A 288358-nucleotide genomic window follows, 5' to 3' on the forward strand; every position below is an offset into this window, starting at 1 on the left:
AAGTTCATGTTTATATTTAGTATACAAAATACAGCATTTCTAGCCTTATTCTATTTTAGACTTTAGTTGCCTTCGTCAGATGAAATCTCATATCATTACGCTTTGTGTCTCTCTGATCCTGAGCAATCTGATTCAGAAGGAGGAATATTGGGTCTGTCACTTGGTCCATAACCCTTTCATGGCTGAATATTCTTTGTGTCGTGAAATACAAGAAAGAATTGACAAGAAAAGCCAAGACAGCAGAATTCACAAACAACACATCATGTTACGGTTACATTTACAGTTCCAGTGAGTAGAGATAAAAAGAGAGAGGTGCCTGGCACAATATACCTAGATAGGCTGGCACAGCCCTGGGCATTAGAGGGTGCAGGGCCTGAGAGCAGTTTATTGGGAGAACACAGAGCAGTATCAGCGGTGAATAAATATCTAAGGCAGGGAAATCTGCACTATAACTACAGCCAAGCTGTGTTTAATTATATTCTACTCCCAAAAAGATCAGAGGGCCCCATCCAACCTGCATTGCCAGGGTCTCCCCTTGTTTTTCTTTTTAAACTCCGGCCCTGCCGGTCTAAGGTATAGATCGCACATCTGTAAATCTCTACCTACAAAAATACTCTTCTATTCTGTTCAAAAATAAAGAGTAAAGTTCTCTCTCTCTCTATAAGTTTAACTCAAAGATAAAACTCTGCGGAGGGTAAGAGATTCACTTTAGCACAAGACACAGATAAATGACAAATAGCTCACTACGGATATCAGACAGCACAAATATAGGGTCACTTCAGCTCCAATTCCTGCTATGAAACCATCCCTGCAAATCCAAAGAAAGATGGCGTCCGCCATCCAGTAGTGTCGCCATATTACCATGAGATGCAGTCCCAGTGCATTGTGGCTCATTTCGGGGACCTACATAGTCTGAATGAAACCATATATACTGTATATATTAGTATTATCTCATATATATTTAGTTTTATACAAAAATAATGACAGGTATGGGATCCATTATCCAGAAAGCAATGACTTAAAGAAAGGCGTCTCCCATAGACTCCATTTTATCCAAATAATTCAAATTTTAAAAACGGATTTCTTTATCTATAATAATAAAACAGTCGCTTGTACTTGATCCCAACTAAGATATAATTAATCCTTATTGGAGGCAAAACCAGCCTATTGGGTTTATTTAATGTTAACATGATTTTCTAGTAAAGATCCAAAAACCCCAGGTCCCAAGCATTCTGGATAACAGGTCCCATACCTGTAGTTTACTTTATATGAGATGTTTCACTTACATATGTGACACGTTCATACAGAGGGTATATAATTGGGTATTTGTTTTATCTTCACTGGGCCAATTATACAATGGGGAATATACAAAGACAACGATGGATAAGAGGGTGGAACACGGAACAAGAGCTTTTTCTTTTTGCCTTCACTAATTAAATTATACCATGTGACAGATTCAGAGAGAATGATGGGTAAATAGTCAGGCCCTGTAGAAAAAGTGCACACCTTCATCGCAATGTTTTCTGATGAAGATAAAGGGGTTCCCCAGCATGTGCCAACATGGGCTGCTAGGTATTGGCACTGCATGTGTTTGACTGAAAGGGAAAACCAGGAGCTAGCATTCTGTCATCTGATCAATTAATATTGTTTATATAGGGTAAACGTTTAAAGTTTTGTATTAATGCCCCAGCAATGAAAGATGAGATGTTGACCTCTCCTCCGTAAATATTTAGATGCAGAATAGTAAAAGGTCACCAAGTGGTGACACATTCACCCAAATTCTCACACTCACTTGTAGCAACTGAATTCACCCAAGAAAATGAATTGGCTCAACTCAACCTGGAATCCATTGAGACTTGCCCTAGAAAAGTGTCAGTCAAACTTTTTCAGTCCAAGCCCAACTTGAAGGTACAACCTTTGGCCAGGACCCTCATTGTAGGTCTAGCCTTTGATCAGGGCTGTCTCAGCTTATAACATGGATTCAAGTATAGGAAAATATTGGTGCATGAGTCATTGAGCCATTATTTCAAAATTCCTTTAGTGACTAAATACAAATGTACCCCAAATTTGACCCTTACTCTTCCTCAAGCTGGACTTTCAGGTTTATCTAGGAAACCAAATGGCCATTCTCCCCAATTCTCCTCCTAAGTAACCTTCAGGTTGAAGCTACCCCTGCCATTACCCTAGGGGTGCCAGAACTGTGCTTGTGCACATAGTCTAGTGAGTCACTGATGTGAGATTTTCCCTTAATTTTACCAAAACCCCATGAGATTAGAAGCAGAACATCACAAATGGTTACTGGAAAGGACTATTCATTTTGCTAATAGCTTTTTGTTGCCCATAATTAGTGGCAATTTATGAATATATTGTTGTTTTTGGCACTAGATGAGTACAAAATCGGGTATTAAATCTTTTTTTCTGGGCAATCCATCTACAATCATCACGAGTTTACTATTATCTTGGACTGTACCTTCCCCTGAGAAGACTCTTTCCCTAAGAGTAACATGTCTACTACCTTTTTGGTGGTTTTGAATAGAGATGCACCAATTCCAGAATTCTTAGATAAGCCAAATCTGAATCCTAAAGGCCATCACTGGAAGGTGACTTTTTTTTTGTTTTTCTCAAATGTTAGTGTGCACCCTTTGAAGGCTATAAAAAAAAAGGATGAATAGCAGCTCTGGTTGCCCTCCATTACATTAGCATTGACACTATCAGACTAAGCATTTATTTGAGGTGTTTCTACCCCAGCATTGAAGATTGCAGTCACATTTTATGTATGTGGAGAATAAAAAGCTATAGAGAACTATATAGAAAGAGAGAATGATATAGGTCCACAAACTGTGGCCTAGCTACCCTATGAGAGGCAAAATTAATTACAGCGGAGAAGACACATGTGGTACATGAAAATAATGGCCACCTAGTCACCAAGCTTACTGATATGTGTCTGAAGTGACCACCCAAGTTGCTGGTCAAAGTAGGCAGTCGAGATCATTCAACCCCTCCTCAAAGAATAATTGGATCATATTGAGAACCACCCACACCCACATCCATGGCCTAATGTGCTACTTATATTACTTGTACCTGTTTCAGCCAAATCAAGAAATTCATATTTATATGCTTTTCTGGATATACCTCAAGTTAAATTTGGGGTAAGCACCTAGATACCCTTGGGGGATTGATATAACAATTGTTTATGCTATCTGTAACCTTGTTACAAGTTAAGATGCTGAATGGCAAATAAGAGCTTGAAACCAGAAGGACCAAAAACATCTCCTGAGTGGTTCAAACCTTTGGCATAAGACATCAAATTCTGAAAGGGCAGAAGTTGAATGATGTTTTTTAAGGTTCAGCTTATAATATTGTATTTATAGTAACTTATGTGGAAGATAAATGATGAGGGAAATAAGATGATAATGGAATTCTCCTGAGTTTAATGAGTCTTTGGTATAACACATTATTTAATGGTGTTGCCTCCCTCGACCCAAGAACTGCTTGTAGAACACATTGTCATAATTACCCAGAAACATAGACGTCATTAGAGCTGGTAAAGACTGGACTCACATCTCATGATGATATGGTGACAAGTTTTAATAATAGTGAGATTAAAGCGTTCTCCAGAATGGCCCATTTGGTGAACAGCAGGCATGTTAATCATATTGTGCCAGCCACCATTGTTAGTACCTAAGTATCTACAGCACAGAACATAATACTGATGAGGATGAGCCAGCAAGTTTAGATCAAAATTAGAAGTCATTTTTGGTCTTGAATGAGAACATCAAGGAGGAGGAGATCTACCACTACCAAACAACCATAGCCATACAGCTATACTTCCAGGAAATGACATCAACAATCGGTCTTTTTGCCCCCCGGTGGTATTTGGCACAAGAGGGTCAATGTTGAGCCCTACACAAAAGAACGATAAATAGGAATTCTACCTCCTGAATGATTTTGTAGCAGCTTATGGTCTTTATGGTACAAGCTAGAGAACAATATTAGAAACAATATAATTCTTTAAAACAATAGTCTGGCATTTAGTCATTGCCCTATGTGTTAATTAACTAATCAATTCAATTTTAATTATTACAAATGTTAGGGTTCATTAAATATATTTTTTTTTTCTTGAAACAGACAGGGCAGTTTTGTCCTTTGCACAGATCACAGCTTTTCTGTTGTTACCTGGGCTTATTTAATTTGCATTAGTGCAGTGTCTCATGGCAACCGATCACATTTTAACTTTCTTCCTGCAGTTGGTTGGACAAAGAGAATCACTTATGTGTTACTGCCCAAGTTCACTGGCGTAACTATAGAGGAATCCGACCCCGCAGTCGCTGGGGAACAGGGGGGCTGGGCTGTGGGGTCTACTTCCTCTATAGCTAATAAAAAAAACTCTTCCCCAGCCGCTCTCTTACCTGCGGCGTGGAAGGAGGTGAAAGTTAGGCGGGAGTGGGTGGAGTCGGGCCAGGGAGTGGGTGGGCAGAGGCGGGGCATGGGTAGGACAGAGGCGGGACAGGAAGTGGGCAGGAGGATGGGAATCTGATTGCGCTGGACCCCTCTGAAGATTTTTTTGTAGGGGGACCCAGTGCACTATAGTTACGCTAATGAGCCCAAGTATCTTTAAACATATGGGTAAGATCTTTCATATTGTTACTTAAACTGAAATTATGCCATCGATTTTAATAGGACATCCCTCTGCTATGATCACAAGGTTGTTGTTGTGTTATGGACATTTATACACAATGGGGCAGATTTACATATTGTCGAATATTGAGGGTTAATTAACCCTCGACAATCGACTGCCGAATGTAAATCCTTCAACTTCGAATATCGAAGTCAAAGGATTTACCGCAAATAGTTCGATCGAACGATAAATCGTTCGATCGAACGATTAAATACTTGGAATCGTCCGATTAGAAGGATTTTAATCCATCGATTGAACGATTTTTCTTCGACCAAAAAATTGTTAGAAAGCCTATGGGGACCTTCCCCATAGGCTAACATTGCACCTCGGTAGGTTTTAGGTGGCGAAGTAGGGGGTCGAAGTTTTTTTTTAAAGAGACAGTACTTCGACTATCGAATGGTCGAATATTCGAACGATTTTTAGTTTGAATCATTCGATTCGAAGTTGTAGTCGAAGTAGCCAATTCGATGGTCGAAGTAGCTAAAAAAACATTCGAAATCCAAAGTTTTTTTTATTCTATTCCTTCACTCGAACTAAGTGAATGTGCCCCTACGTGTCTGCCAAATCAAACTATACTGTATGACTGCTGATACTCATATGCAAATATGTAGAAGTTACGAGTTACACTTATGCACCTCTTTTTCAAGCCAGCAAATAATCATGTACGTAGATTCTGTTTTTAATAGCAATGGCAGCACCAGCACAATAGCTTGTTTTTAAAATGATGGCACTTAAATGGTCTGAGAACCTCCGAGGGAAATTCTCTAGTCATGACTTTCCTTTACATTGTGCTACTTTTGCCATTTTTGAAAAAGCTGCACAGAGACAAGAGAAATAGATTGGCACAAAGGGTTACACTAAAGCAGGTTTCACACAAAGCTACTGCATATGAGACTCAGATAACTGTCTCAAATAAGGTGGATTTCTCTTTGTTGGAGGTGACCATGGTTTCTGGTGGGAGCAATTTGGTCTCAGCCTCGGGGGTTAGATATTCCAGGTGGTGGTGGCCCCAAACGGGTGTCGTCAGTAGGTGCCATCTCTAGAAAAATCAGAGAAAAATCAGCAAGGGTAGAGAAATGTAAGTAAATTCAGCAGGATTAATTAAAAAATAATATTTGTCTTGGTGGGGGTTTTTTTCGATGTATACTAACACATTTTTTTTTAAAAAAAATGTTGATGTTACTGGTCCTTTAACCCAGCACTTTTAGCCGGCCACTCGGTAGCACAGAAAGAATCATTGAAGGGGTTGTTCACCTTCCGAACAGTTTTTTTCATTAGAATTGTTTTCAGATTGTTCGCCAGAAATAAAGACCTTTTTCAATTACTTCCCATCTTTTTATCTTTTACCGATTGAAGTTTAAAGTTGAATGTTTGTGTCTTTCAGGCAGCTCAGTGATCCAGGTGCAGATTCTGACAAAATTTACAATTTGCTCCATTAGTTGATCCATTTCTCAGCAGCGTCTGGGGAATATTAGCAACTATTGTATCAATTCTAACAGCTGCCTGTAATGAAACTCAGGGATTCTGCTCAGCGATAAGAAATGTATCAACTGTAAGGCTACAAATTTATTGTTATTTCTTCTTTTTATGACTCATCTTTCTATTCAGACCTCTCCTATTCATATTCCAGTCTTTTATTCAAATCAATGCATGGTTGCTAGGGTCATTTGGACCCAAGCAACCAGATTGCTGAAACTGGAGAGCTGTTGAATAAAAAGACAAATAACTCAAAAACCACATATAGTAAATGAAAACCGATTGCAAATTGCCTCAGAATATCACTCTCTACATTATACTAAAAGTTAACTCAAAGTTAACTCAAAGGTGAACAACCCCTTTAAGCTTGGCAAACTTAGCCATCCAGTATACTTAGTAAGCTATTGAGTATAAAACAAGCTGGAAGCAATGCTTTGTTAGCAGCTGTGTTGCTTAAAGGAGAATTAAACCCTAAAAATAAATATGGTTAAACAAATAGCATATTTAATATACTGAACGTATTGCACCAGCCTAAAGTTTCAGCTTGTCAATAGCAGCAATGATCCAGGAATTCAAATTTGTCACAGGGGGTCACCATCTTGGAAAGTGTCTGTGACACTCACATGCTCAGTGGGCTCTGATTGGCTGTTGAGAAGCTAAGCTTAGGGCTCGTCACTAATTATCCAGCAGAAAATGAGGTTGGTCTGTGATATAAGCTGATGCTACAGGGCTGATTCTGATGCTAATTGCACTGGTTTCTGTGCTGCCATGTAGTAATTATCTGTATTAATTACTAATCAGCCTTATATTGTGACATTTCTATTCTATGTGTACTGTACATTGTGAGTGGGTCCCTAAGCTCAGTAAGTGACAGCAGCACAGAGCATGTGCAGTGAATCAGCAGAAAAGAAGATGGGAAGCTACTGGGGCATCTTTGGAGAAACAAATCTTTAATGCTAAAGGGCTGAAATTTTCTAGGGCTGGTACAGAAACCCAAACCATTATGTACAACATTTCTAGCCTACTTCTTTAGCTAGGCTTTAGTTCTCCTTTAACATCCTTAGCCAATTAATAGGTTGCTCAGCATTCTTCATCAGTCAGTAGGTTGCTCATTTTCCATAGGAACCCAGTGGTTAGCCTAGTACCTTCAGTCAGTCAATGAGTTGCTCATTATACTAAGCCAATCGATCGCTAGCACACTAACCTAAATCAGCCAACGTTTAAGCTAACAATTTATCCAACTTTACATTTAATGTATTCTAGGCTGTCTACCCAAAAATTAACTCTCAGCAAGTGCTGAATTATGTTTTTTGCTTGCAAACTTCTCTGTGTAATGTTTGTCGTAGGTGCTGCTAACATAAGTTGTGTGTATGAGCTCAATGGCACAGCCTAGACGGGTACAATGAGTATACCCAACATTTGTTGCCAGCCAATGAGGGGCCTGCAATTTTCAGTCAGTTAAAAAAATGCCCCCATCATAAGCTGAGGATGCCTGAACTTGAAGTTTGTGTGCAAGGTTAAAGGATATTCAAAACAAACAAACACAGCATGTTCTACAGAAACATAATTCTGATGCTGATGGAATTAGGAGGACTGTGGGTTCTATTAGCAGAAACTTGATGGACTCACCTCACGCAGAGACCCCTTAGAACAGAGCATCTTACAAACCACAGTTAGGGGTATGCAGAGCATTGAAGCCAAAGCCAGACTCCAGCCAATCGCCTCTCCCCACCAGGGATAGACATAAGTTTTGTTGTATGTCAGCGGCTTGTAGTTGACCACATGAAACACAAAGATGCCCTGGGAACATACCAAGACATAGCAAAATGAGAACAACAGGCGACATACATGGATCCATTATTACATTCATATGTGTCAACATGTTTTTGAGCAAAATTAGCACCTTTTGCAAGTTGACAGCGCTATATAAATAAATGATGATGATGAAGTAGGACATTTGGGACTTGCCAAATGTGTACTTAAGAATGATTGCTCAAGGTACAGTGATATTCTCAGTAACCCCAAATGTCCTCTACACCTGAGATAGCTATGCAGGTACAGTAAGCTGTTGAATCAACTGGTGCACCTCTATATGTGTTCCCTGCATAGACATGAGGTCCTATCCCAGCCAAAAACCATAGTTCAACCATGAGGTACACAAAAAACTCTCAGAACCGCCCAACTGTTAAAGCTGAGGACCTAGTCCAATATAAGATTGCACGGTATACTTGAAAAAGCTATCAAGAAATCCAAAAAGGACTACTCTAAAAAGTTGGGCAAGAATTTTGTTGTCAACTATGGCAAGCATTTCAGAGCATTACAAACTACAAAGGTCACAAAAGTAATGAATAGTGGAGAAGATCACCACTTTTATGCACCTTTTGAAGCTAAAGAGAAGGGCCCGGCTGAAACTCCTCAGATAGATCTGAATACATAACACCACTACGCTATCAGACTCGACTCTTTAGGTCTCCTTAAATATTTCCAAAAAGTCAACCCATGAAAAACCAAAGGACATGCAAACACTGTCATGCAAACACCGGCTAGGGTTCCCCTTGATATCCCATATGTACCTGCTAGGGTCTGCTGGCATCCTACATGCACCTTCTAAGAACCCCTTGATACCCCACATGCACCTGCTAGGGTCCCCCAAGGTAACCTACATGCACCTGCTAGGGTCCCCCAAGGTATCCTACATGTACCTGCTAGGGTCCCCCAAGGTATCCTACATGTACCTGCTGGGTCCCCCCTGGTGTCCCTCGTACACCTTCCAAGGCCACATGTACCTGCTAAGGTCCCCTAACTCCAGCCATGACATTAAAGTTTCCATGAGAAGTGGAATAATTGTGAATAATTCAAGTAACTTACCACACAGACCAAGGGAGTGATCACAGACCAGCACCATTTCATGTATGGGAGAGGTCGGTACCCAATCATTCGGGCTATGTCATCCATAAATCTGTCAGCACCTGCAGGGACAGAGGTGACCAGTGAGTTGCAGTTTGTATATGAGTACCCGGGATCTTTTGCAGCCAGGCTTTATAGTTTTTAAAACAAACTGTGGTTGGTGTAACCCTTGGTAATGCCAGTGACTGTTCTCCAGCAACAACCTGTGCCAGGCGCTCAAACGTGTTAATGAAATGAATGGGGGGTGTCCGCTACTACATAAAGCAGAGATGTAGAAAATGGCGTGTCCTCCCTATTCATTACAGTACATGCAAATATATAAGAACATTTTCCAGTGCACTAGGGTTCAGTTATGAAGTGTAAGTGCAGTTGAGCTCATTTTGCTGCAGCCATTGTGTAAATATACTCCATTGATATACTTCTTATGCTGCTCCCTGCACTTCCGCATGCATGAGCACCTTGCAGCCACCGTTACACTGGAATAATGGGAGGAAAAACTGCAATGGGGGGTAACAAACTTGGCGAATTGCGCTCATTGCACTTACTGTCATAAATTGAAACCCCTAGTGTTTTTTCCTTTTTGCTAATTTTTTGGTCTTTCCTGTGACCCTAAAGATAATATTGACATTCATATTAGTATTTATACAAGGTGGACCAATCAGGGCCCAGTATGTTCTCACCCTATGTGTATATGAATCTGTATGTGCATATAGAGAGAGTAATGTAACCTTGTAAATGTCTAGAATCAATGAGAGGAAAAGGAACAGTTCTTCTGCTCCCTGATATAAGAATTCCTTTAACTAGTGAGGTGCCGAGCAAAGACGTATCATGGTGAGATGAGCCTTGGGGGATGTGAGCAGTTGAACGAGTGACTAAATATGAGCAATGCTAATTGGCTTACGGACTGCATCTATTCAGGATTCGGTTCGGGATTCGGCCTTTTTCAGCAGGATTCGGATTCGGCCGAATCCTTCTGCCTGGCCAAACCGAATCCGTATCCTAATTTGCATATGCAAACTAGGGGTGGGAGGGAAATTGCTTGACTTTTTGTCACAAAACAAGGAAGTTAAAAATGTTTTCCCCCTTCCCACCCCTAATTTGCATATGCATATGCAAATTAGGGTTTGGATTCGGTTCGGTATTCGGCCAAATCTTTCACGAAGGATTCGGGGTTTCGGCCGAATCCAAAAAAGTGGATTCGGTGCATCCCTAGTATAAAGGGATGGAAATTATATTTAGTAATAGTGTATGTTTATTCATAGTAATGTTTATTGTAACCCACATCTTAAAATGAAAAAAAAGTCCACCTATATTTCCTATATAAAGGGGAATTTCACACACAACTATAAGAAAAATCTGTTGGTCGATTGAAATTGTGCCTGAAAAATGTTGTATGAACTACTATGGACAAGTTATGGGCACAAATATTGCTTCCTCTATGAACCACTCAACATCAACAGTAGAACAGATGGTTATTCATATTTAATAACAGCAGCTGTCTACGACATTGTCTGTGGTGAGGTTCTTACTTGCTTTAGATCAAGCACATCTCCAAGGGCTTTACCAAACCAGATAGTAAATCGGCATAATTAGCGTTTCACAAACTTTATTGACTAAAGCCAGAGATGGGCAGGCGCAATGTTCCCACAGCTGCATAATTTATATGGCATGCTCATTGCCTTCTAAATATTCCACTGAAACCGCACTTTGGAAAAGCAATCAATCAATTAATATTATTAAACTTAATTATAATGACTGCACTGTAAACCAGTTTGAAACGTGAGACAAAGCTATATCGTCTCTTGGAGGACCCAAAACAGTTGAAAAGAAGGTCAAGTCTAAAGGCCACTAAATACTAGGGATGCACCGAATCCACTTTTTTGGATTCGGCTGAACCCCCGAATCCTTCGTGAAAGATTTGGCCGAATACCGAACCGAATCCGAACCCTAATTTGCATATGCAAATTAGGGGTGGTAAGGGGAAAACATTTTTTACTTCCTTGTTTTCTGACAAAAAGTTATGCAATTTCCCTCCCGCCCCTAATTTGCATATGCAAATTCGGATTCGGATTCGGTTCGGCTGGGCAGAAGGATTCGGCCGAATCCGAATCCTGCTGAAAAAGGCCGAATCCTGGCCAAATCCCGAACCGAATCCTGGATTCGGTGCATCCCTACTAAATACCTAACTGCCACTAAATGCCTATATACTTTTCTAGCAATGTCAGTGAATATCCAGCTGGAAGGCCAGTCAGGACAAGATCTTGTATTAAAATGTAAATCCTGTACTGGACATTCAAGGACTGGATAAGCAAGCAGAAAACTACTTTGGGTATCAGCTAGGTCTATTTACATTGTGTAGCCGTTGTCTGTATAAGAATCTGTCAACACACATGTTCCATTTATTAATACTTGTGCTATGGGTGGAACTCTTACCATAGACCCATGCGACAACCACACACTCCCAGAACGCCTGCCACAACAAAGTGATGCCACTTGCAGAGTAATAGTCAAAGAGCTGGAAGACGTACATGCCACCCTGCAAGTGAGATATAGGTGATGAGTTGGTGTGGGACCCAGAAGGACAGAATACATGCTCACATTAACTAAACATATTAAAGGATATTATGTCATTTCTATGGAAGGTTTCCAACTATGCAACAAACTAGGGGCAAACCTGTATTAGCTTTCCATGAATATTTAAGTTTGTGCCTCTCATAACTATCATTTTCTCCTCTTATCCTCTCTCTTCTCCACTACATCTTCTCCTTTCTTCTTTTACCTTTTCCTTTTCATATTTTTCCATTCGTCTCCTGATTTTTATTATCTGTCCCTATTTTGGTTCTGATGTTGCTTATCCATTTTTCTCTTTTTTCTCCTTTTCTAATCTTCTTTATCTAACTTCACTCCTCTCTCTTCTTCTAAATCCTCTTTTAACATAACATCTCAACACTCAACATCATTTTCTTATTCCTGTGATTACATGGCTCCAACAGGTATGGAAGATCTATCTTTCAGACTCCAGTTTTTTGGATGACTTGCGGATAGTGTTGGTGAGTCCTGTACCTGAAGGGAGGGTTATTGGTGTCTTGTGGAGTCCAACCTTACCCTTATTGCTTTACCATTTCTGAATCTGGTCTAGTAAGAGTCTTTAGGAGGCAGTGATGTCCTGCATATGGTAATTGTAAGGGTTTGTGAGTCTTTTTACAAAGGGTTGCATGGTTCGCTAATTGATAAGACTTTTTCCTGTCTTTGGAAAAAATACAAGTGTCTGTCGGAAATTCTGTGATGCACACCTGTGTCTTATAAATTCTGGAACTAGTCTTTTACAATTCAGTGCAATTTTCTCACCTCTGTAACCATTGAAAGGTCAATGATGAAGCACACAAGGCAGCAGAGTGCAGCTGTGACCTCCCTGCGCACAAAGCCATTAATAGGTTGAGGAAATAAATCCATTATGCCGGTTAAGAATCCCTCGACCCCCACAAACTGTTCAGAGACAGAAGAAAGGTGAATCAGTTATTGAGCAGAAGAGGTCCTGGGAATCTCCTTATAGGTACTTGGTTCACCTGATTTTTCTGGCCCACACCCTGCTCTCCATTACACAGGAGCTTCCACTTGGTTCTCTTGTTACCTCCACCTCTGGCCCATGATGGTTTAAGCACCCAACCTCTTCTGTATCTGAGGCCCACACAAGAGAAGAGGAAGGCAGAGTGGAGGCAACAATTCCTGATGGAAGTGAAGGTCACGTCCCACTCAGCATTTAGAACCATCACACAAAGGGCAGGAGCTTAAAGGATTAAGTGAAAGAGAGTGGCACTGAAAAATATTCAATATTAATGTTGACAAAAATTCTAGCCACTTCTGTGCTTTGGATTTTCCTGGTACACACTATCCTACCTGCTTTCTTCCAGTGCTGTCACTCTAGAGTCAGTGGTCCGAAATCACTTTGTTCTCTTATCACAACAGAGCATCCTAATGATTTTTTACACAAGAAAAGTGGGGGAGATAAGAGAATAAACAAAAGCATGATATTATAATATCCCTTTACTTTATCTCATCTTCCCAGGATTTAAATATTTGGTAATTTAGGTAAGGACCACTGATCATGCCTAATATTCTGCTGTACAAATGGCTACAATTCTATTGAGAATATGTAGAATGAAATATATTATATTAAATAGGGCCAGACTGGCCTACCAGAGTACCAGAGGATCTCCCAGTGGGCCAAGGCCCCAGGGAGCATCAGCCTTAGATAATTCACATCAGTATATCCTTATTTCTGCCATGATCCCATACATAGACCTATAACATTTGGCAGTTGGCATATCTACGTTGTATAGCTGATAGCTAAGTGAGCAATTAGCTAAGCGATAGTGGGCCCAGTGTTTTATGTTCTCTGGTGGACCCTAGAAGACCAAATCTTATACTGATTGTATATGAAGTTCCCTCACAGGGTTGAGCTGGCCTGCAGAAATCTTCTGGTGGGCCATGGCCATAGCAGGCACCAGCCAAGGATGTTCCCCACCAGCCCTTTCTTATTTGAAAGTGGGACTTGGATGTCAGGTACTCTGGTTGGCCCTAGGAGGGCCAGTCCGATGATGGACAAGTAGACAAAGTGACTTTATTTAAAAACATAAGATTTTAATCTTAATTTAATTAAATAAAAATTAGGCATTGTTTTAGGGTGTATCAAAAACAAAAGCATTCAAATCACAGGAAACATTCAAATCACAAATCAGCATTTTGGGGAGTAGTTACACCTTTTGGCCATAATATTTATATATATGTATAATATAGGCCACATACTATAGCAATAACTAACAAGCCCAGTCGTGACATTATTGCTAATCACATTTAGGTAGGAATTACCTGGCTGTCAAGACCTAAAATCAAGAGCATAAAGAAAAACAGAGCAGCCCAGATTGGTGCAAATGGCATTAAAGTCACAGCTTTCGGGTACGCAATGAAGGCCAGACCAGGACCTAGAAAGAAAAAGGAAACGTGTAAAAACCAAATAATATCTATGGACACATGTAGTCAACTTTATTTACTAGTTCCCTATAATAAAATAAACACAACCTTTTTTTGCTCAAAATACCTATTTTCAAATCTCCCTACGCTGTTAGTCCCTACAGTAACATTTGAGCTACTATGAACTTTTATTCTCCTTTTATTCTCCTTCATCCAATTAAAAAAAAAAAGAAATTGCAGCATATGTGTCTCATGGGGTGGATCAAGAGGACAAGGCTTTAGCACAATGATATTGGCTGCTATAATTTCTGCCTCTGCAAAGGTTTTGCTATCTCTTTGTCAGCTACATAATGATTCCCTCCAGGCATTTATATAATAACCTTACATGTATAGCCAAATGACGGTATCTATCAAACTAAAGGGGAATTGAAGGGCATGAAATATATCATAGGCTGGGGCTTCTACATTTGTATATGTCCTGACTTAATGAAGAAGGAAAGATCCAATTAGGCTTGGGTTCTGCTGCCTTATATTTGTACTACATTGACTCCAGTAAGGGAGCTCTGAGACCAGTGGTGGTTGATTTATATTTGACAGGAGGAACATTGGCTAAAGAAATATTGGCATGGAAATCTGAGGGAAAGATATCACAGATGAAAAGTCTATACTCCTTAAGAATAATGCCTATGCACTAGTCCAGAAGTATCTTTGTAGGACATGAGATTTTTCCAGGAACAGTCACAGATATAATGATAGAAATGGGGCTATGGGTCATTTACAGTTTTGGTGTTTTTTTTTTTTTTTTTAAAGATTTACTTTATTGGAGTTTGGATAATAAAAAGGAAAGGACTAGGAGATTAAGAAATTAAAGTGGAGTGAATAGTGAAAAAAAGAGGAATTTGTGACGGGCTTTCGTTTTACCCCTGTGTGGCAACTTAAAGTAACATCATTGGTAGTGTCAAGCATTTAAAATAAGTTGCTGCCCTGCCCATCTGTGGGTCAGGTAGCCATAGATCCCATATTTTCCTAAACTTGGCAGGGCATCCCCAGGCTAAATAGGCTAACTTCTGCTGTGAGAGTGTATCATCAATCAAATTAATCCAGAAATTCAGGGTAAGAAAAGCTTTTTTGGCATAAGGCAATAGTTGCTGCAGGAATAAGCCTATCACAGGAGGATAGGGTAAGATCTTTAAAGTGTCCCAAAAGGCAGAATTCTGGCATCTGGATATTTGGCAGTCCCAAAGAAGTGTCCATGTAGGCTACTACTGCAGCCCAAAACTGCTGGATTTTAGGACAGTCCTAATACAACTGAAAATACTTGACCTGGTCTAGATTACATTTAACACATGATATATTTGTGCCAGCCTGTGAGGGGTCAAATAAACTTTGTTTAGATATTTGACATGAATGGGGTTTCGAGAGCTCAGGCCTATGGAGATAATGTTCAAGCATAACTTCAGAAATATTGGGTTTGGAACACATAGCTTAGTTGAAGGAAGCGGAAAAAAAGGGCACCAGGTTTAACAATACTACTCGAGTGTTAACCTGCATAGAAAACCACTTGATGTTCAAGCAAAAGAAAAAATTATCTCATGGGTTCAGAGATGCCCTGATTCATAGTCCCGTGATGGACAACCTTGTAGACTTACCAGACTCTGCAACCTTTGATATGTGAACACCCTGCTCTGATGCCATGAATCCCAAAACCGAGAAGACCACAAATCCAGCAAAGAAGCTCGTAGTGCTGTTAATAGCAGCCAGTATATAGGCATCTCTGTGAGAAATAAAGAGGGTTGATGTTAAAGTTATAAAAACTGAGGCACATTAATAAAACAAGATAATCACACCTCACTGAGGAGTTAAAGGGGATTTTTTTGTTGACATTTTACATGTTATAGAATGGCCTATTCTTAAAATCTCTTTAATATCTCTTCACTGCTGCCATGTTTTACTCACATACAGCAATATTATACAGAGCGTTTGCATGAACTTAGACTGTGGGGGGGGGCAAAGTTTCATATTATAAGACCTGTGAGCAGGGCATCTGCTGGGTTGTCCAACCTTACCTAATATTCCCTGTGCTGTATTAGGATCCTTTCTTTTATAAGTCTGGTGTAGGTGACATCTGATTTTAGTGAACAGATGGGTGCTCTACAAGGTTTTTTTCCTACTTTATGACTGGGCTCCAAAATTGGGAGAGGGGTATACGTAGAGTGGTCTAAGGTGTTAATTGCTAAGGTCATTTCAACCCTAGCAATTAGGTAAATGCAAGCTGGAGAGTTGCTGAATTGAAATCATTTTAAAATAAAAACACAAATAATAAAAAATGAAGACCAATTGCAAAGTGTCTCAGAGTATTACTCTCTACATCAGTAATCACCAACCAGTGGCTCTCCAACCCATTGGATGTTGCTCCCAGTGGCGTCAAGGCAAGTGCTTATCTTTGAATTCCAGGTTTGGAGTCAAGTTTTGGTTGTATAAAAACCAGATGTACTGCCAAAAAGAGCCTCCTGTAGGCTGTCAGTCAACATAGGGGCAACCAAATAGCGAATCACAGCCCTTATAGGCACGCAAATGAACTTTTATCATGCTTGTGTTGCTCCCCAATAGTGATGGGCGAATTTATTCGCCAGGCGCAAATTCGCAGCGAATTTGCGCAATTCGTAGCCAGCAAATAAATTCGCAAAACGCCCGCGAAAATTTGCGGCAAAAATTTTTTTTCCGAAAAAATGGATGCTGGCGTCAAAAACGGGCCCATCACTACTCCCCAACTCTTTTTACATTTGAATGTGGCTCGCAGATATAAAAGGTTGGGGACCCCTGCTCTATATCATACTAAAAGTTAACAACTCCTTTAAAGGGGACCCGTCACCCAAAAACATTATTCAAAATCCTATTTTATCACATTAGTCAAGCAAAATGAACTTTAATTACACTGTATAAATCGTTTGAATCTTGTTTCCTTCAGTCTGGGAATTCATAATTACAGCAGGCAGGCAGGAGCCATTTTGTGGACAGTGTTATTAAGACAAGTCTTGTATCATCTCAGAATCTTGTTTGTGCACCAGAATGGGGGACCTGATGTCCATCCCCATGTCCTGGCTACACAATTAAATGGTGAAGAGAACTGGGGGAATGTGGGAAGATCAGTGATATCTAGGAAGTGCTGAATGGAAAGTGAAAGTAATTGTCTGCCCCACCTCTATACCTAGGCATAGAGGTGGGGCGGACAATATTTGATTGACAGCTGAGATTTCTAAATGAGCTATGAATGCTTTAATAAAAAATAAAAATTGGATTTCATGTTTAATTTGAAAAGGACTTTTATTATACCTGTACAGATTTTTTTTTCCACTTTAAGGCAATTTCATTTTTCCCTTATGGAGAATAAATAGAAGAGCTAGTAGGACACAATGTTGCTTTTCAATATTTTCAATATCATTATGTAAGGATATGTCTGCCCCTTTTCAAGATGGTGCCTCCAGTTTCGTGACCAGCACCACGTCATACGCAGGCGCCCGGTTTCGTCGCGGTTACGTCCGTCGCGGGCGCCTCGCGGGCGCTCAGTTTCGACGCGGTCGCGTGCGTCGCGGTCGCTCTGCGGGCATCACGCCGGCGTCCTGACGCTGGCGCTTTTTCGCGCCCTTTTCGACGCCGGCGCTATAGGTTAAAAGGTCACCTTGAACTTTGTTGCATTGCGAAGTGATCATCGCTCCTGTGTTGATTCCTAAGCTATTTTCTTCAAACTTGATTCCTGTGATTCGACTCGGCCTGTTTTGACTTCTGCTGTTTGCTGCCTGCATTGACCTTGGACTCGTCTTGACCATTCTTCTGATCATCCCTGCCTGCTTTGACGTTTTGGATTTTCGGCACTCCTGCCCACTCCGCTACTGAGGTACAGTCCTGTTCCCATTTCCAGTGACTGTTATTTTCGGAGGGAGGTGTAGGTGAGGTCAGCTTTCATCAAAACCTCTTCCATTCGGTGAGTTCTGACAGTATCACTTCGCCAAATAGATGGAAGAGTCCGAAACTGATTCCGCCATGGATCGCCTTACTCAGCAATTGGCAGCCCTCACCCAGGTGGTTCAAGATCTCCAAGGGGGTTATCAGCAAATCCAAACCCAACTCCAGAATTTGCCTGGTCCCTCTGTTTCACCTGCTGTTGCTGCTGCCCCTCCGGAGTTTTTTGGAGCCGCGGTGGCTGTTCCTGTCATAGCTGCACCCCCTCCTGCTTCTTCGCCTGTCAAGATTAAATTGGCTACACCTGAACGATTCTCTGGAAATCGTAAGAAATTTCGGTCCTTTGTAAACAGCTGCAAATTGGAGTTCCTGTTGAACCCACATATCTATTCCACTGAACAATCCAAGGTGGGATTCCTCATCTCCTTCCTCTCTGATGAACCTCAGACCTGGGCACACCGCCTGCTTGAGCAACATAGTCCGTTGTTGGGGAACTTCAACAACTTCGCATCAGCCATGGCCCAGCTCTATGATGATCCTAAGAGAGAGGTAACTGCAGAGGCCTGTTTGAGAGGTCTAACCCAAGGGAAAAGACCAGTGGAAGACTATATTACAGACTTTCGTAATTATGCTGCTGATACCCGTTGGGGTCCCATTGCCCTCAAACACCAGTCCCGCATTGGTCTCTCAGAGGCCATAAAAGATGAACTATCTCGTGTGGAGCCACCTGATGAATTGGAGCCCTTCATTAAACTTGTTATCCAGATTGATCGACGTATCAAGGAGAGACGTCTGGAGGGTGCTGGAGCCTTTTCCCCCAGTTGGCTAGTTCCTAAGGCCTTACCTCCCGTCAAGTCCGTACCCACATCTTTTGCAACTTCCACGGACCCAGAGCCAATGCAGATCAGTCTCATTCGTCCTCCCCTATCCACTGAGGAGAGACTCCGAAGACGGCACCTAAACCTGTGCATGTATTGTGGAGCTGCGGGTCATCTCCTGCTTACCTGCCCACTCAAGCCTGCCAGTAAGATGGTTAAACCTGTTCTTATAAAGACTGGTGCTAATAATGGTCAATCTCTTATCTCCATTAATGTTGTTTTACAGTGGCCAAAGGGAAGTCTCCAGATTCCAGCTCTAATTGATTCCGGAGCGTGCGGATGTTTCATTGACCAAGACCTGGTTGTTCGGCATCGCATTCCTTTGTTACCTAAGACTAACCCATTGGTGGTGAGATTGGCTGATGGCTCGAACATTTCTTCTGGTCCTGTGTTGCATGAAACTGTTCTCCTGTCAATAAAAACTCAGCAGCATACTGAGTCCCTGTCCTTTGATGTTGTTTCTTCCCCATTATATCCTGTGATTCTAGGATACCCATGGCTTCGAGTTCACAACCCAATTATTGATTGGCACACTAAGCAAGTCAAGTTTTCTTCCAATTTCTGTTCTCAGCATCTTCCGTGTAAAACTTCCTTACATATGGTGTCTCAGGATGCTAGATCGTCACTGGTTCCTGAACCTTATCATGAATTCCTTGACGTGTTTGATGCAAAGGCAGCGGATATTCTTCCGCCCCATCGGATCTACGACTGCCCAATTGACTTATTACCTGGAGCAGCTATTCCTTTCGGAAGAATCTACCCCCTATCTGAGCCTGAGCTCAAAGTTCTTAAAGATTACATTGATGAGAACTTAAAGAAGGGATTCATTCGTTCTTCCACGTCACCTGCTGGGGCTGGCATATTCTTTGTGGAAAAGAAGGATCGTTCTTTGCGACCTTGTATTGATTACATGGACTTGAATAAAGTTACAATCAAAAATCGATATCCTCTGCCCCTAATTCCAGAACTTTTTCAAAGGCTTCGTTCAGCATGTATTTTTACCAAATTAGACCTTCGGGGAGCCTACAATTTGGTACATATTCGACAAGGTGATGAATGGAAGACAGCCTTCCGGACACGCTATGGGCATTTTGAATATCTCGTTATGCCTTTCGGTCTGTGCAACGCCCCTGCAACTTTTCAGCACTTTGTCAATGACATTTTCAGAGACTTTCTTGATTTATTTGTTATTGTTTATCTAGATGACATTCTCATTTTTTCTTCATCTTTGGAAGAACATAGAACTCATGTTAAAAAGGTTTTTTCACGGTTACGAACTCACAGACTTTATGCCAAACTAGAAAAGTGCGAGTTCGAGAAGACCACTATTGAATTCCTCGGTTTTATAATCTCCGCTAATGGGACAGCAATGGATACCCGTAAGATTTCTGCTGTGTTGAACTGGCCTACTCCTTCCAGCCGAAAAGAGGTGCAAAGATTTGTTGGGTTTGCCAATTTTTATCGCAAATTTATTAAAGATTTTTCTAAAATTATTGCTCCCATCACCTCTCTTACCAGTTCCCTTAAGAAATTTCATTGGTCAAAGGAAGCACAGTCATCTTTTGAAGAGTTGAAGAGTCATTTTACTTCTGCACCCATCTTAGTACATCCGGACCCAGCTTTGCCCTTTATTCTCGAAGTTGATGCCTCCGAGTCAGCTATAGGTGCTGTTCTTTCTCAAAGAGCCAACATTCAGGAGCAACTCCACCCCATTGCTTTCTTTTCTAAGAAACTGTCTAGATCTGAACAAAACTATGATGTCGGGGATCGAGAATTACTCGCCATCAAAGCTGCTTTTCAGGAATGGAGACATCTATTAGAGGGAGCTAATCATCCTACACTGGTTTTTTCTGATCATAAGAATCTGGAGTACCTGCGTTCTGCCAAAAGACTCCGTCCACGACAAGCGAGATGGGCCCTTTTTTTTCTAGGTTCAACTTCCATGTTACTTTCAGACCTGGGTCCAAGAACGGGAAAGCTGATGCCCTATCTCGTTTATATTCGATGGATGAACAAGATACTTCAGTCGAAAATATATTGTCTCCAGCTAATTTTTTTCTTCTCCAAGCGGAGTTAATAACCAAGATTCGGGAAACCGCCAACTCGAAAGACTGCTGCCCTAAAGATGCTGTTGTCCAGGATGGTCTTGTCTTAGTCAACAATAAGGTGTTCGTTCCCAAAGATCTCCGTCTGGAGACTCTTCAGTTTGTTCACGATCATCCTTTATCCGGTCATCTTGGTGTTAGGAAGACACAGCAGTTGGCTCAAAGGAAATTTTATTGGCCTGGGATGTCTAAGGACTGTAAACTTTATGTCCTGTCCTGTGAAGTATGTGCTCGATTTAAAGAACCACGTTCCCGACCCATGGGACTACTACATCCACTCCCTGTTCCTAAGAGACCTTGGGATAGTATTTCTATGGACTTCATTGTGGAATTGCCTGTATCTGAAGGGTTCAATACCATCTTTGTTGTAGTAGACAGGTTGACAAAAATGGCACATTTTATACCTTTAAGAGGTCTTCCGTCTGCAGCTACTACAGCTAGTGTTTTTGTGAAGGAAATTTTTCGTCTACATGGGTTACCAAATGAAATAATTTCTGACCGAGGGTCACAATTTACTTCCAAATTCTGGAAATCTCTTTGCCAAGGTCTTCATATCCAGCTTTCTTTATCTTCTGCTTTTCATCCCCAAACCAATGGGCAGACTGAAAGAACCAATCAAACCTTAGAACAGTATATTCGGTGTTTTACTTCTTTCTCACAGGATGATTGGGCTTCATTATTACCGTTAGCAGAATTCTCATATAACAATGCAGTTCATGATTCAACTAAACAGTCTCCATACTTTGCAAACTTTGGGTTTCATCCTACGTCTCTTCCAGGTATTACTGAAGTTCCGGTTCCAGCTTCTCAAGAGAGACTTTTGTTTCTGAAACACAATTTTGAAATCCTTCAACAAACTATTCAAGATGCGCAACGGTCTTTTAAAAATTTTTCGGACAGAAGGCGCTTGAAGAATTCTAATTTTCAGGTCGGTGATTTGGTGTGGCTCTCTACACGTAACTTGAAATTATCTTGTCCGTCTAAAAAATTAGGACAGAAGTTCCTGGGTCCTTTTTCTGTTATTAAACAAATTAACCCAGTTGCTTTTAAATTACAATTACCTGCCAAATACAAGATCCATCCTGTATTCCATGTTTCTTTACTGAAGAAATTTATTAAGAATGTGTTTCCTAATCGTGTGAGACAACCACCGAAACCTTCAATTGTCCAAGGGGTTCAAGAATTTGTGGTTCAAAAGATTTTGGACTCTAGGATCTGTAGAGGCCAACTTCAGTATCTGATCCAATGGAAAGGATATCCACCTGAAGATAACTCCTGGGAACCAATTAACAATGTCCATGCTCCTCGGTTGATCAAGACTTTACACCTTAGATTTCCAAGTAAACCTAATCTTCAGGTCGTCCAGAGGCCGCCCGTCGAGGGGGGGCAATGTAAGGATATGTCTGCCCCTTTTCAAGATGGTGCCTCCCGTTTCGTGACCAGCACCACGTCATACGCAGGCGCCCGGTTTCGTCGCGGTTACGTCCGTCGCGGGCGCCTCGCGGGCGCTCAGTTTCGACGCGGTCGCGTGCGTCGCGGTCGCTCTGCGGGCATCACGCCGGCGTCCTGACGCTGGCGCTTTTTCGCGCCCTTTTCGACGCCGGCGCTATAGGTTAAAAGGTCACCTTGAACTTTGTTGCATTGCGAAGTGATCATCGCTCCTGTGTTGATTCCTAAGCTATTTTCTTCAAACTTGATTCCTGTGATTCGACTCGGCCTGTTTTGACTTCTGCTGTTTGCTGCCTGCATTGACCTTGGACTCGTCTTGACCATTCTTCTGATCATCCCTGCCTGCTTTGACGTTTTGGATTTTCGGCACTCCTGCCCACTCCGCTACTGAGGTACAGTCCTGTTCCCATTTCCAGTGACTGTTATTTTCGGAGGGAGGTGTAGGTGAGGTCAGCTTTCATCAAAACCTCTTCCATTCGGTGAGTTCTGACACATTACTTTTTGATATTATAAATAAAATCAAAAAAGTGCACCCAAGACAGGTGCATGGTAAAGCTCTCGACTTACCTATAACAGTTATTGTGAAATCGGTTGTAGCTGCCCAGAGCTGTCAAAGCACCTAGCCCTATAGCGTAAGAGAAGAATATCTGTGTACCGGCATCAATCCAGACCTAGAAGGCAAGGCAGAGGCCTGTTTAATACTGTGTATGCTGTAATAATAATAATAATAGGTACTTTCCTCAGTACTGTCAGCTTAAATTAAGTCTCTGTGATGTCCATGAAGTTTTAGGACTTGAGTAGAAAGCACCATCCAGATTTGGCAGAGAGCTGAGTTATGTTTTGGATATTATATTAAGGGGGAGTTACTATTATTTGAGCTGTGCCTGTAGAAAGAACAAGAGTTCAAGGCAATACTCAATTGGAGGCAAATAGTTATGCAGAAGCCAAGCTACAACTAGACAAACCTTTATGAGAAGCAAAGTGGTGACCTAGGCTAAGAAATTTCATAAGTGGCTAGTTCTCTTTCTTATAAAGTGGCTGTAGAATAGGGATGCACCGTATCCAGGATTGGGTTCGGGATTCAGCCTTTTTCAGCAGGATTCGGATTCGAATCCTTCTGCCCGGCCGAACCAAATCTGAATCCTAATTTGCAAATTAGGGGCGGGGAGGGAAATCACATGACTTTTTGTCAGAAAACAAGGAAGTAAAAAAGTTTTCCCCTTCTCACCCCTAATTTACATATGCAAATTAGGATTCAGATTCGGTTCGGTATTCAGCCGAATCTTTCACAAAGGATTCAGGGGTTTGGCCGAATCCAAAATAGTGGATTCGGTGCATCCCTACTGTAGAATAATTCCTGAACAGATACATCATTACATTTGCTTTTTTTTTTTTTACAGGTTATTAGAAGTAAAGATGCCTGCTTATCATTTAATCATGGCAATGATGATTTGACCACTCAGAAGACTAAACACAAGTGAATCCCATTTATAATAAATGGGACAGGCACGAATTTGCGGTGAATTTCCGCACGTGGACTTAAATGCCGGCGTCAAAATTTACACAAGCATCAAAATTGACACGAATAGACGCTGTTTTACAAATATTTTGTGACTTTTGCTAATCTTTCAGCGAACCGAAACGGGAGAAATTCACCCATCACCAGTCCCATCTATTTATTCCATAGTCATCAACCAGATGTTTGCTTTTTTTATTCAATTGGTCAAAGCTTATAGGCTTATTATGGGCTATAGAACTGGGACAAATTGAACCATGTTATTATATTACTTAGAACCTAAAGAAACAGGCGTGTCAGAGGAAACTGACAAAACATCACCCAAGTGGCTACCAGATAATAACTTCAAGAATTCAAGAATAATAAATTCAAGAATCAAAAATACCTGCCATTAATTCTAGGTATAAACTGCCAAATATCTCTCTGTTAGTCCCAATATTAGACTCGTTTTGATGGAGTACCAGTATCTTACCTGAGCTTCAGCAAGTTTGGACCAATTAGGTTTAAGATAGTACACAATGCCATCCAGTGCTCCAGGGAGTGTCACCCCATGGGCCAGGAGGACTATCAGGACCACGTATGGGAATAGCGCTGTGAAATAGACAACCTGAAAAAAAAAGCAAGCACAGGTATGGGATCTGTTATCCGGAACCCCTTATTCAGAAAGCTCCGAATCAGGGAAAGGTCAACTCCCATAGACTCCATTACAATGAAATCATTCAAATGTTTAAAAAAAGATTTCCTTTCCCTCTATAATAATAACCCAGTACATTGTACTTGATCCCAGCTAAGATATAATTAATCCTTATTGAAGGCAAAACAATCCTGTTGGGTTTATTTAATGCTTAAATGATTGTTCAGTTGACTGAAGGTACGGTGATCCAAATTACAGAAAGACCCCTTATCCAGAAAACCCCAGGTCCCAAGCATTCTGGATAACAGGTCCCATACATATAGATAGATATATATCCCAACTTGAGAAAGGTCTTCTTGCTGTAACCAAAAAGTGGATAACCCTCCCATTAATAGATAGATAGATAGATAGATAGATAGATAGATAGATGATAGATAGATAGATAGATAGATAGATAGATAGATAGATAGATAGATAGATAGATAGATAGATAGATAGATAGATGAGAGAGAGAGAGAGAGAGAGAGAGAGAGAGATTAGAATATCCATAAGAAATATAATGGGTATTTCAGGAATGCTAAGAGGAAAAAATTATGCAATTCCAACCACTGTAACTATAGTAATTATAGTTATTTAGAGAGGAATAAAAAGAATACTGTCAGTGAAGTGTGGAGTCTTTGCAGCATTGCCATTTTTCAAAGATTATAGAAGAGTTTTCTTTAACTCCATGTTCCACCTAGTGGCTTAATATGGAATTTATAAATAAATATAGATATCTGTATATATAGAATATGGAAAATTAAGCAAGTGGTGCTTCACTTTAGAAGTCAGCCAAGATCTGTTATTTTGGCATTCGCATAATCAAGTGCAACTATCTGCTCACTCACAACGCATTCTCATAATGGAGACTTGTCATTTACAATAGTCATTTCCTTATTTTTAGGGGCTTTACAAAAGCTGCTGAATTCAGATATCTGTGACTTCCATCCTTCCTTTGTTGTCTTCAAACCCATCCTAGGATAAAGTCATTAGCAATGGAAATAGGAACTGTTCCAGTGAGCGGCTGTGAAGGTGAATCAATTTCCTATAGGTGATACATTTTATTTATCATTAGTAATGGAGGCAGAGCTGTTGAGAATCAACTCTCTGAAGCTATATGATTAATCCGACCTGTCCTGTGCAGTCAGGCATGTGGGAAGGAGATAGAGAGAATAAAGGGGAAGCGTGACCTGCATCATAGTTACGTGAGTGAGCCGTGATTGGTCCCCTGAGGGAGGAGAAAGATGGAGTGAAAGTGGGGGCTCTTATCAGCCCTGAATAGCCACTGTCTTGCTGATAAGAATTCCAGCCTAGGGCAATAGGTTCCTTCTGAGAATATAGTCATTGGAAATGTTATATGAGAATAAAGTCAAAAGGAATGTTTTTATATATTTGCCTTGGACATTCATGTAATGTTGTGGTGGGGGGGGAGGATATTTAATTTTTTTAGAACTGTAGCTTCCTATATTCCTATGCCCAGGGGCACTGCCCAAATGAGCTGAGTTGAGAAACTTGCCTCAGGCAGCAGCTCCCCACTGGCTACCATGGGCAGCAAAAACGTGGCTCCTGATAACTTTAAGAGCTGAATTTCTGTTTTTTAATTGCGAGAGCACGATTGCGTTCTCTGCACTAGCATAGTGGACCCACCTGGACCCCCTCTGCCGTCATCATGGACCCCCTCCGGCTCCAAAAAGGTGAGCAAGGGGCCAGGCTCACCCCTGTCTATGTCAAATAATGTGCATTGTTGAAAGGGTCAGACCTGCCAGAGCACTGGAGATTCTCCCATTAGCCACAGCCTGGTCGTACCTTACCTATTTCCACCATAGGCCTACATAACACCTACATACTTGGGGGTAATTTTACTAACCTGCGAAAATATGCCAGGGACAACTTCGCACCCATCGCTACACTTCGCCAGGTGAAAATTCGCTCAGACAACGCAATTTTACTAAAATGGGAAGTTGCGTCCAGGGCGCCGAATGCTGGCGAATTTTCAGCATGTCTTAACCACTGAGTCAGGTGAGCATCCTGCCGGGTTGCTCACTATATATTACCAGGCCTTTGCTGCCCCATCCCAGCAGCAACCGGATTGGTTTGCAGTCAGCCAATCAGGGCTGACTCTGCCATATTTAAGGCCAGCCCTCCGAACACTCCTTTCCTAAGCATTTGTTTCCCAGACTAGCTGTGTTGCATTGTCCCTTGCTAAGGGTTTCAGCTCTAGCCTCCTTGCCTTGTTCTAACCTACCTTGAACCTTTCCTTGTTCTTTCCCCCCAGCTCTGCTCCAGTCCTACTTTTACCTTGCCTTAACCTGTTTTGACCTTGAGCTGACCTTGCCTTTCTGGTTCCTGCTTCCTATTCAGTTCTGACTTGTACCCTGTCTATATCTTCCCTCGTCTTGCTCTGCATCTTGCCCTGCCTGCTCCAGTCCTCTCCTGCTCTCTGCTCCAGTCCTCTCCTGCTCTCCGCTCCAGTCCTCTCCTGCTCTCCGCTCCAGTCCTCTCCTGCTCTCCGCTCCAGTCCTCTCCTGCTCTCCGCTCCAGTCCTCTCCTGCTCTCCGCTCCAGTCCTCTCCTGCTCTCTGCTCCAGTCCTCTCCTGCTCTCCGCTCCAGTCCTCTCCTGCTCTCTGCTCCAGTCCTCTCCTGCTCTCCGCTCCAGTCCTCTCCTGCTCTCCGCTCCAGTCCTCTCCTGCTCTCTGCTCCAGTCCTCTCCTGCTCTCCGCTACTTTTACCTTGCCTTAACCTGTTTTGACCTTGAGCTGACCTTGCCTTTCTGGTTCCTGCTTCCTATTCAGTTCTGACTTGTACCCTGTCTATATCTTCCCTCGTCTTGCTCTGCATCTTGCCCTGCCTGCTCCAGTCCTCTCCTGCTCTCTGCTCCAGTCCTCTCCTGCTCTCCGCTCCAGTCCTCTCCTGCTCTCTGCTCCAGTCCTCTCCTGCTCTCCGCTCCAGTCCTCTCCTGCTCTCCGCTCCAGTCCTCTCCTGCTCTCTGCTCCAGTCCTCTCCTGCTCTCCGCTCCAGTCCTCTCCTGCTCTCCGCTCCAGTCCTCTCCTGCTCTCCGCTCCAGTCCTCTCCTGCTCTCCGCTCCAGTCCTCTCCTGCTCTCTGCTCCAGTCCTCTCCTGCTCTCTGCTATCCAGTCATTTTGCTATTCTGCTCCAGTCTCTCTTCTGCTCCTGTCTCCTGATCTATGCCCGCACCATCCTGTTCTATACTTCTAGTCAGCTCCTGCCTCCTGATCTGATCTATGCCTGCACAGTCCAGTCCTGATCTTCGCCCTCCTGATTCAAAACATTTTTAAGGACTTTTGCAGGCTATCACTCTGAAAAAAAGGAAAAGACGGACGCCAGCTTTTTTTGGGACTTTTTCCACTAAAAATATGATGTAAGTAACAGAAGATTGAGGAAGATCTATGCACTCCAATGCACTTTGCCTGGTCTGAGCTGGCGAAGGCAAGTCTGGCAAAAGAGGTAACGTTCAGTTAAATTCACATTTTCGTGAATTTGCGGAGTAATGTCCATTCGCCAGAGGAAAAATTTGCCTGGCTACAGAGTGCAAATAAGCCATAACGTCAATCTCTCTTTCACTAGCGAAGTTACGCCTGCCCCAATTAGTAAATTGGCAAAGTGCCTGCAATCGATTACGCTGGCAAATCGTCGCCAGCGTTAATCACTTTGCCCTTTAGTAAATCTGCCTCATGATGTTTGTTGTTCCTCGGACGCTCTGGACTCACCTGTAACAGTTATTGTGGAATTGGTTGTAGCTGCCCAGAGCTGTCATAGCCTGCTAACCCCTCATTCCCCCCCCAAAAAATAAAAAACCTCTACAGCTGCTGCCAAATCCGCTGCGTAAATCCAGCAGTTGAGCTGGGGGTGAGGGGTCAGCAGGTGATTTTTTGTGATCTTGACGTCACAATGGTGTGTGACGCCACTTCTGCAAATTGAGCCGGTATTACAAATTTACACTGACCACCTCCACTGCCGATTACCCTTCTTAAAGAAGAGCCTACACCAAACATTTCACCAACCCACCTATTAAGTAAAGTAAATGACCTCCTAAATGAGTGGGCCTTTGCTATTGGGTTTTCTGAAAAGCTCTAAAGAGCAAATGACAGGCTTCTGCCAAATTCCCCAATAGGAAACAGTTGTATGAGGAGCAGGAAATAAGTGCCCCCACACAAGCTTAAAAAGTCACTTTAACTGCCGATATATTGTTTTCTCCCGCAGAACAACCCTACATTACATAATAGGATTTATTGTGTTCAAATAGTGCTTTTTATTACGGTGACTGCATCCCTTATCATTATCATATTTTCAAGGCAATGAATGTAAATAAAGATAAAAAATAAATGACATTTAGTGAGCAGATCCAATTGTATGTTTCCGTTTTTAATGAGAGGAGAATGTTTAGGTACTGGATGTACCAAGAATAGATCATTATGTATTAATTTTCCGGTACTACATAAATAAGCCAGTGAAAGTACACATCCTGCTAATATGGAAATTACAGGAACATTCTGTCTTGTTTAAGAAACTATAATTTCCCTTTTTTAATATGAAAAGTGATTTTTTGGAAGGAAATCTTTATGTGAATTCTGGGCTGTAAACTTGTTGGGAGTCATTTTTATGGCGCCATTTACTAATATAGGTGCCATGTTTATGAGTACATAAGCCAGCAGTTAGCTTTGATAGGTCCACTAGTGTAAGATAGATGAAAACATATGTTTGATTGATTGATTGTTGCATGTTACTGCACTGGTGTATTAGTAAATGCAGGTCCAGTTTGGTGTTATTTCAGTAAACAGCACACTTCTTGGTATAAGGAAATGAACATATTTGCAACTTATTCCAACACATTGTAAAGGACTTGCTAGTGTCACTGGCTGAAGCTGGCCTTACAACCAGGGCCGGGTCAAGCCCCAGAAGGACCCCAGACAAAGGGGACAGAAGGTGGAAGAGTGACAGAGGGAAGGGGTAGAGTGACAGAGGGGAGTGCAAGGGGGTGAGTGACAGAGGGGAGGGGAAGAGCAACAGAGGGGAGGGGAAGGGGGAGAGTGACAGAGGGGAGGGGAAGGGGAGAGTGACAGAGGGGTGGGGAAGGGGGAGAGAGACAGAGGGTGGGGAAGGAGGAGAGTGACAGAGGGGTGGGGAAGGGGGAGAGCGACAGAGGGGTGGGGAAGGGGGAGAGTGATAGAGGGGAGGTGAAGAGGGAGAGCAACAGAGGGGAGGAGAAGGGGAGAGAGAGAGGCAGAGGGAAGGGGAAGGGAGATAGTGACAGAGAGGAAGGGGGAGAGTGACAGAGGGGAGGTAAAGAGGGAGAGTGACAGAGGGGAGAGCAGATGATTAAAAAGCATATGAAAGCCTGCAGCCATAATCAGATTTCCACTGCAGAAATGAAAGATGGTGGCTTCTGTTCATACAGGGGCTCATTTACCAACACTGGGCAAATTTGAACTTGGACAGTAGACCAAAGGAACCAATAACTAATTAGTTATTTTTTAGCCAGCTTCAGGGAGTACAACAATACCAATTTGGTTGGTTGACATGGATAATTGCCCAAAAGCGTACATTTCCCCAGTGTTGATAAATAAGCTGTAATGTGTATCATTCCCTGTATTACCTTTCCTGTTGATTTAACTCCTTTCCAGATGCAGAAATACACAATAACCCATGTTGCTAGTAGACAGAGGATCATCTGCCAGTTGAGCTGCCCAGGCTCATCCAAACCTCCAGAGATCTGTAATACCTTTCTCCTGCAGGAAGAAAGAAGATTGTTGAGAAAGGTAAGCAGGAATATCAAAGTTTTTATTAACACATCAGAACATGAGATGAATTCAATGAAGCCTTCATTCTGATGTAGCCATAGGAAAAAGTGAGATATCTGTGTTTGCCAGAATTTATAAAAGTTAAAGGTATTTTGTAGCCTTGAATTTATCTAATTCTATATTTCAGAAGAAAGGCCCTTAGAAAAAGGCATTAGCTGTCTAGAATGCTACAATGAGGTATATCATTAACTTTAACTAACTGCTACATTTAGACTGGTCATGTATGAAAAGATAATCTCATTAGGTGATCCAAAGGAGCAGATTTTTCCCTGATGTGGCCTCTTCTATGAGACAACTTGAGCTGATCTAAAGTTTGGCATTTGTACCAAAAAGGGGATCATGTAGGTACCCATGCATAATTTTCAGCCATGGTTTGCACGTGCAGTTTAAGGCAGGCCCAGACTGGCAATCTGTGGGTTCTGGCAAATATCAGAGGGGCTTCTGTAAGATGCCATAGAAAATCACTATTTAGTGGGCTGGTGGGGGGCTGCTTTGGGGTGCTCTTTGAATGCCAGGACCTATTTTGACTCCCAGTTCAAACCTGGTTTAAGGTGGACCTTAGCCAATAGGATTTTCTGATGAGTCTAATCAAGCTCCAATCAGCGACTGATCATAAAGTGTATATTTGGGACCCATATCAATCTACAACTGGTAAGCATTAATTGTGACAAGCTAGTTCTAAAAGTCTATATGAGACAGCAAGATCAGCCAATGTAAAACACTTAGCAAACCCCTCGAGCGATGTCAGCTCATATTTTGAATTTAGTTAATCCAGACCAGTGTTTGCTTCACCTACACTTCTGCCCAAATTGGTTTAAGGGAGCTCTAATTTGGAACCTTGTGGTCCTTATCTTCCCCTAAACCATTCTAATAAAAGGAAAATGAAAAAAAAACAATATTCTTAACTAGAAGCCTGTATAATATTGGATAAAGTTATATAAGGAATAATGTACCCAATATTGTAAATATAAAGATATTAGAAGTCCCAGTGGTGTTCAATAACAATATACAGCCACACCATTGAACTCCTTCCCGTTATTTCCTTACATTTTAGAATATTTGGCAAATTATTTGCTTAAGGTATGTATTAAGGTATGTGACATCACTAAGCACTAATTGTAAATAATTATATGTTTAATTTGGAAGGATATTTTAAAAGGTTATTATTTGATATTTGTTTATAGAATGTCAATGATGTAATTATTACTTACTCCCAAAACTCAATGACGGGCGAGCGCTTATTTACTAGAGCATCACAGCTGATGTTGACCAGTGTGCCGGAAACTGTAGCGTTGACTGAACTCCCATTGGTGCACTGGTCTACAAGGAAGACTTCGGTGCACTCCTTGCTGTTCCAAGGATTTCCACAAGTGGCCCAGGGCAGGGTGTTGGTGAAGGAGTGCACCAGGTAATAGAGGCCCCAGACCAGGATCATGATGTAGTAGGTGTTACAGAAAAACACGATAACCATCGAGGCAAAGCCAAGGCCTATAGAATACCAACCATAGAACAAATAAGTTAAAGGATAAATATCTTACGCTGGGCACATTCAGTGGGGCTTTCAGACAAGTTATTTGAAGTATTTTTAAACAGTTTTATGCAGTATTACTGAAAATATAATTGTTCTTCAGAAAAGTAGCACTGCTGTAGGGACTTTCCTATATTTTCCTAGTAATAGAACATATTTTCTTTACCATTCAATTCATGAATCTAGGAGTCTGATTTATTTATACAGTGTTATGTTCACTGGCTGTAAAACATTAGAGCCTACAGCTCTCACTGTGGAAAGTATTATCTTTATTCCTTTCAGAATTATTCCCAGTATCTTTACTGCGGGGTATTTTCGCTGATACAAGAGAGTGATTGACCCCCCCATTCACAGCCCGTTAATATATATGAAAATAACCACCGTAGGGAGGACTAGAGAGTTCTCTGCCAACATATACAGTCAAGTGTTACGGATACTCCCTAAAGAATTTCTCAAGCCATTAGCCATCTCCAGACTCTCCATTCTTGTTATCCATTATTGCCTATTATTAAGGGATTTATAATCCTAGATTTGGAGATGAATGCCTATTTGCTAATCTGGACAGCACAAAACCATAGTAAGGTAACTGTTAACAACCATGGTTTAAAATATGTATGAACCCCATAAATTTTAAAAAACTTGATGTCAATATACATGGACTACTTCAACAAACTGTCCCTTAGGACATAGGTTTCAACGCAGTAGGTCTAGGTCATGTGAGGTCTAGGTCATGAGAAGAGATGAGGACTAGTGATCAAGATGGCCTCTTTCTATTCAACAGTATTTCCTGGATCTACCACAATCTTGCATTTTCTTCATTAGCTGCCCTAGTGATCGGCAGAAAAGTGAACTTAAAATTCCTACTATCTAACTCATAATACCTTTTAACCTTTCTAATTTCAGAACTGCCAATCTGTATGCCTCATCTGTTTATCCTTTTCCTCTTTCAAGAAGCATAAATGTAGGACTCCTATGTTCTCTAATAAAAAAAGAAATATATACTTATTGACTAGAGGAATCTATATCCTATTTATAAGTGCGTGTAGGGAGGTCTGTCTTCTGTTTAGTTGCCCTTAGACCTGAAATTGCCAAGGTCTAAGTGCTAGACTTCATGTCTGAGAACTTATGAATGTTTTATTTTTATTAAAAGAAGGGGAAAGGTTAAAGACATAATGGGAAAAGCTTGGCACGTCCTTGCCTTCATCTAATCTGATAAAGGAAATTGTGCTCAGGGAGTCGGCCCTGGAAGATTCATCGCCATCACAAAGCGTTTTAATGAAAACGGCTGTTTCTCTGAACTCCGGAACCCGTTGTTTTGGTGAAAAAGATTGTTTTTTGAAAAAATATTTTTAACATTCCTCCTAAAAAATTATAGCTGAGTAATGAATATTAATATTATTTCAATATGGAAACTCAGCAGGCAGCTTTGCTGTCAACCAGGCATTGTTCAAAGACAAACACTGGAGGACCATAGGAGGTATTGCTGGGCCATGAGCAGGTACAACATGGGGTCTCATTTTACACATATTATTGCAGTAGTTGTCAGATCCCTCATAAATGCAATTTCTACTTTATCTTTGTACCACCAATATTTAACACAAACGCAGTTTGCATTGGTGCATTATGTGCCATTTTTCTGGAAATCTGGGAAAGAATGTTGCATTGTGGTTAAAATACTGCAGACTGGGTTGAATATAGGCATTTTCATTTACTAAATGAGCCCTTTTGCCTTCCGTCTTGGCATTATATTATCCTTTGATGAACAAGGCAGCCTGTTTTATGCAGCCAGGGGGCAGTGTTGGAGGGAGAATATCCTAGTATGATAGGACTGTCCCCTGCTGACAAGTATTTATGAAAACTTTAAATCTATTTATATTTACCATAAGCTGTAGCACAGGCCTGGTTTTGTGTCATGGCTAAGAATGTAATAGGATTTCAATGCATTATGATAATTTACCCTTAGCATGTGCACAATTAAAGCTCTTAAATAGAACTGGTAATTCACTGGGATTGCAAGCTGGGTTCTCTGTGAAAAGCTTAGCTCTTTCTATTACCATGTAAACTATATGACGGATTTGTTTCTGTAATAAGTAGGGTTTACCTGTAATTTCTTGTAAAGGCAAAAAAATAAAATCCCATTTTTACTTTCTTTATTGTAAAAGAAACCAATCTCCAATATACTTGAATTAAAAAATGTGTATCGTTTTTATAAGAAACCTGACTGTATGCAGTGAAATTCTCCCTTCATTTACTGCTGTGGATAGGAATTGTCAGACGGTCCCTAACTGCTGAGCAGGGAAACAATCATACTTATGAACAGCAGGGGGAGCAACTTTGTTTACGACGATCCCTAAGCAGCCCAGACCATACTGAGCATGTGCAGAGTCTTAGTCTTGCAAAGATGTTTTACAAAGTTACAAGATGGTAACCCCCTGTGGCCAACTTTGAAAGCATAAATTATTTGTTTGATTAGACTTGTGATGCAGTAAGTTCATGTTTATATTTAGCATACAAAATACAGCATTTCTAGCCTTATTCTATTTTAGACTTTACATGCCCTTTAAGGGGTGCAAATAAGATGAACTGCCCTGGATTCCACACAGGGAGACCCAGCAGTTGCAGGTAAGAAGAGTCAGGCTACAGAAAGTAAAGTAGGACAAGAAGGTGACAGTAGAGTAATGCTACGGCAACGGTAATGCAGGGAGATAAGTGGACTTTTCAAATGCCAATAACTATGTTTGTCACACAATGAGGACAACTGTAGAGTAAGGATGATGTATTTTTTGACGTGCTAATGCTCACGCCGTTAATAACGCCATTAGTGTCAGATACAACCTGCCAGGGGAACCCTGGAGTTTTGGGCATGTTCAGGGTGGCCAAAAGTTCTTCTGCACTTTGGCACAATTACTCAAAAGGACCGATTGGTTGCACTAGCACTTTTGCAAGTACACGGAAGTGGAAGAATCATGGTTGGGTGCAAGTACCTTTCATGAAATGCATCAATTTGTGCACAACTTTGCTTCAATTTTAGCACACCACACTTGCAGTTGTGATCATAAAGGAACTTTAGTTGCACCAAAGCAGTTTTACTCAACCTCAAGCTCTTCAGATGTTCTAGAGGTAAAATTTTCAACTTACAGTCCAAGTTGTTGCTATATAACTCCCAGCACCTCCTGACAACTGATAATCTTGTGAGCTTTACTTGAACAATTAAAAGTGTATATATGTTGGTTTGTTATTTAAAGAATTTTCCACACGGTCCTGCTGTAGCTTAAGGATTCACTATAACGGCATCAAGTACATCTCACACCAGAATAAAGGAAGTGCAAGAAAAAGCCAGACTGGGCAGGTAGAGATCCATGGTTTGATCCACCAAAACCCTAAACCCTGACATTGATGATTAACTACAGGTTACCTTTAAAAAGCGGAGCGATATTCCATGCCGCAATTCCACCTTGTTTCATAAACTGCCCCAAAGCAATCTCCAGAAAGAACACCGGTATTCCACCCACAAAAACGATCAGCAGATAAGGGATCAGAAACACTCCTATATGGAGAAGAGAACACAACATGAAAATTATTAGAGGTGTTACCCCTCCAGATGCCTCTTGTTTTCCCTACAATCCTTTGGGTGCAACATATCCTTGGTCATGTTGCACTTACCTCTTTGCTGTCCTTTTTTTATTTTATTTGGATTAACACTCTGTATCAGAACACTAACTACTTATTCTGACATAATACAACCGTCATGGAGGAGCGTTACAATATTCTCCTCCAAGCACACAGTCCTCTGACTCCAAAAGATCTGGGTAGATCCACTGCTGGAGTTCTGGCAAAGCCACTAGCCAGAGTTTTATCTGTCAATGGGAATGAAGGATTAGTGAGGAAAAGAATAAAAAAATAAACAAATAAGTATAGGGAACAGATTTCAACTACACTGAAAAGTATGTCTGTATTTAATTAGAGTAAAATATGTTTAAAAGAAGTTAAAGGGGAAGTAATCCTAAAGTTCTCATTAATTCCATAAGGAAAAATTTATGAAAACAGCTACAATACTTACCATTATTTTGCTTTACTCTCTAGACTGTTTCCTGTGCTTATGCGCTTAACCCAGCCCACTTTTTAATTTTATTTAAAGGGTTAGGGGTAAAGAGACAATCTCCTCCATATCACTGATATTGTAGTAGGTATAGTAGGGAGAGATGGTGCCTATAGTAGCAATGGGGATAATAGTCTCTGGGAAGGGAGTGTGACTGTGGGATAGCAGGTATAGTAGGAAGAGATGGTGCCTATAGTAACAGTGGGATAATAGTCTCTGGGAAGGGAGTGTGACTGTGGGATAGCAGGTATAGTAGGGAGAGATGGTGTCTATAGTAACAGTGGATAATAGTCTCTGGGAAGGGAGTGTGACTGCGGGATAGCAGGTATAGTAGGGAGAGATGGTGTCTATAGTAACAGTGGATAATAGTCTCTGGGAAGGGACTGTGACTGTGGGAAAGCAGGTATAGTAGGGAGAGATGGTGCCTATAGTAACAGTGGATAATAGTCTCTGGGAAGGGAGTGTGACTGTGGGATAGCAGGTATAGTAGGGAGAGATGGTGCCTATAGTAACAGTGGATAATAGTCTCTGGGAAGGGAGTGTGACTGTGGGATAGCAGGTATAGTAGGGAGAGATGGTGTCTATAGTAACAGTGGATAATAGTCTCTGGGAAGGGAGTGTGACTGTGGGATAGCAGGTACAGTAGGGAGAGATGGTGCCTATAGTAACAGTGGATAATAGTCTTTGGGAAGGGAGTGTGACTGTGGGATAGCAGGTATAGTAGGGAGAGATGGTGTCTATAGTAACAGTGGATAATAGTCTCTGGGAAGGGAGTGTGACTGTGGGATAGCAGGTATAGTAGGGAGAGATGGTGTCTATAGTAACAGTGGATAATAGTCTCTGGGAAGGGACTGTGACTGTGGGAAAGCAGGTATAGTAGGGAGAGATGGTGCCTATAGTAACAGTGGATAATAGTCTCTGGGAAGGGAGTGTGACTGTGGGATAGCAGGTATAGTAGGGAGAGATGGTGCCTATAGTAACAGTGGATAATAGTCTCTGGGAAGGGAGTGTGACTGTGGGATAGCAGGTATAGTAGGGAGAGATGGTGTCTATAGTAACAGTGGATAATAGTCTCTGGGAAGGGAGTGTGACTGTGGGATAGCAGGTACAGTAGGGAGAGATGGTGCCTATAGTAACAGTGGATAATAGTCTTTGGGAAGGGAGTGTGACTGTGGGATAGCAGGTATAGTAGGGAGAGATGGTGTCTATAGTAACAGTGGATAATAGTCTCTGGGAAGGGAGTGTGACTGTGGGATAGCAGGTACAGTAGGGAGAGATGGTGCCTATAGTAACAGTGGATAATAGTCTCTGGGAAGGGAGTGTGACTGTGGGAAAGCAGGTATAGTAGGGAGAGATGGTGTCTATAGTAACAGTGGATAATAGTCTCTGGGAAGGGAGTGTGACTGTGGGATAGCAGGTATAGTAGGGAGAGATGGTGTCTATAGTAACAGTGGATAATAGTCTCTGGGAAGGGAGTGTGACTGTGGGATAGCAGGTACAGTAGGGAGAGATGGTGCCTATAGTAACAGTGGATAATAGTCTTTGGGAAGGGAGTGTGACTGTGGGATAGCAGGTATAGTAGGGAGAGATGGTGTCTATAGTAACAGTGGATAATAGTCTCTGGGAAGGGAGTGTGACTGTGGGATAGCAGGTATAGTAGGGAGAGATGGTGTCTATAGTAACAGTGGATAATAGTCTCTGGGAAGGGACTGTGACTGTGGGAAAGCAGGTATAGTAGGGAGAGATGGTGCCTATAGTAACAGTGGATAATAGTCTCTGGGAAGGGAGTGTGACTGTGGGATAGCAGGTATAGTAGGGAGAGATGGTGCCTATAGTAACAGTGGATAATAGTCTCTGGGAAGGGAGTGTGACTGTGGGATAGCAGGTATAGTAGGGAGAGATGGTGTCTATAGTAACAGTGGATAATAGTCTCTGGGAAGGGAGTGTGACTGTGGGATAGCAGGTACAGTAGGGAGAGATGGTGCCTATAGTAACAGTGGATAATAGTCTTTGGGAAGGGAGTGTGACTGTGGGATAGCAGGTATAGTAGGGAGAGATGGTGTCTATAGTAACAGTGGATAATAGTCTCTGGGAAGGGAGTGTGACTGTGGGATAGCAGGTACAGTAGGGAGAGATGGTGCCTATAGTAACAGTGGATAATAGTCTCTGGGAAGGGAGTGTGACTGTGGGATAGCAGGTATAGTAGGGAGAGATGGTGCCTATAGTAACAGTGGGATAATAGTCTCTGGGAAGGGACTGTGACTGTGGGATAGCAGGTATAGTAGGGAGAGATGGTGCCTATAGTAACAGTGGATAATAGTCTCTGGGAAGGGAGTGTGACTGTGGGATAGCAGGTATAGTAGGGAGAGATGGTGCCTATAGTAACAGTGGGATAATAGTCTCTGGGAAGGGAGTGTGGCTGTGGGATAGCAGGTATAGTAGGGAGAGATGGTGCCTATAGTAACAGTGGATAATAGTCTCTGGAAAGGGAGTGTGGCTGTGGGATAGCAGGTATAGTAGGGAGAGATGGTGCCTATAGTAACAGTGGGATAATAGTCTCTGGGAAGGGACTGTGACTGTGGGATAGCAGGTATAGTAGGGAGAGATGGTGCCTATAGTAACAGTGGGATAATAGTCTCTGGGAAGGGAGTGTGGCTGTGGGATAGCAGGTATAGTAGGGAGAGATGGTGCCTATAGTAACAGTGGATAATAGTCTCTGGAAAGGGAGTGTGGCTGTGGGATAGCAGGTATAGTAGGGAGAGATGGTGCCTATAGTAACAGTGGGATAATAGTCTCTGGGAAGGGACTGTTGCTGTGGGATAGCAGGTATAGTAGGGAGAGATGGTGCCTATAGTAACAGAGGGATAATAGTCTCTGGGAAGGGAGTGTGACTGTGGGATAGCAGGTATAGTAGAGAGAGATGGTGCCTATAGTAACAGTGGGATAATAGTCTCTGGGAAGGGAGTGTGACTGTGGGATAGCAGGTATAGTATGGAGAGATGGTGCCTATAGTAACAGTGGGATAATAGTCTCTGTAAAGGGAGCGTGACTGTGGGATAGCAGGTATAGTAGGGAGAGATGGTGTCTATAGTAACAGTGGGATAATAGTCTCTGGGAAGGGAGTGTGACTGTGGGATAGCAGGTATAGTAGGGAGAGATGGTGCCTATAGTAACAGTGGATAATAGTCTCTGGGAAGGGAGTGTGACTGTGGGATAGCAGGTATAGTAGGGAGAGATGGTGCCTATAGTAACAGTGGGATAATAGTCTCTGGGAAGGGAGTGTGGCTGTGGGATAGCAGGTATAGTAGGGAGAGATGGTGCCTATAGTAACAGTGGATAATAGTCTCTGGAAAGGGAGTGTGGCTGTGGGATAGCAGGTATAGTAGGGAGAGATGGTGCCTATAGTAACAGTGGGATAATAGTCTCTGGGAAGGGACTGTGACTGTGGGATAGCAGGTATAGTAGGGAGAGATGGTGCCTATAGTAACAGTGGGATAATAGTCTCTGGGAAGGGAGTGTGGCTGTGGGATAGCAGGTATAGTAGGGAGAGATGGTGCCTATAGTAACAGTGGATAATAGTCTCTGGAAAGGGAGTGTGGCTGTGGGATAGCAGGTATAGTAGGGAGAGATGGTGCCTATAGTAACAGTGGGATAATAGTCTCTGGGAAGGGACTGTTGCTGTGGGATAGCAGGTATAGTAGGGAGAGATGGTGCCTATAGTAACAGTGGGATAATAGTCTCTGGGAAGGGACTGTGACTGTGGGATAGCAGGTATAGTAGGGAGAGATGGTGCCTATAGTAACAGTGGGATAATAGTCTCTGGGAAGGGACTGTTGCTGTGGGATAGCAGGTACAGTATAGTAGGGAGAGATGGTGTCTATAGTAACAGTGGATAATAGTCTCTGGGAAGGGAGTGTGACTGTGGGATAGCAGGTATAATAGGGAGAGATGGTGTCTATAGTAACAGTGAGATAATAGTCTCTGGGAAGGGAGTGTGACTGTGGAAAAGACCCCTCAAATTCATCTTAGCACCTTGCCACAACTAAAGATGGCTGTTCACGAATGAAGCCCACCCTCTTTCAATCCTGTTCTGCTTCTCTTTAAGAGGTCAAAATCTATTTTTACTTCATAGTAATTTATTCAGCTAGCAGTTGTGATGGAACCACATGCAGCATGTTCCCTATTGACAAATGTACAACACATTTTTCTGTATGTGTGCTGTATTTCATTTGGCACCTCAGCTGGTTATCCCTGGCGGCAGCCATCTTGTCTGCTGGGATTGAAATGGATGTAATGGAATGGTCTGAAAGTCAGATGCACAGTAGAGCCTACAGCTATAACATGATGTCTATAGAAATCTGTTAATAGCACTTCTGATTTGGGCCTTGTGAAGCTGAATGGTAAGTGACACCTGCTGCATGTGAGAGATTGTGAGGCTGTTTAGTTTTATGGTCGGGCGGCAGTGTCTGTTGATGCACAATGACAATGAGTGGGGGCAGGGCTTTGAATGGTGTATAGAAGCTGGTTAGAGTGATTTGCCTGCCAGTGTGAAGAAATGTGAAATAGCCTTACTGACTAAGAGACAAGGTTTAATTCCATTCTATTCACCTTATAGTAATATCCATCTACACATTATAGAGTGCAGGCGGCTGCTGAGAGATGGACATAACAACAGCGTCGAGGGTCATAGGTTATTTTGCTTGATATTATTCTGTCATCTTGATTATCCTTGACAGCAAATATCCCTCCCCTTTCAGCAGATGCTTTTCCCAAGCGCTGTCTTACCACATGATTTATGATATCGTGGCACAGTGTAAGAGCAATGGCACGCCAGGAGTTTAATCGCCACAATAAATCTCTGCTTCTGCAGGCAACTAATCTCTTGTAAAAGCTTTCCCATAGGCAATAAGTTGAATCACCGGTGTCGCTTCAGTCTCCCAAAATCACTTGAAGTTTAGCGCTCAGATTCGGGGAGATTAGTCGCCCGCCGACAAATCTCCTCTTCTTTAGGGCGACTAATCTCCCCAAACTGCCTCCCGCTGGCTAGAATGTAAATCACCGGCGGGATGGCACTCGGAGCGTTTCATTTTTCCGAAGTCACCTCACGAGGAAACTTCGGGCGACTTCGGAAAATGAAGCGATCCAAGTGCCATCCCGCTGGCGATTTACATTCTTGCCGGCGGGAGGCAGTTTGGGGAGATTAGTCGCCGAAGAAGAGGAGATTTGTCTCCGGACGACTAATCTCCCCGAATCTGAGCGTGTGCCCTGACCCTAAAACCTCACTGTTCCTCAGAGTTGGGGCCTTTGGGTCTCTTCTGACCAAGCCACTGTCTGGTAAGAGTTTCTATATAATGTGAATAAGACTTTCTCTCAGGTATGGGATAAAAACCCCATACCGTCCAACAATCGAGAAATGGGAAGAGGAATAAAAAGATCTGCCGCCACTGAAAACACCAATTTTAGGGCCTACATCTCCTAAATACCACGTCCATTTAAAAAAAAAACTTGTTTTATGTGTTATTTACAGTTTTGCTAATGAAGGGGAATCACCCTTTAAGCTGAAAGCCTCAGTTCTCCCAAGAAAGTTGCTTATCTTAAATTGTTGCAAATGTATCTAAGTGCAGCTGCTGAGTGTTCTGGACTCTCTGCCAAAAGAGATCAAAGAAAAACTCAGGACATTTCACTAACAATTCAGGACTGCAGGCTGAGCTGCCAAAATTGTGACAGAAAAAAAACTGACAGATTGGTGCTATGAATAATCCTACTCTAAGGTGGTATAAAATGAAAAAATTGGATTGTGAGCACCGCTAAAACAGTGACCAAGGAAAGTGATTAAAGGACATGTAAAGGCAAAAAAATAAAATCCCATTTTTACTTTCTTTAATGAATCTCTAATATACCATTTTCATAAGACCTGACACCTGACTGTATGAAGTTCATTTACTGCTGTGGATAGATGGTCCCTAACTGCTCTGCAGGGAAACAATCATACTAATGAACAGCAGGAGGAGCCCCTGCCTTCCTTCCCAGCCATGCAGAACTCAAGCAGCTTTGTTTGTTTCCCTGTAGAGCAGTCGGCGACTGTATAGAGATTTGTATTGGATTTTATTTTTGCCTTTACATCCCCTTTACTGTTTCCAACTCCAGCTGCAGGGACAAAGATCATGGAGCCAGATTTAAACAGATAAACTTGGAATCTATTTGGAGGATTATTTTGCTGCAGCCACTGGTTCTGCAGAGTTGCAGAAAGTTTGTATTAAACAATACAAAAAGTATAAAATCCACATTAGATTACATGACAACACAGGACCCAGTGCAGTCTGTATATTCTGATTATTAATCAGTCTTGCTGTATTGGCTTCTGGCAGATATTATTTGACTTTTGCTGATTTGATGATTTATGATGATCCTTAAGCAGCCCAGACCACACTGAGCATGTGCACAGTCTTGGTCTTGCAAAGATATATAACAAAGTTACAAGATGGTGACCCCCTGTGGCCAACTTTGAAAGCATAAATCATTTGTTTGATTGGGCTTGTGGTGCAGTAAGTTCATGTTTAGTATACAAATACAGCATTTCTAGCCTTATTCTATTTTAGACTTTACTTCCCCTTTAAGAACAATGACTAGCTCTGCAGGCGGGTAACAAAACGTAGTTTTGCTCCCCATTAATTTGCAAAGCGAAATTTTAGCATGTCAGTCAGTGACAGTAAGCTGGAATGGATACCTGTGCCATCGCCCTAATTATTCTCTGACTAGGGTTGCCACCAGTGCCGTTTCTGGGTCAGGAGCCGACAGAGGCTCGAAACTATTATAAAAACTGGAAATTTGGCTCTTACAGTTACCAGGAAATGCTTTTTGCCACCACTTTAACTTGTTTGGTGCTGCCTCCTGAAGTGAGTTTTTCAACTCTCCTCATGGCAGTGGTGCTACTGGTGCCAACTTTGACCTTGGCAAAAACCGGACAAGAGGGCAGGGTGTTGAAATCTGGGGCAGAGCAGCGACATATGGAGGTCTGGTCTGATATGTAGGGGCATGGTTGTCCTTGTGGGGCAGGGCCATGATATAAGAGGTGGTAATGATTAGATTATTGTTCTGGTTTCATCAGGCTGAAACCCATTGACAGACAGTTGAGACCCAAACAGTCCTATGAAAAACAACTGGCCACCCAATCTCTGACTTACATAAACAGCTAAATATAATAATGATGACAAATGATGTAAAAGTCTGCTGCTTTGGCAAAAGTAGGCCTCAAAAAGTGCATGAGGTAGGATTAAAACTGCCAGTTCTGCGTACCAATGGGCTTTGGGGCAGGCAGTCGACAGAGTAGGCCGGCGAATCAGCATCACTAGGGTACATTTTCTCTGCATTTATCTGAAGTCACAGTGCGTCCCTTTCTCCGTAGAGCCGAGGGATTAAGAAAATATTACTGAGAGAGTGAGGCTGCTCTAAACCCAGATAAGAGATGTGTTGATGAATGGCCCTATATTGTGCTGGATGTATATTCCATCATCTGCTCTATCTGACTGCCCAATCACCCCCTTGCACTCGGCTCACATCTCCTACGTAGTCCCTACAACAAATGGCACAGCTCTCTCCTCCTCTCTCTCTCTCTGCATTTCATTTCCATTTTTAGAGCGTGTGATTCTTTCTATGACTGAGCCGATGGATAGAAGGGGGGGAGTGAGGGGAGCTGCGCTGATTGCTCGTTGCCTTTATATGTAGGTCACAATCGTCTTATTAATGGAATACAAACAGAGGCAAGCGAGTCCAGGCCTGGTAACCAGGCTGTAATACTTCCATATGGTGCCCTGCTAAGGCTCACACTTTAATTCTGCTCTATATTCACATGATGCTTGTGTGTGACCGCATATATATTCGCCAAAAATTGGCACTCACCACTCAGGCCTGGTGCTCAATAACACAGGCCGGGTGCTCATAGAAAATAGCACTCACGGCAAACGTTTTTTCATAAAAAGGTAAACAACGTTTATTCAGTGTTCACGTCTGCGCGTTTAGGTTCATGTCCTAAAATATTTACATATAATTTTTATTTTAAAAAAAATTGTATTTAAAAAGAAAAACATACTTTTTTCTGGTCAGGCTTTTTAGGCCATTTATGAATATTTATTAGCTTAGGCTCAACTGAACACAGTAGGTGTGGTTTTGTTTAGACAGCAGATCAAAGATGGCCGAGCACAGCAGGGTTTATATCTAACATGCTGCAATAAAATCCAGGATTATGTGAACGGAATAGGCATAAACAGCATGCTGGGGCGAAGCAATCATTTTCAATTTTTCATGTTATTAGTCCTTTAATTGCTTTGTAGTTCGGGAATAATGTCATTATTTTTAGGATCGTTTTATACAAGTCTTTTTTTTATTGATCGCATTCTGTCTGCCTCTTTTCTCCAAACACAGCAAAAAGGGGAATGATAATTAGAGTTGTAATAACACACTGTATTGCTGATCCAATAATATCAAGCAACAGCCTGTTTTTATTCAACCCTGGGGTCTTGCATGATGGTTTTTTGCCAAAATAACGGGCACATTTTAATATATGAGGAGAACAAAGTATAATGAAAGCAAGCGCTTCCATGCAGAAAATTCATCAAGGGTCGAATATCGAGGGTTAATTAACCCTCGATATTCGACTGGGAATGAAAATCCTTCAACTTCGAATATCGAAGTCGAAGGATTTTGCACAAATACTTTGATCGAAGGAATAATCGTTCGATCGAACGATTAAATCCTTTGAATCGACCGATTCGAAGGATTTTAATCCAACGATCGAAGGATTATCCTTCGACCAAAAAAACGTAGCCAAGCCTATGGGGACCTTCCCCATAGGCTAACATTGGTTTCGGTAGCTTTTAGGTGGCGAACTGGGGGGTCGAAGTTTTTTCTTAAAGAGACAGTACTTCGACTATCGAATGGTCGAATAGTCGAACGATTTTTATTTCGAATCCTTCGATTCGAAGTCGTAGTCGAAGGTCGAAGTAGCCCATTCGATGGTCGAAGTAGCCAAAAAAACACTTCGAAATTCGAAGTATTTTTTCTTCTATTCCTTCACTCGAAGTTAATGAATTGGCCCTAAATCTTTCTTTGGGACACTTATAGTGATGGTCGAATCTGTGCCGACACATTGGGCCTCAAAATAATTCTGACGCGCGACAATTTTGATGAAAGCGACAATTTTTATTTTATCCAAATGCAATAAAGTCAATGGGCATCAGAATAATTTTGACATGTGACAAGTTTATGCGCATGATTATTCTGACGCATGACAATTTATTTTGTCGTGGTGGATTTTTCGCCGCAAATTTTCACCGCAGCATTGGTGCTGAAATTCGCAGGCAAATTCGTGCCTAACGTATTTATTCGCCCATCACTAGTTACTTATAAGGGTGATAGCAAGGGGGAATTTTCAGGTGCTGTGTTTAGGGCATTTTTAAGGAGCCTGAAAACTTGCCCAAAATCATGCCCCCCATTATTATTATCAGGAATGACTGATAGGGGGCAATTTGGCAGGAGTTTTATTGATGACTAACCACCATGCTGATGTATCCATAGCCAAAACTTCAGAACACTCAGGATTTATAAAAAAAAAATACAAAAATAATTGATTTGGAACAACTTGTTCTTCAGAGCAAACATAAGCAGATAAATGGATTCCAAAAATGACAGTGTAAGCATTGTTTTTGCTTATTATTTTTAAAATATTCTGAGAGCCCTGGAGTTGTTTCTATGGATACGGCTGCTCTATTATGGTGCACACCAGGTATATTTTGTTTGCCTGAGTGCCATGTCAGCTTTGATGTCTAATGAGGAGGGCTAAGCCTAAGCTAGTATGAAGAACAGATATTACTGACTAGCGAAGACTGGAGATGAAAGTGGATACTCCCCCATCTGTCCTTTGGTTCCTAAAAACAGACAAGCAACTTTGAAGCAGCTGACTGCAAAGATTAAGCTGTGGTGTGAACAGGCACTGGTATTAAGTGCAGTCCATCAAGCAGGTGTTGGTAGTGTTGGTTGCAGAAGAATACAGTGAAAGGTGATCATTTTGACCCTGGCCTAGTAACTTATAGCAGCCAATCAGTTAGATTTCAACAACAGACCAACAAATGCTGCACGTATGGGACCTGTTATCCAGAATGTTCGGGACCTGGGGGTTTTCCCACATAAGGGGTCTTTCCATAATTTGGATCTCCATACCTTGTCTATTAAAAAATTATTTAAACATTAAATAAACCCAATAGACTTGTTTTGCCTCCAATAGGGATTCATAGCTTAGTTGGGATCAAGTACAAGGTACTGTTTTCGTATGACAGTGAACATTTTTCTAATTATTTGATAATAGATAATGGAGTCTATAGGAGACGGACATCATGTAATTTCAGAGATTTCTGGATAATGGATCCCATACCTGTACATGCTAATCGGTTACTTGAAGTGGCACATACTTTGCTATAAATTAGGACAAACCTGGGTGAGAAATATACTTATATAGCACTCTAAATGCCCTGTGTATATTTACTATTAGTATTCATGCTAAAGCTCTCTGCAGTTTATCTGGCACTCGATGGCACTTGGCAATCTATTAGTAGCTGGCATTCCCCCTGCTCATTCCTTCTGACAGCTGGCACTGCATTTCCCATAGTAATCCAGATTTCTGCAATCTACAAAATTATCTGGGATTTCACGTTTTGTTGATACAAAGGCTACATGCTTAGAGGCCAGTATGAACAGAATAAATCCATGGGATTAAATTAGGCTTCATTGAAATCTCCACTCGCAGTCACACGTTAGGATACTTTGTAAGTGCATCACACCTGCTCTACATCATATATTTAATGAGTAGGTTAATTACATCAGCATTGAGTTTAAATGCTGCTTTTACTGTGCTTTGTACATGAGGAACAGCTAGGGTAGCATAATTTTATGGCAATGGTGAATTGGGAGGGTTGGTGCCGCTCCTTTTATGCCACTCCAATACAGACCACTTTTGGTAGGCTTTGTAAAAGGTCAACAAAACAGAAAATATATCAGAAAAGGAATGAAATGAATGACAATTGTGATTCCCTCTAGCAGTCATCAGCTATAACATATGATTTACCTCCTCCATTTTTGTAGCAGAGATATGGGAACCTCCAAACGTTCCCCAGTCCAACGGCAAAGCCCACACAAGACATGATAAAGTCCATCTGACGGGTCCAAGTTTCCCGCTCCGGGATGGGTATCTTGACCTGACCCACGGAGGGCACCACCAGAGGAGCAATCACAGCTTTTTCTTCTGGGACTGCTTCCCCCCCTCCTGCTGTCTCGGCTCCTTCCATGTCCGGAGCCCCAGAACACCCAGGTTTTTCTGCAGAAACACATAAATACATTCTCCAAAATTAGACTGCTCACAGGAAAGACAGGCATGAATCTTATTGTCTTGTTGGGTGCAGATACATTGTACATACATTGTATGGCCACCATAAATCAGTAGGGCCACAGTCTACAGTAACACCGTTGACCTTCTTATCATAATTATTGCAACCAAACCAATAAAAACGGATATCCAGTAGTGTCAATGGAATAATCATTCTGATAGACACCTGTGTCTAATGTCACTACCAGTAGCAGAAGGAGCAGCTCACTAGCGAGACAATGTAATTTTAATAGTTATTTTACCTACTGGCTCACTATGGTCCTCAAAACACCCTTGATGTCTAACAACCATTGGTCATGCGTTTAATAGACAACAATCTGTCCATGGTAGGCCTTTCGTCCTGGATTGGTCATTGTTCCTAAGTAGTGATGGGCGAATTTATTCTACATTCATTGTAGTATTCTAACATGGTTTCCAAAAGGTTTTTATTTTTGGCAGTTTTTGAATTATACAGTTCTTAGGATCCACCGGAGGTGGGGTGTGATAGGTGCCTTTAAATGACCATAGAACCCAAGCAACAGAATGGAATATGACTAGGAGAGAACCTGTTTAAGTAATTAACAGTTACTTTTGATGTCAGTCAATTTGATATCAGGTTGCTGGGGCCACTGATCCTGACAACCTGAATGCATTTCTAGTTACAAGATGTGTGTGTGAGGCACAAAAAGAAGTTAGAAAAACAAATTAAAAAGGCCAGGGAAAAAGTTACTTAAAACAGGGCAACCTATGACGTATTAAAAAATGATTAAAAGAGGAAATTCCCCTTTAATGGCCATAATCGGCTGCGAAACACAAACCTTAAAGAAAGACTACCGGGCCAAAAATTCATCTGTATGAGGGACCTCAAAGTGAGCTAATTGTTAGACATCTGCTCTAATCACAGCTCTTCCCTTTCATCTGAATTAATTGTATAATTGTACATTGGAACCTGTGCTGTAAATGACTCTCCCTGGCAGAGCCAAGGAAATACTTCATTTAATTACATAGCTGATCGGTTAATAATTATCCCACAATTACCTCTTGCATTAGGGGAATCCCACCAAGTTCATCTGGGTACGGCAAGAATGGTCAGTGCATATTACTGGCAGTGATTAATCTTTCTGTTGTCTTTGTCTAGAATTGTTATATTTGGTCAATTCAGAGTGTTCCTATAGCTTTATATTTATATTACAGCAAGGGGAACATTTTGAGCTTCAGCCTCACTAGCACAGTGCCAAGGGTTGGACCTCTATATATTTCTCATCTCCACCTGGTCCTTGCTCCTTACACTTTTTCCTTCAGTATTTAAGTGGTGGTAGTAATACATTCCTTGGTTGCCCTGGGTCAAAGAAGTAAAATACACAAGAAGTTGTAGAGATATGGAGGTATCAGTGGTGCCCTCTCCAGTCTACCACCAGACTGCCAATCAGTACATCAAATTATTGCAATGGAATTCCAAGGAGAAATTCTGTCTTGATTGAGAAGGCCAGTACACTTGTATGAAGAGAGGATTGACCATGTCTCACCATCACCAGGGCTGTTTACAGAATGAACAGTGACCTGAACTGACCCTGAGTTGCAGGATTCTTGATACTGACCATTGTGTTACTCAGAGTGCCACAAGCAGTAGTAGCTATGAGATGAGCAAGACAGATTCCTTCATAGGATGTTCAATATTTGCCATAAGTAGGCAGACTCTGGCAAATTAGTCTATACTGATACATACATGCTATAGATCAATGACCCTCAACCAGTAGCTAGTGAGCAACATGTTTCTCACCAACCCTTAGATGTTGCTCCCAGTGGACTCAAAGCAGGTGCTTATCTTTGAATTCCTGGTTTGGAGGCAATTTTTGGTTGCATAAAACCAGGTGTACTGCCAAACAGGCTGCCAGTCCACATAGGGGCTACCAAATGGCCCAATGACAGCACTTGTGCCACCCAGGAACATTTTTCATGCTTGTGTTGCTCCCCAACTCTTTTTACATCTGAATATGGCTCATGGGTAAAAAAGTTGGGGACCCCTGCTATGGAGGCAGGACACCTAAGACCAGGTACATTCCTAGGTTATCAGGTTGTGGGGATAAAACTGTTGATTTATTTTTTTAAAAATATGATTATTTTACACTTTAGCAACATAGAAACAAGGTTTAGAATTAAACAAACACATTTTGATTGGTTGGCCCTTTTTGTCTCTGTTCCAAATGGTTTTGGATTTCTGAGGTCTAGAAATTACCATATAAGACTGATGTTTACACGGACTTACCGACTGCTAAGGATTAACCAATAGAAGGAGTTATTGATTTCAATGTAAAACTACTGTATGTGCCGTTAGTTAATTAGACAGAAGCTCAACGAGGGCGGGCGGGAAGGAAATACATCATTAAGAAATGAATGAACAGCTTGCAACCAAGCCCAGCTGATGCTTCCCATTTCATTTATTTATGTCTATTTGTTTCTTAGGGTATTAATCAGAATAAGCCCTGACTGTTCCGTTAGTGGAATAGTTACAAATCTCATTTCACAAGTCTTTCTAATATGCTTACGGAAACATTGGCTTACTGAGCCACAGCATTATGTGTAACTTTAGTAAATGGATCATCAGTTCCCAGGATTCTATCCTCTATATGACAGAATTGTTTGTTTGTTATATTGGGTCTGGTTTGCTGTATAATTCAGCCTGCAGCCTTGTGCCTCTATATGGTCACAGAACAACCCGTCAGTGACTTCTAATATCCTTATCATATACAGTAGGGGGTACATTATCCCTTATAATACATGAGTGATCCTCAGAGTTCCCTGTATAACTCAGCCTGCAGCCTTGTCCCTTTATATGGTCACAGAACCCCTCAGTGACTTCTAATATCCTTATCATTTACAGTAGGGGGTACATTATCCCTTATAATACATGAGTGATTCTCAGAGTTCCCTGTATAACTCAGCCTGCAGCCTTGTGCCTTTATATGGTCACAGAACAACCCCTCAGTGACTTCTAATATCCTTATCATTTACAGTAGGGGAATACTATCCTTTATAATACATGAATGATACTCAGAGTTCCCTGTATAACAGCCTGCAGCCTTGTGCCCTTATATGGTCACATAACCCCTCAGTGACTTCTAATATCCTTATCATTTCCAGAAGGGGGCACATTATACCTTATAATACATGAGTGATACTCAGAGTTCCCTGTATAACTCAGCCGTGATCCTTGTGTCTTTATATGGACACAGAACCCCTCAGTGACTTCTAATATCCTTATCATTTACAGTAGGGGGTACATTATGCCTTATAATACATGAGTGATACTCAGAGGTCCCTGACCTGTATATATATATCTGCTTGTGATCTTGTAACTTCTAATATCTTTACAGTATACACCAGGGATGATATTTTGCCATATGAAATATAGACTATAAACACAACATCCTGATCATAAAACACTGTTACTTTACTGGATGAAAAGCCTCACCTCGCAATTTACTAATTTATTCTGGTAGCACATTTTACACATTCCAGAGAAGATTCACCAGCTTTATTTATACCAATGAAGATAAAACAAAGATCAGCTTCAGCTCTCTTCATCTCTATGACTTCAGATATTTGCATACCTCCCAATATTTTGGAAGTAAAAAGAGGGACAAAAAATTTTTGCACGTAGCGCACCAATTTTTTTGGCCACACCCCTTTCTGTGGCCACACCCCCTAATTACCATGTTTGTTTTACAAAATTTGGCAGGTTATGAAAGTTTGAAAATATTTCTCCTTATCTAAACTGTGTTTTTGTGTCTCAAAATTTTTTTTTGAGACACAAAGTATCTTATTTGCACCTGTTAGGTGTTCTAGGCTCTCTGCCAAAAACCAATTAAGTGAGAAACTTTGTTTCTTTTTCTGGCTGTTCAGTGCAGAGAAAAGAGGGACTTTCCAGTACAAATGAGGGACTGCGAGTTGAGCTGTCAAAAGAGGGACTGTCCCTCCGAAAAAGGGACAGTTGGGAGGTATGTATTTGTATTGGCCGATCTTCAATAACAGAACTAGTAGTTTGAGAGCCTGGGTCTGCATAGGCTATTTTGTTTATTATTGCTTATAGATTTGCTTATTGTGAGCGCCCAGCTGTCCCCGGGGGGTGCAATCACACCCACTGCACCCCCCCCTGGAAATTCCTCCACTGCTAATATTATAAATATTTTAACAGAAGCTTTAGACCTTGACATAAGATTCTAGTCATAAAAATGCCATGGAGGGACATTCTGGGTATTATCATGGGCTGCATAAATCTCTCCAGATCGTTTACTAAACACACACACATTATGGTATGAAACCTCATGTCTGACAACAATATATTTCTATGTATGATCATATTTAACACACCATATGAGCACAAGTCAGTGGACACCTGCCTGCAGCTCCGGATTTCTCTTCCAGGCGCCCGAGGCCTCTGGGTACTAGCACCCGATATTGGCACACACCATTGCCCCTCCCACCGCAAGTGGGTGTCAAAGCGCTGGGTTCCCCATACACTTTAGGATGCGGCTGGACGGCATGCCGCCCCTAAAATTTTGCCGCCCTAGGCCCGTGCCTTTGTGGCCTTGTCACAAATCCGGGCCTGCCTGTTCCCAAATCAATGGGATTAATATGAAGTTGCTCCCTTTGCTGCTGTAACAGCCTCTGCTCTTCTGGGAAGGTTCCATTGCATATTGGAAGATTGTTGGTGGGATTTGCTTCCATACAAACATAAGAGGTTGGGATCTGATGATGGGGCATCAGACACTAATACTACTAGGCCCAGCACTATAGACTGTTCATAGCAGAGGTGAGTGTTGACTGGAGGTCCAGAGGCCCACTGGAGCTTCCACCACAGGCCCCCTGCCCCCCTACCTCTGTCACTACCCCCTAGTGGCCCCCAGCCACAATACCTCTCCGGGACCCCACTCTTACCTATATGGTAGTTAGGGTTGCCACCTTTTCTCAAAAAGAATAAAGGCCTTCCAATATTCTTGTCGTTTTTTTCTATTAATAACATTGGCATCATGCATCATTTCTACCGGCCAGGTGGCAACTCTAGCAGTAGTTGCTGCTGGGGGGACACAATCAGGGTGTAGTGTGGGCCGTAGGCTGGTGAGGGTTCTTGGTCTACGAGGGCCTAGGCCCACCGTTTTACTCGGGGTCCTACTGGCCCAGTCCGACCCTGAGTCTTGCACTTTTCTTTCCCGTGCAAACTGCCATCCGAGGCAGATATGAACTGCTGCTACTTACTAATTGTAATGCGATGAAGTGGCGGGGTGCCACGAAATGCGTCAATCGGGCAGCCAAGTTTTGCATTATGCTGCTGTAATGTTGGAGATTTTAATGTTCTGATTAAATTGTGATTTTACTACATTTTCACATCGGCTTCCACGGTGCTCCGTCTTTTATATCAACTCGAGATTGGAATTCACTGCATAGGATGGTGGTGGACGTGCAGCACTTTGAAGCCGTTTAAGGTCCAGTAAGTGCTCCCACTTAAATTCTTGTGCGGGAATTTGTAATAAGCACTTTGCATTCCCAAATCCTGGTCTGATCAGTTGGAATATATTTTTTTTAGTATTATAGATTTCTAAAATAGACTGTTCTAGTGAGAGGATTTATTTCACAGGCAAAGGAACAATCAGTTTAAATAAAGGTACGAAAGGTTTAAGCTGAAAGGAAAGACAATTAATGGATTTGTTTACAGTTGGAGACTTAGATGTGACCTGAAGAACATGTACAATACAAATATACAGCAGGTCAATACAAACATTAGACTAATTAACTTTCCATCCCCAGGCCAGTGCCGGTGTCAAAAGGGAAATCAGCGGTGGGATCCTAGGGAAGGCTTCTTTATTGATCTGCCAACAAAGCTTATTGAATTGCCTTCCCATGTGGGTGTTGATGGGGGATTGATTGAGGATAAAAACTAATGGGTTCCCATCCTATAAATGGCATTTGTTTTTCTAATGGTTAAATAATATCAGTGCTGATTGATCCACTGGGCCAGATGGCAGTAACCCTGAAAGAAAGTTGGCAATGAGTCTTCCATTGGTTTTAGTGCTGAGTGCCGGTGTCACATGGGCAGATTAGGCAGTACGTAAAGAATCGGAGCAGAAGATACTGTAGGTAAATGGAGAGAGTGTCACCAGGGCTGGATTTAAAGAATTTTGCCCCTAGGGCTGGCACTCATACACACCCCTCCCACTCTCTCCCTGCCACTATTAACCCCCATCACCCAGCAACGGAATTCCCTCTGCTCCTCGCAATCGATTGCTTCAACCGGCGGGTGGGAGACTCAAATGGCTGTCGAAGTCTGTCCCTAGAGTCAATGTGGACAACAGGCTGTATTCCGCCCCCAAATTTTTGCAACCAAGGCCTTTGTGGCCTGCCCGCAAATCCATGCCTAACTGTCACATACAGAGCTGTCAACCTTCCCCCCCCCCACCCAATTTTTTCAGATTTTGGCACCCTCCCGTCATCCTACTCCATTCTCCTGTTTGCTCTTTTGAGAAATGGATTTCAGTGCAGAATTCTGCTGGAGCAGCACTATTAACTGATTCATTTTCAATTTTTTTTTTTGCCATGACAGTATCCCTTAAGCTTAGGGGTCATCATTAATTATCCAGCAGAAAATGAGGTTGGTCTGTAATATAAGCTGATGCTACAGGGCTGATTATTAAATTCTGATGCTAATTGCACTGGTTCCTGTGCTGCCATGTAGTAATTATCTGTATTAATTACAAATCAGCCTTATATTGTGACATTTCTATTCTGTGTGTACTGTATATTGTGAGTGGGTCCCTAAGCTCAGTAAGTGACAGCAGCACAGAGCATGTGCAGTGAATCAGCAGAAAAGATGGGGAGCTACTGGGGCATCTTTGGAGATAATGATCGTTACTGCTAAAGGGCTGTGGTTGCCTTGGGCTGGTACAGAAGCCCAAAACATAATGTACAACATTTCTAGCTACTTCTTTAGTTTAACTTTCCTTGTTTCCTATTTTTTTTTTTGTGGGTTTTTAATTATTTGCCTTCTTCTTCTGACTCTTTCCAGCTTTGAAATAGAGGTCACTGACCCCATCTAAAAAACAAATGCGCTGTAAAGGCTACACATTTATTGTTATTGCTCATCATTCTATTCAGACCTCTCCTATTCATTTTCCAGTCTCTCATTCAATCATGCATGATTCTAGGGTAATTTGGACCCTAGCAACCAGATGTCTGAAATTGCAAACTGGAGAGCTGCTGAATAAAAAGCTAAATAACGCAAAAACCACAAATAATAAAAAATGAAAACCAATTGCAAATTGTCTCAGATTATCACTCTCTACAATCATACTAAAAGTTCATTTAAAGGCGAACAACCCCTTTCATTATTCTATGTATTCAACGGGAAGGAGAAGTAAACCTACATATAACATTTGGCTCAATTAAATTGTTATTGTGAAACTTTCTAATGGCATGTAGGCCTAAATAACACAAAATCTAGGGGGTGTCTAAGAGATGCCCAGGTGTGGCCCTAAACCTGCCTTTCAAGAGATCAGTGCAGGCCAGTGATTTATATTAATATTGCACTCTGCACAATTCTGCAGCCCAGCATCGGCTTGTTAGGAAATCAGAAAGATAAGGGCCAATGTAAATGACTAAGGAGCAAGGGGAACACAGGGTCCTGCTTATCCGGGGCCCCTCCTTCCCCGCCTGCAGACAAACACGGCTCCCTGGCTTTATAGCTCTCTGATTGCTGCACAACATCTGTTCCTCCAGTGGAACAGTAACAAGTAGATGACAGATCCCTCAGCAGGAGGCAGTTAGAGTATGGCATGCTCTTACACAGCAGTTTCGGAACAGATTTGGCAGGGGCCCCGGCTTATCTATTATTTAAAAGCCCCAATATAGTCTGCAGAGATGCATATTTGATTATAAGGATAAGGAGGCCCAGATGCAAAGAAATCCAAAGTGCTGGAGAAAGATTCAGAGAATCCAGCTGGGCCAGGAGTAGGCAAAGAGGGCAATTGGAACGGCACAACATGGGTAATTGCAGCAGGTAAAACCTTGCTCGTTTATTGCGGATGCAACGTTTCGGGGCGTGACCCCTTTCTCACGCCCCGAAACGTTGCATCCGCAATAAACGAGCAAGGTTTTACCTGCTGGAATTACCCATGTTGTGCCGGTGTGTCCTATTTCTACGTTGTTTCTGAGGTTGCCCATTCCCTCTGGCATCGAGCACCTGGGAGTCGCTGGAGTCTGGACGGCCAGGGTGTGCGAGTGTAAGTCTTTCTTTTTGGCAATTGGAACGGGCCACCAGCGTGTCACATGCTCCTGCTGGAAAACGTTGAAAAAAAAATAAGACAAAGGGCATATTATATTATGTAATAATTAAAGGGGTTGTTCACCTTTGAGTTGAATTTTAGTATGACGTAGAGAGTGATATTCTGAGACAATTTGCAATTGGTTTTCATTTTTTATTATTTGTGGTTTTTGAGTTATTTGGCTTTTTATCCAGCAGCTCTCCAGTTTGCAGTTTCAGCAATTTGGTTGCTAGGGTCCAAATTACCCTAGCAACCATGCCCGAAAATAAAAGGTGAGTAATAAAAAGTAGCAATAACAATACATTTGTAGCCTTACAGAGCATTTGTTTTTTAAATGGGGTCAGTGACCCCCATTTGAAAACTGGAAAGAGTCAGCAAATAATTAAAAACTATAGAAAATAAATAATGAAGAGTAATTGGAAAGTTGCTTAGAACGGGCCATTCTATAACATACTAAAAGTTAACCTAAAGGTAGGGACGCACCGAATCCAGGATTCAGTTCATGATTCGGCCTTTTTCAGCAGGATTCGGATTCGACTGAATCAATTTGCCCAACTGAACCGAATCTGAATACTAATTTGCATATACAAATTAGGGGGAGGGAAATTCTGTGACTTTTTGTCACAAAACAAGGAAGTTAAAAATGTTTTCCCCTTCCCACTCCTAATTTGCATATGCAAATTCGCATACCTCCCAACATTTTAGAAATAAAAAGCGGGAAAAAAATTTGCCAAGTGTAAATTTATTTTGACCCATTTTTGTAGCCACACCCCCTAATTACCATGTTCATTTTACAAAATTTGGCAGGTTATGAAAGTTTGAACATATTTATGTGTTTTGTTTCCCAGTTATTACAGTTTTGCTAATGAAGGTGAATTGCCCTTTAAGCTGTGAATCTAACATTTCCCAAGGGACCTGTAATCTAAATTGTTACAATTACTTATTTGCTTATCTCAAAATTGTTACAAAAGTATCTTATCTGAACCTCCTGGCTGTTCTGGGCTCTCTGCCAAAAGCCAATTAAGTTAGAAACATTGTTTCTTTTTTTTAGCTGTGCAGTACAGAGAAAATCGGGACTTTCTAGTACAAACACGGGTCTGCGGGTTGAGCTGTCAAAAGAGGGACTGTCCCGCTGAAAACGGGACAGTTGGGAGGTATGAATTTCGGATTCAGTTCAGTATTCGGCTGAATTGTTCGTGAAGGATTCTGGGGTTCGGCTGAATCCAAAATAGTGGATTTGGATATCCCTACTTAAAGGTGAACCACCCCTTTAACCTTTTAATAGAGAATCCAAATTCTGCATTGCCCAGTCGCTTTTGGATCCCTACCACTGCCTTTGATTTAATATATATATATATATATTGATATATCACCAGATCAAACGATGGCAGCATTAAAAGGGTTAACAGACAGCCTTCCCCACTGGGAATACTGGTAGTACTGCAGCTAATAGTCAGTTTATGATTTATCATATTCATTAGACACTGTTCTTTAGCAATAAACTCCCCGGGGCCTCAGAGGTCTGAGTTCTATTTAACCTCTGAATAAACCTGGCTTTTCTGGACCAGCGCATTCTATATGACAGACATGCAAAGAACCCATACTTCATTAATCTGGCGTAACCACAGCAACATAACCGGTACGGCTCATTAGAGAGCTAATGTTTCAGTGTGTGCGCTGTACATATTTACTCTGCCGTTTCCTTTATTAAATCTCCTGCCACCGGATACAAGTGAATTCGAATACAATGATGAGACTGGGAAAGTCTGGGAACTGCGTGGGACAAGGCTATTTTAGAAATACAGGTGTGGGATCTGTTACCCGGAAACCCATTATCCAGAAAGCTCCAAATTACAGAAAGGCCGTCTCCCACAGACTCCATTTGATCCAAATAATCCAATTTTTAAAAAATGATTTCCTTTTTCTCTGTAATAATAAAACAGTAGCTTATACTTGATCCCAACTAAGATATAATTAATCCTTATTGGAAGCAAAACCAGCCTATTGGGTTTATTTAATATTTACATGATTTTCTAGTAGACTTAAGGTATGAAGATTCAAATAATGGAAAGATCCCAGGTCCTGACCATTCTGGATAACAGGTCTCATACCTATTTTTGCACGACCTTCACACAAGTTGGACTGACCTGCCTGGGTAACAGAGCATCTCCTAGTGGATCCAGTACCCCATTCTGGAAAAATTCCCATTAGCCCTTTTTTCCCATTAGCCTTATTTCCACCATAAGCCTATAAAACCCTTTTTATCATTAGGCTCTAATGTTTGTGATGTTGGCCCTGCATTTCAGGATCACTAATATAACTTAATAGCCATTCCTGTGAAATCAATCAGGGGCTTATTTATATTAAGGAACCCGAGGGCCTGTGCCTAGGGCAACAAGTTTTGGGGGCGGCCTCTCGGGTGCCTTTAAATTTGTTTTTTAAATTAAAAAAAAAAAAATCACCCAGCCTCTTCCACAGATTTCCATAGGAAATCCGGTGAAAGAGCTGGTGGGGGGGGGGGTGAAGGGTATGGGGCTGGCTGGTTGGCGGAAATGATGTCACATGCGCACGTCACGTGACATCACTTCCATGCGTGTGACATCACGCGCACAACACGCTGATGTCAGACGCGTCCTGTAGGAGGCGTGTTTAGGTCCAGTGCCAGGAGCAGCGTCAGTCCTGACATCAATCTAAATAAAGATACATGGGGTCAGCATTGGACTGGGAAGTCTGGGACCCACAACCCCCTGTGCCCCCAGCAAACAAAATAAAATATTATAGTATGTAAATTAAGAGACTAGGAGGAAATTTTTTTGTCAAAAAAAGTGAAAAGAGTTAAAGGGAGGAATCCCATTTTAACTTTCTTTAAAGAAAACTATACTCCCAAAATGAACACTTAAGCAACAGATAGTTCATATCATATTAAGTGGCATATCAAAGAATCTTACCAAACTGGAATATATATTTAAGTAAATATTGCCTATTTACCTCTCTTGCCTTGAACCACCATTTTGTGATGGTCTGTGTGCTGCCTCAGAGATCACCTGACCAGAAATACTTCAACACTAACTGTAACAGGAAGAAGTGTGGAAGCAAAAGACACAACTCTGTCTGTTAATTGGCTCATGTGACCTAACATACAGTACAGTGAATCCTACGATCCCAGGGGGCGGCCCCTATTTTTTAAAATGGCAATTTTCTATTTATGATTACCCAATGGCACATACTACTAGAAAAGTATATTATTATGAAAATGGTTTATTTACATGAAGCAGGGTTTTACATATGAGCTGTTTTATGCAATATCTTTTCATAGAGACCTACATTGTTTGGGGGTATAGTTTTCCTTTAATGAAAAATAAATCTCCAATATACTTATATGTACTGTTTTTATAAGAAACCTGACTGTATGCAGTGAAATTCTCCCTTCATTTACTGCTGTGGATAGGAATTGTCAGATGGTCCCTAACTGCTGAGCAGGGAAACAATCATACTTATGAACAGCAGGGGGAGCCCCCGCCTTACTTCCCAGCCATGCAGAACTCAAGCAGCTTTGTTTGTTTCCCTGTAGAGCAGTCGGCGACTGTGTAGAGATTTGTATTGGATTTTATTTTTGCTTTTACATCCCCTTTACTGTTTCCAACTCCAGCTGCAGGGACAAAGATTATGAAGTTGGATTTAAACAGATAAACTGGGATTCTATTTGGAGGATTATTTTGCTGCAGCCACTGGTTCTGCAGAGTTGGAGAAAGTTTGTATTAAACAATACAAAAACTATAAAATCCACATTAGATTACATGGCAACACAGGACCCAGTGCAGTCTGTATATTCTGATTATTAATCAGTATTGCTGTTTTGGCCTCTGGCTGATATTATTTGACTTGTGCTGTTTTGATAATTTATGAAGATCCCTAAGCAGCCCAGACCACACTGAGCATGTGCCTTAGTCTAACAAAGTCTTAGTTTAACAAAGTTACAAGATGGTGACCCCCTGTGGCCAACTTTGAAAGCATAAATCATTTGTTTGATTAGGCTTGTGGTGCAGTAAGTTCATGTTTATGTTTAGTATACAAAATACAGCATTTCTAGCCTTATTCTATTTTAGACTTCAGGTTTGATTATATAATGAGAGCCTCTCCATTATCACTTCCTGTTTCTCTGGCTGACAGATGAGGATGAGTGTATTTAAAGAGGTTGCTCACCTTTCAATTAAATTTTAATATGATGTAGAGAGTGATATTCTGAGACAATTTGCAATTGGTTTTCATTTTTTATTGTTTGTGGTTTTTGAATTATTTAGCTTTTTATTCAGCAGCTCTCCAGTTTTCAATTTCAGCAGTTTGGTTGCTAGGGTCCAAATCAACGCAACCATTGCATTGGTTGAATAAGAGACTGGAATATGAATAGGAGAGGCCTGAATAGAAAGAGGAGTAATAAAATGTAGAAATAACAATAAATTTGTAGCCTTATAGAGCTTTTGATTTTTTTTAGATGGGAGTCAGTGACCCCCGTTTGAAAGATGAAGAAGACAAATAATTCAAAAACTATAAAAAATAATAAATGAAGAACTCAATAAAAAGAATTTGATACTAAAAGTTAACTTAAAGATGAACTACCCCTTTAACAGTGACTGTCAATCTACTTGTCTTTGCCCCCCAACCCTTATTGCCCTGAAGAACCAAAGAGGCCGGGAAAACGGAAGTACTTTTTACTTTTAATTTTAACCTACTCTCCTGACCCGCAGAGGGAAAACAACAGTAGAGAGATTTTTATTGCATATTGCCCCTTCCAGTGTAGCAAAGGGCTGCAGATATTTCCAGCAGGCGAGGGGTTAACCTAGTGAGCAGAGGAGAGGGGGAGTGAAGTGACCTTGGGATCGTTGCCTATGAATCCAGCTCCTGCCTGTTTATAGATTCTCCTCTCGTTCTGGGACCCAGCGAGTGATGTCACAATGCAGGGCTGTGAGTCAGCTCTCAGTGTGGAAATGATAGGATGCAGCCCCCTGACACCTACATACAGGAGTGGGCGATGCAGAGATGAAGCTGAGCGGTGCTGGGAGTGAGGAAGTGTGAAGGGCTTTATGGATGGGCCCCTGTCTCTCCCTCCTTCTCTTTCCCGCAGAGCCTGGAGGATTATTCACTGATGCACTTGCTTCATGTTTCTACTACTCTGAGTATTAGCGAATACTAGGATAGAGAAGCATGGACGCAGGGTTGCCACCATTTCTGGAAATGAATACCGGCCTTCCTACATTTTTATAATTTTTCCTATTAATAACATTGGTATCATGCACCATTTTACTAGGCTGGCTGGTAAAATAACTAGAGATGCACAGAATACCGATTCGGGCGAATACCGAACCAAATCCGAATCCTAATCTGCATATGCACATTAGGGGTGGGAAGGGGAAAACATTTTTTACTTCCTTGTTTTGTGACAAAAAGGCATGTGATTCCCCTCCCCAACCCTATATGAAAATTAGGATTCGGATTAGGTTCAGCCGGGCAGACGGATTCGGCTGAATCAGAATCCTGCTGAAAAACCGTAGCCTGTATTCGGTGCATCCCTAAAAATAACGGCCAGGTGGCAATCAGGTAATGCCCATGATGGAAGTGGGACTAAACTAGAAGATAACAGGCCCCTACTGCAAAATTATTTTAGGGTCCACAAATTACATTTGAGAATAAACTATTTTTTTAAACATATAATGAAAAATCATCCAGAGCCCCACCTGGGCCCCCTATATCTATATCTATAGTTACCCCAACGACTAACAGCAGGGCTGTTCCATTGGGTGAAGTGGGTGCCTCTACAATAACCTGCATTCACTGTCTCTATTCATTCAGACTTCATTTATTAGTAACTGTAAGTCAAATAACAGGCAGTGGCTCTTTAAATCCAGGCTTTTAGCATAACTTATAAACCAACTGGTAAGTCAAAGCTGCCCATTCAGATTGGGGCTCTCTAAAAGGCATAGTTCACCTTAAAAATAACAGTATAAAGTAATGCTATAATTTGCAATGAGTAAAAAGCAGGCCTGGACTAGCAGTCTGTGGAATCTGGCAAATGCCAGAGGGGCTACTGAAAGATGCCATAGAAAATCACTATTAAGGGCAGAGACACACGCTCGGATTCAAGGAGATTTAGTCGCCAGGCGACTAATCGCCTCTTCTTCAGCTGAATCTCCCCGAACGCCTTCCCCTGCCTTCCTATGGGTTAGAGTGTAAATCGTTGGCGGGATAGCACTCGGATCGATTCGTTTTCCGAAGTTGCCCGAAGTTTCCTCGTGACGCAACTTGGGAAAATAAAGTGCTCTGAGTACCATCCCGCCGGCGATTTACATTCTAGCCAACGGGAAGGCAGGGGAGGCAGTTCAAGGAGATTAGTCGCCCGAAGAGATTTGTCACTGGGCGACTAATCTCCTCGAATCTAAATGTGTGTCTCTGCCCTTAGGGGTCTGGTGGCGGCTGTTTAGGCCTCTTTGTGCTTTGAATGTCAGGGTCTATTTTGAATCCCAGACCTGGTAAGAAATAAGAAACACATAGTGCTATCCATCTCTGTAACACTGCAGCAGAAGTCAGTTCTTGTCCAGGTCTGGAAATAAGCTGCTGCTGCCGCTGCTGCTACATTGTTTCAGAAATCAAGAGCCAGGAGTGCAAAGACTATAAAAAGTTCGACAGAACCATTGAAAAAGCCTAAGGAATAAATATTAGAAGGTTGCTTAGAATGACATTTTCTGTCATCAGGCAAAAATACCGTTTTTTGGATGGATTTTCCCTTTAATTTCTAGGCAAGTTTCCCCATTAAGGTCTATAGAAGGCACGTGTATACATTTTTATGGAACATTATTAACTATTATAAGTTCAGCCATCTCAAATATATTCAGCACCAGTACACTCTGTTAGATATAAATTCTAAATATTCGAATGCTCCCTGCGAGAGTTCTCTGATTGGAGACTGTTCGGTCTGGCTTTGTGATTGTTCACAGACCAGCCCAGTGACTAACCCAGTGAATGTTTTACCACTCTGATTGGCTACATGTTGCCCTAGCTCTGCATATGCTCTTATATTCTGATTGGCTACAAGACGGCCTAGCCCTGCATTGGTTCTAAAAATGTTATAGGCTACAGGTCAGTCTAGCCCTGCATATGCTCTAATATTCTGATTGGCTGCAGGTTGGTGTAGCCCTGCAAATGCTCTAATATTCTGATTGGTTGCAGGTTGGTGTAGCCCTGCATATGCTCTAATATTCTGATTGGCTGCAGGTCGGTCTATCCTTGTATTGGTTCAAAAATACTTATAGGTTACAGGTTGGTCTAGCCCTACATATGTTGTAATAATCTGATTGGCTGCAGGTGGGTCTAGCCCTGCATAGGTTCTAATATTCTGATTGGCTGCAGGTCAGCCTAGCCCTTCATATGTTTTAATATTCTGATTGGCTGCAGGTTGGTTCAGCCCTGCATAGGTTCTAATATTATGATTGGCTCAGGTCAGTCTAGCCCTGCATATGCTCCAATTAGGGATGCAACGAATCCACTATTTTGGATTCAGCCGAACCCCTGAATCCTTTGCGAAAAATTTGGCCGATTACCGAACCGATTCCTAATTTACATATGCAAATTAGGGGTGAGAAAGGGAAAACATTTTTTACCTCCTTGATTTGTGACAAAAAGTCACGTGATTTCCCTCCTCACCCCTAATTTGCAAATTAGGATTCGTTTCAGCCGGGCCGAAGGATTCGCCCGAATCCTGCTGAAAAAGATGAATCCTGGCCGAATCCTGGATTCGGTGCATCCCTAGCTCCACGAGTCTGATTGGCTGCAGGTTGGTCTCACACTATAATGAATACTATAAACTGGGAACCAAAACAGATTCTGTGGGGCCTTCTTACTAATATAAAATAGAACTGTCCAAACTTTAGTTGTTGTTGTACTACTCATATTTTGGGGTAACAAAAAGAGACAAAAGAAATGCTGAATCAAAACACAAACAATCCACGAAGCTCTAATGGGTTTTGCAGCAGACGGGGGGTCGGGAAGAGAACTTTCCCCTCCATTCATTCACCAGGAATTGTGAGGAGAGGCGACCATTAATTTGTTGCAGTAACGTCACTCCTTTCTGTTGAACCCAAGGAGACTCCAATGTGACCATGAGCACGTTCCAAGGACAGAAGGAGGAGAACGTGACGGGCCCATTGACGTAGAAGATGAAAAAGCCACATGTCAGTCAATGGCATCTTCAACTCCCACGGGCAGAGTTACATTTGCTTTGCTTTTGTCTTAACCTTCAGCTTTACTTCCCTCGTGGCATTAAATGTGCCAATATCCCTGCCCTTCCCACCAATGTCTGACTCCCAAGAACTGCTAATGAGGGGCTACTTGCACTCACATTAGGGCTTTATTTACCAAGTGCAAAAAAATGACATGCTTCTTGCACACTTGCTCACTGATTTTTGCAATTTTAAAGGAGAAGGAAAGCTATAATCACCCCCAAATTTTAGGCACCCCCCCCCCCAGTGATTATAATCACTTACCTGATCCCCAGGGCAGGGCTCTTGTTATCAGAAAACTGCACCACCCCAGGGTTTGTGGGCTCACTCAGAAGTACTCCAGGTCTGTGAAGCTTTCAACTAACAGGAGCACCTGCCTGGGGGTTTGAGGTAAGTGATTATAAATTTCCTTCTCCTTTAAGAATAATATAGCGAGAGACCTGAGTCTGGCCTGTGGGTAAAGTACTGCTTCTATTTGGAAGTCCTGTATTAAAAATAGTAGGGAAGGGGGGATGCACATAAGCGTCCATTGCCATTGAATTATAACACAGTAGGAGGGATATGGGAGGCAATAAGGAGAATGGACCCCAACCATCTAATGGCTGTTGAAAGCTGTTGATTCCCCAAAACAACATCCCGTACAGATTATATAGATAGAACTGCACCCCCTACTGTAAATGATAAGGATATTAGAGGTCACTGAGGGGTTCTGTGACCATATAAAGGCACAAGGCTGCAGGCTGAGTTATACAGGGAACTCTGAGTATCACTCATGTATTATAAGAGATAATGTACCCCCTACTGTAAATGATAAGGATATTAGAAGTCACTGAGGGGTTCTGTGACCATATATGTTTAATGGAACACCAATGTAACTGCTAATATACTCTTCTACTTTATAACAGGGGATACATTATTTATTATAATACACAATGAGACGTGACAGATTTGACATCACTGAGTCATGATTATAATGGATGACATCACTAAGTGAATAAAGTACCCCCTCTTGTAAAATATAAGGATATTATAAGTTACTGAGGAGTTTCATGACCATATTAAAGCAAGAGGCGAAGGCCTGGCCTCCGAGGTTACTTCTAATATCCTTATACTTTACTTAACTATCATGTGACAGAAATGACATCAGAACTCACAGTTAATAACTGATGACATCAGAACTCACCGTTTATAAGGATATAATTTACAAGATATTCATGGCTTTTGTGTATTATAAAGATATAATACACAAAAGCCATGAATATCTTGTAAATTATATCCTTATAAACGGTGAGTTCTGATGTCATCAGTTATAAATGGTGAGTTCTGATGTCATTTCTGTCACATGACTCACTAAAACTTGTGTATTATAATAAATAAAGTACCCCCTGTTGCAAAATATGAGGATATTAGAAGTTACCTCGGAGTTCCATGACCTGTATAAAAACACTCGGCCTTCGGCCTCGTGTTTTTATATGGTCATGAAACTCCTCGGTAACTTATAATATCCTTATATTTTACAAGAGGGGGTACTTTATTCACTATATAATTTACAGGATGATGAAGAAGTCTATAAAAGCTGCAGGCCATATGTAAGTTATAAATGTTGGGGAACAGGCATGGTCACTAAAAGGAATGTGTATGGCAACACAAGTTTGTCCCCAAAAGCATGTGTATATGAAAAGGCATAGACCCACAAGGGTTAAATGATCTCTCTGCACATCCTCCTATAATAAATTATACATCTCCTTTTGCTGAAAGTCTAAATGGGACTCCTTCTTTTCCTTGGTGACATCTCGTATGGGGACAGGAGCAGCTGATACATTTAGTATTACACTTCCCAGACTGCTCAGTGTCCCAATACAAAGGCAACATTTATAGACGTCCCCTCACTGCTTTGTCTGAACAGTTACATTTCTGTCTTAAGCCAGCGGCACTGCCATTTAACTCTTTCAGCCAACCAGTGAAAGCGGATCTAAAGCACTAGCATTTAACTCTTTAAGTCAATTACATAGCATTTAATGCTTTCATCCAGTCACCTTGATACATGCTGATTTGCAGCCCTGACGGGTATTTAAAGGAGAACTTAAGCCTAAAAATGAATAGGGCTAAAAATGCCATATTTTATATGCTAAACTTATTTCACCAGCCTAAAGTTCCAGCTTGTCAATAGCAGCAATGATCCAGGACTTCAAACTTGTCACAGGGGGTCACCATCTTGGAAAGTGTCTGTGACACTCACATGCTCAGTGGGCTCTGAGCAGCTGTTGAGAAGCTAAGCTTAGGGCTCGTCACTAATTATCCAGCAGAAAATGAGGTTGGTCTGTAATATAAGCTGATGTTACAGGGCTGATTATTAAATTCTGATGCTAGTTGCACTGGTTTCTGTGCCATGTAGTAATTATCTGTATTAATTACTAATTAGCCTTATATTGTGACATTTCTATTCTATGTGTACTGTATATTGTGAGTGGGTCCCTAAGCTCAGTAAGTGACAGCAGCACAGAGCATGTGCAGTGAATCAGCAGAAAAGAAGATGGGGAGCTACTGGGGCATCTTTGGAGACACAGATCTTTACTGCTAAAGGGCTGTGGTTGCCTTGGGCTGGTACAGACGCCCAAACATAATTTACAACATTTCTAGCCTGATTCTTTAGTTCCCCTTTAACTCTTTCTGCATTTCCAACCGGTCACTTGAGTGGAAGCAGATCTACATCATTGACTTACAACTGCTGCAAATCATGAGTGGAAGCAGAGTTACAGAAGGAGGAGATCCAGTATCACAAGGGCTCCTCAGATGGCACATGCTCTTTAATAATGTGTTTTAGTTCACACATCAGGAATGTTAAACCTGTGGCCCCGCAACTCCCAGAATCCCCAGCTGCGGAGCAATACCAAAGGGAAAAGCCAGAGAACTATAAGAGGTGCCGGCTATCTCTTGTATATTCAGATCCTTGAATATGTGATTTCATTGGCTCCTGGCAGTTACTGTAGTGTCTACTGGAGTCTGAGCGAATGGGAAGGGGAGGGGGATTCATTAATTACATTCATTATAGTGGCCATGGCTGACGCAGACATTCCATTGGTTTTGGTGAATAGATAATGATGTCAGAGAGGGTTTTGGAGTTCTCAGCAGGGGGCTGGGGCCATAAGAATGCCATAATGGACTGACCCCCGTCACAGCTAATGCATGGAGGTTATGAGCAAACACAGTCCAACCTCAGCAGTTGTTGAACTACAGCTCTCAGCGGCAATGGATAAGTCCCATTTCAGCTGTTATTAAGTTCAGCGGCAGTTCTGAATAAGCCCAACTTTTCTTCCTTCCTAGTATTTATCTGTAGGGAGTCAGACTTGCAGGATCTATAGTAGGGAATGTAAATACTGAAAATACTACTGCTGGAATTGTGATGCCTCGCATGCTCTGATTGCACCCGACTGACGATGATGCAGGCTGTAATGCACGAGTGCTACGCGAAGATCCTCATCCCTGTCTTACATCTCCATTCAGCTCCTATACAGGGAAATGCATTCATTCTCCCAAGATTATATCACATACTCTCCCAGGCCATTGTGTAGCCCTTATCTCCCATTAAAGGACAGATAACCGCAGCATACAGTATAAAGCCATATTATTATATACATTTTAAGGGTCCTTTCATACCTTCATGCCTAGGAAAAGGCCAAGCAATAATGTTGCCATGGGCATAACGTTACTACTATATAGTACTCACTTGGGCTCATTTATCAACACTGGGCAAATTTGCCCATGGGCAGTTACCTATAGCAACCAATCAGCGATTAGCTTTTTGAATCCAGCTGCAAGTAGAACAATGAATGCAGCAATCTGATTGGTCGCCATGGGTTAGTGCCCACGGGCAAATTTGCCCAGTGTTGATAAATGACCGCCAATTGTCCGGGATTTCTATTTTTATCTCGGCAGAGAGAGAGCAACATGGCAGCTCCCAGTTATGTCTATAAATACAACCGTATCAATAATGCATGCTGTCTCTGCAGAAAAACACTTCTATAAAATAAAAGTACCCTCATCCCCCTCCAACGGTGATATCAAATAGAATAGAAGATGTTCCATTGGTTAGAAAACTGCATAGGATTTGCTTGAACCTAGGCATTACCATCCAGACATGGGGGAGGGGAGGCTATTGTGCTCCTTTGCTTCACACACACATACATTTACACACACACATATATATATATATATATATACACACACACACACACACACACACACACATATATATATATATATATATATATATATATATATATATATATAGCCTCCAAAAATAAACAGCATTTTTATTTGAATATAATATTTTATTTGAATATAAAAAGTGGTTTATTCAAAGTTTCAGCCCTTCAACTCGGCCCATCTTCAGGAAATGCCTGAATGATATATATATATATATATATATATATATATATATATATATATATATATATATATATATATATATATATATATATATGAGATCAGTTATCCGGAAACCCGTTATCCAGATAGCTCCCTAATTATGGAAAGGCCGTCTCCCATAGACTCCATTATAATAATATAATACAAATCTTGGAAAATGATTTCCTTTTTCAGCCTATTGGGTTTATTTAATGTTTACATGATTTTCTAGTAGACTTAAGGGATGAAGATCCAAATTCCGGGAAAAGTAAACCCCAGGTCCCCTGCATTCTGGATAACAGGTCCCATGCCTGTATATATATTTTCTATACATGCTACATAAATGCCTCCCACTAAAGGTGCTCTGAGACCCCAAATCTAAGGCTGGGGCCACGTGCTCTAAAGTGATTACACCTATGAAAGCTGAAGATGTTAATTGTAGATACTAAGCCTATATAGAAAGGACTTCACAGACCTGGCCTATGACCTTTAACCTTCCCTAAATTAAAGGGGCAGCCTGATCAATTGTTGTAAGTGTAGAAAGTAGAAAGGAGGCATCCCTGCTGTAGCTGACGTGCTGAATGGAGCGCTGTATACAATACGTATGTGCTCTGACGTAAGCAATGCACCCACACATCTGCAGAGCCGAGGAACGCCAGGGCTCTAATGATTGTGCACCATAGCAATGCGGGAAATGGGTACCCATTTAAAAGTGTGTCCCCCACCCCCAAAGCCATGCATAAATCCTCTGGATATTAAAGTTTATGGGTTAACGCAAGCTGCTGCTGAACTACAACTCCCAGAATCCCCTGCCAGCCACCCAGATGGGCACACGTTACCCATTCCCTTAGTTACGTACAAGTGCACAAATGAAATCCGACATGACGGCGAATATTTATAGCCTCCCCACCTGTGCCTTCCAATCAGATTCTAGCGGCGAATGAATTTCGCACTAGCCAAAAAACCCAGTTGCTGCTGAGTTGACGGGTAAGGGGGGGGGGAACCAGGGGTTAAATATAACCGGCACGTGACAATTCAGTCGACAGGTTAAAGGCTACATTTACGCATATTTATTACGTACCTGTGTTCTTTTCTTTCGGCGTGGTTTGTATGCTTCGCATTTTTTTTTCGTGTGTTTTTTTTAACCGTTTGTCGATTTTTTTTTAGCGCAGAGATTTTTAAAACAAAAATGATTTTTTTATATAAAAAAAAAGTCAGTCTTAAAAAATATTTGTCAAAAAAAAAAAAAAAGATAGAGGGAACCACGGAGAGCCGGGGAGGGGGATTCAGAAGCAGTCCACGAAGCACTTGAATGTGAGTCTGAAGAACCGCATTGATGAGGTTTCAGAAAGAGGGAATGAAGTGTCAGCGAACGGGCAACGGCAAGGAGAGCTGGCTCAGGAATGGGAAAGGATGCTTTGTGTGCGAGCGTCCTCCATCACACGCTGTGTCTCACAAGCACTGAGCCTTCTGTCTCCAAATAAAGAATGGAAATAGGGGGGGAAAACATCTCAGCTCCTCTTCTCCCTCCCAGCCTCCCCTGATTGGCCAGAGGCTCTGCTGGATGAAAAGCATCATCACCGAGTCAGATGCACCTGCCCAGTACGGTCACAAAGCTGCACTGCTCCCTCTTATGCTGTTAGTGCTCGGGGCAACCCTAGGGCACACGCTTCCCACAGCTGCCCTTGCACATCTCTATATAGAATTGTGCCTCATGAAAGAAGCAATATACATGGGCGTACAGAGCATGGTATAAACGTAAATATAACTGAAAGAAGCATCTTGCTATTCTCTGCACTGTTGGTTCTGACTTCTGAAACAGTGTAGCAGAATCCATATTATTGACAGACCCATAAAGATTGTGGCTCAGTTACTCCCTTAACAGACAGTCTGTATACTGTGCTGAATGCTATAGAGAATATATTAAAGCATTTACTGATTTGCAGTAATATTTCAGTAGTTCAGCTCAATACAGGGTTTCAGACTTTTCGGGTTTAAGACCCAAGTAAGTCAGGTCCCTCTTTTATCTTTAGGTTACAGATATAAAGAAACATTGGGGTAAGAGTCACCCTGCTATAGTTCCAGGGGTACCCAGGGCACAAATAAGCACTCACCCCAAATCTCCCCCTAACTGACCTTCAGACTGGGCCCCTTAGCTCATAACAAGGTTACAGATATATAGAAACATTGGGGTGTCACCCTGCTATAGTTCCAGGGGTACCCAGGGTACAAATAAACACTCACCCCAAATCTCCCTCTAACTGGCCTTCAGGTTGGGCTCCTTAGCTCATAACAAGGTTACAGATATATAGAAACATTAGGGTAACAGTCACCAGGGGTACCCAGGGCACAAATAAGCAGTCACTTCAAATATATGGGCCCCCTTAGCTCATAACAAGGTTACAGATATATAGAAACATTGGGGTAACAGTCACCCTGCTATAGTTCCAGGGGTACCCAGGGCACAAATAAGCACTCACCCCAAATCTCATTCTTATTAACCATAGCTATTACATTTTTAACCCTTTGAATTGAACCTAATTTCTGCTGATTGCCATGGGTGGGGCTCCAGATACAGCTTACCCAGGGTCGGCACACTCAAGTTACTCTGATGGAACACACCAAGGCTACTGACCTTCTGCTTCCCACAGTGGGGCATCAGGCTGGCCAATTAAATAGCCCTTGTTCATGTGATCAGGGGCTGGTCAAATCAGGGGTCCGGAGGATACAAAAGGTGTGGGGTATCAAAGGACAAATGCATCCTTTTATTAAACAGTCCCTATCGATTAACATGGAATGATCCGGAGCCAGTGTCGGACTGGGATGCCTGGGGCCCACCAGAAAACCTATGGCCACCGGCCCACTCTCCAAACTATTTTTCCTTTTTGTCATTCACTTTCTTTATTCACTTCTCCTCAAATATTATCATCAGTCTCCTCCTTCATTTCTTTTCTTTATTCTTGTATAAAAATGGGGCAATTGCTGTTGTACAGGCATACAAGGCAAATAGTTGGCTGAGCAGAAGGGCCCACTGACACTTTGGCCCACCGGGAGTTTTCCTGGTATCCCTGTGGGCCAGTCCTACACTGTCCGGAGCTTTATATAGGAGCATTAGCTACAGGTTACAGTTAATATTATATGGTACAATGCAAAACAATCAGGGAAGTATCTAAATATCTTATTCTAATAGCACAATGTATCCCAGAAGCTAAACTAAGATTTGCCTGTACTAGATGGGAAGTGTATAGACAGGGTTGCTGGCAGTTGGTATTAGCGGTCTAAAACTACTACAAATAGAAAATGAATAAAGTAAAAGTGGTCAGAGGATAACTGAGAAGGGTTATATGTATTCTTGTTTTGGGTTTAGATCCCTTTTAAATTCCTGCTTTGCACATTCCAATTTGGCGCTACGTTATTAGCAGGTGAGTTAGGATTGGCCAAAGGACCATTCGCAGCCTCATTATGAAGCCAGTGTCACCTTCCCCTTCACTAACCAGATTTATCCAAACTTCCTTGTGGAACGTTCTGCTTCCTAAAGACCCATTTGCCTCTGTAATGCACTTCACTGAGACACAACCATACTGGTGAGACTGGGCGGTGCTGCTGCCTTATCACTTTGCAAATGAAGAAGAAAACAAATTCAAGGTCAAGTAACCCTTGTTAGGGAAGAGATTAATTAACACTTTACATCTTGTATGTGGGATGGACATTAGCACAGGCATTATGTTCCTAGGAAGGAGGAAATGGGTCAGGCATCCTACGGGAAAAAGGTTCTCAGTTTGTTTTCTAACTGCCCCAAGCAAGGTAGTTGTGTTTTTAGACAGAGCAATTTGGTACAACATGGACATGAGAGAAGGCAGGGATGAGAGCAGATTGTTGTTGTACATAGATATACAAAACTATCCAGCCCAATTAATTCCATCCAGGATGTGGCACTTGCAGCAGGAATTTGACAAACTGGCAATCTGGGCAGCTAAGTGGCAAATGAGATTCAATGTTGATAAATGTAAAGTCATGCACCTGGGATGTAAAAATATCCACTTATACCCTTAATGGGACTGCACTAGGCAAATCCATTATGGAAAAGGACCTTGGAGTCCTTGTAGATGATAAACTTGGCTGTAGCAAGCAATGCCAACTTTGCACAGTGATTTGTCTAATTTGGGAAACTGGGCAGCAAACTGGAAAATGAGGTTCAATGTTGATAAATGCAGGTTATGCACTTTGGCAAAAATAATATAAATGCAAGTTATACACTAAATGGCAGTGTGTTGGGAGTTTCCTTAAACGAGAAGGATCTTGGGGTCTTTGTAGATAACATGTTGTCTAATTCTGGGCAGTGTCATTCTGTGGCTACTAAAGCAAATAAAGTTCTGTCTTGTATAAAAAAGGGCATTAACTCAAGGGATGAAAACATAATTCTGCCTCTTTATAGGTCCCTGGTGAGGCCTCATCTGGAGTATGGGGGCAGTTTTGGACTCCAGTCCTTAAGAGGGATATAAATGAGCTGGAGAGAGTGCAGAGACTAAGTGCAACTAAATTGGTTAGAGGGAGGGAAGACTTAAATTATGAGGGTAGACTGTCAAGGTTGGGGTTGTTTTCTCTGGGAAAAAAGGCGCTTGCGAGGGGACAAGATTACACTTTACAAGTACATTAGAGGATATTATAGACAAATAGCAGGGGACCTTTTTACCCATAAAGTGGATCACCGTACCAGAGGCCTCCCCTTTAGACTAGAAGAAAAGAACTTTCATTTGAAGCAACGTAGGGGGTTCTTCACAGTCAGGACAGTGAGGTTGTGGAATGCACTGCCGGGTGATGTTGTGATGCTGATTCAGTTAATGCCTTTAAGAGGGGCTTGGATGATTTCTTGGACAGACATAATATCCAAGACTATAGTAATACTAAAATCTACAATTAATATGGATATTGGTAGATATAGTTTGAGTGGGTGTGTGTAGGTATGTGCACTGAGTTTAATTTGGAGGGGTTGAATTTGATGGAGTTTGGTCTTTTTTCAACAAAACTTAATTATGTAACTATGTATAACTATGTAACCATCCAGGAGATGTAAAAATTGGGATCTACTGCTGGTTCTGTCAGCCCAGTCATCCATACAAACCATTGGTGGAGCTTTCAAAGTGACCTTTCTGGTGGCAACCACCAAGAAAGTGGGTGAGATTCAGGGTATCCCTTTTTATTTAACAAAGTTGAGTTTGCCGTGATCCTTCTCATCCCAACATAGCTTCAAAATTCCATTTCTAGGAGATGATTACACTACCAGATTTCCAGCTGGAAGATTCCAGCTCTGACTGGGTTGTGGGTGGGGAAACCTCCTGGGTCCACAGCTGAAGAAAATCACAGTAAGTACAGTTTCCCTTTTTAACGCCCATATTAACGCACATTAATGATAGCAGCGACTGCTTACATTACTCTTTGGTTTTCTAGAGTGTCACAGACTTATTTACAGCAGCCTAATGGTAGGAAACCCATTTAGATCATATGGGAAGATATCTTTGATCCTTGAAGAGATTTCCAAGTCAGATAATGTATATAAAGTAGGACTGTCTAATCCAGGGATCCCCAACCTTTTGAACCCATGGGCAACATTCAGAAGTATAAGGAGTTGGGGAGCAACACTAGCATGAAAAATGTTCTTGGTGTGCCAAATCAGTGCTGTGATTGGCCATTTGGAAGCCCCTATGTGGATCGTCAACCTACATTGTGGCTCTGTATGGCAGTTCACCTGGTTTTTATGCAACCAAAACTTGTCTCTAAGCCTGGAATTCAAATTAAGCAGCTGCTTTGAGGCCAATGAGAGCAACATCCAAGGGGTTGGAGAGCAACATGTTACTCATGAGCTACTGGTTGGGGATCACTGGTCTAATCCATGGCTCATCAATTGCTGATGAAACACAGTGCCAACAGGTCCTGATTGGCTGTGGATGCTGGGAGTAGTACTTCTACAACATCTGAAGAGTCACAGATTGACTAACATTGCCATTAAATAATCATGTCTAGTCCTACTGCCTCTATCTTTCCCTACTATGTCTATCAACCCTTATCCCTACCTCCAGCTGCCAATCTGCAGGGCCCCCTTGTTAATACAAGGGCTACAACAAGGTTTCTGAAGGTTGAGGATCAATGAACGTTCCTGGGTATTAACCATAGAATCAATCTGTGCTTGAGCTTTACTTTGAGTAATATAGCGTTCTTCTACTTTATCCGCTATGCCTGGGAGAGAATTCCCAACTTGTATCAACTCAGGATTAGCTGCCGGATGTTCTCCAGATATTAGTACAAAGTAAATAAATGTACCAAGTATAAGCTTCTTAAGAAGGATTTTTAAAGTGAGAATTTCAGTTATTCCAAATCTCCATATTGGAGGTTTGTTGAGCTGCTTAGAGCCAGGGGCCATGATCTGTAACTTACTTACTAACACACTGCAGCTAACTGAAAGTTTGTCCAGTTCAATCACTGGTGAATTCTATCAGCAAACAAACCCAAATCAACCTACATCATCTAACAAGTAAAGCCCATGGAAGGATGTGTGGCCGTCGCTCCATATTTGTATGTTATAGGATTAGTTGCCTTCTAAGAACCTGAAATTGCCTTCCATCACTGTCTATAAACCACTACTATTTCCCTTCTTCTGAAAGGAATTGCCATGTCTCTGACATCTTCAGTTCTCTAAGGGACAACTTAAAGCTGTTACTTTGTCAGTTATGAAAGGGAAACCCTTAGCTCTTTGATATCTAATGAACAAAGGGTATCCCCGTATCATCCAACGCTGTGTAATGCAGTACATTACCTGCTGGAGTAGGAGAGAAGTGTAAGTGGCGGTAATGTGTATTTAACAGTAAATTAAGGACAGTGCATTAATTAATCTTGAAATATATAAAGAACAACCCATCTGAACTGTGTGCCTGTGAAGCACATGTAAATGTATATGTACAATAAAGGATTGGTGTGCCTTCAGCAAAGAGGCCCTTTAAATGTTCAGAAACCCAAAGTGCTCCAGCACCACGAAGAATGGGATACATCTTGCATTGCTATCTGCAAATATATGAACATTTGGGTATCGGAGTGTCCACAATGGTGATGCTTCGGTCCAACATCAACTGTCAGAAGGACAGATTTGTATAAATGCAGAACAGCTTGGGACACCTTACATGAGCAACATGTTGCTCACCAACCCTTTGGATGTTGCTCACAGTGGTTCAAAGCAGGTGCTTATTTTAGAATTCCTGTCTTAAAGGAAAAGGAAACCCCCTGGGCGCAAAACCCCTCCCCTGTGTTGCCCCTCCTCCCTCCTGGCCTACCTGGGCAAATGCCCCTAACTTGTTACTCACCCCTCTGCGCAGGTCCTGTCCACGGAGTTCACAGTCGCCATCTTCTTCCTGCTTTGACCGGCGTCTTCTGGCGCATGCGCAGTAGGAACATTTACCGGTACGGATCTACTGCGCATGCGCCGAATGTCACGAAGTTTTCCATTTTCACTTTGTGACATTCGGCGCATGCGCAGTAGATCCGTACCGGTAAATGTTCCTACTGCGCATGCGCCAGAAGACGCCGGTCAAAGCAGGAAGAAGACCGCGTGGAAGAGGATGGCGCCTGTGAACTCGGTGGACAGGACCTGCGCAGAGGGGTGAGTAACAAGTTAGGGGCATTTGCCCAGGGGGACAGGTAGGCCAGGGGGGAGGAGGGAGCAACACAGGGGAGGGGTTTTGCGCCCAGGGGGTTTCCTTCTCCTTTAAGGCAAGTTTTGGTTTCATAAAAAACAGAGGTACTGCCAGAGTACTTAACTCAATGTGCACCACCCAGTAACATTTTTCATGCTTGCGTTGCTCCCCAACTCTTTTTACATCTGAATGTTGGGTTAAAAAGGTTGGGGGCCCTCGCCTTACACCCTGAACCAGTGCCAGACTGGGCGTCCAGAGAACCTGACATGTAGGGGCCCACTGTACTAACTAGTATCAGTATTGTACAACTCTGCTGTATAAGTAAGAGAGTTAATTTGATTTGTTGTACAGTGGGTCCCCCCAAGACATTCCTTGGTATCCCAACAGTCCAGGCCAAGTTGGCCAGGAACATGTAACTTTCAGCACTCAAATGTGGCAGGAATACAAATGTGATCACCCTTAAACTAGGTATGTATTAAAAAGATCAAACAATAGCGTTGAGATTCAGCAGAATTTAATGATTCCGTAGTGAAGACATACATTATATTTATACAACTGCAATGAAGAAGAATGAAAAGCAAGGCCAGAAAGCGCCCACCATTTCTTAGAAATCGGACCTATTCCCTGCAGAGCTCTCCAGCTCTCTGCCAGTCAACTCCCTGCAATCTCCAAGAGCTGAAGAGCACCTGCGGAGCCAGAAGTGGGAGAGCTCCACCCTAGAGGAATTCTTTTCCACTCCCCATCCAGCAAAGGATGTTGGTTTAAGTTATTTGGGTTAGGGGTGGGGAGAATTACAATGACCCTTACAATGGACTACAGTGCTATAGTAGGTGCTCGTGGTAGGGAGCACGTGTGCATATTACATTAAAGGTTACGCTTTAAATACAATGAACCAGCAGCATTTTTTTTTTTTAAACAAAAGTAAAATACAAAATAATATCAATGGAGATTAAATCCGAACCTTGAGGCATAACAAAACAAAATAAACAAAGGGGAGAAAAAACCCACTACATAAAAACACTTCAGAAATAGTGCACATTTGACTCCCTGCCTAACGACTGCAAAGCCTCCATATTATCCATGAAGCTCTCGTGGACTAGGTCCGGCTACCAGCTCCCAAAGCTTATATAGGATTTAAGGGGGTAAGTAAGCACCATATACCGGAGACTGGGGATCAACTAGAAGCTTGATGGACCTTGTTTTATTGACAAGAAACGTCACGTTCATCGGTGAATTTGGTTCGTCTAGAGCTTTTAGTAACTGGTCCAATAAAAGGAATCAAGAACAGCACGGACATCTCCAGCCAACGGTGGAACATATTTGTACTCCGCTAGTTGCTCCTAATGCCCCAAAGTGAGAGCACTTATTAGTGATTTGGAGCCCACCATGATCACACATTAGGGGGGACTATTCTTTAACATGGGCCTCACCTCTGCCCCCCATATAATCTGACTAATGACATCTGTAGACATCTCTCCACTTCCAAGTGCATCACCAGCAGGCACAACATTTTACGGCATTTGCCATGCGCCATCTCCCAAGCAAAAAATAGGGCTCCCCCTGTCTGTCAGTTGCAGGGGTGCATTTCCCGCACAGATTATGAGCATCACTCATGCCAACAGATCCTCAAGTTTCACACTGGAAGAAATGGGGAGAAGTTGGGCCATTTGGACGCCATCTTTTTAACCGTTATGTATTCAGTTTAAGTCTGGAAATGTAGAGCAAAGCCACACCGTAGAAAATTAAATTGAAGCTCAATTATGCTGTTGCTCCTATGTGGGAGTCTGTTAACAGATCCTCTAATTAACCGCTTACCTGCCTTTGCCACAATGCACATCTGGACTCCCCTGTGATGGGGTTCATGGGGCGCAGTGGGAACTGATAAATCTTCTGCTGTGATTTACAATGAGCGACTGCTTCTTGGGGCATGCAAAGACAAAATATACACGGAGACTTTACTTCCCTCGAGGAAAGGGCAAAATATCTTAACAGGAAAAAAAGATCCCTCATTATAGAAGCACCTTGTCTTTTAACAAAACCATTTAAAGGAGAAGGAAAGGCTAAAACTAAGTAAGCTTTATCAGAAAGGTCTATATAAATACACCAGTAAACCCTCAAAGTAATGGTGCTCTGAATCCTCTGTCAAAAGAAACACAACATTTCTTTCCTTCTATTGTGCACTCATGGGCTTCTGTATCAGACTTCCTGTTTCCAGTTTAAACCTCCAGGGCTAGGGCTTGAGCATGCTCAGTTTGCTCCTGTCTCCCTCTCCCCCTGCCTGCTGTAAATTGAGCCCATGAGCTGCAATCCTAAACAAACAGAGAGAGCTTCTAAAGTTGTTTACACTAGGTATGGTAAAACATTTGCAGAATATAGTGTTATAGCTTAAAGCCTTCTCCTTTAAGCGAGTTGGCTCTAAAACAAAAGGCCGTCCCAAGTAAAGTGGGTTCTGTCAATAGCGTAAAATTATTGTTCAAAGTGTCTTTAGGCTTTTGACACAGATTCTTAACAGCGTTAAAAAAGGACTGATTGGGTTTCCTACTGTTCTGTGCTTGTTGTATGGAGAGAGTTTCTCCACGGCTCTTTATTATGGCTTGAAATGCACTGAATTTACAATGCCAAAAACAAAAGATCCCCTCCCCCCAAAAAAGCACGTGCTACAGGCAGTGGTTTGATAAAGTGAAATGCACCAAGATGGAGGGACCTGTCCCTTGCGAAAGTAGGTTTCCAATGTCAGAAGCTGCACACGTGGCAGGAAAGTCAGTTTGAAGCCGAGTGGGTGATGGGGAGCAAACACAAAAAAGATAAACAAGGTGCACGGGTGCATATTCCTTAGCAGTAGTTCATTGTCCTGCACTGCATTGTGGGCATCATGGCCGCTGCAGGGGGTTACAAACTGTTGTTAATGTCACTGGAGATGTGACCCTGGGGGCAGGAGGGGGAAAAAAAAGGACAAACATAAAAATATCCAACGAAACTGTTGAAACAGCGGCGGTATATACAGCCTTCCCCAGCTCACAGCTCCACATACAACACAAAAGGTTTTCCTAATCCACGTCCTCCATGTTACTGTAAGACGAAGGCGCAGGATCCGCCGCGTGTGGGAACAGGTCGGCGTCCGTTTCTGAGGCCACGGCCGAGTTATCCTGAGTGTTGGTACTGGGCCCGTAAGCCATCTGGCTCACTCCCTGTGAACAGAGGGAAAAGTCGGTTACTATAAGCAAACTATAATCCTACAATGTAGAGTCTAAAGTCTGTGGCCCCAGAGCTGATAACTTACAACCCCCGTAGCAACGTACAACTCCAGGTGCTCCTTTGACACAGGCCACCCTCTACTATAAATGATAAGGATATTAGAAGTCACTGAGGGGTTCTGTGACCATATAAAGACACAAGGCTGCAGGCTGAGTTATACAGGGAACTCTGAGTATCACTCATGTATTATAAGGGATAATGTACCCCCTACTGTAAATGATAAGGATATTAGAAGTCACTGAGGGGTTGTTCTGTGACCATATAAAGGCACAAGGCTGCAGGCTGAGTTATACAGGGAACTCTGAGTATCACTCATGTATTATAAGGGATAATGTACCCCCTACTGTAAATGATAAGGATATTAGAAGTCCCTGAGGGGTTCTGTGACCATATAAAGGCAGAAGACTGATAATATTAGTTGGGTGAATTCTGCTATTGAAGAGACATATACAAAAAAAAGCAGATCTAAGGTTAATTGTAATATTTTTATATTTACCAGGAGGTACAGGAATTGGATCCGTTACCCAGAAACTATTTTCTAGAAAGCTCCAAATTACAGAAAGGCCGTGTCCCAATGATTTCCTTTTTCTCTATAATAATAAAACAGTCGCTTGTACTTGATCCCAACTAAGATATAATTAATCCTTATTGTAAGCAAATGATTTTCGAGTAGACTTTTGGTAGGAAGATCCAAATTATGAAAAAAGTCCAGGTCCCAATCATTCTGAATAACAGGTCCCGGACCTATGTATGTTATTATTTTTTTTCAATACCCAAATTTCAATAAACAATATGCAAAAGTGGAAAATATATATATATATACACACACAGTTAGGTCCGAAAATCTTTGGACAGAGACAACTTTTTTTCTAATTTTAATTACCACAATGAATCTTAAATGAAACAACTCAGATGCAGTTGAACTGCAGACTTTCAGCTTTAATTCAGTGGGTTGAACAAAAAGCATAGAAATGTGAGGAACTAAAGCCTTTTTTTAACACAATCGCTTCATTTCAGGTGCTCAGAAGAAATTGGACAAATGAAAAAACTGAAAATAAACTGTTCATTTCTAATACTTGGTTGAAAACCCTTTGCTGGCAATGACAGGCTGAAGTGTTGAACTCATGGACATCACCAGATTCTGGGTTTCCTCCATTTAATGCTCTGCCAGGCCTTTACTGCAGCGGCTTTCACTTGCTCTTTGTTTGTGGCCTTTCTGTCCCAAGTTTAGTCTTCAACAAGTGAAATGCAGCTCAATTGGGTTCAGATCAGGTGACTGACTTGGCCATTCAGGAATATTCCACTTCTTTGCTTTAATAAACTCCTGGGTTGCTTTGGCTGTATGTTTTGGGTCATTATGAAACGCCTCCCAATCAATGTGACTGCATTTAGCTGGATTTGAGCAGACGGTGTCTCTGAACAGCTCACAATTCATTCTTGTGCTTCTGTCCTGTGTCACATGATGGATAAACACTAGTGTCCCAGTGCCACTGGCAGCCCAAGCCATCACACTGCCCCCCAAATGTTTTATACACAACTGTGCGAAGCTTTGTATCATGAGCTGTTCCACACCTTCTCCAGACTTTGTTCTTGCCATCATTCTGGCAGAGGTTGATCTTGGTTTCATGTGCCCAAAGAATGGTTTTCCACAACTGTGTTGGCTTTTTAAGATGTTTTTTTAACAAAGTCCAATCTGACTTTTCTATTCTTGATGCTTATGAGTGGCCTGTACTTCGCAGTGCACCCTCTGTATTTACTTTCATACAGTCTCCTCTTTATGGCAGACTTGGATATGGATACTCTACCTCCTGGAGAGTGTTGTTCACTTGTTTGGCTGTTGTAAAGGGATTTCTCTTCACCATGGAAATGATTCTGGGATCATCCACCACTGTTGTCTTCCGTGGACGTCCTGATCTTTTTGGATTGCCGAGTTCACCAGTGATTTTTCTTTCTTTCTCCGGATGTACCAAGCTGTAGATTTTGCCACTCCTAATATTGTAGCAATTTCTTGGATGGGTTTTTTCTGTTTTTGCAGCTTAAGGATGGCTTGTTTCACCTACATGGAGAGCTCCTTTGACCGAATGTTATCAACATCTTCCCCCCCCCCCAATCAACTCCAGGGCTTTTATCTGCTCCATTGATAATGATATAACAAAGGAATTGCCCACACCTGCCCATGAAATAGTCTTTGAGTCAATGGTCCAATTACTTTTGAGCCCCTGAAATGAAGCGATTGTGTTAAAAAAGGCTTTAGTTCCTCACATTTTGATCCAAACTTTTTGTTCAACCCACTGGATTAAAGCGGAGAGTCTGCAGTGCAACTGCATCTGAGTTGTTTCATTTAAGATTCATTGTGGTCATGTACAGAACCAAAATTAGAAAAAAGTTGTCTCTGTCTAAAGATGTATGGGCCTAACTGTATATACCCACATTTCACAGGGCCTTATGGCTTTTATGTATATGATAAAGTAGAATGATAACATTTATATCAGAGGAGACTCACAGAGTGGCATGTGCTGCATTTTTTTGGACATACAGAGCCTGCCAACAGCCAGCGGGTACAGTTAAAACCAGAATTCTGCTGCACTAATCCATGAGCACAAGGCCGGATTGACACAGCAGGTGCCACTAGACCTACTGCCATTCGTCGTCCCTGTTCCCCTCCACTTTATTTGTCCCAATTTTCATCAACGGGACCGGAGCAATGGGGATTGGCACACTGGAAATTTAAAAAAACTTATCTCCTGCACATCCCCAAAATTTCTGAACAAATGTGGGTGTAGTTGGATAGCATGCCGTCCCCTGAAATCCTGCCGCCTGGGCCTTGGTGACCTTTCCACAAATCCGACCCCACATGAGCACTTGTGTTGGATGCAGAGAGGCCGATCATGTCGTTTCTGCAGTCCTCGTGCACCCAGGGTTCAGCGGCTGGAGCTCAAGAGAACAACTGGAATAATCCCTGTGCTGTTTGGTGGTAGGAACACGTGAGGGCACATGGCTTTACTGGGCAAATATGCAAAGAAAGTTTCTGGTATCCCCCTTATATTCTTTCAGTTGGATGGTAACAAATGGTAGAACACGAAGGTAAAGAACCTGTTTTTGTAAATATGCACCTGAGCATTGTGGTTATATTTTGCCTATTTAGGAACAGTTCAGTGTACAAATAAAAAAAAGTTAGGGTGAGTTTTGGGCAGGATTCCTATTTCACTGTCTAGCTGGGGTTTCAGGGTATCTAGGAGAAGAGAGTAAGATTTTTATTAAAACTTGTTTGCTAATTCGGATATTTTTGGCGCTATGGCTGAATGACTGAGAAGACAAGGTTTTCTTATAGCTTTATCCTTCTTAGGTTGAACTTTAAAAGGGGACCTTGAACTCAAAGTCAACCACTGCCTCTAAAGGCAAAATAGATAGGCTGTGCAAAATAAAAAATGTTTCCAATATAGTTAGTTAGGCAAAAATGTAATGTATAAAGGCTGGAGTGACTGGATGTGTAACATAATAGCCAGAACACTACTTCCTGCTTTTCAGCTCTATAACTCTGAGTTAGTCAGTGACTATAAGGGGGCCCACATGGGACATAACTGTTCAGTGAGTTTGCAATTGATCCTCAGCATTCAGCTCAGATTCAAAAGCAACAGTTATGGCCCATGTGCCCCCTGATTGGTTACTGCCTGGTAAATCTTGAAATGTATTTCAAGGACCTATCAGGTAATAGCCCCCGTGGCAGGTTCAGTGCCCTCAGTAGAGCCAATGCCAAGTCGGCTCGTTGCTTTATCACTGATACAATATGATATATCCAATGGATCTGGCTGTAAAGTATGAATTATAAATATTGTAAAATTCTGAATGGTGGCAGTTTGATTCTAGTCCCTCCCACATCTGATTTATGTGGAGAGGAGCTTTTACAATAGTCATTAAGCAACAAATACTATTGGCTTGAGATTTGTTGAGTGAACAACCCATAGGTCCATGTGTTACACTCAGGTCACAACCCGATATCTGGCCTGGAGGCTGAAGAGTCCTGCCCATGAAACTTTCCATGTTTTCCATGCCTTAAGATCCAAATATTCCTTTACTACAATATGGAAGTATGTATATAGTGTGTGCTTCCATCCATCATCGCCTCCCTTCACTAGAGCAAATAGGGACTAGGAAGGGGCAAGAGAATATTTTAGTGGTTAGCCCTGCTGCCTGGGTTCCTTGGTTCGATTCCAGCAAAGTCAGTATATGCAAAGAGCCTGTATGTTCTTGACGTATCTGAATGGGTTAGAGTCCTGCATGGAAACAATTTCTAAGACCCGGACCCGATCCAAACACCGCATGCCATATTTACTCACGTTGATCCGATACCCGACCCGCAACTGCCTTTTTCGCAACCTGACCCGCAACCCGCTGACCACCATCAAACAGGAAGTGATGGTGCTGCAAACTGGAAGTGACGTCATCAAAAGTGGACGGGGACAGAAACAAGTTTTGTAAAACTATAAAAGGAGTAAAATATAGACAATATTACATAAGATAAGAAATTTAGATGAGACCCGCAAACCGACCCGCGACTCTGCAGACCCGCACCTGAAAATCCTCCCCTCATTCCGTAGGGTAACCGCTGCAGGACTCTAGCATGGGTTTCCTCCACGAACTCCAAAAACATACCTGGGTAATTGGCTCCAGATATTTTCCATTGGAGCAGGAAAATGATTTGTCATCATTGTAAACATTGCAGAGTAAGAGGCTGCTAACCTGATAATAAAAATAAAGTGGTAATAGGAAGGGGCCGCTGATAAAATAGATGATAGATAAGCTGTGTGCACCAATTCCCCTGTTTTTGGATTTGGCTGAAGACTGAATACTCCAAGAAAGGGTTCGGCCCTAATTGGAACACGCAAATCAGTGAGATTCCTAAAAAAACCCGAAAACATTTCAGCACATGAAAAACTGATTATCACTTTCCGTCGTCATGCGGTTCTGTGATTTTGTGGGCTTGGGTCCAGTTTGGACAGGCACTTGGATCAGCCCAAATCCCAATCCTGCTGAAAAAGACTCAGAACCGTATCCTGGATTTGTTGCACTCCAAGGGGCAAATTCACTAAGATTCGTAGTTGCGCCAGCGTCCGCTTCGCCGCACTTTGCCAGGTGTATATTCGTCAGCGCTACGCAAATTCACTAAAATCCGAAGTTGCGCTCAGGGGAAGCGTAAGGTTGCGAAGTTCTTCTAGCGTTAATTGCCAAGCAAAGCGAAGTTATGCTAGTGATGCTTAATTTGCATTCGGCGCCAAATTGAAGTTACAATGGAGGAATATGTAGCAGCACTACACAAGCCTGGGAAACCTTCAAAACAGAAAATACAATTTTTATTTTGCCCTACACATGTGCCCACTGTATAGTTAAGGTGCCATGAGTTAGGAAATGTAGGGGGGAAGGAGGGGAGCCCCAAAAAATTTTTCGATCTTTTTCAGCCTATCACCAATAAAAAAAATGAAAAAAACGCCAGCGTTTTTTGGGACTTAGAAAAATGTTTAACTTTTTTTGAAGCAATCCCTATCTACTCTATTGCACTTCGCCTGGTCTGAGGTGGCGAAGGCAAGTCTGGCGTAAAAGGTAGCGTTCAGAAAAATCCGCGCGTTAGTGAATTTGTGTAGTTACGTCCGTTGCGCAAATTCGCCAGGCTTAAGGGTGCGAAGTAACACTAGCGAATTTACGCCAGTGTCCGTTAGTGAATCGCAAATTAAAGAAAATGCACTACGCTGGCGAATTAACGCTAGCGTTGGGTGCTTTGTCATTTAGCGAATTTGCCCCCAAGACTTTCATTCTCACAGCCACAGGGGATTTGGAAAAAGACTCCTCAAAAGGCAAATAAGAATCAGCGCCGGCTAATCGTTGCTTTTTGGATAATGTCTGCCGTTGCCCCCGGCTTTACAGGAAGCGCATAAATCAATCAAAAACAATCACAATATTTATTAGACAAGCTGTTTATTATTATTATTATTATTACATTCTTAACAAGGAGATTTATAACAATTTGGGTTTTTTTGTGCTTTTAAAAGATTTCAAAATATTTTTCTGACATATAAATATTGGAAATTAAATGAAATTAAAGGGACGGGTGCATATTCAAACTGTAATGGGAGTTAAGTACAAAAATACACAATGACACTCGCTCACCTCCTAATGCCCTTAGAACAGTTTCAGGTTATTGCTGATATAAATGTGCATTTTATTGATTTGTTATTTTCCATTAGATCAGAACATTGCCTATATAAGTATTGAATATTGCCTATATCAATATACAGCTATGGGACCTGTTATCCAGAAGGCTCAGGACCTGGGCTTACCCGGATAACGGATTTTTCTGTAATTTGTATCTTCATACGTCTGGGGGCAGATTTATTTAGGGTCGAATTTCGAGGCGATGGGAGTTTTTTTAAACTCCCATCACCTCGAAATTTGAATAAAAAAAAGACCAACCGAAATTTATTAAAAAAAAAAATAAAATTCTTTGGGTGAATAGTCCGTATTCGTACGAATTCGAATCATAAGAATCGAAGTAATAGCGCATTCAAAATGTACGAATCTAAGTTTTTCCAAAAAAAAAAACCTTTTTTTTGATATTTCAAAGTCCACCAATTGACTCCAAATGGGTTCCAGGAGGTCCCCCATAGGCTAAAACAGCAATTTGGCAGGTTTTATATGGCAAATGGTCGAATTTTTAAAGAGACAGTACGTGATAAATTTCATATTCTAATTTTTTTCAAATTTGGACTAGTCCCTAGTCGAAGTACACAAAATTTAGCTTGGAATTAGAATTTTTTTTAATTCGAATTTTCCCTTTCATAAATCTGCCCCTAAGTGGAAAATCATGTAAACATTAAATAAACCCAATAAGCTGGTTTTGCTTCCAATAAGGATTTATTATATCTTAGTTGGGATCAAGTACAAGCTACTGAAAAAGGGAAGCATTTTTAAAAATCTGGATTATTTGGATAAAATGGAGTCTATGGGAGATGGCCATTTCGTAATTCGGAGCTTTCTGGATAACGGGTTTCCAGATAACGGATCCCATACCTGTACATAGTTATTACAACATTTGCTTAGTGAAGTGAGACACTTCAACATTTCTGCTTGTTTGGGGAGATCGGATTACTGGCCGCTTGGGGGACCAATTGGGCTTTTGAAACCTGTCCAATACAGATCTATGGGTGAGGCAGCCCATCGGGAGACCCTCGTATTGAAACGGTCGGCCTGGAGAGACCCTTGCACGGCCGAATTTACACTGTGCTGAAAGGCTTCTCTAAGGTTATAATACAGTACATACAGATATATATTTATCTACAATAATACAGACCCATACAGTGCATTCTCAAATATTAATACATTAAAGACTGGCCTGGTGATTTCACATACAAACAGTTAAACAGTTAACAGAATAAAAAAAATTCCACAGGAATATAAACACACAAATATATTAAATATAAAGTTTACAATATATATTATCTACAGTATATATCATATTTAGGCATGGGATCCGTTATCCAGAAACCAGTAATCCAGAAAGCTCTGAAATACGGAAAGGCCATATCCCATAGATTCAATTTATTTATATATTATATAATTTTAGAATTCAATTTTTTAAAAATAATTTACTTTTTCTCTGTAATAATAACAGTATCTTGTACTTGATCCCAACTAAGACATAATTAATCCTTATTGGAAGCAAAACCAGCCTATTGGGTTTATTTCATGTTTACATGATTTTTTTTAGTAGGCTTATGGTACAGAGATCCAAATTTCAGAAATACCCCTTATCTGGTAAGCCCCAGTCTGAATAACAGGTCCCAGACCTGTATATATAAATTATTTTTTATTTATTTATTATCTACAGATCATATTTAGGTATGGGATCTATTATCTGGAAGGCTCAGAATTATGAATTATGTGAAAGTAGGGTTGCCACCTGTTTTTTTTTTTTGAAGGGCTTTCCAGGTCAAAACTGCCTGCCCGGGTCCAAATTAGGAAAACCAGACAGGACCCCTATGATTGACATGGCCATTAGCCAATCACAGAGTCATGACACTGCTCCGCCCCTGGCATGTCACGACCACGCCCCCATTACAGCGCAGCCCACCCCCTGGCCAGAGTTAGACGGACCAAAAGGTGGTAACCCTATGTAAAGGCCGTCTCCCATGGACTCAATTTTAATCAAATAATTTTTAAAAATTATTTCCTTTTCTCTGTTATAATAAAACAGTATCTTGGACTTGATCCTAACTAAGATATAATTAATCCTTATTGGAAGCAAAACCAGCCTATTGGGTTTATTTATTTAAATGATTTTTTAGCTGACTGAAGGTATGAAGATCCAAATTACAGAAAGATCCCTTATCTGGAATACCCCAGGTCCCGAGCATTCTGGATAACAGGTCCCATACCTGTAAATAAAATAAATCCCAGCAACCACAGAAACATATAAACGGAATTCCCTGAGCTCAGTGATTTGTATGATCAGATCATAGAGAGCTAAACGGAAAGGCCGGGGCGGGTGCATCAGTTATTGCCCAAGCGCATTACTAACACTGCACACGGAAATGGCAGAAAAAAGACAAATTCAACCAAATAAAACCATAAAACAAATGCACAAAACTTAAAAAAAAAAAAAAGGAATGATTTGCAACTAGTTGGACGTTATAACTGCAGAACATTATACAGGATTCATGAAACTGTAACAGTAATGACCTTTAATTCTAAATGCAAAAAGAAAACTTACAACACTAAGGGGAGTATTTACTAAAACTCAAATGTGTCATTTTTTTTTTCTATTATTAAAACAAAGTCGGCCTAACTCCCATGCACGAACTGAACTCATTAAATAATCAGCTTGAAAAAGTCGGTGCAGGAAAAGTCTCGATAAAACCGTAAGAAAATTCAGATCGAACAACTTGTAGGATTTTTTTTTTAAGAGTTCTCGCCCAAAAACCCCGACTTTCTCAGATTATGTTAAGAAATAACTTCAGTGAGGTCTGCCATTGATTTCTACTTGAACAGCAAAAGTTGTGAGTTTTCTCCAAAAAGTAAAGACCAAGATTATTAGTAAAAATTCAAATAATTTATTAGGATATACAGATAAGCGCCTAACGCGTTCCGTGCCTACTGGGGCAAATTCTCATAGGCTTCAATTAAGTGCTGTTGAGTACAGTCTATAAGTAAGTGCACCAGTAGGCACAAAACGCGTTAGGCGCGTATCTATATGTCCTAATAAATGATTTGAATTTTTACTAATAATCTTGGTCTTTACTTTTTGGAGAAAACTCACGATTTTGCCGCTTGCCATGGACTGGGGTGAACTGTGAGTATTTTCTCTTTTCATAAATTGTGTGGGATATTTTGCTTTTTGCTTAATAATGGCACATTTATTGGCACTGCGTACCAATCTCTTTCATTGAGTTCTACTTGACCTTGTCAGGTTTGGGATGGAGTCTTTTCAGATCTGGATTTTTAGCAGCTTTGGGGTATAAAAAAAATCTCTAAATGTTTCTGTCTACAAATTTGAGTTTTCCCCTTTAAAAACTCGTCCAGAAAAAAAATCGAGGTTTAATAAATGGGTCCCTAAATGCAACAGCATATAATGTGCGAGAAGTGCCATAGCGGGGCTCATTTATCAACACTGGGCAAATTTGCCCATGGGCAGTAACCCATAGCAACCAATCAGATTGCTGCATTCATTGTTCTACTTGCAGCTGGTTTCAAAAAGCTAGTCACTGATTGGTTGCTATAGGTAACTGCCCATGGGCAAATTTGCCCAGTGTTGATAAATGAGCCCCAGTGAGTCAGTATCATTGCACAGACATTTAGCCTGACTTACATACAGTTCTACTGCTGCACAGACACAAGTGCTCAGCAACATTCCATTTATAGGAGCAGTAAGAATGTTCTCTGCACATATTAAGCCGCGTCGCAACATCTTTTTCTTAATATACATTAATCACAAATATAAATTACATTCTTAAAACATAGTGCGCTCGTTATCTTTTGTTTGTTTTTTTAAAAACTACAAATTCCATGTTGGGTTTCTTACCAGCAGACACATGGCCTATTGTCCAAAGAACTAAATAATGAGTAAAGTGGAGGTAACGTGTCAACAGCATCCAATCAGCAGTTAGTTTCTCCTATCTAATACAGCATCAATTAGGGATGAACTGAATCCAGGATTCAGTTTGGGATTCAGCCTTTTTCAGCAGGATTCGGGCGAATCCATCTGCCTGGCCGAACCGAATTAGCATATGCAAATAAGGGATGAGGAGGGAAATCGCGTGACTTTTTGTCACAAAACAAGGTAAAAGTAAAAAATGTTTTCCCCGTTCCAATTAGGATTCGGGTTCAGTATCGGCCAAATCTTTCGCGAAGGATTCGGGGGTTCGGCTGAATCCAAAATAGTGGATTCGGTGCATCCCTAGTATTAATAAAGATTGGGATAATAAGTATACATTATCCCAATAGATATGTATGTATATATGTATATATTTGGGATGCACCGAATCCACTATTTTGGATTCGGCCGAACCCCCAAATCCTTCGCGAAAGATTCGGCGAATACCGAACCGAATCCGAAAGGGAAGGGGAAAATATCTTTTACTTACTTGTTTTGTGACAAAAAGTCACGCGATTTCCCTTCCCACCCTAATTTACATATGCAAATTAGGATTCGGACTAGGGATGCACCGAATCCACTTTTTTGGATTCGGCCGAACCCCCGAATCCTTCGTGAAAGATTCGGCCGAATACCGAACCGAATCTGAACCCTAATTTGCATATGCAAATTAGGGGTGGGAAGGGAAAACATTTTTTACTTCCTTGTTTTCTGACAAAAAGTCATGCAATTTCCCTCCCGCCCCTAATTTGCATATGCAAATTAGGATTCGGTTTGGCTGGGCAGAAGGATTCGGCCGAATCCTGCTGAAAAAGGCCGAATCCTGGCCGAATCCCGAACCGAATCCTGGATTCGTTGCATCCCTAATTCGGACGGGCAGAAGGATTCGGCTGAATCCGAATCCTGCTGAAAAAGGCCGAATCCTGGATATATATCATCCGGAAACCCATTATCCAGAAAGCTCCGAATTACAGAAAGCCGGTCACCCATAGACTCCATTTTACCCAAACAGGATTTCCTTTTTCTCTGTAATAATAAAACAGTAGCTTGTACTTGATCCCAAATAAGATATAATTAATCCTTATTGGAAGCAAAACCAGCCTATTGGGTTTATTTAATGTTAACATGATTTTCTAGTAGACATAGGCTATGAAGATCCAAATTATGGAAAGATCCATTATCTGGAAAACCCCAGGTCCAAGCATTCTGGATAACAGGTCCCATACCTTTATAAGTTTAGTTAGCAGCCTAATATAACATTCGCCGTCACCTCTCTGCCAATCAGAATGAAGCTTGCAGCCACATAGTTTGCTGGATTAACAAGCGCTGGAGCCAAGAGAGAGATCAGCTAGACTTAATTCATTAACCTTCATACTTGAGAGATTTCTTGATTAAATCCCTCAGGGGAAGATTAAGAGGCTGGGAAAGAGTCCCACTCTAATGCAGATTTCCCAGAGATTTGCCTCCAGATTTATTCATATATATATATATATATATATATATCTGTGTATATACTTGGGCCCCAAAATAGCTGACAGTTAGTCTATGGGAAAAGCTGGGGTTTAAGAGGCTCATTTGGGTAGTTCTGTACTGTTTTCCCAGAAGATATTTTGGGTGCCGACGTTGCTGTTTTGCCCCCGGATCAGTTGCTCAGCATTATATGCTATCGTATATAGATCTATTATATTGCAGTGTAGGTTAATAACAGACCTTACATGGCCATACACACGTCAAGCTAATTCTCTAATTTGAAAGTTACTGACCTGGTAACAGAGGGCACATATTAGGGGAGGAAGGCAGCATTATGTAGTTCTGATTGGTCTGTAATCCCATGTTATTTCAGGCCTATATAATATATGATACAGCTGCAGCTCCCACTCACTCCAAGTCAGACTGACTCACTTCCGCTAATGACTTTCCGCTAGAGTCTTTGTTCAGGATTAAAGGAGTTGTTCCCCTTTGAGTTAACTTTTAGTATGTTCTTTTCTGTGGTTTTTGAGTTATTTAGCTTTTTATTCTCCAGTTTGTGATTTCAGCAATCTGCTTGCTGGGTCCAAATTCCCCTAGGCCTCTCTAATATGTACTAAAAGTTAACTTAAAGGTGAACCGTCCCTTTAAGGCTTAAATACACAATATCAGACCTACTTAAAGGAACAGTTCAGTATAAAAATAAAAACTGGGTAAATAAATAGGCTGTGCAAAATAAAAAAATGTTTCTAATATAGTTAGTTAGCCAAAGATGTAATGTATAAAGGCTGGAGTGACTGGATGTGTAACATAATAGCCAGAACACTACTTCCTGCTTTGCAGCTCTATTGGTTTATACTGATTGGTTACCAGGCTGTAACCAATCAGCGACTTGAGGGGGGGTCATAACTGTTGCTTTTGAATATGAGCTGAATGCTGAGGATCAATTGCTCCAGCCTTTATACATTACATTTTTGGCTAACGGTATTAGAAACAGTTTTTATTTTGCACAGCCTATTTACCCAAGTTTTTATTTTTACACTGAACTGTTCCTTTAAAGGAAAAACAACCCCTTAATAAAAAAAAAAATCCCTACCCTACATAGACCCCCCCCCCAGCCTAACTGCTACCCAAGGCAAATGCCACTAACTCTTAAATTTACTCCTCGGTGCAGATTCAGGCAGCGGAGTTCACGGGCGCCATTTTCAGCCGCTTCAGTAATCTTGGGAACGAGACCGGCGATTCGGCAGTTTTTGCGAGTTTCGGCACAGTCTTCACAAAACAAAAAGTTGCTCCAACTACGCCGCTCTCATTCCGAAGATTACCGAAGAGAAGAAGATGGCTGCCGTGAACTCCGCTGGACAGAATCTGCAGAGGGGTAAGTAAAGAGTTATTATTAACATGTATTTATATAGAGTTACATGTATTTTTATTATTAACATGTATTTATAAAGAGTTAGGGGCATCTGCCCGGAGCCGCAGCTAGGCTGGGTTTTTTTTATTTTTTTATTAAGGGTTTGTTTCTCCTTTAAGTCAGCCTGCATATGCTGCCATTTAGAGGCAGTGGATGACGGAGTTCAAGGTCCCCTTTTGAAGTTAAACCTTTGGCCTCCTAAGAAGGCTAAAGATATAGGAAAATCTTATCAGTCATTCAGTCATAGGAGTAGCAAATAAGCCTCCCTGGCACAGCTACTGGTCCTTTACAGTCTGCTTTAGTGGGAGTCCAGTCTGCTGCAACTATGCTGATCTCTAGCCACATCCACCTGGCCATTCTTGTAGGTAAATCAGATCAAATATTTTTGGTGATTATAGCAAACCAAACCTACCACTATTAAGGGGACTTCAACTAGGCTGTGGGAGGCAATAAGGAATTGTGTGTCCAGACAAATAGCCAAAAACAGCAGATCTGTAAGCCTAATGGTGGTGGCAGATGGGGAGATAAGTCGTCCAACGACAAATCTCTACTTTGGGCAACTAATCTGCCCAAATACCTTCAAATTGATTCGGATTTCCAAAGTCGCCTGAAGTTTCCTTGTGAGACAACTGTAGATGACCGGAAATGTATGCCATCCCACCAGCAATTCGTATTCTTTCTGGAGGGAAGGCATTTCAGGGAGATTAGTCCTCCGAAGTAGAGAAAAGCCAGGAACACGTCAGTGTGATCAATCAAGATACTGCTGATCTACCCAGATTGCTTCCAATTTGAGTGGATGAGAAGTGGCATCACCACCCATTCCTAGAGCTCAAAATGTGCAATGAAACCTGGCCAGTATACAAACACAAAGTGAATGTACAGCAGCCAATAGTTTTCATTTAGTAGAGCTTCCAAAATGTCTCCCAGCACCCCACTGAAATACGATTGGCCCGGTGCTTATAAAATGCTTTAAATAAATACCACACGTCCCTGGATTCTCTAAATTATTTCCCCTGCAGCCATATTAATATACAAACTAAAACAGTGTTTTAAGACAATAATAGGATTCTCTGTGTTTGTTTGTGTACATTAGAGCAGTAATTAGAAAACGTTGAGAGAAAAGCACTTAACATTGATGTGGGCGATTATCAGCGGGGCTGGGTGGGTGCCTTGTGCCAAGATTAGTATTCAGAGCACCGGCTCTGGTCTCAAGAGGCTCCGGAACGCAGCTTTGCCTCGGGGACCGAGATGTCAATGCTCATTCCTTCCTATTTACAATTCCGGCACATGATTTCCATGGCAGTTCATAAAAAGTGGAAGGAGCATTAACAGTGAATGACAGGGGTTTCATGTGTCAGAACAAGCACTAGCTAATAAGTGCTCACAGTCACACATAGGTTTCCAGTAGGGATGCACCGAATCCAGGATTCGGCCTTTTTCAGCAAGATTCAGATTCGGCTGAATCCTTGTGCCTGGCGGAACCGAATCAAAATCCTAATTTCATATGTAAATTGGGGTTGGGTAGGGAAATCACGTGACTTTTTGTCGCAAAGGAAGATTTTTTTCCCACGTTTTCCTTTACGGACCCTAATTTGCATATGCAAATTAGGATTCGGATTGGTATTCTACCGAATCTTTCACCAAGGATTCGGCCGAATCTCAAATAGTGTCTTCGGTGCATCCCTAGTTTCCAGCCATACTCTGTATATAGGCCAGTGTGTGTGTCTAACTAAAGGTGGCCATACAAGGGCAGATTTAAGCTGCCAATATCGTTCCTGCCCGTGTGTGGGGGCGTCCGACGGGTCTCCCGATCGATATCTGGCCAAAAATCGGCCTGATATTGATTGGGCAGGTTTGAGGACCACATTGCATTATTGATGCGGTCCTACAATTTGTAGGCGCACATTTCCTTTGTATAGTAAGATTGTTTTGCCCTAGGGCTGAACGTTAGGATTAACCATTATCGCCCTGCCGTTGGTGTGGTTATCGGGAAAAGATCCGCTTGTTTGGTGACTTCGCCAAACGAGCGGATCTGATCGTGTATGACCTTTACTTGTATGGAGCTAGTTGTACACAGATTTTTAAAGGGACACTGTGTTTAGTGCGGGTCTACATAGAGTAAAGTATCACTGATTTATTTAGGAATGAGTCAAAACCTATCATTTTTGCATTCAGCACACCACCAATCCTGGCTGAATACCAAAACCCAGTTTCATATATAGGTTTAAGATAGATAGATAAAAAATTGCAACAAGTTGTTGCCTTCAGTTGCCCAGAGCTTTAAAGACACACGACTTTAGCCAACGGAATCCAAAAAATTAAGGTGCATCCCTCTACTGAATCTGAATCCTGCAAAAAGCACTAGGATGAATCCTTAACCAAAGCTTGGATTTGGTGCATCTCTAATGTTTGCCATGCCCTGCAAGGAACATTTATAGGCAGGCAATCTGTGGAGAGCTTGTGATTAGACCACATCCAACGGTTTTCCGTGGCTACCGCCCATGGGACGGGTACATGAAGGGATAGAAAATGTTCAGAAAGAAAGCGACAATGGCAGCCATGGTGCCCAGAACAAAATATCGGATACGAACTTCATCAGAGAACTCGGAGAGTTGCAGATCTGTCTCTTGGGGCTTGGAGGGCGGCCTGCAGCTCCGGGAGAGGTCCAGACGCCGGTGAAGCTCGTCTTCTTCTGCCTCAAGTTCCTGCCAGATGAGTGATGCCTGCGATGTGCGGAAACCTGTGTCAGAACTGGGGGAGCTCATAGAGCAGCATAGTGCTACAATACACACAGCAACTAGTTCACCCGCCTACCAAAATGCTCACAGTCTTAATGCCTGCTCTGCCAGTTGTAATGTCTCAGAGCCCATTAGAATATTTAGCTTTTGCTTTCATATACAGTCATTGCCAAGCAATTGTATGAGCCCAATAGTTGGCTCAGTCATCCAGGAGGGGGACGTTACTAGATCTCTCCTCCTATACAAAAAGCCTACAGTAGGGATGCACAGTTCAGAATTTAGATTTTCTTCAGCAGGATTTGGCTGAATTCAAGTTCGGTATTCAGTTCGGTATTCGGCCAAATCTTTCAAAAGGATCCAACCTCCTAAAATAGTGGATTAGGAGCATCCCTAGCCTATACGCTTGTTGATCTCAATTTATGGTTTTCTCTGAAATACCCCTCTCAAAATCGTACCCGTTATTTGTAAAAACGACCGCACTTTCTATGCCCTCTTTGTGTGCCTTAAAATAAATTACACTGTACATTTATAAAGTCTATATATAACTTGGGTTGCCACAGATCCTTCCACAGTTTGGGAACTCCATTTGAGGGGCAAACTAAGCTTATGGGATAATCGGGCCCTCAATGCCCATCCACTGATGTGGGGATATTGAGCCTGGCTTTACCGATATCCGAACAAGCTCCAAGCAGAAGACTGTGGGAGAGCCAACTGCTTTTGGTCCATAAGGTTTCTGTGTCAGTTAACAGAGATTGAGCATGAATTTTATTATTGTAAAGCGGATCTATAATGTGCCGAGTTAGCTCTCTCCATGCAGCAGAAAACTAAATTTAAGCCTGTAAGTGCTGAGTGCCAGTAGTAATCACCTTATCTTCTCCCCTGCTGGCTCACTGGCACTTGCAGGTTTAATGCAATTATCCTGCTGAAGGCTGACTGCTAGGCGTTGGAGCTGACTGATACCGCCTGGAAAAGGTGCCTCCGGGTACTTGCGCATCCCCATGCAGTAAGTGCAAACCACCTGCCATTGAGGCACCAATAAGTCCTAAATACTCATGGATGCTAAATTAAGAATCTATTTTCATTAAAACCTAAACATGGTTCCAACTATTGTTGTTCTGAAGCAGCTCCTTCCTTCTCCTTCTTGTATCACTCTACTTAATACTGAATTAGAAAGGCCTTTGGCCTTTGTGCCCTTATCCTGGGCGAGGAGCCAAGTGCCTCTTATTATGGCAGACAGTTGGTATTGTGCAGTACCAGAGGGTGTATATGAGCAGTCACAGCTACAGCTCATTCATCTGGATGAAGGGTAGAAATTACATTCTGTTTAGGGCAGATTGTCTATTGATCTCACCAAGAAGCAGCTCATCCAAACTCAAATATAAAAGCCGGGTATATATTTTGTTTGACATACAAAAGTGTCACGTCGGCTTAAATCCCACATTGAATGGCCAGACTTAATGGTCCATGCCTAATTTATGGTAACTCACTATATATACAGTATAGTGCTGTGTACATACCCACCAGCAGTATGGATCTTCCCCCAAACTGTCATGGGAAATGTACATATATCATCTCAGTAGTGATTTACACACATTAAATATATGTTTTTCTAATACATGGATGGACTGGCCAACCAGAGGATCTCCCAGTGAGCCCAGGCCCCCAGTCTAGGAGAATCTGCAAAAGCCCATACTTATTTCCACTATGCTCGTATAAAAAAAACACTACCATTTTGTATGATATGCATATACAGCCAATGATTAAGTAGCCCTTTAAGCTGGCCATAAATGTTGAGATTTTTAGAAGATCCGATCGTCATCGTGAGACCACGATTATCTCCGAAAGATCCTACAAATTGACCATCAACTAAAAAGACCAATTTGCCAGGAAAACAAAGGGGAGCTGCCTGCTTGGCCCTGCAAACATTGATAGATTGCACTGGGACCGACACAGATTTTTTTAACCTCACCGATCAATTTCCTGACAGATGTCGGCCGAAAAATGGTAAGATGTTCGATTGTTCAAATCCCACTAACCGCACGATAATTTCGAAGGATTGGTCGGACTTTGCTAAAATCAGTCATCGGCAAGGTAAAACTTTGTGTCTATGGGGAGCTTTAGGCCCGGAATGGATAGGAGATGTTAGATGTATTTAAATGAAACAAAAAAGTCTCAGACAGAGCCAAAGCTTCCGTGTTGACTGCCAACATCTGGCAGTTAGATGAGCAAGTGCCATTTGACTTCCAGGAGATTTGCCTGTGAACATTCTTTAAACAGAAAAAATGGTGCCTACTGGCCATTTAGTGCCAGGAGAGATAGTAAAGGACTCATCCCTCTCTAGTCGTCCTGTGACAATGGGCAGTTTCTACTTTCGCAAATCAATGAATAGACTCGGTGACACCAGACATCTTGGTCCCCAGGGCCTGAGAAGTTTAGAAACAAAGACACTTACAACTGCAAAGTTAGGGCAGGTTCTAAGTAATGTACATGAGATGGAGACTTCCATTTTTTCTGTCACAGGGGAGACTGAAATACATTGGGTGTCTTTTGATGTCCCTGAATACAACTGTATGAATTCATTATGAATCTGAATCCATTAGCTCAAGGTCAGGAGGTGCGCTTCCCTATAATGCTTCCCAACGTCATAGGAATGTCGGCTGCCAAACTCACATCCTTTTATTCTCAATTAAGTTAAATATAAACCTACAATTGATCTACGATGTTCACATTTTCAACAAAGCCCTTTGAAATAAAAATGCACAGGGCTAGACTATAATGGAAAAGCCAGGAACCGGGTCTGTACTGAAGGAAAGAAAAACAATGAGTCAGTCAACTCAGTGGGGCCTACAATTTAGAAACATGTTTTAAAATTCCAAGATTTTTACAAATACGGTTCTGTTCAATAGAGAAGATGCACTTTATGGCCAAAAATGTCTGGCTGCCCCTTTTAACTACTGGATTTGGCTATAAGGATTCTCCGACTTTGTGGCAACAGGGAGTGAAGAACTTGACTGGTCTGTACAGAAACCTGACCTCAACCCAAATGAACACCTATGGGGTGAATTAAAGAAATCCTGACACCAGAAAATAACCTTTTTTTATATATATATCATAACATTGTCTTTGAATGCTATTTATAATTTTGCCATAAAAGTATTTGCCTGAAGCTTTTACATTACCTTTCTTACTATCCTGTTCTTACTTTCCCTATGAATCCCCTTGGTTTGGGAACGAGAAGTTGGAAAGGCAGGAGTCCACACAAATGGGCCTAAAGACCACCATAAAACGTGCTGAAATAGAAGTTTTAACACCAATTCCAGTTTGAAGTAAAAAGAAATAAATATACTTTGAGCCATTGACAGAACTAGAATTTATGCTGCTGACTTCCTTTAAAGTGGAAGTAAAGTCTAAAACAGAATAGGTCTAGAAATGCTGTATTTTATTTACTAAATATAAACAAACTTACTGCACCACAAGCCTAATCGAACAAATGATTTATGCTTTAAAGTTGGCTACAGGGGATCACCATCTTGTAACTTTGCTAAACATCTTTGCAAGACCAAGACTGTGCACATGCTCAGTGTGGTCTGGGCTGCTTAGGGATCGTCATAAATTATCAAAACCACACAAGTCAAATAATATCTGCCAGAAGCCGATACAGCAAGACTGATTAATAATCAGAATATACAGACTGCACTGGGTCCTGTGTTGTCATGTAATCTAATGTGGATTTTATAGTTTTTGTATTGTTTAATACAAACTTTCTCCAACTCTGCAGAACCAGTGGCTGCAGCAAAATAATCCTCCAAATAGAATCTCAGTTTATCTGTTTAAATCTGGCTCCATGATCTTTGTCCCTGCAGCTCAAGTTGGAAACAGTAAAGGGGATGTAAAGGCAAAAATAAAATCCAATGCAAATCTCTACACAGTCGCCGACTGCTCTACAGGGAAACAAACAACAATTCCAATCCACAGCAGTAAATGAAGGGAGAATTTCACTGCAGTCAGGTTTCTTATAAAAACGGTACACATTTTTTAATTAAAGTATATTGGAGATAGGTTTCTTTTTCATTAAAGTAAAAATGGGATTTTATTTTTTTGCCTTTACATGCCCTTTAAATATAGAGAGATCTGTAGACTACAGCTGCCATCATTCTATAGTATTTCTCTGGACTAGGTATAAGAACATTTAAGGTATAGTTCCTGCTAATGCCATGCCTATGGAAATCTATGACTAGCTCCCTGGGTTGATAGGTCATGGCATTCTGCTGGCTGTTTAATAAATCATAAAGAAATTCAAGAGATGGATGAAGCCCTCAATGTGATTTCAGAACGACCAGTCTTTGTGGGACATCGCAGGGCTTTCTCAGTTATATTCAGATATTTATGGGGGCTTGCCTAATAATATAAACCCTCCCCTGCCACAGTTTCACCTATGGTGTCCCTGCTGGGCATAATTAGGCTTGAATGGGTAGAACAAAGTACCCCCTATTGTAAAATATAAGGACATTAAAAGTTACAGGAGTTCCATGACCATTTTATACAGGTCGTGGAACTCCAAGGTGACTTCTCATATCCTCATATTTTGCAACAGGGGGTATTTATTTTAATACACAAGTTTCAGTGAGTCATATGTGCCAGAAATGACATCACTAGGCTCTGATTATAACTGATGACATCACTAAGCACCGTTTAGAAGGATATAATTTACAGGATATCCATGGCTAAGGATACACACACACACGGGATGCACCGAATCAAGGATTCGGTTCGGGATTCGGCCAGGATTCACCTTTTTCAGCAGGATTCGGATTCGGCCAAATCCTTCTGATGGCCGAACGAAATCCGAATCCTCATTTGCATATGTAAATTAGGGGTGGGGAGGGAAATCACGTGACTTTTTGTCACAAAACAAGTAAAAGTAAAAAATGTTTTCCCCTTCCCACCCCTAATTTGTATACGGAAATTAGGGTTCGGATTCGGTTCGGTATTTGGCCGAATTTTTGCAAAGGGTTTGGGGGTTTGGCCGAATCCAAAAAAGTGGATCCCGTGCATCCCTAATACATACACACAAGTTGTGAGACTGCTGCACACACTTCAAAATGAGGTAATGCCCTGGTGCCAACAGAATATATATATATATATATATATATATATATATATATATATATATATATATATATATATATATATATATATATATATATATATATATATATATATATATATATATATATATATGTTGCCAGTGGTGCACGATCAATAAATCGTATATAGTCTTATGAAGGATCAGCACACACTGTTCTGTAGTGAAGTAATAGTGTTTATTTTCAAACAAAACACATTTTTATCCATTTGTCCGTTTATTCCATTGGATAAAAATGTGTTTTGTTTGAAAATAAACACTATTACTTATCTATCTATCTATCTATCTATCTATCTATCTATCGAAGAGTAAAGAAGCTTGCACTCGCAGGTCTTATCAAAAACAAAAAATGGTGTTTATTCAATGAGTTGCTTTTCATTGAATAAACACCATTTTTTGTTTTTGATAAGACCTGCGAGTGCGAGCTTCTTTACTCTTCTATTCAAATTTTGGGCGTTTTGCACCCAGGCAGTGATGACCTCTTGACGTGTTGTGCCGGCTTCCAGATTACTTTATATATATATATATATATATATATATATATATATATATATATATATATATATATATATATATATATATATATATATATATATATATATATATTTGTAAAAAGAAAACTGTTGTACGCAAGGGACTTAATCAAAAAGTAAAAAATTTATTTTATTTAGATCGACGTTTCGACCCTCAATGGGGTCCATATATATATATATATATATATATATTTTTTTTTGGCCAAGATAAATCCTCAATATACAGATAACTATTTTTTCAATTCAAACACAAAATGGCAATCAATACAAGGAATGTTCTGCCTATATAAACACAGACACACACCGGACCCTAACCCGCCCTTCACCAACCCGCCTCCGCCCGAGCCTGACTTCTTGCTTCCATTTTAAGGCCCGCACGAACACGCCGACCAATGACGTCACAAAAGGGGCGGAGCAGGAGGCGCGCGTCTTTAAAAAAATCAAGTAGGAAGTCTTCAGTTGCCCCGCCATCCGCAAATGGAGGTGCGGGGTCGACCCGAACCTGCCCGACCCGGGTATCGGGCCTACACGCACATCACTAACACACACACACACACACCCTCTCCCCATGTCTCGTTGGTGGGGGTTAGAGCCCTTTTAATAAATGTAAACTCAAATATCAACCATAACACTTGCATAAACTCAAGATTCATAAAAAAACCCAAGGAAACAGTTGTTAAAAATTAAAATATATGACAAAGATCTTATGAAGTAATGGATTACAATGTATTAAGAGCTGGTGAGATGGGATCTTCGTGTGAGCAGCTGAATATTTGCCCTGGAATTTAATTAAAGTTCCAAACTCAATCTCAACAATTCCACAAGATATTCAGAAGGGGGCGCTGTCTGTCCTAACGTATGAAAAGGCTGTCTGTGCTGGGCTATAATCCCTCATAAAACAGGGATTAGTGTTTGCCAAATCTCACCAAAATGTAGCCACACAGATATTTATGCTATTCGCTATTTTCTTCTACAGGTTAACTATGGTTTTGTTAATAAAGCAAAGTATGACTAGATATTGAAATTAGTCTTAAAACAGATAATTGGTATATACAGGTATGAGATCCGTTATCCAGAAAGCTCTGGATTACAGAAAGGCCATCTCCCATAGGCTCCATTATATAATATATAGGCTGCATTATATATAGTGAATAAAGTACCCCCTCTTGTAAAATATAAGGATATTATAAGTTAACGAGGAGTTTCATGACCATATAAAAACACGAGGCCGAAGGCCGAGTGTTTTTATACAGGTCATGGAACTCCGAGGTAACTTCTAATATCCTCATATTTTACAACTGGGGGTACTTTATTTATTATAATACACAAGTTTCAGTGAGTCATGTGACAGAAATGACATCAGAACTCACCGTTTATAACTGATGACATCAGAACTCACCGTTTATAAGGATATAATTTACAGGATATTCATGGCTTTTGTGTATTATAATCAAATCAATTTTTTAAAAAAAAAAATGATTTCCTTTTTCTCTGTAATAATAAAACAGTACCTTGTACTTGATCCCAACTAAGATATAATTAATCCTTATTGGAAGCAAAACCAGACTATTGGGTTTATTTCATGTTTACATGATTTTCTAAGAGGTACGAAGATGCAAATTACGGAAAGATCCATTAACTGGAAAACTGCAGGTCCCAAACATTCCTATACCTGTGCTAACCTCCTTCTAGACTCTTACAACATAATATGTCTGTGTCCTGATGACTCTCACTGCCCCCAAGACAATGTGAGTGGAAGGCTTTGTTACATCTACTAATCACAAAACTTTCATAGGCTGCTGTGATCAGTTTGCTATTAATGAACTTATGCTTTTCACTCGATTAAAGGTGAACTAAACACAAAACAAGTTTTTCTTTGGTCTAATGAACTATACGGTCATTCTAAGCAATTTTCTGATATACGGTACCATAAAACTGTAAACAGTGATGGGCGAATTTCTCCCGTTTAGCTTTGGCGAAAAACTTGCGGAATGTGAATTTTGACGCCTGCGTCAATTCGCAGGCGTCAAAAACCGATGCGGGTGACAATTCTGACACGCATTAAAGTCAATTGGTGTGTTTAATTGTCGCCGGCGTCGGGATTGTCGCCAGCGTCAAAATAAAAATCTTCACCAACACAAGCGAATAAATTCGCCCGCCACTATAAATAATCTGAAACATTTGTATCAGTCGTTGCTATTGAAATCAGTGTCTTTTAGGCTCTTTATATTCTCTGCACTGCTGGTTCTGAATATTCCAGTCGATAAATGGACGAAACATTGGAAGCAGTCAGTGTTCATTCCTTTTTGTTCTCAGAAGTCTGTTCTCCCCCCAGTTAATCAGCTGGGTATTGTTACATTATGTTATTCAGAACCAGCGGTGAGGCTGTCAGACACGGCTTCCAATACAAATTTCATGTACAAATAACTTTAAAATCATTCCTTGTAATGAATGTATATTGGAAAGTTGCTTGGAATCATTTTCTATGTTTTTTATTTTTTTTAATTATAAAAGTGTTTTGGATAGAGGACCCCTTTAATTGTAAAAGTTTCCACTATATCTCTGATTTACATTGCTGCCTTGGAGACATTTCACTGTGAATTAAAGGCGTTATTAACATTTAGTATGATTGTAGAGAGTGATATTCTGAGACAATTTGCAATTGGTTTTCATTTTTTATTATTTGTGGTTTTTGAGTTATTTAGCTTTTTATTCAGCAGCTCTAAAGTTTGCAGTTTCAGCAATCTGGTTGCTAGGGTCCACATTACACTAGCAATTATGCACTGATTTGAATAAGAGACTGAAATATGAATAGGAGAGGCCTGAATAGAAAGATGAGTAATAAAAAGTAGCAATAACAATACATTTGTAGCCTAAAGCTGGCCATAGACTCAAAGACCCGCTCGTTTGGCAACATCGCCAAACGAGCGGATCTTTCCCCCGATATGCCACTAACAGCAGGGCTATATCGGGGTAATTCGAACATATGGCCGTACGATCGAATTACGATGCGCCAAGGGGCTCAGACGGGTTGGTGGGGTAAAAATCAAACCTTCCCGATCGATATCATGGCCAGATATCGATCGGAAAGACCCGTCGGAAGCCCCCATACACGGGCAGATAAGCTGTCAAATTGGTCCAAACTACCGATATCGGCAGCTTTATCTGCCCGTGTATGGCCACCTTTACAGAGCGTTTGTTTTTCAGATGGGGTCAGTGACCCCCATTTAAAAGCTGGAAGCTGAAATAATTCAAAAACTATAAATTATGAAGACCATCTGCAAAGTTTCTAGGAATTGGACATTCTAGAACATATGAAAAGGTGAAACATTCCTGTCTGTGTATGAATGATAAAGGTCTCAATGGGGCACAAAAAGTTAATTTTCACAATAAATGTTTGACTTTCAAGGCCTCCAGTGCTGACATGATATTCCCTATCCTATTAATGACTTTATGTAAGGCACCATCAGTGTTTCTTTAGTACAGTGCCATTATATTTATTCAATGCTATAGAGATGCACTCATTTCCTACTTAAAGGGGTGATTCACCTTTAAAGGGTAAGGAAACCTCGTCGGCGCTAACCCCCCTCCCCCCTCCCGTGTATTGCCCCCCTCCCTCCTCCCCCCTGGCCTACCCCTCCCGCTGGGCAAATGCCCCTAACTTGTTACTTACCCTTCTGCGCAGGTCCAGTCCAGGGAGTTCACAGGCGACATCTTCTTCCACGCGATCTTCTTCCTCCTTTGACCGGCGTTTTGGCGCATGCGCAGTAGGAGCATTTCGCCGGTACGGATCTACTGCGCATGCGCCGAAAGTCACGCGCATGCGCAGTAGATCGTACCGGCGAAACGATCCTACTGCGCATGCGCCGGTCAAAGCAGGAAGAAGATCGCGTGGAAGAAGATGTCGCCTGTGAACTCCCTGGACTGGACCTGCGCAGAAGGGTAAGTAACAAGTTAGGGGCATTTGCCCAGCGGGAGGGGTAGGCCAGGGGGGAGGAGGGAGGGGGGGCAATACACGGGAGGGGGGAGGGGGGTTAGCGCCGACGAGGTTTCCTTCCCCTTTAAGGTAACTTTTATTATGTTATAGAACGGCCAATTCTAAGCAACTTTTCAATTGGCTTTCATTATTTCTTTTTTTTCTTATATAGTTTTTATAGTTATTTGCCTTTTTCTTCTGACTCTTTGCAGCTTTCAAATGGGGGTCACTGACTCCCTTATAAAAAAACAAGTGCTCTGTAAGGCTACACATGTATTGTTATTGTTACTTTTTGATACTGATCCTTCTGTTCAGGCCTCTCCTATTCATATTCATATTCCAGTTCTTTATTCATATCAGTGCATGGTTGCTAGGGTAATTTGGATCCTAGTTACCAGACTGCTTAAGATGCAAATTGAAGAGCTGCTGAATAAAAAGCTAAACAACTCAAAAACCTTCAATAACAAAAAATATAAACCAATGGCAAATGGTCTCAGAATATCAATCTCTACATCATACTAAAAGTTGTCTAAAAGGCAAACAACCCCTTTAAATAACTTTCCAGGTAATATACAGTGAATAAAGTACCCCCTCTTATAAAATATAAGGATATTATAAGTTACCAAGGAGTTTCATGACGAGGCCGAAGGCCGAGTGTTTTTATACAGGTCATGGAACGCCGAGGTAACTTCTAATATCCTTATATTTTACAACTGGGGGTACTTTATTTATTATAATACACAAATTTCAGTGAGTCATGTGACAGAAATGACATCAGAACTCACCGTTTATAACTGATGACATCAGAACTCACCGTTTATAAGGATATAATTTACAAGATATTCATGGCTTTTGTGTATTATATAGATCTATAGATTTGTATCTAACAGGGATCCAACAAATCCTTATTTCTGGGATTAGGCGGGTTCCTGAACCAAAATGTGAACCTCAATTTGCACGTGCCAATTAGCTTTAGAATTGGGGGGGGAAAGTGCATTACAATTTTTCCAGTTTTCTTAGGGGTTCGGATTAAGTTTGGCTAGGGCACTTGGATATAGACAAATCTGAATCCTGCTGCAAAAGGCTCAGACTTGGCAGAATCCTGAACCAAATATTGGATTTAGGGCATCCGAATAATTCTATTCACAGGAAAATGTATCACAAAATATTGTCTGTTGAGTTAACGGCAGCAGATTTAAGGATTCACTTGGGACTGCACTGACCCTGCTGTATATGAAAAATGCAGCACTGAGGGTCCGTCCTGAGCCGATACTGCTGCCTCGTGACAGGCAAAAGCAATGCAGTGAGTGTGGGTCTTTAGTGGAGTAATACTCCAATGAAGTACAAAAGTGCTCCTAATAACAGTTGAACTATGAGCGGAAAGTGTTTTAAAGGAGAAGGAAAGGCTTCGTACACCTGGGGGTGCAAAATGTTAGGCACCCCAAGTGATTGTATTGACTTACCTGAAACCCCGGGCTGGTGCTCCTATCAGCAGAAAACTGCACTTGCCCGGGGTTATACCAGTGAGCACCACGGAGTGATCTTCTTCCGGCTTCTTCTTTCTCCAAACGGCTGTGCATGCAGAGTAGAGCGAAAAACTGAACTTTAACTCAGAAGTCGGCTATTTCGTTCAACTACGCATGCAATTGCCCCGGGAAATTTGAAGAAAGAAGACGTCGGAAGAGGATCGCTCTGTGGTGCTCACTGGTATAACCCCGGGCCAGTGCAGTTTTCTGCTGATAGGAGCACCGGCCAGGGGTTTCAGGTAAGTCAATACAATCACTTGGGGTGCCTAACATTTGGCACTCCCGATTGCAAGACCACTTTCCTTCTCTTTTAAAAGAGAATTCAACCTGTGGGTAAAAAACCTAGTACCCCCCACCTCAGGTAGACCCTACTCCCCCCAGGCTAACTACCCCCCCCCCCCGGGGAAATGCCCCATACTCCATATTTATCCCTCGGCAAAGATTCTTCCAGCGGAGTTCCACGCATCCATCTTCCGTGTCCTCGGTAAGCTGACTGAGAGATCGTCAATTTCCGTGTAATTACGCTCATGTGCAGTTGTCGCAAACTGGCAAACTGCTCCAACTGCGCATGCACCGAAATACCGACCTCTCAGTCAGCTTACAGAGGAGCCGGAAGATGGACGCGTGGAACTCCGCTGGAAGAATCTGCGCCGAGGGGTAAGTATGGAGTATGGGGCATTTCCCCGGGGGGCTATTTAGCCTGGGGGAAGGAGGGTACAGGGTTTTTTCCCCACAGGTTGAATTCTCCTTTAAAGGAATGCCAATATAATGTACGGTTTACTGCACCTGGTAAAACTGATTTTATATAAACAATGTTGTGTAGCATATATGGCAGTCATTCAAGTACAGGTTACACAGTAGATAACTGATAAATTCTGAAGAATCCCATTGTATACTAAAGAGCTATCTGTTATCTGCTGTGTATCCTGTGCCTTTTCGCCTTTTTTCAGGGTAACACTCCATTATTTTGTCATTCCTTAAAAGTGGACCTGTCACCCTGACACAAAAATCTGTACAATAAAAGTCCTTTTCAAATTAATCATGAAATCCAATTTTTATTTTTTATTAAAACATTCATAGCTGTTGTAAACTCATTTAAAAACCTCAGCTGTCAATCAAATATTGTCTGCCCCTCCTCTATGCCTTACGCAGACAATTACTGTCACTTTCCATTCAGCACTTCCTAGATGTCACTGCTCTCCCCACATTCCCCCAGTTCTCTTCACCATTTAACTGTGTAGCCAGTACATGGGGATGGACATCAGGTCCCCCATTCTGGTGCACAAACAAGATTCTGAGATGATACAAGACTTGCCTTAATAACAGTGTCCAAAAAATGACTCCTGCCTGCTTGCTGTAATTATGAATTCCCAGATTGAAGGAAACAAGATTCAAATAATTAATAAAGTGTAATTAAAGTTTATTTTGCTTGACTAATGTGATCAATTAGGATTTTTAATAATTTTTTTGGGTGACGGGTCCCCTTTAAAACACTAATTTATTTTTGATGTTACTGTTCCTTTAAAGAAACCTGATCATAGGATGAGATTAGCCAGTAAAAGGAACGGTGAGCTTTAAAGGGGTACCACAACACGGCGTAATGCATTTATTATTTTCATACAAGAACTGCCAACCTGCCTATATAGATGCATCAGTTTCCATTACCCCGAGTCTATATGTCACGCTAAAACACTAGTTTTCATAATATATATTTATAAATATATGTATCAATGATGTATTTATGTTTATTGCTGAAATGTTGCCTTGACACATCAGGGCTCATTTACAAATGGAGGTGCTAAACCGGATAAGTGAAACCTCAATTTTAAGTTTAAGTTTTCCTACATTTTCCATTTTTTATTTGTGGTCCCACCAATTTATAACGCATTTCAATGGGTGCATTTCCCTGATTTTAAGTAATGTTTTCCTGGATTTTACATCAAAATTTTGTCCTGATGTTGCCAAAAAATGCTTTTTTTTTCCCTCTATGAATGTTATTATTTGTAAATGGTCAATTGCAATGAGTCTGGCCCTTATACAGTCCTGCACCAATCACTTATTGCTTTAGGTTGTGTATGTGACAGAGAGTCTTGCACATGTCCCCCATAGTGTAACATTAACACTGCAATGTTTAACCCTTGTTATTAACACACTAAATATTGTATCTCAAAGTAAAACAGACTCCTGTGCTTATATCCTTTCTGTACTTGAAGAAAAAGTTACTTTAACACATCTCCCTGATTTTACATTTACCCTGGTCTTACATCATTTTTCCTGGTCCCCTGAAAAAAATAAAATTGGGGGTTCAGCTGTATTTATAAATATCGGACAGTTTCCATCAGACAAAATCTGATCTGGTTGTTATGGGCAAATGCTGCATGGCAACAATGAAACAGCCCTGTGAACGCTGCAGCTATAATGAGTACCAAGCCCCCCTATTTGTTTTACACACATCGCTCTTACTGAATGAAGCATGCTGCTCTCATCTCACCTGGCTCGCTCCCCCTTCTGCTGATGCCCCTGTATCCACACGTCTGTCTGCTGGGTGCCCTCGCATCGGCCTCTCCACTGGGGAATCCCTTCGCCGGTAGAAAAGCACATAAGCGTATCTCGTCACCACTTGGCTCTCATCCACTGTAGTCACTGTGCTGTCATCAAACAGTCTCCAGCCTGGGAAACAATTGAACACAATGTACAAGACCTTTACATCGACTGTATAGAACTCAGGAAGGAGAAGGCCCTTTAGCAGTAAAGATCATTCTCTCCAAAGATGCCCCAGTAGCTCCCCATCTTCTTTTCTTGCGATTCACTGCACATGCTCTGTGCTGCTGTCACTGAGCTTAGGGACCCACTCACAATATACAGTACACATAGAATAGAAATGTCACAATATAAGGCTGATTAGTAATTAATACAGATAATTACTACATGGCAGCACAGAAACCAGTGCAATTAGCATCAGAATTTAATAATCAGCAAACCTGTAGCATCAGCTTATATTACAGACCGACCTCATTTTCTGCTGGATAATTAGTGACGACCCCTAAGCTTAGCTTCTCAACAGCTGCTCAGAGCCCACTGAGCATGTGAGTGTCACAGACACTTTCCAAGATGGTGACCCCCTGTGACAAGTTTGAAGTCCTGGATCATCGCTGCTATTGACAAGCTGAAACTTTAGGCTGGTGCAATAAGTTCAGCATATAAAAATATATAAAATATGGCAGTTTTAGCCCTATTCATTTTTAGGGTTTAATTCTCCTTTAAGTAATTGTACATTCCCACTGCAGTTACACAAGCTGGATATCATTACAGGTATGGGATCCGTTATCCAGAAAACAGTTATCCAGAAAGCTCTGAATTACAGAATGCCCATCTACCATAGACTAAATTTTATCCAAATTTTTTTAAAAGTGATTTCCTTTTTCTCTATAATAATATAAAACAGTACCTTGTACTTGATCCAAACTAAGATATAATTAATCCTTATTGGAAGCAAAACCAACCTATTGGGTTTATTTGTTACATGATTTTGTAGTAGACTTAAGTATGGGGATCCAAATTATAGAAACATCCGTTATCCAGAATACCCCAGGTCCCAAGCATTCTGGATAGCAGGTCCCATACCTGTACTGGCAAGCAAACAATATCCCCTAATCCGATTTAATTTCGATACACACCCACGTCACTCCGCTGGCTGTTCTTCTCATTGGGTAGCCTGGCATATGCAGTGTAGTGTCCACCAATCATTCCTCCATAATGATTAATCACTGCATAAAGGTCATAGATAGGCCTCTGGTGGTCTTCCTTTTGTCCGATACAGAAAGTGCTCAAGTCTAGATTCCTGCAATTACATGTAAACAAGCACAAAAATTATTTTCTATATACTCTAAATGAACCTCACTAAAACACATATATATATATATCTCAAATGAGCTGTGTTGGCAGGGCAAAATACATTTAGCATTGCCAAAGCAGGTAGAGGGGTGAAATGGGTAGGGGTAGTTTATGGGAATAGGGGGGGGGAACGTCCTGTCTCTCTCCTTTCCTGTCTATCTCCTTTTCTTTTTTTCTCCTCTCTCTCTCTCACTCTCTGTACAGGTAATAAGGGACAGAGGGCTATTTTTGAAGGTATTATTAATTACGTTGAATGTATTTTTGGTCCATATTTTAGGTTATATAAAACTTTTGCAGCTATATTCAACTCAAATATCTTAACCGGACAGATTTCATTATGTCCACACAGATATATATAAGGTCATTAGTTATTGAATCACGTTTGAATAACTCGTTGTTATTGGAAGATAAACCTAAATTGTTCTGTCCCCTGAGACTTGAGCATTTCAGCCCCAGTAGCAAATTCAGATAGAGCCCACTATTTGTTGTGTAAGGCCACTAGCCAGTCAAATGTAAGACTAATAGGTTGCCAACTACAAATACCAGTGTGGTAAATGGTCTATATGCAGAACGATGGATTGTAATTTGTGACCTGTGCATAAAACTATTCTGACGTTAAAGGCTAAAAAAAATAGATTTTTGTACTTACCGTTAAATCCTTTTCTCTTGTCCTACATTGGGGGACACAGGCACCATGGGGATGAAGATCCTGTTGCTTGGAGAAAGGACACTAAAAGGTTAAAGTGGCTCCTCCTCCTCCTGCTCTGGGCTTCATCCCCGCCTACCTCCTCAATCCTCAGTTTTCTGACCGAAGAAGAGATGACGAGCCCTACCCATTGCCCATGTGAAGAGAAGGAGCACCTCCCCAATGCAAGCTAAGCACGGTATGAACCACCTGCTGTTTGAAATTGTTGGTATTTGAACAACAAAAATTATATAAGATATTACCTGATCAATATTAACATGAACTAATACAGGGAGGGAAGGCCTGTGTCCCCCAATGTAGGACAAGAGAAAAGGATTTAACGGTAAGTACAAAAATCTATTTTTCTCTTGCCTAGATTGGGGGACACAGGCACCATGGGGACGTCCCAAAGCAACCCATGAGGGCGGGACTTTTTACCCCTAGTGTTCAGGGAATAACCACCTGCAACACTTTCCTGCCGAAGCTCGCTTGGCTGAGGCGAATGTATGCACCTTGTAGAATTTGGAAAAGGTGTGTGTGGATGACCACACTGCAGCCCTACAGACCTGTTCTGCTGAAGCCTGGAGACGAACCACCCAAGAAGTGCTGAGTGAAGAAGTAGAATGAGCTGAACCCAGAAGGGTGTGGCCTTACCTCGTTCCTCATAGGCCTTCAAGATTGTTGACCTAATCCATCTTGCATTGGTGGCCTTAGATGCCTTAAGGCTTTTCCGTGGTCCTTCTAGTAAGACAAAGAGGTTGTCTAGCTTCCTTCTACTCTTGGTAGCCCTGGTGTATGTTCTGAGAGAACGAACCACATCTACGTATGTAACTGTTCCAAATTTGTCTTTTGTTCAGGACAAAATGAAGGAACCAGCAGGTCCTGGTTAAGATGGAACTCCTTAGGAAGAAATCCAAGGTAGGTCTCAACACCGCCTTGTCCTTGTAAAAAATCAAAAATGGTGGACGACAAGATAGAGCTGCTAGTTTTGAAACTAGTCTAGCCAAAGTGATGGCTAATAGAAAACTACCTGAAGAGTCAGCAGAGTTAATGGAATTGAGCCAATGGCTCGAACGGTTGCTCCTGCAATACAGAAGGTACCATATTGAGATCCCAGGGAGGGATTGTATGACGGTATGGAGGTATCATCCTCAATGCTCCCTGTAGTAAGGTCTTGATGTTGGGCAGCATTGCAAGCTGCTGCTGCTGAAAAAGGATAGATAAGGCTGATACCTGAACATTCAGTGAGCCGAGTGCCATCCCTTATTTCTAAACCCTCCTGAAGGAATAACAATAGGCTACTTTCGTCCCAGGACTGTGGGTCTTTGGCTTTAGATGTACACCAGGATATGAAAGTCCTCCATACCCTGTGGTAGATGCGTGCGAAGACGGGCTTTCTGGCCCTTAGTAAGGTCGGTATGGCCTTTTTTGGAACTCCTGATCTGGCTAGGATTATGGCTGCAAGTGTCATGCCGTTAAATCCAGCCATGGTGAACTCAGGTGGAGGATCAGTCCCTGAGATAACAGATCCATTCTGTCTGGAAGGTGGAATGGTGCGTCCACTGATGAACTTATGAGCTCTTCGAACCAAGTGTGGTGTGGCCAGTAGGGTGCCACTACAACTGTTTCTACCCTTCTTGATTACCCTTGGCAGAAGTGCCAGTGGTGGGAAGACATATGCTAGGTGAAACTGCCACGGAACCACCAGTGTGTCCATGCTAGGGCCAGAGGGTCATTGCTTCTTGTGAAGAACCTCGTAAGCTTGTTGTTGTACCTGGATGCCATTAAGTCTACTTCCGGAGTGCCCCGCCTTGCCAGAATCAGTTGAAAAAACCTCCGGGTGTAGGCTCCACTCTCCCTGATCTAAGGTCTCTCGGCTGAGAAAATCTGCTATCCAGTTGTTCACTCCAGGGATACTGCGGAGATAGCTGGTAGGGCAGCTTGACTCCTTGTGCCTCCTTGGTGGTTGATGTAAGCCAACGCTGTCACAACCAATGTTCTCCTGCCACTGAAAAGTGAAGGACCCAGTGGTGGTTGGGATGTATGGGGACATGCAGGTATGCATCTTTGATGTCGATCACCGCCCTGAAATCCTCTATGTCCAGGGACATTAGGACTGACTGGATGGATTCCATCTTGAAGTGGTGCTTCTTTACATGGTCGTTTAGTGCCTTTAGGTCTAGCACCAGGTGAAAAAGATCCATCCTTTTGGGTACTATAAACAGGTTTAAGTAGAAACCGAAGCCCCTTTTACCCTTGAGGGACCGCCATTACTACGGCGGAGGCAGTCAGGGCGTGTGGAACCCCATGGAAGGCTGAGTGCCTGGGTTCTGTGGTAGGGAGCCTTGAGATGGAAAATCACCTCGGAGGTAGCTGAGCGAATTCTATGAGATAGAAATGATCTGTAGGACCCAGGGTTCCAGTACTCTATGCCGTCACACCTCCCGAAAGTGACTTAAGCGTCCGCCAAAGGGTTTAGCTTTCAGGGGTGGGCACCTCCTCATGCGGAGGCTGTTTGTCCCGTGCGGGCTTAGGTGCTGCTCTGCTTCCTGACCAAGAAGTGCTCTGCCTTGACTGGAATCTGGGGCGGGTCGGAGCTTGTTGCTTTTCATGTTGGGACCTCTGGCTCTGTAGCTTGAGAATTTTCCTTCTCTGTTCAGCACCAAAAAGTTTTTTTTTTTTTTTTTCCGAGAATGGGAGACCAAGCAGAGACCACTTCAAGGTAAGATCTGTTGACCAGTTTTTTAGCCAAAGGAAACGTCTGGCTGCAATGGATTATGCCGAAGCCCTTGTGACGAGCTTAGCCGCGTCCAGGACTGCTACGCAAATTTATGTATTTGTGTCCGCTATCGGAGCTAGAAAGAGGTATGTGGAGGGGTCTTCTGAGCCATGAGTTGGGCCACCTGTTCCACCCAAACTTCCATTGACCTGGATACCCATGGGGTGGCAATAATAGGTCGTAGAGTTCTGCCAGCTGCTGTAAAAATCGACTTGCAGAAACCCTCAAGACGTTTGTCGATAGGATCGTTAAAGGAAGCCGCATCGACTACTGGAATGGTGGTGGTCTTTGACAATTTAGAGACCGGTGGGTCCACTGCTGGGGGTGAAGACCAAGGTCTGTAAAGTAAAAGGATAAGTTTGAGTAAAGCGATGGAAAATTGGACTCTATGGTCTGGCGTTTTCCATTGTGCTTTAACAATGTCACCCAGCTGTTCATAGGCTGGAAGACACAAGAAGACTTCTTTTGCCTCTTGAAAATGTTATTGGTTCGTTCTGCTAAAGGTGGGGTGTGCCTGAATCAGGCTCTCGACCTCTCATTGTGATCTAGGGGTATCCTGATCCTATTCATCTGCGGATAGGATCTGTCCCTCTTCCCAATGCCTCTTCCTGTTCATCAGGCAAAACAGGTGGGGAAAGGGGAGGTCGCTTTGTGGCCGACTGCTGAGTGACCGGTCTGTGAGGCTCTGTAGATAGATGCTGTAGGACCTTATCTAGAGTCTCTGGAACTCTGGCTAGGTTTTGTAGACCCGCTAGAGCGCACACCAATTCAGAATCCAAGCTCGTTTGATTAGCCGTAGCTGTCGCAGAGCTGGCTGGTAGGGCTGTGTGGGATTGTAATTGTGCAGTGACTGCTGCAGTCTTACAGGCTTCACATATTGGCTCAGCCAAAACACTAGCAAATTTAGGTCTGCAAGTAGCCCATGCCAAATACTAAATTGCATTGGTGGTACATGCAGTTGCCTGCTTGGGAAGGGACTGGTCATCTGCCCTGCCTGCATGGCTATACTATGTAGTGCAACCCAGTAAGTAAGATATTGGGGAATATTAGGAGAGTCCAGAGGAGTGAACCACTTCTCCCTTAGAGTGCGATCTGTGGAGACAGAGGGAAGTAGTGAAAAACCCCACAGTAGGTCCCATAGAGAGAGGGAAGTGTTAATCCCCTAGAGAAAGAGTAAGGGAAGTGTAACTACCTATTCACCAAGGTAGGAAGGAATGGTGCCTTGTTCTTCTCTGTGAGAGACAGTGAGGCTGGAAACGCTCAGTACTGGAGAGAGAGATGCGGATCCAAAATGGCCGCCAGAGAGGTTTCCTGGGCTTTGGTATAGTACCTTAGTAAGATGGCGCCCGTGAGGCGCGTGTGCAGCGACTCGTGCACAATGAAATAGACGCAGCGCCAGATGGTGGCGCGAAAGATCGCTGGGAATGGCACTGAGTTACCAATGCGGGGACTACTTTTAGTGCTGTTGTCCCATTATGATCTACATATATAAAAGCATTGTTAGCATTCTGTTCCATAGAAAATATTACTTAATATTGATTCATGAGAAAATGTATATTGTAACCTTAACATAAATATCAAATAAAAAGCATGAAACAGGAGGGTGATTTAGACAAACTGTGTTTTGACAGTGTCTTTATATCTACGGATGACCAGCTAAGGTCTACTGGTAGATCCAAATCTACCTTTTGGACATCCCTGGCCTAGGGAAATCTTTGTCAGAGAATAGCAGTGAAAGTGAAACTAAATGCCTAGGAAAATCTCTGTGAGAGAATAGCAGTGAAAGTGAAACTAAATGCCTTTCTGCAGAGCTGACAGGCAGCATGTAATGGGGGGAGGGAGGAGGGAATTGACTTACCTCCTCATGCCAGCCAGGAATGCTCAATAAAAGACATACCCTCCGTCGTGGCTACTGGTGCAGCCTCCGGAGAGCGGGAACCAGTGCCCAGGGTAGTGTGGGGGGGAGCTCCCCAGCCTGCAGCCTCCGTAGAGCGGGAAGGCTATAGAGCATCTTCAGATCAGAAGTCCTTGGCTGGAGGGGTTCTGGAAGAGAAACATTGACCCCTAGTAGTGGCATGATACTGAATAAATCTGTACCATTGCTCCCAGCCACGAAGTGTCCATCCTCCTTCTGAGGACACTAAAGAAAACTGAGGATTGAGGAGGTAGGCGGGGATGAAGCCCAGAGCAGGAGGAGGAGGAGCCACTTTAACCTTTTAGTGTCCTTTCTCCAAGCAACAGGATCTTCATCCCCATGGTGCCTGTGTCCCCCAATCTAGGCAAGAGAAAATGGCCCCAGTCTGGGCTGGAGCCGCATGGCTGAGCGTATAATAGCTCAAGCATTATAGTTATCTCGTGTAATGTGTCACCTGACAGGAAAGTCCACCATATCATTGATTTTGTCCCTCCAAATAAACGTCCGGAAGGAGAAGCGTTTCAGCTGGATTATTAAGATGTTAGGAAGCCGCCAGAGCATCAGCTGCTTGGATGCCTCTCTGTGCTGGTTACACTTGGGGCAGTACCTTGAAAATAAAAATATTAAAAAAAAATAAAAAACAGTAAAGAACCAGTTAGAAATGGCAAAGGTCACACATCAAGACGACAACAAAAGCCTGGGCATTAGTGGACTTTATTAGTGGAGATGTGCTTAAAGGGATACTGTCATGGGAAAAAAAATTTTTTTTTTCAAAATGAATCAGTTATTAGTGCTACTCCAGCAGAATTTTGCACTGAAATCAATTTCTCAAAAGAGCAAACAGATTTTTTTATATTCAATTTTGAAATCTGACATGGGGCTAGACATATTGACAATTTCCCAGCTGCCCCAAGTCATGTGACTTGTGCTCTGATAAACTTCAGTCACTCTTTACTGCTGTACTGCAAGTTGGAGTGATATCACCCCCTCCCCCCAGCAGCCTAACAACAGAACAATGGGAAGGTAACCAGATAGCAGCCCCCTAACACAAGATAACAGCTGCCTGGTAGATCTAAGAACAACACTCAATAGTAAAAACCCATGTCCCACTGAGACACATTCAGTTACATTGAGAAGGAAAAACAGCAGCCTGCCAGAAAGCATTTCTCTCCTAAAGTGCAGGCACACGTCACATGACCAGGGGCAGCTGGGAAATTGACAAAATGTCTAGCCCCATGTCAGATTTCAAAATTGAATATAAAAAAAATCAGTTTGCTCTTTTGAGAAATGGATTTCAGTGCAGGGTTCTGCTGGAGTAGCACTATTAACTGATGTGTTTTGAAATAAAAACATGTTTTCCCATGACAGTATCCCTTTAAGTAGTCATGATATATAGACTGGATTTACGTAGAGCCCTGGGATGGAGCCCACTGACCCCAGTTGTGTTGCAGTTAATTTCAAGATTTAAAAAAAAATAAAAAATGTTGCAATCCTGGTCCACAGAAAAGTACACATTGTTTACTATAAGAACCAACTGCAGCCTCCATGGCTGATCAAAAAGATTTCCCATTGATGCTGATCTAAGAGTTTAAATGACTGCTGACCAATCTGAGCTGGATGATCCCTAGTGTCTCACATCACTTCTCCTTTAAGGCTGAAAGTTCTTTTAGGTAGGGCCCACTTTACCATCTAGTATTATATTGCTTATCAGCTGTTTTTTTGTATGCAGCAATTTATGGTACAGCTCTGTGAAATATGCTGGTGTGTCATAAATCTGTTATTAATAAAACATTACATTATTATTAATAAATTCATGTTATCCTTTTTGTTATTATTGATACTATTGTCATTATTATTATAATAATCCTTGTAAAAATGGTCCAGGTTTCAGTATATGTGAGATATAGCAGATTGCTGGCGCATGTGTTGAAAAAGCTACAGTAAGGAACATATCATTTGCCATATTTTTTATACTGCACTTACTGAACCATCCTAAGGGTTTAGCATCTCTATAATAGTAATGATTGAGGCCTTCAAGGTTGTCACAGAAGTTGTTAGGAGTGTCAGTGACCCGCACATGCTCAGTGAGCAGCTGTTGAGAAGTTAGGCTTAGGGGTCGTCACAAATCATTAAGCACAAAATGAAGTTTGTCTGTCATATAAGCTGATGCTACAAGGCTGATTCAATTCTGATGCAAATTGTGCTGGTTTATGTACCAATAATTAAAGCTCAGGTAAGTGACAGCAGCACAGAGCATGTGCAGTTAATCAGCAGAAAAGAAGATGGGGAGCTACTGGGGCATTTTTGGAGGCACAGATCTTCCCTGCTAAAGTAAAGTTACCAAATCACTTGACAATTCAGGGACACCTCTAATAATTGCGTGTTGCAGTTCAGCCCTTCTAGCTGGATTTTCTAGAAATGTCCCTGAATTTCTTATCATGCTAAAGGGCTGTGGTTGACTTGGGCTGGTACATAAGCCCAAAACATAATGTAAAACATTTCTAGCTACTTCTTTAGTTATGTTTTTATCTCTCCATGAAGTCAGGATTTTCCCATGATAATATGGGCACTTTGGAGGACAATTTCCCTTACCAGGCTTCCTCCGGTGCCAGGACTTCTGGCTTGGTGAAGAGGTTAAGACACTGATCCAAAGTGAATAGTCCAGCTCTGGCTGCTTCACTAGCAGATCCAGGATCCTCCTCACACTCCAGTTCCTTGGACTCTACCAGAACAAATTCTTTAACCCGCTCATTATTCTTCCAGACAAGTGCCAGGGAGCAGTCTTCAGTCAGCTCCAAAGGAGACTCGCCTACAGGATACAAACAGCAGTGATTTCTCTGCTGAAACTTTCAGAGTGCTAAGTGTTACACAACTGTTATACCCAGTGCCAGCCACCTGCCCCAGTTCTTCTGTGTCTGACAGTTAGCTGGCACATTAGAGTATACTTAACATTTTTAATGTTGGCTTGAAAAAGCGCCGGCTTAAAATGGGTCCTACTCTATGAGAAGCAAGACGCTGCTTGCACCACTGTGCACTGTCTGACACAAGAGCGTTATAATGAATTCCCGATTGCACTGACCTTTATCTTCCAGCTTCATCTCTTTGTTATTTGCATCAATTACATTGATGTAGAAAGGAGAAGCATGCACATTCACAGATTCAGACTGCTGAAATCCGGCAACGGCAGCTGAAAAAGAAATACAATTTCAATTCTTAGTCTAATCCTCTAGTGATCTCACAGTGAAGCCAATCTCTGCACACAATATGCTTTGGTCCCATAGTGCACTGCGGATAGGACCCTATATATTTTTACTTTCTCCATTTGCCCTTAATATTAAGAGACTAATTTATAATTATTTTTTCCCCACTTGCTTTATCCCCCTAAAAGGCATTACATACAACTTGCAGTATTTCAGCCTCTCATAAGCAACCACTATCTGCCAGTTGGCCAAAACTCTCCTCTTCACCTCCCAAATGACTCAAATTTTGTTAAAGAGTACTTTATACACAACAATAGAGGTACAGTATAAAGCAGATAAAACATTCCCGCAATGCTGGAATCGAAGAAGAGAATAAAAATGCCACTTTAAAGTAAACAATGTAGGTCTCCATAAAAATATATTGCATAAAACAGCTCATATGTAAAACCCTGCTTCATGTAAATAAACCATGTTAATAATAATATACTTTTTTAGTAGTATGTGCCATTGTGTAATCAACTAGAAAATCACCATTTTAAAACATAAGGGCCGCCCCCTGGGATCTTATGATTCACTGTGCACACCAACAACCCAAACCAACTATTCATGTTAGGTCACATGACCATCACAAAATGGGGGTTCAAGGCAAGAGATGTCAAAAAGCAATATTTACATAAATATATATTCCAGTTTGGTAAGATTCTTTAACCTTTTAAATGCCACAGATCGTAGAATCTACGTTCTGTGGCAAAGGTACTTGAAATGCCACAGAACGTAGATTCTACGTTCTGCAGCATTTCCTGGTTCAGGAGCGGAGGAGCGGCTGTTAGAGCCGTTCGCTCCGTTCCTGCTCGATCCCCTGCCCCTAGGCAACGAGCAGAGCAGGGGATCGAGTGGCCCCTGGGGCGCGATCGCCCAGGGGCCCAAAAACAGCAGCAGGCACGTGTTACTTACGTGTCCTGCTGCTGCAGCCTGCACCGGATCGACGATCTCCGCCCCCACAGCACACAGACAGGAACCACGAGGCAGATGTCTTCCAGAGGCTCTTCCTGATCGCCTGCAACAGTCTCCAGCGACTTTTTCAGGTTAGTGCAACAATTACACACACAAACACACCAACACACACTTATTACAGTAATACACACTTAGATTCACACTTACACACACTTACACATACATTTTTGGGGATTGGGGGGGTCACTTACACTCACTGCACTTACACACATGTGCACACGCACACACGCGCACATAACATGTAATTTACCATTTGTACACACGCACACGCACATACATGGCATTGTGGCTTTTTTTTTTTTTTCTTATCGCATCGTTTCTTTTTTTGGCTGAAAAAAATGTTTTATTGCCATTACGCATAGCGTATTCGCTAACCGTACTGTGCAATACCTTTTGTATGTTATTTCGGTGATTATATTGCAATTTTGGGTATTTTGGTGCATTTTTAGCCATTTTATTGAATTTTTAGCCATTTTATTGCATTTTCAGCTCTGCATATGTTGTGTTCACTTGTTTCTAGCCGTAAAACCTGTTTGGCCCATCTAAAATATTCAAACTGTGATTCTGACGGCCGATAACACTAGTCTGGAAAAAAAACATTGATTTTTGTGGTTTTATTGGATTTTTTTGCATTTCACCCTTTACTGCCTTATTTTGTTTTGCCTTGTAAATTTTATCTACTATATATCCATTTGGGGGTCTCTGTGCGCCACATAGTTTGGTATATCTATGCATATTGGGCATCAAAGTGTTCAGTAGACCCCTGGCGTTCATATTTAGGATGTTTTATGCTGATACGTTACGAAATGTGGGGCATATAATGGGGTAAAATTCAAGCTTTCTGACAATTTTCAGAAATTTGATAAAAACCGTTATGTTCAGCATTGCTTTGCAGTTTGGCAGTTTGCAGTAGAAACACATATTTACCCATATTGGATTCGTCAGAATGTGTACTTTCTGAAAATATATGGCTTTCTGGGGTCTCTGTACTGTTAGGTGGTCTAATGTCGCATATTACACACACCAGGTGCTTATATTGCAGCAGCCAGCGCGTCAGCCGTGAAAATGTATATACACTATTGTCATTTGGTGGTCTCTGTGCGCCGCATAGTTTGGTATATCTATGCATATTGGGCATCAAAATGTTCAGTAGACCCCTGGCGTTCATATTTAGGATGTTTTATGCTGAAACGTTACGAAATGTGGGGCATATAATGGGGTAAAATTCAATCTTTCTGACGATTTTCAAAAATTTGATAAAAACCGTTATGTTCAGCATTGCTTTGCAGTTTGGCAGTTTGCAGTAGAAACACACATTTACCCATATTGGAGTCGTCAGAATGTGTACTTTCTGAAAATATATGGTTTTCTGGGGTCTCTGTACTGTTAGGGGGGTCTAATGTCGCATAATACACACACCAGGTGCTTATATTGCAGCAGCCAGCGCGTCAGCCGTGAAAATGTATATACACTATTGTCATTTGGGGGTCTCTGTGCGCCACATAGTTTGGTATATCTATGCATATTGGGCATCAAAGTGTTCAGTAGACCCCTGGCGTTCATATTTAGGATGTTTTATGCTGATAAGTTACGAAATGTGGGGCATATAATGGGGTAAAATTCAAGCTTTGTGACGATTTTCAGAAATTTGATAAAAACGGTTACGTTCAGCATTGATTTGCAGTCTGGCAGTTTGCAGTAGAAACACTTATTTAACCATATTGGATTCGTCAGAATGTGTACTTTCTGAAAATATATGGTTTTCTGGGGTCTCTGTACTTTTAGGGGGGTCTAATGTCGCATATTACACACACCAGGTGCTTATATTGCAGCAGCCAGCGCGTCAGCCGTGAAAATGTATATACACTATTGTCATTTGGGGGTCTCTGTGCGCCACATAGTTTAGTATATCTATGCATATTGGGCATCAAAGTGTTCAGTAGACCCCTGGCGTTCATATTTAGGATGTTTTATGCTGATACGTTACGAAATGTGTGGCATATAATGGAGTAAAATTCAAGCTTTCTGACAATTTTCAGAAATTTGATAAAAACCGTTATGTTCAGCATTGCTTTGCAGTTTGGCAGTTTGCAGTAGAAACACTTATTTACCCATATTGGATTCGTCAGAATGTGTACTTTCTGAAAATATATGGTTTTCTGGGGTCTCTGTACTGTTAGGGGGGTCTAATGTTGCATAATACACACACCAGGTGCTTATATTGCAGCTGCCAGTGCGTCAGCCGTGAAAATGTATATACACTATTGTCATTTGGGGGTCTCTGTGCGCCACATAGTTTGGTATATCTATGCATATTGGGCATCAAAGTGTTCAGTAGACCCCTGGCGTTCATATTTAGGATGTTTTATGCTGATAAGTTACGAAATGTGGGGCATATAATGGGGTAAAATTCAAGCTTTGTGACGATTTTCAGAAATTTGATAAAAACCGTTACGTTCAGCATTGCTTTGCAGTTTGGCAGTTTGCAGTAGGAACACATATTTACCCATATTGGATTCGTCAGAATGTGTACTTTCTTAAAATATATGGTTTTCTGGGGTCTCTGTACTGTTAGGGGGGTCTAATGTCGCATATTACACACACCAGGTGCTCATATTGCAGCAGCCAGCGCGCGTCAGCCGTGAAAATGTATATACACTATTGTCATTTGGGGGTCTCTGTGCGCCACATAGTTTGGTATATCTATGCATATTGGGCATCAAAGTGTTTAGTAGACCCCTGGCGTTCATATTTAGGATGTTTTATGCTGATAAGTTACGAAATGTGGGGCATATAATGGGGTAAAATTCAAGCTTTGTGACGATTTTCAGAAATTTGATAAAAACCGTTACGTTCAGCATTGCTTTGCAGTTTGGCAGTTTGCAGTAGGAACACATATTTACCCATATTGGATTCGTCAGAATGTGTACTTTCTGAAAATATATAGTTTTCTGGGGTCTCTGTACTGTTAGGGGGTCTAATGTCGCATATTACACACACCAGGTGCTCATATTGCAGCAGCCAGCGCGCGTCAGCCGTGAAAATGTATATACACTATTGTCATTTGGGGGTCTCTGTGCGCCACATAGTTTGGTTTATCTATGCATATTGGGCATCAAAGTGTTTAGTAGACCCCTGGCGTTCATATTTAGGATGTTTTATGCTGATAAGTTACGAAATGTGGGGCATATAATGGGGTAAAATTCAAGCTTTGTGACAATTTTCAGAAATTTGATAAAAACCGTTATGTTCAGCATTGCTTTGCAGTTTGGCAGTTTGCAGTAGAAACACTTATTTACCCATATTGGATTCGTCAGAATGTGTACTTTCTGAAAATATATGGTTTTCTGGGGTCTCTGTACTGTTAGGTGGTCTAATGTCGCATAATACACACACCGAGTGGTTATATTGCAGCAGCCAGCGCGTCAGCCGTGAAAATGTCTATACATATTGTCATTTGGGGGTCTCTGTGCGCCACATAGTTTGGTATATCTATGCATATTGGGCATCAAACTGTTTAGTAGACCCCTATGTTTATATTTAGGATGCTTTATGCTGGTAATGATACATGGACAATACGATGCTGGAAAGTTGAAGCTTTGAGGCAATTTCCAGATATTTCACCAAAACCGACAACTTTGGGAAAGCCTTGCGACTCAGTAGTTTGGAGCAGAAAGGCATGGGTACCCATTTTAGATTCCGTAGAATGTGTACTTTCCAAAAATATATGGGTTTGGGGGGTAAACATATATTTCTGTGTTTTTACCCCGCAAAAATGCAGTCAATGTGTTGATTTTTCATTAGCTGAAGTTACCCACGGGACTGTTTGTATGCGCTAACTTCATTTTGGGGCCTCTAAATGCCAGATACTTTGGTAAACTTATGAACAATGGCCACCAAAATGTTCAGAGGAACCCTGGCAATCATATTTAGTGTGCTTTTTCTTAGTACGTAATGACACATGGGTGATATGGTGCTGGGAAGTTGAAGCTTTGAGGCAATTTTCAGATATTTCACCAAAACCGGCAACTTTGGGAAAGCCTTGCGACTCGGTAGTTTGGAGCAATAAGGCATGGGTACCCATTTTAGATTCTGTAGAATGTGTACTTTCCAAAAATGTATGGGTTTGGGGGGTAAACATATATTTCTGTGTTTTTACCCCACAAAAATGCAGTCAATGTGTTGATCTTTCATTAGCTGAAGTTACCCACAGGACTATTTGTATGCGCTAACTTCATTTTGGGCCTCTAAATGCCAGATACTTTGGTAAACCTATGAACAATGGCCACCAAACTGTTCGGAGGAACCCTGGCAATCATATTTAGGGTGCTTTTTCTTGGTGCATAACGATACATGGGTGATATGGTGCTGAGAAATTGAAGCTTTGAGGCAATTTTCAGATATTTCACCAAAACCGACAATTGTGGGAAAGCCTTGCGACTCAGTAGTTTGGAGCAGAAAGGCATGGGTACCGATTTTAGATTCTGTAGAATGTGTACTTTCCAAAAATATATGGGTTTTGGGGGTAAACATATATTTCTGTGTTTTTACCCCACAAAAATGCAGTCAATGTGTTGATTTTTCATTAGCTGAAGTTACCCACGGGACTGTTTGTATGCGCTAACTTCATTTTGGGGCCTCTAAATGCCAGATACTTTGGTAAACTTATGAACAATGGCCACCAAAATGTTCAGAGGAACCCTGGCAATCATATTTAGGGTGCTTTTTCTTAGTACGTAATGACACATGGGTGATATGGTGCTGGGAAGTTGAAGCTTTGAGGCAATTTTCAGATATTTCACCAAAACCGACAATTTTGGGAAAGCCTTGCGACTCAGTAGTTTGGAGCAGAAAGGCATGGGTACCGATTTTAGATTCTGTAGAATGTGTACTTTCCAAAAATATATGGGTTTTGGGGGGTAAACATATATTTCTGTGTTTTTACCCCACAAAAATGCAGTCAATGTGGTTACCCACGGGACTGTTTGTATGCGCTAACTTCATTTTGGGGCCTCTAAATGCCAGATACTTTGGTAAACTTATGAACAATGACCACCAAAATGTTCAGAGGAACCCTGGCAATCATATTTAGGGTGCTTTTTCTTAGTACGTAATGATACATGGGCGATATGGTGCTGGGAAGTTGAAGGTTTGAGGCAATTTTCAGATATTTCACCAAAACCGACAATTTTGGGAAAGCCTTGCGACTCAGTAGTTTGGAGCAGAAAGGCATGGGTACCCATTTTAGATTCAGTAGAATGTGTACTTTCCAAAAATATATGGGTTTGGGGGGTAAACATATATTTCTGTGTTTTTACCCCACAAAAAATGCAGTCAATGTGTTGATTTCTCAGTAGCTGAAGTAAAGTCCTGATCAATTTGGATGTGCTAACTTCATATTGGTGTCTCTAAATGCCAGATACTTTGGTAAACCTATGCATAATGGGTATCAAACTGTTCAGTGGACCCCTGGCAATCATATTTCAGGTGCTTTTTCTTGGTACCTAATATAGTTTGGGATATGCGGAGCAGCAAAATAAAACCTTTGAAATGATTTTTCAGAATTTTGAATTTTTTTTTGAAAAACTGCTATTTTCAGACAAGCTTTTATGTTTGGTAGTTGGGAGTAGAGAGACATAGTTACCCATTTTGTAATCGGCAGAATGTGTACTTTTCAAAAATGTATGGTTTTCTGGGGTAAACCTACGGTTTCAGGATTTTTTGCCTTGGAATCTAAAGCATGCTGTTTTCTGCCTTAGTGCTTTCAAAATTCGGTAATATACTGCCGGGAGTTTTTGCTGTACAGAAATCCTAAATCTCCCTAAAACTATACATATCTGGTATTGGCACGTTCGAGAGACATAAGGCTTTCCAAATCAGTTGGATTTTCATCCCTAAAATGAAATATTTTTCTGGTATAAATTGATATACGATGAAAAATGGTAATTTTTCATTTTTTTTTGGTATTTAGCACTATAAATTTTTTTGCACAGGTGGAAATACATGAAAACTCAGGCAGATTTAGAAAGCTCAGTTTCTACCGAAAAAAACAATGTATAGTTTTCCTAGGTAAACTATAGGTTTCCCCTCAGAAAATGCCCCTAAAGTGAGAGAGCACAAAATGTTTCAAAAACGGCTGGCATTTCGCGTAACCAAAATGTGAAATTCTGCTGGCACTTAAAGGGTTAATATGCCACTTAATATAAACTATCTGTTGCTCAAGTATTCATTTTGGGGGTATAGTTTTCCTTTAAAAAAAAATCTGCACTATTAATGTAATGGAATAGAAATAGTTGGGATTGGGTCAGTTTAAAATGAATAACTTTTTTGTAATGTCCTTTCCATTTAAAGGGGGAAGTCCAAAGTCAGCAAAACACTGAAGTACAAGGTTCAAAAATGTATCTTCTAGGGATGCACCGAAACCTGTTTTTGGCCGAATCAGAGCTATTTCTATCAGGATTGTATAACAATTTCCTGTTTTCCCTCACTTACCCATGGTCAGCATTCACCAATGGGAATTCCCCAAGCTTAAAGGAGGGAGGGAAACCAATTGTATTAACAGAAGTTTTTTAATTAACAGCATGTATTACAGATTGCAACACTCTTCTCCCAAATTAAATATAAATACATTTATGACTTCATTTCTAAGCGAGAGGCGTTCCAATCTTTCCCTCTCAACCGCCAAGCCATCAAAGATAAATGATTGTGCTTCTGGATATGGATTGCTCCCTGCGACAGCCATCATGGGATAATTTGCAATCAGCATTGATTCCTCTATCGCCAATCTCCGCAGGAGCAGAAACCAAAGCCTCCTGGGCCAGAAGGGAATCACTGTGATTGCTTCCACTTTCCCTCTTTTTTTTTTTTCAGTATCCTCCAGATTAACTGAAATGGAGGAAAAATGTAGATTAAGCCCTCCGACTGCACAGGCTTCCTTGCATGGGAATCTCAAGTAAAACTGATGACATTTCCTGTTCTGTGGGGATGCCATGACATCTATCTTTGGCTGCCTCCATCTTTTTACAATTTTCTCGAAAATATCTTCATGTAAGCTACACTCCCCTGGATCTATTAACGTCCTGCTGTGGAAATCTGCTTTTATATTTTCTATCCTTGGAAGATGAATTGCAGTTAAACCTTCCAAGCTAGACTTCAGCCCACTGAAACAGTGGATAGTGTCATGCTTCTGGTGCCTCCTTGTTTTACTATATATGCAACTTCTGTTGTGTTGTCTGTCACGATTTTTACCTGTTTGTTTTTTAAAAGGTGTGCAAAAGGAAAAAAAAAAAAAATTGTCTTATGGCTCTTGATTCCAGAATATTTGACGTTATATTTTCTCCTCTCCAGGTGCTTGGCACATATCTCTCGCCGGTGTGGGCTCCTCACCCCACACTTACATAGTAACATAGTAAGTAAGGTTGAAAAAAGACACACGTCCTTCAAGTTCAACTTTTTTTTATTATATCTGCCTAACTGCCAGTTGATCCAGAGGAAGGCAAAAAAACCCATCTGAAGCCTCACCAATTTGCCTCAGAGGGGGAAAAAATTCCTTCCTGACTTCAAAATGGAGTGCATCGGTGGTTAATATCACCCACTCTGGCTCCTCTAAGGGAATTCCTCTTGCCAGGTTTTCCCGAATGCACCACCAGGTCAGACTTTCTTTGATCTCTTGAGGTAACTATTGTAAATGTAAGTGAGGCTGTCTCAACTTTCTCAGTAGAAAAAACTGCAAGGGCCGTGTGTGCCACCTTGCCCATTTGACTGGTGGCCAACATGGTGCCCAGTACCCTTAAGCATTGTTGTACTGAGACTGTCTTCTGCCCTCTGAATCTCTTTATCAGCTCGACAACCTTCCTCTGTTTTTCCCCATGAAGATTGACCAGATTTTGATCTGTCTGAAAGAGAGCCCCCAGATACTGGAGTTTGTTTGGGGCACAAACTGATTTTTTGTTTGTTTACTACCCACCCATGGGCTAGTAGAAACTCCTGTACTCTGGAAGTATGTCTTTCAGCTTTGGACCTTGAGTTTGACACCACCAGGATATCATCTAGGTAATGATATACTGCCAGTCCCTCTTTTCTTAATTCTGCAATGAGTGTTACCAACACCTTTGTAAAAACCCTCGGGGACTGGGATGGCCCAACGGTAGGCACCTGAACTGCACATGTAAGTCTCCTATCGCAAATCTCATATTTTCTGTGCACCTTTGCAACAGGTATGTGGAAGTAAGCATCCTTCAGATCTATGCTTGTTAGCTAATCTCCTACCGAGACCGCCTGCATAATGGAAGCTAGGGACTCCATTTTGAACATCCTTGCTTGCAAGAATTTGTTCACTCTTCTCATAACTTCTCATATCTAGAACCGGTCTTAAGGTTTCCGACGCTTTTTTTTTTTAGTAAAGGCCTTTGAACTTCTCCTCTGGAGGAAGTGATTATTGCCTTTGACTCGAATAACTGGTTTACGTATTATTGCAATACCTTCTTTTGAATCTCTGTCTTTGAAGATTGAATCTATGAAAAAATCTTTTCTGGGTACTGACTTGAATTCCAGGAAAAACCCTTGATCATGTTCCGTACCCAACCATCTTGAATGGTTCTGGCCCAGACATGAGAGAATTCGGCTAATCTGCCTCCTACCATATTCTGAGCCTTGCCGCCTTCATTGTTGACTGGAAGTAGAAGGGACAGAGGAAAAAAACATAAAATCTCCTTGATGTCCCTCTAGAACTTGGACAACCTGATCTCCAGGAGGGCTGCCTTGAGTATTCCTTGCCAGGTTTATATTGTCTGGATGTTCAAAACATTTTATCCCTAGCTTTTCCATAGCTGGGCTCATAGCGGGCTTTTTTTGGCTTTATTTTCTTGAGGAAGAAAAACACTCTTGCCTCCAGACACTCATTTATAGAATCCAGCATTTCAACTTACTAATATTTCACCTTCGAACGGCAAATGGCACAGATTAGACTTGGATGCAGTATCAGCTGCCCAAGCCTTCAACCACAGCGACCTCCTGGCTGCTACTGATAAGGCCATGGATCTAGCCACAAAATGAACTACATCTATTGAAGCTTCTGAAATAAACTCTGTCACCATCTTACAGTCTGATAACATGTCCAACATGTAATGTTTTTTACATTAGCTGAAATTGCTTCACCAAGCTCATTCCTGCAATGCCCTAGACAGCGACGTCAGTGCTACTGCTGGCTTACAAGCTGCCCCTTCTGCTCCAAATGCTTTTCACAAATTGAACTCTATCTTCTTCTCCATTGGCTCTCTAAACACTGCCCCATCATCCACTGGAAGGGTCGTCTTTTTGGCCAGTCAGATTATAGCCGCATCTACCTTGGGTGGTGAATCCCAGAACTTTGACTCTTGGTCATTAAAGGGGTATTTTTTTTTATTAAATTTCCCTGCTGTTTGAGCTCTATTTTCAGTCTTTTTCCACTCTGTCATAATAATTTCTTTGATAGAGGAATGTACTGGAAAACCTACTGCCTTCTTCCTTGCTGAAGAGACCGTTGCTGATTCCATTGGAAAATTCAGGGTCTGCCTGACTGCCTTAATCAGAGGATCAATGACAGCTATGTCAAAGGTGGATTCCTCCTCTGACTCTACTTCTCCTTCCTTTGATCCCCCAAAACATCAGAACCCTCTGATAAATCTTCTTCTGATAAATCTCTCAGATACATCTGATAAATCTTCCACTTGTCTTGTATGTCTAGGTCTCCTCTTGGAGCTTGATACTTCTTGAAATACCTGCAGAACTGCTTGTTTTGTAACTGAAGCCAAGGATTCCGCAAACAGCTGATTTTCCTGTGACAGAGAGATTACAGGTTCATGACGTTTCTCTGCAGTGGCTGCAGGCTCTTCGGGTGACTTGTCTTTCTTTACATCTGAGCAGCGCCGGATTTACCGGACGGACACCCCTAGCCATGCGGTCCTAGCGGACTACAACCCCTCGCGGCCGCACAAAAGCACTCATGTCCCCAGTGCTCCACATAGAGTGGCTGGGTGGCATGCTGCCCAAAATAATCTGCCGCACTAGGCACGGGCCCTTCCGCCGCTGATGTCACTTCCCTATGGCTTCCGTCAATGTGCCTTTCCTCAACCAAGATGGCCTCCCAGAACTTCCCCCGCTGACGTCATTTCCGCGGTACTTAGCCGCTCCGGATGATAGCCTCTGGACTATCTGCCGAAACTGCACCTGGGGCATCCTGGCTTATACTAACCCTTAAGTGGGATTAATCAGCCCACAAACATCGCTCTGTTTCCAACTGCAGAAATCTCCTAACCGGCCCACGGGAGGAGAGATCTAAATAGGTATATCTAGCCCATGCTAACCACTTACAAGGGAGCTCCCAGGCCTTACCCTTTCCATTCTTGTATTCCTATCTGCTTTTCCATAGGAAGTTCTTGCTTCTTGTAAGCTTCATCTATCCACTGGCTTGGAGAGGACAAAAAAGACTGGGGGAGGAAGGGAAGTGCAACCTGACCCACAGGGAGCGTTAACCCATTGGTGAATGCTGACCAAGGATGACTAAGGGAAATAAAAAGAGCACATATAAGGGTTTTCCGCCCATGAGACAGCTTTTACAATACTGAAGAAAGGTTCGGTATTTGGTTGAACCCTAAAAAGCAGAGTTCGGTGCATCCCTTGTACCAGTCAGTGTGTTTTAGCAGATAGGTATAAGGCAGATGTGGAATGAGAAAGAATACACAAAGAATATATGGCTAATTTTCTTATGCCCTGGATGCAAGTGTAAGGCCATTGGTGCTAATTTACACAGCACTTGCATCTGGGACACTACTGTGTTGTGCATCTTGCAGCAGATTAAACATCTGGCACAAAATTGAAGAGCACAGGGCTATCAAGTTTGCTCTCTAACCTGCACAAGTAAGCAGGTGGGATACGGGTCGACCCCAGACTGCCCGTCATTAATACAGCAACACCAAATGCAGGCAGTCAAGTATTTATAGGTGAAGTCTTTGAAGTCTTCATTCTGAAACAGCTTGCGTCTGGAGTGCTAAGCATGGGGAATAGTGCAATAAATATGGTGTTTGACCTTGTTTTTTTGCACGTTTTACCATTACCTGCACTTAGTAAATGACCCCTTATAACTCTTAGCTTCCAAACAAAGAATTTGTTACAGTTATAACTTGCACAAAGGTGCAGTAGAACAAATTTAATCTCAGAGATTTTCTGGAGCCTGCACGGGTTCCAATGCCAGGAACTGGTTCTATGGATTTTTTTGAACTGTGAAGCACTAACAAGCTTTTATATCACTTTTAACAATAGATGTCTAAATCAACAGAATTCAATTATTATTTCATCAAAAATATAACTGTTTGTGGCTGGTTAGATATTATAGCCAATTCCAAAAACACTGGTGAAAGCTCTAGGATATGTTGCCATGTGTGCTACTGATTAAAACACCTAGAACAAGCCATACCTTCAGGTTTGACAGATTTTTCATAAATGGTTTCTTTCTCGCCTCCAGAATCCATCTCTCTAACAGTCTCTGTGCTGTGTTCTGAAAAACCAGAATCTGTACTGTACAGAGAGACCCGATCACCAGGTGCTTTGTCATGCACAATACCAGGGTCTCCTGACTCAGGCTGTGAGGTGAGAGGAGGCAGAGTGGTTTGAGAAGACTGCATAGAGTGAAAATCTTTCTCCTCCTCACTGGATTCCCCTAAAAGGGGAAGATCTGACTGAGACGGTAGATCAGCCTTCTCTGTGCTTAGTGGTTGAGGTGCATGATCTGGTGAAGTCCTCCCCGGAATAAATGGAGGCTGGAACACATTTACAGAGTACCTAGAAACGGAAAAGAATGCATTAAAAGCATGCCAAAATGAATGAACATGCAGTAACAAGGCCTATAAATAACCTATGGTGCCTTCCCAAACATATGTAGTCAACAATTAGCCACATATCTATTGGGCAGTTTAGAATGTGGACATGGACTACATGGGCTATATTCATGTGGACTTCTCCCAACAAGTCTTGCCAAGCCTCCATTATAATCTAATTGTTATCCCAGGGGCTCGGAATGTTGGCTGAAAATCGCATAGTAATTACTCACCTATGAGCAGATGCCTAGGAAAACTATATCCCCAAATTTAATACTAAAGCAATAGATAGTTTATATCAAGTTAAGTGACATATTAAAGAATCTCATATATATATATATATATATATATATATATATATAAGAAAATATTGCCCTTTTATATCTCTTGTCTTGAACCACCATTTTGTTATGGTCTGTGTGTTGCCTCAGAGATCACCTGACCAGAAATACTACAACTCTAACAGGAAAAAATGTGGATGCAAAACACAGAACTCTGTTGTTAATTGGCTCATGTGACCTAACAAGTATGGTTTGTTTGTGCACACCATGAATCCATGACGGCCCTTATTTTTTAAAATGGCAATTTTCTATTTATGACTACCGAATGGCAAATAGTACTCAAAAAGTATATTCTTATGAAAATGGTTTATTTACATGAAGCAGGGTTTTATACATGAGCTGTTTTATGCAATAATTTTTTTTATAGAGACCTACATTGTTTGGGGGGGTATAATTTTCCTTTAAGGCAAAGGTATGAAAATTAGGGGGAAGCTTACTCTGAACGAATATCCTAGTAATAAAAGGTGGTACTGACCTTGCATAACCCTCTAGTAGCTGTGCCAGACGGGAATATGTCAGGCGTGACTCTGGGACACTGATGAGGAAGGGATAGCCAATGTTCTCTGGTCGGCAGGCAGTCTTATGATCAGGCCAATGTGATTTCTGACAGACTCTATGATTAAAAAAACAAATTAAAATGTTTAGTACTTAAAGGAACAGTTCAGTGTGAAAATAAAAACTGTGTAAATAAATAGGCTGTACAAAATAAAAAATGTTTCTGAAATTAGTTATTTAGGCAAAAATGTAATGTATAAAGGCTGCAGTGACTGGATGTGTAACATAATAGCAGAACACTACTTCCTGCTTTTCAGCTCTCTAACTCTGAGTTAGTCAGCGACTTGAAGGGGGGCCACATGGGACATAACTTTTCAGTGAGTTTGCAATTGATCCTCACCATTCAGTTCAGATTCAAAAGCAACAGTTATGACCCATGTGGCTCCACCTCAAGTCTCTGATTGATTACTGCCTGTTTACCAGGGTAACCAGTCAGTGTAAACCAAGAGAGCTGAAAAGCAGGAAGTAGAGTTCTGGCTATTATGTTACACATCCAGTCACTCCAGCCTTTATACATTACATTTTTGTCTAACTAACTATATTAAATAAAATGTTTATTTTGCACAGCCTATCTATTTACCCAGTTTTTATTTTTTCACTGAACAATTCCTTTAATGTCAGAAAGAACAACTAAATTACACAAACAAAATCAATGGCAAGTCTAAAGAATAGTGGCTCCTAACCTTCCCAGTGACTAGCGCTTGTGAAACAAATACTTCGTCTGAATCCTTGCACTGGATCTGGCCGAATACCAAACAGAATCCGAACCCTCACCATGGGCAGAAATTATCAATGTGTTCGAAGCAGGCACACCCATTTCCATGCGCAACAAATGTTTCGGATTTTTTAGGGTTCAGAATCAGCTCGGCCAGGCTCTTGGGTTCATTAAAATAGGAATACTGCTTAAAAAGAATTGATTTGTCCAAATCAAAAACCCTGGATTCAGTGCATTCCTAATTTCAGCAAAATATTAATTGTGTGTAACAGCCCTTGACTGTATAGAACAATACAGCCCAACTGCATACACAAATGTAGGGAAGGATCTGTGCTTGACAGTATGTGAGGTCATGTGTAATTTATTCATTGTGACAGCATCACCATTACTTACTAAAACCAAAAACAAGGCCTTGGACACTGGGAAGTAGAGTTAGTATAGAAACTGACTGTTTAAATATTACTAGTCTATTATTGACACAAACGTACATTAGTATCAGTGAGAACAAGAACATAAGTAATTGTTCCTATCTGTATGCATGTGAACTGTCTGAGCGCAAAGAAACACTAACGAATTGTAGGAGACTCCTCAATCTGAGGAGCTGAATTAAGAAGAGATATGAACCACTCACTGGTTGCAATATCCAACTCGATAACATCTTGTACATCGCTTTAGTTTTTCCTCTTCAGACACCTGTTTCTTCTGGCAAGCAGCGCATTTTGTTATGGAGATACTGGGCACCTGGGGGCGCTGTCGAGGGTGAGAAGTACAACTGGTTAATGCTTTGAAGCGTAAAAGGAACTGTGATGGCAGTGGGTCAGAAGACAGTGTGTGTAATGGGTATGTAAATGGAAAGAGACACAAAGTTTCATGCAAAAATAATAAAAGACATAATAGGAAAACCAATAGAAAAAAAAAATGTCCTTTATTCACATATCTGTCACAAATATATATATATAACTGTGTACTTTTTAAACTATTAATCATCCATCCTGCAAGGGCTTTCCCACACAATCATGATTATAATGGCCTATCTAGGGGAAGGATTTGAGGTTTTGGGAGCATTAACAGTTTAAAATTAATTTTGCAGTTAAGCAATTTCTTGAACATGAATCATGTACCTGTGCAGATACATTTGCTGCTAAACCCAAACTGTCAGTAGGCTATAATTTAGCCATCCCTCACTTCAAAAGCATTCAGGCAGGTTAATTAGCTTCTGGAAAAATTGCCCACACTTTAATAGGGACATTAGATTGTAAGCTTCACTGGAACTGGCACTAACGTAAATAATGTATGAGCTCAGAAAGGCACGGTGGAATGTTATCGATGACATGAGAAGGTGAGCAAAACGGCCACTTGTATCACTCACCTGCTGGACCTGAAACACAACCACACGCTCCTTAGAAAGTTCCTTAGAGAGAACCTCGAAACACAAGAGCAGGTCGTTGGGGGAGACAGAGTCCAGAGAGCATGATGGTCTGAAGATACGCTGAAAGCGGTTTTTTATCACCTGTAATAAAAGAGTCATGAGACCCACTAAACAATGCCAGACAGCTAAACATAAATTATTATATATAATATATATATATATCTATATATCTATGTATCTATATATCTATGTATCTATATATCTATGTATCTATATATCTATGTATCTATATATATCTATATATATCTATATATCTATATATATATATATATTAGCAATTTTATCTATCTCTCTGGGTATTTTCCTATGGTCTCTTGTTATATATTCGCATTTCCATTTCCCTGCTGCCTTCTCTTTATTTCAGTATATACTACACAAAAATCTGACCCCCATCATGACTCTCTCACTCTTTCATTCCTCTTGACTCTCTAAGGTCCCTTACACACGGCCGTTTTTGCCTGCGTTGCACTTTCTTCCATTCAACCGCAGGGGGAGCGCAGGATTAGAAGCAGTCAATTATTTTGAAGGGGGCTGTACTCTTACAGACGCATGTATGTGCCGAACGCAGGTGAAATGCAACATGCTGCATCCCACCTGCGTTCAGCGCATACATGCCTCCTTCACAATAATTGACTGCGCCTACTCCTGTACTCCCTGCGGCTGAACGGAAGAAAGCGCAACGGAGGGGAGTGCAGGCAAAAACGGCTGTGTGTAAGAGCCCTAAACTGCACTCATGATTAATACATCTCACAGGAGCCACCTGCACAGAAAAGACACAGCCAATAGACTGCTTGCTTTAATCACCTGCAGGCTATTCCTAGCATTTAATCAGCGACCCAACTCCAAGCTGGTTTTAAAGTTTACATTTCCCCAGCTAAGTGTACACAGTACAGGTATGGGATCCGTTATCCAGAAAGCTCCGAATTACGTCTCCCATAGACTCCATTTTATTCAATTACTCAATACAGATACAAATTACGGAAAGATCTATTATCCGGAAAGCTCCAGGTCCCGAGAATTGTGAATAACATGTCCCATACCTGTATTATCTTCCATTTATAGTCCATTAAACAGACCGCATAGCATATGTATGACGGAATGGCTACATGTAAACGAATACGAGAACAGTAGTACTTCTTTGCACAGTTATCATTAGAGTACAAAGCTACATCGCAATATGAACGCAAGACAACCTTGTTGTGTGTAAAAGCAAATGTGGATGGAATGAAAAGCAAATACATTACCGCGAGCCCTCATATTTTATAGTCTCCTTAAATGCAAATAAACGGAGAAGAAAACCTTCATATGAAAATTCTCTGTTTCTTGTTATAACCTCCATAGGTTAATTTTATTTATGACAGCTATCCCCACCCCCTCAGTTGTTTGTCATACCTTTAAAGGGTCCTCCACTCAAAAACATTTTTGCTTTACAATACAATTCTATGCAACTTCCCAATATATAATCATTACAAATTAGAACTCATCAAAAAATGTATTAAAAAACAGTTGAAGCCTTTTAATGAGCTGGCTTCTGCTACAACATTGTAGGAGTCAGATCCAGTAGTGCACAGAATACAACAGATACACCTTATGTACTACAGTGTTACCAGTGTGAGTGCCTATGTAAGCAGTACCCTTCTGTGCACCTAACAAAAACTTACCTCTGCCAACTGCAGATTTTCAGCCTTCACTCGCACACTCTTAGAGATGGACTCGAGGACCTCAGCAGCACTAGAGTTCTCCTTGCTTATGCTCACCAAAAACTGGTTAAGATATAATTGAACATAGGCTTCACTAATAAAAACTTTGTATCAATATCCAGCATGTACAGTATATAGGGTACAGACAGGCTGTAACTTGGAAGTCCCTGATGCAGAGCCAAATAGGGTTACCACCTCACCCCTTTAAAACCGAACACATTGAATCCACAGCCTGCATGGCTAATTAGCAATTCATTTAGATGCATGCTGCATGGCTAAACATAAATCAGTTCAGTCTGCAGCATGCATCTAAATGAATTGCTAATTAACCATGCAGGTTGTGGATTCAATATGTGTTCGGTTTTAAAGGAATTGTTCAGTGTAAAAATAAAAACTGGATAAATAGATAGGCTGTGCAAAATAAAAAATGTTTCTAATATAGTTAGTTAGCCAAAATGTAATGTATAAAGGCTGGACTGACTGGATGTGTAACATAATAGCCAGAACACTACTTCCTGCTTTGCAACTATCTTGATTTCCACTGATTGGTTACCAGGCAGTAAATCAGTGACTTGAAGGGGGGAGTTACATGGGTCATATCTGTTGCTTTTGATTCTGAGCTGAATGCTGAGGATCAATTACAAACTCACTGAACAGTTATGTCCCATGTGGCCCCCCTTCAAGTCACTGACTAGCTCAGAGTAGGAAGTTTTATTCTGACTATTTTGTTTAGGGATGCACCGAATCCAGGATTCGGTTCGGGATTCGGCCTTTTTCAGCAGGATTTGGATTCGGCCGAATCCTTCTGCCCAGCCGAACCGAATCCAAATCCTAATTTGCATATGCAAATTAGGGGCGGGAGGGAAATTGCATGACTTTTTGTCAGGAAACAAGGAAGTAAAAAATGTTTCCCCTTCCCACCCTAATTTGCATATGCAAATTAGGGTTTGGATTCGGTTCGGTATTCGGCCGAATCTTTCACGAAGGATTCGGGGGTTCGGCCGAACCCAAAAAAGTGGATTCGGTGCATCCCTAATTTTGTTAGACGTCCAATCACTCCAGCCTTTATACATTACATTTTTGGCTAACTATATTAGAAACATTTTTTATTTTGCACAGCCTATTAACCAAGTTTTTATTTTTACACTGAACTGTTCCTTTAAAGGAGAAGGAAAGTCTTTGTGCACTTGGGGGTGCCAAATGTTAGGCACCCCAAGTGATTGTATTGACTTACCTGAAACCCCAGGCTGGTGCTCCTATCAGCAGAAAACTGCACCTGCCCGGGGTTATACCAGTGAGCACCACTGAGTGATCCTCTTCCGTCTTCCTCTTTCTTCACGCGGCTGCGCATGTGCAGTAGAACAAAAAGCTGAACTTTAACTAAAAAGTCGGCTATTTCGTTCAACTGCGCATGAGTCTGCCCCAGGAAATTTGAAGAAGGAAGACGCGGAAGAGGATCGCTCCGTGGTTCTCACTGGTATAACCCCAGGCCGGTGCAGTTTTCTGCTGATTGGAGCACCGGCCCAGGGTTTCAGGTAAGTCAATACAATCACTTGGGGGTGCCTAACATTTGGCACCTCCAAGTGAACGAAGACTTTCCTTCTCCTTTAAAGGGGTGGGGTAGCTACCCGAGAGCCAAATATGCTACAGCCCCACACAAAACACTAGAACATAGAAGCAGCATTAGTTTGGGTACCTGGAGCCCACCACCGATAGCCAATCTACTACATAACAAGCCACAACTCTACCCCACTCTCTCCCAACTCAGACACAGCACAAATCAGCATGCGGTGACACCTTACAGAGCAGTGCCCGATCTACCAATGACATATCACCAGAGGGACAGTGGGTGTGGGTATAAGATTTCAGCTTGAGTCAGAGAAGTGTGGGATGGAGGGGCCCGCTGTGTTTATTCCCAGTACACCCTGGTGGGCCAGTCCAACATTGCATAGAAGAGACTTACAAAACATTATCTACACAGGTCAAAAAGCTGACTCACCTTAATAGGCTTCTTGTGAGGCTCCCGGGCAAAATAATACACTGTGAGAACCTTCTGCTTCTGGGGCAAGGGAACTGGGAGATACAGGAATGGGTCAAATGTGATGGACACCTAGAGAGAGAGTATATGTGACACATTTTAAGCTCATTACAATCAAATTAATTCAATTACAAGCAAACATCATGTTTAGCATCAGTAATGGCAATATATATATATATATATATATATATATATATATATATATATATATATATATATATATATATATATATATATAGAACAAGAAGGATCAGCACTCACTGTATTGATGTGAAGAAAAGTTTGCTTTTATTTATTTACATCATAATCCGGATTATGATGTAAATAAATAAAAGCAAACTTTTCTTCACATCAATACAGTGAGTGCTGATCCTTCTTGTTCTATATATCCTGTATTTGATCGTGCACCACGAACCTGTTTAAAGATCGGAGTGCTGGCACTGTGGGACTACATATATATATATACACATTATATATATATATATATATATATATATATATATATATATATATATATATATATATATATATATATATATATATATATATATATATATATATATATATATATATATATATATATATATATATATATATATATATATATATATATATATATATATATCTCCATATCCTGAAGACGGCTCAAGAAGCAGAGCCGATAGTTGATAATAAATTTTTCACTTTATTGAACATTGAAAGTCCTGGATGGTGCGGTTCTTTGAGTAGAACTTTATTATATATATATATATATATATATATATATATATAGCAACACAAATCTCAGGAACATGACAATAGTATTGATTAACAGTAGGCAAGAAATAAGCTACCCACTTTAATTTGCTCAACTGTATAAAAATTCCTAGTCATGGGGTTGTTCACCTATGAGTTAACTTTTAGAGATTGATATTCTGAGACAATTTGCATTTGGGTTTCATTTTATTATTATTTTTGGTTTTGGAGTTATTTAGCTTTTTATTCAGCAGCTCTCCAGTCTGCAATTTCAGCAATCTGGTTGCTAGTGTCCAAACTACCCTAACAACCATGCATTGATTTGAATAAGAGACTGGAATGTGAATAGGAGACGCCTGAATGGAAAGAGGAGCAATAAAAAGTAGCAATAACAATATATGTGTAGCCTTACAGAGCATTGGTTTTAGATGGGGTCAGTGATCCCCATTTGAAAGTTGGAAAGAGTCAGAAGAAGGCAAATAATTAAAAAAAAACTATAAAAAAAAAAAAATAATGATCAATTGAAAAGCTGCCTACAATAACATATTAAAAGTTAAGTTGAAGGTGAAAACTGCTGGTTTAGTAACAAGGATGCTCTCACCTTTGCACAGACAGGACAAACCAGCTTAGACTTGTACTGGCCCTGGAACAAATCCACCACAAAGGAATCGTTGCGCATTTTATGCCGTAGCCAGGCCTCATCTGCCACCTCCTTAAAGAGAGTGAAGAGAACAAAACTGGGTCACGCAAACAGAGGCCAACCTGCTTTCATCAGCAAGCGATGACCTAAAATACGTTTCGTCACGTGAATAATGAAAAGTGAATTAGTAATATCCCATTTTATCTTACTGGAAATAAAGGAGAAGGAAAGGCTAAAATTAAGTAAGCTTTATCAGAAAGGTCTATATAAATACACCAGTAAACCCTCACAGTAATACTGCTCTGAGTCCTCTGTCAAAAGAAACACAGCATTTCTTTCCTTCTATTGTGTACTCATGGGCTTCTGTATCAGACTTCCTGTTTTTAGCATAAACCTCCAGGGCTAGGGCTTGAGCATGCTCAGTTTGCTCCTGTCTCCCTCCTTCCACCCCCCCCCCCACTGTAATGAGTGAGCAGGGAGAGACTCAGGCAGTGATGTCACACTGAGGTATGGTAAAGCATTCAACATAATAAATATAGCTTACACTATTGTGTCTCATCTATTTGTAGCATTAGTTCTTTTTTAAGATTATAAAGTAAAAGATTTTCCCTGCAAGGGGCTGGGTCCCATTGAATACAATGAGAAGTTATATATAGCTACTAATGTGCCAGCATGATTCCCCTTGCACCCAAAGCTGTATGTAAGTGAAATCCCTAGCCTGAACGAGAGAGATATCACAAGATATAGTGCAAGAATGGTGCCCAATGAGAAGCTCACTATACCTTTCTGAATGTATAATTATTCTCCATTTGTCTTATTTCCCAAGCTTGGTGAAGGGGTTACTCATGCTGCAGTTTCAACCCTAACTGTCACTGTATTGCTGGCAAGCTGATGTACAATCATTCATATTACCTTATATAACTTCTAATTTGGTTTTTATTTCACTGCAACTTTTTTGTAGTGCAATACAGTTCTTATATGCCTTAAAGGAAAACTAAAGCTTAACTAAAGAAGTAGCTAAAAATGTTGTACATTATGTTTTGGGTTCCTGTACCAGCCCAAGGCAACCACAGCCCTTTAGCAGTAAAGATCTGTGTCTCCAAAGATGCCCCAGTAGCTCCCCATCTTCTTTTCTGCTGATTCACTGCACATGCTCTGTGTTGCTGTCCCTTACTGAGCTTAGGGACCCACTCACAATATACAGTACACATAGAATAGAAATGTCACAATATAAGGCTGATTAGTAATTAATACAGATAATTACTACATGGCAGCACAGAAACCAGTGCAATTAGCATCAGAATTTAATAATCAGCCCTGTAGCATCAGTTTATATTACAGACCAACCTCATTTTCTGCTGGATAATTAGTGACGAGCCCTAAGCTTCTCAACAGCTGCTCAGAGCCCACTGAGCATGTGAGTGTCACAGACACTTTCCAAGATGGCAACCCCCTGTGACAAGTTTGAAGTCCTAGATCATTGCTGCTATTGACAAGCTGAAACTTTAGGCTGGTGCAATAAGTTCAGTATATAAAATATGGCATTTTTAGCCACATTCATTTTCATGGTTTAGTTTTCCTTTAATGAGACATACAAACCTATGCTAGACACTACTTGGCCCTTAAAGGAACAGTAACATTAAAAAAGTGTTTTAAAGTAATGAAAATATCATGTAGTGTTGCCCTGCACTGGTAAAACTGGTGTGTTTGCTTCAGAAACACTACTATAGTTTATATAAACAAGCTGCGGTGTAGCAATGGTGGAAATTGAAAAAAGTCTATATGGCACAGGTTAAATAGTGGATAACAGATAACACCATTATGTTCTACAGAGGTTGTCTGCTGTGTAACCTGAACCTTTTCTCCTCAGAATGGCTGCCCCCATTGCTACACAGCAGCTTATGCAACACTGCATTACATGTTTTATTACTTCAAAGCACTATTTTTTTTTTTTTAAACTTCAGTTTTATTTGCAGCATATCAAAAAGAGATTTGTAGTTATGCATTTATACATATATCAATTGAACAGTTTGATTTCTCTTTTCAAGCAGTTAAAACAGTAATTCAAAGCATCAAATTGCATATTAATAACATCAGTAATCAAAGTCACTTATATCAGCTATCCAAATTGTATGTCACTACATTCTTGTTAGTTTGTCAGGGTTGGATACATGTTTCCATGAAGCTGTACCATTTCAAAAAAACACTAATTTTTCGATGTTACTGTTCCTTTAATGGATTTTGCTTCTGACCATGGCACCTTAATCAGTGGTGTAACTAGATATTACTGGGCCCCACAGCAAATTATTTTTCAGGCCCCCAAAATTTTTAGCAGTTGACTTGTTTTACCAATATTTATTGAAAATGTATTATTAATTAGGGCCTCGTGGGGCCCCTATACCTCCTGGGCCCCCCTGCAGGCACAGGGTCTGCTTCCTCTATAGTTACGCCCCTGACCTTAATGGGAGTTTTCCCTATCCAATTTGGTCTTACTACAAGCCATATTAAATATATCTATCAGAGCCTGCCTACAGTATTGTGTCAATGGCGCCTAAATTCACTTTTTGGATAACCCCACGTTTCCACTGTAATAACAAGTCTTTACAAGAGAGAGTTAGAACAATTTCCTTTTCCCCCCTTCATTTTTACCTCATCTGGCCTTCCATCTGAATCCACTGTCTCTGTGTATGGCTTGTTCTGAATCCTGTTGAGATCTTCATGAAGCCCATCCAGTAGAAAAGCCATGAACTCCTGTGCATCATGCTGGGCATAACCTGTGAACTGACTTGCCTTGCTGGCCACTATTGCCTGTGCAGAGACAAACAAGGATGTATTAAAGGGAATCTGTCACCCAAACAAAAAGCTGTATAATAAAATTCCTTTTCACACTAAACATGAAATCTAAATTTGTTTTTTATTAAAGCATTCATAGATGTTGTAAACTCATTTAAAAATCTCAGCTGTCAATCAAATATTGTCTGCCCCTCCTCTATGCCTTAGGCAATTACTTTCACTTTCCATTCAGCACTTACTAGAGGTCACTGCTCTCCCCACATCCCCCTCTCTATTCATATAATTGTGTAGCCAGTACATGGGGATGGACATCAGGTCCCCCATTCTGGTGCACAAACAAGATTCTGAGATAACAGTGTCCACAAAATGGCTCCTGCATCCTTGATATAATTATAAATTCCCGGACAAAAGGAAACAAGATTCAAATAATTTATATAGTGTAATTAATGTTTATTTTGCTTGACCAACTTGATAAAATAGGATTTGGAATATTTCTTTTGGGTGACATGTCCCTTTAATTTAATTAAATGCACATATAGAAGTTACATTGCACAAGTGCAGTTTCCAATAGCAACCAGGCCACTGAAACTTTGCTAGGATACTACTGGCTAGATCACGGATACCCAACAGGCAGCCCTTCTGTGCTCAAACTGGGGCTCCTATGTTAAATGTACAAAAGAAAATTTGGTTTTGTTTTCTTTGTTAATGGGTCTTGTATTGCCTTATAATACACAAAAGACATGAATATCTTGTAAAATATATCCTTATAAACGGTGACTAGTGATGTCATCAGTTATAAACGGCAAGTAGTGATGTCATTTTTGTCACATGGTTTACTAAAACTTGTGTATTATAATAAATAAAGTACCCTTGTTGGAAAATATGAGGATATTATAAGTAACCTCAGAGTTCCATGACCTGTATAAAAGCACTCGGCCTCGTGCTTTTATATGGTCATGGAACTCCTCGGTGATTTAGAATATCCTTATATTTTACAATAGGGGCTATTCACTATATTATCTACAGCACAGCCATTCTGACACGCTCTGTGGCCTTAGGGCTCACTGTCTTGTCCCTAATTAGATTTTTCAGGTGCACAGATAGTTTTAACACAACGTAGACTAATTGATTTATTGCTTTAGTTCAGAAACACACGTGGAGATTTAATCTCCCGGCGACAAATCGCCTCTTCGTTGGGGTGACTAATCTCCCCGAACCGCCGGCGATTTAGATTCTAGCCGGTGGGAAGGAAGTTTCGGGGAGATTAGTCACCTGAAGAATAGGTTATTTGTCGCACTCAGAGTGCTTCGTTTTCGAAAGTCGCCCAAATTTGCCTCACGAGAAAACTTCTGGCGACTTCGGAAAATGAGGAGCTCCGAGTGTCAACCAGTGGGCGATTTAGATTCTAGCCGACGAGAAGTTGGTTCAGGGGAGATGAGTTGCCCGAAGAAGAGGCGATTTGTCACCGGGCGACTAAACCCCCCCCCGAATCTCCACGTGTGTCTCTGCCCTTAATAGCACTAAGAGTAGTGATGAGAGGGCCAAACCCTGAAAATCATCTCATGGTAGCCCCTGTAAACCTGTCAGCATTTCTATCATCCTTGTGGGCAACAATGAGGATTTCAGACATCTAGATCAGCCCACAACAGGTTATCAAATAGAATGAAATAAAAGTGAAATTGTGGCCTTATGTTAAAGGGGTCGTACACCTTAAAATTAACTTTAAAATGATGTAGAGAGTGATATTCTAAGGTAACCCTGCAATTGGTCTCCATTTTTTTGTTATTTGATTTTTTTTTTATTTTAATTCTTTTGCTTTTTGTTGAGCAGCTCTCCAAGTTGACATTGCAGCAGCTATCTGGTTGCTAGGACCCAATTTAACCTAGCAACCAAGCAGTAGTTTTAAAGAATGACAGAAATCTAAATAGAGGAGGGCCTAAATACAAAGTAATACAAAAAGACAATAACATCGTAGCCTCACAGAATAATAGATTTTAGCAGCTGGGGTCAATGACCCCCATTTGAAAGCTGGAAAGAGCCAGAAGAGGAAGGCAAATAATTCAGAAACGATATAAAAAAAAGATAATGAAGATCAATTGAGAAGTTACTATAAGTTAACCTGAAGATGAACCACCCCTTTTAGACAAAGGCATTGCTTACCTTGAGCTTAGATGGCTGAAAAGCATGATGCGTTCCTTTCCAAAGGGCCCGTAAAAGCACAGCAAAGCTAACTGCCAGTCGGCCACCAGTTCCAAGGGGGTTATTGCAGTTAATCTCGGATTCAAAAGAGCGATCTATATACAAAGTATAGACAGGAACAAAAAAAAAAAAAAGACTTATGTTAATACTGAAAGCTGCAAACACAGACATCAAAGAAGAAAAAACAGATTTAATGGAAAAAAGAGTGCTTAGCAATGAAAGCAGATGCAAAGCACAAGTCTATAGGTTACTCTCACTGACCTTGAAAGTAGTCTCTCAGCTCCCGGGTGTTGGACAGCGATTGGATAACACTGTTCATGAAGCAGGTGTTCCCCAGGTTAACCAGACCAGTAAAACCTGGTGGGCAAACTCTTTTCTCTTCTTCTTCTTCTTGCACAATTTCACTGCTCACCGCACTGTGTGTCATTGGTGGAACCATGCATGTTGGCTTGGGCTGGGGACACAAACAAGAATCAACAGACATGGCCACACATGTTTAAAGGGGAAGTAAAGTCTAAAATAGAATAAGGCTAGAAATGCTGCATTTTGTATACTAAACATAAACTTACTGCACCACAAGCCTAATCAAACAAATGATTTATGCTTTCAAAGTTGGCCACAGGGGGTCACCATCTTGTAACTTTGTTAAACAACTTTGCAAGACTAAGACTGTGCACATGCTCAGTGTGGTCTGGGCAGCAGAAACAAAACAGCACAAGTCAAATAATATCCACTAGAAGCCAATGTGGATTTTATAGTTTTTGTATTGTTTAATACAAACTGTCCCCAATTCTGCAGAACCAGTGGCTGCAGCAAAATAATCCTCCAAATAGAATCCCAGTTTATCTGTTTAAATCTGACTCCATGGTCTTTGTCCCTGCAGCTGGAGTTGAAAACAGTTATGGGATGTAAAGGCAAAAATAAAATCCAATACAAATCTCTACACAGTCGCCGACTGCTCTACAGGGAAACAAACAAAGCTGCTTGAGTTCTGCATGGCTGGGAAGTAAGGCGGGTGCTCCTCCTGCTGTTCATAAGTATGATTGTTTCCCTGCAGAGCAGTTAGGGACCGTCCGACAATTCTTATCCACAGCGGTAATTGAAGGGATAATTCCACTGCATATAGTCAGGTTTCTTATAAGAATGGTACACATTTTTTAAATTAAAGTACATTAGAGATAGGTTTCTTTTACATTAAAGTAAGTAAAAATGGGATTTTAATTTTTTGCCTTTACATGCCCTTTAAGACAGTGACTAAGATGCTCTATGGTGAGACTTACTGAAGCAAGCAGCTGCTCTGATTTTACAGAGACATGATCAGCTGGTGTCCTGGAGGTGACCTTGTCTAGGCTGGTGTCCTCTGCTCTTGGCTTCTCTTTCTCTACTGCTCTGGCCTCCTCTTTGTTGGACAGAGAATGCTGGTTACTTCCAGTTTGAGTTTTATCAAGGGGAGGTGGACCAGCAGGCATTGCAACCTTGGCACCACCCACTGCACCTTAAAAAAGGGGAAAATGGGTGTTGTCTTTAGCAACAGGTCCTCAAAAATAAGCAATGAGGAATATTCCTCCAAGCTTGAATTACAGCAACGATTATTAAACTTGTAGCATTATAAAATAGAAAACTGAGTATGTTTCATCAAGAGAGAGCATAGTCAATACCATATACAATATAATGGTAGTCCAACCAAGTTAAATTAACTCACCAAGTTATGGAATAGGCCCAGATGCACACCCTGAGCTTTTAGCAAGGAGAGCAGTCAAAAACCAGAATTTTGTACAGCGCACGTAGCCGTAAAAAGCGGCCCTTGCCCAAAAAGTCAATGAGGTAAAATTATGTTGAGGATTAAGTTGCCCTTTCACCCCCAACAAGTGAGTTTTTATCTGCATAGTATTTTAATAACCAGAGTTTTGTACGGCAGGCACTCAAAAAGGCAATCTTCCACCAGGCAGTAAAAATTTGTAAAATATTTATTATGTCAGAAAAATATATCCATACACATTTCGTGTAACACACACTGCCTATGACTAAGTGTGTGTAACATGAAACGTGTAAGGCTATGTTTTTCTGACAATAAATATTTTACTAATTTTTACTGCCTGGTGGAAGATTGCCTTTTTGAGTGCCTGCCGTACAAAACTCTGGTTATTAAAATACTATGCAGATAAACAACTCACTTGTTGGGGGTGAAAGGGCAACTTAATCCTCAACATAATTTTACCTCATTGACTTTTTGGGCAAGGGCCGCTACGGCTTTTCCCACAACCAGCCGCCCTATGTCAAATGAGATAGTTGCTTACACGGCATTTTTTGGGGGTTCCTCAAGGATGAACTGCATTTTCTGCATCCAAGACTATGATGCGTCGCATTGGGGTGCACTTGCAAATAGGGATGCACCAAATCCACTATTTGGTATTCAGCCGAATCCTCGGTGAAAGATTCGGCCAAATACTGAACCACAAATATGGGGCAGGAAATGAAAAAGTGGAAAAAAAATCTTTTTTATTCAGCAGCTCTCCAGTTTCTGGTACCTACAAATGACCCTAGCAACCATGCATTGATTTGAAAAGGAAGACTGGAATATGAATGGGAGAGGGACTGAATAAAAAGGTGACTAAAAAAAATAGCAATATCAATACATGTTAGCCTTACAGAGCATTTGTTTTTAGATGGGGTCAGTGATCCGCATTGGAAAGCTGGAAAGAGACTGAAGAAGAAGGCAAAACTATAAAAAATAAATAATGAAGGTTGATTGAAAAGTTGCTTAGAATTAGCCATTCTAACATACTAAAAGTTAACTTAAAGGTGAGAACCCCCCTTTAAATAAAGCTTTGCATGTACAGATATTTTTTCTTAGTAAGTTTTATTGATAAGAGACACCATCCAAGTCACCATCTTGGAAAGTGTCTGTGACACTCACATGCTCAGTGGGCTCTGAGCAGCTGTTGAGAAGCTAAGCTTAGGGCTCGTCACTAATTATCCAGCAGAAAATGAGGTTGGTCTGTAATATAAGTTGATGCTACAGGGCTGATTATTAAATTCTGATGCTAATTGCACTGGTTTCTGTGCTGCCATGTAGTAATTATCTGTATTAATTACTAATCATCCTTATATGTGACATTTCTATTCTATGTGTACTGTATATTGTGAGTGGGTCCCTAAGCTCAGTAAGTGACAGCAGCACAGAGCATGTGCAGTGAATCAGCAGAAAAGAAGATTGGGAGCTACTGGGGCATCTTTGGAGACACAGATCTTTACTGCTAAAGGGCTGTGGTTGCCTTGGGCTGGTACAGAAGCACAAAACATAATGTACAACATTTCTAGCTACTTCTTTAGTTAAGCTTTAGTTCTCCTTTAAAGCAATTGCTGGCCTCTCTGATGTTTCTTGTTTCTGCAATCTGTTCTAGTCAGGGCCTTAAGCTGGCCATAGATGTTGAGATTTTTAAAAGATCAGATCTTGATCGTGAGACCACGATCTTCTCGGAACGATCGTACGTTTTTACCATCAACTAAAAAGACCAATTTGTCAGGAAAACAAAGGGGAGCTTCCTGCTTGGCCCTGCAAACATAGATAGATTGCACCGGGACCGACAAAGATTTTTTGACCTGGCCGATCAATTTCCAGACAGATGTCGGCCAAAAATCGTAAGATGTACGATCGGTCGAATCCCAATAACCGCACGATAATTTCGAAGGATTGGTCGGACTTCCCTAAAATCGGTCGGCAAGAAGAATCTTCGCGTCTATGGGGCGCTTTAGCCTCCAGAGATAACCATGTATTGTATCCCTTTGTCTAATGTATGCATTTGCATGTCTTTATCTCTGATTTCTGTGGAATGCAATTTAATCCTAATTTGGATAGCAGTCACTTAGATTCACAATGAAAAAAAAGAAAAAAAAAATACAATTGTGACCAGCTCCCTGGCTAGCCTTCTGCAAAATGAAATGATCCAGCTAAATTGTCTTTTGGAGCCAATGTTACACCTAAATCACAGCCCCTAAGGCGGCACAAGAGATTGCACACTAACTTCCTAGCCTAACTCAATGAAAGTATTTAAGAACCTCTAATAACGGTGGCCCTGACTCCTTTTTACCAGGTTATTTTGCCTGTGTAAATCTCTCGATGCAACTTACTAAAGCAAAGCCTATTGTCTATCTAAGACTATTAAAATTCCAACACCTTTTTCTTTGAGCAAAAGGTAGAATTCTGGATGCAGACCTTGTGTGGCTGGTGCCTCTAAGCCACCCCACCTCTGGCATTGCTTCTTCTGCAGGGAGATATCAACCCGAGCGCCGGTGAAACAGTAACGGCACAAATCTGGCTCAATAAGATTTCTGCAAAAGAGCAAAGGAACAGTTAGTTAATCAAAGTTGAAATGTATCACCCTGGACCCTGAAGATATACATTACCCTTGCTTTGAGTAGATATATAAATAAATATATATATATATATATATATATATATATATATATATATATATATATATATATATATATATACACACATATACATATATATATATATATATATATATATATACACACTTAGCAACAGTTTTGACCTTTTTCCCCCCTGAAAAGACAGAACCAATAACTCCAAAAAGTTGCTGCCTTTTAAATTATTTGAAATGAAACATCTTACCTGAGTTTTACTTGCCACCGGAACACAGTATCTGGAGTGCAGTTCGGATGAAGTCGCATGAAATTTGGATCGCTGGGGGGACAAAAAAAGAAGTAAAAAATTGTCATGGTGTTAGCAAACAAATTAATCTGAATCCTTGAACAATGAACCAACTCCGACAATGTTGGGTCAAGCAGTATTTACACATGAGGCAATACTACTTTGCTTAGTGTCCTCTACTCTCACAACACCCCACCAGATACTGGCTTACTAAATCACTTGCCCCTGCGCTGGTCACACACTTGCTCCCTCCCCAATTGAAGCCAAGGCCGTTACCTATGCTGCCTACCCCCCTAACCATAATCTGCAAATACTGAATTCTGAATTTGGCTGCGTTGAACTCCGATGCCTGAATCTGCACCAATGAAGTTAGGGGCATTTCCCAGGGGGGCAGCTGGGCTGGGGGGGGTCTACGTGGGGTTTTTTTTTTTTTTTGGTAAACGGTTGAATTCTCCTTTAAGTCAATGGGAGAGGTCCAGGGATCAATTTGGAGTTGTTTGCATCAAGGTTTTTTCAAATCAAGTTTTTTAAATTGGAATCGAATGCAATTCGGATTCGATTCGAGTTTTCGGGTCGATTTAAATCATCATATATATATAATATATATTATATATATCATATATAAATATATATATATATTTGATTTTATTCCATTTCGATTGGTCAAATTTCGAATTTATGGGAGTTTTTAAAAACGCACATGAATTCGACCTTTGATAAATGTGCCTCTAAGAATTATGTTACCAAGGCAGCAGGTGAACTGTCTGTGCATGGCCCCTGAACTGACAGCTGCGATTGAAAGGAGGCATTACTCTGCGAGGCCATCATTTATTCCTAAACAGCTGCAAGAGGGATATGTTTATGTATACTTTATGTTCTGGGTACAAAAGCCATGTATTCCCTTTAAGGCATTCCTTCTGCTGGTCACACTGTCCCCTATTATCCCTGGAGTTGTCTCATTACAGTAAACATTTCATGGATAACTTTTTTTTTTATATAGCTTCCCTTTAAACTGTAATTTGCTGTGTGGTTATTCTCTTGGAAAAGGGTTGTACCTTGTTTTGAAGATGAGTGTGAAATCTTGTTCCCGGAACAGCACTCTAGAAGTGTCTTTGCAGATCTCCTTCACGTAAACGTGTACGACCACCACATCGTTTCCCTTCTCATAGTGATCGTTTTTCACAAAGGTCAGATTCACGATCGGTTCTGGCTCTTAAAAGAAAGAAAGGATAATTACAGTTTTGTTGCATGTAACCGAGCAGGAGGCACCCCAGTGTGTGCAACAGTGAGGACATTCAGCACGACTGTCACCCCGAACACCCTAGGGTGCTTATGCAGGTGATAATCAATAGTAATGCTGTGTGTGCCCAAGCCCAGAACTGCAACACCACAAGCATCAACACTTTTTTTTTTTTTATTTTATTTCTCTAAATACCATTTTTTTTTAAAGATCTGGCTAAGTATCAAACTGCTCAAAAACCCTATTTGCAAGATCAATTTATAAATAATATGCATCATTGTTCAGAGCTTTCAAGTCAAGTGACTGAGGGTTTGGATTTGATTCAACAAAACATTTGGCTGAATCCGAATCCTGCAAAAAAAGTGCTAGAACTGGTCTGAATGCAGAAACAAATCCAGAATACGGTACATGATAAATTATGAATAAATATCTCCTTTCTGGTCGAGGAGGACACCAAAATGTCATGTGAATTAAAAAATATATATATACAGTAGAACCACCATTTTACATTTTTCAGGGGTCCAGGAATAAATGGTGTAAAATCCAGAAAAATGTTAAATCAGGGAAATGTGTTAAAGTAACTTTTTCTTCAAGTACAGAAAGGATATAAGCACAGGAGTCCGTTTTACTTTGAGATACAATATTTAGTGTGTTAATAACAAGGGTTAAACATTGCAGTGTTAATGTTACACTATGGGGGGCAAGACTCTCTGTCACATACACAACCTAAAGCAATAAGTGATTGGTGCAGGACTGTATAAGGGGCAGACTCATTGCAATTGACCATTTACAGGCAGAACCAGGGCAAAATATACATCTGCTTAGTATTTTAATCCTCTTTATTTCACAAATAATAACATTTATAGAGGAAAATAAAGCAGTTTTTGGGACAAAATTTTGATGTAAATCATTACTTAAAATCAGGGAAACGCACCAATTGAAATGCATTATAAAGTGGTGAGACCACAATTAAAAAATGCGGGAAAACTTCAGGGTACTTAAAATCAAGGTTTCACTGTATGTATATTATATATATTAAATATATATGTGTATGTAAACACAAACAATTATAGAACAAAAACAAATATAAGTATAGAGGAAGAAACTAAGAATGATTAAACGAGAGATCAAGAACGATGGTTACTCAGGAAACACAATACAAGGCTGCATTTAGATACACACACACAAAAGTGAGTGTGTGTGTGTGTGTGTGTGATATATACACATATATATATACACACACGTCCATAAATATTTGGACAGACAACTTTTTTTTCTAATATTGGTTCTGTACATTACCACAATGAATTTTAATTGAAACAACACAGATGCAGTTGAACTGCAGACTCTCAGCTTTAATTCAATCGGTTGAACAAAGAGATTGCATAAAAATGTGAGGAACTAAAGCCTTTTTTTTTTTTTTTTTTTTTTTTTAAAACAATCATTTCAGTTCAGGGGCTCAAAAGTAATTGGACCATTGACTATTTCATGGGCAGGTGTGGGCAATTCCTTCGTTATATCATTATCAATGAAGCAGATAAAAGCCCTGGAGTTGATTTGAGGGGGGGGGGGCTTGTATTTGGAAGATGTTGACAACATGCGGTCAAAGGATCTCTCCATGCAGGTGAAACAAGCCATCCTTAAGCTGCAAAAACAGAAAAAACACATCTGAGAAATTGCTACAATATTATGAGTGGCAAAATCTACAGTTTGGTACATCCGGAGAAAGAAAGAAATCACTGGTGAACTCAGCAACGTAAAATGACCTTCCACGGAAGACAACAGTTGATGATCCCAGAATCATTTCCATGGTGAAGAGAAACCCCTTCACAACAAACAAGTGAACAACACTCTCCAGGAGGTAGAGTATCCATATCCAAGTCTACCATAAAGAGAAGACTGCATGAAAGTAAATACAGAGGGTGCACTGCGAAGTACAGGCCACTCATAAGCATCAAGAATAGAAACATCAGATTGGACTTTGTTAAAAAAACATCTTAAAAAGCCAACACAGTTGTGGAAAACCATTCTTTGGGCACATGAAACCAAGATCAACCTCTACCAGAATGATGGCAAGAACAAAGTCTGGAGAAGGTGTGGAAGAGCTCATGATACAAAGCTTCGCCCAGTTGTGTATAAAACATTTGGGGGGCAGTGTGATGGCTTGGGCTGCCAGTGGCACTGGGACACTAGTGTTTATCCATCATGTGACACAGGACAGAAGCACAAGAATGAATTGTGAGCTGTTCAGAGACACCGTCTGCTCAAATCCAGCTAAATGCAGTCACACTGATTGGGAGACGTTTCATAATGACCCAAAACATACAGTCAAAGCAACCCAGGAGTTTATTAAAGCAAAGAAGTGGAATATTCCTGAATGGCCAAGTCAGTCACCTGATCTGAACCCAATTGAGCTGCATTTCACTTGTTGAAGACTAAACTTGGGACAGAAAGGCCACAAACAAACAGCAAGTGAAAGCCGCTGCAGTAAAGGCCTGGCAGAGCATTAAATGGAGGAAACCCAGAATCTGGTGATGTCCATGAGTTCAACACTTCAGCCTGTCATTGCCAGCAAAGGGTTTTCAACCAAGTATTAGAAATGAACATTTTATTTTCAGTTTTTTAATTTGTCTAATTTCTTTTGAGCCCCTGAAATGAAGTGATTTTGTTAAAAAAAAGGCTTTAATTCCTCACATTTCTATGCTTTTTGTTCAACCCACTGAATTAAAGCTGAAAGTCTGCAGTTCAACTGCATCTGAGTTGTTTCATTTAAAATTCATTGTGGTCATGTACAGAACCAAAATTAGAAAAAGGTTGTCTCTGTCCAAATATTTATGGACCTAACTGTACACACACACACGCATATATTTATGTTTATTTAAATAATATTACATTTGTCCAATAGGGTATTCCATCCTCAGTGAAACGGTGATCGGAAATGGTATAAAAGATAGGATGAACTTGATGGACGTGTCTTTATTCAACGTAACTTACTATGTTATAAAGGGAGAAAATAAAGGTATGTGCAGAGAACATTTTAATGACAATTTTCTGATTTTTATATCATTTATATTAAAGGGGTGATATAGAGAGTGATATTCTGAGATAATTTGCAACAGGTTTTCATTTTTCATTATTTGTGGTATTTGAGTTAATTGTTCAGCAGCTCTCCGGTTTGCAGTTTCCACAATCTGGTTGCTACGGCCCAAATTATCCTACAACTCTGCATTGATGTGAATAAGAGACTGGAATATGAATAGGAGAGGCCTGAATAGAAAGACGAGTAATAAACAGTAGCAATAACAACATATTTGTAGCCTTACAGAGGAATATTTTTTTTTTTTTAAATGGTGACCCCCATTTAGAAGATCAATTGAAAGGCTGCTTAGAATTGTCCATTCTATGTGAACCACCCGTTTAAGGCAGGTAATACGGCAGCTCCTTCTTATAGGTATAAACAAACAAAGAGAAAAAAACAAGATAAAAGCTTTCATTGAATAGAAAAGAAAGATATACAGACTAGGACTAAAAGACCAACTGAAAAGTTGCTGAGAACAGGCATTTTAAAACTGAACTTAAAGTTGACCTTTCAAGGGGTTGTTCACCTCCCAAACACTTTTGAGTTCAATTGTTTGGCTGCTGGGGGGGAAAAGGGAGGGGGGTGATATTATAAGATTATTCCCCAGAAATAATAATTTTTTCAACCACTTTCCATTTTTCACAGTTTTTTCCAAAATCTAAGTATAAAGTAGAATGTTCCGGTCTCTGGTGTTTGAGTCTGGCAGCTCAGTAATTCAGGTGCAGACTCTGAACTGTTACAATTTTATACATTTAGTTGATCCATTTCTCAGCAGCATCTCTGGAGTATTAGCAACTATTGTATCAAGTCTAAGGGTAGGGACACACTGGGCGATTTGGGGAGTTTTAGTCGCCTGGCGACTAATCGCCTCGACTTTTCTCCCCGAATGCCTCCCCTCGCTCTGCGCCTGGCTAAAATGAAAAATCGCCTACGCTAATCACACGCGGCGATTCGTTTTCCGAAATCGCCCGAAGTTGCCTCACGAGGAAACTTCGGGCGACTTCGGAAAACGAATCGTCGCGTGTGATTAGCGCAGGCGATTTTTCATTTTAGCCAGGCGCAGAACTCCCCAAATCGCCCAGTGTGTCCCTACCCTAACAGCTGCCTGTAATGAAACCCAGAGATTCTGCTCAGCAGGGACAAAGATAAGAAATGTATCAACTAAATGTATCAATTTAGATCAGTTTACAGGGTCAGCGACCCCTCCTGCCAGAGCTGCCTTAGAAGGTGAGAAACGACACTTTACACTTCAATATTAGAAAAAAAGTGACACATAGAAAATAGAAATTTATTAGAAGAAGTTATTTCTGGTGATCTATCTGAAAACAACTAGTTGTTTGAAGGTAATGAAACCAAGGGATTCTGCTCAGCAGGTACAAAGATGAGAAATTTATCAACTAAATCTATCAATTTAGAACAGTTTACAGGGTCGGTGACCAGTAGCGATCGTTGAGGGGGGCGGGCCCTGGTGCGTGACGCGCAGCCGGGCCCTGCCCCCCTCCGTAAGGCCGCATTTTCAGCGGCGCACGGACTACCGGGGGGCCCTGAGGGGGTGCAGGCCCTCCCCACTCCCAGAGCTGCTTTAGAAGATGAAAAAATAAAATGATACGCTTCAATATTAGAAAAACATAAAAAATAGAAAGTAATTGGAAAATGTCTTTATTTTTGGTGATCAATCTGAAATCAACTAACTGGAAAAAAAAGTGTTGGAAGGTGAACAACCCCTTTAATCGCAAACTATACCCTTGAACATTGCAGGTCTGTATCACACAAAGCAGCCCATATGCCAAACACAGCTTCATATGAATAATTCTTTAAAATGAAAATCACATATTTATAATCTTACGTTGAAACACAAGGGGTGCCAAGGCTCGGATATCACATTACCAGTAACCTTGCTTTTTAGCTGTCCCCTCCCCCTCCCTATAACCCGAAACAACCGCTAACCGGATGGTTAATGCCATTATTACCTTCAGAGGAGGGTTTGGAAGTGCAGTTCATGGAATAATCACACATGGTTTCCGGCATGTAACCACACGGCTTAGGAAGAGAAATAAGATTATACGGGAGAAACTCGTTCCTCCCGACACCCCCTTCCTTTTAACTCATTGGCAGACTTTAAACAAGAGAATGGGAAAGAAACGTGGGAAGGAATAAAAGGAATTAGGAAAGTGCTCGAACAGCCTCCAGGAAAACTATGCGGCTGGTAATCCAATCTAGCAGGACGGCAGCTAGTGGAGGGGGGTTGGGATATAACCTTTTACTGCCAGTCCTGATCCCAGGCTTGAGGTGTTTTATGATCGGTGGCAGAACCGTGACAATTCTGTGCCTCCAATTAAAGAGAAAACGTATCCTATTTATAACCAACTGATAAATAATGAAAAAAAAAAAAAAAAAGGAAGTAGTGCATGGAAACGGAGCTGTGTGTTCATACGTCATAAGTTTAAAGGAGACCTAAACTCTAAAAATGAATATGGCTTAAAAATGCCATATTTTATATAGTGAGCTTATAGCACCAGCCTAAAGTTTGAGCTTGTCAATAGCAGCAATGATCCAGGACTTCAAACTTGTCACAGGGGGTCACCATCTTGGAAAGTGTCTGTGACACTCACATGCTCAGTGGGCTCTGAGCAGCTGTTGAGAAGCTAAGCTTAGGGCTCGTCACTAATTATCCAGCAGAAAATGAGGTTGGTCTGTAATATAAGCTGATGCTACAGGTTTGCTGATTATTAAATTCTGATGCTAATTGCACTGGTTTCTGTGCTGCCATGTAGTAATTATGTGTATTAATTACTAATCAGCCTTATATTGTGACATTTCTATTCTATGTGTACTGTATATTGTGAGTGGGTCCCTAAGCTCAGTAAGTGACAGCAGCACAGAGCATGTGCAGTGAATCAGCAGAAAAGAAGACGGGGAGCTACTGGGGCATCTTTGGAGACACAGATCTTTACTGCTAAAGGGCTATGGTTGCCTTAGGTTGTTACAGAAGCACAAAACATCATGTATATTTCCAGCTACTTCTTTAGTTAAGCTTTAGTTCTCCTTTAAAGGTCATTCACACGTCATAGCTTTAAAGGGGTGGTTCACCTTCAAAACAACTAGTTGGTTTCAGATAGTTCATATAGTGACTTTCTATTTTCTTTGTGTGACCTTTTTTTCTAATATTGAAGCGTCAATTGTCTTTTTTCGCCTTCTAAGGCAGCTTTGGAGGAGGGGTCACCGACCCTGTAAACTATTCAGAATTGATACGTTTAGTTGATACATTTCTTATCTTTGTCCCTACTGAGCAGAATCTCTGGGTTTCATTACAGACAACTGTTAGAATTGATACAAAGTTGCTAATAATCCAGAGAAATGTATCAACTAATTGAAACAGTTTAGAGTCTTCATTAGAATTACTGAACTGCCAGACTCAAACACCAGAGACACGAACATTAAACGTTGAAACTTATATTTGGAAAAAAACAGCAAAAAATAAATAATGGAAAGTTAAATTTAAAAAAAAGAGTCTTTATTTCTGGAGAACAATCTAAACAACTGAATTGAAAAAGTGTTTGGAAAGGTGAACGACCCCTTTAAAGGACATGTAAACAATTTAATCAGTGAACACCTCTTTGAAGACACCTGCCATTCTGGTTGTTAAAAGGTGAAAGAGATACAGAGGCCAGAAATTAAACCTTTTTTTTTTACATCTATCATAACATTGTCTTTGTATGCGATTTATAATTTTGACATAAAAGTATTTGCCTGATGCTTCACATTACCTATCCATTGCACATGTTTCTGTATCAGGAGGCTGCCATATTTGTGCAGCAGGAGTCCGTTAGCATTAGAAACTCTTAACTGACAAGTTGAGAAGGGACAGTCAGGTTGGCAAAACAGTCAGGTTTAGAAATTTCAAATTATAATTACTTACAAAAGTTGAAAACAACTCAAATGAAAAAAGTGTTTGGAAGCTGAACAAGCCTTTTATAGCCACATGCAATGCAAAAGTAGCGTGTAGGCATCAAAACCCAACATGCATTCTCTTATCTGGTAACAAAGTATTAAAAAACCAAACAATTGTACTAGGGATGCACCGAATCCAGGATTCAGCCTTTTTCAGCAGGATTCGGCGAATCCTTGTGTCAAGCCGAACTGAATCCGAATCCTAATTTGCATATGTAAATTAGGGGCAGGTAGGGAAATCACGTGACTTTTCGTCACAAATGAAGATTTTTTTCCACTTTTTCCTTTCCTACCCGTAATTTGCATATGCAAATTAGGGTTCGGATTTGGTTCAGTATTCGACCGAATCTTTCACGAAGGATTCGGGGATTCGGTGCATCCCTAAATTGTAGTGCTTGGCTTGCTGGTTAAACTTAGGGCACAATCATGTCACAGGAATACTATGTTCAAAGAAATTGCATGGCAAAACCAAGGTGAAGCAAATAATTAATACAGCATGCATAGTAACTCACTTCAAGCATTAGTAGAGATGCATTGAATCCAGGATTCGGTTCAGTTTTCAGCAGAATTCAGATTCTGCCAAATCCTCATGCCTCACATGGATCCTTAAAATAATGTGAATTGTTCCCCCCCCATTCTCATTTGCATGTGCAAATTAGGATTCAGATTTGGTTGAATCTTTCACAAGGCCATTCGAGTTCATACTGTTCCATAAGATCACGTCTTTTAACGGGGGCATTTATCACCAGATAACAGGTACAGCTATGGGGGCAAAATCTGCGCATTCACACGCTGGCCTGTTTATGGGGAAGAAGAATTATGGAGCAGATAGTCCCTACTGTGATGACATCGTTAAGTAGTTCCGTTATATTGACAACATCATCATCATCATGATATGAAGTGGCCCTAAGAAGGATCTAATTGGTAAAGCCAATGATAATCCATTTGACATTATATGAAATATCACGTAGAGCACATTGGTATTTTAGATCTAACCTATACAGTGCCTTGCAAAAGTCTCTATGAGCTTGCCACATCTTGCCACTGGCATTTTTGCCCATTTCTCAAGGCAAAACTGCTCCAGCTCCTCCATGTTGGATGGGTTATGCTTGTGAAGAGCAATCTTCAAGTCTGACCACATCTAAATGTTTCCCCTTAAACCACTCTAATGTTGCTTTAGCTCATTGTCCTGCTGGAAGGTGAACCTCTGTCCCAGTCTCAAATCACAGGCAGACTGACACAGGTTTTGCTCAAGAATATCCCTGTATTTTGCACCAGTTTCAACTCGGACCAGTTTCCCAGTCCATACTGCTGAAAAACATCCCCAGCACAGCATGATGCTGCCACCATGTTTCACTATGATGATGATGTTCTTAGGATGATGGCATGTGTTGGGTTTGCGACAGACATAGCATTTTCCTTGGTGGCTAGTTACATCTGACCAGAGCACCTTCCTCCATTCATTTGGGGAGTCGCCCACATGCCTTTTGGCAAACTCAAAATGTGCCTTCTTATTTAATGGCTTTTTTCTGGCCACTCTTCCATAAAGCCCAGCTCTATGGAGTGTACGGCTTATTGTGGTCCTAGGGACAGACACTCCAGTCTCTGCTGTGGAACTCTGCAACTCCTTCAGGGTTACCTTTGGTCTCTGTGCTGCCTCTCTGATTAATGCCCTCCTTGCACGGTCTGTGAGTTTTGGTGGGCGGCCCTCACTTGGCAGGTTTGTTGGGGTACCATGTCAGAAAAGGTGTGTTTATACTGACAGATCATGTGACACTTAGACTGCACACAAGTGAACTTCATTTCACTAATTATGTGACTTTTGAAGGTTATTGGTTGCACCACGATTTTTTTAGGGGCTTCGTGGCAAAGGGGGTGAATACATATGCACATGCCAATTTTCCGTTTTTTATTTTTTTAAATTCTTTTTTTATATATATTTTTCTTATTTCACTTCACCAACTTCGACTATTTTGTGCAGATTCATCACATAAAATAAGATTAAAGGAGAAGGAAAGCTACGGAGGCCTTTTATTGCCAATAGATCAGCTGCAATAGTGCAAGCTAGAATGCTATATTTATTCTGTAGAATGTTTTACCATACCTGAGTAAAAAGCTCTAGAAACTCTCTGTTTGTTTAGAATAGGAGCTGCAGTATTAACATGGTGTGACATCACTTCCTGCCTGAGTCTCTCCCTGCTCTGGGCTCAGATTACAGTAGAGAAGGGAGGGGTGGGGGGAGAGGAGCAAACTGAGCATGCTCTTGCCCAGGGCAATGAGGTTTAAGCTGAAGGCAGGAAGTCTGATACAGAAGCCCATGTGTACACAATAGAAGGAAAGAAATGCAGTATTTCTTTTGACAGGGGACTCAGAGCAACATTACTTTGGGGGTTTACTGGTATATTTAGATGGACCTTTCTGATAAGGCTTTCTTAGTTTTAACCTTTCCTTCTCCTTTAAGAAACATTTAAATTACCGTATATACTCAAGTATAAGCGGAGTTTTTCAGCCCCCAAATTATGCTGAAAAACTCTACCTCGGCTTATACTCGGGTCAAGCGCAAAATCGGTCGCCGGCGTCCAAGAATAGTCTCCGGCGTCTAAGAATAGTCTCCAAGAATATTCGCCAGCGTCCAAGAATAGTCGCCGGCGTCCAAGAATAGTCTACAAGAATATTCACCGGCGTCCAAGAATGGTCGCCGGCATCCAAAAACAAGACGCTGGCCCCTCCAATGGGAGCAGAAACCCTCAATTTTTTGATTGAAACTTACCAGAAGCTGCTACATTTCTCACCCTAGGCTTATACTCGAGTCAATAAGCTTTCCCAGTTTTTGGAGGTAAAATTAGGTACCTCGGCTTATACTCGAGTATATATGGTACAGGTTGGAATGTAACGAAATAGGTAAAAAGCCAAGGGGGTGATACTTTTGCAAGGCAGTGTAGACAAGAAATAGCCGGCAATACCTATCTTAAGGAGAGATTAATCTCATTCCTTGTTGATACATTGAAGTCTTATTCCTTATGCTCAGCTAGTGAGAATGTACCCTAATTGCACAGATGAGAACATTTTTCTATCAGCAGACTCAAGAAGAAATAAAATGAACATTTTTCATTTTTTCAATTTGTCCAATTAGTTTTGAACCCCTGAAATGAAGTGATTGTGTTAAAAAAGGCTTTAGTTCCTCACATTTTTATGCAATCTTTTTGTTCAACCCACTGAATTAAATCTGAAAGTCTGCAGTTCAACAACATCTGTGTTGTTTCATTTAAAATTCATTGAGAACCAAAATTAGATAAAGGTTGTCTCTGTCCAAAGATTTATGGGCCTAACTGTATGCACAAATGAGAATAGTAAAAAGGTTAAGATTTGGAATAAAGATAAAGATCAGGAGTTTGAGATGAGGAAAGTAATAACCAGTGCCACAAATATGTGTATGTTGTACAGTGTCAGTGTGGTACACGTTAAGTTAGCCACACTATTAGGTAACTACGAGCAAGATTAGAACATTTGAGATGTATTATTAACAAGGGGGGGGGGTAGTCAATTTTTTTTAAACATTTTGAAGTTGTACATAGAAAGACTATTCAGGAAATCAATATTGATAGAAAAAGTGGATGTATTTCTGACCACCAAACAAATGGGAGCAAACATATTTTTTTACATTTTATTTTGAAATCTGACATGGGGCTAGACAGATGCCCCCAGTCATGTGACTTGTGCTCTGATAAACTTCAGCCACTCTTGACTGCAGTACTGCAAGTTGTAGTAATATCACCCCCTCCCTCGCTCCCTCCCAGAAGACTAACCAGATAGCAACTCCCTAACAAAAGATAACAGCTGCGTGGTAGATCTAAGAACAACACTCAATAGTAAAATCCCGGTCCAACTGAGACATATTCAGTTACATTGAGTAGCAGAAACAACAGCCTGCCAGAAAGCAGTTCCATCCTAAAGTACTGGCTCTTTCTGAAAGCACATGACCAGGCAAAATGACCTGAGATGGTGCCTATAGACCAATATTACAACTAAAAAAAAATACACTTGCTGGTTCAGGAATGACATTTTAAATGTAGAGTGAATTATTTGCAATGTTAGTGTAATTTAGAAATAACAACTACATCATAAAAATCATGACAGAATCCCTTTAAGCTCACCTATAAAGTGTATAATGAATGACACTGAAACAACCCTTAGAAAGTAGGTGATTCCAATAAATTGCTTCCAGTAGAAAAATTACCTTCTGGTGTATCTTCTAGACAATCCTCATTAAGGGAATCCACTTTTTCGGCAAGGCCAGGCAACTCAGTAGCGTCTGATGATGTGCTATCCGAGAGAGGCTTGACTACAGCTTCCTTTACTTCCATGTTCAGATTCATTTTCGACAGCTCCTGCTGACAGTCCAGGGCTTGCTCTAACGTGGACTCAAGCGATTCTTTGCATGAAGCCACAGCAACTGAATTCAGGTCAACGGGTGCATTCTGCTTCTCCATCGTGTGTAAACATACCGGCTGCACAGTTGCTTCTGCCTGTTGGAGCAGTACCTGTTGATCCAGGACAGGCATTTTCTCCTTCCCTAAACCGATATTCTAAAAAACAGGGGAAAAAAACCCAGATATTTTTTTCACGCTAGAATGTATTTCTAGGCATAGTTAAAATAGCATATATGTATTCACTGCATAAACCATCCTAGTTGGTAATCATGCCCTTAGACAGTGCCTGTCCTTGTTCAAAATAAGTGGTGGGCGTGTCCTAACGGTCCCTGGCAAAGACATAGTAAGAGGGGGAAAGCCAATCACAGCCCTGCATTCACAGATGCAAACACAGGCTTCAGTTCTCTATCAGGTTCTGCTAGCTGCTGATGGTTCTTATCCTACAGTGCAGTGTGCTGCCAGCTCCCCTGCACAGCCTGGGAAAGGAGGCAGCAGGAAGTGGAACAGATGGGCGGGACTAGTAGGGTTTCTGCATAAATTTTCAATAAATCAGAAAGAACACTTTTGAAAGAACTGTCCTTCTATATTTAAGAGTATAATGCATGGTCATAAAAAGATTGCAAAAGCGCTCAGAAAAGAGCCGTTTTATATTTAAGGGGAAACATACCCACCTTTTTGCAAGAGCTCATTCAATTCATACATTTTTTTCCCCATCAATCTCAAAGGAAACCATGACGTCTGCCTCTGCTCGCATTTCCCCACCCTGCCATTAGGCTCCATTATCCAACCTTTCCCTCACCTTGTTCTACTGTGAAGTGATGGATTCTGGGACTTCCGCATTCTATAGTGGGTGGTGCACGGATTCTCTGGAAAGCAGAATTCAAGTCCCAGAATCCTTTACAGCATAACAAAACAAAGCGAAGGAGGGGTTGCAGAACTCTCTGAGCTATGGGTGGGGTGGGAAATAGTCCTGGCGGAGCAGAGGTAAACTATCATTTCCTTTTAATCTGTGGAATCAGGAGGTTTGAAGTTCAGTAATTATGCACCTTTGATTTATAAGCACAGCTGAATGAGCTCATGTGAAGAAAACTATATTTCCCCTTATATTTATAGAGGAGGGTAAGTTTTCCCTTAAAAAAATGTTTATTTGTTTCTCCTTAGCTTTAAAGTCATATTTTGCATCGAGATCAGTCGAACACAAAGCATCATTCCAATTCCAAATCCTGGTTTTGTCTGAATCCTAAACCAAACCAAATATGGAGCATCACTTGTGAATAAACAGAAATGGGTGGATAAGTAAAGCTTGCGAATAAACAAAGCTGGTATGTCTCACAGGACAGTTAGAGAAGCCTATTTATGTATGTGACACTGTCCTTTTCATTTGATGCAGGGTTAGGAGACCTATAAAAGAGCAGAGGAGACAGCAGAGAAGCAGCTACGTTTTACATAAGCACTTTGTAATCAGACTCTGCACTGCTGTACAAAGCCGTATAATTATAGAAAGCAGTAGTCATCCCAGCCTGTGATTACTCACAAAACAACTCTGCCTCCTCTTTGTAAGTCTCTGTATCCATGGGGGGTTTCTACATGCAGTTATCATACAGTTCCGTTTTATGTAGGGATGCACAGGATCCAGGATTCTGAGCCTTTTCAGCAGGAATTGGCTAAATCCATGTGCCTGGCCAAACTGAATCCAACCATAAATATCAAGTGCTTTTCGGTCACAGGTTTAGGGCAATGACACACGGTGCTACTTGTTGCCTGCGACAACTCCAGCATTTTGTAGCAGCGACAAATCATGGCCAACAAGTAGCACTTAACTCTTGTTTTGATATAACATAGTAACATAGCAAGTTAGGTTAAAAAAAAGACACATCCATCAAGTTCAACCTTTTGACTTTTTTTAACCTGCCTAACTGCCAGTTGATCCAGAGGAAGGCAAAGAATCCCATCTGAAGCCTCTCCAATTTGCCTCAGAGGGGGAAAAAATTCCTTCCCAACTACAACATGACAATCGGACTAGTCCTTGGATCAACTTGTACTATGAGCTATCTCCCATACCCCTGTATTCCCTCTCTTGCTAAACACCATCCAACCCCTTCTTAAATCTATCTAATGTATCAGCCTGTACCACTGATTAAGGGAGACAATTCCACAACTTCACAGCTCTCACTGTAACAAACCCCTTCCCAATATTTAGGCGGAACCACTTTCCTTCAGTTGGAAAGACCTACTGGTAAATAAAGCATTAGAGAGATTATTATATGATCCCCTTATATATTTATACATAGTTATCATATCACCCCTTAAGCGCCTCTTCTCCAGCGTGAACATCCCCAATTTGGCCAGTCTTTCCTCATAGCTAAGATTTTCCTTTTACCAGCTTAGTTGCACTTCTCTGTACCCTCTCTAATACAATAAATGTCCTAATGTGAGGTAGAACACACAACTCGGGATGCAAGGAATCCTTATTTTTGGGATTTGGCCGAATCCCAAATCTTTAACGCAGGATTTGGCCAAATCCTAATTTGTATATGCAAATTAGCTTTTGAAATTTTGAGATATAAACCTTCAGGGGGGAAATTTGTTTGCATTTCACTTAAAGCAGAAAAATCCTTTACCCAAAAAGCCCTACCCCCCACCAGTAGCGATCCTAGAGGGGGGCGGGCCCTGGTGCGTGACGCGCAGGCGGGGCATGGTGCGTGACGCGCAGCCGGGCCCCGCCCCCCTCCGTACGGCCGCATTTGTCAGAAGCGCACGGACTGCTGGGGGGACCTGAGGGCCCTGGCCCGCTTGCACCCCCTGCTCCCCCGGAAGTTCCGCCACTGCCCCCACCCCACATAGACTCTGCCACCCTCCTCCCCCCCAGCTTAGCTGCCCTCCGGGGAAATGCCCCTAACTTTTTACTTACCCCTCGGTGCATAGTCACAGCATCGGGGGTTCACTGCAGCCATCTTCTGGGTCTTCATGTCTTCTTCCGTCCATTTTGGCGCATGTGCAGCATACCGGGATATTGCGCCGATTCCCCGGTCTCAGTGTTAAGATTACTGAAGATCCGGAAGATGGGGTAAGTAAAGCGTTAGGGGCATTTCCCGGGGGGGGTCATCTAGGCTGGAGGGAGGATGGTCTACGTAGGGCGGGGGTAGGGTTTTTTTTGTAAAGGGTTTGTTTCTCCTTTAAGTGCAATCAAATTTCCCACGTGCAGGTTTATATCTCCATTTCAAATGCTACTTTGCATATACACATTCGGATTTGGCTTAGATTTGGCCAAATCCTGCGTTAAAGATTTGGGATTCACCCAAATCCCAAAAAATAAGGATTCCTTAAAGGAGAAGGAAACCCCCTGGGCGCAAAACCACATTTTTTGAACAACTCGACTGTAATTTGGATAACTCCCTAGTCGAATTTGCCAGTTTTGGCCATAAAAAAAACGTGAAAATTCAAATTGTGAATTCGAATTTTCAATTGGACCCTTGATAAATCTGCCCCTAAGGGTGGCCACATGGGACATAACTGTTGAGTGAGTTTGAAATAGATCCTTAGCATTCATCAGATATTTGTAGTTGTAGAGGATCAATACACGGGCATATAAGCTGCCGACTAAGTCTAAAGGGGCTGAATTGGCATCTCAAATTTGTCAGTGTATGTAGAGTTTAATTTAAATCTTGTCCATCAATGAATGCTGTAGAAACAGATATGCTGGATCTGTAGGAGCCATACAATGATCCCACGCCAACTTTGTGAATGTATCATAGAGAAGCTGTAGGTAGTTGCTAGAGGCTGGACACGCAAATAAACACCTTATTGCACATCATTTCTAGATTTCCAGATATAAAAATTAGATTCTGGGAAACAAGTGCCTCGTTTGACTATACACAACAAGCGTTTTACCATGAACATTCATTTACTCAAACGTTTGCATAATAAAACAGTTCTTTTTATCTGTTGTAAAAGAAAGGGCAAGCAATTTCACCAGCACGCTGCAGATGTTCAGCAACAGAACTGACTAATACAAGGAGTGGGAGCTGAAGAAATTAAGTATGTGTCACAGCTCAATATACAATCGCTCCACAGACACATCTGCTAATTGATGTCCTTTACAAAAAGCTTTTCAAGGATGTGCCTATTAATGGTTAGGGGCAGATTTATCAACGGTCGAAGTGAAAATTCTAATTGAGGTAATTTATGTGTATTTCGACTAGGGAATAATCCAAATTCGATTTCAATTTGAAAAAAATGTGAAAATTCGAATTTCTAAATTTATTATGTACTGCCTCGTTAAATAATCAACCATTCGCCATCTAAAACCTGCAATTGCTGTTTTAGCCTATGGGGGACCTCCTAGAACCTATTTGGAGTCAATTGGTGGACTTTTTTTATTTATTTTTTTTAAACTTTGATTCGAATTTGATTGAATACGCTATTACTTCGATTTGTATGATTCAAATACGATTGAAAACTGACCTATTTCGGCCAAAAAAAAAAAAAAAAACTTTTTGAATTCAAATTTCGAAGTTTTCAAATTCGAAATTAGACCCTTGATAAATCACCTTAGTGTCACCTTAATATTTGCCGGTCACCGAGGATAAAGGTGGCCATACACGGCCGATAAAAGCTGCCGACAGACCAAGTTGCCAGCTTATTGGCCTGTGTATGGAGCCCTCCGACGGGCTTCGATATCTGGGCGAAAGTCGGCCGGATGTTGATTGGACAAGACTAGAAATCCCATCTGACTGCAGACCGCATCTGTTCGTTGATGCGCCCGTGATTCGACCGCCCATTTACCCTTTCAATATGATCCAATCGTTGGACCCTAGGGCCCACTATCGGATTTGCCCGATATTGCCCACCTCAAGTTGGTCATATCGGGGAGAGATCTCTCTAAATATATGGCCACCTTTAGCTCACGTTCCCTGCATACTATTTGTTTGTACACACTTCGCACAAATTGACTTCATGCATGAAGCCATATTAATGCAGAGGAATCTATACTTAATGGCACAAAATATTACAATGACGCAATTACACTGCCAGAATAAGGCAGTTCATTAAGAAGGCCCGATACGTTTAGCCCTAAAAACTGATGATGTTAAAGATCTCCATGGCTCACTGAAAGCACATCTTAAAGGGGAGGTTCAACTTCAAATTAACTTTTAGTATGTTATAGAATGGCCAATTCTAAGCAACTTTTCAACTGGTCTTCATTATTTATTTTTTATTGTTTTTGAATGATTTGACTTCTTTTTCTGAAGCTTTCCAGCTTTCAAATGGGGGTCACTGACCCCATCTAAAAGCAAATGCTCGGTAAGGCTACAAATGTATTTAGTTAGTTACTTTTTATCACTCGTCTTTCTATTCAGGCCTCTCTTATTCATATTCCAGTCTCTTAGACAAATCAATGCATGGTTACTAGGGTAATTTGGCCCCTAATTTGCATATGCAAATTAGGATTCTGATTCGGTTCGATATTCGGCGAATCTTTCGTGAAGGATTCGGGGGTTTGGCCAATCCAAAATCTCAAAGCAGTATCTCACCTGGTCCCTTTGTGCATTCTGCAGCTCCACGTGGCTGTCTCCAGACTTCTGTGCTGCCAAAGTTGAATTCCGAACATTCCGCCTATTTAGTCCTCTACCACCCGCAAAACTGGAAAGGTCTTCAGAGCTTTCGACTTTGTGACTCTGTGGACTGGAATCCCTTCCTGAGACGGGAGAGGCAGATTTATTGAAGCCTCTTTTCATCTGGACTCCCCTGTGCACTGCAGTAGATACAGATTTCCTTGTAAGGCTGCTCTTCACTCCGCCGCTGGCCTCTGTTGTTTCTTGTCCTCGTTTCACACTCCTGAGGTCGGCTTTACCCTTTCGTATGTCTGTGCTCTCCGATGATTGGGATTTGTCAGGTAGTGATAACTTTAAAGCCACTTTAGGTTTTCCATCTTCCGCATGGGCTCCGGCTTTTACTTGCTCTCTCAGCGACTCTTTCTTCTTCTTCTGCGTAAACAAAGCCGAAGTGTAAATAAACAAGAAGAGAACGGTTGTTAAACAAGGGATTTTCCTGGCGAATTGACTCTTGGACACTGTAAGGCTAAGGGCACACGGGCAGATTCGGGAGGGTCGCCCCAATGACAATTCGCCTCTTCTTTGGGCGACAATCTCCCCTAACTGCCTCCCCCTACATTTCTGCCGGCTATAATGAAAAACCGCCAGCGGTATGGCACCCGGAAGGCTTCGTTTTCCGAAGTCACCCAAAGTTGCCTCACGAGGAAACTTCGGGCGACTTCGGAAAACGAAGTGCCTCGAGTGCAATCCCGCTGGCGATTTTTCATTATAGCCCGCGGGAAGGTAGGGGAAAAGCAGTTTGAGGAGATTGTCCCCCCTGAAGAAGAGATTTGTCACCGGGGCGACTAATCTCCCCAAATCTGCCCGTGTGCCCTTACCCTAAAGATTCAGGCTGTATGAAGCATAAAGGAAGACCGACAGCTACCTGAATACTAATTTATGAATTAAAGGATAAGTGAATGTAAAATTGATGAGGGTGCTATTCTAAGAACTTTTGCAATGTACATTCATTTATTTTATTTTCATTCCAGGATATTAAAGGGCACCAATCATGACCAAAATCATTTACTAAGTAAATACACTATGTGAAAGTTCAAGTAATCCAATTTTTAAAACAATTAGAATTGTTTGTATAATGTAAATGATCAGCTCACTATTCCTTCTGCAAGATCTCCCCTATCTCCCCTGCAGTTCTAACTGAGGCAGCCATCTTGGATTTCACTGGCTCCTCCTACCTATATCTTCCCAGCCAACTGTAGCTCTGAAATCTCGCACATGCTCAGTTGAAATTCTTTGTTGCTTATCAACCCTTCTAAGCTATTTTCAAATCAGCCAAACCTGTGTGTTAGCTGCTGTTCAGTAGTGCTGCCACCTGCTGGAAGTTACTGTGTGCCCTTCATTTGCATAATGACTTTACCAGCAGGGGACAAGATAGGGAAATCTCCTGATACTTCTAGTGGAGGAGTTTACTTAAACAAGGCATTCTGGGTAGAATACTCAAAGCAGTGTTACAATCTGAGCATGTTCCTGAAATTTGCATATTAGTGTCTCTGTTATAGTCACAGTATGGCCTCCCTCAGTGAAAGAACCCATTTGACAAAGTAAGGGATTTTTTTTTTAAAACCTGCAGTTTTTTCAAAAAACTATATATGTAGTTTGATTAAACGTGTTTAGCTTGTACTGGTCAGATTGTTAATATGTGTTTGATTTTGGCTGTGATAGGTGCCCTTTAAGGGATAAATGTACTGTTAATATGAATTTTGTTACAACAGTACCACCTGCTGGTCATTTGCCAACCATTTTGACTAGCAAGTAGTCATGGAAGTTGTCAGGAGAAAGAAAGAGGCCTGGTCTGATGTTCTTCTGGTTAGGAAAGATTTGAGAAATGTTTCTAATGTTTTTTCCTAACCAGAAGAACATCAGACCAGGCCTCTTTCTTTCTCCTGACAACTTCCATGACTACTTGGTGGTCAGAATGGTCAGAAAATGACCAGCAGGTGGCGCTGTTGTAACTAAATTTATTCATATTAACAGTACATTTATCCCTTAATATCCTGGAATTAAAAAGAAATAAATAATGAATGTAAATTACAAAAGTGCTTAGAATAGCACCATCATCAATTTTACATTCACTTATTATAAAGGTCTACTTATCCTTTAACGTGTATTTTTGATGAAGGGAGGGTGTGCCCCCCCGAAACGTTGAATGTTTGGTGGCAAATAAAAGGGGATACTCCCCGACTGCAACAATCTGTGTGTGCGGATCCGTTTTCTTCAAAAATACACGTTGTTTGGGTGGCCCGGCCGGGTCAACGGAAGGACGCACCACTACTGCAGGATTGGTGAATTGGAGGTGTGCGGTAGGAATCTAAAATCACTACTTATCCTTTAACCAAATTCACAGGACCCAATTTAACTTTCTGTGGAAAACGGCTCTATTTTCAGAGCTAAAGCAGCCTAAAAAAAACCCAGTCCTATTCTTCAGAGAAGAGAAAAGAATGACATTGATTCTCACTTCAGTTTCAGGTCTGGATTTTCAGCATGCTATAGCAATTCCAGCAAAACAATGTGCCAGCCCCAGACATCACATCCTGGAGATCGCCCCAACTACATTTTTATAGATATTTGCAGTATAGCTTTAAGAACAATTTCAAGCCGGAAAAACGGTGATAATGCAAGAGTACCCTCTTCTGGCCACCTGCAAAATCACAACCAGAATATCATTTCTTTTGTAAATGAAAAGTTCATGATCAAAACATTATTTTGAGAGAATATACCCTGGAGCCATACCTGAAGTGTTGGCCATTTGTTAAATGGAATTTTCTTCTGCAGAATGATTTGCAAGATATTCCCTTTTTCTTTATACTGCAGTTTACTGCAAGAACCTTCAATTTCCTCATGAAATTGGCATTTCCATTGTTGGCCTTCTGCAAAAAAATATATATCGGTTTTAGTCCCCAGTCGCACAGTAAAGGTGACAATACAATATTCTGATTTGCCCAAGATATTGCAATTACACAAACACTTTGCGGATAGTGCCCAAACTGGCATCGACCCCAGTAGAATCTCTACTCAGGGCCACCATACTGCCTAGCAGAAACTAGAAATCAATGGAAGAGTCCATTAGAAGAGGATTCCTGTGGCTGTTTAGTGCTTACCTGGAAAGCTGATAACACAGTCTGTATCTGTGAATTCAGCATTCAGTTGATCCACACTGAAAGCTCTCGGTCCAGCATTTAATTTCACAATGACTTCTTCAGAATTTTGTTTCCAGTCAATTACAATGTCTGTTAAAAAAAAAAAAAAAAAAAATTTAAAATGTGGATTATATATATTTTTAAATACACTGTATGTAAAAACAACCTAAAATTAATTTGTTAATAACAACATAAGAGGAGAAGAACAAACATTCATTTTATTTTGTGCGTTGGAAATGTATAGACAAATTAAGCCTAGACTAGACACTAAGGGGCAGATTTACGAAGGGTCTAAACTGTCAAATTCGACTAGGGAGTTATTGAAATTCGATTCAAGTTTCTTAAACAATTCTAATTTGATTTTTGAGATTCATCATACACTAGCCCTTTAAGAATTCAAATTCAACTATTCACCACCTTAAAACTTAAAAATTGCTGTTTAAAGGACCAGTAACATCTATTTCTTTAAAAAAAAAAAATTAGTTAGTATAGAACGAAAAAAAAAACCACAAAGACAAATGAAACTTTTAAATTGCCAAGTCTTTATTAAGAAAAAAAAAATATCGAACCTCCGCTTGCGCTCCTCTTCAGAAAAGGCGATCCGGGGATCCATCGTGCAGCACTCTATTTCCCTCCCTGCTTTCCTTATAGGAGATAGCCAGGGAGGAGAAATCGAGCGCCACATGATGGATGTCGTGTCACCTTTTCTGAAGAGGAGCGCAAGTGGAGTTTCGGTAAGTTATTTCTTAATAAAGACTTGACAATTTAAAAGTTTAATTTGTCTTTGTGTTTTTTTTTTCGTTCTATACTAACGAATTTCTTTTTTTAAAAAAATGATGTTACTGGTCCTTTAAGTCAATGGGAGCGTTCCAGGGATCAATTTCGCGTTGTTTGCAGCCTAGCTGACATTCGAGTTTTTAACTCATGGGAGTTTAGGGGAGTTTTTAAAGACTCAAATGAATTTCGAAAATTGACAATTCGATTGATAAATGTGCCTCTAAGTGAAAGCAAATAAGGAAGTGGTACCTAGAGTCAAAGGTGTATAACATAAGGTTCAAGCAAATATACTACGCCCTTCAACGACAACAAGAAATAACACTACAGACATATCATTGCTTTCACATACATGTCAATGTAAGACTCCATATGTACACTGGCTATTTTGATCTTATTATTGTGGCAGCCTGCTGAAATTAGGGCTTACTCGTAGTAAATTGTAGTACAGTAAGGTTTCAACTTGACTAATCTGCAATGCAGCTTGTGCAGAGTCTGACCATGCATTAGGGCTCGATTATGGGTGCAGAATACACATAGAAGTACAATGGAGGTCAGTGCATGAGTGATTACTTTAAGACTGGACCATTACGTTTTAGTAAGTTTGGTGATGTTTTTCTCCAATGTTTTGCACATCATGATAAATAGGCCCCCTACTGTAGTTGGCCAGAGTTAGGGTAAACATATGACAATAAATATATGTGCCCAAAAAAAAAAAAAAACATATGGGGAAATTCAGGGCAGCCATATGTATCACAGGCTACTGAACATCAGGCAACTTAAAGGAACAGTTCAGTGTGAAAATAAAAACTAGATAAATAGACAGGCTTTGCAAATGAAAAATATTTCTAATATAGTTAGCCAAACATGTAATGTATAAAGGCTGGAGTGACTGGATGTCTAACATAATAGCCAGAATACAACTTCCTGCTTTTCAGCTCTCTAACTCTGAGTTAGTCAGTGACTTAAAGGGGGGGCCACATGGGACATAACTGTTCAGTGAGTTTGTAATCGATCCTCAGCATTCAGCTCAGAATCAAAAGCAACAGATATGACCCATGTGGCCCACTCTCAAGCCACTGATTGGTTACTGCCTGGTAACCAATCAGTGGAAGCCAAGAGAGCTGAAAAGCAGGAAGTAGTGTTCTGGCTATTATGTTACACATCCAGTCACTCCAGCCTTTATACATTACATTTTTGCCTAACTAACTATATTAGAAACATTTTTTATTTTGCAAAGCCTATTTCCCAAGTTTTAATTTTTACACTGAACAATTCCTTTTTCACTGCCAGCCAATTTGGCCAAGTTGGTACTTTTATTGCCAGCCCATTTTTGAACATTTTGTGCTTTCAATTTAGGGGAGTTTCCTGGGGGGGGGGTGTCTTTTAGTTTACAAGATATTGTTTTTTTCAGGACAGCCCAAGCTTTCAAAATATGCTAGAATTTTGTTGTAATTCCACTCCTGTAAAAAGATATGGGCTTCTAAGTGTATAACAAAACAGTTTTGCATGATACAAACGCAAATATCAGAAACATAATTTATTTTATGCATGAGAACAGCAATACTCCAAATCTGAAGCATCGTATCTCCTAAATGTCAATACATACCAAGATAAAACACCCTACATCACCTATCTGATCCCCCATGTTTCTCTATAAGTGGTTTGCCATATTTGTGCAGCAGTAGTCTCGAGCATTCTGGATAACAGGTCCCATACCTGTATTTATAATTTGATATTGCACGGGTAGGAGCAATCAAAATACCAGTATATTATAAATATACATAAAGATTTTTGTTACATAAGAAGCTGTGTATTTGACTAGAAAACAGGAAAGCAAAAACCAATCTCTACTCATAAACAGCACATATTTTCCAATACAGGCAGTCGTTTGCATGAGTCATAATCATTAGGGACTAATTAGATTACAGGAAGAGAGCATTCAAACCACTACTACACTCTGCACCTTTTCATTGCTGCTGCAACTTATTGTTGTTTCAGGGGTTAAGGCATCACTGAGAGTAAACAATACCTTTTTTGGGGTCTGCATTTGGGGTCACTTTGCCCTCTTTGCTTTCCTGGTTGGCTTTATCTTTCTGTTTCTTCTTATTAATTGCATCTGCCATGCCCCGTGTCACCCTTCTCTGACTGGCGCCCTCGGCAGAATGTGACATCTTCTGCCGCTTTGTAGAAACAAATGGGCCCCCGGGGTCTGTAACGGAATCTGGGTCAGGGGTTCGGCGTTTTCTACTTGGGCCAGCTATCTTGGCGACTCTTCGTGAGTAGACTCTCTGATAAGGAACAAGTTATCTGCAAACAAATAGAAATAATTAGCAGGACAACATCAGTTTTTTTAAGCAATGCTAACATGGCTGGTAAGAAAAATATTAAAATTACTTGTCTGGATTGCATTATTTTGTTCAATGCACAAGAAACAAAGGCCAGCAAACTGATGTATAAGATCAGAGAGCACCGCCAGTTAGATCTTACAATTTAGGGGTTGCGGTAGAAATAATACATGAGCTAAGAAGAATACATCACTAAAAGGGGATTTAAAGGGGATTTAAAGGGGAGAGAGGGAAATGGTCCCTGTGAGTCAGAGGCAGTCTATGGTCCCCTCAATCTCAGGAACCATGTAAGTCTGTATCTATAGATAAAAGTGATTGAAGGATAGCGTGATGGATATATATTGGATAGATAGGTATTGGATAGATAGATAGGTATTGGATAGATAGATAGGTATTGGATAGATAGATAGGTATTGGATAGATAGATAGATAGGTATTGGATAGATAGATAGATAGGTATTGGATAGATAGATAGATAGGTATTGGATAGATAGATAGATAGGTATTGGATAGATAGATAGATAGCGTATTGAAGTGGAAGGTATTGGATAGATAGATAGGTATTGGATAGATAGATAGGTATTGGATAGATAGATAGGTATTGGATAGATAGATAGGTATTGGATAGATAGATAGGTATTGGATAGATAGATAGGTATTGGATAGATAGATAGGTATTGGATAGATAGATAGGTATTGGATAGATAGATAGGTATTGGATAGATAGATAGGTATTGGATAGATAGATAGGTATTGGATAGATAGATAGGTATTGGATAGATAGATAGGTATTGGATAGATAGATAGGTATTGGATAGATAGATAGGTATTGGATAGATAGATAGGTATTGGATAGATAGATAGGTATTGGATAGATAGATAGGTATTGGATAGATAGATAGGTATTGGATAGATAGATAGGTATTGGATAGATAGATAGGTATTGGATAGATAGATAGGTATTGGATAGATAAGGTATTGGATAGATAGGTATTGGATAGATAGGTATTGGATAGATAGGTATTGGATAGATAGGTATTGGATAGATAGGTATTCGATAGATAGGTATTCGATAGATAGGTATTCGATAGATAGGTATTCGATAGATAGGTATTCGATAGATAGGTATTCGATAGATAGGTATTCGATAGATAGGTATTCGATAGATAGGTATTCGATAGATAGGTATTCGATAGATAGGTATTCGATAGATAGGTATTCGATAGATAGGTATTCGATAGATAGGTATTCGATAGATAGGTATTCGATAGATAGGTATTCGATAGATAGGTATTCGATAGATAGGTATTCGATAGATAGGTATTCGATAGATAGGTATTCGATAGATAGGTATTCGATAGATAGGTATTGGGTAGGTACTGGATAGGTGATAGATAGTTAGAGGATAGTTAGATAGATTAGATGACATAGATAGATAGATAGATAGATAGATAGATAGATAGATAGATAGATAGATAGGATAGATAGGATAGATAGAATTCTATATATTCTGCTCTTCAGATGTTCTGTAGGTTTATTTATACACCCTTTTACCTGAGCCCAATGGAATGTGCTCATGTCATAAAGGAAGGGACTTTTGCCTGATAAAGGGAATGTCAACCCAAAAAATAAATTTTGCCTAAAATAAGAAAACATAATTCTAACCAACTTTGCAATATACACTGACTACAATTTTTCTATGGTTTTTAAGTTATCTGTATATGTATTGCTTTTGATAGCAGCGTCTGTCCCTTTCTATTCTCTGTCCTGGAGGCTCAGACTGTTGATACAACGTAAGACAAGGCAGCGGATTAACAGACCTGTTTTTGCTGCTGGGGAAGGAAAACTTTTTTTTTTTTTGCAACATTGTTTATCTACTTTGATATAATTCGTATTCTATCCCATACTATGTTGTACATCTTTATCTTTTAATTGTTAAAATCCAATAAAACAAATTACCAAACGAAAAAATAAATAAAAGGAGTTAAAGGGGTTGTTCACCTTCCAAACACTTTTTCAGTTCAGCTGTTTTCAAATTGTTCTCCAGAAATAAAGACTTTTTTCAATTACTTTTTTTTTCCCTTTACCATTTTTTCCAATAATCTAAGTTTAAAGTTTAAGGTTCGTGTCTCTGGTGTTGCAGACTGGCAGCTCAGTAATTCAGATGCAGGTTCTGAACTATTACAATTTGCTTCATTAGTTGATACATTTTTCAGCAGCATCTGTGGAATATTAGCAACTATTGTATCAATTCTAACAGCTGCATTTGATGAAACTCTGGGATTGTGCTCAGCAGGGACAAAGATAACAAATGTATCAATTTTAAACAGTTTACAGGGTCAGTGAACCCCCCCCCCCTTTCCAGAGCTGCTTTAGAAGGAAAATTGCAATTGTCAATAATACAAAAATGGTCACACATAGAAAATATACAGTAATATGAAAAAGTCTTTATTTCTGGTGAACTATCTGAACCAACTGAATTGAAAAAAAGTGTTACTTTCAATAGCAAATGTTTACAAATGACTTTAAAAGCACTGAAAATTTGTAATAAATGTATATTGGATAGTTGCTTAGAATTATGTTTTCTTTTATTAAGCAAATTTATATTTTGGGGTTGAGTTGCCCATTAAGGGATCCTGTCATCGGAAAACATGTTTTTTTCAAAACGCATCAGTTAATAGTGCTACTCCAGAATTCTGCACTGAAATCCATTTCTCAAAAGAGCAAACAGATTTTTTTATATTCAATTTTGAAATCTGACATGGGGCTAGACATTTTGTCAATTTCCCAGTTGCCCCCAGTCATGTGACTTGCGCCTGCACTTTAGGAGAGAAATGCTTTCTGGCAGGCTGCTGTTTTTCCTTCTCAATGTAACTGAATGTGTCTCAGTGAGACATGGGTTTTTACTATTGAGTGTTGTTCTTAAGGTGGCCATAGACTCAAAGATCCGCTCGTTTGGCGACATCGCCAAACGAGCGGATCTTTCCTCGATATGCCACTAACAGCATGGCTATATCGGGGGTAATTCGAATATTCGGCCGTATGGCCGAACGATCGAATTACGATGCGCCAAGGGGTTCCGACGGGTCAGTTGGTTAAAAATCAAACCTTCCCGATCGATATCGTGGCCAGATATCGATCAGGAAGACCTGTCGGAAGCCCCCATACACGGGCAGATAAGCTGTCAAATCGGTCCAAACGACCGATATCGGCAGCTTTATCTGCCCGTGTATGGCCACCTTTAGATCTACCAGTGAGCTGTTATCTTGTGTTAGGGAGCTGCTATCTGGTTACCTTCCCATTGTTCTTTTGTTTGACTGCTGGGGGGAAAAGGGTGGAGGTGATAACACTCCAACTTGCAGTACAGCAGTAAAGAGTGATTGAAGTTCATCAGAGCACAAGTCACATGACCTGGGGCAGCTTTAAAATTGACAATATGTCTAGCCCCATGTCAGATTTCAAAATTGAATAAAAAAAAATCTGTTTGCTCTTTTGAGAAATGGATTTCAGCGCAGAATTCTGCTGGAGCAGCACTATTAACTGATTCATTTTGAAAAAAAATGTTTTTTCCCATGACAGTGTCCCTTTAAGCAAGAAAAATTGAAGGTCAAGCAGAGGTCTTTTTAAAACAAATGAAATTACTGCAGCATTCTGGGTTAGACGGATGCCTGCAAAGCTCTATGCGAGTAAATGAATACTGAAATAGAAATCAACATACAGTTTATGTTTCAAGATTTCTTTACTGGTAAGTGTAAACTTCCTGGCACAACCGATACTGCCCAAACACAACAAAGCTGAAGTGGACGGATGCCACAGACAACAGAAGTTTCTGCCATCTACCATTCCCTGCATTTGCTTGTTAAAATCTCACAATCAAATCATAGCTATTAATGGCCAAAGGATTATGCTTTCACCCTGTGACCTCTAATAAAGAAATATTCATATTAAACAAAAGCATCTAGTCCCCCTGCTTGAGCAAACTATATAAGTAATATTTCTGTTTAAACACTGGTAAGTCAAGTCCAGTTTTTTATAAGCAAGTAATAAAAGAAGGGTCGCATTGTTAAAGGGCTGGTTCCCCTTTAAGTTAACTTCGAGTATATTATAGAATGGCCTTTATTATTTATATTTTATAGTATTTTCATGATTTGCTGCCTTCTGACTTTTTCCAACTTTCAAATGGGAAGATCACCGAGCCCATCTAAAAACCAAATGCTCTGTAAGGCTACAAATTTATTGTTATTGCTACTTTTTATTACTTATCTTAATATTCATGCCCTTTTCTATTCATATTCCAGTCTCTTATTCAAATCAATGCATGGTTACCTGGGTAATTTGGACTCTAGAATCCAGATTGCTGGAGAGCTGCTGAATAAAAAGCTAAATTACTCAAAAACCACAATAATAAAAAAATGAAAACCAATTGCAAATTGTCTCAGAATATCACTCTCTACGTTGTACTAAAGGTTAACTCAAAGATCAACAACCCCTTTAAAGGGCACCTGTTGGTTAAAAATGTTATCCTCAACCAAATAGATAGAGTCCACATTCTGGTTGGGGATAACAGTGTTTTTTTATTATTATTTTTTTATATGCCATCCGCCAGCTCTAGGCTACCCACACCAGGAGGGAGCTCACGGTGCGAGCAGTCATTTCCAATCGCTCGCATGCGTATAATGAAAATGTGCCACAAATTGCTCATTATGCGCATGATGTCACATGCGCGTTATGCGCATCCGAGTGCCACAATATGGCTGCTCGCACTTGGAGCTGCCTCCCTGTGTGGGTAGTGTAGCTCTGGCAGGGGCATTTAAAAAAATAAAAACTACTGTTATTCCCAACCGGAATGCAGGCTCTATTAGCCCGCACCTTTGGTTGGGGATAACATTTTTTACCCAACAGATGCCCTTTAAAGTGGACCTGTCACCCAGACACAAAAATCTGTATAATAAAAGTCCTTTTCAAATTAAACATGAAATCTAATTTCTATTTTTTATTAAAGCTTTCATAGCTGTTGTAAACTCATTTAAAAACCTCAGCTGTCAATCAAATATTGTCTTTCCCTCCTCTATGCCTAGGCAATTACTTTCACTTTCCATTCAGCACTTCCTACATGTCACTGCTCTCATCACATTCCCCCAGTTCTCTTCACCATTTAATTGTGTAACCAGGACATGGGGATGGACATCAGGTCCCCCATTCTGGTGCACAAACAAGATTCTGAGATGATACAAGACTTGTCTTAATAACACTGTCCCCAAAATGTCTCCTGTCTGCTTGTTATAATTATGAATTCCCAGACTGAAGGAAACAAGATTCAAATAATTTATATAGTGTGATTAAAGTTCATTTTGCTTGACTAATGTGATAAAATAGGATTTTGAATATTTTTTGGGGTGATGGTTTTAAAGGAGAACTAAACCCTAAAAATGAATATGGCCAAAAATGCCATATTTTATAAAATGAACTTCAAGCACCAACCTAAAGTTTCAGTTTGTCAATAGCAGCAATGATCCAGGACTTCAAACTTGTCACAGGGGGTCACCATCTTGGAAAGTGTCTGTGACACTCACATGCTCAGTGGGCTCTGAGCAGCTGTTGAGAAGCTAAGCTTAGGGTTCGTCACTAATTATCCAGCAGAAAATGAGCTTCCCCTGTAATATAAGCTGATGCTACAGGGCTGATTATTAAATTCTGATGCTAATTGCACTGGTTTCTGTGCTGCCATGTAGTAATTATCTGTATTAATTACTAATCAGCCTTATATTGTGACATTTCTATTCTATGTGTACTGTATATTGTGAGTGGGTCCCTAAGCTCAGTAAGTGACAGCAGCACAGAGCATGTGCAGTGAATCAGCAGAAAAGAAGATGGGGAGCTACTGGGGCATCTTTGGAGACACAGATCTTTACTGCTAATGGGTTGTGGTTGCCTTGGGCTGGTACAGAAGCCCAAAACATAATGTACAACATTTCTAGCTACTTCTTTAGTTAGGCTTTAGTTCTCCTTTAAAGCAGGACCAGTACTGCACAGATTCTAGCTGCCACCAAAAAACTGCAAGGGTCAGATTTTTCCCTGAGGAGCTGAATGCTCATGCCTCCTAGTAACAGTCCCATGCACTTGGATAGAAATCTAATACGTCCCTCATGTTAAACCTGAGAAGTGTCACACAAAAGCCTGGGTGTGTATTGACACAGCACATCCTGATCATTATTATTATTATAGGCACATACTAGGGAGCACTACAAAGGGAAACTCAGCCACAAGAAAAATGGGTTTTGATTACATAGGTAATAGAAATAACAACAATAACTTTATTATATAGTGAATAAAGTAGCCCCTCTTGTAAATTATAAGGATATTAAAAGTTACCGAGGAGTTTCATGACATATAAAAGCATAAGGCCGAAGGCAGAGTGTTTTTATACAGGTCATGGAACTCCGAGGTAACTTCTAATATCCTCTCATTTTGCAACTGGGGGTACTTTATTTATTATAATACACAAGTTTCAGTGAGTCATGTGACAGAAATGACATCAGAACTCACCGTTTATAACTGATGACATCAGAACTCACCGTTTATAAGGACATAATTTACAGGATATTCATGGCTTTTGTGTATTATAAAGGGATACAATAGAGGAAACAGTAAACACTGGTTTACTATAAGTAGAACTAAGCAGAGTCAATGGGCAAAATAAGGAAGGGAGGTTGCCCTAATTAAACTCAATGTTTTACAAAATGAGTAAAAGCAGAGACTAGGGGCTAATATGGACTGGAGATTGTGAGGGTCGGATTGTATCTGCTCCTATCAGGCAACAGCATAGGATTTAGTAAAAACCTTCATAATCTGAGGGGACAGTAGTCCAGATCCAGGTTTGTTTTGGGTCTCAAGTGGGGGGGAGGCGGCTTTGCTGTCCTTACTTGGATAATGGAGTCCCCTGCTGTCAGTGAGCTGCAGACTTCGGAAGGGAATGTGGCCGCTACGGTTCCTGCATGTTCTTTCCACGACACAGCTTTCACTCCGCCCAACAGACACAATTTCCCTAACAAAGTCCGCAGCGCCGGATCGCTACTTACGCCTCCCGCAAAACTGTTTATTGCAGGCCTCCTGTCTTACAGAAAATCCCGACGCCGCAAGTCTCATCACGCGAGACTAGCGTCATGACAACACGGAAGCGGAGGGACGCATCACGTGGCCACCCTATGGGCGTGACGATCCGCCGAGTTAGTGGCTTTAGTTTCCCTCACGATGTGTTGGTCCTCTTCTAGCGCCTCCTACTTCTGAGAACTATACAATAAAGACTTGTGGTTTTTGTTCCACCTTGCCCTCCACCACTTTAGCTCAAAATTTCACTGGAAGTCATTTATATTTTCCATACCTCCCAATATTTTGTAAATTAAAGGAGGGACAAAAAAGTTGCTGCGCAGGGAAAATATCTTGACCACGCCCCTTTTGAAGCCACGCCTCCCACTTGCCATGTTCATTTAACAACATTTGGAAACGTTTGAACATATTTCTGTGGGTTTTTTTCAGTTATTACAGTCTAATGAAGCAGGTGAATTGCCCTTTATAATAAAGGGGTTGTTCACCTTTGAGTTAACTTTTAGTATGATGTAATATTCTGAGGCAATTTGCAATTGGTTTAATTTTTTTATTATTTGTGTTTTTTGAGTTATTTAGCTTTTTATTCAGCAGTTCTCCAGTTTGCAGTGTCAGCAATCTGGTTGCTAGGGTCCAAATTACCCTAGCAACCATGCATTGCTTTGAATAAGAATATGGAATATAAATAGGGGAGGGCCAGAACAGAAAGATTCGTGATAAAAAGGAGCAATAACTATACATGTGTAGCTTTAGAGAGGATTTGTTTTTAAAAACTAGAAATAAGTAATTGTAACAATATAAGATAACAGGTCCCTTGGGAGAAGTTAGACTCACAGCTTAAAGGGGTGGTTCACCTTCAGATTAACTTTTAGTATGTTACAGAATGGCCAGTTCTTAGCAACTTTTCAATTGGTCTCTATTATTTATTTTTTTGATTGTTTATGAATTATTTGCCTTCTTCTACTTCCTCTCCTCCTTCTCTCCAGGACAAGAAGGCAAATAATTCATAAACAATCAAAAAAATAAATAATACAGACCAATTGAAAAGTTGCTAAAAACTGGCCATTCTGTAAGATACTAAAAGTTAATCTGAAGGTGAACCACCCTTTTAAGCTGTGAGTCTAACTTCTCCCAAGGGACCTGTTATCTTATATTGTTACAATTACTTATTTGCTCATCTCAAAATTGTTACAAAAGTATCCTATCTGCAGCTGCGGCTGTCTGGGCTCTCTGCCAAAAACCAATTCATTTAGAAACTTTGTTTCTTTTTCTGCCTGTTCAGTGCAGAGAAAAAACGGGACTTTCCAGTACAAACAAGTGACTGTGGGTTGAGCTGTCAAAAGAGGGACTGGACTGTCCCTCTAAAAACGGGACAGTTGGGAGGTATGAATTTTTCTACTCAGGGTTTCAACTCGTGCCAGGAAGCTAAAAACTTTTTTTTTCCTGGTTGCCAATGGCACCTGCGGCTATAATATACTCTTCCACCAATTTGACCAAAAAGGGAAGACGTTTTTTGCAAACTAGAGCCAAGTGAAATTGTAATCATTTTAGCTTTTTCTTTGTTTATTGTAGGCATGCACCGACTCCACTTTTTGGGATTTGGCCGAATCCCTGAATCCTTTTGTAAAAGATCCGAACCGGATTTGCATGTGCAAAATAGGGGAGGAAAAGGAAATAGTGGGAAAAGAGATTTTACTTCCTTGTTTTGTAGGGTTGCCACCTTTTAAAACAACTTCCACCGACCGTTGGAGGGGGCGGGAACAAAAGGGCAGGCTGTGATGTCAAAAGGGGGGGTCGTGATGGTGAATGGGGCGGAGCCACTTTGCGCGATTGGACGGGGCAGGTCGTGATGTCATAAGGGGCGGAGCCACATCGTGCAAGTTGCAAGAAGCCGGAAAAAAAGGTGAGTTTTCACCAGACTGGGTGGCAGGCCACGGGCTTTTGTTAGGTGTATTACAAATTTACCGACTGCTACATTGCCGATAAATTTGTAATACTGGCCCCGGCCTTGGCAGGCCGGTAAAATACCGGACGGGTGGCAACCCTATTGTTTTGTGACACAAACAGGGCCCGACTGGGAGTAAGAAGCAGCCCTGGCAAGAAAATCAAAGCAGCCCACACATAAATGCGTGCTCTTGTTTTACTTATACAAGCATATTTTATAAATATATATATATCCTTATCATTTACAGTAGGGGTACATTATCCCTTATAATACATGAGTGATACTCAGAGTTCCCTGTATAACTCAGCCTGCAGCCTTGTGCCTTTATATGGTCACAGAACCCCTCAGTGACTTCTAATATCCTTATCATTTACAGTAGGGTGTACTTTTTACTGTGTTGTGGGCGGTATCTGGGGTGGGACTTGGAGGCTGGGGTGGACAGGGACCAGGGGGCCCAGAAAATTTTGCTTTATGGGACCCCGTGATTTCTCTCTAGACCTGGTCCACGATACCACTGGAGGGGGGTTCAAGATTCTAGCACAGAGAGCAAAATTTTTGAAAACCAGAAATTTGTCTCTTAAAGTTACCAGAAGCTTCATCTTTGCTGCTCCTGGTAACCAGTGGGGTGCTGCTGCCTGAGGCGAGTTTCTCAACTCATCTCATTGGTGCAGCACCCCTGTCTTCACCCACCAGTACCTTAATACAGCCCTGGGTATAAAAGGCTGATAAAGGCACCAAATCTCTATGGTGTATTTATCAGTGTTTAGATATAGATATATATAGATATATATATATATATATTGCCTTGTCCTGCTCCCTTTCCTCGGACTCTGAACCTTGTGTGTGGCAACGGGGCCCATCTCAGGGGCGGGCCCAGCTGTGAAAAAAAAATTGCGCAAAAATGGAGCACATGATCAGAGCACCAGCAAAGTGCTAATTAGGCAGCGTGCAGCCGACTTGAACGCAGGGCAGACCAGTTCGACCAGGCACAAGGATTTGGCAAAATCACAAATCCTGCTGAAAAAGGCTGAGTCCTGGATTTAGTGCGTCCCTAGCCGGTAAAACACCTGCCAAGGTCGGGGCCGGTATTACAAATTTACCGGCAATGTAGCTGCTGTTAAATTTGTAATACCCCTAATAAAAGCCCTTGCCCCCAATCTGCTCAAAACTTACCTTTTCTCTGCCTTCTGGCTAACGTGCGATGTGGCTCCACCCCCTTTAATGTCACAGCCCGACCCTTTTATGTCATGGCCCACCCCTTTTGTTGCCGCCCCACCACCGGCCGGTGGAAATTGTATGAAAAGGTGGCAAGCCTACTAGTTTATAACACATATACAGTATTTCACATTAAGTCATCTTACATACAGATTTGCGTTATAAAGACGTAAACATTGTAAAAACCCGTTATTAGGGATGAGTAAAATATTTCACCAGGGAAAAAGGACATAGACTCTATGTAAAGTTTTAAAAAAATGTTTTGCGGTGTGAAAAATGTCGCACAAACAAAAATCCCATCAACTTTTTGCCATTTGCCCTGGCTATCTCCTATAAAAGGCAGGGAAGAGAAATCGAGCGCTTCATAATGGATCGACGCCCTGTCGCCGTTTCTGAAGAGGAGCGCATGCAGAGAATCAGTAAGTAAAAGCTTTGCGAATTAAAAGTTAAAACTGTAAAAAAAAAATTTAATTCCTTTAAAGTCCAAATTACCCTAGCAACCATGCATTGATTTGAAAAGGAGAATGGAATATGAAAAGGAGAGGCCTGAGTAGAAAGATGAGTAATGAAATGTAGCAATAAAAATACATTTGTAGCCTTACAGAGCATTTGTTTTTAGATGGGGTCAGTGACCCCCATTTGAAAGCTGGAAAGAGTCAGAAGAAAAGAAAAACAAAAAACTACAAAAAAATGAATACCAATTGAAAAATTGCCTAAGTTTGTCATTCATGCATAAGATACTAAAAGTTAACTTAAATGTGAATCACACCTTTAACTACAAAGAAGCTTTTAAGCCACTTATCATAACATGCAGTGAGGGTGGAAAATAAAAGGCTCATGTTCATGATACTGCCTGCCATGTCCCAACCACTTTAAAGCATATCCCTTCAAAGAGCAATTTCCACAAAACCTCAAAGCGCTTTTTATTAACTAGTGCCACCTTTGATGTATGTAGGAGTGGAACTACACACCCAATTCACCCTACTATAAATATGTTAATTATATGCTAACTGTATATACACACACACTAGCTACTAGGAAGCTTACCACCATTTCTATTGGTGTCTCAGGAAAATCCAATTACTACCAGGCACAGAGCTTGTGCAGTAGCAGTTTTCATTACTGGGGCCAATAAAGCAGTACAGTATATTGGGCAGGAACCAACTTAACAGGTGAAATATACAGCCTTGGTGTGCAGTATTCACCCTCACATTCACTCTCTTAAATATAACACACAATTGTGTAACAAAATGCTGTGGGGTATAATAATTCACTTGCATCCTAAGGTTTCCATAAAATATTGAGTGGATGGCGACGTATCGCTCAATAAAATAATACCCAGGGTTGGTTTGTTTACAACTAATTGGCACCCATCCCCACGGATTAACATTTTCTTGTCCTATAAGCAATTTCAGTATATGATAATGAAAAAAACTTATGACAAAAGCTTAATGAAAACCCTAAATTCATTTCCATGTGAAGGCAGTGGAGTCACTGTGGATAATAACATAATAATACACAAGGGTCATGAATATCCTGTAAATTATATCCTTATAATACACAAAAGCCATGAATATCTTGTAAATTATATCCTTATAAACGGTGAGTAGTGATGTCATCAGTTATAAACGGTGAGTAGTGATTCCATGACCTCGGAGTTCCATGACCTGTATAAAAGCACTCGGCCTTCGGCCTTGTGTTTTTATATGGTCATGAAACTCCTCGGTAACTTATAATATCCTTATATTTTACAAGAGGGGGTACTTTATTCACTATATAAACAGTGCTTAGTGATGTCATCAGTTCTGAGGTTAGTGATGTCATTTCTGTCACATGACTCACTGAAACGTGTGTATTATAATAAATAAAGTACCCCCCTGTTGCAAAATATGAGGATATTAGAAGTCACCTCCGAGGCCTTCAGCCTCGTGTTTTTGTATAGTCATGGAACTCCTCGGTAACTTATAATGTCCTTAAATTTTACAAGAGGGGGTACTTTATTCACTATATAAAAGGTGCTTAGTGATGTAATTGGTTATAATCGGAGCTTAGTGATGTCATTTCTGTAACACGACTCATTGAAACTTGTGTATTACAAGAAATATAGTACCCTCTGTTCCAAAAAATGGAGATTGTTGGCAAAGCAGATCATAGAAAAATTCTAATTCTTTTTGCAAGAAACTAAGCATGAGTGACCTGAATTCTGAAGCCATTTTCATCCCTTTTGCCTTGGAAATGCCCTATGGGAAGGGAAAATAAGTGTGGCCATCGTCGGACTGGGGGGGTGATGGGCCCACCAAGGCTGCAGCATCAGGGCCCGTACCACCCCCAGGGGCCCCTGCCCAAGCCCCAAAGCCCCCTCTGTCCCGATTAATCTCCCGCCCAACCAGCTCATACTTTTTTCTTGTGTGTCTTTTTGTGCGATCAGCAGGGTGGAGGTCACAAAGGAGCGCAGGCTGTGACACTACATACAAAATAACACTTATAAACAGACTTTATTTTGTAGCTTACGAACACAAGGCAGAACGGACAGTAAAACTTTTGCACATTCATATTCATTCATACCTTTTCTGAATGTAACTGAAAACATGAAAGGACAGTTAAAGACAGTGGAATATTTTATTTGTGCTCAGATACAATGAAAATACAATTTCAAGCAAACCATGGGAGGCATACATTTGTAATATAATTTAATCTTAAGATATATTACTTTTTTTCAGTGCTTGCATCTTTATTGCCAGCAGTGACGTGAATGTAGGGATGTTACATATCAAATATGGGACAGGACAGGTCTGTCTGTTACTCCCATCAGCACATTAGGGGGTAGCATCAGCCAATCCACAAATGACAGAGGCTTCCCCCCACTTTTCTGTGAGATCCACTCATTCGTCCCCTTTCCCAAACAAGGACACCCTTACTATATGGTCTTTAACGAGCCTGGTGGTTAAGCTGGTTGTTGACTGATCAGAATCAGGATATTGGCAGACTTTTGTGCTTTCCAAGAGACATAGATGAGACCTCAGTTACTCTGCACCCCAAGATAGAATTAGGGGCCCATTCACCAAGCTCGGGTGAATGAATAGAGGGAAAAAAGCTCGAATTTTGAGTAGTTTTTTGTGCTCCTCGACTATCGAATTGGCATAAATTCGCCTGAGTAGAATGATTCGAATAGATCGAGCGCAAAAACGCTCCGACTATTCGCCCATTCGATAGTCAAAGTACTGGATTGAGCGCAAAAACGCTGCGACTATTCGCCCATTCGATAGTCGAAGTACTGTCTCTTTTAAAAATACTTCGACTGCCTACTTCGCCACCTAAAACCTACCGATTTGCTTTAAAAGCCTATGGGAAAGTCCCATAGGCTTGTTTTCCAAGTTTTTGATCGAATAAAAAGGCATTAGATCGAATGAAAATCCTTCGAGCGAATATTCGATCGTGCGCTTATTCGCCTGGCGAATATTTGCCAATTCGACTATTCGCCAGCGCGTAAATGCGCCCGAATTGCCTATTCGATTCTATTCCCTAGTCGAATTTCGAGGGATTTAACCCCTCGAAATTCGACCCTTGATACATCTGCCCCCCAGTGTTACGTCCCAACCCCTGAACTGAAACTAGGAGCAAAACGTTAGCCTTTCTATATGTAACATAGATTTAAAAATGGAAAACCCCACTAAATGATGTTCTCCACTGGTATGATTTGGAAGGTTGTAGGCCTTCTATGAAATTGTAGGACTGTCTTTCTCCACACTTTCTTTGCCATCCATAAGGGGGCTGAGAAGTATGGGGACAGTCCTGCACTTCTAATTGGCCTACAAGAGCACCATTTCTTTTGTTCCCATATGTATACATTAACCGTTTAATTACAATATAATTTTGTTACTTTAAGAATATGCTGTTGCTTCATGTCTGTCGGCATATACTGGTGTCTTCGGCCTGCTTAAAACAGTCTAGGAAACTCAGTGGTCTAGGCAATATTATCTAGATGTGCATCTATTCATGATGTGGGTTTATTTGCAGGAGAATGCTACATTATGCTCCATAAACAAGCACCTTGACTTAAAAAAAATACAGCACCTTTACAACTGAAATGTTGGCAGTAAATGAGACCTTACTTGACAAAAACTGAAATACACTGTGTAACATGTAGAGTTTCCCCAATAGCACTGCTTATCTAAAGTAATTACAAGTGTATATTTGCTTATCTTAAATTGTTACAAATGTATGTAAGTGCAGCTGCTGTAATCTTTTTCTGGCTGTTCAGTGCAGGAGATCAAAGAGAAAGTGTGGACATTTCACGAACAATCCGGGACTGCAGGTCGAGCTGTCAAAATCCAGACTGTCCCTTGAAAAACCGAACAGTTGGGAGGTATTGTTGATGTGTGGGTCATGAAAACCTCTACCTGCCCTGACCATAACCCACAAAACCTTAACCCACACCTGACCCTAACCTGCAAAATGTTACCATTGTAGGGCTTGTGCCCAACCGGTACCCATGTTTGCCTTCTTGCTCTATGCGCTACATATGTGTGCACCCCTGGTTCCAAGACAGGGAATCGACGGGAGCAGTAGAGGAGTGAACTTCCCCGAAATGATCCTCAACCAACCCTAACCAATGGTTTGCCAAATTTCAATTCGAACCTGCCCAACCGGTGGTCACCGCAGGTTTTGGGTCAACCCGCACATCACTAGTGAACGGGTAGGCAATTATTTATCTTAGAGACAGGGGTGTTGAGCATTCATGTGATCTTTGTGTTGTCCTGTAACTTTAGTATTTATAAAAAGGTCCAGACCACTTTCTATCAACTGGTGAAGAGGAAATTTTCCAGAAATACAATCAAGCAAGTGGTTTGAGGTCAGGTGTATTTTATATTTTGTAGAAATTTTGTAGAAAATTGTCTCTTCAACCATTGATAAATATATCCCTCCGAGTTATAGTGGAATAGGACAAGAATGAGTTGACATCTAACTGGCACACAAAGATGCAAATTAAATATATGTTGTGGCACAGTTATTACTTTTTGACTAATAAGGCACTCTACATAAGAAAAAGTCTTTGGGTCATTAACTCCAACTGTTGGGCTGAGGAGTTCGGAGAGCAAAATACACAGTGATTCATGGGGCATCGGCACGCTTCTCCTTTTACTGGCACGTATTATAAATCTGAATCTGTTGGTTAATTCCATGTAAGATTTCCTTCATCTTGTCTTCTAGGCCATTAAGCTGTTTTGCTTTGTCCTGTAGAAGTTTCTCATTCTTCGTATATTCAACTTCCAAATCTGAAAATTTAGAGCAAAGACTTACTGGAAATGTAAGTTACTCTGTTTACTAAAGGGGTTATTTACTAAAATCCAAATTTATCTTATATTTTATTTTAAAAAACCACGACCAAACTCCCATGCCCGATTTTAGATTATTTATTAATGAAAAAACTTGATTTAATCGGATCGTGGAAAAAGATAGATGCCTCTCCCAATGACTTATACAGGACCTCGACAGGTCTGAGATGGTGGATTTTCAGATTCTGGCTTTTTGCAGCATCGGGGTATAATAAATATCGAAAAATGTTAGGTTTTTTTTGTCTCTAAAAATTCAAAAACTTTTTCAAGATTTTAACATTTGGATTTAATAATAATGCATGCACATTGGCCAGCTTTGCATGGAGTACAGATAAAATGGAAAGCCAACTAATATATAGAGTGTAAAGAAAACCCTTATAATAGGCTATAGATTCCATAAGCTTTTGGTTAAAGTGGTTGTTCAATTTTGAGTTAACTTTTAGTATGATGTAGAGAGTGATATTCTGAGACAATTTGCAATTAGTTTTAATTTTTCATCAAAAGCTATTTAGCTTTTTATTCAGCAGCTCTACAGTTTGCAATTTTTAGCAATGTGGTTGCAAGGGTCCTAATTACCCTAGCAACCATACACTGATTTGAATACGAGACTGGAATATGAATAGGAGAGGCCTGACCTGAAAGATGAGTATTACAAAGCAGCATTAACAAAAAATGTGTAGCCTTATAGAGCATTTGTTTTTACATGGGGTCAGTGACCCCATTTGAAAGCTGGAAAGCTATAAAGTAGAAGGCAATATTAAAAAACAGAACTAAAAAAAATAAATAATGAAGACCAACTGAAAAGTTGCTTAGAACTGGCCATTCTATAACACACTAAAATTTAACTTAAAGATGAACCACCCCTTTAATGATGGAGTAGGTTATAGATCCATTATCGAAACACCATAAAATGTGAGATCAGCAATTTAGCCTGGGCCAAATTTTTGCGTTAGGATGGCAGATGGCTCTAAAACCAGAATCTAAACACAGGTATGGAATCTGTTATCTGGAAACCTATCATCCAGAAGGCTTTGAATTATTCGAAGGCCATTTCCCATTTTTATTTGAATCATTTTTTTTTTCTCTTTAAAAACAAAACAGTACATTGTCCCAACTAAGATATCATTTTAGCAGACTTAATCTATGGAGATCCAAATTAGAGAAAGATCCCATATCCGTAAAACCCCAGGTCCTAATCATTCTGAATAACAGGTCTCATACCTGTACTAACTCTTCATTCTTTTTTTTTAAAGAGGATTGGTTTGTTGTCTTTAAACATTTTTTTAACTGGTTACTAATGTAGTTCATTCCCTGATAGCCTTTTTTGTAGCAAGCAATCAGCTACAAGTCAGCCTCTTACCTTGCAATCTCTTTAGTTTATCCTGTGCATTATCTAAGAGTTTCTTTGCCTCATCTTGAAGTTGGTCCGCTTTTGTCTTTGCGTCTTTAATGTTCTTGGCTTTCCGATCAACGACATTCTGAACAGTTTTGTATTTGTCCGCGAGTTGCCCTTCTAAGATCTAAAGATCGTTTAAAAGAAAATCCAAATGAATTCTCACACCAAAATGCTATTAATTAATTTTCTTTTGTTCAGTTGTGGCTCCAGACTTTAACAACATGGGTTATTGATATCGCTCTCATCACTAGTCCCATCTAGCTTATTGTGTGCAAGCTTCACTGGCAGCTAATATGGTAATGTGGAATGATAAAATAACATCAAATAAGCATAATTTTAGGTACGAATAGCAAATGCTCAGTTATAGATTTGTCCAAATAAGCCGTCATTTTCAATTTCAAATTAAAATTTTAGCCAAATCCCCCCAAAATCTAGTTGTCCAGGACTTCAACGTGATGTGACTTTCAAGACTTTGGATTCAATATTGATAAGCACTAAGAATGCAGCTGTATCCTGATCCTGCAAAAAGTGTTGGGATTCAGTGCATCCCTGGAATTTGCATTATTAATGATGTTTAGCACATGCTATTGAGTATTACTTTAAGGGGCTGATTCACTAAGGGTCGAATATCGAGGGTTAATTAACCCTTGATATTCGAAGTCGAAGGATTTAGCGCAAATACTGCGATCGTACGATCAAAGGATTATTCCTTCGATCGAACGATTAAATCCTTCGAATCGTTCGATTCGAAGGATTTAAATCCAACTATCGAAGGAATATCCTTTGATCAAAAAAAGTTAGGCAAGCCTATGGGGACCTTCCTATGGGGACATTGACTTCGGTAGCTTTTAGTTGCCGAACTAGGGGGTCAAAGTTTTTTTTAAAGAGACAGTACTTCGAATGGTCGAATAGTCGAACGATTTTTAGTTCGAATCCTTCGATTCGAAGTCGTAGTCGAAGGTCGAAGTAGCCCATTCGATGGTCGTAGTAGCCCAAAAAATACTTCGAAATTCGAATTTAGTGAATCGGCCCCTAAGAGTTGGCATCTAGTGGGAAGTATTATGAACCAAAAGAGAGAGAGAGTAAAAATACATTATATGGCAATAAAATATTTGTATTCACTTCCAGTGATTGCAATTATTTCTCCATATATATTGTGGCACTGTGGCTGGGAAAACACTAGAGGGAAGATACATATTTTAGGTCTTATATAGCCTTCTGGGAGATATGTATCTTCCCTCTCTCCAGCTCATTTATATCCCTCTTAAGGACTGGAGTCCAAAACTGCGCTGCATACTCCAGATGCTACATTTTACAAAAACGAAAGACTAATACAATAAGGTTATTGTATAGCACCCGGTAGAGGCCAGAATTACCTTCTTGGCATCATTGGCTTTGTCCAATGCCACAGTGGCAGATTCTTCTGCTCGGCTGGCAGCCAGGCTATTGTTGGCCCTTTTCATTTTCAGAGCATCAATTTGTTTATCCAGATTTCCCACTCGATCCATAGCATCATTTAGATAATTCTCTGCACTAGATGTTGTTGTCTGAATCTGTGAAAGGGATATCCATATTATGTTTCTATTGTTATGCATAAAAGCCACAGTCTGCTGAGCTGTATGATTGCACTGTAGGACTGGAGAACAAAATATAATATTTATTACAAAAAGACAGATGGTGGAGGGACGGGGTTGGATCAGTCAGGATTATGGATCATGAACAGTGGAACCAGGACATTAGACATACTTTCCAACATTCCAGATCACCCTTATGATAACTTTGGCAGTGGCATGCACATACTCTAAAGCTGGCCTTAAATGGGAGGATTTTATTGTCTGGCGAGGTCACTATTAGTGGATCTTTGCCTTATTTAGCCCTCCAGGTACTGAGCCAAATCATGGCCATACACGGACAAATCCACTTGTTTTGTGACATGCAGCAGCCAAACCAAACTAGCTGATCATTGCTTAGTTTGACAAAAAATATGGGAAGTGTGGAGGAGACTGTATCTATCTCTCAATGCGATTTTTGCCAAACAGGATTCTCTAGCCTTCCTGCTCAATATTTGTCCAAGCCCCAATCAAATATTAAATGGGGAGGCCCCATAAACAATCCATTAAACAACTAACTTGAATAGGATTTAGCACCCACCTAGACACTTATCCAGTCTACCAAGACAATTCCCATTCAGGGCTGATCCTATCAAATGTGGGGCCCAATTGGGACCATGTTGGCGGGGCCCCTAGACAAAGTGTTGCTGGCTACTGACACACCAAGTATTTAGGAAAATAAGGGCATACAGGCACAAAATAGAAAGGAAAGGGGCAGACAAGGTAAGAGAGTGAGAGGGATGAAATAGGGGCACATAATAGGGGCAGACAGGGTAAGAGAGAGAGGGAGGAAATAGGAGAGTGGACTGGGCCAATTAGTTTGGGGCAGGCTGGGCCGATTCAGCTTGGGAGCAGGCTTGGTTGGATTGGGGGCAGGCAGGGCCTATCAAGGTTGGAGGAAAGCTGGGCCTATGAGAGTTGGGGGCAGGCTAGACCTATGGAGTTGGGGGATAGGATGACTTATCAGAGTTGGGGGTGGGCTGGACCTATGGATTTGTGGATGGGCTGAACTGTCAAAGTTGGGGGCAGGCCAGGCAGCATCATGTGCTGAGGGAAATATTATCTGTGGTGCGGGGCCCCCAGAGGTGCGGGGCCCTATTGGACCCAATTGGTCCAATAGGCCTAAGGCCGACCCTGTTCCCATTTGTCCACCCCAAATCTTATCCAGATTCTGCATAATAATGGATGAGCAAGAAATTATTGGCTGGCCATACCTGTCCAGATTTGGGCCAGAATTTGGTAAATTATGACCAAACTGCCCAAACATTTGGGCATATAGATCATCTCAGGTGGGTCAGTATTGACTGAATATAGTGCAGTCCTATCAGATATAAATCCGTCTGTCTAAACTGAAAATTTCACCTTCAAGGGTGTATGGACACCTTTATATCTACTACTGAAAGACACAACTTACTGCTGTTAATTTCCTCTCCGTGTCTTTGATATCATTATTGGCAGTTCGAATAGCACCTTCTGCAGCATTCTGAGCTCTCCTAGCATCATCCAGGGCCTTTTTAACAGACTCTGCCGTGTTCTTTACATTTTCAGCTCGGTTCCTAGCAAGTATGGAGATTAAGAAGGAAAAAGGGACAATCTGATGAATAAATTAGCTATATTTGCACAATTACATGCCAGACTATAAAACATTGAAACAAAAAGGTATTCTATTTCTGATGCACAGTGATTTGAGGGAGATACTTTTGCCAATTTATAAAGCTTTAAAAATTTGTTAAGATGACAATATTAGTATGAGTGTGCATATATATATATATATAAATATATATATATACAGGTATAGGATCCCTTATCCGGAAACCCGATATCCAGAAAGCTTCAAATTATGGAATGTCTCCCATAGACTCCAATTTATCCAAATAATCCAAATTTTTAAAAATGATATCCTTTTTCTCTGTAATAATAAAACAGTAGCTTGTACTTGATCCCAACTAAGATATAATTAATCCTTATTGGAAGCAGAACCAGCCTATTGGGTTTATTTCATGTTTAAATGAATTTCTAGTAGACTTAAGGCATGAAGACCCAAATTACAGAAAGATCCATTATCCAAAAAAACCGCAGGTCCCAAACATTCTGGATAACAGGTCCCATACCTGTATCTATCTATCTATCTATCTATCTATCTATCTATCTATCTATCTATCTATCTATCTATCTATCTATCTATCTATCTATCTATCTATATATATACACACACTGTGTATAAAAGTATTGTTTAAGAAGGCTTAGTATTTATTTTCTTAACTTTAAGGGGGTTATTTGCTAAACTTTGATTTTTTTCTGTTCAGGCTTTTTGGGTCAAAACTCTTTTCGAGATTTATTAAAGCCCGATGCTGCAAAAAGCCCAAATCCAAAAATCTGGCATCTCAGACCTGCCGCGGTTGCGTAAAAGTCAAGGGCAGAGGTCCCTATACTATTTGGAAGTTTCTGTGGTCTGCGATGGAATTAGCGCAAAAATCCAACCATTTTGGGCGTTTTTTGGGCAAAAAACAAAATTTCAGGCTGTTTGGGAAAAGCTTGAAAAAATCAAGCAATTCGGGAAAAAAACCCAAACAAAACGTACGATACGTGTTTTTGCTCAATTTTTGCGGCTTTTTACCTGAGCCTATTAAATCTATTTTAATAATAAATAAGGTAAAATTGGGTATGGGAGTTTGGACATAGTTTTTTTTATATAAATAATGAGATAAATTCAGATTTTAGTAAATAACCCCCTAAGTATTGTCAGTTAGTAAATTTCTATTTGTCCAAATCACTTTGACCCTATAAATATATACCTAAATTTGACCCAAATACCTAAATTCTAAACTTTATGAAAACTCTCTCATTTCAACCACCAATCCAGTAAATGTACTGACTCCAATTGTTTTGTTCGTGTAACACACTCACTTGGCCCGTTTGGCTTCGTGCAGCAATTGTTCTGCTTTGCGCACGTCAGCGGTGGTTTGGTCCAGAATGGCATCCACATTTGCAAGAGTTTTCACTCGGTCCTTGATCTCTTCAGCAAGACGTTGTATCTGCTTTGGGGTTGCTGGGATTGTGAGATCCAGGACACGGCTTGCCACCATCTCAATGCTGTCTGGGTCTGCACCTTCCTCTGTAATGTACAGAAAAGAAATAAACTTCCAGTCTAAGCCTATGACTCTCCAGCAGTCCAATGTCAACCAAGGCTGGGGCTTTATATTAAAGGTGCCAGGTAAGTCACTGGTTGCACATCATCACCTTTAAAGGTGCAAAATAATGAGTTTAAAAACTAAATTTCCCTTTTTTTAAAACAAATAAACGACACTTTGTATTCAGTTTCCACTAGACACCACTAAGACCATTTTTATTGGTTTCTTGACCTGTACTGGACAATTATAAACACTCACGGTTCAGAAAGTCTTTGATTTGCTGGATGAGTTCCCGCAGCTCCTTATTGGACTGTTCCACCCTTGCCTTTGTTTCATTGGCTCTGTCAAGGGTGGCCTGTGCCCTCTGTTTTGCTCTGTCTGCCTTTACCTTTGCTTCAGCCACCTGCATGATAGCATGATAAAGAGTGTGTTAACACAGTATACAATGTTTAGAAGGTTTTTTGCACAGTTAAGGAATGTATTGACCAGATATAGCAAAACATGTTTTTATATATAAGGGGTCCCCAAATTTTGAGGCCAATGGGAGCAACATCCAAGTGGTTGGTGAGCAACATGTTCCTCCTAAGCCACTGGTTAAGTTAACCTTCCCATATGCATTGTGGTATGCAGTATGCAAATATCACCTGTGTGCTTCAAGGCACTTATCACCTCCTAGAATGGTCTGGTGCATTGGTTTTAGTTCATTGGTTATCAAATCACTGGCAGTTCAAATCTGCTGTCTGGAGTTTTTTGTTTAGTTAGGGTTAAGGCATGCACATAGGGGCTAGATTGCACTTTATACTACGAGTGTAACTCATTATGTGAACTGATAATAAAATTCTGCTTTAAGAACCAAGTTGTTATATATATATATATATATACCTTAAACTGTCCCTGGCCTTTCAAGGAAACCAGGGACTAGGCAGTTGGCTAAACATACCTAAACACTTCATAGTATGCCCAGTGTTAGTAAATAAGCACAAGGTAATTGTAAAAGGTCCAATGTACACATGCGTACCTTTCGAAAAAGCACTTCTACTTCTCCCAGTGCTTTCTGAAGTTCTTCTTCAGCATGGCGTGCTCGACCCAAGGCATTGTCAGCAGTAGCCACAGCTCCATTACAGTTCAACCCACCACAATGTCTGTTCCCCTCATCATCACGACAGCCAGCTCCACCACAAGGGCTCTCAGAGCATGGGGCATCTCCTGGAGCACCACAGACCTGTTAAAGGCATTTCTATTAACTGAAATTGCTTAACGAAAAAACCCAAGAATAAATTCCCCAAGCAGTGTTCCAGATTTGTTGAACCTCTGTAAACCATTGAACATGGTGCCTGCTGAAATCACAGGGAAAGATTAAAATAACATCGGACTCTGGACTCTGGAGCAATGCCAATAGGAGATGCCCCACCAACAAGTCCTTTAACACTTGGCCTAGTATTGTCCATAATTGCATTTTATATCACTCAGCTGTATACGCTTTGTATACTCTTTCATACTTCATAAATCTGCAAATATTTTGTTGATATATATATATATATATTATCTGCCTGCTTGTTTGTTAATTGTACAATGGAGTTATGTTGCCCATACTACAAACCTTCTCATTGATCTTCTTCATGTCAAGGGTGTCTGTTTTAGCTGCCAAATCATTAAGTGCCCGACGATTAGCCGCATTCTTTCTGTTGAAATCGTCACGCTTGTGGGTGATTAGCTGCTGGGCCTTCTCCCTGGTCCTGGCCGAATGGCTAACAGGGCTGGGAACATTAGTGGTGGCATTATTGGCTTGTTTTTCAGCCTGTCTAGATTTTGCATGAGATTGCTGGATGCTGTCATATGCACCTGAAACCCACAGAGACAGATGTTAAATTGAAGTAATTTAATTTTTTATCCTCTGAATGTATATATGTCTAACTTTATTTGTAAAGCGATGTTAAGGAGCCGCAGTGCTGTACATTGCATAAAAGTACAATATATATAAAATTATACACGTGAAAGACAAATCACATAATAAATATATATATATAGAATCATATCATCATCATCATGCTCATTTATTTATATAGCACCGACAAGATACGCGGTACTTATCAGGACAAAGAGCTTAAATGCTATGTGGTAAGAGACATAGGGGTATATTTATCAAAAAGTGAAGTTAGAGATCGCCACAGTCTGCTAGAGTGAAATTTCGCCACTCTCCATTCATTTCTATGGGATTTTGAAAGGTGTATTTATCAAAGGATGAACTTTCACTTTCTCCCATTGATAAATACTCTTTTAAAAATTAAAAAAAATGATGGAGAGTGGCAGAATTTCACACTAGAGGACTGTGGCGATCTCTAACTTCACTTTTTGATAAATACACCCCATAGTGGGAAGGATGTCCCTGCCCTGTGGAGCTTACAGTCTAAGTGGATGGGAGGCTAACATACAGACACAAATTGGAGATGAAAAATTACGCAAGGTAAGGCATAGTAAGTAGGCATAGTAAGTAGGGACAGGACTAGGCTAATGTTCTAGTGCTCCAAAAGGTCAGCCTACCTGAATTCATTTACAAATTATAAAATTGATGACCATTATTATTTAGTAACTTGCAAAATGTTGCCCTGTAGAAACCAATCAGCAGAAGGCTGTAGAAACCAATCAGCAGTTAGCTTTAACTGGTCTAGTCTAAATACAACCATAAAATCAAATATCTGGTTGTTTATTATGGGGTAAGCTGCTCATATATAGGGGCCAACTGAAGTTGCCAATTCAGCCCCTCCATACCATGCGGGAACATGTATGGGGCCCTCAGGAGGGCATACTTAATCAATATCTTGCCAAAAACCTATTGGATAGGTTTGAAAATCCCATTGCAGTGGGCCAAATCATACAGCGGCCTAAACTGATCTCTCGGACAAGGGTCTCATCTGTGCATTGAGTGGGTCCCTGCCCAGCAAGTCTCAGTAGGCTGGCTGTGTCTGGATGGCCAAATCAGGCTTAGATCCATTCATTTGTTGACCTCAACAGGCAAATCTTACCATGTATAGCCAGCTTTACTGGAATGGTACAAATGCAGCAATCCAAGCAAACGCCCTACAGTACAACCCCAACAGTTTTATGATCAAATTAAACCTTTAATATCAAACCTTGCATTTGCTCAAAGATTCATAAAAATTCACTTAAAACACCAGCAGCAGCTTTGATTGATATTATTTGTGATATGGAGTCTCTGGGTTGTTGGATGCGTGGCTCCATCCAGAGTCTCAATTTTAAGTCGTTTTTTGAGATATATTGGGAAGAATGTAGTAAAATATCGTAAAAAATTGTCAACATGAAAGTCATTCTTTACCATCTATGGATAATTGTTATTATTACCCTGATTGCCTAAATCCAAACAAGCAAAAAAAAATTTGCATCAAAGGTTTGCTCTGCATCTCACGCCTGCTGTTAATAAATGAATATTAATAAAGTTAAATTAATATTAATATTTGATATTGTTTTAAAACAAATACTCTGTTTAGTAACAGATAGCTCTGATAATGACCAACTCACCCAGAAAGTTGGAGTTCTTTAGAACATCCAACTGATGGGACCTCTCCTTGGCAGTCATGTTTAAACTCCGAGCATTCCTTTCCAGCTCCGCCAGATCATGATTAGCATCAAAGTTCTCATCCTGCACAGTCGTCAGCTCCACCTCTAACTGCGTGAGAGCCTCCGTTGACTCATTAATTTTATTCCTGAAATGATAAAATATAAAATTGGAGAGAGAGTTTTCAGTTTCTAAGGTCTTTCAAGAACCAACTCTTAAAATATTTATTGAAACCATTGTATATAAGCTTCTTCCGATGATAATCTACACTTATCAGGATGCTAATGAATGCTACTGGCTAACTTGGTGGAACATTGTACTTTCTTATACTAGTACACTTGGTTGACATCATAGGCATGGCCGCCATTGATATTGCTTCTCCCTAGCCTTACTGCAGTAAGCAGTCTACAAAGTTTTTTGTTTCTATGGGAATAACATTACAAATTCTAGCCATTAGGAAAAACTGGTATTTGCTTGATATTTGTTATTGGAAAACCTTGGACAATCCAACAAATGTAGTGCAGCTGAAATATGTATGGAATAGAGAGGAAAGCATCCATGTGAATAAGCTAATTGCGCATTTCCATAACTTTTTTTAAGAGGTTTAATATATTCACTGACCGCAGGTCATCCATGATCTTCATTAGTTGAGTCACTGACTCCACAGTGGCATTACGAGCATTGACAATGGCCCGAGCCTTGGCAAGTTTCTTTTCAATGTCACGGAAATTCTTTTGGTACACTCCGGCTATCCCACTCAGCTGGATGTCCTTGCCTCTTTGAACCAGGCTCTTGGTACGAGTGGCCAGATCTTGAACTATTCGGTCCCAGTCTCCAAAACACTGATGGCAGGGCTGACAATCAGGAAACTGGCCGGAAAATCCCCGGGCACACTGGTCACAACGCACTCCTGACACTCCAGCACGGCAGGAGCAATGACCAGTGGCTCTGTTACACTGTGCTGCCTTGATGCCACGACGATCACAATCACAAGCTGGTAGACGAAAACAGAGAGCTAAGCAAAGTTTGCACATTCTGGGAATTAATATAACAGTTCTGCAACCCAAGAATTTCAATTGGTTTTTGCCCACTGCATTAGCATGGAAGAACTTATGCCAGGTCATTAATGTTCATTGCTTAAAGGAACAGTAACACCAAAAAAAGAAAGTGCTTTAAAGTAATGAAAATATAATGTACTGTTTCCATGTACTGATACAACTGGTGTGTTTCCTTCAGAAACTCTACTATATTTTATATAAACAAGCTGCCGTGTTCCATGGGGGCAGCCATTCAAGGATCAGGTTACATAGCAGATAACAGATGCATTCTGTAGAATCCCATTGTACTCTGTTACAGAGCTTATCTGTTATCTGCTTTGTATCCTGTGCCTTTTCTCCTTCTACACAGCAGCTTGTTTATATAAACTATAGCAGTGTTTCTAATATAACCTTTACCAATGCAGGGCAACAGTGTATTATATTTTAATTACTTTAAAATGTTTTTAATGTTTTTATTTGTTGGTTCTTTTAAAAAGGTTGACTTAAAGGGATACCGTCAAGGGAAAACGTGTTTTTTTATCAAAACACTTCAGTTAAAAGTGCTGCTCCAGCAGACTTCAGCAATTAATCCACTTTTCAAAAGAGCAAACTGATTTTTTTACATTTAATTTTGAAATCTGACATGGGCTAGACATATTGTCAGTTTCTCAGGTGCCCCAGTCATTTGACTTGTGCTCTGATAAACTTCAGTCACTCTTTACTGCTGTACTAAAAATTTGAGTGATATCACCCTCCCCCTCCCTTCCCCTCCCTTCCAAAAAAACATTATTTTATTGTTTATCACATAAAAAGTTATGGGCAACATTTGAGGAGGAAAAACATCATTTGGTTGCAGTTTTTCCTATAGATTTTTTGGACCAATTCAAATCAATAAGAAAATGTTGTTTTATGGTTTACCATGTGCAATTTTATGCGTGAGATTGAGGAGAAAAACTTTTCAGTTTCAATTCTCATGTGATAAACAGTGATTTGTTTTTTTCTCATTGAAATGCATTTTGCTCTATAGGAAATTTGGAACAGAATTAGGATTTAGGATCTGAATCTTACCCACTTTGTGAAAATCGTTTTATTGCATTTTCACTTAATTTCATTTCTTTTTATTTGAATAGAATGGGGGAGGTGTATAGTTACCCCTGCACTGAATATTGGGATTTCCCCAGTAATTTTCCTGGCAATCTGTACAGGTCAGACCACCAAATCCAGGCCGGCATTGACATTTTCCAGTAAACTATAATAAAAACATAAGAAAGCAGAATCAGAACCAGTGACAGGAATTATGTTTGACTTGTTTCAGGGGACTAAATCTACATTTAGCTGCTACAGATATGCCTGTAAGAGGTATAAAGTAAAGCACCCCCCTAATAAAATTTGTGCAATAGAACAAGTTCAGCACTTACTTATATTTGTTTCCTGTAAGACTGCATTTTCCAGGAACACTTCCTGCTCTGCTACTGCGGAGGGAACTAATGTGCAAAGCCAAGGTAGGAACTTTTACTTGATGCACCAGTTCCCATGTGCAGGACTAAGAGAATGTTCCTATTGTCTTTCAGGTAGTAATCCTTAATGTAATGTTTTACAAACTTGTTAAAAACTGTTTATATGCCACTGCAAAGTAGTTTAATACTGTCTACAGCACACACAGCCTGCATTAACTAAAGCAGACATACAGTTACACCTGCAGAATCAGTGCACATGTTGCACAGTAGTTTATGCTGATTACAGATCCTTTATGTTATATAAAGAATACTGTTTTATAAAAGCCACACTATGATATTTATAGAATTGCTGTTATTTGTATTTCCAGAACAGTATTGTTAAAACAGCATAATGTTATATGACCTGTATACTGATTTGTTTGTATAGAAGTATATATGTTTATTTAGTTTAGAAACTTTTACTTGATGCACCAGTTCCCATGTGCAGGACTAAGAGAATGTTCCTATTGTCTTTCAGCTCCCTGCAATAAATGGAATTACTTCTCTCTTACCCTACCCTCGCACTCTGAATTCATTTTCATTTGTGCAACATGCCTAATATAAAAAAGGCAATGAATGATTATGAATACTCGATGAAGAGGTCACTATTTGTCCATAGAACCTTATTTGTTCTTGATAATAGTTTTCTTTTATAAGTTATAAACTGATAATTTGCTTTCTCTCACCTCATTGCAGGCTAGGCTGAAGGAATGGTTGGGGTCACAGTTGCACGGCTGACAGCCCTTGCCGCTTGCCAGGTTCCAAAAGTTGGGACTGCAACGGTCGCAGTTCTGTCCCATGACATTTGGCAAGCAATGGCACTGGCCACTTGTTCTGTCACACATACAGTCTTCCCGTGAAGGACACTGGCTTGGTTCTGTCCCAAGGTAGTTACATGCACACTCTATAAAAAAACAAGGGGTTTATAGGGTAAGATCCTGCTGTACTGGGCAAGCCACATTTTTATGTGTCCCAGAAACCTTAAAGGAGAAGGAAAGCTACTGGAGCAGTTTATTGCCAGTAGATTAGCCACAATATTGCAAGCTATAACACTATATTTATTCTGCAGAATGCTTTGCTATACTTGAGTAAACAGCTCTTGAAGTGTTCTGTGTTTGTTTAGGATAGCGGCTGCCATATTAACTTGTGTGACATCACTTCCTGCCTGAGTCTTGCCCTGCTAGCTCATAGCTCTGGGCTCAGATTACAGCAGGGAGGGGAGGAGGGAGGGGAAAGGAGCAAACTGAGCATGCTCAAGGCCGTGCCCTGGAGGTTTAAGCTAAAAACAGGAAGTCTGATACAGAAGCCCATATGTACACAAAAGATGGAAAGAAATGCTGTGTTTCTTTTGACAGAGGACTCAGAGCAGCATTACTCCAAGGGTTTACTGGTGTATTTATATAGACCTTTCTAATAAAGCTTACTTAATTTTAGCCTTTCCTTCTTTAAAACATGGTTTAATAATTGGATAACTAATTTAGCCACAAAAAAATAGAAATAGCCTTGACACCCAATATGGCTTTGTCCATCTATGACCATTCCCAAATATATGATTAAAGATTGGACAATTGTGCAGAGATTTCCAGTGTACCAGTAATCACATCCCAGAGCCTTAAAGGGCATCTATCACAGCCAAAATCAAACACATATTAACAATCTGACCAGTACAAGCTAAACATGTTTAATCAAACTACATATATAGTTTTTTTTAAAAACTGCAGGTTTTAAAAAAATCCCTTACTTTGTCAAATGGGTTCTTTCACTGAGGGAGGCCATACTGTGACTATAACAGAGACACTAATATGCAAATTTCAGGAACATGCTCAGATTGTAACACTGCTTTGAGTATTCTACCCAGAATGCCTTGTTTTAGGAAACTCCTCCACTAGAAGTATCAGGAGATTTCCCTATCTTGTCCCCTGCTGGTAAAGTCATTATGCAAATGAAGGGCACACAGTAACTTCCAGCAGGTGGCAGCACTACTGAACAGCAGCTAACACACAGGTTTGGCTGATTTGAAAATAGCTTAGAAGGGTTGATAAGCAAGCAAGGAATTTCAACTGAGCATGTGCGAGATTTCAGAGCTACAGTTGGCTGGGAAGATATAGGTAGGAGGAGCCAGTAAAATCCAAGATGGCTGCCTCAGCTAGAACTGCAGGGGAGATAGGGGAGATCTTGCAGAAGGAATAGTGAGTTGATCATTTACATTATAAAAACAATTCTAACTGTTTTAAAAATCGGATTTCTTGAATTTTCACAGTGTATTTACTTAATAAATGATTTTGGTCATGATTGGTGCCCTTTAACTTGTAGACCACATTTGGACCTGCCATAACTTTCATCGTCATCATCATCATTTATTAATATAGCGCTGTCAAGATACGCAGTGCTTTACTGCAGTTATAGCAAACAGGGAATAAATGGTGGATAACAAACAGGGATTACAGAGTACAATAGGGTTAGAAGGACCTAGAGATTAGAGTTTACAAACTAAAGGTTACAATTGAGACATTAGGATTATATAAACACTTTGTCATTTTTGATACAGCAATGATCAATCAAGGTACATCGAATAAGCCTCTTTAAACAGGTGGGTCTCTAAGGAGCGCTTGAAAGTTTGGAAAGAAGGAGAAAGTCTGACAGCTTGTGGCAGAGAGTTCCAGAGAAAAGCAGAAGCCCGAGAGAAGTCTTGTAGATGAGAATGGGCAGAAGTGATCAGAGGAGAAGTGAGGCGAAGATCAGACTTTCATATTTCATTTTTCTATTCATTTACTGTTCAGGTTTGACACAACACATATAGCCCTTTAGCTGCTGTGATTTATCTCACCACCATTCCTAACCTGACAATGCACCAGAGGGTAGGGGGAGCTATAGTTCATGACAGAAGACACTTGTTGACATCCTTGATTTCTTCTACTCAAGACAATTGCAAAACTTTGTACCCAAATGCCTAAAGATACAACAGAAGAATTGGCTACTCACTTCTGCAGTTGTGCCTTGATGCATCACCATAAAAGCCAATTCGACAGTGCTCACAAAACCTCCCTTCGGTGTTAAACTTGCATTTGAGGCACTGCCCACTGCGACGGTCGCAAGCCCCAATATCTGTCATATCGATGTTGTTGTTACACTGGCAAAGAAGACAGCGGCCCCCAGTCTGGAATGGATTTCCAAAGAACCCTGGAGAACATTCATCACAGCGAGCACCTATGGGAAAGAACAGAGCATGAGTGATCATTCATTACTATGTATTGATTTGGAGGAGCAATGGACTGTGACTCTGTATCTGCTGCAAAGATATAACTAATCATAACATAATCATGGAATAACCATGATCTGATTTTCAGAGCCTTCCCATAATAATAATAATAATAGTATAGCAGCAGGTCCTAATCTACTTGGACATTACAGAGGCTTACTGCACTTCTTTCTCATTTCATAATGTTGTCTATTTCTACAATAATTCTACTTAAATTTTATTTGGTATCACTTACTGGAGCAGCGCTAATAATAACCATATGGATGGGGGGGGGGGTAAAAAGCAAAGGTGAAGAGTGAGAGAAAGAAGAAGATATGGAGGACAGGGCAATGGAAGTCAGAAAGAAAATACATAAAGGCAGAATAAATTGGAAATGGGGAGAAGAGGGAGGAAAATACCAAGGATTAGCGGGACAATAATAGGAAGATTATACAAGAAATATGGTAATAGGAGTAAAAGAGAGGATAAAAGAAGGGGACAAGAGAGAATACATTTGTAACCAAAGAAAGGAAGTAAAATTATGTTAATTCTTCCTAAACTCACATTTTCCCTTTACAAGGTATGTTTGGTTTATGGTCCTCAAATTGTTGGTCTGTCCCCCATGGGAAGTATTGGAGCAGTGGCAGAGAAGGTGCTCCACCTAAAAGCCAGTTAGGGATAAATTTGGGGAGAATTCTTTTTTGTTCTCATAGATACTCCTGGAGGCCCAGGAGTGAAGGACAACTAGGCTGAGATTTAGAATTATCCCTTGCTTGCAATCATAGATATTCCTTAAACTATAGCTGAGTAATTTACGCAACAATGTCCTACTATACTCATAACCTTATTATGAGTTTAGGGGGGCCCTGACCGAAAAATGCACTTCCATGAGGGGCTTGAGCTAAAAAAAAAACCAACAACAATATGAGAACATTTACTCTGCACATTCGTCATCCGTTAATAATTCAACTGAGTTTACACTTTGGATATTAATTAATAAATTCTACCTGGAATACTAAAAGAGAGTATACTTACTCCAGCTTACAATAAATCCCACTGTACAGTACATATTTATGATAATTAGAAAGTTTGCCAGCCATTCCTTTAAATAGAGATATTTATATTAACAGCTACTCTGATCTTTCTGCAGCCTCTGCAATCCATTCTTCATAGATTTAATGCAGACATCTGTGATTTTTAGTGTGAAAACAGCAGAGTGATGTGTGAAGTGCCAAAAAACCCAACACACAATGTACAGCATGAACATTAGTGTTCATAGCAGGAGTGTGAAATGCACAGCTGTCCTCTCAGCCTGGTGTATGAGTGCTCACTTATCTATTAGGAAAAGTGAATTGGTGCCATCCTTTATTAGGGCGACATAGCTGTATACTGCTTTGTGCTCTGCTTTAGATGGTGGGAAACCCAACACAACTCAACCAGCAGTGTAGTGTAAGGTAATTCTGTAAACAGCCTCAAGAAATCGCATTACAGTGACCCTAACACGTCTAAACTAACTGGATTGGATACTTTTCAATTTACCATGTTCATCCTTATTTCTAGATGAAAGCACTGCCTATAGGTTGTGTACCAGCCTGGAGTTTAAAAGGATCATCTTGACTAGACTATTAGGAGAAGTGTCAGGTCTATGGCAGTCTTAAAAAGAGCTATAAGAGAAACCTAGCTGTAAATGTAGGGAGTCTTTATACTAGGAACCCAATGCTGCAAGTATATTGGTATCAGTTACAGTCTCATTGCAAACATGGGCTTTGTCCCACCAACCAATGCATGGATCTATAAATTCAATTAGATCCATATGCCAAATTACAGACCCGTTTTGTCTCTAACGTACCCCCTGCTTAGAGATGTGGTTGACATTTGTTGAGAAGCATAAAACAGGGTGAAGCCATGCATGAGAGGGAGAAAGACCAAGAAACTATTTACTCACGCCGTAAACCCATCGCCCTTTTTACCAATCCTGGGAAGAGAAATCGTAAAAAATACACAGCACATCATGTTTAGAACAGGAATCAGAGCTAGCAGTGGCATCGTCATTCCTGAAAGGGCAATTTTAACTGAATTGTTTAAAAGACAGATAGATGGAGATATATATATATGCCAGATGTACATAATATGTCTTTTTTTGAACACCTACAAACTGAAAGCAGGAGTAAGAGTCAAGGGTAGATAGTTTTGTTTCTTCGTTGACCCCATTAAATGGGAAGCAGCTACAGATAGGGAAAGATATTTTGACCCACTAGGGGTGTGGGTCCCCAACCTTTTATACCTGTGAGCCATGTTTAAATGTAAAAAGAGTTGGGGAGCAACAGAAACATGAGGATGCCAAATAAGGGCACTGATAGGCCATTTGTTAGTCCCTATGTGGACTGGCAGCATATAGAAGGCTCTGTTTTCCAGTACACAAATAAAAAAATAAGCACCTGCTTTGAGGCCATTGGGAGCAACATCCAAGGGATTGGTGAGTAACATGTTCCTCCTGAGCCACTGATTGGGGATCACTGTTCTAGGGAAATGGTTCGTATACTGTAGGGCTGCCCCCATGGAAATGCCTGGAGTGCCAGGGTAGGCTCAGCCTGAAGGCCAGTTAGGGTGTGATTTGGGGAGAATGCCTATTTGCTCTCCTAGATCCACTGGAAATTCCAGCTTGAAGGTCAGTTAAGGTGAGATTTGGGATGAACACTTATTTTCTGCCCTAGATATTCTTGGAAACCTTGTTATAGGCTAAGGGTTACTCTGTAACTCCAAGAGGAACTTGAAAAATTCTGAAGACCTCTCCTTTATGGTCTGCAGTGGTCAAAACACTACTTTTAGCCATTATTTACAGTTTAGAGCTATAATGGGAGTTTATTATGTTAGAGATATGTATCTGCTTACATTCTATGGCCCACAAGTTGGCTTGAAGAAGTACCTTGCTATGCCTGCCATATTTCTTTTATCTGTCCTATAGAAACAGTACTGATAGTGCATACTAATATGTCAAATATACAGCTAACCAGTTACTGGGCATCACATTATAGGTAACAATACACTAGGTTTCTGATGTGGGTGAGTGAGAGGTACTTGAGGTGCATGCCAAATATTGTAAATATATAAATTTTCACAAGAAAGTGACTAAAGATTACAGCACCCACCTGAGTACCCCTGTTTGCAGTTACAGATGACTTGTCTTGAACGGGGGTCTTGTTGACAGGATGCTGCGAAATGTCGCCCACTGGTGGGTCCCTCTGGGCAGGGGCAGGGACGGCAGTGATCCCCTGATCCGAGTACTGGGTTTCCAAAAAAGCCTGCAATGCATCTGTTGGGAAATGGATAAATGGGGAATTACTTGAATAAAAAAAATATATATTTGTATATGTTGTGTAGTTTGGTTTTCATACAGTAGAATATTTGTTATATTATATGATCATTTGCTGTACTGCCTAAAAACTAGGGGTTCCCCTGTCTAATGCTGAGCTTGTATTCCATTACTGGCCCCAATCAGCTGATCAAGCCCCAGTTACATCAGGTCATACCCCTAGACCTCAATAACGTAACTAGGGGGCGCGGGGCCCGGGTGCAGGCCATGCAGATGGGCCCGCCCAGAGAAGATTTTTCCGGCGGATTCACATTCATGCAAACAGCTGGCCTGAGGGGGTGCGGACCCTGGTGTAATTGCACCCTTTACACCCCTAGTAGTTCCATCACCGTCAAGGTCACACCCCTTGCTAGATTCTTGTAAGAGCTTTATAACAAAAGACATATTACATATAAGCCACTTCTTATCATCCTTATAGGTGCAAAAAAAGGTCCCATAAAATGCACTATTGGCACTTAACCCACCTCTCACATCTGTCTCCAGTGCTGTGGTCTCTGCAGTTCAGACACGCCCCTGTTCTCTGGTCGCACTCTTCCGAATGACTGTTGCACTGACACTGCCGGCAGTTCGGGAAGCCCCAGTGGCCAGGCTGGCAGCGGTCGCACCTGGAACCAAATGCTCCTGGCCGGCAAGGACACTGACCCGTGCGCTGGTCGCAGAAATTCTGGCTGGATCCCTCTTTATTGCACTCACAGACTGAAAGCACAAACAAGGCAAAATCATAAGCTGAATCTGTTTCTCTGTTTGAGCAAATCCTGGCTCGAAAATCTGGGGCTCATTTATGAATATACTATAAATTGCATCAATGTAATCACCAATAGTAATCTAATATTTACTTTCATTTTCTAACTTGTAGTATAGTGATCAAAGCTGAACACTGATTGATTAATAAGTTCCCCCTTCTTGGTGTTACTGGAGGCCCACCTAGCACCCATCAGTTTATTATTCTCATCTAATATCCCTTTAACCCTAGTATGTGGGATTCTAAGGTCCAGTAGGGGTTCTGGAGCATTAAGGGGTTCAAAATTGCTTTAACACCACCTACAGAGGATAGCCTGGATATTTCCACTGCATTTTGAGGGAAGCCTATGACTAAGTGCCCATAAGGCACGAAACGCGTAAGGTTACTGTTTTTGAGTTTATATTTGTTAAATAAAATACTTTTTTTTAACTGCATCAGCTATTGGAGTGAAGTCAGGTTTGTGCCAGCCCACTACTACATTATGAGGGAAGTGCAGGGTGCCACTCACAATTAATGGATGGCAAGCTGCATTGTGGGCAGAAAACATGGTGCTTTTAACCTATTTTTTACCACTTTCCACCTTGCTGCCCCTAAGTGAACCTGTTGGCCCATTCACATGAAAAGTCTTTGTTTAATATCTTCTTAAATCTAGGGCCCACTCATGTCTAAGGTCTGCCCTCCAAGTAGGCATGCCCCAGTAACAGTTTTTACAGGAATGGCATCTGTTAGCTGAAAGCCCATTATCCAGAAAGCTCTGAATTACAGGAAGGCCATTTCCCATAGACTCCATTTTATCAAATATTTTAAAAATAATTTCCTTTTTCTCTGTAATAACAAAACAGTACCTTGTATTTCATCCCAACTAAGATATAAATAATTATTTTTGGAAGCAAAACAATCGTATTGTGTTTAAATAATATTTAAATAATTTATTTAATAGACTTAAGGTATGGAAATCTAAATTACAGAAATCTCTAGAATCTGAGCATTCTGGATTAGTGATGTGTGAATTGTTTTGCCAGCCATGGATTTGTGGCAAAATTCCGCACTTCACCATCTGCTCATTTTTTTTCACAAAACTGCGGCAAAAATTTGCCACGACAAAAGAGTCGCCAAGACAAAAATGTCACGGAGACAAAAAAGTCGCACATTGACTTCAATGCCTTTCACAAATATTTTGCCGTCCACACATTTTACCATTGTTTCGCAAATCATTTAGTTGAAACGGGACAGATTCACTCATTGCTATTCTGGATAAATGTCCATGACTGTATAATTATAAATGAGGATGATAATTAAGACTTCCGTTGGCATTTCTTTGTTTAATAAATGGAATGAAAGGATAGAAGAACACAACAAATGTTTTAGCGGGCATCAAGCTACCTCGGCACCCGGTTGGTCCAAATCCATAAGTTCCTGGTGCACATCGGTCACAGCGCTGCCCAATGACGTTAGTTTTACACTGGCACTGCCCACCATTGGGGTCACATTCGGAGCTCAGAGATCCCTGTGGGTCACAGCTGCAGGCTGGAAAATGAGATATCAATATCTGTTATTAAAATGGCAAAGAATGTTTATCTCTGTAATAAAGAAAAAGTAACTTATATTAGTGAAGTATGGGTCGATGAAAACTTGGCCGCACCCAAACCTTAACCTAACCCCTGAGCATCTGCACCCAACCCGAGCCCCTGAGTGCCCGCACCCAACCCTAACCCGAGCCCCTGAGTACCCGCACCCAACCCTAACCCGAGCCCCTGAGTACCCGCACCCAACCCTAACCCAACCCCTGAGCAACCGCACCCAACCCTAACCAGCTGTGTGCTCCTATTTATATAACTGCCGGGACATCACGGAAGGGGGCGGGGCATGCCAGCAAGCGAATAGTGCCTGGGGGAAAGTTTGTGGCCTGCAGATATTTTTTTTGCGGAAGTTGACTCAAACCTGCCTGACCCGAGGGTCCCGTGGGGTTACGTGTCGGCCCGCACATCACTACCTTGTATTTGATCTAAACTAAGATATAATTAAATTTTGAAAAATATTTCTAAAGTATGCTTAAAGATAAAAAGTACCGTATATACTCGAGTATAAGCCGACCCGAGTATAAGCCGAGGTACCTAATTTTACCTACGAAAACTGGGAAAATGTATTGATTGGAGTATAAGCCGAGGGTGAGTGGGTTAAAGAAACTGGTACATTTCACAAGTCTAAGCCAAGGCAGTTTGTCAGCAATGGAGAATGGGTTGAAGTCTCTTGTACACACACATAACACATATTTATGGTGCCTCAGTCTAGCTATGTATATCCATCAGTGAAGAGATAGTGTGTGCCATACAGGGGCAGCAGTAATTAGGCATGGTACACAGCTCCAGCACAAAATGGAGGCTTTAAATGAGAAGGAACGGCTGGAGACACTTGGGGGTGCCAAACGTTAGGCACCCCCAAGTGATTGTAGCGACTTACCAAAACCCCAGGACCTATAGGAGTGAGCACCACGGAGAAAGCTACGGTACTTCTGTCTTCGCGCAGCTGCGCATTTCCCTGTACTGGCGCATGCGCATTTGAACAAAAAAGCCGACTTTACAGTTAAAGTTCGGCTTTTCGTTCTAATGCGCATGCGCAGCTGCGTGAAGACGGAAGTACCGGTAACTTTCTCCGTGCTGCTCACTCCTATAGTAAATCGCTACAATCACTTGGGGGTGCCTAACGTTTGGCACCCCCAAGTGTCTCCAGCCTTTCCTTCTCATTTAAAGCCTCCATATTGCTCCATTTACACACCATTTGTTCGCCTGAAGCGCAGCCTTTCAGTTTTGCGTACTGACCCGAGTATAAGCCGAGGTACAGTTTTTCAGCACATTTTTGGTGCTGAAAAACTCGGCTTATACTCGAGTATATACGGTTTATGTTTATTTCACATTATAAAAAGTCAAAAATTCCCCTTATGGCGTCTATGACCTATGAGTGCTAGGTAGGCATGAAGCGCATTAGGCGCCATAAGGGGAATTTTTGACTTTTTATAATGTGAAATAAACGTGTACTTTTTATCTTTAAGCATGCTTTGGGATTATTTTTCAAAAGTTATGGTTGTACCTCTGTTTGGCCACTAGAGGCTCCCAGCATGCTACAACACTTTTTACTACGCCTCTGATCCAAGGTAACTATATGTTTTAAGATATACTTAATCCTTATTAAAGGCAAAACAATCCTATTGGGTTTATTTCATGTTTAACTTCATTTTAAGCAGACAATGTATGGAGATCCAAATTACTGATCCTTTATCCGGTAAACCCCAGGTGCCGAGCATTCTGGATAATAGGTCCTATACTTGAATACTAAAATTGCACATAAAATTGTACTTATAAACCAAATCAAATGTGGCAAATAAACCAAAAAAACTTTGATTTTTCAAATTCCACCAATTGACTCCAAATATGTTTTAGGTGGTCCCCTATAGGCTAAAACAGCAATTCGATAGGTTTTAGATGGCGAATGGTCGAAGTCTGATTTTTAAAGAGACAGTACACAATAAATTTCAATATTTGGATTTTCTAATTTTTTGCAAATTCAAAACGAATTTGGACTATTCCCTAGTCGAAGTACACAAAAATAGCTTGAAATTCGAATTTTTCCAATTCAAAAATTCACCTCGACCGTTGATAAATCTGCCCCTAATTATTGGGCTAGTTGGGGGTTGTTTGGGCCTCTGTTTATTTTCCCAATCCCAGTCTAGGCCTGATTGAAACCTGCAGTCATTTCTTCTACTCTAGCTGGTAACTGAATCGCTAGTCCCTTAGATCTTATACTTACGCAGGGCTCCTTCGTGAATGACAGCCGACATGCTTGTGATGAGGCCGGAGCACACCTCGGTGGTAGGTGACTTTATCACATTTCCACTGTTGCTGTGGCAGCGATAACGTTCAAAAGTGTCCTTTCGTTGTATTGACGCGGGGTCCCCGGCTATGAACATTTCCATGGCCGAGTATCTGGGAGCCAACACCAGCTACAGGCAAGAAACCAAACCAACTTTAACAAGTAGTTCCTCTAGGGCGGGGCCTTCTGAAACATTCTGGATTCTCATGCCAAATGTTTTCTAGGTTAAGTTATGCTGACTTGCAGGGATAGAATGATACACTATCAGCAAGGCAACATCTGACTGCAGGGAAATTTGTCTCAGAGGGTCAGGGCTTCCTCAGAGGGCTATTCTAAGGACTTTTTCAATTTACATTACAAAAGGTGGTTACATTTTAAAAGTTAACTCTTAATATGGTATAGAATGGCCAATTCTGAGCAACTTTACAATTGGTTTTTATTTTCTATTTTTTTTTCAATTTTTAATGAATTGCCTTTTTTCTTCTATTTCCAGCTCTCAAATGGGGGTCACTGACCCCATCTAAAAAACAAATGCTCTGTAAGGCTACACATTTATAGGTATTGCTACTTTTTATTACTATTCAGGCCTCTCCTATTCACATCCCAGTCTCTTGTTTAAGTCAAAGAATGGTTACTAGGGTCATTTGGACCCTAGTAACCAGATTGCTCAAATTGCAAACTGGAGAGCTGCTGAATAAAAAGCTAAATAACTCATGAAGTACAAATAATAACAAATGAAAACCAGTTGCAAATTGTCTCAGAATATCACTCTCTACATCATACTAGAAGTTAATTCAGAGGTGAATAACCCCTTTAAGATTCCAAGATATTAAATAAATACGAGTACCAGAAATTAAACCTTTTTTTTTCATAACGTTGTCTTTCCATGCTATTTATAATTTTGTCGTAAAAGTATTTGCCTGAAGCTTTTACATTACTATCTGATCCCCCATGTTCCTCTATGAGGGGGCTGCCGTATTTGTGCAGCAGTAGTTAATTAGCAATAGAAACAGGTTGAGAAGAGACATTCTGGTTGGCGAAATATAGAGTCTTTTTTAGATGTTCCTCTGGTTAGGAAAAACACCAGTAAACCCCCGATTCTCTAAAGAATCGTTAATGAAAGAATGGTAACAACAGTGAGGCAGCAAAATGCGATGGGTGCTGATTCACTCGGCATCCCCAGGCAGCAACTGGCGACGCTAATTTGTGGGGATGTAGAGTGAATCTGTGCCTATTGCTTGTTATTACCTATCTGCTATTAGAATTCTTAAATTTTGAGTTTATTGGTAGTAAAGTGTTACTGAAAAATTTCTTTATAAACAACATTTTTTGTGAAAATGTTCTCCTGTCCTTGAATGAGTTCTCCCTGGTGAGCTGTACTTAAAATCTTGACTTTAACATCAGATGAACGCTGCACTCTTGAAAATGCAACATAAAGTTGACCATGACCAAACACAGGCTCAGATAGGTAAATGCCGACTTTATCCAATGTTTGTCCTTGTGATTTGTTGATTGTCATGGCAAATGCAGCCTTAATGGGGAATTGTCGTCGTTTAAGTTTAAAAGGTAATTCCTGGTCAGAACTGGTAAGGTCAATTCTGGGAATCAAAACAGTATCACCGCTATGGGATCCTGTAAGCACTTCTGCCTTGATAACATTTTGTCTCATGCTCTTCACAACCAACCGTGTACCGTTACATAAACCTTGCTTAGTGTTAGGGTAGGGGCACACGGCGCGATTTCGCCGCGATTCTGCGCTGGGCGAGTTGTCGCTGCGTTTTTTAAGCCGAAATAGCTTTGCTAACTTTGGCGCTGGCGTCAATGCAAATCGCGGCGAAATCGCTGCGCTAATTCACACGCGGCGATTCTTTTTCTACTATCGCCCGGAAACGCTCAGCGAGGCAACTTCGGACGACAATAGAAAACGAATCGCCTCGTGTGAATTAGCGCAGCGATTTCGCCGCGATTTGCATTGACGCCAGCGCCAAAGTTAGCAAAGCTATTTCGGCTTAAAAAACACAGCGACAAATCGCTTAGCGCAGAATCGCGGCGAAATCGCGCCGTGTGCCCCTACCCTTAAGGTTTCTTAACAGCATGCCTATTGTTCCTACTTTGAGTATAAGATTGTGTTGTGGTAATCCAGCATTGTTGATAGTGTTTAAATATTCTAATGGGAAGTTAAGTTTCTCACTTTCGTCTTCAGAATCAATACAGTCAGTACTCAGAAAGACACAGCTTTGTCCAGGAAGTAATGCAATCACTTGGTTGTTTATCATGTCAACATCAATATTTTTTGGAGATAATATAGCCCGTTTTGCTAAAAATGGCCACCCACGCAGGTACGCAACCGGTTCCCCTCCTAGAGTGACGCTAGCGCCGCCATTAGACAAACTTGCAAAGGAGTAGCAAGATGGCCGACGCTTATACAGACTTTAGTGGGCGGATGACAAACTCGCAGAGGAGTAGCAAGATGGCCGACGCTTATACAGACTTTAGTGGGCGGATTTGGCAGTGGGCGGATGACAAAGTCGCAGAGGAGTAGCAAGATGGCCGATGCTTATACAGACTTTCGTGCAGGTACGCAACCGGTTCCCCTCCTAGAGTGACGCTAGCGCCGCCATTAGACAAACTTGCAAAGGAGTAGCAAGATGGCCGATGCTTATACAGACTTTAGTGGGCGGATGACAAACTCGCAGAGGAGTAGCAAGATGGCCGACGCTTATACAGACTTTAGTGGGCGGATTTGGCAGTGGGCGGATGACAAAGTCGCAGAGGAGTAGCAAGATGGCCGACGCTTATACAGACTTTCGTGCAGGTACGCAACCGGTTCCCCTAGTGTGACGGTGAGCGCATCTGCCTCCCTAGATCCTAACCTTCCAGCGGTCGCCGCCTGAGTGAGCAGGAAAGAAGAGGCGGCGGGAGGCAGAAGGAGACGGTGAGCGCATCTGCCTCCCTAGATCCTAACCTTCCAGCGCATCTGCCTCCCCGATCCTAACCTGTTCTGATCCTAACCTTCCAGCACATCTGCTAATCGAAGGCCGCATCTATGTCTTTCGGCTGAAGTTGCGCGCGCATCTCATAGATCCTAACCGAAGTTGCGTGCGCATCTGCCTCCCCTCCACTCGGGACATAGATAGGCCTTCGGTTAGTATATAGGATGAGAAATCTCTTTTCTCGTGTCTTGGCTAAACAGAACACATGGCACAACCCTGACCAGCAGATGGCTCTGTTGTAACCAAATTCATTTTGTCATGGAATGTTAACAAATAAAACAATGAATGTAAATTGCAAAAGTGCTTAGAATAGCGCTTGTGTAAATTTTTCAGTCGCTAATTTTAAAGGGTACACTTCCCCCCCCCAAAAAAATTCCAAATCCTATTTTATCATGTTAGTCAAGCAAAATGAACTTTAATTATACTTTATATATTATTTGAATCTTGTTTCCGTCAGTCGGGGAATTCATAATTATAGCAAGCAGGCAGCAGCCATTTTGTGGACACTGTTATTAAGACAAGCCTTGTATCATCTCAGAATCTTGTTTGTGCACCAGAATGGGGGACCTGATGTCCATCCCCATGCCCTGGCTACACAATTAAATGGTGAAGAGAACTAGGGGAATGTGGGGAGAGCAGCAACATCTAGGAAGTGCTGAATGGAAATTAAAAGTAATTGTCTGCCTAGGCATAGAGGAGGGGCAGTCAATATTTGATTGACAGCTGAGATTTTTAAATGAGTTTACAACAGCTACGAACGCTTTTAAGGGGAAGAAAAGTCTAAAATAGAATTAGGCTAGAAATGCTGTATTTTGTATACTAAACATAAACATGATCTGCACCACAAGCCTAATCAAACAAATGATTTATGCTTTCAAAGTTGGCGACAGGGGGTCACCATCTTGTAACTTTGTTATACATCTTTGCAAGACTAAGACTGTGCACATGCTCAGTGTGGTCTGGGCTGCTTAGGGATCGTCATAAACAAAGCTGCTTGAGTTCTGCATGGCTGGGAAGTAAGGCGGGGGCTCCCCCTGCTGTTCATAAGTATGATTGTTTCCCTGCAGAGCAGTTAGGGACCATCTGACAATTCCTATCCAAGCAGTAAATGAAGGGAGAATTTTACTGCATACAGTCAGGTTTCTTATAAAAACATTTTTTAATTAAAGTATATTGGAGATAGGTTTCTTTTTCAATAAAGTAAAAATGGGATTTTATTTTTTTGCCTTTACATGCCCTTTACTAAGAAAAAGAATTTGGATTTCATGTTTTATTTGAAAAGGACTTTTATTATACAGCTTTTTATGTCTGGGTGACAGGTCGACTTTAAAGGTTAACCTATCATTTAAGATCAGTTCTCTAAGAACTCAGCCCCAGCCACATACAATGTTTATAGGGAAATTCTGCCTCCTACTGACACAGAAGAACACAGAAAAGAGAGAGACTAAGAAAAAGCTGTAAGTACTGGGCTGAGCTATAATCAGGGTCAGTCTGGGCCGGCGGAAAAAACTCAGCCAGCCCTACCTGCTCCCTGCAGTTCTTCCTGCCACGACCTCTTTTCTTCAGGTTGGTTGCGGCCAAAATACAGTGCATGCGCGGCACAGCAGGGGGCCTGGAGACCCGGTGGGCCCCCCAGTCCGACCCTGGCTATAATATATGTTTTTATAAAGCTAACCAAACCCCTCTATGGGGGAGGAATTTACACCCGGTAGGGAAGCACACAGGGGCATTATCTGGATCATTCTGATGCCATATCATTATGAGAAGTGAAAATCTGGGGTTTACTTACTGAATCAACCAATATGCTGGCTCCAGGTACCCTTTCTCTGGAACTGTATCTGCTAAACTCCAGTCGAATAGTGTAACTGACTCCACGTTCCAGACAAACCGGCTGAGGCAGGACCACATGCCTGTAAAGGAAAAACATTAGAAAGTAAAGATATTAAAGGGGTGGTTCACCTTTTGACCTATTATAGAAAGCCTAATTCTAAGCAACTTTTCAACTGGACTTCATTTTTTCTTTATTATGTTTTTTAAATTATTTGCCACCTTCTTTGCCAACTTTATACATTACATTTTTGGCTAACTAACTATATCAGGAACATTTTTTATTTAGCGCAGCCTGTCTATTTACACAGATTTTATTTTCACACTGAAATGTTCCTTTAAGTGGTGTTCATAATCAGTTCACCAACCTTGTGCCAGGGGGTAGAGATGCCACCATCTGATCATCAGCCGGGATGGTATTACCACATGGGCTGCTTGTTGGGATAGGACCTGGTCTAATTATGGATATTTTTACTTGTTCCCACATAGCTGAAAGCTGGCAGAAACAAACACACAAGAAGCAAATGAACAGTGGTGTATTTAAAGGGGAGGTAAAGTCTAAAATAGAATAAGGCTAGAAATGCTGTATTTTGTATACTAAACATAAACATGAACTTACTGCACCACAAGCCTAATCAAACAAATGATTTATGCTTTCAAAGTTGGCTACAGGGGGTCACCAACTTGTAACTTTGTTATACATCTTTGCAAGACCAAGACACATGTGCACATGCTCAGTGTGGTCTGGGCTGCTTAGGGATCATCGTAAATGATCAAAACAGCAAAGCAAGACTGATTAATAATCAGAAGATGCAGACTGCACTGGGTCCTGTGCAGCGCCGGATTTCTTTTCCGCCCGCCCCTAGGCCACGCGGTCCGACCAGGTATCCGTGCGGTCCTAGTGCCCGCCGTCCCAGCGCGCCGGCGAAAAAACGCCGGCGCAGCTGGTGTAGTTGAACGGGGACGTGAACGTCCCCATAATGCGGCTGGGCGGCATGCCGCCCCTATTTTTTGCCGCCCTAGGCCCGGGCCTATGCGGCCTTGCCGCAAATCTGGGCCTGGTCCTGTGTTGTCATGTAATCTAATGTGGATTTTATAGTTTTTGTATTGTTTAATACAAACGTTATCCAACTCTGCAGAACCAGTGGCTGCAGCAAAATAATCCTCCAAATAGAATCCCAGTTTATCAGTTTAAATCTGGCTCCATGATCTTTGTCCCTGCAGCTGGAGTTGGAAACAGTAAAGGGGATGTAAAGGCAAAAATAAAATACAATACAAATCTCTATACAGTCGCTGACTGCTCTACAGGGAAACAAACAAAGCTGCTTGAGTTCTGCATGGCTGGGAAGGTGGGGGCTCCCCCTGCTGTTCATAAGTATGATTGTTTCCCTGCAGAGCAGTTAGGGACTGCCTGACAATTCCTATCCACAGCAGTAAATGAAGGGCAAATTTCACTGCATTCAGTCAGGTTTCTTATAAAAACGGTACACATTTTTTAATTAAAGTATATTGGAAATAGGTTTCTTTTTCATTAAAGAAAGTAAAAATGAGAATTTATTTTTTTTGCCTTTACATGCCCTTTAAGCCCACGGACTTGCATCACTAATTTTGAAGGGGCGGTTACGTTTCAGTAGCATGTTTGAGAGGACTCTAGTACCTTATAGCCCCCAACAAAGTGGAACAATATACCCTATATTCTGAAAGAATGCCTTCATCCAACTTAATGGCTGCAAGGATACATTTTCCATTGGCTCCACTTAGTGGGCCCGTTTCTTGTAATGTGCTCTAGGGCAGAGAATAATATGTTATGTATGTCCTCCAAGCATGTTTAGTTGGAAATGTGATACAGAATTGTGTCTGTATATTCTCAAGTTACTGAGAAGTGAAGTGATATAGATGATGTGTCTCAGAAATTGCCCCCATGCTTCTTGGCCAAATCTGCTGAACCATACCTGGGGTTCGTAGCGGATGATGACATCATACTCCATAGAATAGGGAATGTTGCTGATCTGGAACTCCAGAATTCCACCCTCTGGAACCAGGGCAAACCCAGGACCGGTCCATGTGGCCTGACGACCAATTGGACGTTCCCTCTCCAACACTGAACATCCCTGAGCAAAACAGTGAGACAGAAGGTGGTTGGTGAATGTGCAATACCGGCTCCTACAGGTATTACTAGGTAAAGTCTTTGGGTGCAGAGGATGCTAAAGGAGTCATTTACTCAGACTGGTGGAAGAAGTGCAAGACCACTAAAGGGTGTATGAGCTTCAAACTCCATAGAAAAGACAATGCTGCTGATCTGGACCATTTAAGCCTCCCTATATCTTCAGTATTCTCCACCTGTACTTGGGTGGGTCTCACTATGGGCCCAGTGTATGGCTCAGATAATAGGGCCCATTTACGGTCGGCAAGTGCATTTGTACCTGTCGATGCACAGCAGATTCGGCCTCGTATGTGTAATGATCCAAGTGTATTCGGTAATAGCCAGATTTCACCTGGTTACATTGCCTGCCAACCATATGACTCCGGCATCGACACTGGCCAGTCTCCATAGCACAGCTGAGAAGGGGGAAAGACATCACATTATTCTGGAACTAGCACAGACAGTCAGTGGTACAAATAAAAAAAATTATTTTTAGAATTTAGTCTAGAGGAGAAAACCAAAGCAACTAATCAGTGGTTTCACATTATTTCACATTATCTCTGGTTGCCAGGGTCAAAACTATCCTAGCAACCATGCATTTATTTGAATGAGAGACTATTATATGGATAGGAGAGGGCCTGTATAGAAAGAGGAGTAATAAAAAGTAGCAAGAACAATACATTTGCAGCCTTACAGTGCGTTTGTTTTTAGATGGGGTCAGTGACCCCCATTGCAAAATTGGAAAGAGTCAGAAGAAACTGTAAAAAATAAAAAAAAACATAGACCAACTGAAAAGTTGAGTAGAATTAGCCATTCATAACATACTTAAAATTAACTTAAAGCTAAACCACCCCTTTGATTTACACTACATGGCAGCAGGCCCAGACTGGCAATCTGTGGATTCTGGCAAATGCCAGAGGGGCTGCTGTAAGTTGCCATGGATAGTCACTATATATTGGGCTGGTGGGGGGCTGTTTGGGCTGCTGTGTGGCCTGTTTGGGCCTCTGTGCACCTGAAATGCCAGGGCCTATTTTGAATCTCAGCGTAGCAGCTCAGAAACCAGTGCATTCTGCATGAGAATATAATAACTAGCCCTGTAGCATCAATATATATGAAAGACAAATAACCCCAATGTCAGACTGGCCCACAGGGATACCAGGAAAACTCCCAGTGGGCCCAGGTGTCAGTGGGCCCTCCTGCTTCTAAACATTTGGCCTATTTCATGGCCATTCCCTATTTCTATGAGAATAAAGAGGCTAAATAGAAGGAATAATAGTTTATAGTATGTAAAGAAAAGAGACTAGGAGAATAGAGGTTGAGCAAAGAGAGGGAAAAAAATTTGTTCTGATAGTGGGCCCTTGGTCTAAGGTTTTCGGGTGGGCCCCTGGTGTCCCAGTCCGACGCTGAATAAACCTTATGTAGGAAAGTGCACTTACTGATTATCCCAGGCACCGCCAACATCACAGTCACAAGATCTGCACCCATGAAGGTCATGACTGAGGGCCCAAAATTCTGGCTATAAAGATAAATAGAAAGCTGTGAGTCAAGGCCTGCTGCTGATAGGGGACAGACAATGCTAATCAAGTATAACTCTATCTAACAATCATCCCAGACTGACTCCGCATGGAATATTTTTGGTAAGTCGAGTTGGTAAGTCGAGTCCAGTCGGCTCCCAGCAGGAGTAGTCAGGACCAAGGAGGAAGCTTCAGGGGTCAAAGTCCAAGTTCGTGGTACAACATGGGATCAAACGAAATCGTAATCAAAGTCCAGGTAAAAGTCCATAAGGCAGGCAGAATAATATCAAAGTCGAGGTTCAGGCAGGGTCAAAAGTCCAGGAATCAAGACAACAGGAATTAACAAACACCCAGGAATGTTCAAAACAAAACCTATAATTGGTCATCGAACCGGCGTCCTTGGCGTCCTTTTATTTTGAATTTCATGCTGGATGAGTGACGTCATCGGCCCACGTGGCTCATGGGTGCCACTATCTTGGATGAGTCGCTGTCGGAGACAGGAGCTCCATCGGGCACTCCTGATAATTGGGAATTCCCTGCTCCATCAATCTAACTACTTTTCCAGCCAATAAAGGCAAGTGCTGAACATAAAAGCCTGCCTGTCTTCTTGTCCCACTAGATGCCCGTACCAAGCCCAGCAGCGCAAATAAAAATAAATATTAAAAGAAAATAATCATTGAAAAAAAAGCTAGATGGGCCCCTGATCACACTGGACCTTTAAGCTGTAGACTAGGGGAGTCTGTGCATTAATCAGCCCCTGGGGCTGGGCCTGCAACCCTCCCAAAAAGTAAAATTAGGCCCCAATTTGCCATAAATGAGCCCTATTTGTTTCTTGTTTTCTTTCTCTTTGTGCTCAGATCTGGTTGGCACTTGGCACCAGTAGTTGAGGAGGTTTCACGGGACAAACCACAGAACAACATAACACACAATGAGAACAAAAGACCCGGCCCGATTCATTGTAGCTGCATATTTTCCTTAAAAAAAATCTTTTCTAACAGTCTTTTATCCTGAGACATCACAAGCCCCTGTAATTATGATTATCATGTATTGTGCGCAGTTTCCAGCCGGTATAGACCACACACGCTTGGTTTAATCTTAAAATTACCAGCACAGTGATCTGTATAGGGAACAGGCAGGAGGGGGACTTTCCACTTTGTGCCCATCAGCAAATTCCCTGGCTTTCCATGACCAGAATAGATACAGTTACCAGCAGCTGCTGTCTGGAATGCGCAGGAGGATGACGCCTTAGACACTGGGAAATGGCATTTCCTGTGGCGGCTCGCAAGGTGCGTGCACAGAATGGAACACTCCAATGGCAACTGATATTTATAATCATATTATTACTATATAATCTTTAATTAAAAGAGATATTCACCCTATAATCATGCTACTATTATTATCATTAAGGGATCTTTCCTTAATTTGGATCTCCATAATTAAGTCTGCTTAAAATTAATTTAAACATGGGGATGGTTATTTACTTAAATCCAATTTTTTTTGATTATTTTGATTATTTAAAGAAAAAAGTATGGCCAAACTAAAATCCCTGATTAGACTTTATTTATTATTAAAAAAGCTTGACTTAATCGGTTTGTGTAAAAACCCGATAAAATCGGGCAAAAATCTGAATCGTACGATTTTTTTTGAGATTTTTCCAGAAATTCCGAATTTTTTGGATTTTTGCCTGAAAACAGTAAAAAGGTCAGATTTTGGGGCTCATTCCAGCGCAGACCACAGAAACGTCAAAATAGGATAAGGGCCTCTGCCATTGACTTATACACAACCTCTGCAGGTCTGAGATGGTAGATTTTCGGATTCAGGCTTTTTGAAGCATCGGACTTTAATAAATCTCGAAAAATTCGAGGTAAAAAAAAATAAAATCGAGTTTTGCCCCAAAAAGCCTGACCGGAATTTAAATAACCCCATAAGTAAACCCAATAGGATTTTTGTGCCTCTAAAACGTTTTAATTATATCATATGGAGTCTATGGGGCAAATTCACTAAGATGCGAAGTTGCGCCAGGCGCAACTTCGCCGCACTTCGCCAGGCGTAGTTTTGCCAGGGCTCCGCAAATTCACTAAAATCCGAAGTTGCGCACAGGGGTAGCGTAAGATTGCGAAGTTGCGCTAGCGTTGATTCGCTATATAAAGCGAAGTTACGCTAGCGAAGGCTAATTTGCATACGGCGCGAAATTCAAATTTCAATGGAGGAACACGTATCTGCACTACAAATGCCTAGAAAACCTTCAAATCTGCAATAACATATTTTATTTTGCCCTACACATGTGCCCACTGTCTAGGTAAGTTGCCATGAGTCAGGAAATGTAGGGGGAAGGAAGGGGAGCCCCAAAAAATTTTTGATCTTTTTCAGCCTATCAGCCATCATGTAGAAAACACGCCAGCGTTTTTTTGGGACTTAGAAAAAAAATTGACTATTTTTTAAACAATCCCTATCTACTCTATTGCGCTTCGCCAGGTCTGAGGTGGCGAAGGAAGTCTAGCGTAAAAGGTAGCGTTCAGTACACTGCGCAAGTTAGTGAATTTGCGTAGTTTCGTCGCTAGCGAAACTTCGCCTGGCGTAAGGTTGCGAAGTAACACTAGCGAAACTATGCCAGCGTTCGTTAGTGAATTTGTGCAGTAGCGAAAATGCCAAACGCTAGCGAATTAACGCTAGCGTTCGGCGCTTCGCATCTTAGTGAATTTGCCCCTATGAGAGACAGCTTTCCATAATTCAGAGCTTTTTGATTAACAGGTTTCCGGATAACAGATACCTGTACTGGATTTAGGGTGCAAGCCTTACCAGACACTGGTTGCATGTTCTCCCGGTCACAAAGCGTTTGCAGAAACAGTCACCGCTGATAGGGTCACACTGGGCACCGCCCGAGATTGTACCTCTTGGGTCACACTGGCACCCTACGGGAAAATAATAACAATCCCTATTGAATTTGGTTTGGTATTTGCCCAAATCCTTTATGAAGAATTTAGTATTTGATTGAAACCAAAAAATGAGTCAAAATGATATCCTGGTCATCTTATTGGTCATTAGTTACCTGGTTAGCAGATGGGAGCAGACAAATAAGGGGCTCAATCATGCTCCCCTTAATGCCACTGCACTTTTGCCCCAAGTCTTCATAAATTACCCCCTCAGAGAAATACTGAAGTATATTAGGTTTGTTCATAGTCTTTAGAAACAAAATTGTCCACAGTCTGTGAGGCGATTGCCCTACTCTAAAGGTATTGCTATACTTGGAAGGGATTTTGCTGCATTAAACCTACAATTAGTTGACAGTCTCATTACTACAGCACCAGTGCCTGTCACACAGGCAGTGTCTAAAATTTCACCACAAAGCAACACTTCACTGGGTTGTGCAAAGAACTTTGTACACCAAGTTAAGTTGAGACCCGATGTAAAACCAGTACCATTTCCTGATTCAGCATGGGAAAAACTTGCTATTGATATTGTGGGTCCTTTTGCAGATGCTCCTATAGACTGTAGATTTGCTATAACCTTGATAGACTATTAGAGAAAATGGACAGAAATTGCATTTGTTTCTCATATAACATCAGCTACAGTAATAACATTTCTGTCTACAGTCTTCAGCAGAGAAGGTAATCCAAAGGAGTTAATATCAGACAACGGACCACAGTTTGTCTCATATGAGTTTGAATCCTTTCTGAGAGAGAGGAATATTGTGCATAGGAAATCTTCAGTGTATTACCCACAAGCAAATGGAGAAATCGAGCGATTCAACAGAAGTCTGAAAGAAGCACTACAGACAGCAAATCTTACTGGGAAATCTTGGAAAGTATTTACAACAGAGTTCCTACATAACTACAGAGCAACGTGCCATGCAACAACCCAATCATCTCCTGCTGAATTATTACATGGCAGACAGATACGCACTAAGTTACATATTGCAGACATCAAACTTCCACAACATACTGTGCCTACAAAATCATCTACTGCTGACATTGTAAAACATCAATAAGCCAAATGCAAGGCTTATACTGACAGAAAACGTGGTGCAAGAGAAGTACACTTTCAGCCTGGATCTTTAGTCAGAATTAAGAAACCAGGAATACTGAAACAAGGACAATCTAAATTTACTACACCACTTGAATTGAGACGCCAGCAAGGACCATACACATATGAACTGTCTGATGGATGCATATGGAATGCAAGTCGTCTTGCTCCTATTAGATATGACTTTGTAGAAGCTCCATTTGATGTCAACTGCAATAGGCCTAAAGAAAGTGAACCTATAAGGCATACTGAGAGAATCAGAAAACTACCTGCATGGAATCAGGACTATGTGATGTGAATAATGTATATTATTGCTTTAAGATGCATACTGTTTAATGTTGCTGTTTATTATAGTGGTCCAAATGCTTTCCTACTATAGGGGGAATATGTGGTGTTCATGCAAATGGCCTGTAGATGTCACTGTGCCCAGACTTATACAGTGCATACTCATACAGCTTAAAAGAGAAAGATACTGTTGTGTAATGGCTGCATGAGTCTCTGCTAATAAAGCACTGTTATAATCTCCTCATCCTCGGCTACCCAAAACATAACACGGTTTAAGTTGGACTTTTCCTATAAAGTAGTGTCCACTTTGTCGCAATCTGGTCAGTAGAAGACTTTGTTTATATTTGCATCTTGCTAATTCCTGGCATACAGGAGAAAAACAAAGAAGAACAGATTATCAGAGACAGTCCAGACATGGGGTGAAGAAAAGTAGGAATGAGTAAATGTCGCCAAGATTCATGTATCAGGAAATAAGTAAATATGTGACTGCAGGCAAGTATGTATTAATCCCCCCAAAAATGCATGGCATAAAAAGGACACATTCCACATGGAATATTTTGGTTGCACATTTTGAATTCCTACGGTGATACCAATATCCATAACAACAGAAGCGAGAGGCTGAATCAACAAATGTTGTCAGTGGAATTTCTTATGGGTATGAAAGTGTTTTGCCTTCTCCTGAACAAAATATAAGAAGAATATTATGAGGAGAGAAAGTTCTACAAGGCATATTCTGGTTCAAGAAGTGCTTTATCTATCCATAAAACCCAGTATTCCAGCCAGTGTACCCATGTGGTTATGGATGTTCAATGAACAGCCTTACCAACTGAATATTGACACCATGGCAGAACCTACACTTAAAGGGCACCAATCATGACCAAAATCATTTACTAAGTAAATACACTATGTGAAAGTTCAAGAAATCCGATTTTTAAAACAGTTAGAATTGTTTGTATAATGTAAATGATCAGCTCACTATTCCTTCTGCAAGATCTCCCCTATCTCCCCTGCAGTTCTAGCTGAGGCAGCCATCTTGGATTTCACTGGCTCCTCCTACCTATATCTTCCCAGCCAACTGTAGCTCTGAAATCTCGCACATGCTCAGTTGAAATTCCTTGCTTGCTTATCAACCCTTCTAAGCTATTTTCAAATCAGCCAAACCTGTGTGTTAGCTGCTGTTCAGTAGTGCTGCCACCTGCTGGAAGTTACTGTGTGCCCTTCATTTGCATAATAACATCACCAGCAGGGGACAAGATAGGGAAATCTCCTGATACTTCTAGTGGAGGAGTTTACTTAAACAAGGCATTCTGGGTAGAATACTCAAAGCAGTGTTACAATCTGAGCGTGCTCCTGAAATTTGCATATTAGAGTCTCTCTTATAGTCACAGTATGGCCTCCCTCAGTGAAAGAACCCATTTGATAAAGTAAGGGATTTTTTTAAAACCTGCAGTTTTTTCAAAAAACGATATATGTAGTTTGATTAAACGTGTTTAGCTTGTACTGGTCAGATTGTTAATATGTATTTGATTTTGGCTGTGATAGGTGCGCTTTAACTTAACTGTCACACATCAATGTATCTGAGATGCGTGTATAATGCAAATACACAACCACTGCTAAGGACTGAGCAATTCATAGACAATACAATACATTTCCCAACCAAGATGGAGTGTTACACCTTTTCTGCAATAATTTTCTATTATTTATGTCCGAGGCCTTCAAGAGTAACAGTATGAAGAGCAATATAGAGAATCAGTTCTCAGTTCTATCCACACAGGTTTCCCTTATTTATCCTAGTCAATGGCAGGTCTCATCCAAATGCAATATCACAAAAATGGCAATAAGATTTAGAGGGGTCTGCAAACATGCCCATCTTTGGCTCTGTGGAAAGGGATATTCCCCATTACAACAATTGTGCACTATAAATAGGGGCTCGTCATATAAGAAGGCAGTAGTGTAACTAGAGGGGGGCGGGCACTAGTGCGTGACGCACAGCTGGGCCCTGCCCCCCTCCGTTCCGCCCGCATTTTCAGTTGCGCGCGGGCTGCCGGGGGGCCCTGAGGGGGTGCCCTGGCCCGCTTGCACCCCCTGCTCCCCCGGGAGTTCCGCCACTGTAAGAAGGATATAAAACTCCGCTACCAGGATCCTCCTGTTCTCTCTCAAGAGGGAACCTGTCCAACCCCAACTAAAATCCCTATCATTGCTGCCTGTTAAGCAAAGCATAGCATATAAAACCCTTCTGCTACAATTGAAAGCCCTTCATTCCTCAATACATTTCTTCACTTTTCTCACTGGCCATCTTCTCCGCTCCTCTCAGAGCAACTTAATTTTCACACCTTCCACATCCACTGCCACCTCTTGCCTCAAACCTTTCTATCTTGCTGCTTCTTACCTCTGGAATTCCATCCCTAAATTCCTCTGGAATTCCGCTTTTTCAATGGAGCAAATTTACTAAAGGTTGAAGTGGGCTTTTCTAGCAAAAATTTGCCAAATGACAATTCGCAGGGACATTGGCAATTTACTAAAAGGCAAAGCGGACAATACGATAGCCTGTGTGCATGGCTTCTTGTACAATCATGTGATGCAGTTGCAGGAAGAAGTTGCATGTGCATATTGGTCTGGGGTGGGTTAGAGTCATGTCCGGGTCGAGGTTTTCCCAACCTGCACTTTACTAAGCCAAAAGCAATGTGTGTGAGACTATCCAGGAGTGCAGACAGATTGATGTTTAGTGCTGTGCAGATCTGGAGGAGAGATCTGCGGCCCCTGATGTACAAAGAGAGCCAAAAGAACTCCCTGCCAAGCTGCTAGAGACTCAGGAGTTGAACTGTGCCACTGTTGACATAGACTCTGCTGCAGAGCTGCCTGTAATCTCCAGTGTGACTTTCTCTGAGAGCACCCCGGTGAGTGAACCACCCAAGGGAGGATATTGGCAAGGTTACTTGTGTGGGGCCCCTCTGTGAGTACAGGCCTTGTTCTTGTACCTGCCATTTGGGAGCAGCTACTAAGTTCCAAAGGGAAAGGTATTTTTGGCAAAAGGTAGTGCTACCTAGTGTATAAGAGTGCTGTAAAATCCAGTTCTGTGTATTTTTCATGCAAAGAGGTTAAGGTCACCTGATCACCATAGCACCAGTGAGTGTATTAACAAAGAGTTACAGACCAATTCCTGAATGTTATCAGTAATCTGATCTGGTTCATTGCTTGCCCAGTAGGTAGCAGTGTTCAAAAGTTTAAAATGGAGAGCACACATGTGCTTAAAGCTCTTTTCCTGGATACCATCTTGGGGGGAGGTGGGTACAGGCATGGGTCTGAGCTTGTGTCAGGCCAAAGTTATGGACAGTTCTATTTAGTTATAGGAGTTTATGTTATAGTCACTATAGGAGTGAAAGTTGTAGGCAGTGTATTTTGTGAGCAGTAGTGATGGGTGAATCTGACCCGTTTCAATTCGCCGAAAATTTGCTAAACGGCACAAATTCCTCCAAATACATTGAAGTCGATGGGTGACAATTTTTTTTGACGTGCAACAAATTTTTTCAGCCGTTGGAGTCTATGGGCATCATTTTCGTGGCAAACCTTGGCGAAAAATTGGCGGAAAACTTTGCTCATCACTAGTGAGCAGTTATTCCCTCCAACAAGGAGAGTAGTTGGGGTTAGTACCCTTGACACGAGTGGGTGAGCTTAGGAGCAGGGAAAGTGCCAAGGAGCAAGTTACCCTGTGGGATCTCTAGTACTGGGGAAGATTCACCAAGATAGGCTGTACCACCCTAAGAGGGACTTATCTGAGTTTACTACTACTAAGTGTACTAAGTGTGAAGGATTTCCTTATATGCACTGAGAGTTTTTATTGCCTGTCTGCTGTGAGATAAAGCCACTGCCATTGTTCAATAAATAAGTTCATTGTTTTGAAGCAATCCCCCTTGACTGCTGTTGCTTTCAACCTGGTTGGTCTGTTCACTGTGACCATAGAAAAACACAAGGCTGAAGACTGAGTGTTTTTATACAGGTCATGGAACTCCGAGGTGACTTCTAATATCCTCATATTTTGCAACAGGGGCTACTTTCTTTATTATAATACACAAGTTTCAGTGAGTCGTGTGACAGAAATGACATCACTAAGCTACGATTATAACTGATGACATCACTAAGCACCGTTTATAAGGATATAATTTACAGGATATTCATGGCTCTTGTGTATATATATATAGAAGACCCTTATGAAAACACTTGAGTAGTTAGAAGATAACAAGTGTTATGTAATCGTGTCTCCCCAAGAGAGAACCCAACACAACGGAATAATGGCAAATTGAGACTCAGATTGTTTTTGTGAACGAGTGACTCATGCCCTTGGCGCTATACAATTGTATTGTTCTGGAAAACTTACTTTGGCAGCCTTGAAAGTTATTTGCACTCAGGCCAAAGAATCCGGTCTTGCATCGATCACATCTTGGGCCTTCAGCATAGTCTTTGCATCGACACTGTCCAGCAATGAGACCCAAAGCTGGGCTATCTTGGGCGTCACACAGCCCCCCGTCCAATGACCCGTCTGGGTCACAGTCACAGTCTTTATGGAAAAAATTAAATGTTACATCTTTTGTATAAAACACACACTTCATCCAAAAAACTTTTAATATGCTTCCATTTTCACAAATATGGCTAACATATATTAAAACGGTTGGTCACCTTAATTTTTTTATTAATTGTGTTTTTTGAAGTTAGATAGCTTTTTATTCAGCAGCTCTCCAGTTTGCAATTATAGCGATCTGGTTGCTAGGGTCCAAATTACCCTAGCAACCATGCACTGATTTGAATAAAAGTTGAAATATGAATAGGAGGAGTCCTGAATAAAAAGATGAGTAATACAGAGTACCAATAACAATACATTGGTAGCCTTACAGAGCATTTGTTTTTAGTTGGGTCACTAAGTAAGTAATTAAAAAACTATAAAAAAAATAAAATAATGAAGGCCAATTGAAAGGTTGATTAGAACTTATCACTCTATACAAACTAAAAGTTAACTTAAAGGTGAACCAACCCTAATCATCACCATTGTTTATAATTATACAGTCATGGACATTTATATATATAAACTGTTAAACTGTTACTGGGGCCAGAGCTATCAAAAGGTTTCGTACCAACAAGTATTTGGAAGGCCCCTATGAAAGATATATATATTTTGCAAGTTTAAGTGCAATCTATCAATAAAACCAAATATTCTCCCATCCCATTGGGCCCCTAAACCTTCTGAGCCACAGCGTTTCTGCACTTAAAATACATTATAGTTCTGATCTTGATCTAAATATCCTACGGACACTTGCTAACTACATTCCTGAGTGTATATTTAGTGTAGGATCATCCTGTTTAGAATAGGATCACTCTTTACATCTGGATGTGTACCTGTCAGACATAAAGATAAGTAAGAGGTACAGACTCAGCACAGTTTATTCGACATACTGTAGCAATAATACAGCCTTGTGGTACATACGCTATTCTTGCTCTAACCTTTGCATACTGCACTGTCCCGAATGTCCTTGCTTGGATCCTTGTAGAAGAATGGCTTGCAGAATTCACAGTTACGGCCCATGGTGTTGTGCACACAGTCGTCACACACCCCACCACTGACATTCCCGGTAGACAGGTACACAGCCATGTCAAAGTGACACTTGCGAGAGTGATTGTTGCAGTTGCACTCTGAAAAACATAGAGGAGGATTCATGTAGACAAACAAAGGACAGGGTGATGGATGCTCCCCATGAGTAGGGAATTTACCCTGGGCCTTCAACCTCAGAAAATAGGCTCTTTGGAGAGTATGTCCATGGTCACATATAAATAGGGATGCACTGAATCCACTATTTTGGATTCGGCCGAATCCCCGAATCCATCTTGGAAGATTCAGCCGAATCCCGAACAGAATCCGAATCCTAATTTGCATATGCAAATTAGTGGCGGGGAAGGAAAAAGTGGGAAAAAATTGGTTTACTTCCTTGTTTTGTAACAAAAAGTCATGTGAAATCTCACCGTCCCCACAATTTGCATATGCAAATTAGGATTTGGATTCGGTTCGGCCAGGTACAAGGATTCGGCCGAATCCTGCTGAAAAAGGCAGAATCTTGGCCGAATACCGTACCGAATCCTGGATTCGGTGCATCCCTACATATAAATCACCATTACCCTGTATAATAAAGGTGAGTTCTGTTGTCGTTACACAGACACCGTTGGACCACAAGTTGGACTACAGGGCTATTCATTTGGAGAAGCAAAGGACTTAAAGGGATTTGAAAAGCCCTCAAAACTGCAGACTTCTTTATATGACATTATATATGTAAAACAACTCAATCATTTGGTATTTCGGATATTTACAGCAGAGCTCTTGGACAATATCTTCTATGGGAAATCTGAATTTTGACTCCTGAAGCTTCAACTTACTTTTACAGGCATTGGTGCTGCGTCCTTCTGCTGGTCTCCAGGGAAGGTCATTAAAGAAACTATCACATTGCTCACAATTGAGCCCCTTGGTGTTGTGTTTGCACACGCATCTTCCATGCACCTATGGGTCAGGAGATATAAAGAATATCAGTTATAAAGACATAATAGATTTATATGTGATGCACGGGACATATTGAGGGAACATAAAGACAAATATGCTGCAAGGTCTGTACCATGCCCTCGAAATCTCTGGACAATCCTTCGATGGGCGCACATTCGGAAGCATGGCCGTAGCAGAAGCAGTTCCCTCGCACCACCAGCTCATAGAGGGCATAGTAATACTTCTCTTTGATCTCCACGCGGGAATCCAGGAGGTTGTCACCCAATGTGTGCAGCTTGGTAAAGTTGATTCGGAGGTTGGTGATCTTCAAGAGGTCTACAAGGACATAAAGATTGAGAAGGTGAAAGGAAATGCCTGAAGTGCTAGTCACATATAAGCCCTTGTTTATTCAGCTGCAGAGGGATTAACAGGAGTAGAGTACCAGCAAAAGTTCTCGGCACCTTCTCACTTAGGCACTTAATCATGAGCCTACGATTAAGTGTCTAAGTGCATGAAACGCGTAAGGATTTGTCTATTTTGCCTAATAAAGTCTGCTGTTCTTTTACTTCGCCTCTCCTGTGGGATCTATAAGTTTCTTGCGTTCTTCTTCCCTGGTACGATGCATAATACTTGGATCTACAGGCCAATAACTATAGTAACATTTTGGGTTTAGTATTCCTAATGTTTCAAATGATATAGTCATCCTAATCAAAAATAGTTCAATATTACACAGGTTCTATGAAACACTTGTCTAGTATAAGAGCAGTATATTCCCTTGTTCAACATGCTATTAATAAGGCATGTTCTGAACATACTTTCTGTCCCTTGTTTTAATCATGGAAAATCTATAGTTTTTGTTATTTCTTGCACTAAACAGGGTGATTGAAACTACTCCATGTTTGTATTTAGTTTACCAGTATTCAACCCCTCCCTTCACCCTTTGTTGCGACAGCTTTGTTAGCAAAAGTCAATTATTTTATCTCTGGTGATCTAATCTCTGTTTGGTTCAAGAAATGTCTAAAACATAGATTTTTAATGATTAAAACGGTAGGCAAAAAGTATGTTCAGCACAAACCTATTCATTGCACTCATGTTGCTCAAGGGGTTATACTGTCTCTTTAAAGGGGACCTGTCACCCAGACATAAAAAGCTGTTTAATAAAAGTCCATTTCAAATGAAACATGAAACCCAAATTCTTTTTTTTATTAAAGCATTCATAGCTGTTGTAAACTCATTTTAAAGTTTCAGCTGTCAATCAAATTGTGCATGCCCCTCATCTATGCCTTAGTCATAGAGGAGGGGCAGGCAATTACTTTCACTGTCCATTCATTACTTCCTAGATGTCACTGTCTCCCCACATTCCCCCGTTCTCTTCACTGTTAAATTGTGTAGCCAGGGCATGGGGATGGACATCAGGTCCCCCATTCTGGTGCACAAACAAGATTCTGAGATGATACAAGACTTGCCTTAATAACAGTGTCCACAACATGGCCGCTGCCTGCTTGCTATAATTATGAATTCGCAGACCGAAGGAAACAAGATTCAAAAAATGTATATAGTTTAATTAAAGTTCATTTTGCTTGACTAACGTGATAAAATAGGATTTTGAATTCTTTTTTTTGATGACGGGTCCCCTTTAAAACAGACAGTTGGGATATCACGTTGACTGTCTTGCAGTGTTTTTTAACCAAAGGCTCTTCAGCTCTTGAACAGAAAAATGAGCAAACAAACAAGTAGCAATAATAATAAATTTGTAGCCATACAGAGCATTTGTTTTTTTAGATGGGGTCAGTGACCCCCATTTGAAAGCTGGAAAGATTTAGAAGAAGTCATATATTTCAAAAACTATAAGAAAGAAAAAATGGAAATATTGCTTAGAATTAGCTGTTTTACAGCATTTACAGCAATAAAAGTTTTAAATCTGTAGTTATCAATATGATAAATTACTTGATACATCCACCTGTCTCCTTGAAAGATTAGAGTCAGTGTAGGAGGAAGGGAGGTAATGTAATGATAATCTTCCTCCCATCAACCCCCCTGACATCCTTATTTAATGTATCCGAGACACAGACAGTCTTGGAATGTATACAGACTTATACTGTAAATACCATTTCACAAAATACAAATTCATTTGCAAATACCAGTACTGCATTGGAAGCCATGCTAATCATCCCCTAGTTGCACTTTTTAGGGTTCAAAATATATTATCTGGTGCTAAAAAAAGTGCCAAAAACATCAAAAACAAACAGAAAGGCAACACAAGTTAAAGGACAAGTAAAGCCAGTATAAAATGAATATCTCTATCTTTGTATGATGGCATAGAGTTGCTGGTCATGAGCAGGGAGTAAGAAGGACCATAAAATTCCTGTGCCTTATAACAAAGCTATAAAAAAGTAATTTGCTCTTGGCTTTTGCGCCTTTTGGTTGGTAGCAGTACTGTTGGCATATAAATGATCACAGATAAATCTGAGTAGGGGGCACCAGGCACAGATGCTCCATGTAGGAGGAGGCTGTAGAATTCTTAGTACACAGTAAAAGGCAATAGTTATAGGCAATGCCCCTGGCATGTTGGTGCCTGCCACATTCCAAGCATAAAACCAGAATTATGTAATGAGAAAAGTTTGCCCAGAACGAGTAACCCAGAGTGACCCATCAGATGGTCTTATAATTTATACTAGTTTAGTAAAAACGACCTGCTAGTTGGCAAACCTTGTCCTGGGCTCAATCATTAAAGAAGTGGTTTGCCTTTAGGTTAACTTTTAGTATGTTATGGAGTGGCTTATTCTGAGAAACTTTGCAACTGGCCTTCATTTTTTATAGTTTTTGAATTATTTGCCTTTTTTTCTGACTCTTCCCAGCTTTCAAATGGGGGGGGGTCACTGACCCCATCTAAAAACAAAAGCTCTGTAACGCTACACATTTAGGGTTATTGTTCCTTTTTATTGCTCATCTTTCTGTTCAGGCCTCTCCTAATCATAGTCCAGTCTCTTATTTAAATCAATGCATGGTTGGTAGGGTTCTTTGAACCCTAGCAACCAGATTGCTGAAATTACAAACTGGAGAGCTGCTGAATAAAAAGCTACAAACTCAAAAAACCCCAAATAAAGAGAACCAATTGCTAATTGCTTTAGAATTTCACTCTCCACATCATACTAAAAGTTAATTTAAGGGGGAACAATCCCTTTAATGTTCTCCCACCTCCTACCCTCAAGCCCTTTAGTAAATGTGCCCTTCTCAGCAGCAGCGTAACTACAGTGTGCCGGCCTCCCCTACAAAAAATCTCTGGAGGGCCTGGTGCACTGCACTTCCCAACCCGCCCACCTGTCTGCTCCGCCCACTTCTGCCTCATGCCCACCCACTGCCCGCCAGTTAATGCCTGGGGAGGGGGGTGTTTCACATAACTGTAGAAGAAGCACCCCTGTTCTCCTGGCCCTCCTGTGGCTGTGGGATCTTCTTCCTCTATAGTTAGGTCACTAGATATAAAATCCCAAAGAAACAAGAGTGACTTCCCTTTCGATTAAATTCAAGGTTCTGCATTTATTGACACCTCCAACCTCTATTTCCGCACACAGCCATTGCCAAGTGTTTTACACTACACACACACAGAGCTGGGGATTCGCCTGGAGTTGGGCCAAGCACAACACCGTGTATCGTCCATTAAATAGGAAGGCTGCCATGTATGGCAATACAGAGATGCTGTGAGTGGAAACACAGAGCTAAATCAGGCCTCCCGTATCTTTATGGAGCTGTCACACAGCTTGCAAATAACTCCTGCTTCATTTAGAGAGGAGCCAGAGCTCCATCAGGAGCCAGCACTAGAATGGTATCTAGATACAGAGAGTGTGTAACACCTACACTTTTGGTTGGGAAAGCAGATGTGTGTGTATTTGTACACTGGCAAAGGAATCTGAATTTTACTCAATAGCTAAAGTCATGTCTTCCTTCCAAAACAAATTAAGAGCTATGTACGGAATTTACTATACTCCTCCACTCAGAGTGGGGCATTGAGCACTCATTAGCTGGCACAGAACATCAAAAATAATGGCAATTAATAGGCAATCTTGGTTCTAAAAGTATGAATTCATCTGGACAATAAGTGTAACATAGTAAGTTAGGTTGAAAAAAGACACACGCCCATCAAGTTCAACCTTTTAACTCTATTTTAACCTGCCTAACTGCCAGTTGATCCAGAGGAAGGCAAAAAAACCCCAATTCCTTTCTGACTCCAAGATGCAATCGGACCAGTCCCTGGATCACAATACAATGAAAATACAGCTGAAGTTTTATATATAAATTTATATATACTGTATGTATAGATAAATTCTATATTACACCCTGTTTCGAAGATTTCTAGTCCATTTTATTTTATCCAAAGAGGTCCCTAAATTTACATGGACAGAGCAATTAGTACATAGTACAACAAGTACATAACCCCCGCACAGATGAATGAACATGGCATAGTCCGGCTGGCTGCTAGCGTTAATCGTGAGTGTGAAATATACCATAGATTCCTGAGAAGGTCACTAGTGTAAATATGGTTAAGCATAGTAGTAGTACTAGTGATGTCGAGTTGACTCAAAACCTACAGTGACCCACGGATTGAACACCAACACCAGTTGGGCAGGTTCGGGTGGAGATTTGGCAAATCATTGGGGTTATGGTTGGTTATGGGCCAGACTAGGAAAGTACACTCTTGCTCTGCTTCCGAGGATTCCCTGTCTTGGAACCAGAGGCGAACACAGAACTGGTGTACAGAGCCAGAACAGGCTCCTATTGTCTGCATCCTATCCTACAAGTCGGGTGCAGGTGTTGCAATGGCAGAAATTTGCGGGTTAGGGTTGTGTACAGGGTATGGTTTTGTGGGTTAGGGTCTGGTGTGGGTTGAGTTTTTCCTGACCCGCACATCACTAGTTACTAGGATTATCAACTGCACTAAAACACTAGAGTGGGGACAATTATGGAGACCCAGGACACGAGGGACGCAAAAGCGTGCCCCATAGTGCTCATTCAAAAAAAGTCTTGTGCCAGCGGCTTGGCTGTGTTCTGCACCTGGTGTTCTGGAGCTCGATACAGAATGGAGTGGTGACAGGTGCAAGTTAGCCCGTCTTTACTGGCTGCCACAGATAGGCAAGTAGTTAGAGGGCCAGGTTTCACTTCAAAAAAATGCCTTCAATGTATTGTGCACTGAAAAAAAAAGTTTGGTGAATTTTCTGGCAAAGCGAGACAGTTTCACCCATCACTACAGGCTGCCAGCACTCCCAAATGTGTGCATCTGAGTGACATGAAAATTAGGAAAAGGGTAGGTGGCTGGAAGTGGAGATGCCTATGTGCCTCCCCCCACCCACCCCTTATGAATACAGCACTCCCAAATACAGGCAGCTCTATATTCATGGGGAGGGCACAGGTGTCTGCGCCTAGGAAAGCAGAGACCCGCTACAGTATTCCAAGGTGTGGGGCAGTGTGCAAAATGTAAAAACATAGAGGACTGCTCCCATTTTTTGCACTTCGCACCCCGCACTTAATAAATGACCCCTTTGGACTTTTGCCGAGTCTCCTAACTATTGTTAGCTAACTGAACCTGGAATGACTATTCTGACTCTTTTTCATGTTGGCATTTAAAATGGGCACACGGGTCAAGATCTACTGGTCTGGTGAGGCTGCCATGTTTTTTATGGGCCATGATTTGGAGCTTCAAATGTAAGATTCTAAATAAATATACAGGGTTATTTGTAATTTTCTTGCATTTTACATAATTTTTTTGTGGTCCATAAATATATAATGCGTAATACATTTTCCTGATTTTACATTTTTCAGGATTTTGCACCACATTTCTCTGGGCCCCTAAAAAATGTAAAATGCTGTTTTTACTGTAATAAAATGGGTCCATTTTCAGAATATCCAATCGTTTCATGGGCAAATGGACTGTATGTTACTCCAGAGGTCGTACAGTGATCAGATCATTCCATAAAGACACCACAAAAGCACATCATCCATCTGGCACGTGAACATGTAAAGATTTGGGTTTATCAAAAATCATATTTTCCCTTTAGAGAAATGATCAGCTGAGGGGAAACCATCGAATAGGGACTTTGTAAGCTTTCAATGACTTTTTTTTTTTTTACACGAATTTTGCAAAGATTACAACATCTTGGGCCTTGTTTTGTTGACTTACTTTGAATATTTGGACCATATGGGTCTCGGATCGGGATGGCTGGATCCAAAACTCTGTAAATGACCTAGAACACAAGTAAATAGAAGAACATTGAAATCAGAGGACATCTCTAAGCTGGAAAGCATTTGACACCATATTTGTTTTCTTCCTGTCTAATTGAAGCCATATTGCTTGATAATGTTCGACCAGAATCAGACTGGGGACACGCAGTGCAGCTGAATTACCCCGGCTTGTGTACAAATAGCTTCCCTTCCATTAACATTTTAGGCTGGGGCATCTTTGTAAGACGATCTGCCATTTGAGGTTTAGGAAAACCATAAACGTAACCTTCATACAAAGAGGTCTTGGCACCCAATACTTCCGACATGCCTCACACACGTCTTTTGAACCACAGACACATGGTCTCACATGCAGAAGCCTGACCCATGGAAGGGGGCAGTGCAGCTCATTTTGTACAAACAGCAAACTGTGTCTGCAAACTGTTATAGTGTCATATGGTTACCATCAAAGTGCATGACATCCAACAGGGTCAGAGCTGGCCACTCCGGATAAGAAATCATATCAAACGGTGGGCGCCACAGGCACATGTGGAAGGCCTCCGCAGAGAGAAAAGGGCAGATGCTAACACCCCAAAATCTGTTAGATCAGGGGTTCCCAACCTTTATTACCCGTGAGCCACATTCAAATGTAAAAAGTGTTGGGGAGCAACTCAAGCCTGAAATAAGTTCCTAGGTTGCCAATAAAGGGCTGTTATTGGCTATTTAATAGTCCCTATGTGGACTGTCATAATACAGGAGGCTCTGTTTGGCAGTACATCTGGATTTTATACAACCAAAACTTGCCTCCAAGCCTGGAATTCAAAAATAAGCTCCTGCTTTGGGGCCACTGGGAGCAACATCGAAGGGGTTGCTCACAAGCCTCTGGTTGGGGATTACTGGGTTTATCTGTAGCTTTGTATGATACAAGATCGGAAGAAGCAGATTATGGGGTACCATTTATAACCAAGAGATAACTATATAGATGCAATTCAATGCGCTGAGAATGTACTCTAGTACTGTAATATATTTCATGATCACAAAGTTGTTTTTTTTCACAACAAAATGAATTTTTTTTAAAAAAAAAATCAATTTCCAAAATTCATTTCTGATTCCTGCCTAATGATCTTTTCCTCTTCCCCTATGCCAAGCCAGCTTTATATTTATCCCCTGTTAACAGGTTCAGTCAGGGCCACGAGTTCACGGCAAAGTTACTAGATCCACTGTTGACAGTTCATATTCCTTCTCACCTCTCCTTCCGTGGAGGGCTCAATGTCTGAGTAACGGGATTCGCAGATAACGTCGTCCACCTTCCTCAGGGTGTTGCGGGACACGTTTGGGAAAGAGGAGGTACAGTCATGTGCAAAGTAACGGTAAATTTGCCAGGTGCGCCCAAAGTCTGCAGAGCGTTCCACCAGCATGGCCGCCGGCCTGAAGGTCTAGAGCAAAAGAGGAAAATATTTAAGAGAGGGACATTAGGGGGAAAGATATAGTAGATATAACAAACCGATATAATTACCTTGAAGGTCATGATCAGGTGGGTGAAGTGAAATTCAGCCTCCAGATCTAGCTGAATAGTGACCTCAGAAACTCCTGAAATTAATGGAAAAACATGAATTTTTAAGTACATTGTACAGCCTTTTATTTCAGCCAGTGGTAGATTCCTTTTAAATGGGTTGTTCACCTTTAAATTAACTTTTAGTATGATGTAGAGAGTGAGACAATTTGCAATTGGTTTTAATTTTTTATTATTTGTGGTTATTTAGCTTTTTATTCAGCAGCTCTCCAGTTTGCAATTTCAGCCATCTGGTTGCAAGGGTCCAAATGACCCTAGCAACCATGCATTGATTTGAATAAGAGACTGGAATATAAATAGGGGAAGGCCTGAATAGAAAGAGGACTAATACAAAGCTAGAAAGTATTAGAAGAAGAAGGCAATAATTAAACAACTATACAAAATAAATAATGAAGACCAACTGAAAAGTTGCTTAGAATCAGCCATTCTACAACATACTAAAAGTGAACTTAAAGGTGAACCACCCCTTTAAAGGGCATGTAAAGGCAAAAAAATAAAATCCCATTTTTACTTTTTTTAATGAAAAAGAAACCTATCTCTAATATACTTTAATTAAAAAATGTGTACCATTTTTATAAGAACCCTGACTGTATGCAGTGAAATTCTGCCTTCATTTACTGCTGTGGATAGGAATTGTCAGATGGTCCCTAACTGCTCTGCAGGGAAACAATCATACTTATGAACAGCAGGGGGAACCCCCGCCTTACTTCCCAGCCATGCAGAACTCAAGCAGCTTTGTTTATGACGATCCCTAAGCAGCCCAGACCACACTGAGCATGTGCACAGTCTTGGTCTTGCAAAGATGTTTAGCAAAATTACAAGATGGTGACCCCCTGTAGCCAACTTTGAAAGCATAAATCATTTGTTTGATTAGATTTGTGGTGCAGTACGTTCATGTTTATATTTAGTATACAAAATACAGCATTTCTAGCCTTATTCTATTTTAGACTTTACATGCCCTTTAAGTACCTTGTGAATCTGAGCTGGTTGGATATGAAGGAATGGCATCAACTGTGCTACATTTTATCATATTGTATTTCAGGTTCTGGCAAGATCCATTATCCAGAAACCTGTTATCAAGAGAGCTTCAAATTAAGGGAAGATCATCGGCCATAGACTCCATTTTAATCAAATAAGTACAATTTTAAAAAAATATTTCCATTTTCTCTGTAATAATAAAACAGCCCAACTAAGTTATAATTAAACCTTATTGGAGGGAAAACAATCTTTTTGGGGTTAGTTGATATATAAATGATTATTTAGTAGACATAAGGTATGGAGGCCAAATTACAGAAAGATCCCTTTTCCTGAAAACCCCAGGTCCAGAACATTCTGGATGATAGGTCCCATACCTGTACAAAGATATATATACTTATAAACACTATCATGTGTCTCATTGTATCTTCAGAGTAATATCAGTGTCTATTGTTGGGCTCTTGGCTAGTGTTGGGCCCTTATGGTGGTTTCTCCCCTGTGTTACGAGGGTGTCATGGGGTGGTGAGTTTTGTTACTGCAAAGGCAACCATCAAATCTGTAGATACTGTAACTAAGAAGATCACTTGATGAGTTATTGTAGATCTTGAACTGTTGATAATAGCTCTTGGGTCCTAGGTTTAAATCCAACCAGGGCATTATCTTCAAGGACTTTATATGTTCTCCCTGCTCTAGTATGGGTTAAGTCTGGGTCCTACAGTTTCTTCCCATACTCCATAAACATACAGGTGGGATAACCGGCTCCTGATAAAACGGACCCTAATGTCGGTATGTAACAAGTCTTGATGGGTTGAGAAGAGCAAAGTTAATGAGCAGTTCATGTGATTGACTTACCAACCCCAAAACTGTAATAAGATACAAAGTCTGTGCCTAAGTACATACATTTACAGGTTGATGGTCTGCTCCTTTGGCCAGAAAAAGCCTCACCACTATAAAACTAACCCCGTTAGTGCCAATGACGTAATGATTGTGCCAACTCTTGTCCTCATCACCCTGCCAGAATAATGGCTCAGTATTGTTGCAAGTTGGCCTTTGAAACATCCACAAACAAGGGTTGTTTGCTTTTTCGACATCAGCGGCATGCATGCATATTAATCCTGAATTCCCAGCAGCTGGGGCTATTGGTATGTAGAACTAATACTCTGGCATTCCTCATTTCTCTACAAGATGAAGAAGGAGACACTGCAGTTATACACCTGCTCTGTTCATATACAATTAGCGGATTCTTTCTGCTTGAGCTGTTTGACTTGAACCCAAGCCAAACGGGAGCGTTATCTCTTGTTTAGCACATACACCATACATCACCCGCCAATGCATTATGATAAGCTAAAGGGAAAGTGTGCAAGTCAGGCATTCCTGACAGCTGTTACATATATAATGTGTTTGCCAGAGATAAGAATGCTTTCAATTGTTTGTTGTTACCCGCAGTACCAGCAATCTATTTTAAAGGGCATGTAAAGGCAAAAAAATAAAATCCCATTTTTACTTTCTTTAGTGACAAAGAAACCTATCTCCAATATACTTTAATTAAAAAATGTGTATCGTTTTTATAAGAAACCTGTATGCAGTGAAATTCTCTCTTCATTTACTGCTGTGGATAGGAATTGTCAGATGGTCCCTAACTGCTGAGCAGGGAAACAATCATACTTATGAACAGCAGGGGGAGCCCCCGCCTTACTTCCCAGCCATGCAGAACTCAAGCAGCTTTATTTACGGCGATCCCCACACTGAGCATGTGCACAGTCTTAGTCTTGCAAAGATGTTTAACAAAGTTACAAGATGGTGACCCCCTGTAGCCAACTTTGAAAGCATAAATCATTTGTTTGATTAGACTTGTGATGCAGTAAGTTCATGTTTATGTTTAGTATACAAAATACAGCATTTCTAGCCTTATTCTATTTTAGACTTTACATGCCCTTTAAGGGGAAGATAATCTAAGCAGCATTTCAAATGATCATCTAGTGTACTGTCTAATTGTGACCCACTTAGGGGCAAATTTACTAAAGGGCGAAGTGGCTAACGCTAGTGAAAATTCGCAAGCGTGACGTCATTCTGTCACATTCTGTGGCGTAAATTCGCTAGCGAAGTGGACCTACTCTAGTGCTACTTACGCCAGGCAAAGTTGCGCAATGGTGAAGGGAGGTAAATATGCTAATTCACTAACTTGCGGATTTTCGTGAACGTTACCTCTTGCGCCAGACTTTACTTCGCCACCTCAGACCAGGCGAAGTGCAATAGAGTAGATAGGGATTGTTCAAAAGTCCCAAAAAAAAAAACGCTGGCGTCTTTTACTTTTTATAGGGTGATAGGCTGAAAAAGATCTAAATTTTTTTTTAGGGTACCCACCTTTCCCCCTACATTTGATAACATATGGCACCTAAACTAAACTGTGGGCACATGTGTAGGGCATTAGAATACATTTATTAAGGTTCCCTGGCCTTGTGTAGTGTAATGTGTTTGCTGCTGCATATACGGCCATTGTACTTTAACTGCACCCCGTTTGCAAATTTGCCATCGCTAGCGTAACTTCGAACCGCTGATCGTAATATTGCTAGCGCAATTTTGCAAACGATTGGTAACTTGTGCGCAACTTCAGATCTTCGTGAATTTGCGCAGCCCTGTCGAATCTACACCTGGCGAAGTGCGGCGAAGCCAATGCTGTCGCAACTTCTGTGGTAAGAAAATTTGCCCCAACGGCTTTGCGGGGAAAAAATTGATTTTGACTATTTTTTTGGATTTTTCACCCAATTTTTCATCCGAATTTCACTTTTTTTTGGATTCTTCACCCGAAAACTCCGATTTCTTATGTTTTTTGTCAGAAAACTCTGAAAACTTCGGGGTATTGCATGAAACCCAGCGCACATCAAAAAATCATTGGGACTTCTCCCATTGACTTATATGCAACCTCGACAGGTCTGAGATGCGGGATTTTCTGATTCAGACTTTTCCATCCTTTGGGTTTAATAAATTCCGAAAAAATTCGTGATTTTTTTAAAAGTCCGATGTTATAAAAAAAGAAATCACAATTTTTTGTAATTTTTGCATTTGGAGTTTAGTACATAACCCCTAGCTCTGTGCATCTCTTAGCGCTCCACAATTCTGACAATAGACATAGTTCTGAGGGATACAGTGGTTGTGGTTCCAATTGGGCCCTTGGACACATACAAGCCCCCATGGGAACAAATAATAAGGTCATTCAGCAGAGAAGAAGGCAAGTACTGGATTCATTGGATTAACCCATTTTGAGGGAGCCATATTGGACAATGATTGACTTGTTAAACATGTGGCCGTATGTGGGAAGCTCTTTGCCAAACAAAACTTTTCCCAACCATAAAAACCAGATTATGATTTCACGTTTACGTCATTCCCAGTACAGTGCTGAGATTTCAGCCGGTGAGATAACGACTCAGTCCTGGAATTTTTAAGATTTTCTTTGGACCAAAATAGTAATGCCCAAAAATAGCTTATTAAAGCCAATGTGGGAATTTATCACTCTGGTGACCTTGAGCCAGCTGACATCAATGTGCGCCTGTTCTAGAGTTCTCCCATAGTATTTACATTTGTCTCCTCAACTCCACTTACACTTTATGAGTTCCCCTCTGCAAATCCTGTGCATTTAGATTATTGATCATTTTTGTACCTAGATCCTTTATTTCTAAAAATGCCCTATTGCCCAGTATCAATGTAGTTTTCACTTTTCCCACTATAGGGAACCCTGTACACTAGCCATTGACCTGGCACTAGGTATTTACTATATTTTTTTTGTGCCAGCTAAATTGTGCCCAACGACCTGTTATGCCCTGAATATACCCTCTTCATCCACTGGGGGTATAAATACAATGGGCTCCCTTAAAATCAAGGAAGGTTGACAGTAGGCAAATGAAGGGCATGTATAATATTTGCCCATGCCCACCTCATGTGATGCTCATTACACTCATACAGTTTGCAAGATATCTGACAGTGGGTGAAAGAATAACATCTATATCAGTGTGTTGCTGGCCGTTTGTAGTGGCAACAATAACACTTGAATTATGAAAAAAATATGGTACATTGCACTGATCTTTCACTTTTTTGACCATTTTATGGGGGAACAGGAACTAGAATAATGATATGCTTGCCCATTGTTCACAGAAAAGGGCAGAAATTCAGACTGCAGAAGAGATGAAATAAGATGGTGTCGATCTGAGAATGGTCTGAGCAGGTAGTGTCAGACTGGGATGCCAGGGGCCCACCAGAAAACCATAGACCATGGACCCAATTTCCAAATTATTATTCCTCCTCTCCTCACTCAACTCTTTATTCTCCTAGTCTTTTATATTTACTTAGTCTATGCTTCCATTATTAAGCATTTTTCCCATAAAAAATAAGAAATAACCATGAAATTGGCCACATAGTTAGAAGCAAAAGGGCCCACCGGGAGTTTTCCTGGTAGCCCAGTGGGCCAGTACAACAATGTGAGCCTGTCAGCACTCAATGGCTGGGCTAACTGGGGTTTTAATGAATATATGTAAAATTAAGCGAAATATATGTAGTATAGTGATGTTCCTGCACTGTCCATTAAAACATCAATATATGAAGTTCAGATAGATACAGGTAGGGGATCTATCATTCAAAATGCTTGGGACCTGGGGTTTTCCCAGAAAAGGGGTATTTTCATAATTTGGATCTCCATACTTTGTCTACTAAAAAATCATTTAACCATGAAATAAACCCAATCGGATTGGTTTGCCTCCAATAAGGATTCATTATACTATCTTTAGAATCAGGAACCGGTATAGGATCCTTTATCTGGAAACCCGTTATCTCAAAGCTCCAAATTACGGAAAGGCCATTTCCCATAGACTCCACTTTATCCAAATAATCCAAATTTTTTTAAAAAAAAAACGATTGCCTTTTTCTCCGTAGTAATTAAACAGTCTCTTGTACTTGATCCCAACTAAGATATAATTAATCCTTATTGGAAGCAGAACCAGTCTATTGGGCTTATTTAATGTTTACATGATTTTCTAGTAGACTTAAGGTATAAAGATCCAAATTACGGAAAGATCCATTATCCGGAAAACCCCAGGTCCTGAGGATTTTGGATAATAATTCCCATACCTGTTCAAGGTATGGTTTTATCATTACAGAGACAAAGGAAATAATTTTTATAATTATAAACTATTTGACTAAAATAGAGTTTATGGGAGATTGCTTTCCCATAATTGGAGCTTTCTGGATAAAGGATCCCATACCTGTATTAAAATGGACCGGTGAACCAAAATCCTTTTCCATGTCGGAGCAACTGGTAATATGTATAGCTAGAGATTTATTTTAAACCATGACTGACTGATCTCTTTTAAGTGTACAGAATTGCAGCTAGCCGGCAAATCTCTTCCCCATCCAACGACCAGTCACTGTGGGATTTCTCTGGCACCACAACCACCAGTGTATCAGAAATGCGAAGCAAATCAGTCGGCTGAGCACAGTGACAGCAGCTGGAAACACCCTTCTGCCGCCTCGGCTGAAATAAACAACTTTATATAAAAATGCTGCGATGCTCTATTTAATATCACTTGGTTCTGGATACCGGCGAGATGAGTCACAGTTTCCCCTTTGGTGCAGTAAATGGAAAGACTGGACACTTTCTGCCTTCCCTTTGTGTTCCGAAGGGAATGAAATCATTCAAGGGGAAAAGCATGAGCATGAAAGTGCTAAGCAATACTATCTAACATACAGAGAGACCATCATGTCCTTGACAGAAGTCTACTCTAATCTGGACTGGCCATTTAAAAGACCTGTTACAGTAGGGTAAAGCACTGTTAACTAGGGGGTTATTTAGTAAAGTCCAAATAGTAAAATCTTGAAAAATTCAAGTTATTTTCACTAGAAAACGCACAATTTGTCAAGATTTTTTATACCCCGATGCTGCAAAAAGCCTGATTCCGAAAATCTGCCATCTCAGACCTGTCCAGCTCCTGTATAAGTCAATGGGAGAGGCACCTATCCCTAATTGAAGTTATCTCCAGACATGGATTTGTAGAAAGGCCACCAAAGCCCGGGCCTAGTGCAGCAGGATTTTATGGGGCAGCATGTTGCCCAATCACACCAACATTGGTTCAGAAACACTGGGGATGCACAGGAGATACAATAGTTGTCTTAACTTCCCGTACACCAATCCCCATTGCTCCAAAATTTGTGCAAATAAAGGGGAGGGGACGACAAATGACAGCAGGCCTAGGGGTGTAAATCCAGCCCTGGTTATCTCTATCTTTGATGGGTTTAGCCCCAAAAACCGACTTTTTGGGGCTTTTCAGGCAAAAACTCAATAAAATCGACCGATTTGGGGGGAAAAAACTGAAATTTTTTAATGATTCAGGTTTCCGCTTGATTTTATCAAATTCTTCAGTGATTTGATTAACTCTGCTTTTGGTTGTGTTTTTTTTTAAATAAAATATGAGCTAAATTTGAATTTTAATAAATAACTCCCTAGGTATCTACAAAGATAAAAGAAAATGCTACGGGGGTAAATTTCATTAAGAGGTCTAGTAGCCCATAGCAACCAATCAGCTTCAAATAGGTGAACTGAAAATGCAAACTGACGGTTTGTTGTTATAGATATCTCAGCTTGGTGCCAACTTGGAGATCCAGCATGAAGTATATTGGCAGCAGATGTCAGTATTGCCTCTATATAGATGTGCTTCATGAGTTCTTTCAAAACTATATCCTGTCATGTGTAGTACCGTCTAAAAAATGATGATCAGACCTCGTTACCCAGTATTACAGGGGTTGTTTACAAATCCAGGGCAAGTGTGGAAAACACATATTGGCACAATTCATAAAGGTACTTGTCATACCGCCCAAAATTTTAAAAATAGAAAGAGGGACAAATATATCTGCTGCACGTAGCACTGCAAAAAAAATGTTGACCACCCCCATGTTGTGGCCACACCCCCTAAATACCACATCCATTTTACAAAATTGGCAAGCTTTAACACATTTCAGGGGTTTTAGGGTCAGGTTTTATGTGTTATTACAGTTTGGCTAATGAAGATGAATTGTCCTTTAAGCTGCAAGTCACAGTTTCCCCAAGAGACCTGCTTATCTTAAATAGTTACAATTATATCTTTGCATATCTTAAATTGTTACAAAGTGCAGGTGCTGCACTCTATGCTCTATGCCAAAAGCCTCTTATTTAATTAAATTCCAGAAACGTTGTATCTTTTTCTGGAGTCAGTGCAGGAGATCAAAGAGAAACTCAGTAAATATCAGGAACTGTGGGCTGAGCTGTCAAAATCTGGAGTGTGCTAGGAAAAAAATTAGGGGGTATGACTTGGTTTCCAATGCATCCATCCTGCCTCTTCTAAAGAATGGTAAGTCATTTTGCCTACTGATGTTGGGGAACACTGGAGCTACGTCCACCATGGACTTGGCAGTAGCTTCAGGGTTCCCACAGAAGGTTGCATCAATAGGTGCTCCAAATCCAAATTTGTGCCCAGCTAATCAGCTGCAAATGCCATTTGGAACGTGTTCTAAAGGTGATGAAACCACCACTCGTAAACTACATTTGCCTCCAAACACAAGTACAACTGTGGATTTTGCACACTACACTTGCTTTTGTAAATAACCTCTTATGGCTTCTGTGTCTGGAGGAAAAGACCTCAGTGAGTCCTCAATGACTATGAGTGAGAGGACCAAGTGCTACAGTGAGGAAAATTCTCATCTTGATGATGTTTCTTGAGGAATAGTGGAATAATGGAGTGTTGGGAGAGAGTCACTATCAGCATGGGCCTCCTCTTGATCCAAGGGAAACCAGAGGAGTAGAAGAATTATTATATTTTACTCAATCTTAAGCAATCTCATAATTTGTGCATTTAATATTGTATCAAACTGCCACTTACCATTTTCAGACTGCCACCATGCCTTTTTCCGTTGAGGAGCAAAAGTCGTAATGACGTTTTCAATGCGGTGGCTGATGGGGTTATACAAGGGGTTGTAGGGTTTGCGAGAGTCGCAGACAAAGCATTTCTTTTCATCCTGCAAAAAAAAAAAACAGTATTTGGTTTGGTTTGGCTTATTTTGGTTTGACTTCTGAGGAGGCAGGCCTAGTAACCTATAGCAATACATTTGATTTCCGACAACAGACCAGTTGAAGCTACCAGCTTATTTGTTGCTTGGGAATACTAGAACTATTAATTTGCCATATGGTTAAAAAAGAGGTCAAAAAATGACATTTTAAGTTCTTCTCTTATAGGAAAGATAATAAATGTAGATGATATTGATGAAGATAACACAAGGGTTTTCTCCTCATCTTCTTTGGCACAGTGGTTTCTTACTTAGCCTAGGTTTTCATGCTCAGCCATTGAGCCTTCTCCGCCTATCAAGACTAGACAAATGTATTTCTTATAAAAGAACCAGACAAACTATCTCATGTCAACTGCCCCTGGGATCTCTTACTTTTTACTTTGGGCACCAAATGGATCACCATTCAGCCTGACTCACCTGCAAATGGCTGACTATACAGTATGGCTGAGCTCTCCGAAGGCCACAGGTTGATGTAGCTTTGAGTTTATCTGCTCGGCCCACCAGCAAGTCTCCAGTGGCAGGGTAGCAGCTTCCTTGGGAACATCCATGTTGCTGGTCAGGAATCTGGGAAACGGATCCTGTGACCAAGGCTGCAGAGAAATACAGAACACGATTAATGGCAGTTCATTGAATCCCAGGAGATGCTCTAAAGCTCCATAGTTAGTATTGCTAAATACATGAATCATCTAGTTACTGAGTAAACCTCTAGTGCCTTCCTGAAAGAAGCTGACACATGGAGAAACAGATGATCACTTTATTCCCCCTTGTTACCCAATATAAATGACTCCAAGTCAACAGTAGTCACGTTGCTAATTTGGTGACTCCATCCCCCTAAACAGCTTGTGTGAGAGAGAGAGATCTGACTCATGGCAATACTAGGTGGATTTCATTTAAAGTTAAAATATTAAATGTTTCAAAGACATCAAAAAGAAATGTATTTTAACATTTTTAAAAGACGTATTATTTAATTCTATCAGGGATGAGTTAGTGTAGTGCTATCCAAGATATTCAACAAATTAAAATGATGATGTCATACAAATATGTAAATGGGGCCCTTGATCAGGCTGGGGGCAATAAAGATCAATCAAAGGGCTGAATTTGAAACAGTTGGATCTCTAATCAAGAAATGAGGCTCCCGGCAATGGAAGGCTGAGGGGATGAAATAACAGAGATCAGGGAGGAATTGTGGCCCTCCAGCTACAACTCCTGTCGCCCCCCAGCAGCAATCCTTTTAAAAAAGAAAATAAAATCAAATTTACTATATTGGTCAAACACAACTTAAGTTAAGTTAAAATATTATTTTTCCTAATTTTGTTTGTACATCATTCAAAACAGATTTAACCTATCCCTTCCTTATACCAAATATTGGTGACCTGAAGTAGCATGAGAAAATTCATTGTCTGGGACTGTGACTCCTAGTAACCAATCTGCATTTAGCTTTTACTAATCAAGTGCAGTTAAAGTAATGAATGAAAACATCTGATTTCTTACTATGGATTAATGGACTGGGTTCATTTTTCCAGTGTTAATATCTTAGGGGTAATTTGCCACACCCTGGTTGCCCGTAACTCAAGAAGCACTTGCTCCCTGGTAAGAAGAGGGCAGCACCAGGAGGACCAGCAGTTACATAACTACCGGGGGTGCACCCAGGCCTGCACCCCCTTAGGGCCCGCCAGAGCTGCAATAAGTGTTATCGTGGGTGGCAGAACAGGGGGCTAGCCCTAATGTGGGTTGCACTTCCTGAAGCTTCCTAATTTGCTCATCTGAGTGAAGCGCCTACATGAAACCCCCACCCTTCTTTAATCACATGCTTGACTCAAAGGACATGCTGCAGGTTTCTGTATTCTGAAAAAGAGTGTAGAGGCCTACGGCCTTTCTATGAATGCACCATGTCAAGTGCAAAGTGCAAAAAAGTACTGTTGCAGCCATTTTGTACACTTCCTGATGCATTATAAATTACCCCTCTGGTTAAACAGTAAATATACCTAACAAGATCACTTTTAAACCATAATATATATTCATGAAACAGGTGAGTGTTTATTTATAACAGGGCCTTCCAACTGGAGCAGGCCCGGACTGGCAATGTGCGGATACTGGCTAATGCCAGTAGACAGTCGCTATTTAGTGGGCTGGTGGGGGTCTATTTGGACCTCTAGGTACTTGGAATGCCAGAGCGTATTTTGACTCCCAGTCCAGACCCGAACTGGAGGCCTGTGGAATGAGTGTGACCAGGGTCGGACTCTGGGCCTGGGGCCCACCAGGACTCCTGTCCAGGGCCCCCTACTGCGATGCCGCAAATTGTTTTTTTTTAGGGCCAGGAGATCGGGATAGGCCCAGGAAGACCGTTGCCCACCAGAATTTTTCTCATTGTCCCGCCGGGCCAGTCCGACCCTGAGTGTGACCCTCCAAGAGATGGTCCCTAGCATGTCCAAAATCTTTCTTTGAATGGTGTCATTATATTGACTACAATACATAGAATATTGCAGATAACTGGCCCACGGCTCACAGCACTGATGTAAGAGGTGTCTGCAAAGGGAAAGCAGATACGTCAATATAATGTAAGAATTTTAGGGTTTCTATTTACAGGACGCATATTTATGTGTCCTGTGCCCAGTTGAGAAGAGTTGCACTAAATCCCACTGCTCATTGCATCATGATTTTAATTCATCTGAATTTGAAGTGACTTTGAAACTCTGGAAACCTGAAAGTTTCTGCTCCTTTAAGGGTTGTGCAGGGCACAAAGTTCTAACTGCCGCCCAAGGGTTAAATAAAGCTGTGTTCTCCAGTCTCCATGTTTGGAGTCACATTTTTCTGGCTGGTTTCGTTCAAAGAGAGGTTAGTAAATAACAGGCCTTGGAGTGGATAATTGGCTGGATTTTATTAGCTCTGTTGAAAATAGCACAAATCCCAAGAATTGGCCTTCACTGCAAATGACATTTCAAAATTCTTTTTGGAACACCGATCAACATTGTTTTTTTAGGACTTCCCGTCAACAGAATTTCGACTTTACAATAAGACATATTTTCAATTAGAAGTCACCTCGGAAATTCAGCGACCTGTATAAAAGCACCGGCCTTTATATGGTCATGGAACTCCTTGATGACGAATAATATTTTAGAATAGAGGTGGAATATTATTCCCTATAAAATGCACAACATCTGTGTTTATACTGTAAAATATATCCTTATCCTGATTGAATCACACAACCCATCACATCTTGTGTATAACAGAAAGTAAATGAACACCCTATAAAATATGAGGATTTTAATTCACCTTGGAGTTCCAAGACTTATAGAAAAGTATAACTCATAAGTCCTTGGTGACTTCTAATATCCTTATATTTAAAGATACACATTATTCTCTAATTATTCACACCAGCCATGACTATGCTTTTAAATATATCCCTTTAAAGGATGCTCAGTGATTTCATTGGTTATAAATCAGTGCTTAGAAATAGAACCAGTGTCACATGACTCCCGCGTATTAATAAAAACGATGTACCCCTGTTGTAAAATATGATAACACTGGAAGTCCCCGCGGGACTCCATGACCGTTTCCCCTTGGGCAAATTGGGGTGACGTGGACAGTGTGAAATCCATGATCTAAAGATGGGCGGGTCCAAGCTGCAAACAGGTGCCCTGGAACTACATTGTCCTGATCCATTCTCAGCTTTAAATGAACAATCTTTCCTGCTTGTTGCTCCCACACCTGTTGTTTTTTGTCAGGCGCTCAGTCAGGCACAAGCTAAGAATACAGCACCCAAGAATATGCACTATAGTGTTCTCTTAAAAATAAAAAACCTGCTCATTCCTGTCTCTCTCTCCCAAAATAAACCAAAGAGGAGTCAAGTGGCACCACATTGCCAGACCAACAGCCTATGTAACACATTCTGCTCTTACTGTGTAACAGCCGAACCTCCTCAAACTGAGCTTCTTCTCCCTCCTTATATCTCTGGCATTTACATTTCTGTATTGCGTCCCAATTTCAATAAAAACAGCCCCTGCCAGGCCATTTGATGCTTCCTATCTAATCATTTCAGGGAGGAATTTTTAACTTGTTATTGTGCTGAGGGCAGTTGTCACTCCCTCATTCCTCCTTGTACTGAGCATAGAAATGAGATTGGTATCCCACGGTCAGAGTTGTATTAACGTACGAGTGAACAGTGTTGGACTGGAGAGTTGGTGCCTATAGTAGCAGTGGGATAATAGTATCTGGGAAGGGAGTGTGACTGTGGGATAGCAGGTATAGTAGGGAGAGATGGTGCCTATAGTAACAGTGGATAATAGTCTCTGGGAAGGGAGTGTGACTGTGGGATAGCAGGTATAGTAGGGAGAGATGGTGCTTATAGTAACAGTGGGATAATAGTATCTGGGAAGGGAGTGTGACTGTGGGATAGCAGGTATAGTAGGGAGAGATGGTGCCTATAGTTACAGTGGATAATAGTCTCTGGGAAGGGAGTGTGACTGTGGGATAGCAGGTATAGTAGGGAGAGATGGAGTCTATAGTAACAGTGGATAATAGTCTCTGGGAAGGGAGTGTGACTGTGGGATAGCAGGTATAGTAGGGAGAGATGGTGCCTATAGTAACAGTGGGATAATAGTCTCTGGGAAGGGAGTGTGGCTGTGGGATAGCAGGTATAGTAGGGAGAGATGGTGCCTATAGTAACAGTGGGATAATAGTCTCTGGGAAGGGAGTGTGACTGTGGGATAGCAGGTATAGTAGCGAGAGATGGTGCCTATAGTAACAGTGGGATAATAGTCTCTGGGAAGGGAGTGTGGCTGTGGGATAGCAGGTATAGTAGGGAGAGATGGTGCCTATAGTAACAGTGGGATAATAGTATCTGGGAAGGGAGTGTGACTGTGGGATAGCAGGTATAGTAGGGAGAGTTGGTGCCTATAGTAACAGTGGGATAATAGTATCTGGGAAGGGAGTGTGACTGTGGGATAGCAGGTATAGTAGGGAGAGATGGTGCCTATAGTAACAGTGGGATAATAGTCTCTGGGAAGGGAGTGTGACTGAGGGATAGCAGGTATAGTAGCGAGAGATGGTGCCTATAGTAACAGTGGGATAATAGTCTCTGGGAAGGGAGTGTGGCTGTGGGATAGCAGGTATAGTAGGGAGAGATGGTGCCTATAGTAACAGTGGGATAATAGTCTCTAGGAAGGGAGTGTGGCTGTGGGATAGCAGGTATAGTAGGGAGAGATGGAGTCTATAGTAACAGTGGATAATAGTCTCTGGGAAGGGAGTGTGACTGTGGGATAGCAGGTATAGTAGGGAGAGATGGTGCCTATAGTAACAGTGGGATAATAGTATCTGGGAAGGGAGTGTGACTGTGGGATAGCAGGTATAGTAGGGAGAGATGGTGCCTATAGTTACAGTGGATAATAGTCTCTGGGAAGGGAGTGTGACTGTGGGATAGCAGGTATAGTAGGGAGAGATGGAGTCTATAGTAACAGTGGATAATAGTCTCTGGGAAGGGAGTGTGACTGTGGGATAGCAGGTATAGTAGGGAGAGATGGTGCCTATAGTAACAGTGGGATAATAGTCTCTGGGAAGGGAGTGTGGCTGTGGGATAGCAGGTATAGTAGGGAGAGATGGTGCCTATAGTAACAGTGGGATAATAGTCTCTGGGAAGGGAGTGTGACTGTGGGATAGCAGGTATAGTAGGGAGAGATGGTGCCTATAGTAACAGTGGGATAATAGTCTCTGGGAAGGGAGTGTGACTGTGGGATAGCAGGTATAGTAGGGAGAGATGGTGCCTATAGTAACAGTGGATAATAGTCTCTGGGAAGGGAGTGTGACTGTGGGATAGCAGGTATAGTAGGGAGAGATGGTGCCTATAGTAACAGTGGATAATAGTCTCTGAGAAGGGAGTGTGACTGTGGGATAGCAGGTATAGTAGGGAGAGATGGTGCCTATAGTAACAGTGGGATAATAGTCTCTGGGAAGGGAGTGTGACTGTGGGATAGCAGGTATAGTAGGGAGAGATGGTGCCTATAGTAACAGTGGATAATAGTCTCTGGGAAGGGAGTGTGACTGTGGGATAGCAGGTATAGTAGGGAGAGATGGTGCCTATAGTAACAGTGGGATAATAGTCTCTGAGAAGGGAGTGTGACTGAGGGATAGCAGGTATAGTAGCGAGAGATGGTGCCTATAGTAACAGTGGGATAATAGTCTCTGGGAAGGGAGTGTGGCTGTGGGATAGCAGGTATAGTAGGGAGAGATGGTGCCTATAGTAACAGTGGGATAATAGTCTCTAGGAAGGGAGTGTGGCTGTGGGATAGCAGGTATAGTAGGGAGAGATGGAGTCTATAGTAACAGTGGATAATAGTCTCTGGAAGGGAGTGTGACTGTGGGATAGCAGGTATAGTAGGGAGAGATGGTGCCTATAGTAACAGTGGGATAATAGTATCTGGGAAGGGAGTGTGACTGTGGGATAGCAGGTATAGTAGGGAGAGATGGTGCCTATAGTTACAGTGGATAATAGTCTCTGGGAAGGGAGTGTGACTGTGGGATAGCAGGTATAGTAGGGAGAGATGGAGTCTATAGTAACAGTGGATAATAGTCTCTGGGAAGGGAGTGTGACTGTGGGATAGCAGGTATAGTAGGGAGAGATGGTGCCTATAGTAACAGTGGGATAATAGTCTCTGGGAAGGGAGTGTGGCTGTGGGATAGCAGGTATAGTAGGGAGAGATGGTGCCTATAGTAACAGTGGGATAATAGTCTCTGGGAAGGGAGTGTGACTGTGGGATAGCAGTTATAGTAGGGAGAGATGGTGCCTATAGTAACAGTGGGATAATAGTCTCTGGGAAGGGAGTGTGACTGTGGGATAGCAGGTATAGTAGGGAGAGATGGTGCCTATAGTAACAGTGGATAATAGTCTCTGGGAAGGGAGTGTGACTGTGGGATAGCAGGTATAGTAGGGAGAGATGGTGCCTATAGTAACAGTGGATAATAGTCTCTGAGAAGGGAGTGTGACTGTGGGATAGCAGGTATAGTAGGGAGAGATGGTGCCTATAGTAACAGTGGGATAATAGTCTCTGGGAAGGGAGTGTGACTGTGGGATAGCAGGTATAGTAGGGAGAGATGGTGCCTATAGTAACAGTGGATAATAGTCTCTGGGAAGGGAGTGTGACTGTGGGATAGCAGGTATAGTAGGGAGAGATGGTGCCTATAGTAACAGTGGATAATAGTCTCTGAGAAGAGAGTGTGACTGTGGGATAGCAGGTATAGTAGGGAGAGATGGTGCCTATAGTAACAGTGGGATAATAGTCTCTGGGAAGGGAGTGTGACTGTGGGATAGCAGGTATAGTAGGGAGAGATGGTGCCTATAGTAACAGTGGGATAATAGTCTCTGGGAAGGGAGTGTGACTGTGGGATAGCAGGTATAGTAGGGAGAGATGGTGCCTATAGTAACAGTGGGATAATAGTATCTGGGAAGGGAGTGTGACTGTCGGATAGCAGGTATAGTAGGGAGAGATGGTGCCTATAGTTACAGTGGATAATAGTCTCTGGGAAGGGAGTGTGACTGTGGGATAGCAGGTATAGTAGGGAGAGATGGAGTCTATAGTAACAGTGGATAATAGTCTCTGGGAAGGGAGTGTGACTGTGGGATAGCAGGTATAGTAGGGAGAGATGGTGCCTATAGTAACAGTGGGATAATAGTCTCTGGGAAGGGAGTGTGGCTGTGGGATAGCAGGTATAGTAGGGAGAGATGGTGCCTATAGTAACAGTGGGATAATAGTCTCTGGGAAGGGAGTGTGACTGTGGGATAGCAGGTATAGTAGGGAGAGATGGTGCCTATAGTAACAGTGGGATAATAGTCTCTGGGAAGGGAGTGTGACTGTGGGATAGCAGGTATAGTAGGGAGAGATGGTGCCTATAGTAACAGTGGATAATAGTCTCTGGGAAGGGAGTGTGACTGTGGGATAGCAGGTATAGTAGGGAGAGATGGTGCCTATAGTAACAGTGGATAATAGTCTCTGAGAAGGGAGTGTGACTGTGGGATAGCAGGTATAGTAGGGAGAGATGGTGCCTATAGTAACAGTGGGATAATAGTCTCTGGGAAGGGAGTGTGACTGTGGGATAGCAGGTATAGTAGGGAGAGATGGTGCCTATAGTAACAGTGGATAATAGTCTCTGGAAGGGAGTGTGACTGTGGGATAGCAGGTATAGTAGGGAGAGATGGTGCCTATAGTAACAGTGGATAATAGTCTCTGGGAAGGGAGTGTGACTGTGGGATAGCAGGTATAGTAGGGAGAGATGGTGCCTATAGTAACAGTGGGATAATAGTCTCTGGGAAGGGAGTGTGACTGTGGGATAGCAGGTATAGTAGGGAGAGATGGTGCCTATAGTAACAGTGGGATAATAGTCTCTGGGAAGGGAGTGTGACTGTGGGATAGCAGGTATAGTAGGGAGAGATGGTGCCTATAGTAACAGTGGGATAATAGTATCTGGGAAGGGAGTGTGACTGTGGGATATCAGGTATAGTAGGGAGAGTTGGTGCCTATAGTAACAGTGGGATAATAGTATCTGGGAAGGGAGTGTGACTGTGGGATAGCAGGTATAGTAGGGAGAGCTGGTGCCTATAGTAACAGTGGGATAATAGTCTCTGGGAAGGGAGTGTGACTGTGGGATAGCAGGTATAGTAGGGAGAGATGGTGCCTATAGTAACAGTGGGATAATAGTCTCTGGGAAAGGAGTGTGACTGTGGGATAGCAGGTATAGTAGAGAGAGATGGTGCCTATAGTAACAGTGGGATAATAGTCTCTGGGAAAGGAGTGTGACTGTGGGATAGCAGGTATAGTAGGGAGAGATGGTGCCTATAGTAACAGTGGATAATAGTCTCTGGGAAGGGAGTGTGACTGTGGGATAGCAGGTATAGTAGGGAGAGATGGTGTCTATAGTAACAGTGGATAATAGTCTCTGGGAAAGGAGTGTGACTGTGGGATAGCAGGTATAGTAGGGAGAGATGGTGTCTATAGTAACAGTGGATAATAGTCTCTGGGAAGGGAGTGTGACTGTGGGATAGCAGGTATAGTAGTGAGAGATGGTGCCTATAGTTACAGTGGGACAATAGTGCCATTTCATCCGACTAGCCAGTAAAACACCAGCTGTAACTGTTATATATTTAGACAGCCACTTTGCTACTCTCTGGCCCATTTACACTTCCGATCCTAACTATTACTCTCCCTGTCTGCTTGATTTAACCCAATCCTTGCCACCTACAGTACAGTTAACTTCCCACAATTTTCGCAGTCACACCCCCAATCTGCCCCATTCCTCACCACTATAAGATAACTTTCAATAGAGAAGGCAGCATCCAAAATGTAAGAATCAGTCAAAACGGACCACTGGGTGCCCCACCCAGGAACAAACAGTTTTGCTGGTTTCGTTTTGCACTTACATTTCTATGGGCATATTTATTAAGCAGTGTATAAAACAGTGGGATAATACACCACACATCGCCAGGCTTCGCCATGTTAAAAACGGCATAACATTTTTACACATTTTTTCTTAGAGTTACTTCCACCAGAAGCAGTGTAAAATAACGAAGGCATATCTGGCGTTCGCATGGCCGTAAAATTACACACACTTTTTCACAGCTTTTTACCCTTTTTTTTCGACGAATTCCATTGTAAATATGTAAAATTGGCTTGGGGTTTTAATTCATTGGGATCCACTGACTCTGCACCACTTCATTTCCCTTTTTAAGGGTATCTGGAAAAAAAGATAATCGTGTCTCTAAAGTACAGTCATGGGTATACAGGGCAATGCCAATGGGATGCAGAACACTAGGGGGCAGATTTACTAAAGAGCGAAGTGGCTAACGCTAGCGACTTTTCGCCAACGTTGCCACCCGCAGGGACATCGCCAATTAATTAGCAGGCACCAATTCGCATGGTGAACGGACAGTCGCTAGCGTTCATTTGCACTCTACTGGCAGTCGACTTTTCGTTCTGATGAACGATCGTTACTCCGCAAATTCACTAAAGTGCGGATTTTACTGAAAGTTACCTCTTTCGCCAGAGTTGCCTTTGCCACCTAAGACCAGGCGAAGTGCTATAAAGCAGCTAGATCTTCCTCAATCTTCTGTCACTTACATCATATCCTGTGAGCCGAAAATGCATTAAAGTTCCAAAAACCCTGGCGACTTTTCCTTTTTTTGAAGCTGGATTGGCTGCAAAAGTTCTGACTTTTTTGGGTAACCGGTTTTCTCCAGACATTTCATAAAATGTGGAACATTCATTTTACAGTGGGCTCATGTGTAGGACATTATATGAACTCTCTTGTCTTTATTAAGGTTCCCTGGACATGTATTTGAAAAAGTGGTAACTTCAAGCATTTGCACCAATATTTCTAATAAAGACATCCATACAACTTTAAATTACCCTCCGTATGCAAATAGACCTAAGCCCAAGATCAGTAGCGAATTTTTGCTAAGCACAAACGAACGCTAGCGCATCTTCGCTATGAAATGCTCGCACTGCCAAAGTAACGCTAATGTAAAGTCGCCATCGCTCGTCGCCCAGGATGAAACTTCGCATTTCAGTGAATTAGTATATTCATAGCACATTTTAGCCCGGCAAAGTGGTGCGATGGGTGCAAAGCTGGCGCTGGCGAAAATTCGCCCATTAGTGAATCTGCCTCTAGGAGAGGGACCTTTATAGGGCGACTCCCCTTCTCCCTTTTTTAAGTCCATTGATTATTTTTGACAGGTAGATGAGAATAACGGATTATCAATAAAATATTTCATCATGTAATATTTCCTTTCCTGAGTTGGATCTATTGGGGCAACAAAGAAAGGGAAAATGCGAGCGTGTGTTGGTTTTCCATGCCAGAGTACAGCAGGAATTTCCAAAGGAAACAAAAGGAAGGGCCGAGGGGTGGGAGAGAGCAAAGTTAGACAAGGAAAAGGAAATCATAATCACAATTTGTTCAGAACAGAAACACATAAGTTGTATTCCTTCTAACTGGCAAACTGAGACCTTATATCATATATACAGTATATACAGTATATATTGGTTTTTTATTGTATTTGTCCAAAATGGAAGCATTAAGAGAAACAGCAGGTAATGTAGACCCCCGTCATTCCAGAGAACTGCAAACAGACCGTCTTTACAAAAAATTTAGGTTGCCTGAGCCTCGGGTATACATGTGGGGCATTAACCAACACCACAGGAACAAGGGACTTCAAATCCTTCAGATATCTGATTATTCACTTAGCTGGCCAAAAGGAAATCTGGTGGTCTACTTGGTTGGCCAAATTATATCTCAAGAATAATAAGTGATCATTTTGGGATGTCATGAGTGGGGCCTGTCTGCACAGAAGGAACACAACAGTCACAGAAAAGACACAAAAAAGAGCTCAATTACAAAGGCATCTACTAGTAAAGGATCTTCTAATATGGATGCGATGGACATGGCATAATGGTGGAGAAGGAAAGGTGAAATCCCAGCTAAAAGGTAATCACGAATTGATCATCTTCCTGCTTTTTTCTTCGTGTAGGTGCAGTTGAGTGAAAAGCCAACATTTTACACTATTCCACATGACTGCACATGCATGTACCCCAGGCATAGAGAAGAAAAATGAAGCAGAAGAAGACAATCACTCTGTAGTGCTCCCGAGAAGAACCCCCACGTTGGGGCAGTTTTCTGTTAACAGGAGTGTGGCCCGGTTGATCAAAAAAATGAATACAATTACTGGGTGCTGCCTAACTTTGGGCACCCCCAGTGAGTTCACCTTTCTTTCTCCTTTAAGGTACTTGCATCCAAACATGTTCCTACACTTCCACAGAGGTGTCCATGCCTCCATCCCATGTAACTATCCCATGCCTCCATCCCATGCCTCCATCCCAAGCCTCCATCCCATGCCTTCATCCTGCCTCTTCTGATGAATGGGGCACAACTGTGTCTATTGAAACCGGGGAACCATGGAGCGAATGCCATCCTAGGCCTGCCGGTTGTTCCAGGGTTGTCACCAGTGGAGTAACTATAAAGGAAGCAGGGGGAGGGGTCATACCATGGGGTATGCTTTCTCTGTAGCATTAAAATCCTCCCTCTGCTGCTCTTCTTCTTTAAATTGAGGTGCAATTACCTGCGCCAACAAGTGGTGGTGGAGGGGGGTTGTGGCGGTGGAGTAGCTCCGGGCACACCAGGCCCCTCTGAAGATTCTTTTGAGGGGGGGGAAGCCTGGCACAGTCTTGGCACACCAGAAATACACAGGCCCAGATTTTCAGAAAGGCTACCAAGGCCCGGGCCTAGGGCAGCAGGATTTTAGGGGGTGGCATGCTGCTCAACCACACCCACATTGGTTCAGAAATACTAGGAGATGCGATCGTTTTTTAAATCCCCATTGCCACAGTCCCGATGATGAAAATTTGAATGAATAAAAGGGAGGGGATGGGGGCAATGAACGTCAGCGGGCCTAGGGGTGCCAGCTATGTAAATCCGGCACTGGAAATACAAACACTGTTTTGAAGGCAAGCTCCAGAAATTATGCCACCCCACTGCTAGACACAACTTGCACTTGATTTGTGTCCAACCATCAGGCCTAGTTGTAACAGACTCAACTTAGATTCAACCGCCATTAAGCTGGAATTATGGGGAAAAATGTTTCCTTATTGATAAAAACATGGCACTTTGCACATTGTCAGTAACAAACTCCTGAAATCTCTCGCTGATACCGGCAACAGAGAACATTATGCCTGGCAAATGTACATGAGGTTATATCTAGCATTATTTATGGTAATTGCACTGCTACATTCAAAAATAGAAGGTTTATTTTTCATCTAGTGGAACATTCCAAACCAACACCCCCTGTATGTAGAGAACCATGAGAAGTGATAGTGAGCACCATGGGGAAGCTGGAAGACGTTTAGGAACCCTTAAGCTCAACGGGAACCGCATCACATTCCTCTTCCCATTCAGTGTTTCCATGTAATGCTCAAAGGAGTAAATCATATCATTAAAATTATGTTACAACCCAAGTATGTTCTCTGGCTCAGTAATACTCCAGCTGCAGTGACTGCGGAACAGGGATACAATTGTTCATGGCACTGATATGATGAGAACTTGCCGGCCCCGTAGAACCAGTGCTACCAATGCCAAACTCGTGCCATATTCCTGGTTTCGTTTTGCACCTACATTTCTATAAATTAAAGGCAGCAATTTAATATTCAGGATTTTTCTGAACAGTGTTCATACCTATTTACCATTATGATTAATGGGTTCAGCACCAACGTTGGCTTCATGAGTGTACGCAGGGGCGCTCCACCAATGAGGCAAGTTGAGACACTTGCCTCAGGCAGCATCACCCCCCTGGTTGCCAGGGGCGGCAAAAATGCCGCTCCTGGTAACTAAGAACAGAATTTCCATTTTTCAACCCAGAAATTCGTCTCTTCTAGTGCAGAGAGCACAATTGCGCTCTCTGCAGTAGCAACATGGACCGCCCCCGACCCCCTCTGGCGACACATGGACCACCCGACCCCCTCCGGTGCTGAAAAGGTGAGTGCCGTGGTGAGGGGCAGCAAAACGAAGGCCGCCTCAGGTGGCAAAATGCCCAGGATCGCCCCTGAATGGATGGTGGTGTAAGGAGACTGAGTGTCCCCTGAAGTTTCCTTGAGAAGAGGCAGAGCACTGAGGGGTTAAGCTGAGTGCCCAAAAACAGTTGGCAATAGTGTTAAGCTAGCCAATGTCAGGCCTACTCACAGGATTGCCCGTTTGTAGTTTTTACGGACATTTTTGGCCAGATATGGATTCACCAAACTCCACTAAACCGGCCCAAAATGCCCATAGACTTCAATATATTCTGTTCAGCAAAATTAGCTGTGCAGTTGCTGCCTTTGCCTTTGTGAGATCGGGGGAATGTAATAAAAGTCTGAAACGGAAATACTATTCGCAATGCAAAAAGTTGCTGCAATTAAAAGGCATTGATGAAAAGCATTGTGAAAAAATATGCATTGACTCCATTTTTTTTTCTGGGACTGATCCGCTCATCACTACCCATATGTATATTCTGAAGATATTTAACTATTTTACATGATATATTATAGCCCCACATAGCATTATTTTTATTCCCCAATGATATTGGGGCCCAAGGCAAATATCCTCTCTGCTACCAGCAGTGTTGCACCTCTCTGGCAATGAAAGTGTTAGAAATATGGGAAAGGCAGCGAGGAACTGGCATTGGATGGAACTTCATGCTCCGGCTTTTATCCTTCCGGAGATCTCATTCACTAATGACTTATCCAGGTGCTTTGTGCTCTTACAGCCAGAGACTTGCAGAGTAGTGTAGTGTTAATCAGTGCAATGTGATCATTTGTTCAATACTCAATTTTGGATTTAGTTTCATTGCATTGTGCAAACAGACCTACAAATACAGGATGATTTAAATATCGACTCTGGTGGCGCATATCAACATTTTTGTTTTTTTTTGGGGGGTTTTAGGGCTCTTACTCACGAGCGGTTGTAGCTGCGCTCCCCTGCGTTCCGTTTTTCTGCGTTCAGCCGCAGGGGAGCGCAGGAATAGACGCATTACATTTTTTCCAAACGCAGGTTGAACGCAACATGCTGCATTTTTCCTGCGTTTCTGCAGCTGAACGCAGAAAAACGGAACGCAGGGGAGCGCAGCTACAACCGCTCGTGAGTAAGAGCCCTTAAAGGTTTTTATAAAAGCAAATAAACTTGTTTTCTTTAAAACCACGAATGCCATGTCATTTATTAAAGGGGTTGTTTACTTTGAGTTAACTTTTAGAATGATGTAGAGAGTGATATTCTGAGACAATTTGCAATTGGTTTTCATTTTTTATTATTTGTGGTTTTTAAGTTATTTGGCTTTTTATTCAGCAGCTCTCCAGTTTGCAGTTTCAGCCATCTGGTTGCCAGGGTCCAAATGACCCTAGCAACCATGCATTGATTTCAATAAGCGACTGGAATATGAATAGGAGAGGCCTGAATAGAAAGATGAAGATGATATAATAAAAAGTAACAAAAACAATACATTTGTAGCCTTACAGAACATCCCCAACCCCATTTTAAAGCTGAAAGTCAGAAGAAGAAGGCAAATAATGGAAAAACTATATAAAAAAAAATAATGAAGACCAACTGAAAAGTTGAAAAGTTGAAAAATAGCCATTCTATAACATACTAAAAGTTAACTTAAAGGTGAACCACCCCTTTCAAAGATCCAAATATATAAAGGAAGAATAAAAAAAAGCTGAATGATCCTCTAAAAAATACATAAACCTCTAAAAACATTGGAGTTTTTTTTTTTGGAAAATTGCTAGTGAAAAAAAGCATCTGAAAACCTCTAAAAGTCTGAATGGCTAATAGGATCAGAGACTGTTTTTTACTTGCCGAAGTTCTGTATTAGAGATCTTCATGGTTTTTACACTTGATGAATCAGAGTGTTAGAGAAAAATGGGTTCATGGGGAAAAAAAATCGAAATTTGAATGTTTGTAAATAGACCCCTATGTTTTATAAAATGAACCACCAGTTTAACACCAGCGGGAACAAGTTCTGCTTCCAATTCCACTGGTTCTAATGACCCTCCTCCCGCCACAGTCACTGCAGATTCTGACTCCAGCAAAGTGTCAGCACAAGGGGCTGCTTGTGTTCCTCTAATGCACATCAGTCTGCTCCGGCTGTTTATTCTATGGAAGGGACAACGTTCTGTTCATAAGGAGACGGCAATACAGCGGGGCCATTTACCTGAGCACACAGTGCGGACCTTTCAGCTGCAAATTCATCCTAATAATACTCTGCATTCAGGTGAAAGAGACCATTGTGTAATACACTTATGGATGTAAACCACCCCTATACGTTTTTAAAATGTCAATATAATTATTGTTACTATTTGCCCTGCTTGATGCCGGGCTCCATGAGATAATGTAGGGATAATGTAGGACAGGATCAGAGACACAGAATAATGTCAGCAGAGGGGATTAGGGCTTTGGAACATAAACATGGACCTGCATTAATTCATACATTTCAGTTCGCCATGTGGGGCTGTACCCAGATGAGCACAGATAGGATAGAATTGTATTTATATGCCATGAATTTCGGAATATCCTTGTTTAAAGAGGTGGCTCACCTTCAAATTTATTTTTAGTATGATATCGATATATGGCTAACTTTTCAACTTTACTTTGTTATTTATTTTTTATGTTTTTTTTTATTTGCCTTTTTCTTCCGACTCTTTCCAGCTTTCAAATGGGGGTCACTGACCCCATCTAAAAAACAAATGCTCCGTCAAGCTTACGGTTGCCACCTTTCTGTGGCTCACAATCCGGAGAGTTGGCGGGACCGTGACACCACAGGAGTCAGTGATGCAACGGGTGGGGCGGTGATGTCACAGGGTAGCATAACTCCCAACTGTCCCGCTTTTAGAGGGACAGTCCCTCTTTTGACAGCTCAACCCGCACTCCCTCGTTTGTACTGGAAAATGCAGTTTTTCTCTGCACTGAACAGCCAGAAAAAGAAACAATGTTTCTAACTTAAGCAGAGAGCCCAGAACAGCCACAGCTGCAGATAAGATACTTTTGTAACAATTTCGAGATAAGCAAACAAGTAATTGTAACAATATAAGATAACAAGGTCCCTTGGGAGAAGGTAGACTCACAGCTTAAAGGGCAATTCACCTTCATTAGCAAAACTGTAATAACTGGAAAAAAAACACAGAAATATGTTCAAACTTTCATAACCTGACAAATTTTGTAAAATGAACATGGTAATTAGGGGGTGTGGCCACAAAAATCCAGATGGCTGAAACTGCAAACTGGAGAGCTGCTGAATAAAAAGCTAAATAACTCAAAAACCACAAATAATAAAAAATGAAAACCAATTGCAAATTGTCTGATAATATCTCTACATCATACTAAAATATCTCTCTCTCTGCATCATACTATGGGGCAAATTCACGAAAGGACGAAGCGCCTAACGCTAGCGTTACTTCGCCAGCGTAGCGCATTTTCATTAATTCGCCGATTCACTAACGGTCGCTGGCGTAAATTCGCTAGTGTTACTTTGCACCCTTACGCCTGGCGAATTTGTGCAACGGACGTAACTACGCAAATTCACTGACACACGCATTTTTCTGAACGCTACCTTTTACGCCAGACTTCCTTCACCACCTCAGACCAGGCGAAGTGCAATAGAGTAGATAGGGATTGCTTCAAAAAAAGTTAACATTTTTTCTAAGTCCCAAAAAACGGAAAAAGATCGAAAAAATTTTTGGGGCTCCCCTCCTTCCCCCCTACATTTCCTAACTCATGGCAACTTAACTATACAGTGGGCACATGTGTAGGGCAAAATAAAAAATGTATTTGCTGTTTTGAAGGTTTCCCAGGCTTGTGTAGTGCTGCTACATATACCTCCATTGTAACTTCAATTTGGCGCCGTATGCAAATTAACCATCACTAGCGTAACTTTGCTTTGCTTGGCCAATTAACGCTAGCGCAACTTCGCAACCTTACGATTCCCCTGAGTGCAACTTCGGATTTTAGGGAATTTGCGGAGCGCTGGTGAAAATACGCCTGACGAAGCGGACGCTGGCGCAACAACGAATCTTAGTGAATGTCCCACTATAAGTTAATTTGAACAACCCTCTTTCATCTCAGTTTTCCTTCATCCTTTTTGTTTTTGAACCACGTCAAGTGCAAGATAACGCAGCAAGTTGCAACTAAAAAAGACGACAAAGCACAAATGCAATGAAACACAATGCCAGAATGGAATCAATTAGCTGATGTGTCTCAAATACATACATAAAAGTGTAGGAGCCCTTAGGCTGCTGCCCAAGAAGTTGTTACCCACATACCAGGGCTGCAGGTCTGGGCTGGTAATTCTGTTTCCACTGGGTTTTAATGGACCTTGTTTATGTGCAAACACCTGTGCCAGCCCCCATCAAAGGCAGGAATGCTGAGGTCCCGGCTGCTGTTCCATAACCCCAGGGAGTAGGTAATACTCTGACAATAACATTGCAGCCGTCTCTGACTTTACATGGATTAGGCCAGTTTGTAACAACATCCCAATTGTCCAACGCTTCATTGCTCAGTCCATTGGCCGTGACACCACGGGGGTTGATTGCAAGTATTGCATTGCTAGACCAATAATGGCTTGGGAATTTTAACTAGGGATACAACGAATCCACTATTTTGGATTCGGCCGAACCCTACGAATCCTTCTAGAAAGATTCGGCCAATACCGAATCAAATCCGAATCCTAATTTGCATTTGTAAATTAGGATTCGGATTCGGTTCGGCCAGGCAGAAGGATTCGGCCGAATCCAAATCCTGCTGAAAAAGGCCAAATCCCGAACCAAATCCAGGATTCGGTGCATCCCTAATTTTAACCAATATTGCATCTCCTTGCACTGTGGCACAGAGAATTCTGGGAAATTCTGGATATAAAAACTGCACTTTGAGTCCCTTTGATAAATAAACATCTCCTTGGGTGTGGCACAGCCATAAGGCCAAGTCTGTAGGGGAGCATGTGCTAATAACCCCATGTAAAACAAACCCTTATATTTTCCCTTTAAAGACTTAGTTTTTACTTTAAAGGTGAAACCCTTTTCTGATTGATCCCCACTTTTAATGGGGTTGTTCACCTTCCACACACTTTTTTCAGTTCAGTTGTTTTTAGATTATTCCCCAGAAATAAAGACTTTTTTCAATTACTTTCCTTAATTTATTTTTTACTGTTTTTCTAAAATCTAAGTTTAAAGTTGAATGTTCGTGTCCAGCAGCTCAGTAATTCAAGTGCAGACTCTGACCTGTTATAATTTGCTCCATCAGTTGATACATCTCTCAGCAGCATCTCTGGAGTATTAGCAACTATTGTATCAAGTCTAACAGCTGCCTGTAATGAAACCCAGAGATTCTGCTCAGCAGGGACAAAGATAAGAAATGTATCAACTAAATGTATCAATTTAGAACAGTTAACAGGGTCGTCGACCCCCCCCCCTCCCAGAGCTGCTTTAAAAGGTGAAAAAGGACACTTTACACTTCAATATTAGAAAAACAATCACACATAGAAAATAGAAAGTCATTGGAAAAAGTCATTGTTTCTGGTGATCTATCTGAAAACAGCAAGTTGTTTGAAGGTGAACAGCCCCTTTAGGGATGAATAGCAAGTAACTGGTGGAGCTTAAAGCTGCTCAGATGCCTAACCCGAACTATCCAGCAATTTACTGAGGACCAAACCTTGTACTTGCAAATCCTAAAACCACTGGCTCTTCCCCAGCTTGGAGTGTCCTGGGACCTGACTATCCCAAGTTCCCAAGGAATCCAAGAGGCTGTTTAAACCCTTCCCTTGCTTTATATGCTGTAATTTCGACCCCGCAACAATTGTTATACGCGCACCTATTTTGGCCAAATGCATTTAATGCATTAAAGTCAATGGACGATTTTTTGCAGGCAACATTTTTGCAAATTTATTCGCGGTGGCGAAACGTGGAAATTCACTGTGAATTCGGGCAAATTTATTCGCCCATCGTTCTGCTGCATTATTAGTGGTATATCCACAAGCCAGTGGTCAATTGAAATGCCTTGATGGAAGTCACAGATATAGGTGTGTAGCAGCCATTCAGCCATAGTTTGAAGAATATCTTGGACACCAAAGATGTTTTCCCAAATATCACCCAACTATCCCTAAGCTGGACTTTTATCTGAGCAAATGTGCCCAAATCTCATTCTAACTGACTTTAAGGCTGAGCCCCTTGCCACTTTTCCAAACCCCTCCATGGGAACCAGCCTCATTGCCTTCATGGTTGTAAATGAGGTCCCTCCCTATATCTGGAAGGGATTCCTCTATTCCTAAGAACAGGAAAGTAAAGCATCAGTTGTCCATTTGGCATATCTGAGAAAGCATGGGAAATTCAACCCAGCACTAATGATACCAGAGTCTGGTTTTCATGGGAATTTAGACACATAATGAAAATGACAGATGCAAAGGCTATCACAGCACATTATCATATAGTTTAATGAGCAGAGGGTCCTCCATTTGTATAAAGTTAAATTCCCAGATGAGGAAGAAGCCTGTGGCACAATCCCCTCCAAGGAAAGCCCTGAATTGCCGGGGCACAATCAGAAGCTCTGGGGCAGCAGCGAGGGCGGATTAGTGTCTGATTAACGATGTGTTTTTGTTTTGGAGCTTTTTCATGGGAAAGAGATTGTACAAATCACAAAGGCTCTTCCTGCCTCCAGGGTTTTTATTTCAGGAAAGAGAAATGTCGGCTTCCTGCGCTGTTTTATCCATTGCCCAGAAAGTGAAAGCTCATGTGTTTTTCTTTCATAGTCTTCCTGCCAAGCCCAGGCTGGTGTGGCTCTTCTTCTGCCAGATTCCACTGGGGGGTGCCAAGTTATTCTGGGCAGAGCTATAGTACAGGCAGGCAGTAGGGGGTGTAAGGGTGTATCAGAGAGGGCATCTGCCCTCAGCCCCCCAAAATCATAGTGGGGACCTTGGAGGAAGATATTTTACAGCTGTTAAATGTGTTAGCACATACATACAGGGATCTGTGTGCATCCCTCTGGCTGCTGTTAAATTAAAATGTTTTTACAAAAGGTGAATCTTAAACACGGTGTGACCCCAGTCCAGAAATTTGGCAGGCTCTCTTTCACCTCCAAAAAACGATAATTCCAAAATGAATCGTTGTATACCTCAAAAATATAATAATCCGCTGTATAATCCAAAACCGACCGCTTTAAGAAGAAGCCTTAACGGCGAAATGCGTCAAGTGACGAGGAGGTGCGTAAGCGTACTGCTGGGGAGCAGAGACATGCGCCATGGACTTTGAGAGATGCTGGAGAGACGCAAGAGAGACTTATAACCACTGCAAAGCTGCCCTTTTGATTTTATGGCGATTTTAAATGCGGATTTGTGACAATTAGTTTGTGAGTGTAATTCTACTTATTTATTTAAAGATAGTAGTGATGGGCGATTCGCCGCCGGCAAATAAATTCACGAAACGGCCGCAAAAATTTGTCCATTTTTTTTGGACGCCGGCGCATTTTCCGGATGCCGGCATCAAAAACGAGATGCCGGCATCCGTTTTTTGGACGCCGCCGCATTTTCGCCACAAAACGGACACCAGTGTAAAAAAACGGACACCGGCGTCAAAAATGAGACCGTTTCGTGAATTTTTTGCCGTTTCGCAAATTTATTGCGAAATTCGCACATTTTTCAGCGAAGCGAACTTCGCAAATTCGCCGGTCACTAAAAAATAGTAAACGCTTCTACACTTTTTGTTTCCCATCAAGGAGAAAGGAAGTGTTAGAATTAGCGGTGGAATATCCATACTTGATACATGCCGTTATCCTCCTGTTATTTGTGAGTATAATAGACCACCAGAACCTCCGCGGATTATAGTCTTATACTCTATTCTCTCTCATCACCGACACTCAGATCTAATCACAACGTTTGATGTGTTATTTCTCACTTTCACCAATCACCGTAATAAAAGGCAACTATTGGGGTGCACTGAGTTAAGTGATGCTTGTTTGGTGGCAAACTAAATAAGAATACTACACTGTATTATTTTATGTTTTTTCCCCCTCAAAAATATATTTTTTGAGGTATACAGTGATTCTTTTTGGAGTTATTGTTGTTACATTATAACTCCCAGCCTCCCTTCATCAGACAAGGACATCCCTGGATTACATAATTTCGGGGCCTCAGAATAACTGCATTACCAGGGGCTCCCATTAAGTGCCTTTTGGTATTGAAACCCTCCCACCCTAGAAGTCCTAGGAAATCAGATGGTTTCAATTCTTCCTTCAAAGCCAAGACAACAAGTCCGTGTGGTGACCCTGAGGCACCTGTCTCTTCTCTATTCATGTTCTTCACTCTGAAACCATTAAATAAGACAGTGCAGCCCACCTGCTGTTTGGCTGTGTCCATAAGAAATAGACAGGTATTGCAGATATAGTGGGTAGTTTGGCCGATTTCAGCCGTATTCTTTGACTCATGGACTCTTTGGGGGCAGGGATATTTAGACAGATTGTTCTGCAGTCCAATCGGATCCCAAGGAGTCTGTCCAGATGGACATTGTGATCTGTCAGTGTCTCTTTTTGGAGGTGGGTGAGGCATTAGCGGATCACTACAAGTGACAAGAGTTGATCCCTTCCTCCCAAACCCAGTTGTTCAACTTCAGGATGAGGATGATGATCCAAGCCCAAAACTGACAAGTCTCTGGTTGCCTTGTTATTCCACTGATCTGTAAGAGAACTATTCCCAGGGCCTCCCTTCATATAAATATTAAATAAACCTCTATCAGCCCTTATTATTCCCCCATCCATCTAATTTTAAACTTGATGCAGATTAATCTTTTTTCAAGATTAGTCTCTGTTTAACCTTAAGCAACCAATCAACAATCAGCTTTACAGTGCAAGTTACAGTGCAAACGTCTGACTGGTTTGTAGACATAGCAGTTCTAATTTAGCACCGACATTAGGAAATTAGCTCCATTAATCTCACGACAGGGATGGGATCTGTTATCTGGAAACCTGTTATCCAGAAAGCTCCAAATTATGGAAAGGCCATCTCCCGTAGACTCCATTTTATCCAAATAATCCAAATTTTAAAAAATGATTTCCGTTTTCTCTGTAATAATAAAAACAGTAGCTTGTACTTGATCCCAACTAAGATATAATTAATCCTTATTGAAAGCAAAACCAGCCTATTGGGTTTATTTAATGTTTACACGATTTTCTAGTAGATTTAAGGTATGAACATCCAAATTACAGAAAGATCGGTTATCTGGGAAACCCCAGGTCCTGAACATTCTGGATAACAGGTCCCATCCCTGTATAACCTTCATACACTTACTACTACATTTCACACTAGCTAATTTACTAACAATGGACACATTTGCCCCAACCAATCAGCAGTTGCCTTTGATTAGTATAATACAAGTAGAATAATAAAAAAACACCCTCTGATTGGTCAGTGTGTTCAGTGTCAGACTGGGACACCATGGGCCCACCAAAAAACCTTTGGCCAGGGGCCCACCAATTAGTCTTAAGGTGGCCATACACGGATAGATGTCGCCAAACGAGCGGATCTCCCTCCGATATGCCCACCTTGAGGTGGGCAATATCGGGCTGATCCGATCGTGGGCCCTAGGGCCCAACGATCGGATCCTAGCGTTCGCCAAACGGGCGGTCGGATCGCGGGACCGCATCAACGAACAGATGCAGCCACGATCCGACGGGATTTTTAACCCCATCCGATCGAGATCTGGCCGACTTTCGGCCAGATCTCGATCGGGGAAGCCCGTCGGGGGCCCCCATACACGGGCCAATAAGCTGCCGACGCGGTCTGTCGGCAGCTTTTATCGGCCCGTGTATGGCCACCTTTAGACCAGGGCCCACTCTTAGTACTAGTTTTCTTCCTCTCCTCACTTAACCTCTATTCTCCTAGTATCTTTTCTTTACATACTATAATTGATTATTCCATGTGATTAGCCTCTTTTTCCCATAGAAATAGGAAATGGCCATGAAATAGGCCAAATTTTTAGCAGCAGGAGGGCCCACTGACACCTGGGCCCACCGGGACTTTTCCTGGTATCCCGGTGGGCCAGTCTGACACTGAGTGTGTTTTATTATACTGAGGATAATTTGCCCAGGGCTGTAGAATGAGCCGCACAGTCTGTAAGTGTTAGCCAGTTTGAATCAGCTGCAAGCCCCTATTATACATCGTATACAACAGCAAGACAAGGATGAAGGGATTAAATAAAAAGAAATGAACCTACCAGTTATCACAAGGCCAAATGGCCACAAGGACGGCGCCATCCCCTCACCGTGACGCACTTGCTGATTAACGTGGCGGGTTCTTCAGGAAACCACTAATTTCAATTAGAAAATTCTCTTGCAAGTGGTTGTGATTAAAGGTCCCTGCAAGTAAAATAAAAAAAAAGTGAATGTTTATTTTTTCCATCCATGCATTTGTTTAACCACTTGTTATTAGTCATCTCTGGAGGGGCCCCTGGGACCAACATTGGAGAAAAATTGACTGAATCCGGGATGATCAACCTGGGGGCTCTGCAGCGGCTTCTCTCACCTTCCAGTTCAACAACAGCAGGAGGGCCGCGGGCTGCATGTCTCTGCTGCCCACATAATGTTCTTTGTGCTTTTATCTGAATGTGGGCCCCTGTGATGCTGAGAGCCAACAGCGGATGCTTTTTCTGTCCTGCCCTTAAAGGGGTTGTTCCCCTTTAAATTCAATTGTAGGGGCATATTTACTATGATGTGTAAAATGAAATTCACTAAAAAAACTATGTAAAATAAACAATTTATCGAGATGTGCGTAATTTTATGCCATGCAACCGCTAGATATGCCGCCATTATTTTACATTGCTTCCGACGCAAGTCACTCTAAGAAAAAACTTTTTTAGCCATTTTTAATGGCTAAAAGCCTGGCAATGGGTGGTGTATTATCCCTCACAGCTTAATAAATATGCCCCTTAGTATAATGTAGTGAGTGATATTCAGAGACAATTTGCAGTTCGTTTTCATTTTTTATTATTTGTGTTTTTTGAGTGATTTAGCTTTTTATTCAGCAGCTCTCCAGATTGCAGTCTGGTTGCTAGGGTCCAAATTACCCTAGCAACCATGCATTGATTTGAATAAGAGACTGGAATACGAAAAGGAGAGGAAAAAATAGAAAGATGAGTAATAAAAAGTAGCAATAACAATACATTTGTAGCCTTACAGAGCATTCGATTTTTAGATGGGGTCAGTGACCCCCATTTTAAAGCTGGAAAGCTGTAAATAATTCTAAAACTATAAAAAATAAAAAAATGAAGGCCAATTGAAAATTGGCTTAGATTTAGCTATAACATACTAAACATTAAGGGAACGGCGAACCACCCCTTGAAATCATTGCTGGCAGTTTAGGAAATGAACAGAAATGCTCCACCAAAGAAGACTTTTGCTTATCTGAGTACATACGACTAGGGATGCACCCAATCCAGGATTTGGTTCGGGATTCAGCCAGGATTTGGCCTTTTTCAGCAGGATTCGAATACTAATTTGCATATGCAAATTGGGGGCAGGGAGGGAATCACGTGACTTTTTGTCACAAAACAAGAAAGTAAAAAAAGTTTCCCCCTCCCAATATGCAAATTAGGATTTGGTTCAGTATTCGGCGGAATCTTTCACAAAGGATTCGGGGGGTTCAGCCGAATGCAAAATAGTGGGTTCGGTGCATCCCTACATATGACATCACCGTGATGTCACGCCTCAAACAGAGTGAAAGGAATACGGCGCTGCTAACAGAGGAGAGTAATTTTATCTCATTATATATTTTAGCGAGACATATAACTGTATCCTCCATAGCAAACACTACAGGGATTATCAGTCATTTCTGGACCTGTCCGACCAGTGCCTTCCCTTTGATTTATGTTGGATTGTGATGTCATAATACGTCTCCCCCCAATAACTATTTATAGAGGAGCTAAATATGTTCTACATCTGAAATACAAAAGCCACCTCCGTCTTCAACAACTTTAACCCCTTGCTGTGGTTTAGGTCTCTAGTACTAGACTTGCAGGGAAGGAGAATGTAATTCCAGCAGGTCCCCGAAGCAGCAGCAGTCAGAGCCTACAGCTTGCAGGGGATGCTGGGAGTTGTATTTCGGCAAGTTGAGTCTTGACTAAGAATCACTGCTCTGGGTTCCAGCACTTTCCTGCTGTGCTTCATGAGCCTGACAGACAGATATAAGAACTTAAAAGTGTCCGGTAACCCCCATATTGTGTGTCCCCTCCGTACTGCACCCCTACCTTTCAAAGAGGCTTCCTCCAAACTCCATCCACCTCCGAGCTGTCAGCTCTTCCAGCAGCAGTTGCATGTGAGCCTCCTCTGAAGTTATTTCCAGTGAGGGGGAAAGAGCAGTAGTGAGGGGGGAGCCAAGCTCTGAAGTGTAACTGGCAGTCAGGAGCCAGACAACTGGCAACACAAAGCGACAGAAAGCCCCGACTGTCTCTGGCACCTTGTGACACCGGCCAATGTAAGGGTGGGAATCATACACTCCTGTTACACACTCACTCACACTGCTCTGTTGACATTATAGCTACATCCATTACATTAAAGGGGAACTACACCCACAACACAAACTGTCCTTCTAAGTGACTCTCTCCAGTCATTAGAAGTTATTTGTGAATGTAATTGCTATTGAAAGCAACATTATGCCCTTTTGTTCTCTAGTTCCGAGTGCCACAGAAGGTAGTTTTCCCTCCAGGTCTGTTGATAAGCTGGCTTCTGCTACTTTGTTTTATAAGTCAGAACCAACAGTGCAGAGAAGTTTTTATAAAGGGGTATCAGAGGTAGGACCTACAGTTGGGCAAGCAAATGAATTATGTATAATTGAGACGGTATAAGACGAGAGATCCCTTAGGGGGGCTGTGCAAGGGACACAGGGGTGTCCACTGAGGCTGGAGGAAAGGAGGTTTCACCATCAGCATAGCAAAGTATTTGTGTTGGAGGACTTTAGAAATACCATACATAATACTTAGTAAACCCTAGGAATTGATAGCAGGCTAATTTGATACGGAGAGCAGGCCAGGGCAGATTATTGTGTCCTTTGGTGCCTTCTTATATAAATAGGGTCTACCCCCCCCCCACTCAAAAGAAAAGGTGGAGAATGCGACAGGAATGGGAGAACAAGTGTAAAAACAGACGCTGCTAAAATTACCCTCATAAAAAGATGAAATGTTCAAACAGTCAGACAGGGCTTTTCTGCAAAGCACCCGACTCGCTTTAGGCAAATATTATCGGTGCCAGGGTCAGAGGTGGGGCTATAGAAGAGGGGCCCCCAGACAATAGGGCCCTCGAAAATACTTTCGTAATTAAGGGCTGTTGCGCCTTCTTCAGCTCTCAAGAGGTTGGAACTCCCAGAATTTCTATATAGTCATCAACAATAGTCTATAGGATACTGGGAGTTGTAGCTCAGAAACAGTAGAACGCCCACCTGATTGAAAGGAGCAGTGAAGGAAATCTGGGGCTGCATTCTATTTAAATCAGGGGGGTCCATAGGTTGCACTTGTAGTCCCATCACATCCCAACAGCTTTTAGTCATCAGTGGGGTGCTGAGAGTTGTAGTTCAACACTTGTTAAATGCAAAGAAAACAGATATCATTGGAGTAAATAGTCAAACTGTCAGTTTTTTTCTCATTGTCCTCAATGCCATTTTATACTCATAGTTATACTCAATTTTATTCAGTTTATATGTAATAGTTAAATTTAAAGGCCAAGCAAACCCTTAGCCATCAGCTAACCTTTAGATTCACCTTTTTCAGAACCAGAGGGGCCCAGTCCAGTGCCACAGGGGGGCCACATAACAGCGCGGAGTGTTTGGTCTCTTATTGGTAATGGAATCTACTTCTATACTTACAGTAATGAGCAGGGAATGAGTGTGATAACTACTTGTCTGGTGGGTATAGCATGACCCACAGGTCTTGATTTGCCCTCATCAGTCTCCTGTTTACCCCATAACAGCAATTAGATTAGTAATTGATATTTCAGCTCCTGCTCTTCATTCAAGCAAACCCTATCCCTGTCCCACTCTGTCATTTACTCTCACTTGTTTTAGTAAATGGAAACTGAAACAAATGAATATAAACTTGCTCAGCACTTCTGTAATTTAAATGTACTATTTTTGTTTTCCTTTCTAGTTTTCAAGATATGAGCAATTTTTAAATCGCTAATATAATTTATTTGAAACAACGGCGCCACCTGCTGTTCATTTCAACTAACTGCCCATGGTCGGCAGAAAATATAGTGAGACGGCATCCAGTTGCCTGAAATGAAGAGCAGGTGGGGCTGCAATGAAATGCAATGTTTCAGAGGGGTCACAAAGGTGTTGGTGCAGTAATGGAAATGTTGTGAAAGTAATTATATAATTTCCATGTTATTTTGGGTTACTGTGACCCCAGAAGCAAATGCTAAAGCACTAATGGGTGCAAAAAGTGCACAGCCAATAGTACCATGCTGCCGAACGGAGGCACCACTGTATTCATGGAGGGGAACCTAAGTCTCTGAGAAGGCAGGGTGCCAGTGCTTAGAAAACTTTTTGCACTTTTTTTTGTGCACCCTGCTCATCACATAGAGGCAGATTTATCAAGGGTCGAATTTTCGAATTCATGCGAGTTTTTCTAAACTCTATTAAATTCGTTTGGGGGGTTCTTTGTTTAAAAAAAATTGAATATCTTAAACTCAGAGGAATTTAACCAACCCGAAAAATCGAATCGAATTCGACCAAACTCAATTTGATTTTTTTTTCTCCAAAAAAACCTCAAATGTCAGGAAGGCTAATAACATCTCCAAATTGGTCACTGGACCTCTCCCATTGACTTATACATGGATTCGTCAGGTTTTAGATGGCGAATATTCGAATTCAAATTCTTAAAGGGCCAGACTTTGATAAATCTCGAAAATCAAATTTGAATTTTTTTAAAAAATTCAATTAGATTTTGGATAATTCACTAGTTGAATTTCACAGTTAAGACCATAAAAAAAATCCTAATTTTCAATTCGAACCTTAATAAATCTGCCCCTTAGGAAGTGAACCCTTTGGGCTTCAACCAGATTATTGATGAGTAGTAAACTGGCTGTGCTCTGAAGCAGTTGCAGACTACACAACATTTGAATTTCTGTGATAAAAACACTAAATTCTGTCTGTACATTAGCAGTTCTTGGTGTGTAATATGCTGTGGTCTCATAGTAGCCCTAGAGCGCCCTCTGTTGGACACTATTATTATATAAATCTAATAATGTGATTTCTTTTTACTGCAGCTGTTACTGTTTGTGTATTGCGTTTGCGCAAGTTAAAGAGCAGCAGTGGGCACAGGCACTTACCGCCTGCCAAGGAGTAAGTACATGGCTGCCTTGCACTTGGCATCTCCCAGCACTTATTATGTTAAAATAGTCCATACCCTGGCCAGCCTTCCATGGTGTCCAACTGACTGGCCTGCAGGCTGAACTAACAGACATTGCATGACTAGCCATTAGGGTTGCCACCTGGCCGGTAAATTACCGGCCTGGCCGGTAAAAAAGATGCTTGATGCCAATGTTATTTATCAGAAAAAAAGGCAAGAATATAGGAAGGCCGGTATTTTTTTCCAGAAAAGGCGGCAACTCTACTAGCCATACTAGCCATGAATATCTGCATTTAACTGTCCCATTCATTATGCCTGTAAGCTCCTCTTGCAAGACAAACACATATGTTAAAGCAAGAACTTAACCAGTAGAATAACTCATCAAATTGAGTAGGTGGCCCAGGTGCTCCTGCCCCAGGTCCTCAGCTCAGGGGAGCGGACAAACCGTGTATAAGGAAGCAAAAATGTTGGAGCAGGGCACTCAAAAGGTCACACAGGGATCAGACGAATGTCGAGTAAAAATAGAAATCTTTATTGGTATAAACTACTCATGCCTGACGCGTTTTAGTCATAGGCTGTAGTCGTAAGCTCCTCTTCCCTTCCCCATGAACTGGCCAACATGGTGCATACCTCCCCACATTTTGGAAATAAAAAGAGGGGCAAAAAAGTTGGCGCATGCAGCGAGCCGAATATTTTTTGACCATGCTCATTTTTGTGACCACACCCCTAATTACCATGTTCACTTTACAAAATGTAGCAGGTTATGTAAGTTTGAACATATTTCTGTGTTTTTTTTAGTTATTACAGTTTTGCTAATGAAGGTGAATTGCCCTTTAAGCTGTGAGTAACTTTTCCCAAGGGACCTGTTATCTTATATTGTTACAATTACTTATTGCTTATCTGGAAATTGTTCTTATCTGCAGCTGTGGCTGTTCTGGGCTCTCTGCCAAAAGCCAATTACGTTAGAAACTTTGTTTCTTTTTTCGGCTGTTCAGTGCAGAGAAAATCGAGACTTTCCACTACAAACAAGGGACTGCGGGTTGAGCTGTCGAAAGTCCCTCTAAAAACGGGACAGTTGGGAGGTATGATGGTGCATCAGCAGCTTGGACATATTATCTGCTGTCTGACAGAGTTGCAGAATTGGTTCTGTTGTACCACCTATAGTCAGTAGCATGGCCACTCTCATTAGGAAGAATAGGAATATTGACGTTTCCATTAAAAATCATTGTATATTTATTACATTTTATATACCAACCCCCTATAGTATCTGCACATTTTTAGGCATGATATTGTGACTTAAAGGGTAACTATACCCTAATATCGCATGCTGATTTCTGCTTAATAACAAGTCTATCCTGCATTATTTTATGGTATTTCCCTGTACAGGCTTTTCTTATGCGTGGGGGGGGTTATCCATGATAGGGTTCTAGTTTTGCATTAAGATGTGTTTTGGCTATTTATGACCCGATTGACATCAGACCTGCTGGAAGGCTGAGGCAGAAGATAAGGAAGGTTCTGGACAGACAATGGAGTCTTCTTTAAAGCTTAAACATTACATGTAATATTGCTCTTGCTTGGTAAGGTCAACCCAAGCTAAAAAAATAAGGTTAACCCAATATTTTGGCCCTGGTCAGATACACTATATGGAGACACCTGCCTGTCCAACGTCTCATTTACAAACCAAGGTTGAAGCTGGTCCTCCCTTTGCTGCTATAACTGTGTCTACTTTTGGAAGACATGGAAGAACACTAATTATATTGTCACTTCTCAGGGTTTCCATTAGACAAACAGTATGATAGAATTGATAAAAAGATAGAGTGGCCCTTTAATGAACCTAGAGCTGAAGAACACTTTTCCAAATCGCTTTTTATTTGTATTAATACACAATGGCTACATAGTCTTCCTCGTGATCAGCAGAAAAAGGCTGGGCTGCGGGATTAGCAGGTAGAATATATATTTGACTTCTCTCGAATGTCGTTTATCAGTTTCATTGCCTGACCCTCCAGTTCCTGGATCAGAAGGCTTTTCTCTGTCATGTTGACTTCGTTGGCCTCGAATTCTTTTTCAAGTTCTGCAATGACATGACAGAGAGAAAATGACATCAATTCCGTTAGAACTTTAGAACTTACTCATTAACTTACTCATTAACTCTAGTGTTCTCTTGTTTGGAATTCAAACATAATAGGGCTCATCTACAATGCCCTCCCCAGTGTGCAAAGTGCAAAAAAAGAAGCCAATTGGGCATTTTTTGCTCACTGTGGAATACAGTGTTGGACTGGCCCACCGGGACACCAGGAAAACTCCCGGTGGGCCCAGGTGTCGGGGCCCTTGAGCTGCTAAACATTTGGCCTATTTCATGGCTATTTCCTATTTCTTTGAGAACAAAGAGGCTAAATAGAAGGAATAATAGATCACAGTATGTAAAGAATAGAGACTAGGAGAATAGAGGTTGAGTAAGGAGAAGAATAATAATAGTACTGAGAGTGGGCCCCTGGTCTATGGTTCTTTGGTGGGCCCCTGGTCTAAGGTTTTAAGGTGGGCCCCTGGTGTCCCTGTCCGACACTGGTGGAATGTGTTTGCATTAGGCACACTCAATACAAAAGGACAGGGGGGAGACATGTAGGCATCCCGTCACCCATCCCCTACCTGCTCCTAATTCACAAGTCTCTTGATCATACACTCTACATTGAGCACCAGATTTGTCATCCAGCACTCTACACAGAGAGCAACAACCTCAGGGGCCCGAGTGCTGCTAATAAAATACTGATCAGGGATCTTCTGTATGTCTCAACCAGCTCAGTCTGCTGGAATAAACCTACAAAAATAAACACACTTGGTGGACTTGTCATTTAGTGCTCACTCACTTATTAGGTTGTCCTTGGCTTCTATCGTTTTATTGTATAGTGCCTGGGCTTCATTCTTAAGCTTTTCTATTCTCTCAATGGCGGTGCCTGAGGAGTTCTTGAAACCGTCAACCTTTCCTTTCAGATTCTCGAACTTCTCGTTAACGTCATCCATTTCCTGCGGGCAAGAGAAGAACAGAATAAGCTTTGTACTGTATAACTATATGAGGGGCGATTCTAGTGTAAAATATTTGCAAAGAAAAGCTCTTGATAACCAGGGGCGCTCCACCAATGAGGCAAGTTGAGACACTCACCTCAGGCAGCATCACCCCCCTGGTTGCCAGGGGCGGCAAAAATGCCGCTCCTGGTAACTAAGAACAGAATTTCCACTTTTCAACCCAGTAATTCGGATCTTCTAGTGCAGAGAGCACAATTGCGCTCTCTGCAGTAGCAACATGGACCACCCCCGACCCCCTCTGGCACCACATGGACCACCCGACCCCCTCTGGTGCTGAAAAGGTGAGTGCCATGGTGAGGGGTGGGGGGCAGCAAAAGGAAGGCCGCCTCAGGTGGTAAAATGCCCAGGATCGCCCCTGTTCATAACAAGTGCCTACAGTTTTCCTATTTAGTCCACAGAATGGGAGAAGGCAAAAGGAATTTTCTACAGGGTATCACCCTATGCCATTTATTCTGAAGGAAAAAAAAGAAGGTACAAGCTAGGGTTCAAAAGAAACTATGAAGGGTGATAACCAGCAGAAAATGATATGTGCCTCTTTTCTAATATTGGAAAGATTGAGGAACACTGGTTTTTGGTGTACAGACGTTTTTCTGTAAAACACATCTCTTGCGAGTTTTTGCATCCCCAGAAAAATTTTAAAAAAACGTTGAAAACAGAAAAAACTACTAGACCGAAATCTTTGACTTGCCCTAAAAATGCCAAAATAATTTTTAAAGCTTTCTATGCATTGGAAAAAGATTTGTCCTTTTGGTATATGGCATTCGAAGTTGAAGTTGTAACTGTTCCGCCACCCTATCCAGCATTTAAGATCACTAATCCCTACTCCCAGGCTCCTAACATTATCTGCAATGGTGGCAACCCTAGGAGGTGAAGTTAGACTCACTAGAGGTGATTTTTTAGATTTCTAGATTGAAAATCACATTATTTCATTCATTTTTATAAATGCTACTGTTAACAAACAAAAAATAAATACAATCACATGAATGTCGAAAATGCACCTTCTCGATATACACAGAAGCGCTTGAGGTTTTTGTTGGCGATTATCTCTTTTTTTTAATTGTGATTGGCTCTCTCTCTCTCTCTCTCTCTCTCTCTCTCTCTCTCTCTCTCTCTCCTCAAAAATATGACCCCAGCAGTCAAAGAGGCACATTAAAATACTAACAAATAGTACTAGTACTATAAACACTTGGGGGTTATTTATCAAAACCTGCACGGGTTATTTTCCCTTATTTATAAACAGATTTTCCTGAAAAATTCCAGTGAGGGATAAAACTTGAAAAAATTTGGAAAATCATACAAAACTTCGAATCTTACAAATTTTTCAGATTTTCTGCCTGAAAAACCACAAAATCTTGTTTTTTTTTGCACAAAACCCAGCGCAGATCAGGATATCTCCGGGACTTTTCCCATTGAGGTATATACAACCTCGGCAGGTCCGAGATGGAGGATTTTCGGATTCTGACTTTTTCCATCCTCGGGGTATGATAAATCACGAAAAATTCATGTTTTTTTTTCACTAAAAATTCGGATTTTATAATAAAAAAACAACTAAAATTTTACTGTCAGTACTCCACCCTTTGGTCTTTACTAGTAAAAGAGAATCAGTGATTTCATGACAATGTATCTTAGAACCTTAAAAACCTACTTGAACCTTGTGCACACAGTCCTTACCTTCCTCAGCTCTCCAGTGGAGGTCAGGACCAAGTTGGCTCTTTCCTTTGCTCTGCTGGCAATTTGCCTGTTGGACTCAGTCTTATCCAGTAGGTCTTCAGCTTTCTCAGAGAGGTTTCCAATTCGTTCCATAATGTCCATCTCTGTCCGCTCAACTTCCGTCAGGTTCTTCATGGTCTGTTAGCAATTCAAGAACAAGCACAGGCCATTAAACACATCAATTCTGGATAAATGTGCAGTTCAGTCTCAGCTCAACAGAAATAACACTTGATATAACACTTGATTGGGTTTAGTGTTGCAGGTCTTGGTATGCGGCCCCAGGCACCCTGTGAGGTATATTGGATAGATGGGCTTTATGGGCTTCAAGGACCAAAATATAACAGAAAGTAGACGTTATCTACATAGAAATGGAGCTGCTTTGGAAAATTTGAAAGTGTGCAAGTGAGGAGACAATGGCAGAAGCGGTGGAAGATCATGATGAGAGGAGCAAAAGAGTGGCCAAGAGAAAGCAGGACAGCCCTGTAAAGCTGGCCATAGATGTTGAGATTTTTAAAAGATCAGATCCTGATCGTGAGACCACGATCTTCTCAGAACGATCGTACGATCGTACGAATCTACCATCAACTAAAAAGACCAATTTACCAGGAAAACAAAAGGGAGCTGCCTGCTTGGCCCTGCAAACATAGAGAGATTGCACTGGGACCGACAAAGATTTTTTGACCTGGCCGATCAATTTCCCGACAGATGTCGGCCGAAAAATCGTAAGATGTACGATCGTTCGAATACCACTAACCGCACGATAATTTCGAAGGATTGGTCGGGCTTCCCTAAAATCGGTCGTTCGGCAAGAAGAATCGTCGCGTCTATGGGGACCTTTAGGCTACACATTGATTGTTATTGCTACTTTTTATTATTCATCTCTCTATTCAGGCCTCTCCTATTCATATTCCAGTCTCTTATTCAAGTTTGTCCAGCAGAGGCATATTAACAGCCACAATGAAGACTTGCCACAAGACTAGCATGTCCTTTCTTATCATATCAGATTTTACAATATCACTGTGTTTAGTTATCAGATGGATTTGGAGGCACCATCTGATACAACGGTAAGTGTTGTTAAAGAAGAGTTATATCATAATGTTGGTCTACTAAAGCATTCTGTATATATAACAGTGGTGTGTCTGGGTAGTTACCCCTTAGCTGGTGTATTGAGTTGACTTGTGCTGCTAATAACAATGCCCGGATTACAGAAATAAGAAAAATACTGGCAAACATTTCTTATTTAATATAGAATTTGATCTGACCTAGTTCACTACTACTACAATGTCAAGTATACAACTGTCCCAGCAGAGATATTTCTGTGTTTAGTGTAAGATCCAGAAGAGTGAAGCTTAAAATGTGATTTTAATAAGCAATGTACAGCAGTACAATACAGTTAGGGAATCCCCATATCTGTAGAACTACAACGCCCAGCATCCTCCCACCATATTCATATTCTCTCATCTACAAATGCCGGCCCACCACAAACCCTTTGTTTCCCTGCAGTAATATCCCCTTTCTCTAGGTTTTCCCAGACTCATATGAATAAGCTGGATCCCTTCCCAAGCCCTGTATACTTCTCCTCCAACCGCATTTCTATATGTGGTTTAGAGGTCACAATTAGCAGGTCTCATTGGGAGGGTAAAGCTGAGTTTCCATGGAAACAAGAAGAATAAAGAAAGGGAGGAAATTACTCTTTTAGGATTGTCATCTACAAGATTCCAGCCAGAGAGATAAGTGTATGTATATTATCTCGACAGAAAGGGTTGTATTGTCTTAAAGTGAAAGTGCCAACCTTGGAAAGTTTTCAAGAAAATGAAAATATTAGACTAAAAACCGTATAGGACAGAGTAAAAATTGCAGGTTTCTCAAAGGATTACATACCCCTACATACAGTATGAGATCTCATGCTACTGAGCTTTGATATTTAAGGGCAGATTTATCAAGGGTCGAATTTAGAGTTCATGAGAGTTTTTTTAAACTCGTAATTTGTCCAAAATTTGACCAACTGGAATTTATTAAAAAATTGAACTCGGGTGAATGGGATCGACCCGCAAACTTGAATTCGATTTGATTTTTTTTCAACAAAAAAACCTCGATTTTCAGAAAGGCTGCAAACAACTCCAAATTGATACCAGGACGTCCCCCATAGGCTAAAACAGCAATTCGGCAGGTTTAAAGGGATGCTGTCATTGAAAAACGTGTTTTTTCCAAAACGCATCAGTTAACAGTGATGCTCCAGCAGAATTCTGCACTGAAATCCATTTCTCAAAAGAGCAAACAGATTTTTTTATATTCAGTTTTGAAATCTGACATGGGGCTAGACATTTTGTCAGTTTCCCAGCTGCCCCAGTCATGTGACTTGTACCTGCACTTTAGGATGGAATTACTTTCTGGCAGGCTGTCTCAGTGGGACTTGGATTTTACTATTGAGACCTGTTCTTAGATCTACCAGGCAGCTGTTATCTTGTGTTAGGGAGCTGCTATCTCATTACCTTCCCATTGTTCTGTTGTGAGGGTGCTGGAGGGGGGGGAGGGGGATGATATCACTCCAACTTGCAGTACAGCAGTAAAGAATGATTGAAGTTTATCAGAGCACAAGTCACATTACTGGAGGCAGCTGGGAAATTAACAATATGTCTAGCATTAGTCAGATTTTAAAATTGAATATAACAAAATCTGTTTGCTCTTTTGAAAAATGAATTTCAGTGCAGAATTCTGCTTAAGCAGCATTTGGATGCATTTTGAAAAAAACATCTTTTCCCATGACAGTATCCCTTTAAGGTGGCAAATAGTCGAATTTGATATCTTAAAGGGGTACATGATGCATTTCGAAAATCTAATTCAAATTTTTAAAAACTCGAATTTTAACTATTCTCTAGCAGGAATTTCACAAAAAAAACCCTCAAAAATTTGAATTTCAAAATTCGCAATTCAAATTTGAAATTCACATTCGAGATTCTAATTTTCACTTTGGCCCTTGATAAATCTGCCCCTTAAACTGTGCATATGGATCATGGGATGTGTTTAGATTTACTCTCTTCCCCTGGAATTTGCATATTCAATATATATTCTACCCATCCCATTCATTTACCATGTTCACCCATGAAAACGTGTCACTCGTCAAAAAAATGTTGTCGTCCATAGACTTGCATTTTGGTGAATAGGATGGGTAGAACATATTATACAATGTAACTAGGGATGAGCGAATCTGACCCGTTCGGCTGAAAATTCCCTAAACGGGTCAGATTGGCCCATCCCTAATGATGAGCATCATATAATATGTTCTACTCATCCCACGAGAAGCCTGTTTGTCAGGAAGAACAGACAAGACAGAGGGGAGTAAGTGGGAACGAGAGTCTCTCTAAAACCCCTGTGCTCTGACTACTGCATCAAATATTTTAAATAGGGGTGGTTCACCTTTAAAGAAAACCTTTAAAATAGATAAATGCTCCTGCAAAAAATATTAGGTTTATCTAAATCCTGTACCAAGAACTTGATTAATTGTGACTAAAGCTCCATAAACACAGTGCAAATTTGGTAGTCACCATAATAACCAGATGTTGGCTTTCGTAGTTCTTCCTGCCGTTGGTCGAAAAATGCTAATAATTGATTGGTTACTATGGGTTACTGCCCAGGTGCTAATTTGCCCAGTGTTAAAAACAAGCCCCATGTTTCCCCAGCCTCCTACAAGAACATGGAGTTTCATTTCTATCATGTTAAGGAACATCTTACGGTGTTGTTTCCCCTTCCCCTCACCTGTTCCACTTTGTTTTTCAGATCTTGAATGCTTTGCTTGGCCTTTTTTAACGCCTTCTCTGCAGATTTTGCTTTGGCCTCAGCCTCCTGGAGCAGCGCTAGGGCATCGGATATATTTGCACTCACGGACTCTGCCTTAGCCCTGTATATACAGAATAAAAACAAGTCAAGGGACCAAACAATAAGTAATTTTCTTACAAATAAACCTTAAAAATAAAGTCTCTAATGGCAACTCTTCAGTGTAAGCTACTCAATGTTCTTGTTAATCAGCTCTATACCAGGCACACAATAAGCACCGGCCAATTATTTCCAAGCATCGGATCATGGGGGATTTAAATGAAGACTTGGATACGTCTCCCCAAACCAACATCAATGACTTTCTCTACCACAAACAGAATGAAGGTATCATACATAACATACAGCATTGATCTTGCCATGTGTTCTAGGATATTATACAGGTATGGCACCTGTTATCCAGAATGTTTGGGACCTGGGGTTTTCCAGATAAGGGATCTGTCTGTAATTTAGATTAACATTAGTAGAGGTATGGGACCTGTTATCCAGAATTCTCTGGATCTGGGGTTTTCTTGATAAGGGGTTTTTCCGTACTCTGGAGCTTCATACTTTAAGTCTACTAGAAAATCATATAAACATTAAATAAACCCAATAAGCTGGTTTTGTTTCCAATAAGGATTAATTATATCTTAGTTGGGATCAAGTACAAGATACTGTTTTATTATTACAGAGAAAAAGGAAATCATATTTTAAAAGTTGGATTATTTGGATAAAATGGAGTTTATGGGAAAAGTCCTTTCTGTAATTCGGAGCTTTCTGGATAATGGATTTCCGGATAACCCATCCCATACCTGTGGGACCTGTGATCCAGAATGTTTGTGACCTGGGGTTTTCCAGATAACGGATCTTTCTGTAATTTAGATCTTCATACTTTAAGTCTACTGGAAAATCATTAGACATTAAATAAACCCAATAGGCTGGTTTTGCTTCCAATAAGGATTAATTATATCTTAGTTGGGATCAAGTACAAGCTACTGTTTTATTATTACAGAGAAAAAGGAAATCATTTTTATAAATTTGGATAATTTGGATAAAATGGAGTCTGTGGGAGAAGGCCGTTCCGTAATTTGGAGCTTTCTGGATAACAGGTTTCCGGATAGCGGATCCAATATTTTTAAAAAATTTGGATTATTTGGATTATTTGGATAAAATGGAGACTTTCTGTATTTCTGCACTTTCTAGATATGTGTTCTGGGAGCATTATATATAAAAATTCAGCTGTATTTATCCTGCCATATCTTCTGGGATGTAATATACACTAAACTGACCCATTGGGTGGTATGAAGCAATCTGTGCAAAAAGTTTCTTTAACTATTCTCCCCAATTTCACTAATCTCCCTCCACCTATGAACATGATACTCATTGGGGTGCAAAGATTTGGACAGGGCTTTGTTCAAACTACTGATCAGCACTGATTACTACCACCCAATAAGAATGGCTTTAACTACACCAAACAGGCCAAAACATTCTGACCAATCAAGTGTTGAGTTTGAAAATGTATCATTTAAAAAAAAAAAATTAAAAATGTTCCTGACGGTCATGATGAAACCAATGTCCTCCCCAGATTTCTACTTCTAGCTATTT

The 288358-nt window shown here is 41.1% G+C and overlaps 4 protein-coding genes across 12 annotated transcripts in view; all 4 read right to left on the bottom strand.

Moving 5' to 3' along the window:
• Positions 1-5341: 5341 nt before the first annotated feature.
• Positions 5342-69956, bottom strand: slc6a8l.L (solute carrier family 6 (neurotransmitter transporter), member 8 like L homeolog). Its single transcript, XM_018259105.2, has 14 exons — positions 69546-69956; positions 47176-47424; positions 35376-35507; positions 31644-31920; positions 30228-30360; positions 24413-24547; positions 22992-23095; positions 15682-15806; positions 13931-14043; positions 12410-12547; positions 11495-11597; positions 9023-9123; positions 7784-7954; positions 5342-5717 (listed from the first exon to the last, which is right to left on the bottom strand). The coding sequence occupies exons 1-14, from the start codon at positions 69583-69585 to the stop codon at positions 5574-5576; spliced, it is 1965 nt and encodes a 654-aa protein (XP_018114594.1). The 5' UTR covers positions 69586-69956; the 3' UTR covers positions 5342-5573.
• A 6687-nt stretch (positions 69957-76643) lies between these two features.
• usp19.L (ubiquitin specific peptidase 19 L homeolog) lies at positions 76644-181282 on the bottom strand. Of its 7 annotated transcripts, XM_041590856.1 has the most exons (28): positions 181002-181282; positions 178405-178446; positions 173763-174040; positions 170918-171046; positions 170550-170686; positions 167739-168191; positions 162012-162360; positions 150560-150716; positions 149466-149537; positions 149004-149158; positions 146107-146321; positions 145088-145280; positions 144788-144921; positions 142484-142642; positions 139796-139906; positions 138421-138531; positions 136383-136484; positions 134662-134802; positions 133924-134042; positions 132498-132635; positions 131282-131646; positions 118695-118802; positions 118208-118424; positions 116070-116222; positions 110020-110183; positions 108834-109012; positions 95015-95146; positions 76644-79334 (listed from the first exon to the last, which is right to left on the bottom strand). In XM_041590856.1, the coding sequence occupies exons 3-28, from the start codon at positions 173902-173904 to the stop codon at positions 79194-79196; spliced, it is 4476 nt and encodes a 1491-aa protein (XP_041446790.1). In that variant the 5' UTR covers positions 173905-174040; positions 178405-178446; positions 181002-181282; the 3' UTR covers positions 76644-79193. The 7 variants fall into 7 exon arrangements, with proteins under 7 accessions (XP_041446790.1, XP_041446793.1, XP_041446792.1 ...); XM_041590859.1 differs by lacking the exon at positions 178405-178446 and having other exon boundaries at positions 146107-146315; positions 149043-149158; XM_041590858.1 differs by lacking the exon at positions 178405-178446 and having other exon boundaries at positions 149043-149158.
• A 5665-nt stretch (positions 181283-186947) lies between these two features.
• lamb2.L (laminin subunit beta 2 L homeolog) lies at positions 186948-275281 on the bottom strand. Of its 2 annotated transcripts, XM_041589374.1 has the most exons (35): positions 275060-275281; positions 273032-273173; positions 249702-249874; positions 249101-249236; positions 240171-240244; positions 239902-240090; positions 238617-238680; positions 232578-232780; positions 232345-232465; positions 231421-231609; positions 230303-230482; positions 224419-224531; positions 221542-221621; positions 220386-220521; positions 219915-220073; positions 218331-218458; positions 217925-218045; positions 213080-213272; positions 210659-210802; positions 208998-209229; positions 208310-208473; positions 207106-207135; positions 204905-205129; positions 202609-202826; positions 201579-201675; positions 200011-200383; positions 199353-199537; positions 197416-197657; positions 196834-197037; positions 196074-196218; positions 195592-195799; positions 194099-194240; positions 192451-192627; positions 191039-191198; positions 187847-189618 (listed from the first exon to the last, which is right to left on the bottom strand). In XM_041589374.1, exons 2-35 carry the CDS (start codon positions 273069-273071, stop codon positions 189482-189484), a joined length of 5382 nt encoding a protein of 1793 aa, XP_041445308.1. In that variant the 5' UTR covers positions 273072-273173; positions 275060-275281; the 3' UTR covers positions 187847-189481.
• A 4719-nt stretch (positions 275282-280000) lies between these two features.
• XB5969698.L (provisional ortholog of laminin subunit beta 4 L homeolog) overlaps positions 280001-288358 on the bottom strand; it is an 88413-nt gene continuing 80055 nt past the window's right edge. For both annotated transcript variants that reach the window (XM_018259108.2, XM_018259107.2), the window contains exons 32-35: positions 286700-286841; positions 282905-283081; positions 281017-281173; positions 280001-280223 (exon numbers count right to left, since the gene is read on the bottom strand). In XM_018259108.2, the coding sequence (XP_018114597.1) occupies positions 280090-280223; positions 281017-281173; positions 282905-283081; positions 286700-286841 (610 nt within the window). In that variant the 3' untranslated portion in view covers positions 280001-280089. The remainder of the gene's footprint in view (positions 280224-281016; positions 281174-282904; positions 283082-286699; positions 286842-288358) is intronic.

This window comes from Xenopus laevis, chromosome 4L (genome assembly GCF_017654675.1).
Source record: "Xenopus laevis strain J_2021 chromosome 4L, Xenopus_laevis_v10.1, whole genome shotgun sequence".
NCBI lineage: Eukaryota > Metazoa > Chordata > Amphibia > Anura > Pipidae > Xenopus > Xenopus laevis.

Bases quoted from the DNA above. Each gene is read 5' to 3' on its own strand.
- usp19.L (XM_041590855.1), bottom strand. From the start codon at position 173,904: ATGTCACATTCTGCCGAGGGCGCCAGTCAGAGAAGGGTGACACGGGGC. The intron at 144,922-145,087 runs GTCAGTGAGAGT...CTTTGTATATAG, and splicing joins GCTGAGAGACTACTTTCAAG to ATCGCTCTTTTGAATCCGAG. The intron at 131,647-132,497 runs GTCAGTACCACC...TTCCGTTTCTAG, and splicing joins CTACTAGAGGGTTATGCAAG to GTACTCTGTAAATGTGTTCC.
- slc6a8l.L (XM_018259105.2), bottom strand. From the start codon at position 69,585: ATGCGAAGCATACAAACCACGCCGAAAGAAAAGAACACAG. The intron at 31,921-35,375 runs GTAACCTGTAGT...GGTATTCTATAG, and splicing joins TATCGCTCCGCTTTTTAAAG to GCCTTGGCTTTGCCTCGATG. The intron at 30,361-31,643 runs GTAAGTAATAAT...TTCTTCCTGCAG, and splicing joins CCCGTCATTGAGTTTTGGGA to GAGAAAGGTATTACAGATCT.
- lamb2.L (XM_041589374.1), bottom strand. From the start codon at position 273,071: ATGGCGCCGTCCTTGTGGCCATTTGGCCTTGTGATAACTG. The intron at 197,658-199,352 runs GTGAGTTGGTCA...TGTGGGTTTCAG, and splicing joins AAAGAACTCCAACTTTCTGG to GTGCATATGACAGCATCCAG. The intron at 196,219-196,833 runs GTACGCATGTGT...GCTATCATGCAG, and splicing joins TAGAAGTGCTTTTTCGAAAG to GTGGCTGAAGCAAAGGTAAA.